At 38.9% G+C, this 285,903-nt stretch overlaps 1 protein-coding gene across 2 annotated transcripts; it reads left to right on the forward strand.

Moving 5' to 3' along the window:
* The first annotated feature begins 45,244 nt into the window (after positions 1-45,244).
* On the forward strand, positions 45,245-236,750 carry ArfGAP3 (ADP-ribosylation factor GTPase activating protein 3). Of its 2 annotated transcripts, XM_067142586.2 has the most exons (12): positions 45,245-45,379; positions 45,735-45,926; positions 61,472-61,603; positions 71,057-71,098; positions 97,824-97,961; positions 118,146-118,286; positions 126,533-126,685; positions 126,768-126,898; positions 147,179-147,328; positions 147,719-148,001; positions 190,566-190,775; positions 235,682-236,750. In XM_067142586.2, the coding sequence occupies exons 1-12, from the start codon at positions 45,305-45,307 to the stop codon at positions 235,697-235,699; spliced, it is 1,665 nt and encodes a 554-aa protein (XP_066998687.1). In that variant the 5' UTR covers positions 45,245-45,304; the 3' UTR covers positions 235,700-236,750. The 2 variants fall into 2 exon arrangements, with proteins under 2 accessions (XP_066998687.1, XP_066998688.1); XM_067142587.2 differs by lacking the exon at positions 71,057-71,098.
* Positions 236,751-285,903: the final 49,153 nt, after the last annotated feature.

A 285,903-nucleotide genomic window follows, 5' to 3' on the forward strand; every position in this document is an offset into this window, starting at 1 on the left:
CAACGGCGCAGAAGGCGGACTCAATCCTCGAATCAAAGGTTATTTCAGGGCGATTTCGGGTAATCTATTGCAAGAAATGAGCCTCATCAGTTCGTTTTGTACATGCGGATGAAACTAGAAATGTTTGACACTATCTTACGATTTTTGTCCCAGTTTCTAATAACAATAATTGTAATGTCTCCTTTGTCGACATCTATGCGCCTATCTATCGCTCTCCGATGAGTTGTATGATATCGTTTTCGTAAACTACGTTGTAGTCTGTCATAATGTGAAGAAATTACAGGGAAATTGATCGTCACTCGCCCGGTCACCAGTGCTGATAACTTGTCTCTCCCCATTTACCGCCAGATATCTTGATTACGACATATTTATGATCAGGTATTTTCTTTCGATACAGCGCCTTTGCAATTCTTTTTTGCTTTTATCATACATACAAACAAGGCTTGTTTTGAAAGAGAATTACAAGTGTTTCGTCGAAATAAGTCATTATATTGCGCACAGAATAAAATGTTTACGTCTGCTGTGATTGGCTGGTTCTAGAACTTAACGTAAAATTAACAGCAAAAGCTTGGAGTTTGCAATCCCTTAATTTTACGGACTCGCAGATAAGTTTATACCGATGCATTGTGAAAGGTTCCATTAGATAACATGTGATCCTTGGAGTAGATTTTATAATAATTACAGAAATGACAATAGACCTGAAGAATCAGGAAATAAGATTCTCAATTATTAAGGACAATGGGAAGACAACGAAAGAAAGGATTAAATTAGATGAAAAGGCGGAAAATGTTGAACATATGAAATTTGAAGTATTTGAAACACAAAAACAAATGGGAGAAGAGACATTACTAAGCTAGACTGAGAAAGTGGAAGGAATCATACATAGCTTAGAGGGGATTTTGATAATTGATGATGAGAAGGAAGAGCCCGATATTTGGAAAAAATCGCAGAAACAAAGTTGGATGCTAAATAAAATCAGAAAGTATATTTGGTCATAGAAAAAATTCAGAAATATTTAAAAATAAACCGGGACAAATACCGAATTTTAAATATAAAATTATCGTGAACAATTGGCAGCATACAGAGGAAAATTATGCGACATACCCGAGAAATATTTCCAGGAAATGAAGATCATTCAAGAAATGGTAGCTGATGGTATAATCATCAAAACAACCACGCCTTATCTGATCCGAACGTTATAGTAAAGAAAATTAACGGGAAGTTAAGAGTGTGTCTCGATGCCAGAATATTAAACGAAAAACTAATACCAGAGTATGAACGTGTTCCAATATTTAAGGAAATAATAAAGAAATTCAAGGGCATGAGATATTTCACAAGTTTCGACTTTACATCTTCATTTCACCACATACTGCTGGAAGAGATATCAAGACTTTTAACAGGGTTCATGTTTGACAACCAAACTTATGCGTACTGCAGGTTGCTGTTCGGATTAAAGAAGAGTTGCGCAGCATTAATAAGAGCATTAGATAGGAACCTATTACCTGAGGTGAAAGAGTATGTGACATGTTATGTAGATGACATGGTCCTTGCAAATGAGACATTCGACGACCACTGTATCAAACTGAATCAATTATTAGATAATTTCGTAAACACAGGGTTCAAAGTCAACTTAGCTAAATCGAAATTTTGTCAAGATCAAATATTATTTGTCGGACACGTGATTGACGGAGATAGGTTGAAACCTAATCCGGTGAAAATTCAAGCCATTTGTGAATTTCCTCGACCAAAACGAATAAAGCAAGTGAGAAAGTTTCTGGGGATGTCTCAGTTCTTCGCAAACCACTGTAAAGGTTACACAGAAGTGGCAGCACCATTACAGGATTTATTAAAGTCAACAACAAATGGAAATGGACTAATCAAACAGAGGAAGCATTTATTGCGATGAAAAGGTTACTAGCAAATAGCATCAAGTTGGGATATCCAGACTATACCTGAGAGTTTATCATACAAACAGATGCTTCTAATATAGGTGTAGGTGCATATTTGTACAAAGAAGCAGCAGGAAATGGTAAAAATCGAGTGTATTTAGCATTTGCAAGCCGAAAATTGCGTAATAATGAGCTAAATTTCACAACGACTGAGCAGGAACTGCTAGTGATTATTTATGCCCTGCAACAGTGGAAAAAGATCATATACGGTTTTCCAGTTATCATCCGTATCATAAGGCTTTAGAATTCGGTCTTAAGGCAGCAATGTTGAATGAAAGAATTACTCTGTGGATTTTATTTGCTCAACTATTTAATATTAAAATTGAACATTGTAGCGGAAAGGATAATATCCTTGCTGACGCATTAAGTAGAAATCCTGTGGCAAAAGAGGAAACTGTATGTCAAATTGTATTAGTAAAGCAAGACGAAGAATTTTTGGAGAAATTGAGGGATATATAGACATGGCAAAGATCAGATGAAGAGTTGATGCTAGAAATTACAAAGATAGAACAGAGTGACTCGGAAGGCAAGAGGCAACCAAATGGAAACAGTAAATACATATTGGAGCATGGAATGTTCATGGAATATATCAGTAAGGATTTAAATAAGACAGGAATAGTGGTACCAAAATATTTGCAAAAAGGGATAATGTGGCAAGCCCATAGAATAATTGGACATAGGGGTATGGAGAAGGTAGTAAGAACAATAATGGAGAGGTTCCCGTGGAAAGGAAAAAGGCGATCCGTCAGGGACGTAATCAGGACATGTGATACCTGTCAGAGGACAAAATATAGTTCTTTCCTAACCAAGCATGAACCGATTGCTATATTACCAACGACCCCTCGAGAAATTTTTGCAATGGATATTTATGGAAAACTACCACCAGCTACTAAAAGGTATAAATATATACTCGTTACATTGGACATCTTTTCAAAATTCGTTGAATTGCAACCTATACAGAGAGCCACAACAAGACAAGTCCTGAAAGCTATAAATAAAAATGTAATACCTAAGATGGGAAAACCAAGGAAGATACTGACCGATAGAGGAACTCAGTTCACGTCGATTGAATTCCAAGAAGCAATGCAAGTTTTGGAAGTCAAACTTGTATTATGTTCGGTAAGGCACCCGGCAGCTAACCCCGTGGAACGATGCATGCGAGAAATCTCGACGTACTGCAGAATATATTGTTCCCGAAGGCATTGGAAATGGATTGAAGTAATAAGGATAATTGAGCTATGTATGAATAACACGTTTCACGAGTCAACCAACCAGATACCGAGTCTCGTACATTTAAATGAGCGACTAGCTAGACCATGGGATGACGTCATAGGAAAAAATGAAGAACAGAAACCCAGCAGTACTGAGATCAATCAAGTAGTAAACGCCAGACTTAAAAAACAAGCTGACAAACGACGAAGAAGAGTTCGAAACAAGAAATTTCACCTACCATTAAGAGTTAATGACTTGGTAATTATAAGAAAAGCACCAAATTCAAACGTTTCGGAGCGAATATTCGCCATATTCGTTCATTTGTTTGATGGTCCGTATAGAGTAAAGAAGGTGTTGGGAAATAACGCATATATGATTGAAAATTTAAGTGGAATATACACGAACGTATACAATGCTTTTAATATAAAACGATATTATGAAGAAGATCGAGAATAAAATACTAACTAAAAAATATGCCGGACGGACAAATGAAATCAGGTCAATGAAAAGCTCCATTTATATAAAGGAACGAAACTGAAATAAATATACTGCGAGCAGAATATTTATTTGTCCGTGGTAGGAGGATAAAATGTACCGTTTCATCGTCCTGATAAAGAAAAAAGTTACGGCGTCAGAATTTGCAATGCACGAGAGACGGTTGACATAATTGAGTTAACAGTTCAACAATAATAAAGGTGTTTTAATTTATTCCACCTATTCAATACTTATATTTTCACTTATTGTTGTTACATAATTAAATTCTTAGTATTGTTGAACTGTTAAAAATTTTTCAATACGGACCTAAAATGAGGTTTATAACATGTAATAATTGAGTTATATATCATAAAAATGTACGGACGTGATGAGTCAAACAGGCCGTGATTTTCGTAATAATAAAATATGGATGCAGAAAATCAAAGAAGCCATAATATATCGTAGAAAATGCTAATTTGACGTTTCGAATAGTTCATGGTTCCAGAGTTAGATGTACGAACCTATAGGATCCATGCGGCCGTGAAAAAAGAATGCTTTGAGAATTGTTAAAAAAATGGCAAGTGAACAATAAAGAAAAATCGTCGCTGCAACGGAATAAGATTATCCACGAAGAAGTCGTCACATTTAGAAGAAAGAATTAGCTGAAGAATCAGTGCGATCAAGTGAATTTTAAAGATTACGCCGATACCTAACTCAATACTGAAGCAATTAAGCAATAGGAATTAAGAAAGGTGAAGATTAAATAGTCCATCGGCAACCAAAGTCCGAATGAAACTTTGTGCGAAGTATTAAACGAAATAAGAGATCGCTGATACTGAAGATATTAAAAAAATAAGGACCGACTATATTATATTTTAAGAGTCTTGTTACTGAGAGCTATCGTAGAATTTCTAGTTGAATTACCTGTTGAAAGAACTACAATTTAGGTTCTGCATAGTATATTTAAGAAGACTATGAATGTGTTACTAATGACGATGTTGGATATATTTATGTCACATGTACCCATCGATGTCAACATGAGCAACTAAACCGGACATGGATCTGACAAGCGATGGAAGCCGCCAAAGCTGATTCTGCTAGCCCGAACCTGGATGCCAATGCCTATTTATGACGAAGCAGATGTCCAAAACCAGCCAACAGACGATGAATGACTGCATCGGAGCCTAGCTCAGTCCAGTAACATCGGCAACTGAAAGCTAAGTTCCAAGATTTGTTATTTATTCACAGTAGTAATGAATGATAGATGTAATGTGTAAATTTTAGTTATGAATTTGTAGTGTGACAGTCGTTATTTATGTCTTCGAGATGTAATTCCAATTGGCAGTATCTTCACAAAGAGTGTAATGTGATCGATTGATGCGCAAGGACGTAGGTAATCTTCTATAATGTAAAATCAATGCCATTACGTAGGAATCCTATTAATTATATATGCAGAGGGTTAAGATGATCTATCGTATTAAAAGGAAACGACGTACTTAATATGATAAACTCCAGCTGAAGTGCAGAAAGAAGATAGTAGTTTATAAGTAGAGCCCGGATTTCCATGCACTATCAAATCTCAAAATATGCATGCATTCATGCACTATCGTGTGGCAAAACATGAACAGTAAAGTGGAAAATATGCACTATCAAAATTCAGTTCCTTTCGAAACATTGTACAGCAACTACCATAATTTCTCCAAACTGTCTTGATTTAAGCTCATTAAATGAAGACATTTGGGACAACGTGAGGTCAAACTTCACGTCTTTGCATTTTCACCACAATACGTCTTTTATGAGCTTGACGAATTCAGTCAGGATTCGAACGGATCACTTTGTTCAGCTTATCTCTAGCTGTCGCAGCTACTTCTCCATATGATTGCAGATGATGATGTCATCAATAACTTCTGAAGGTTACCCGTTGCGATAATACAGACGCTTGTGATGAGTGCGAGTTCCGGGTAGGAAATTCCAGGATAACGGAAGAGGATTCAGCACAAAACCAACGTTTGTAAGTCGCTTTCTCATTAACGCGGTGTCACAGAAGTGCGATGCAAGTTTGGTTTTGTTGTCTAACATAGACGAAAATGTGAGCCGTCATTCAGTAATGCGCTTTCTAAGGTTCAGTTTATAGCAATTTATAACTGGGACCCCTTATTCCTAAGAATTACAGAGCTCGACGTGGGAACTTCTGGCTTACGTAAATTTTCACTCGAGCAACAGATAAGAAAGTGCTAGGTTAATTGACTTATAGGACCTCTACCGTATGTACTAACTTCGGTTGTAACACATAATGCCACGAATGCATTCAATACTCTCCGTTTCTCAGTAATATACATATTGTATATCGTAGAAAAATGGTACCAAATTCTGCACACCAACTTTCATAAAAGTCACCACAATACGTCTTTTATGAGCTTGACGAATTCAGTCAGGATTTGAACGGATCACTATATAACATTATATATTTGCCGAAGTCAGAAGAAAAGTCACATTATGTAATATTAAGCGGCCAAATATTCTCCATTAAATCCAAAATCTTCAAAATATCCATTATGCATGAATTTTCTCCTAAAAAGGCCAAAATATGCAAACATGCAGGGAAAAAGTCATAAAGCAAATATTTGCAAAGTTTGAGAACTGTAACCAGCTTATTTAAATACACGAATTTGCATAGAAATCCGGGCTCTATTTATAAGTTATTAAGACTTGGTTATAGCTACACTACAACTACATGTGATTAAATGAGAACTTTTGTTGTTCATATATCGCATTTCTTTTTCAGAGTAATGTAATTGTGTGTTTAGTATGACTGAAAACTAACCCATATATGCAACGTCGTAGCTTCGTAATGAAATGTTGAAATGATATGCCGCGGAGGAGGAAGCGATTGACATTTATTTGAGTAGATAAGGAGATGAAAAACATGTTGATGAGATTAAACGTATAGGTATTCACCGAGATATATTTGTGGTTAAGAATGACGCGATGTTATAATGTTCACGAATGAAATATGGAAAGGTATATGCATACTTATGAGTTGTTGGTAGTAATTATGATTTGTTACTAACCATTGATATTATTTGACGTGTGCGGCATGACTTTTTATAGTAAAATGAGTTACTTTTGGGTTAGTTATATGCAATCACACTACGATATGCGTCACAGAGTTCGTAGATTGTAGCCGCAAACAGTCTTCACAATATAATCTCTGAATGATAAATAATTAAGGGTAAAACTTGATGTCTTCTAGGAGAATTTCAAACATGGTAATTAATGCTAATTGGTATTTGTGGATGAAGCCATATTTTTAGAGGTAGAAGTGTCTTCTTAATTTTTAATCTCTGCCAGAAGTTAATAAATAACGTCACCGGCTGTATTCCTAAGAATTTCATGATATATTATTCGGACTTAGGTGTGATCATGAGTCATGACAGACACGATTACTTATAGAATAATAATAATAACAACTCCGTACGCGTAGAGGCGCGCGGCTGTGAGCTTGCATCCGGGAGATAGTAGGTTCGAATCCCACTATCGGCAGCCCTGAAAATGGTTTTCCGTGGTTTCCCATTTTCTCACCAGGCAAATGCTGGGGCTGTACCTTAATTAAGGCCACGGCCGCTTACTTCCAACTCCTAGGCCTTTCCTATCCCATCGTCGCCATAAGACCTGTGACGGTGCGACGTAAAGCCCCTAGCAAAAAATAATAACAACTTTCTATTGTACGATGCCTACATTAAATTTTAGGAGATAATATGGTCATATCTATATATATTGGCATGATGAAAATGATTGATATTTTTTATTTAGCGAAATATAATTAAGCTGAGTAGAGCTATTGCATTTGGGACTTCACTTACATTGCCGACGTTACAATTTTAGAAAGGTCGACGTATAAGATGATGAAATATGGAACTGACATAACGAAAATAAGCATTTATTTCATTTGTTTCATCTATGTAATTCATTTACTTAATTCATTTATCTAATTATTTAACTTACATAATTTATTTAATTAATTTAATTAATTTATACAATTTATTTAATTCATTCATCGAGGTCAGTTATTTCATTTATGATGTCTTATGTATTCCCAAAACCTAGAGATGTCAAATTAGGACATTCTTTTCTTTTCCTACATAAAGCTTAAGATTTTAATAATGAGTATCAAGATTGACAACAAATGTGATTGAGGGTTACATTTTATGAGGTTATGCAAACTTTTCTTTGTTCTTATGAGGCGAATAAGATATTTATCCAGCAAGAAGACTGATCGAATCCATTAAAAAGGCGATTATGGTTTATATTTCAAGAATGGCATGAAGAATATTGTTATTGAACGTTGTATTTTCTTTTCTTATCATTAATTAATGTTCATGAATAAATCAGGGATTTATACAATTAATATTATTGAGAAATTTACTTAATCATAGCAGATAAGTGTATATTGGACTCGTATGGAAAATATGTATCTTGAATGGGTGATCCTGGACGATAATTTAGAACTATTATTGACAGATGAGTAACATTACCGGTAAACTTCACGAAAAGAAATGAGGGTTCCCAGTTGGACTCACGTATTTTTTTTATTGATGCATATTAAGTAGTCCTGAGAGATGTCGCGTAGCAACTTGGAAAGTATTTCGACGATTACAGTGAGACGTAAAATAGAGTAAATTCCGTCAGTTGAAAACTATTTTTGCGTAGTGAGTTAACCACTCTATGACTTAGGGAATCATTTATAGCTACCGACATTTAGCATCACTTACTGTATTGCATTGATCTATTCAACAGATCCAATGACATGATAGTCGAAGGAGGGGAAAAGGCCGGATTATCTGACTGATCGCCCAACATGGTTCAAGAAAATGATTCCCCGAGGATCGGTGCAGTGTTTGTAGTGGTTAGTGCGATTCGTCGCAACCCCTGGAGAATCGCGTTCGATTCTCGGCTCTGCCACGAAATTTGAAAAGCGGTACGAGGGTTGGAATGGGGTCCACTCAGCCTCGAGAAATCAATTGAGTAGAGGGGTGTTCGATTCCCACCTCAGCCATCCTCGACGTGGTTTTTCCGTTGTTTCGCACTTCTCTTTCAGGCAAATGCCGAGATGGTACCTAACTTAAGGCCACGGCCGCTTCCTTGTCTATCCCTTCCAATATTCCCATCCCCATGGAACCTTGTTTAGCATAATAAGTGAGGCTGCCTTCATCTTTAGATGGAGTTCGAGGTTCCATATGTGATCAATTGGAAAGACTGCACTTACTTTCTCAAATATATTTACAGAATACTGAAAGGAGATTCCATCTAAACTGAAATATAATGCGACATCAGGACGATGGAACAAGTGTGAATGCGTGGATGCACTCAAGGCTCTGACAATTCTTATTTCTATTCTATAAGCCACAAGGCGAAGAATCTACAGGACTTTATAGAGATGACTTCACCTTGTTGCTTATGAACGACGCGCAGAGAGGTATGTTGGATAAGTATGGAAACGACTGTTTGTGTATGGAGAGTACGCATGGTTTGAATAGTTATGGTTTTAAGTTGGTCACAGTACTCGTACTCGATGACCTGAGACAAGGATTTTAAGCTGTGTCGTGAAAGGGAACATGCCTAATGAAGTCACAACTGTTGTACGAAACATTTTAAGCTCACATGCTTTAGATCTAAACCCAAGGACACGCACGTTTATCGCCATATTAGTGTGATTTCATCACAGTGCTTGAAAATACGTGTGAATCATGCATTAAGAGACTTGAATGGAAACAGGTTTGATCATAGTTTGGTCTGAAACAGGTGGCTATTTGTAAGCATTTATACCAGTGTTTCTCTTCCTTAACAGTAAAATAAAGGACCTAATAGGTATAATTAACCAGAATTATTGCTATTATTTCTGTGTTTTTAATTATTTGAATTATCTCCTGTCCAATATTCTCGTCTCGGCTACTATTTTACATTAATGCTCCGGGGAAGTGTAGTGACGTAAGATGGCGGCGGCTGCACGCTACCGGCTTCAGAATCCTGCTGTTCATTGCCAGTCTATATGTATATGTCTGTGCTTCACGTCTTTTACATGCCTCCATTTTGAAATTTCAACAGCTGTCAAGAGGTTAATTTAACACAAGTATTAACAATTTCTTAGAGTTAACAATTATTGAGGAGACTACCTTTACGTTAGATGGTATAATTCCAAGATGGAACTCCTTAACAGCAGTGTTAACACTAACATTCGTTGAAGAAACTGGGCTTTAGTTAATTTAATTATTCATACCATTTTAATTCAACTTCAATATATTTTCGTCAGTCTAGCCTAAGCAAGCAATGGGAAGGGACGTGCTGATTTGATTGTGCCGGGAGACTGGAGTAAGAGTGGGGAATGGGCGGATTAAGTGGAGAGTGATGAGGAAGATGATAGTTATTAAAACAATATTGGATCGTAATCCGTAGATGGCGGGGAAGAATGAAGAAGGAAACAACCAAAGGAAAGGGAGGTAAAGTGGATATGTGATTGAGGGGTAAGATGCTGTTGGTGACAACGGTGATCACTGTGCTGCTGGTTACTGGGGGCGTGGAAGTAAATCCCGGACCGAATAACTGTGGCGACATTAGCTGGGAGGGCGTAGAAATCATAAGAAGGTGGTAAAAGTGTAAGTGGAAGAAATCTTCCCGTTTGAACAGATAAAAAAGATGATAAAGGAGCAAGTTAAGGAGTACGAAAATATGAGGCAACAGAATCAGGAAAACACGAAAGAAACTAAGACTAAAGTGGAAAACATTGAGAGAGAAATTGTGTTACTAGGAGGGAAGATAAAAATACGGAAGACGAGGTGTTGAATATGATGAAAGAAATAGAAGCTAGCAGCCAGGACAGTAGGAGGAAAAGCGAATTTATATATAGTGTGCAGGAAGGAAGTGAGATGCTAAAGTGAACATAATTTACAAAGTGGTGCAGGTCATCCAGAATCAAATGAAAATTAATTTCAGCGAAGTCGATGTAAATGATGCTGGAAGACTAGGTAAGGTGAGGGGGCACAGGTCTATCCACATTGATAGCGGATATAGTGACAAGAAACGCCGGAAATTTGCAAAGTGAAAACATTTGAATCAAGAGGGATATGGGAAGAAATGGGAAAAAGAATTTCCTAATTTTAAGGAAACATCTAGTGAGAGCCAGATTGCAAGGACTGATTGTGCACTTTAGGGGTCAGCAAATGGTGGTAACCAATGGTAGATGGACACGAGTCTGGACAGTTACGAAACTCTAGGCATTGGAAGAGAGTCTTGAGCAGGAAGAATTGATGGCGACGAGAGCGGAGGAAAGGCAGGTAAGAGAAAACAGTTCCGGAGTGGACGTGCAAAGTGAAAAGGAAAGGAAATTGGATAACAGTGAGAGAATATAAATGTGGGCGGAAGCAATTAGGGAAATAAGGAAAGAGATTGTTTTGGAGAACATTGTAGGAATAATAAAGAAAAGCAAGAGGTGGTGGCTGAGGTCTAACCGCAAGGAATAGCAAGTGTTTCTGCGTGCATCGCCGCTCGCGGTGGTCCTACATCCTACTGAGTCGATGCCGTGCGCATTGTGTAACCTGCATATCGGTTTGAAATAAACATCAATTATTCGTCCGTGCCTTCTCTGTTTTTCCCCAACTTTCATCCCTTTCGAACCATATAACTTGTTTCAATTGATTCCCTTTTCTTTAATATTGTTTGTTGTAAGCTCCCTCCCCTCTGTTCTCCCCTTTTTTGACTCTGCACTTACCACGGACGGCCCTCTTGGTCGGCCAGCCGAAGTTCCACTGACTCTGCTGATTGATAAATGTTATGTTTAACACATCAGTTTTTGTGTTGCCGTAATCTAACGAGATTTATGGTTTTGGATATCTGATATATGCCCTTCTGTGGTCTGACAAGTTCCCACCAGTGAAATGATACCTGCCTACCTTAGATGCTGATTAGCTCGAAATGTATACTGTTTGATGATCCTTTGTGCCGTGGGTCGATCACTTTTCATTACCTGTGCTGTGATTTACATCATTTTTCGTCATTCCTTTGAACATATCGTTTATTGATAACACATACTACCACTTTTCGTCACAGCACCTGATAATACCGATTATAATCACCGTTATGAGAGGCGTTGCTTGTAAAAATCAGGCCCTAAGTGATGAGATTACTACAGTCAGTTTTGCGATCGGAACCTGAATGTTGTAAGCTCGGACTTTAATAATAATAATAATAATAATAATAATAATAATAATAATAATAAATGGCAACAAGAAATGTTATAATAAAAATTACTCTAGTGCTTATAAATGTCAAGTGACATCGCATGTGTGTAAATTCCCAGATTCAGCGTACATAATAATAATAATAATAATAATAATAATAATAATAATAATAATAACAATAATAATAGAGTTGATTTTCGTAGTGTGCTACCTTAGTAGTAATATTAATAATAATGATTGTCCTATAATAATAGAAAGGGGATTAAGTGTCAGTAGAACATTATGATAACCTAATTAATCCTTCGTAAATTGAGTGTGGACGCGGCGATAGTTTAGAAATAACTTTCAGTAGGCGACTTAAGATTAATAATAATAATAATAATAATAATAATAATAATAATAATAATAATAATAATAATAATAATATTGTTCCGAGGTATCTGTGGAACAGCATATGTGAAAGAAGGTGCGGGCTGGAATGGGTCTAACTACAAGTCCGAAAGATGAATTAAAATTTTTAATAAATGTTATATTTTCAATAGACAACAAAATTTAACAAATTTTTACATATAATTTGTAATCTTAACGAATACAACAAGTCAACAGCTATCCAATAATCAGGTACAAGACCAGAAAAGCAAGGATTTAGAGACAAATTAATGCTCTGGGCTTCATGCCCCGCCTTTTACAAACTCTGAGCTCTCAGCTCACAACCACAAATTACCAAAGGGCAGAAAACCCCTCATTACATGGAGCACTTGCTCCCACATAGTAATCTAAAGCCTCCTAGAGGCACCTTTCGAAAACACCATAAAGAGCTGACCGCTCTCATTCTTTCAAGCCTATTAAAGGCCACAACAACTTTCGCATTGCCTACCTCTCAAGGCACACTTACAAATGAACAGGGGTACCTTGTACCCATTCTACTGGACCTTCAATTTTAAAAAAAGGTTAATTTGAACGGCCCTAAATACAAAAGGAAAGGAGGCGAGAACTTACACTCCTACATGAAATTAGATAAAACCTAAGTGACGCTAGGCCAATTCAACAGGGGCTATTCCCACACTAGGGAGGTGACTCGTATAAAAAAAATTAATAGATTAGGAAAGAGAAGAAAATCGGTTATGAAAACGTAGTCACCTCAGATCAAAATGAAGGGGAGCTCAAGAGGATAAGGCACTGTCTATCCCCGATTTACAGTTAAAGTAACATGAAAATTTTACATCGAAATGGTATAGGTTACATCAGAACGGTTTCGGACCTTCCCCGAAGATTAAACTGCTGAGCTAGCAAGAAATTAAAGATGTTAAACGGCCATTACCTTTTTGAAGGGCTGCTGACTGATGAAAGAGGCGCATCCCGCCTCCTGCTATTCTTACATACACTAAGCTAGATGTTGTACGAGTGGCCGAGAGACCAGAAAATCATCAGCTTTTATACCCTCGTGGAAGATTTGAGATCTTTCAAGAATAAGTAAGACAGACCCGCATGCGTTTATTGGTCGGTTAAAAGTTACAAATCAAAAATGAAGAAGAAACCTGTGATTGGAGGGAAATTAATTACAGATATTACTGATTGGGTAAATTCAAAACAGGCGGAAAGAAAGGATTAATATTGCCAACCCACCAAGGAAAGAACGAAAGTTAGTAAAGATAACAACTTATGAATACCAAATATCTTCAAGAAAAATTAATTCATTTCGCACCAGGGTGCATGATCATAGTTTTTGGTAGAGACATATGTGAGAGAATGTCCACACTTCAGATAAACGGTTGAATTAATTCAATTTTAAAGTTCAGAGTTTCAGCTGTAGAGGAGTATAGGTGCGGCGTATAGGTGTACCAACAGGTATAATAATAATAATAATAATAATAATAATAATAATAATAATAATAATAATAATAATAATAATAATAATAATAATAATAATAATATAACAATTATAAATCATGCCTGATTTAACTGTATAAATGTACTAATGTACTAATATTGTATGCAAGTTTGAATCAAAGAGGGGAGTAACTAGTGTGAAGGCAATCATGTAAATGACAAATAGAATTGAGGCATTTGTTCACAAGCAAGCTCGTCGTTAATTCACAGAAGGCAATATTAAATAAGATACAGGTGATATTAAGTTCCGAATCGAAAGCCAAGAATTAGTGATCACGAATCTAGAGTTATCCCAGGGAATAATGAATATGAATTTCGTTTCATATGGTAGGAGACGACTGATGAGATATATATATATAAGGGAGTTAAGAGTAGAGCATGAATGAGGCCATATATGTGTATAAGAATCACGAGGAATATAATAGTAATCCAGAGACTTGGACCAAATAAACGACGAGAATCTACGGCAAAAGAGAGATGTTACAGAGGAAAAAAGTGGTTCGGGATAATAAGGAAATAATTCATATAACGTACTCATGGAAGAATAATGAATAACAGCGGAACAGTATGAAATGTGAAGTGCGAACTAACGATGAGAAGGAGTAGAACTAGCCGTTGAGACATGAACTAATTAAATGTGGTAATATGGTTTTAAGTGTGATCAATAGGGGAAATGATTGCCGACAGTAATAACTCCACAAGTCTGGAAAGGATAACAAATAATTTTATCACCGCATGCGTATACTGCAAAAATGATGAGGATAAATTTGTATTTGAATTTAAATAGGGTAACCCGTGTTGATGAAAATAAGTATAGGATAAGGGATCTTGTCGACCTAAACATATAATGAACTAATTCCATTTAAAATGAAAATTTAACGTTAAGTAAATTTCGCGCAGATAATTGTGCCACTTAGAGTGGTTTTGAATTAACGGGTTTGATTAATAAAATCAGGTAAGAAGGTCGTGAATTTCAAGTTTAAAAATAAAGTTTCATTGCGTGTATTCTTTCGTTTGTATGGTTTTGTTGCGTTGTTTGGCAAACACTATTCTCAGTGTTATGTAAATATTTGTAAATACCATTTTTTGTAGTGCGTTGTATTCTGGTTGAGGTTGGGGAAAGATAAAGGACAACCGAGTGTTCGCAGTCTAAGGAATGTCAACATTTTTCTTTACGGAAGGCTAAGGCCGTGGCAACGCAAACATACGGGAAGGCAAAGGCCGTGACAACGCAAACATATGGTATTAATTGGTTTGAATTTAGACATCACAGTCAAACATTTATAACATGAAGGTAAATCATGTCAACTAAACGATTCTGTAGTAGGTTAATAGTATACGTGAATACCACAAAATAACTAGAGAGTGTGAGAAGTTATACCAGTGTGATTGACAGTAAATGCGGCAGATGTAATAAGGGACTATTAATGTAGTTTTCACGTATAGAAAGGTTTCAGTTGACCTCTGACAACGAATGCATTTTATTTTCGACAATATTTAAGTCCGGTGAGATCACAGTGCATTTTAATTAGACTGTTATCATGGCAGATAATTTGGTCTATAAGATTACTGTGTTGTTAAAATATAGACTGTCATGATAGGCGACTTACAGCCATTTAAATGTTCAGTGTATTTATAAGCAGAGAAGAGAAACTGTATTTATTTCGCAGTGTGTGTTCATGGTAATTTAAAAATTTAGGCCACACGTTCATTCATGTTTTATTACAAATCCCCAGGAGGACTAATATTTGAGTCCTGAGTTCATTGTAATTTGCATTGTGTTTAGTTTGTTGTTGCACCAATATGTATCCCAATTCGTTGGGGTTTTCATTATTTACTTCGTTGTTCCATGTGTGTTTGGAGCTCGCTTAGACAATTAGGCGATATGCTGAAATGCAAATGTAACTTTGATGTTTAGGTTTTCTAAGTCAGACTTTTTTACGAGTGTAAAGTTATCTTGAGTTTCATACTTTTTCACTCCTTTATTAGTGTTATAGTCCTGTACTGAATTATCTCAATGCATTTTTTGCAATTACCCATAATCAAATATAATTTTATTGTCCGACTAGTTGACTGAACGGACAGCGTACCGGCCTTCGGATCGGGGATGTTAACCTTAATTGGTTAATTGCAATGGCACAGGGGCTGGGTGTATGTACGCGCAGGTCGCCTACGTGAGTCAAATAGAAAGATCTGCACCTGGCGAGCCGAACCCGTCCTGGGATATCCCGGCACTAAAAGCCATACGACATTTCATTTCATTAACTTTATTTTAATAAAACTTTATGTTCAAACTTCAATTGGTCTTGGCTTACGTCATTTATTAGCTAGGTAAATCCTCAGTTAGTTGTTTGCCTATCTGCCTTTGTACGAAGAACTGCCGGACGGTACGCCCTGGGAAGAGAGTCTGCGTGTGGTAAGTCATTTCTTTTACAGCTGCTGGAGCCCAAGTCAACGAATGAATCTCCACCACTTGTGCTCGTGTAAAAAGGGCACAATATGTCTTCTTATGATCCAAATATAACCTGTATATCGCACCGCATCATCTCCATTTCGTTGTATAACACCCTACCTCAATCATAACCAGTGGCGGTTCGTGACCAAAGTTTCAGGGAGTTCACAACAAAATTTGTGTTCACGTCTCAAATATACCAAAGTAGAATGCTCATAAGTACAAAATTACTTACTTAAATCATTTCACTAAACGATGCTTGTATGATTGCTTCTCTTCTCATAGTATGGTGGAACCCTTATAACCAAGGATGCATTTTTCCGAGACTAACCTGTGAGTGTACAAGAAAACAAAAATTACGACTGCCGGGCTGACTCGCTCAGATTTTGGCTGAGGCTCTGGATTTGTTCCCGTGATTACGAAAACCTGTTGAGAATTAGCTACTAGCGAAATCTTCTGACGATGTAATGCAATAGTAACTTTGGGAGCTGTGGCCAACAGTAACAAGGGAGGTGGCGTACCCTTGCGGTCAACTGGAGTACTATCTCCGGTTTGAGGGTGGTTGTAGACGGAAAGGCACATTCCTTACCGTGCTCCTCGCTTATGGATATATCTATGCATAAACAATGACGTCATCACCATGCGCATGCGTGTAGTCCTAAGGCTCGTAGCAATATCTCCAATGGGTTCCCTGGCACTGTCCGTCGAAACGAACAGCTGTCAGTGTAACAGAGCTTCGATATAAGTCGAATGCTTTCGATCGATTGACTAAATCAGGTCGAAAAAACTTAAAAATTTTGAATTACCAGCATCAATGAATGCATGAATATCCGTCAGAACGGGATGTTCACGTGCCCATGTGCTCGTGAGAGTCCACCGCCACTGATCATAACATTAACCACAATGCCGGTATAATATTCATAACCGAAATAAATTATCCTCTTACTTAAAATAGACAGCATTACGAACGCAAAACTCGATTATCACTGATCGAATACTTCCTAACCAAAGGACTGTCATATCAATGCTATTTCACACATTAATTCACTCTTCTTGAATTAAATCAATGACAACACTGCACAATTATACACTACACGCTATAAAAATGGCACTTTTCAAAACAAGCTATTTAAGTTACTTACTGTAATAATATATCAATCGACTTATCTTTTTTCCCTGTATTCTCTCGATGGTGTGTCCAGATGCTTTAGGACATCTAGTCAGATACATCTGCTACATTGTGTCGGTCTCTGGGAACATATGGAGCAGGTTAACCCTCCTTCTGCGTCATCTAGGGATAGCTCCGTCGACTTCAGGTCACCATCCCCAGACAGTCAGCCTTGGTCTTCTTAGCGCATGATGCTGGCCATCTCTTCCTCAGTTAGGACAAAATACAGATACACATGGTCAGTTTTGTCATCTTAGTATTCAAATCCTTCTAACATTCATAAACGTATTGGAAAGAATGCTTCTTTCAATTAAATCCAGCTAAAGTCTTGCAGACTACTAATCTGTCTACGAAATTCTCAATTAAAATTCGATTTAGCTTTCTATATCTTGTTTTCGATTGCTGTAGCTTTTATTATTTTCTCCCCAGTAACTTTGAATGTTATCTGCTACTTCTCCGTGGTGTCTTGTGACGTAGCCAGTAACGTAACGATTTCCAATAAGTTGTTACAATTTCTCAACTTGTTAACACGCGATTCCACGCAATATTTCTGTAGCCTTGCTATTTTCTCATGATGTTATTCAAAATTCTTTTCTAGTCTAGCCCTTTGCTGTCAATGCAGTCTTCTTTACGTAGTAATATGTTGTACCGTGCAGCTTGAGATGATTTCTTCTGGATTTTTTAAATACATTTGTAACAATCCTGTATCCTTCATTCGTTTTCACCGCCTTCTTGATACAATTTCTCGGCTTATTCCTGATATGAACTCAATCTTCTTGACATTGACAATTAAATTTGCGTGTCGTGTTTAATGTTCTCGCGGCATAGCGTCCATTTTTGTTCCTAGATATTCATTCCTAACAGTGAAATGGCACACTATGTTTAAAAGAGATATATCACTAACCAAGCGAAGAATGCATGTGCAAATTGTGCGGGAAATATATGAACGGTAGCATTTCACTAAGTGCAGCAAAAGACAAAAGAGCTTACATGAATGTAGTAAAGAGTAGAACAATTTTTATACACATTCGTGCGCTCTTCTCCCTTGCAACACCCCGTAACAATGATGGTAGAATGTGAACGTCATAGAGAAGTGCGCACCAAGACAAATTTAAAAGGTAGCAAATGAAGCAAACTCCTCAAAATGAAAATAAGGAAGCAAGGAAACAAGGAAGAGTGCAGGACGTTACCCATAAAAAAGGTTAGATGTGGGGGATCACTAGGAATTACGACGGACAACACTCAAATGACACCAACTTTAAAATTTTAAAATAAATATATACTTAAAAGAAAATTCATTTTTACAAATTATCAAATAAAAGAAGTCTTTAGACCCCGATAAATAAAATGAACTAGAAGGAATGAAAACGTAAATGGCATCCATAAAAGTTGGTAAAATAAATAATTTAGAGATAAATAAAATTTATATACTTTAAAATAAAATCATTTCTTCATTTTTAAAGTAAATCCTGGTGCACCGGATAGCTAAAACCTAACAAGTTAATAGAAAGTATTCAAAAACAAACTTAAAATTTTTATAAGAATAACAACAAATTATTTAATAGAGGGCTTCCGGCACACCTAGTGGAAGGATCATTCCCCGTAAAACCCACATAATATAGATCAAACAACGCATCACAATGAATTGTAACTCCACACAACAACCGACCGATATATTAAACACATACCGCAAATAAATTAAAATAATATCAACCCAATTAAATTATGAATTAAATCACCCCACATAGTAGACGTGGTAATTAACAAAACACGACCCGAAATAAATAATGTAATGAGGCAGAACACGCAACCACAAGAAAGAAAACACACGATCTCGCCTCAATACCACAAACAATCCATCATTATATTCACAGCGGCACACACCAGCGGACGCAAATCCCCACGAGACAACAATGCCCAATTTCAGTTGCATAACAGCCACACGACGATAAGATAAGCAAATAACAATCAGAAGAGATTGTGACCAAACCCTCAATTAAAACCCCCAAACTTTACATCGTTAAGGAATTACATCTTTGAAATAAATGTGAGTATCCCCATTTCATAAAGCGATAATGAAATAAAACCACCCGCAGTAATGCAGAAATATACAATCCTAATCCCTAACCATACGTATCAAGCAAATAATAAAATCTACGAAATATCCTATTAATAATAATAATAATAATAATAATAATAATAATAATAATAATAATAATAATAATAATATTTAAAAAAGGGTTATGTTCAGTGCAAACGTGGTACTTAGGTTGGAACACGGGTAACAGAAGGCCGAAACACACGAAACGATGCGCCAAACAATAATATGAGAATCACAACATCAGAGAAAAGACGATAATGTGCACCACATTAAACCCAGCAATACGAATATGAAATTTACAAATAGAAACAGCACGCGTATCAAAAAACTCAGGGAAAACACATGTAGATGCACCAGAAATAAGAATAAACAAAGGAAAACTCAAAATTTAGAAAAAGCATGGACGAATTTTGACGGTTACCTAGAGCAAACAATGCACTTCGCAGTTACACACCACACACTTCAAGCATGAACGCCATCACCAAACAGTAGTCTAATTTCAGGAACAATAAATACACTTATAGAAAGCAGTAACCCAAACCAAGAAAGTTATATACACAGTAATATAACCTAAAGGCGTACATTCATCATGATCAATTTTGCCCAGGAAACCTCCTCGTGTTATACCTAATTACTACGGCACTCACAAATAAGAATTAAAAACTTACATAATAAACACAAATGTACTTAAAATACTGTACAACACATTTAGTCTTCCTCGCTAGGAGAGGTATACTCTCCTTCATTAACCGATTCCAAGCGGTTCAGTCAAAATAATAATTTGAGTAGCAGCGTAGCCGTTAGACATGGCGCTTAGCTTCCAGTCACTAGCAAGTCCAACAGCAGAAAGATACACTCCACACTTCACCACATGGCACGACACAGTCTCAACACTGCTACACGCTCTGGCGGAGGCCATCGAAATACACTCAGTAGTTGCTATACATACTCATAGATGGCATAGAAGACCATGTAGCTGTCCACCATGCAATGATACCTAGTAGTAACACTACCAAACAGAAAACTATGTGACGAAAAGTCACAATTGCCACGTTTAGACTGAATAGATGACCAATATGCAAACAGTTCAAGAGCGCTCATGCATTAATTAACCCAAGTCCACCAGTTACAAGGTTTTAGTCATCCCATACTCCAAATGGAGTTGAGTTCCAGTTGCATACAATCGTGGTATAATCACAGCTCCGTACAATAACTACGCCGTGAACACGAGGTCCATAGCGTAATTAAATAATTCACCAAAACTTACAAGTGCCGATAAGAGACGCCATTTAAATATATGTCCAAAGTATATGACATAACAAGCGTATTTAGTTAAATAACGCTTCACCCTTTATTATTAAGGTCGGATATATTGTAGTTGGTGTTGCTTCATTCGATCAAATACAGTAGAGATAATACGCGACACTTGCGGATTTAGCCTTGTTAACATGGGAGCCAAGTCGCAACTGGCGCTCCTAGTGGCTTGGCCTGAAAATTCGCGTTAAATTCAAATATCAATGGAAATGTGTATACGGAAACGGATAAATAAATTACGTCTATAAAGAAAGTATGACTAAGATATTAACTTCAAAGTTGCTAAAGCAATTCTGGATAAATGAATGAAGAATTATTTAACAGTATTATTATTTAAAGACTGAAATTAGACATATAATCAAGATGTGAAATGGACTACTGTGAAAGGGCTTGATCATTCATTTATGTATTGCTTTTTTAGCTTTAGAATTTCTGCCTGAACGTTCACCACTTGATTTTTCTTTTTTCATTTGAAAGCATTGTATCATCATATTAAAACATTTGTTAACAAAAATATCGGCACATTTCTTACACACATGATTCAATGAATTTACATTTAAGGGCTGGACAATTTTCCTTTTAACTTGAAGCCTACTGACAGAAAGAAAATCTATACAGTTAGCCTCAAAAACATTCAAACTTTCCCTATAAGCAATACTTGCCATAATGCCATATCATTAGGGTAAAGCAAATTTCCATCATCATATTGTTTCAACAAAATATGTACATTTCTTAAATCACCCACAAGCAGCCACACTCATATGCATATGTATTTTCCTGAAGTAAAACAAACCCACAGATCACACCTACAAAAACACATCGGTATTGAAGTTTAACTGCTGCACTATACAATAAAATATGTGTATTTTAAGCCAGTTAAAATATGGGTCGAGCAAGTCAGAGGATTACGAAATACTATAAAAAATCTCTTTGTCATTGGAAGAACATATATATGCATCACAATCTTACTTATATTTTCTTGTCACGAGGGAAACGGAAGAAAGACCGCGCATTCTTCTCTACTTCATAGTTACTGCAGCCAAACACAGCACATACCTTTCCCCTCAGGTTGAGAGGAGATATCAAGGAATGACACACGCTACTATTTAATTATGTCAACTCACTGAAAACGCATAAATAACACCAAAACCATCACACACAAATACACGTGCTCTTATGACAGAATTAGTAGTTATCAGGTCAATCCGCTAGAGATAGCTCTAATAGCTGTCCCTTCATATCTCGCTGAGTGTCACGTATTGTCTCTACTGTATTTGATTCAATGTACTACTTGGTTGCAGATCGATTGTTGTTTACCTTTACCAGTTTCGCTGACGATGCATTTCGTATGCATACTCGGCAGAAGCTAATACCTGGAATTCCCTTTGATGTACAATACGGCCGTAAAGTTTAAATTTCTTTCAACTTATTGCCATTTTTCTGACTTTAGCACAGGTGTAGCCATACTATAAAAGCGGGCTTGATATTGTGCCTCACTGTCGACACGCTGGAGTACCTATCATGTAAACATGTAAACCCACTGATCTCTATACCTGGATGGCTGGTAGCTTGGGTAGCAGTAAGCCGAATAGAAGATGACTGGCGTAGTAAGTTGGCAGCGAGCGCATGGTGCAATAGACCACGAGGAGCGCGCTTGATTTGTTTATGCTTAGTTCAGTGACGCCAGGCCTCTTGATTGTAGTTTCACGAGTGTTCTGTGCTGTGTTATTGCAAAGTAAATAGTAGTGTATTTTACGAATTTAGGTTCGTTGCCTTGTAGTATGCTTGTGAATTACAAGATTAAATTTAAATATGTATGTGTTTATCTGAAATATGAATGAAGAATCATTCTACGGGGTATTAACATACCGCAGTATACAACTTATGGATGAACAAACAGAACCGATCAGCAGAAGGAGAAATCATTTCATCGGGGAGTTTTAATAATAATGTTATTTGCTTTACGTCCCACTAACTACTTTTTTAAGGTCTTCAGAGACGCCGAGGTGCCGGAATTCAGTCACGCAGGAGTTCTTTTACGTGCCAGTAAATCTACCGACACGGGACTGTCGTATTTGAGCACCTTCAAATACCACTGGACTGAGCCAGGATCGAACCTGCCAAGTTGGGGTTTGAAGGCCAGCGCCTTAACCGTCTGAGCCACTCAGTCCGGCTCGGGGAGTTTTATACTGTACATAGGAATCTTCCTAGGGTAGTGTTTTGAGTTTTAGGTTTATTGTATCTTATTTCGCATATTCCGGGAGCAAAATGGCAATTAATTTTTGTAGGTTTCCTTTCTCGAGACCCGAACATCTAAGATCATCGATTAGGAGTATCAGGCGGGAGAATTGGGAGCCTTCCAAAACAGCTGTTCTCTGCTCGGATCACTTAGAGGAAGACTGTTTTGATAGAAATGGACAAACTGTACACCTTAGAAGTGATGTACAGCCAACTGTTTTCAATTTTACTGAACATTAACTGCAAGTAAAGATTTACTTATATATATATATATATATATCGTCAGTTTAATTATGAGAAATAAATACATATATATATATATTTATTTATTTATTTCTCATATATATATATTTATTTCTCATAATTAAACTGACGGTTTCGATGAAATAATTGACGTGACCTTATAACAATCTTAGAAAATTAAGTCTGGAGGAATTCTAGACCTTATTTACTGAACAACTTGATCCCGAGAAAGAAGTGAAACAGAGGATAGCAATAGCACGAAAAATATTTACAAAAATGAAATCTTTCTTTTGCAATGACTACTTAAATTTAAAACTTAGACAGAGGATGGTCAAATGCTATATATGGTCAGCCTTGCTATATGGTGTGGAAACATGGACTCTCAAGAACATATCAGTGAAACGCTTGGAAGCCTTTGAAATGTGGATCCACCGTAGGATGCTCAGGATTTCATGGGTTGCACGACTAACGAACCAAGAAGTACTCAGAAGGGCAAGTGCAAGTCGGGAACTCGTTCAAACAATAAAATTCCGGAAGATCTCTTACCTTGGCCACATCCTTAGAAATGACCGTTACCTCATCTTACAGCGGATTGTACAAGGCAAAATACAGGGTCGAATAGGTGTCGGGAGGAGGCGAACATCATGGCTTGGAAACATCAAAGAATGGACTGGAATTCACAGTGTTGAAAGACTTTTCCACCTAGCAAGAGATCGTTCTGCATTCGCCACAGTGATCGCCAACGTCAGGGGGACCTGATACGGTACTATGAAGAAGAATGATTATGTGTTTCAGACACTGGAGTGGTGGGAGAAGGAAAAGTGTGGTGGGTGTTTGGGGCTATTCCATTATACTATTCGTGGTATTTGGGACTCTTTTAATTGGTGTTACATATTTCTGATGATGACCATCAATATCGCTTTGCTAGCTGAATTTAATTAAAGAGGTCTGTAATAGTACATTAAGCTGCAGGTAATGTGATATATTGACTAGTTTTGAATATTTGCTGGTCTTATAAATGTGTACATTTGCTTCAATGATATTTTAATTTGATAATATGCGCGTTATTTCTTGGAAACAGGAAACAGAAATTCATTATCAAGCACCGATTACGATATGTCGAATCTAGGCCTGGATATTGAGCTACGTTTATAGGTACATCATTTTAAGAATGCATAATTTCGTGGCATACATGTATACAATTTACAGCAATGTTTCCAGAAACTGGTTTTCACTTGTATTGTGTTACCGATCGCTAATTGCATGTATTCAGCACCTAAGTTAATATTTGCCGGCCGTTATTATACACTCATGTTTATTGCTATCCCGGAGATTTACTGACCTCGGAATGACGTGTCAGTGATCCCAATGTCCTTATGCTTTGAGTGAACATGTCTCTATATTTTTAATTATTCCAATGCGCCATTAATTGCGACTTAAAATTGACTATATTATCATTGCTTCCCCATAAGGAGAGCTCGAGGTTGGGTACGCCAACATGGCGAACCGCGCGTTCAACTTGGCGTACTTTCTCCTGCAGCGGAGACCTGCCATCAGCGATCCATGTATAGAGATCAGTGTGTAAACCGCTACGAGAACTGGAAAGCATGAAACCGAGATACCTTTAGAGGGTCCTAGGGGTATCTAAATTCACCCGATCCCTGTAAGTATATGTGTTAGCACGGGAAACCTTCTTGTTAGAGAATTTAAGACTACACATGCCTTTACAGCAAACTCCGGCATACGAGGAACTGTTACGAGAACTACGAGAGAAAAAGGACTCGATCGAGGATAGCTTTTACAGTACAGACGCACTGATAAATAAGGATTGGATGAAAGAGGAATATGAGTTGAGACATTTGGTGACACGCTTTGCAATACACGGCTTTCCTCACCGTATCTGTCCCAAGAAATCCTACCACCGGGCCAGCCAGGAATGTGAATGTGTATTGTGCAATGGACAGTGTGATACATATCACGTAATGAAGTGCAAGAAGAGAAGAGTCTCTCTGAATCAATTTCAATAATAAATTTTATTGTGCACAATGTGCATAGAGGTTCACAATTAGATAAAACAGCATGGCGTCCAATGAGCTCTGCATACGTGTTAGTCCATAATAAATTCACTAATCGAACAGGACCTCGAGGAACACTTCTGGATATGATATCTTTCACATACTTGGTCACATAGCCTACACACACAGTTTGTGTTCGGTTCGTGAAATACTTTGTTTTTACACATTTGAAGTGGAATCCGTGCACAGCCAATCTCGTAACTATGTGTCTCAGTTGGTAGCCCGTTTCCATCCACTTCCGATCCGTCATGGCCTCCGTTGAGTAGAAGTCTTTCCAAATATCCCTATTTTTTTCTCTAAGATTATGCAACAGGTTATCGTATGCTGCGCCTCCTGGTAAAACAAGGTTGTACCTCAGGTCCTCAATCAGGAAAGTTTCTCTCGCGAGTTCATATACAAGTCGAGATCTTGTAGTCTTTGATACACTCAGGACTCGCTTCAGATATCTGGATTTTATCTTTTCCAGGTCTTCTACTTGCTTCACACTCAGAAATTTCCCTATGATCTCAAGCCCATAGGTTAAGCACCATGACTGTATCCACTGCAGTTTGTGTGATATTCTCAATGTCATTCATCGCCTTCAGAGCTGCAATAATTCTAGCTCTTATATGGATCCTCAAACTGCTGCATGTGGTTTGCAAGGTTATACCTAGGTATATGAAACTGCTAACTCTGCGAAGGCGGACGTTATTACACAATGTGTGGTCTGTTTCCTTTAGTTTACCTCCTTTCCTGAATACGACTAGTTCAGTCTTCTCCTAATTTATTTTCATTTCATTCCTGTTTGCCCAGTCCACTAGCAAGTTCATCGCACGTTGTAGTTCTGTTATGTCATCAGCCGCAATTGCCATGTCATCAGCATACAGGTACGTTTCTGTGTCTGTCTTTTCCTTTATCTCTGACACTACATCAGAGATGAAAGCGTTAAATAATATAGGGCTAAGTTGATCACCTTGAAGAACTCCTATAGTCTGTGGCATCCAATCTAACGACCCAATGCCATCGTCTACCTGTATATGGTTCTCAGCCAACAGGTTTGATATGAGTGTTGTGACATTAGATGTTCCGATTAACTTCTCCAGCTTATCTATGAGTAACCTTCTGTTTACCCAATCAAATGCCTTGGAGTAGTCAATGAGTGCCACAAATAATATTCCTCGTGGCATTTCTAGAGTAATACGAATGTGATTCAGTAAATTCTCCAGTGCCATCGTTGTAGATCTTTCCCGTCTGAATCCAAATCGCTCCTCTGGTAACGGTGGATCCAATTTATTCATCACTCTCTTCGTTAAGATCCTCGTCAGAAGTTTTAAACCTGTTTGTTCCTTCGCGATCCCTCTGTAGGAATTCGGGTCATCTACGTCTCCTTTCCCCTTATATAGCATTCGGATTGTTGCCTTCCTCCAATCTGTTGGGACCCTTCCAGTTTCGAGGCATTTGTTCAATAAGGCACTCCACACCAGTAACATTTCCCTCACTGACTCTTTTAGATGTTCATTTCTGATTCCATCTGGTCCTGGTGTTCTATTGCTTCTTCCTTCGTTGATGGCCTGAACGATTTCATTTTCTGTTATGACATTTGATGGGTCTCTGGGTTCTGGACACCTGAGTGTTGGTCTTGTGTCTCTCGAAGCAATTGTTTTGTTGAGGTGTGATTTCCATGTTTCCATGTCGATCTTAGAATGTATTTTGCTCGTTTTCGGTCGTAGAGCCTTATATGGATCTAATTTAGCTTCTTCTATGACCCTTTTCTGTTGTTCTTCTATGTACTGAATTTTTTTTTCTCTTCAGGAGCTCTTTGTACTGAACTCTCTGTTGCCGGTACTCTTCCAAGTTTTCCATGTTCCTTCTTTCCCTTGCCCTATTCAATTTTTCTAATGTGCTTCTCCTTGCCTCATAACATTGTTTGTCGAACCAAGGTTTCGACTTTCTTGTCCCCAGGTTTAGAGGAGCCGCTTCTTCATAGCAACTTGCTACCCACCATGCTGCGGAATCTATTTCACCTTCGTCTATCATTTTCTTCACCAGGTCGACCTGGCTTATCTTTGCTTTCACTATGTTTATGTCTATATTCTTTCTGATTTTGGCTCCTCTTCTTAGGTCAGCCGCCTCTTCTTTCTTCGTGATGATGTCTGTGCTCACTGGTAAGTGCTTTCTTACAATGGAGCCTTCTTTGAGGGCCAGCTTTGTTGTTCCCGATGTTATGAGACCCCTTGAAAGCATTAAATCTATTGTGCTGCCTCCATTTGGTGCTATATATGTCCATTCCTGTTTCTTGTTTAACAGTACGAATCCACTGTGCCTCAGGTAGTCCATAACATCTTCAGTTTCCAGCTGTGTTTATCTACTGGATAGTTCAAGTCACCGGCAGTTAACACCTTTTCTTCATCATTTATCATATTCAACGCATTTCCAAGCGTATCAACTATGTCTGCTGCAGTGCGTTCAGGACCGAAGTATACTGCCATGATCACTAATATTTTCGTTCGTAAAATCAATAGGTTTTCGTCTCTCAGCAGTTGTTTACGTGGGGTTAGATGAGGTTTAACGAGTACTGATACCCCTCCTGATGGTCGTCCCCTTTCCTTGAGTTGATTGGCGTACACATGATAGTTGTAGAAACCTGGTACATTTATTATTGAGTCCTCCCGGATGACTGTCTCTGTTAGAACACATATGCCAAATTCCTCTACTATGTTACTTGACATTAGATTTAGTGCACCTCTCAGTCCTTCTACATTCCAAGTCACGGCTCTCAGTGATAATTACAGCTGGGATTTTTATGTAGTATCAAGTGGCATAATATGTACGTAAATATGTAAAAAAAAACACCAAAATATGTAGAATGGGCAAAATATGTAATATCATATAATTAATATAAACTTACCATTTTGTCAGATACAACACACTACACACGCTTTATATTACATTTTGCAGCACAGTGAACAATTAAGAATTTTTCAATGTTCTTTGGAGTCATATTATATGAATATATCACACACATATTCAATAGAAACTTATTATTTTCAACACTCAAAGCACGTTTATTCCTTAAATTTGTAGCACAGTGAACTATTAAGTATTTTTCGATGTTCTCTGGGGTCACGGAAAGACGTTTGTCACTTAGGATGTTCTTATATGTGGAGAAAGATCTTTCAACATCCCATGATGTAACTGGGGCAAATTTTAGGAGAGGAATTTTCTCTGGAGAAATGGCCTCGGAAGGATCAACGTCATCTCCATTTAGAATTCGGCACACACTGTGAAATGTTGAATAACCAGGATTTCTCTTCAACAGTTTTTGCAATTTACTCAATACACTTGCACCAGTTTCCCGATGCACAGCACTTAGTTTTTCAATAGCATCCTCTATGATGGCAATAGAATCTTGCATTGGCAGTCCTGATGTTTCTAGACGTTTGATGGTTTCTGGAAGCCAGCAGAAGTTGCCCCTGATGTAGTTGATTGAGGAGACCACTTTGGAGTCACTAAAGGCAGTTTGTGATTCACTAATAGATACAGCATTTTCAGGGTCAAAAGAATTTTCCACAGTCTTTATAACATCTAGATGCTCACTATAGAATTTAACTGCTTTTATCCATGTCCCCCACCTCGTTAACACTAGTTCCGGCGGCAGTGGTATCTCTGGCAATTGCTGTTTGTAAGATAGCACTCGTTGTGGAGCTTTTAGAAAAAACCTTTTTTGTTGCTGAAATTAATCTATTCACTTGTGGAAACTTAGCTGTAATATCTTCGGCAACACGTTGCAGTCCATGAACCAAGCATGTAAAATGGAGCATATTGGGATAAAACACCTTCAAAGCAGTTGCAGCCTTAAGCATATATGCTGCAGCATCAGAATACACCACTAATACCTTTTCCTCTTTCATCTCGGTCAGCCACAGAGCTCTTAATCCATCGTTCACAAATCTCGCAATAGTTGAGTGATTTGTATAGTCCAGCTCTTTACAGTAGATCAAACATGGTTTTGAGGCGTTGTCAGGTTGTAGCTTCCCCACCACAGGATTTGCAATAAATCTACCCTTAGCATCTGTTGTTTCATCAACAGCAACACATATGAAAGAATTTCCTAGATGCTGTCTTATGTTGTGCATTACCTCGTCGTAGCAGACTTGAAGATAATTCGTGCGTAGTGTTGATTGGTTAGGAACATGTTGCTTGCAGTATTTTTCCAGAAAAGATGTGAATTCTGGCACTTCAAGTTTATACCATGGAATATTGGCTGCAATCATTGCACTGCATAAGTCTTTATAAAAAGGGTTACTTGAAGGTGAAGGCTGCATCTGTGTTAAAAGGATTTGTTTCTTTTGTAGACCTAACTGTTGGTTTTTTCTATGCAGAACACTTTGTGCATGTTGTTCAAGCTGGGATTTCATGGAACATGCGATATGTTTGTTGCATGCTTGGAAAATCACTACTTTGCCATCAGTTACAAAGGACTCAACTGCAATCCATGATTTTAACTTTGAAGCCAGCGAGGACTCTACTGGTGCCATATTGACTCTAGAGGAATCTGTTCATGAACCATGTTCTTCAGCTGTTCAAAAGAAACTAAAACCTAATTGAGACATTTCAAAGGAAGACAGCTCTAACAACAGATTTGGAAATTCCTAAGTATTATCCGCACACTTTAGCTTGGTGCATTTGTGTACCTAGGTGAGTGGTTAGGAGGGCGCTGTCCCGGTATCGATAGTGCTGCCTTGTGCTGCCAACTGAATGAAAATGAAATCTGAATTGAATCGAGAATATGATCGATCGATATGAAATTTCTAAACCTTTATCATCTTTAGCCAACAACTATGTGACATACACATTATATAACATTATAAAACATTTCTCGATGCGAATCTTGTTCCTAGCATGAATTCTATACTTTGGCTTTGTTATGTAAACAACAGTACTAATACGTAAAGTGTACGCCAGATGTCGCACAACGATGCTTAAGCGATTCATAGTTTGTATTTCAAATGTTGCCAGTACGAATCTCGAAGATCGCCGAGGACGACCGATCAAATAACTCGACGTTAGCCCCTGACGGGACGTACTACGGCTCCACTCTGAAGCTTTACCGAAACCTTACGGAGCAAGCCGAAGCTTTCCGAATGACGTACGCCGCCATCATGAATCGAGTAGTTCAGATAACTAACTGATCTGAACTGAACTATTCTGAAGAACATTGCTGTATGTTTATTTTCACCTACTGCAGCTTCACATGGTCAGCACTATTTCTATTATTTTATGCTCAGAGTATTAGCATATGTGTATACAAACGTGACTTGTGTGTTGAGAATGTCTTGTGAGAAGATATTGGATAGTGCTTTCCGTCTCTGGAGCTCAATGAATTTTACTGTTTGTTGTTATATCTCCGAGTGGTACATGTGATCTACAACCCGTTTAAAGCAAGCCCAGTCTTTTAAAATGTACAGGCTTTATATAAATAAATGTGTAAAAATTTTTTTTGTGTATTTTTAAATATTATATTTGACGTTTATATTGTATATTTCAGTTCAATATTGCACCTCATATATTGGAATGAATGCCCTATTTTACCTACGTTACCTGAGATACCAATATACAGTTTGATTAATCAATAAGAATTGCACTAATAATCAGTGATCTGCATTAGGTGCTGTTGCCCAGGTGGCAGATTGTACTTTCACGTTAAGTCTCAACTAATACAGTATAGACCTACGGGATTAATAAAATTAGCCAAAAGATAATTAATTATAGTACAAGGTAGTGAAACTAAGGCTGTACTTTTATTCCAGTATTGCTGATATTGATGGGTATATCCATCAGTGGTTGGTGAATTTGCTTGAATCTATATCAGAAAGTCAGAAGAAAGTGACAATGAGAAGGTCGAATATAATCCCATCAAACTCAGTACCTCTAGGTTATAGAAGAGGTTATGTAATTCCATAGGCAGAATTGACAGTGAGCTGATATTGAAGGGTATTCTTTTTTTTTCTGCCAAGCATGAGATAATAAGATTCAAGCAAATTCGCCAACCACTAGCGTAATGGATATAGGCTATCCTTCAAGATCAACAATACCAAAATACAAGTACAGCCTCAGTTCCACTACCTTGTATTATAATTAATTAATCTTTTGGCTAATGTTATCAATACCATATACTGTATTAATTGAGACTTATAACAGTATTTCTAGTGAAAGTATAATCTGCCACCTGGGCGACAGCACTAAAGATAATCTCTCATCCTAAAGGGTCAGTGGTACACTCCTGTTTCTATTGTAAAAGAAGGTCAAATCACATGAAATTTTCAAGCATGATGTGCTATGGTATGATTTTTTTTATCACACTCCATGAACTGTGTGACTGATATATGATAATTACCTTCCTGAAAGCTGCAGGTAACAGCTAAATCTGCTCACAAGATTGTTGATTTGCAGCTTCCCTGTTGGTACATGGTAGTACTGCTGAATGTGTCAGTCATTAGTGGCTCAAATTAAGAGTTCTGCAACTCTTAAGCCATGATCAGAAATTTGAAAGAAAAGTGAGGTGCCATTTGCATAACTGAAATTTGCTTCCAGAGGATTCCTGTGCAAAGTAAATTTTACAAATTTCTTACAACCATACATCATCATCTTCAAGCTCCAGTTTCCCAGGTGTGGAGTACAAGCGCTTGCTACTTCATCCTGTTAAAGTTTAGTTTCTATTCCTCTATATCTTCCCACTTGGCATTCCTTTTGCTGACCTCCGATTTCACTGTCTCTATCCATCAATTCCTTGGCCTCTCCCTTTCACTTCTCTGTCAAAATGATTCCTTGCTGTTCTCGGTCTGTCCATTGTCATAACATGTCCAAACCATTGTAGACTGCCTCTTCCTAAAAGCTCGGTAACAGGCATTTTGATGCCAGCCTCCTTTCTATTTGCTTCATTTCTAATCTTGTCCTTCCTGGTCTTTTGGTTCATTGTTCTGGTGAATTTCATTTCTGTTGACTGGATTTTACTATTTGCCTTGTTATGCAGGGTACATGTTTCAAGTCCATATGTGAGAAATGGAAAGAAGTAAGTATGAAACATAGTCAGTTTTGCTTTCTGGGGTATTTTATCATCCCAGAGTAGGTTTCTCACTTGAAAATGAAATTGAGAAGATTTCTGAGTCCTGTTAAGTATTTCTTTTAATGTGTTATCTTTTGAAGTGATTCTTCCAAGGTAGCCTATTTGAAGTTAGAACCAGACTGCAATAGACTTCCCTCCAGGAATTTTTTTGAATCTGTACCTTTACTGTTGATATTCACTTAAAGAGCTTTTGTTTTATTGATTTTTAGTCCATATTCTTTAAATTGCTATTCCAGGGATTTAGGTTCCCCTGTACGTCTGCTTCATTTTCTCCCCAGATCAGAACATCATCTGCAAATATTGGAGTGTTAGAGGTTCTTTGCAGAGATTTAGGTTCTCCTGTACGTCTGCTTCATTTTCTCCCCAGATCAGAACATCATCTGCAATTATTAGAGTGTTAGGCTCTTTGCAATGTTCTTTGTTGGATTTTATGATCCAATCCATGTCAATGATGAACAGGAGTGGTGACAAGGCACTTCCCTGCTGGACTTCTCTTTTGGTTTCAAACCAATCTGATCTTCCATCCAATATTTGGACACTTTTGATAGAGCATCTTTATTTTATCAATTAGGATGTCTGGCAGACCTATACCTTCTAGTTATTCCCGGATTATCTCTCTAGGCACACTGTCGTAGGCCTTCTCGATGTCCATAAAAACCATCACTAAGTTCTTTACATGGCCTATTCCCAGTGCTTCCCCGTTATCATTCTGATGGCACATATCAGGTTTGTAGTGCTTCAGTTGTTCCTGAACCCGCATTGCTCCTCCTCCAATAACGGTTCAACTATATTCCTAATTCATTTTCAAATGATCTTCTCCAAACGTTTGATTGAGAAAGTTGAGTGATGCCCCTATAATTTCTGCATTTCTTCCCATCTTCCTTTTTATGCAGGGCAGTAGCGGCGATTGTGGGGGGGAGGGGGCAGTTGCCCCCTCACTTTGTGGATAAAAGATTACATTTTTATTCCATTTTAGCCATCTAAAACTAGGAATTATAGAAATTATTTTTAAACAAAGCAATTAGTACAAGCCCTGTTGTCTTATCGGCTAATTTTTCCCTCATCTTTTTTAATTATTAACAAAATTATTAGAGGAAATACGCACAGAATGTCGTTCGTCCCGTATAACCGATTTGTATACCGCCACAGCAAGTAGTGGACACTGCATGTGCTATGAGGAAGGGTATATTTTTTGCCAAGGTCATGGGCACTGAGGTATGGTTCACCCGCTTGCTGCGTGCATTCTTCAGTCTGGCAGTCTCTTTAGTATCTGTTAGTTTCTTAGTGTGGAGTCAAATACTAAATGATTTTAATTGTATAATCACACCGTACTTTATTTAATTGTACTAAATGCATAATATTGTTACTTTGGTGAAAGTTTTATTGTATGGTATAGTATTAAATCGACCACCTCTGTGGTGTAGTGGTTAGTGCGATTAGCTGCCACGGTTCACGCAGATAGTTCTCATCCTAATTCCTCCAGCGGCTAAATTTACCTAAGTCATCTCCTCATTTATGAGCCTAACCAAAATTATGTTGTGTGCAGTAGAACTCCTGATTAACAGTCCTTCCCATTTTAGCACCTGTTAAGAACACTTTCTAATCTATCTCTTCCTCATTATCTCCACTTACCTGAATATCTTCAACTCCTAGCACGCCCGGATGCACACTCTTTGCTGATCTGCCAGTTCTACTTTCTTTCTTGCATAAGCCTCATTGATACTGATGGATCCGCATTGAATTCCATTTTATTTGCCAAGTAGTTTCCAAGGTAAATGCCCAGAAAACAAAAGCAATGGATATCAACGTGAAGAGCAAACAGAAATTCATTGTCAGTGATGAAGACATTCAAGAAGTCGAAGAGTTTACATATCTTGGCAGTATGGTTACGCAGGATGGAAGAGCAGCTGCTGATGTCAAAATGAGAATCCACAAAGCAAATGTGGCATTCATACAACTCTATCCGATATGGAGGGCCAGAGAAATCTCAATGAAAACCAAACTTCGCATTTTTCGAACAAATGTAAAAACAATACTGTTACATGGTTGTGAAACCGGGAAAGTTACCTCAGAGATCACTCATTAACTACAGGTATTTATAAATAGATGCTGAAGGAGAATTAAATGCATTTTTGGCCAAAAGTAATTTCAAAGGAAGATCTCTGGAAACAAACAGAAGAGCCCATTGGCATACAAATAAAGCGGAGGAAATTGAAATGGTTCGGCCACATTGCAGAAGCAGCAGGATGCAGTGGAGAGAGAGGCTCTGTTTTGGAACCCCCAAGGATAATGGAAGAGAGGTAGACCCAGAAAGTCATGGAGAGGGACAGTCTGATGGAGGAGGCAAAACAAGAAGGGAAGACCTTTGGAGAACTGAAGACCCTAGCTCAAAATAGGATACTTTGGTGCTCCGTTGTCAAAGCCCTATGCTCTCCAAAAGAGTAAAAGGACATAACTAAGTACGTAAGTTTAAAAGGAGTCCCTCCCCTGTCAAATAGAAGTGGGACCGAGTTGCTCTCATAGGTTTAAGGCGTGTTTAAAATATTCTGAGCTTGGTACATTCTGTGAAGCAGGATGCTGCCTTACTTACACATAGTCACAGTGAGAATCTCTCCTATAGGAGGCAGGGACCACTGGTTGATTGTATAGTTCTAGCTGCCAGAACAACAGGAGGGTCCTGGCTTGGAACATGTCAAAAATGTCCACCCCAATTCCATAGCAATGGGTATCCCAACTCTGAGGACGATTAAATTTGCCACTCAGCCGTTGCCCATGGTTCACACACAAGGATATGTCTACAGTAACACTCACCATAAACCACACATTTGGACTTAACAGTTGAGGGTTATTCAAACATTTGTGTAATGTAATACTGTTTTGTAACAAAATGTATGACATTATGTTAGCTGGCGACATTACCTTGAGAGCTGCACAAACCATGGATCTTAATGTTATGGTCCATACTTCAGATCACAGCCTGCATGGTTGCTAGGCAACATAGCATCACACATTTTATTGAAAGGCATTTATGCCCATTTGATTTTCCCAGAGGGAAATGCAATAACTTTTTAAAATATTCATTATTTTCCATTACCGAGACACAGTTTGCAGAAAATGTGCAATTAATTACTCCGTTCTACACTCTTGTTTGATCACAGGAAATGTAGTTTCATAGAAGTTATTAAATGCACAAGAGTACCTATGTGGAAAAACTATTTTGAAGTTTAGTTTGGGAGCCATTCTCAACTAACAACCACTTTCTTTGGGTACACGCTTCTGATATCTGAGAACTTGGCAGCTGTTAATTTGTCATGGTAATAAAATGATGGAAATATTAAAGCTTTTTGCAGTCTGTTTGGTTAAGCTCAGCTGATTATGATCATTTTTAAAATATACACACTGTCAAAAATGAAAGTTTTGAAATTGTTTGAGAGATGATACTCATAACTTGCAGATATTGACAAGTCCTTAAACATTACATGGTTCACTCTGTTATTGTCTGCTATTATCACACAAATTTTAAGCCCTCATGTTAAAACAGGCTTCACTTGCGTAGGATGTTATGTCCTTACCTGTGATATTTACAGGAGTAAGGGATAAAGTTTGCTTCTGTCTATTAGGTCATCAGCCCAGAGGCTGGTTGGATCCTCAATTAGGACCACCAAAGGCTATGCAGTTATATGGAAACTGTAAAAAATAATGGCAGAGCCCAAATGAGGCATACTATGCAAGATGAGGAGTGAGGTAGTTTGCCATTGGTTTCCTCACTGGACCAGAAGGTGCTACTGTAGCATGACTGATCCTATGAGCAACACCTTTCATAACACTCAAACACTAGTTATGCACCAAATGTCATTACTCAGCATGACCCATACCCCAGCAGCTTCTATATTGTCACAGCCATGGATGAGATTGGGACTTCAGTAGAAGCTACACTTTGCACTACGGTATCCTGTGCCAAGAGACAGATACCAAAAAAAAGTGAAATAAATAAAGAGGCAGTAAAGATGCCACAACAGTTTTTGCTGCTGCTGATAATTTAAGCAAACCCATTGAGCACACCTCCAGTGTAGGCTGTACTCTCCTGTACATACACAAACTTGCCATTAATTAAGCCACATATTTTTCAGTTGAATGTGGTACCATTAATGGTGGACTTTAAATAAGGTAAGTTTTCGCTGGGATTGTCAACAGCCACATGCAATGGGAAGTATAAGTGCTGAAATTTTCTGAAAATTATTTTGCTTTTGAACTTTGATAACTACTGACTCAATAATTATAAAAAATGCATACAGCATCATGAGAACTGAATAATTTCTACCATGTTCCAACAGACAGAACTAAGTCTCGCTCTTCAGAAATATTTTGTGAGTTTTACCACAAACATACCAGTACAGTTTGTAGATCCGTAACATCAACTGGAAAACTACAAATTAATCGATACTTTCTTTTAAAAAAATGTAAAATAAAGGGTGAATTGAGTTTTATGTCCAGTGCAGATTTGTTTAGTTTTTTTTACAAGTTGCTTTACGCTGCACCGACACAGATAGGTCTTACAGCGATGATGGGACGGGAAAGGATTAGGAATGGGAAGGAAGTGGCTGTGGCCTTAATTACGGTACAGCCCCAGTATTTGCCTGGTATGAAAATGGGAAACCGCGGAAAACCATCTTCAAGGCTGCCAACAGTAGGGGTTCGAACCCAATATCTCCTGAATACTGGCCGCACTTAAGCGACTGCAGGTATCAAGCTTGGTGTTTAGATCACTCTCTGAGACTTTCCAAAAAAGAGAGAATGTTTATTCAAGTTTCTGTATGATGAGCTGAAGAATCTTGGCTACTACCGTATATCATTTGTAGGATTGCAAGACTGATGTATTATGGAGGCTGAATACAGCATGGATTAAGGAGGAGATATTTCAGTTATGCAACCTTCTTTAATGCTAAGTAGTATTGGTTACTACTTTGTGAAAGACTTGCCAGAAAAAGAAGCCCTTTTTTCTTCTGAAAAGTGTACAGGAACACTATATCACCAGTTGCAAACATCTTGTGGAGGAGAATCTACTTCTGCATATTTTCTAATACATACCTATTTTTTACAACCTAAGGAGAAAAATTAACATCACTGCTGTGTAGATATGGTAAAGGTTGCAAAGGTTCTCCCCATTGATATTTCGACTTATATTCTTCACAATAATAATATTTCAATTTATTTAGGAACAACGTCCTGTATTTACAGGCTGCCACTAAGGACAAGGTAAAACATATCAAATTTCTGTACAGATCTATTAATTGGAGAAAACTCTAAATTATAAAGGAACAGTATAATTAGTGTGGCATTCCAGAGCCGTAGCTGTAGAGGTGGTGTCTCAGGATTTTGATGGAGCCTCTGAGGACGAGGGTCGCAGTTTCAGGGATGAGCTTCTTTGGAAGTTGGAAGCACTTCCATGTGGCAAAGAAATGACGAGGTACGGTACTGCGAACTCGACCATTATTTCTATTTCCTGAAGGTGGTATTTAGATTTGTAGTAAGGGATAGTGGATTTGTATTTGTTAATCTTTTCAAGATTAACCTCCTCTGGCTGACCGCTATGGTGCTCGAATCTGACAGTTGGATCTAATATGAATCCTTGAGAGCTGCTGTCTTTAAAGGCTATGATATCAATTCTCTGCGAACTACTGTTTATGGCCAGTCCGTGTATCTCCTCATGTACATTGAATCCCTTCTTTCTTAGTTCTTCGGCAATGAGGGATCTGATCTGGTGGTGCCGCGTGTTTCTTAGGAGTTCCCCGTGTGTGCAGAATCCCAGGACATAACGAAGAGTTTCTTTCTCTCCGTGGCAATGCCGACAGAGGTTGTTGTCCAGGGATCTGCCTGGCACCGAGCGCACCGCAGAAACATTAGCAGTCATCTTTATAGCCTCTCTCCACTCGTTACAAGACAGTCCGGTATGATCTCGCACCCAAGAGTTTGCTGGTGTGTACTCTTTGTACAGTTGTACTCAGAGTCCTTTTTGCGGCAGTGAACACCAGGAGGTGAATTCATGTCCTCGTAGTTCTTGCGGGATCTTCTCAGTATCGTACAAGCCGCTCTGGGCGCTTATTTTCTGGATATCAGCGTTTGTTAATTTTAGGCGTTCTACGCATTCCCGACTCTCCGCATGAGAATCCCTTGAAGCGACGCCGAGTGGGTGCTTAGTCTTAAGCAAGATGTTACAGGCATTAATACATTGAAGGTAAACTTCCCACGAGGTTTTAAAAAGAGCGAGTCCTTTGTATTTCTTTTCGGTATACAGCATGCCATCTGGAGTATCCGTCGGTAACTGCAATATCTCCTTTGTTGCACTTTTAATCATTTTATTGCTATCGGATAAGAATTTCTGTGCAATTTTCTTGAAACTGCATGTCAGGAAAGGGTACATCAGGGTGGGACAGATTGAGGAATTCAGTACTATGAGTTTTTGGTCTTCCTTAAGCAGTGGTGACGATGTTAGAATTTGGAGCTTATTGTGAAGGTTTTTCATTACAGCAGTCTCGTTGAACACTAGAGTATCCCTGAAGGTAGTTCCAAGATAACGAATTTGTTCGCCGTCACCAATTAAGTCAACCCTACAGTCTTCCTCCATGGATAGTATTATCCTTCAAGATGAATGGAAGATATTTAAGTTTGAGAAAGTTAAGGCAAATTAAAAATCTGTAAGTTAAAAGAACCAGAAACCTCATATCAATCTAAAACTTCCATGTGGGAAAGGGAAATATCCTGAAGTAGCAGATACAATTAAGATATGTTTCACTCTATCCTCTAGGAGTGCAGATGTAGAGAGCTTTCTCTCAGATGAGCCAAGATTTGACCAATGACAAAGCATCGCCCATGTCACCAGGAATATTAAATACAAGAATAAATATTCAGGATGCTTTTAAAAATTACTGCAGTAAAACAAACCATAATTGATCTGGTCACAACGAAGCAACTGACAATGACAAGATCTGCTCACTCTTGCTACACTGCTCATCCAGAAAGGACAGAATGAGCACTAAATGAACTTGATGGAGAGGAAGAAAAGTGCATCAAACTTGGAAAAGTAAATAAGAAATGCAACTTAAATACTGAAGAAGTTGAGATTTCAAGAAACTTAAGAAATAAAAGTGAAGAAATGGCAACTAGTGACAAGCTTTTTGAAGAAGTAAAATTGAAGTTAAAGAAAGCTGTGTAATAAATGGTCTTGGCAATATAAAGGTCACTCAGGGAATGAATTTCATGGAATAATAACTTTAAAACAAGAGAAAGCTTGTATATAAAGAAGTAGAATGCATGCAGAAGAACTTAGATGATGTCTTATCTTATAACAAACATTTTCCAGAAAAAATAGCAATTTAATGGTTCATGGTAAACCTTTTTAGTTATTGATCTAATATTCATATTATAGTACTTCTTTTTTATTGTATTATGGTAGTATTCTGATAAAAATTAGAAATTAAGGGCAAATGACAGATTGCTGTAAGAGGTGATGTAAAGATTTTTTTGTGAAGAAGATATGCAATGTGTTTCTTTTTGTTTTATTTTAGAAAAAAATTAGTATATCAATACTGAGTGGCAGCCTTGAGTTTTGTACAGATTATTCACCCACTTCCAGACACAGGTCCGACAGTGAGCTGCTGATAAGTTTTTCCTTCCTCTGCCAAGTATGACTGCTGTTGTTTATTAAGTGACTTAAAGTGTTCTGTCTCCTGAATTTCCTCCATCATGACTTTGATACTGTTCCTTGTATGATTCTTTCAACAAACGTAAACATCACTTATATATTTCTTAACTAGCATACCTATTCTAAATTACTTAGGTATTCATAATAGGATATATTGCAGTTGTTTTTGATGAGAAAGACTTTGGTAGAGGAAGGTGGTACAGTACTGTACTACAGCACCCTGAAGATAATCTCTTGCTCTAAACAGACAGTGGTACAGCCCACGAGTCTATTGTAAAAGGTCCAATCACATTAAATTTTCAAATGTAATATCTTATGTATGCCCTTATCTTATGTTGATCTCACAAAAAGCTTTACCTCATTTTCAACTTGCAACCTTCTGCCCTATGAAAGGTCAACTATAAAGCAAGTAAGTTAAAAACAATTATACCCATCAAGTTATGCACCACCTCCATCATAATGTCTAGTGATCCTTCAGAACAGTACTTCTGAGGATTTCAATTCAGGAAGAAGTAAATAGTAGTTTGTATAAGTTATGCCTAAATGTGTTTATTCATGATTAAATAAAGGACCTCAAATCTGTATCAGATGTTCCTTTTTTTCTTTCTTTTCTTTTTGTGTATGTGTAGTCCATATAGGATTAATTATCAATGTTACAAATGAGAGTTTTACAGTGATGCTCATAACTTCCTACTTTTTGCATTAAAATCCTGAAAACAGTGATTGCTTAATTCTGTGTATTATTTACCTACATACTGACTATATGTTTCAAAACATTCTAAACCCTTTTCTTTACAACAGGCCACAAACACATATCTCATCTAACACTGATATCACAACATTTGGGGCTGATGACCTAGATGTTAGGGCCCTTTAAACAAGCATCATCATCATCATTTCACAACATTCCAAACTACTCATTACTAACTGAAATAACAACTGCTTTTGATCTGAAACACTCAAAGCACAATGTTCATAGTCACTTTATATGAAATGTTGCATGATGCTATACACTCACTGACATAGCAACTAGGTGTGCAGGACCACCCCTATTTAATTCACAAAAATCTAAATATTGTTGCATTAATGTTCTCAGAATTTTATAAACATTTCCTTGTTTTTCCTTCCCATTTACTTTGGTCTGAATATTCTTCCTCCATGCTCTGTCAACATGCCATGAGCAAAATAATCTCATGGTTGCAGGTCCCATGACTGCATTCCAAGCATTGTAGAAGGCTTCCGCCAAATCGGACATGAAGACCTTTGTGGATACACAACCAACCTCATTCTTAATGTAGGTGAAAAATAGAGACAATATTTCCTGGTCACTTCTATTGGAAATCAGAAATGCACAAGGAAAGCCCTGTTTCAAGTCATCCAGAACTAAAAGCGTTATTAACTCAAACCCGTAGCTATTAAGCCCATGAGTTCCATCAGTGCATATACAGTCACTACCATATTTCTTTAATATTTCACTCTGTGTACTGTTCATAATAATTAAAATAAAGTCATCACTTCTGAGGTTTGGATGCTTTTCACTGGTGGTCCCCTGAGGTTTATAGAATAATACTCAGGGACTGTCACCTGAATTAACTTCATTGACCCAGGCCTCAACACTTGTACCATCCTCCTGATGTCTGACAGATTTAGAGCTCAAGTTAAAACTACGCTCAATATTATACAAATCCTGTTTTGTGATTAAATAAATTCTTTCAAGCTTTGAGTCTGTCACAGATTCGCAAATTTTGTCCAGAATAGCTTGAAAAGGAATCTGGTTGGCAATATCTGTTGCTAATGTTTTCCTCTCTACATCTGTGAGGGCAAGATGGCTTAGATCATTTTGATGACCTCTGTGAGTGGGAACATATTTTACTTCACACATTCCATTTTCGTGTTCAATTAGTCGAATACTTGCTGGACAGATCTCATCAACTTTGTTGCTTCTCTGGAGCTTCAAGTGCCTGATGCCTTTACTTTCAGACACAAAAAAGCCTGATCGATGACACACATAGTAATGTCTCTTCGTGTTATCTGTTGCAGTGTAAGAACCCCTTTTCTTTACATACTGTGAATATATTTTGCTTTCAATGTGCTGTTTCCACATAGGAAGCTTGAGAAAGAAGGTAATTTTTTTCCTCTGTCTCAGGTCCTCCAATTAAGTTTGTGTGGCACTGACGCTCATGCCGTTTTAAATTATAACTGTGCGTGAACTGTTTATCACAAAATTTACACTGGTGCGGAAGAGATGTCTCGCCCTTTAAACAAGGCGCAATTTCATCTAGTTTCTCTGGATGGGCCTTAGAAACAAGTTTCCTAAGATTTTTATTATGCTCATAGCTTTTATCACATTCAGAACACGAGTATTGCTTAACGTTGCTCATTATAACGCTATGTAAGTAGGCCTACCTAAACTGAAGAAAAACTAAATAAACACGCGACACGTACCGTAACTAAATACACACTATAGCTGGACACACCAAACGAAATACACTAATCCCACAGGTACAGTAACGAACGCTATGCACAAGTAGATATTCGAAAATATACACACGTAATTTTCTTCTCAAACCACTCGCGTACAATAAATACACTTTCCTGCTGTCAATCGTCACTGCCCGGTTCTCTTCGTATGTATTCGTTGTGTACCTCATAAACACTACAATAGTTCGTTCGTTCGTTCGTTCGTTCGTTCAGCAGATCTCCTACAGTTCGTTCTTTTGCATTGTCAACTCAAAGCCAGTGCGCTGTTCGGAAATCTTCGGCGTGTTCCGTAAGGGTTCGGCCGTGGTATCCAGGTGGAGCCCGAGTACGTCCCGTCAGGGGCTAACGTCGAGTGATCAAATACAGTAGAGACTGGGACCGATTCAGCACTAGCGTGTAAATGCTAGAGCTGGGGACGGAGCGGAGCGGAGCGGAGCAGTTGTTGTGACGTCATCACCCGGTAGTACCGAGTGAACTACCGAGTAAATGTCCTGACGCGGGACGTTTAAACACGTTATAGGTATGCACTGCGAAGGTATTGCATCCCTCTATTAATACCCTTCTCTCACAACGTAACAACTGTAAATAACTGCATATTCACTATAATTGTTATATACGTAACTGCTAGGGAGTAGGAGGTAGTATGTGGAATAAATGTTAGTTACTCGTATAGTTAACTCATTCGAATAGTGAAACAAAGTATGGCGCATACCTACCGAAAGGGTTTGTATACAAGGGGATTGGAAGTTAACAGAAAAGTAATGTATTAACCATTATTTCGTAAGTTCATGTGATACGGTACACTGTTAATGAGAAGAATAACCTGAATATAAAGAATCTTATCAGAATATAATGAAAACACTGACATAATTTCATCTACAGGATGACAAAAGTAATTACGTAAATGAACGTTGACTGGAATGTCCTTCTTTGCAAATGTGATTACAAAACATATCTGACAACATACTACTACACGTCCCAATGCCAAACAGCTATCAGTAGAATGCTTCTATAAATACAGTTATTATATTATATTGTATTATATTATATTATATTATATTATATTATATTATATTATATTATATTATATTATATTATATTATATTATATTATATTATATTATATTATATTATATTTGATGTGCCACCACCCGTCGCGTATGTGCGGCCACAAAATTTGCATTTTGCGTGTTTCCTATTGTCAGTGATGTCAAAAAACTGCCAGGCATCCGACGGTTTTCGTGGCCATTGTGGAACAACTTTCTGTAAACATTTCTTTAAATTCCTTTAAATGTTCTAAAAATATAACTACTATCTACGAATATGTTTAAATATCACACTAACACCACAAATATAATCTAACAGACTTTACATTATCTACAAAACATAACAAGCGTAGGAAATATATACGTACATTCGAAACAACACAGATTGAATACAGGTACTTTCGTACGTGTGTTGTGCGCTACACTGTACTCAGGTCCTCCGCGAGTACTCGCAGTTGTAAGCGGAGGGGATCGGTGGTGCGCTCCACCGCTACAACCGGATTACTCATCGGTATTACTCGCTCCGTCCCCACCTCTAGTAAATGCACCAAGATAAAGTGTGCGGATAATACATAATAAAGAGGTCACAGAAATGCGCTTAGGAAAATATTCCTGGAAACTCCAACATGAAAATAGCTAGTTGTAACGCAATTAACTCTAAAAGGGATGAAAGATTTAAGACTGGCACATGTAAAGTAACAGTTTTCCTGCAGCTAATTGGAACCTTTAGAATAACCTATTTCGCAAGTGTTTCTACCTGCACCTATCATCCTCTCAAATACCTGTCACTCATAATTACCTTAATCCCCCTGTTGAGAGAACAGACAACAACCCCATATTAAGTGTGAAACTTCAATTCAGCAATTTATTATATATGAAAACAGGAAAATGCTAAAATCTGTAGTTTTATGTAATATCACTAAGAATATGTAGAATACCCACAAATATAAAAAATATGTAAAATGAAATTCGGTAATAATAACCCTAATATAGTGCTTTGCGAACATATGACTTTTCCCAGTACCTAAATAGCAAGGAACAAAATATGTAATTACATAGAATGACCTCGTATCAGTTGATTTGGTGCGCAAAACATTTATCTTTTTTGAATAATTAAGCTTCATTTATTCTTTCAAGGAAGTGATTCTGAATCAATTTTGCTCTGAACAAAGTTCTCCTTGAGTGAATTGTAATTTACTTGATGTAATATGCAAATTTAGCACATTGTGCGAAATAAAAATTATTATATGGTGCCTATTATTCTTCCCCAAATTACGATTTGTTATCCTTTGGATCTCAATGGCTATATTTGATATGTTATATAGATACTTAAAAAATGTTTTTGAATCACTTATTTCTTCGTTCGATTGGAGAATAGTGTCATACGGAATCCCACAATATTGCACAGCATGATGTGCTTGAAGGTATTTCTACTTACATCTTTGCTGAGAACTGTCAATCTGACGTAAGTTACCGTGGACCAATGAAGACATGCCGCCCCGTATCTATCTCATATGATTCGCCAGAGTATTTAAAGGAATGTACGCGATTTGCTAATGATACATACCCCACGTGAGTGCTTCCATTCGTCGTCATTCCTAAACTTGACAACAAGTCAAAAATGGCGGACGAGAGTCCGAGTAGAAACGACTTACAGTTGGCATTTAAAAGGCTGCGGTCACTACCTACGAATAAGGTACTTTTTAACATTAAATTTATGCGTGGGAGTTATAATACTGTATACTTCGTGACGTTTTATTGTGCCCAGTGTCAAGAGGAGATTTTTCTGATGTGTTTTCGCACACTTATGTTGGGAACTGGTTAATTTAATTGATAAGCTTACATTTGTTTAGAAATACCAGTTTTCCTTCATCGTTTTGGTCGCTTAAAATGCTTGTCATACAGTCAGTTTGCTGACAATGTCATTGAATGTTAAATTTTGATTGAAACGTGGCAACTCTAACCTGACTTTCGAATATTTCCTGTATACGTAGAAATATCCTGTATGTTATAATGTCAATATATTGCGCACTTCTTTTGTTTGTTTTTAGGCATGCTTCGACTGCAATGCAAAAAATCCGACTTGGGCCAGCGTTACGTATGGTGTGTTCATTTGTATCGACTGTTCAGCTGTTCATAGAGGATTGGGTGTTCATGTCTCATTTGTTCGGTCTACACAGTTAGATACCAATTGGACATGGGTCCAGTTGCGACAGATGCAGCTGGGTGGAAATGCAAATGCGGTATGTAAATCTTGATATGTTATAGGCCTATGCATGAATTATTTGAGTAATACCCTGTTACTGTTTTGCTTATATTACTCTTGGGTGGTTGATTTTATTTTATCGATGAGAGTCACTGCACTGATGGTTTTTCACAGGAGTAGGCCTAGGCTATGTGTGGACTGTATTCGTATCTCCAGCTTCTCTGACCCCTTCAGGATTTATAAATTTGTGAGTTTTTGACATGTTCTTGCCTAACTTTAGACAGACATTAGATTTAACATTGATTTGTGAACTATTTTCCCGTTCCCAGATAGCCTAACTATGCCGCATATTTACAAACTTTCTGCATTTTTGCTGTTCCTTGATTCTCAATGTATTGTCATCCTGTAAAGGTGCACTGCCCCAGTATTGGATATTGTCCATTTACTTTAATATCTAAACTAACTTCCGGACCCCCTAATTTACTCCTCAAACGGTGGCGCTTCCGCAAGCGGGCCGGCATTGGTCATCATTAGTAAAGATTGAAAAGGAACGTTTTACAATACCTGGAGTGCCTGAGAGGAGAGATCCTTCCTCTACGCTTGCTATAATCCCACCATCCCGCCCCGAAAACTATTCTTTCTTTTATAGGAAAACAGAAAGTAATACAGCATGAAGGAAGAAATTGCCACCATTATCTTTACTCCCATTGGCCAGCTCCGATCAGCTGTGAAGAAGCCTATGTAACTTTTTCCCCGCTAGAGGTCGCATGGTCGGTCGCCACAGGGACACCACACCGCGCAAAATATAAACACTCGATCGTCAAGAAAAAAATGTAATTTAGTAGCTGTAACATATCATTTTAAATCCAGGCCAAGCTCTGTCATGAGAACAGTGGCCCCCTTTGGGGGCCACACTCCCTTCGAGAGGCTGTTCACTATCGCCGCGGCGCATACTGCCCGCACGGCAAGAAAAAAGTTAATTTAGTGGTTGTATCATATCGTCACATTTTCTCAACTCTTTTTAAATCCAAGCCAAGCTCTGTCATGAGAACAGGGGGCCACACTCCCTTCGAGAGGCTCTTAACTATCGCCGTGGCGCATACTGCCCGCACGGCAAGAAAAAAGTTAATTTAGTGGTTGTAACGTATCGTCACTTTTCCTCAACAGTTGGTAACAGCATCACCCGCCGCCAAGCCTCCGTGCGTACAGCGAGCGGAGTGCGAGGCGCGCCATGCCCGGCCCGCTTGCGGAAGTTTTACCCCTCAAACATTATTAATTTTCATGGTAGCACACTAGACTGTAGCACTTCCTGTTACTACTATACCATTATGTATGATCAAACTGTTCACCTATTATGTCAGTTTGTGGTGCAAATTCGTATATATTGTAGTTTGCTATCATCTAACAGACTCAGTGAGTGGTAGTGATATAATTTTTTTAACTGTGTGGGGAGGCTGTCTTTCCTGAAAGGCCCCCAATCCTTCAAATGACACATGAACTCTGAGGTGTTAGAAACTTTGTGAAAAGAAGGCTAGTGACTTGTAGCACAAGTTTTCTTCACTGTCTTGAACAAGTGCTTTGTCTTACACTTCTGTTTCCATAGGTAATGGGGCCCTAAGACCAACATCGGGTATTATGGTATTATCATGCCAGTGAGTAGGATGTAATTGGATATAGTTTGAATTGGATGATATTTGGGTCATATTAGCTACAACGTGAATGTAAAACAACAGTATTATTTGATGCTTCTGCATCGGTTGCTGTTAGAGACTAAGTAGCCATAGTAATATGTCCTCTGTCTACTGCTCCATGTGGGGGAGTAGCTGATGATTAGCTATTCAAACAATTTGTCAGATCGTGCTTCCAATTCTTCCTTTAATTTTACCATGCGAGGAACAGGCCTATTTAACCCTCCAGTACTAACATGACAAATCATAGCATCAGTGCCAACATCGGTCTGTGAGTCCGGAGTTATAAACATGCATATTTCTTATGTTTTAAAGCAAGTAAATCATTTGTTAAAGAGAAACTAAACTACAAAACTTGATTATTAAGCCTCGTGTTGTTACTTGTACAATCGACCAGAATGTTTAGAATTTTAGCATCAAAAAAGCAGTTCCATATATTTACAATAGAAGTCAAATTTCTTGGCGGTCCTTTCACTCCAGGCAAATGAGTTACGAGATTCACTGAGAGACTTCTCACATTTTGATGAGGAATATGCATTTTCCACTTTGTGACACAATCTTTTCCAATGAAGTGCGGAACTTTACGTTGTCGTTTTGGTTGTGTAGAAGTCCTGTTATCAATATCTTGCTCATTTTGTATCTCTTCCACGTTCCCAATCTTGTTCTTCGACATTCAAGGTGATCTTCTTCCACAAAATCTTCAAAATCTTCTGCGGCCACATTCTCTTCAGATTCCAGTAGTAATTTCACCATGTACTCTTGTTCACGTTCGTAATTCATTGCATTTCATTTCCAGCAGAAAGTAGCACTAGTACTAACTTCAGTCTGAGAGACCAAAATAAAGGAATTCTTGCTAAGAACTTGAGCCAGTCACTTAACATTCACGCAACATTAAGTAAACTGACCGATTTGAAGGTACCAATGAGCAATGCGTTAGCGAAGCATACACACTAAAGTTATAGGAGAATAATTGGACGGTCGGTCTCGGAGACCAGATGTTAGTACTGGAGGTTTAAAGGTGAGATTGATGGATGTCAACAACAAATCTATGATTCGTGATTCTAATGGCAATATATGTAGCCTATTTGACTGTACAAGATTTGAGAACTGGAATGGTGGTTTGTGAATGATATCAAGAGGTCAACAAGCATTGTCTTTCACTGTTTGGGAGGTTAGTTGATCCGTAACAAAATTTGAAGTATGGATGCAGTGCTAGAAGAATAGATGTGTATGTCTTGAAACATCATAAATATGGAAAGAAATGGTAGAACTATTCTATACGTTCCCCAGGCAAGACTGTCCTGCACCTTGATGACGCTTTTGTTGCTTGTGGATAACTGTCTGATTGAAAAGTACTCAGTTTGAGTCATGTCGTGTGCCAGTGCATATTTCCTACACAGATGATAAGAATTGCAACTCCTCTGCATCAGAAATTGTCTCAGAAAGCTATACAGGCAACATTTTCCCCTCCCCCATAATTGGTCAGGTTCAGGAAATAGGCCTAATCCATGATTATTCTGGACGTCAGTAAATATATCTTGCAGGAATATCTTCTTCTCCCAAATATTGACACTCTCAAGTACTAAAAACAATCTTGGCATTGCTGGAAAGTTGGAGGTCAGTAAGATTGTTTGCAAGTCGTGCACAATCTTCCTCACCCGAGTCTTCATCAGAATGAATTGTGAAGGTTCTGTGAAGATAACCTCTCTATATCATCTGACTCAATAATATGCAGAGCATCCTGAAGAGCGATATACCTGCTGGAGGAAATGAAACCTGGTATAATTCACAAATGAAATAAAAATCCATTAGGTCTAAACATTTCAAACATGCTAACGATTTGTGGGAGAAAGTAGTATCTGCAATATGTTGTATGTTCAAAATGTTTTTCATGAAACACTGTAGTTTAAATCCTGTATTCATACTTACAAAAACACATTGGCAAATAGCTTTCATCATGAAAAACCAAGTAATGAACTAAAATAATTATTTCCTAACACATACATCAATAATCTTTGTCATTTTGGAATTTTCTTTTTCACCCCCTTTTTAGCCCACCCCCATGCCGATAGACTAAAATGGCATCTGAAGTGTCACTATTCATTTCAGCTACCCTGAGAATGATAACTTGGCTTCAACACTAATATTGGTTGTTAATGTTTTCATATCACTCCATCCTCACCCCTAACTGCAGGTGCTAGGGATGTCTTACTCCCACAGTATTCTTCTCCATGTAGTAAGTCATATGTGTACCAAGTTTGGTTGCGAACTATGTTGGAACATACGTACATACTCTCGGTCATTTTGGACGTTTCCTTTTTCACTCCTCATCCCTTGCCCCCATGGCAATGGTGGCTGTATTTAAATATGATCCCGGAGCATCACTATTCATCTCAGCGACCCCCAGAAGCTACGGATTCAACCCAAATATAGATTTTTTTCTATTATTTTTATGTCGCTCCCTTCCCACTTCATCCCTAGGGATGTTTGTTGTGTCTTACACAGTGTTTCTTTCTAGATAGTATTAAGTCGTATGTGTACCAAGTTCGGTTGAAATTGCAGGTTTGCCTATAGTCACCATCGTTTTTAATCATTTAGCTTCGCCGATATCTTTACTTACAGTGTGCAACCCATTAAATACAGAATGTATTGCAGGCTAGGGCAGACCATGACACATGTTTTTAAATTTAGGAGCCAGCCAGTGATCATTAAATGATTCAATTTTAGGATTACTCAAAGTTGACTGAATTTAGAGACTTATCATTCCTTGATGGTTTGCTGGCACGTAATTCTGGAGATGAAACAAAACTGAAGCAAATTGGTCCAGTAGAATGGACAAACGAACTGGACAAAGCTGTTTTTAGTAAACCTTTTAATATATAGGTTTTTGAATATTGCTGAATAAAAGAATCTGATCACTCCGTTAACAGCTAACGCCTGATGACGATATGGTACAAGAAGAATAATATTGCACAGTTTCCAGCCACGGGTCAAGTCTGTTTGGAACATGGGCCCCTGTCTTCTCCTGCTTTCACACCACCTCTTTGTAATCACCCTGGTCCAGTCCTTTCCTCTCTTTTGAGATCTCTCCTCTATCCCTTGGTCTTCCTCTTGTTATTTTCCTTGTATATCTATGCTGTGTTTCTCCGGCATTTTTCATATGTCCATGCCATCATAGTCTTGCTGTATAAGCCTTATGGAGGACTGTGTAGGAGGGGTACCAACTGGAAGGTGATTGGAGTATTAAGTGAGACTATGGAGTTGGTATATAGGCAACTGGTGGGGGGGTGAGATTAGTAGATCCTAATGGATAGGTAGATGATAGGGATCTGCACTTGGATGGCCTTCAATTGAACTGCAGTGGTACATATAAGTTAGGTTTGTTAAGAAGGGTTATAGGGCGGTACTTTCCAGGGTGTACTAGGGAGTTGCGATAAGTGTGTAGGGAGCTGGAAGTTGAGTAAGGATGACAGGAAATATTAATGTTATACTGTTGAAGTATTGTAAAGAAAGAGGGATAGAATTAAGTTAACAGATATTTGTTTACCAGATATTGTAATAGTAGTTGAGTGATATTATGGGTGCAGAATTTTCTCATGGAACAGGAGTGTTAACTTTAGAGACAAGATAAAAACGATGGGGGGTATTTATACTGATGAAAGGAGAACTTATAAATTACAAAAAAGTTAAGGATGAGAAACATGATGTAGGTGTAAGGCTCATCTCTTAGTTTATAGGGAACTTGATATTTTTGGGGTGTACAGACCTGGGAAGGGCGGTGCTGATGCTAATGTGGATTTATTTTATAAGATATTCAGTTATTTATGAAACAATACATAAAGGAACGTGATTGTAGCGGTGATCCCAATTTACCAAATATCTATTGGGAAGGTAATGCAAATGACAGGAAGCATTACCAACAATTGGTAAATAAGTTAATATGGGAAGGACAGCTGAATCAGAAAGTGATGGAACCAACTCGTGGGACGAATATTCTGGACAGCACTGAAGTGATAGGGGGTATAAGTGATCCTGAAGCTGTTTTAGTCGTAGTTAATCATACATGTGTTAGAAAGGAAGACTGTAAAAATAGGATTATTTGGCAGTACCAGATGATTGATAAGACAGATGTGAGGGAGTTTTTTAAACGTAATTAAGATCGGTGGAAAATGGTAAATAAAAATGTGAGTAGTCTATGGGATGGCTTTAAAGAAGTTGTTGGGGGAATGTGAAAACAGGTATGTACATTTAAAGGTGGTAAGGAATGGTTAAGACCCACTATATTATAACTAAGAAATGAAGAGACTAAGGAGGAGGTGCAGGTTGGAGTGAAATACACAGTTCAAAAAAAATTAGGGGAACATGTTCTGTAACATCTGGTATCTGAACGTTAATTTGGTAGATAGGTTCCAATGGTCGTACAGCATATCTTGAGACCTTAGCTACTTAGGGTATGTCAAATCGAAGTTATTATACTCCATCTATAGTTGTAGCCATGCATTAAACTGTCAGGTAACTCATCGAAACAAAGTGAATAGCGGTGCATCCTTGTGTCGTCGTGAGGTACACAGACTACTGCGGTCATTTGAGCATGTTGTACGTAAAGCAGCACATCCCATGAGACATCTTAACGAGGTTCAAGTTGCAAGGGCCATCACTTTGATCCAGGAAGGATGGCCTTTTCGTCATGTTGCTGTGGATCTCAATGTCCATCCATCAATTATTGAGCTCTTGTGGAATTGCTACAGTGAGACAGACCAGTTCACAAGGAGGGTTGGACAAGGTTGTTGACGCTTGACAACCCCACAGGATGACCAATATCTGCCCACTTGTGTGCTGCGATGTTGTTCAGCAACTGCCAGAGAACTGCAACAAGACCTCAGGAGGGTCGCTGGAGTCATGCTGTCTGACCAGACAGTAAGGAACAGGTTAAGAGAACTGCCCTTACGACCCAGACATCCTGTTTGAGTGTCCCATTTAACGCAGCAACATTGCGCAGCTTGCCTTCTGTTCTCCTGTACCCACGTCAACTGGCAACTTCGCCAATGGAGACTTGTGATGTTCACAGGCAAGTCCAGATTTCCTCTGACACAGCATGATGGACGTCAACGTGTATGGAGGCGCCGTGGTGAGCAGTAGAGGCCAAATGTTGTCCAGGAAGGCGACCGATTCAGACAAGGTTCTGTGATGGTGTGGGGTGGAATTAGTATTGATGGCCATACGGATCTTGTCGTCGTCCATGGTAATCTTACCGCTGCGGGGTACATCGAGCAGATACTGCTACAGCATGTGTTGGTTGCCGCATTCGGTGTTGGCCCTGAATTCGTACGTATGTACTACAATGCCAGGGCTCGTGGCTCACATCACCAGAGCTGTTGTGTGAGAACTGGACATTCAAGAGATGGAATGGCCAGCAGTGATTCCCGACCGTAATCCCATCGAGCGTATGTGGGATAGGCTTGACAGAAATGGTCGTGGGCGTCCTGTTCCATTACAGACTCTCCAAGACCTTGAACAGGCTCTCATTGAAGAATGGGACCTGATACCGCAACGTGACCTCCGTCGGTATTTATGGCGCATGCTACGTAGCTGCCAAGGTGTAATAAATGCTCGTGGAGGACATACACCATACTGAAGCTCCCAAACTGTGATAAAAATCCATCCTGGAGGACTGTTATCAGTTTGTTTTTGCCCCTATTTGAACATTTCTGTTTGTTCTGAAAATGAACACGAATCCATCGATGTTCTTTTGTTTAGTTGGTAATATGCCTGGGTGTGAGGTATTGTTTTGTGGAGCATAGGAAATTGAATTTTGCAAAGAAGTCAGCGAAGGATAACATAATGGCATACGTAATTGGCATTCGTATGAATTTTAGTGAAGGAAGGATATGTTAGGTAATTTAAGGCAGAAACAGGTTCCAAGAAATATTAATGAACAAGGAGAATGTATATTTGAGGCAGAAGTTAGAATTATTCAGTCAGCAGTAAGGAAAGATGGGTACAAGGATAATGTCCAAGGAGAGGTAGCGATTAATACTAACAAAGTGTTGAAATTTACCTATAGTCAGAAAGATATTTACAACAAGATACAAAATTTGAAAATTAGAAAAGCAGCTGGAATTGATTACATTTCTGGTGCTTTGCTAGAGGCAGTGCGTTGTATACAGTACCATATTTTGTATAATTACTGTTACTGTGGTTTGGTGGTTTGCAGAGGTGTAAGAAGATGCTGGGGTGATTGGGTGGACAGAGAAAAGATCAAAGCATAATTTAAAACACTAAATTCTGAAATTTTGTATCTTCCCTTTGTTTTTTCTGTTTTTAAAGTTTGATAATCTGTGAATGAACAACAATAAATAACAGTTAAATGAAATAACAATGAGCTCATCAGCTCTTATAACAGTAATGATTTACAGTCATAAAACAATCAGGTACCATAGAGAAAATTGACACAATAAGTTCAAAGAGATGAGCTTTGTAGCTCTAAATTTACACAATTTCAAAGAGCATAATTGCTCCACCCAGTTACACTTTAGGAGACTGAGATCCAAAATTTACAACAGTCCAGTCTCTCAAAGGCACAAGTTTCTTATCAGAATTTTGTACAGATAACTTCGAAAACAGTGTTTACTGTCATCTCTGCTCGACAGTCTGATCCACAATTGTCTGTAAATAACTAGAATTTAAACGGGCAATAAGTGCCCATGGTTTAAATGTACAGAAAGAAACTGTTTAAGAAAATTGGCCATGAACATATGCTAGGAGGTGAAGCACTTGAACTCCTTTTGAAACCTTTTGAAAAACACTGAAAATCCTACATGGGCTTATGGCCCTAAGTTACAGAGGCTAAGCCTGTACTACAGAGGGTGACTAGATGGAGAGATATCAAGTTCTAAAATACTGTTAAAAATTTAGATTTTTAGAAAAACATAAGTCACTCCCATACCAAGTTGAATGGGAATTACTAGAGGGTGAACACTCTTTAATCCCTAAGTTACATATTTCCCAGCAAGGATTTGAATAGAGTCTTAGACTTGCCTGAAAAACATTTAAAACGTAATGTTAAACTTTAGACTTTTACATTAAGAAAGAATTTTGAAACCTTCCCCTCAAGTTCACTTTCTGGAGCTATCACATTTTAAAAATATGTCTGTCATTACCTTGAGCTGGTGGGCCTTCCGACGACGGGCCCTGCCTCCACTAACACCGTATGCTCTTTAGACTGGAGCGATGAAGAAGACAAAATGGCCCAAAAGCGTCCAGCTTTTATAGCAGAGGGAAAAGTTCCAGAACTCTAGACAGAATGCCTGTACACACCTCCAATTTTAATTGGCTACAAAAATTTCTAATTGGCTAATAACTCAAGGAAGAAGGAAGTGGTAGAAGTGCTAGTTACCTTAGCACACAAAAAACAATCTAAACAAACACTTCAGGTTCACAAACTTAGACAATATTAAATTCCCTTAAAGGTCCAAACTTCTTTAGATACACAGTTTCAGATTGATAACACAGATGGCCTTTTAAAAGGTGCTCAGTTCAAATGTACGGAGGAGGTGTACATCCAGTACACTTACTATCTGATGTACTGGTGCTTCGCTACGGAATTATACACTGTAGACAGAATTCTAGGTTAAGTAGCGTACACGTTGTAAGAATGTGTTAAATTGCATAGCTTTTAACTTTACCCCAGAAATACGATGGGAATGTCACCATACGTCTCTTCTCATGTGAAGACTGTGTTGGGGACTTTTCAGTGTAATGGTAGGCCCACTTGTCTACTGCCAGTCACAGTTGAGTTGGGCAATTTTCATTATAACGGCAAACACTCGCTCTCCATCTGGCTTTGTACATTCTCAGAAAGACTGTCTTTGTGGTTTTCCCAACTGATGCCATCATAGGTCATGACAATAACATCAGTAGGAATATAAAGATAAAAATTTCATTGTTCCGTATTGAAAAGTATCACTGTTAAATTGAAATAATAAATATGGTAGTTCAACCTATTCAACACAAGTAAATAAGAGATGTAGAGATTATATTCTTATTTAATTAAAAGTGGAAATGGTACCGGTTTCGACCCCAGTCTGGGTCATCATCAGCCGATTATAACTCGAAAAACAATGCATAAGTAAGAACGAAGTTAACGGTCAAGTCCACACAATATCAGTTGAAGAGGCGATATAAAAATGACGGGGGTAGGCACTGTAAAATTCAGACGAAGTGGAATGTAAGTCACTTAAAAGATGTAATGCGAAATCTTCCGAGCATCAGCATGGCACACGCAATGTTGGGCACTGTCTCACAATGTTCACAAAAAGCAGAGAACAGTTAAATGAGCCAGCCTGCATACACCATCAGGCACAAAGTCACAACACAATCCAAAAATGAAGATCTAAAGTCATGAAGAAGCCGAAGACGAGCAGCTCAACCGAAGTAACTTGCAAGCTCCAGAAGATCGGCGTGGTGTTTACGTCAAGTGCTGTAGTTTCATACGCTGACGGAGATTGAAGGATAGATTAATGATCAAGTATTTGCTTAGTTCACGAAAATGTACCTATATATATACTTATAATATGATTCAATATAATTGAATACGTAATTATGATCTTGAAGATTTTTAGAACAGTTGACGTGAAAAAACAATAGTGAATAGAAAAAATGGTAAAAAGCGCAATACCGGAAACAAATTAAAACGTGTATGCACAGTGCGCTATTTCTTGAATATAGAAAATTCAGGTCGTGATTGAAGTAGTCAAAGTTGGCTAATTGCGATAATATCTTATAAATGTTCCGTGCAGCAGGACGGAAGTGTCCGTCAAAGCATGTTACCGCTTTACGATCGCAATGGGTGCCGTAATAATTATTTCTCCTGAAATAAATAACAACATATATCTTATTTTTAAGAAAAATGCATCGTTTAAAAAAAGATATATGTTTATTTCGTATAAAACTGAGAGTTTAGCATCTATTTCGCATGAATTGTATAATTTTGCATTTTGAATCAATTTTGCATTTTATCGCTAATTTGAAATCGCTAAGAACCACTCGTACGGGTCATATAAGATGAAGACACATACACTGACAAAGTTTCGACATATTTCGCATTTAATTCTACTCCCCCCTACAGCCACTCCTCCTACCCCGTCCTAACCTCCCCTGTACAGCCGCGAGCAGCAGCCCTAGACTAACACGTAACAGAACTTGACGTGCTGCCGTGCAACACACATAATGTCAACACCCAGTGTAAGTACAATATACACAAAAGTTTACTTTTTACAAACCTATTAAACGCCGTTTCTTACACAATTCATTTCTATTTACAGATATCACAGCCTACAACATATAGAGAGAAGCCTACACGCTATCATTTAAGATATTAAAAATGTAATCCATTTGACACTTGACATAGCATATAACATCATATTAAAGTGCACGTCGCAAACTAAACAAAATTTTTATACTTACAATACGCATTACTATTAACTCAGCATTTAGTATATACTATGAATATAGTACATAGACATTGCATCGAACCGAACATTAAACTACGACCTATTTCTTCATAGACAGTGTCCAGATCACTTCAAGATACACATACTACCAACAGAAGGACATCGTGTAATAAGCAACATAATCACCAGAATCGATTCCCGGTACTGCCAGAAATTTAAGAATGGCAGGAGGGCTGGTATGTGGTTGAAATGGTACATGCAGCTCATCTCCAATGGGGGTGTGCCTAAGAAGAGCTGCACCACCTCAGGATGAGGACACGAGTTTACTTTACCAGAAGAATAAATGTCGAAATGTTTTTAATAATTAATTATAAGTTTTAACGTAAAATAGTGATTACTCTATGAACATCAGTGTATACACAATAGTACAAATCTCAATTTACGCTTACCAAATCAACAGGAACATTTTAGTGATATACCTCTCACATTATGTAATCTTTTTATAATTGAAGAAGAGAGGATTTATTTTACCATTTTAATATATAACTTATTTTAAACGGCCTGTCAAATTGGGTCAATTTTCATGTATGTACAACACCTTCCAATGTGATGTTTTAATAACTATATTCGTATATGACAGCTGAGGATGACCCTAGAGGGGTTGAAACCGGTACTGTGATTACTGTGATTAATAGTAAATAAATAAATGTATTGATAAGGTGGAGGCTTCAGTATCATTTTATGGTGTAGCTACAATCAATACGGAAATGAAGCTTATAGATTATGATATTTTGCATTTATCGCAAATGCTAAATATCACAAACTCTACTCATGATTATACCAAGTAAAGTTCATACACAACTACGTAAATAATAATAATACTAACACTGATAGATGTAAAAACTTAATAACCACACCTCACAAGTAATAGTAATAATAATAATTTGTCGAGCTCGATATTTTCCTTATTTACTCATGGGTTAAAGAATATTGTTTCCACATTATATTAGTCTATTACACTTGTCATCGAGAGACTAAGAAGTAATGTATGAAGATTTGGGCGTAAGGAGATGGGGCCTTTGACTACAGGGTCTCTCATATAAACCAAGACCGAACGCACAGTGTTTGCATTCTGCGCTACGGCAGTTGCCTCAGCCAAACTTGTTGCGTTCGGCCGACCTGCTTTAAGCTTGTATACAATCTTATATGAAATCTTATCTTATAAAAGATGCCAGAAGTGTTATCGTTCCTGAGTTATATAGGCATTGTATCTGGTAACCACATTCTGGGTGATGCAAGTTAATTCTGCCACTGTAATGTTTCTGATTTCATTCATAATGTTTTCTTTCAGTTCCTCCAATGTGTGAGGATTTGTTCTTGGGTTCACTAGGCTATGCGTAAACACATACAACTATCACTTAAGTTATTTTTATTATTTGTCTGAAAGGATCATCTAATTCGCAGACGATATGGGCTGCACAACGACAAACTTCCATCGAAAGCAATCTAAAGGTTAAGAACTTAAAAAGTAAATAAATAGATTAAACACACAAAAATAATTCTAAAAGTACGAAAGTTCATAAAATATCCATCAATTTTACAATTTTAAAAATATAAACAGGTAATATCATTTCTGAAATAAACTTTCCAAAAAAGTACCAGGGTAATGCATGGAGCAATTTCATGTCAAGACATGTTATTTGACCTATTTAGAATGAATTCTGTGGAGCAGTTTGGGCCCTCTAGTAGAAACTCCTACTTGTTGTGCTAATTTTGTGAGTAATTTATTCTATGACCGTTCAAGATTTGCACCAATGTCATCTAGCTTTTCCTCTGTTAAAACCGTTCATATGCACGAATGTTTTTAATTGAGCACTGAGCCAGTAGTTTCAAATTTATTTACAATTAAGTTACATGTATCTGTGCTCATGAAGGTGGCACATCACCAGGAAATTGCTGAACAAATGCAACGCATACCCATTGAGCCGACTTGTACTAAATATAACTTTTACATGTGAAAATATGGTGTTCCAATGATAACTGTCTCACCATGTTAACAGCTGAGATTCAGACTGGTGACTGATGGTTGCACAGTCAAACATGTGCACGGTGCTTGTAAGGTCAAGAACTATGCCTGCGCCTCCAAGACTGCAGGTTACATATCGGAGAGTAAAAACGCTGCTTGTACGGTTTTAGTTTATATGAGAGACCCTGTATGCGGTATGTTCCTGGCTCAAAGATATGAGTTTCATTGTTGTTTCCGTATTGAACTGAGATCACAGAGATCAATACTAATTACGTGTTGTATAGATGTTATTCACAACATTTATTCAACATGGGACCGGTTTCGACATTTAAATGTCATCAGCCATAAAACAAATCACAAACAAATGAGCAAGGACATTTTAATTAAAACTGGTGTAGTGACACATTGAAATATGTACACTGACTGACAGAGCAAATGGAACACCAAGAAGGAGTGGTTCGAAAGGGATGAAAGTTGGGGGAAAAACAGAGACGGCACGGACGAATAATTGATGTTTATTTCAAACCGATATGCAGGTTACACAATGCGCACGGCATCGACTCAGTAGGATGTAGGACCACCGCGAGCGGCGATGCACGCAGAAACACGTCGAGGTACAGAGTCAATAAGAGTGCGGATGGTGTCCTGAGGGATGGTTCTCCATTCTCTGTCAACCATTTGCCACAGTTGGTCGTCCGTACGAGGCTGGGGCAGAGTTTGCAAACGGCGTCCAATGAGATCCCACACGTGTTCGATTGGTGAGAGATCCGGAGAGTACGCTGACCACGGAAGCATCTGTACACCTCGTAGAGCCTGTTGGGAGATGCGAGCAGTGTGTGGGCGGGCATTATCCTGCTGAAACAGAGCATTGGGCAGCCCCTGAAGGTACGGGAGTGCCACCGGCCGCAGCACATGCTGCACGTAGCGGTGGGCATTTAACGTGCCTTGAATACGCACTAGAGGTGACGTGGAATCGTACGCAATAGCGCCCCAAACCATGATGCCGCGTTGTCTAGCGGTAGGGCGCTCCCTTTCTCCACGCCGACGCCACACTCGTCTGCAGTGACTATCAGTGACAGAACAGAAGCGTGACTCATCGGAGAACACGACGTTCCGCCATTCCCTCATCCAAGTCGCTCTAGCCCGGCACCATGCCAGGCGTGCACATCTATGCTGTGGAGTCAATGGTAGTCTTCTGAGCGGACGCCGGGAGTGCAGGCCTCCTTCAACCAATCGACGGGAAATTGTTCTGGTCGATATTGGAACAGCCAGGGTGTCTTGCACATGCTGAAGAATGGCGGTTGACGTGGTGTGCGGGGCTGCCACCGCTTGGCGGCGGATGCGCCGATCCTCGCGTGGTGACGTCACTCGGGCTGCGCCTGGACCCCTCGCACGTGCCACGTGTCCCTGCGCCAACCATCTTCGCCACAGGCGCTGCACCGTGGACACATCCCTATGGGTATCGGCTGCGATTTGACGAAGCGACCAACCTGCCCTTCTCAGCCCGATCACCATACCCCTCGTAAAGTCGTCTGTCTGCTGGAAATGCCTCCGTTGACGGCGGCCTGGCATTCTTAGCTATACACGTGTCCTGTGGCACACGACAACACGTTCTACAATGACTGTCGGCTGAGAAATCACGGTACGAAGTGGGCCATTCGCCAACGCCGTGTCCCATTTATCGTTCGCTACGTGCGCAGCACAGCAGCGCATTTCACATCATGAGCATACCTCAGTGACGTCAGTCTATCCTGCAATTGGCATAAAGTTCTGACCACTCCTTCTTGGTGTTGCATTTGCTCTGTCAGTCAGTGTACATTAAGTCAGTGGAGAGACGACGTGGAATTATATTAGTAAACGAATAAGCTGGAGCGGAGTTTTAAAAAATTGAAATGAAGACAAAGTTGGAATTTAACAGGACTGTTTGGGGCACAAATTCATTCATAGGAAGAGGAATTAGGGATTGGAATAATTTACCCAGGGAGATGTTCAATAAATTTCAGACTCTTTTGAAATTATGTATGTTGATGCTAGGTAAACAATTGATAGGGACTCTGCCAAGTGGGCGACATAGGATTATTTTTAAAATTTACATTTGGTTTAGCCCAGTCCTGTGATTTGCACATATTTTAAATTTAACCTAGAAATGAAAATGCTCACGTAAAATATAGTTCTGTCAATTTATGAATATTAATAAAATCAAAATAAATTCATTATTATGTAAAATATACTGACAAAAAAAAAGGAAATGAGAAATGGAAGGAAGGTTGCAAATAGTTGGCTGTGGTGTTGACTGGGTACAGTTGTAACGGAGAGTTAATTTAGTGAATAACCATGTGGAAATATTCTTTTGCATTTCATTGTATATATGTAGGATGCATTGCATTTCTTGTTTTACGAAGGGTCTATTTTTCAGATGACGTTTTTTCGTCAGCACAATTGTACAACCACAGATGCTCAGCAAAAGTATCATTCGAGGGCTGCACAGCTGTACAGAGAAAAGCTACATCAGTTGGCAACTCAGGCAATGAGACTTCATGGAACAAAGGTTGGTTGTAAAAAATGTTTTATTTTGAGCAGTTTTATTTTTTTTGTGTGTTTGTGTTTAATTTATTGTTTAAAAGATCATATTATTTACTTGTCACTTTTACTTGAATATTATTACTGAGATTTGTGCAGCATGGTGCTTTTTTAACTTAAAAAGTAGTTACCCATTGAAGTATCAGGAAAAACATGGAGAAACAACAAATATGGGTTTCAGTGCATTTTTTTTAACGTACAATTTCTGGTCTCCTGGACATTAGTAATTCCTCTGGGAAATGGTTTCTTGCTGACTTGTAGACTGTTGGGTTTCCTTAATTACCAGTAACTCCATTCCTCATATATATGAATCTTTGATTGTCTACATCCAGCTCTTTCTTGTTCCTCTATTTCATTTGTTTCAGCAATCGGTTAAATCTTCTCTGTTAGGTACTAGAATTGTAAAACTTTAGCTGGAGAGGGTTACTCGTGCTGGATCGGCCTTGGAATAGAGCCAGACTAACAAGGTTTTCCCTGAGTTGCCTGAGACGTTCTGTGCTCTTTCTCTTTATTTCTGTTTCTCTTCTACACTAATCTCTTTAAATTTTATTTCTCTTACTGTCTAGCCCTCTCTAATTCTGGTAGAGAGATTTTATGGAGATTTCTTCCTCCCCCAATCACAAGGTTCGGGTCATGACTAGGTGATGTGTAGCTACTGAGAGAGTAGTTGCTAGCAGCCCACTTCCAGATACTGGGCACCCTTTGGAGCATTAAGCCTTACCTCAGCATGTGGGGCTTTGCTGAGGCTGGACCAAATATTTCCCTAGCTACTCATGGGACCAAAGAACTTGTTAACTTAAATTACCCAAGGTTGCCAACCTTCATACGGCGTCATTCAAAAGTAAGAAGAGAAAGAGGCATACACCAGTTGCTTTAAACGCAGAAAGTGACAAAAGGGTATCTGGATTCCTCTGGTAGCCTCCAGGATCAACTGTCAGAGTTTCTTCTCCAAAAGTCCTTTTTTAATTAGCAATTCCATCAAAGCTATTATTCGTGGCAATGTAGAGGAAATGAGCTCAGTGACGGCTCTGTCTTCATTAAGGTATTGGCAGAACTAGAGATTACGGTGTTCAGTAATGTGCCTATTACAATTGAGAAGCCAAATCCATGAACTCCTGCAAAGGAGTTATATTCCAGAGGGATTTGATAAAAGCTTCCAATGATATGGTCAGGAAACTTGCACGTTGGGGCATTATTGATGTGAGGAGGTTAAAGAGGCGTGTCTGTGGTAAGCTGCTTGATGCAGGTGCTTTCATCTTGACCTTTGATGCCTAGTCACTGCTCTAATGCACCAAAGTCACCTTGTACCGTTTGACTGTTTGACCGCCCGTTCCAGCTCCAATTAATTATTACATCTGCCAGAAGTCATTGTGTTGTCAAAGTTCAGTGCCCTGCAAAATGTATGGGAAATGTGGGCATGCTGGTGTCGAGTATACACTACATCACTGCCTGTGTGCGACAACAGCCCAGGTGTGCATGCTCCCATTTCTAATGGATGTTCCACTTTCAGGGAGGGGAAGATGATCCGGGAAATCAAAACTCAGGATAAGCTTGGCTATCCGGAGGCCCAGAGAAAGTTTAAGTTAGTGGCTGCTCCATAGTTCTCTGCAGAGAAGGAAGGAAGGAATCCGTGCCTCCTGAAGAAACCTGGAAGTGAGTCATTGGTGACATCATCCAGGAAGAGCTCTTCCCAGGTTCATTTGGCTGGGAAGGGTTCCTCTATCAGTGTGAGGGTGAAAGACTTCTCCAAACAGGGTCCAACCCTTGTACCATTGCCCATAATAAAGAGGAGAAGAGGAAGCCACATCGCTCCTCTAAAATGTTAGAGAAGAAGCCTTCTTCAATTCGATTGGGAGTCACAGCGTCCCTGAAAAAGACTGTCAAAATATCTGCCCTGCTCTCCTTCAAAGAATGCGGATACAGGGGGCATGTGTGAGAGGCCCATATGCCCTCTTGCTCAATCCCTTTCTGGGGAATCTGATTTTCCCAGGAAGAAGGCCCACTGTTCCAAATCAAAGAGCATTGTTGTGCTATTCATCCACAGAATGGCACTTGGTTATGTACGTACAGGCATTCGAGTCTCCCAGGAAGAGGAAAGGAGGAGATATCTGAGCAGTCAGATCTTGCGAGTTTATAAATGGTGAAGATACTAGTCTGGTGGAAAGTTTATGTTGTACGCAGTTATCATTCCTGGCCATCGAGCGCAAACTGCAACTGTGTCCAGCTGAGTTAGTAATGGCACCTCTTCACTGAAAATGTCTGATCGGACTAGGGTACAAATGCCCCCAGTCACTCCACCATCTACAGCTATTCATTCCTTGGAGTAAAGATAGAATGTCTCTCATAGTTGTGTCCATGTTTCAGGCGAGATTCCTCTAGACCAGAGATGCTCAACTGGGCGCCCGTTGAGACTAGCCCAGTGTGGCCGGGCTTGCGTGACGTAAATGCAGTCAGTTTACATACCAAGCATACGTCACAGTCAAGCGAGAGAGCGAACTCGCTTTGCGGGAAGGGAATGGTGATGTTCGATGGTCATTATGAAGCTCTCTTCCTCTGCTCAGCGAAATGCTGAATGGGGTACAGTATTTAAGAAAAAAACACTACAATCGCAAGAAAACCGATCTTTTCAAGATATTCCTGTTTCATTTATACTGTGCTCAATCTAAACAGTCCGTTTTATTTTCTTATATTTATACTTTCAAAGAAAACTAACACGTTATAATTTTTGTTTTATAATTTACAAAGGTATATTGTTTAATCATACAATCTATGATTTGCAATTCCTTGGATGGGATTTCTTAAAAAGTAAAATTCCTGTTATTCATTCAGCAAAAAGTAATATATTTACATAATTCAACAAGTTTACTGCTTTATTTTGCACAGTGTTGTTTTGTTGAATTTCTTCACTGAATTTGAAAACAGTATTTAAAACTTATCAGGCATCCGATGATAATAGCTAGGGACCTGAAAAACTATTTGTTTTAAAATTAGCATCTATTTTTTCCAAAATTAGCATCTATTTTCAAAGTTAAAATATGCATTGTATTATTAATTTTAATAATTCTAAGTTTATGAAGTGCAATTATTGTCCTTAGTTCACACACAATATAAATTCATTGTTCAAACGAAAGCATGGTCAGTACTTCGGCATTGTTTTTTTCCAAATTGCACGGTGTGTCTGTAACCACTGTGTTGTAATGAGACAACACGTGCTCACTATCTACATTGTTCGTTGGGGTCCACAACAACTCAAGACAGTATTTAGCAATTATGCTGAACTCTGTCGGGACTGCAGTTAATGCAAGCATGACATCACATTTTGTTTTTACTACCTTTCATCTGGGTTTGAATTGCATGTTTCAGAGAATGGTAACCAGACCAGATATTATTTCGTGAGAGATCTGTTACTCTTAACAATTTCTCAAGCTCATCTAATTTATCACTGTTACTCAAAATTATATTTTTTGGATACAAAGCTTGAGAAATTGACACAAAATGCTTATGGTTGGGGTCTGTAGCTTTCAGTGTGCTAGCTTGCACTGTGAAGAATGAGCAGCTTTGACAAATGTCTCTACATGCAGCGTGCTCTAGAGGAGTGAGCTTAATCAAAGCATCATTAGTTGCCGCAGAAAAATTCCCCTCACAAATTAAGGTCAAACTGGCATCAAGGTTATGCAGTTTGGGGTAAAGGAGATGAGAGGTAGGAAACAGAGACCCTTAAAGTTCAGTAAGGAGGTCAACCATGATCTGTGACAAAAACCATGTGGGAATGAAGCCTATTCACTTCTTGGTCACTCAGATCAGTCAGGTACTTAATACCACAGTTGTTGATGTCTTTCATGTCAGACATTTTGGAAAAAATGTAACATCAGTAAAGTAAGCACTCAAATAGAAGACAGCCTGAAACCAGCTATTCCATTGGGTTATGACAGGTACAGGAAAAAGCTTTCCTTCCTTTGAAGCACCCTACTTTGATGTTAAGAATTGTAAATAATTATATTTTCACTTTCTTGTGTTCAAAAATGCAGACTTCACCATCGCAATCACATGGTTTAAATCTGTCATCACTGTGACCCAACTCTTGCCAACCAAGCTGATCATATGTGCCCAGCACTGTACATGCATTAAATGATCCCCTATGACCACACTTAATGTTTCATAACACCGGGTCATGTACGGGGCACTGTCACTAACAAACACTTTAACTGCATCATATGGTACACTATAACTGCGCAGAGTTTCTAAAACAGCACGAGAGCAGTTTGTAACATTTCCTCCATCAAGATAGTTCACAGAAACAATGTGCAGCTCTCTTTTCAATCCGGCTGGGACTTGGAATATGATGATAAAAACACAACGGTCCATTCTATCTGTAGTTTCATCACAGAGTATGTTGATGTTCTTCCCCACTAAAGCCTCTGCTGTTCTTTTCTGGTGGTCAGATGCAACTTCTAGAAAGGAAGAAAGACCTCAAATTATAACAATTTAAAATTACTGGAACAGTTGGGTACGGGTAAGATAGTTCGATATGAAAATCACACATCATATTTGGTATCCTTCAATTTTGCGCGTGGTTTCAATGTCGAAATACCTAAACCGTACCCGATCAGTGAAATCGAAACTTCCCCGGTAAATATATTTCACGTAGAGTTCTCACACATGGCAGCTCTTCATTTGAAAACTCAGTAATCCAGGCTCTTAACTCCTTGCTTTCCAGCTTTTCCAGAGGTATGTTTGCTTTGGCAAATACTTCAATTGTGCGTTTCGAGAAGTTACCTCTGGAAATTTTCCGTCGTTTACAACTATCTTTGTAACCACAGAAGATTGCTTTCTTTGAGACGTACTAGCAGCAGGGGTTGAACTTTTGTTATCGCGTCGCTTACTCTCGTGTCTTTCAGATTTAACATGTTTCACAAAGCTATCATTTTTATACCACCCAACTCGGCAATTACAATAGTTGCAAAACACTGTCGCTGAATCTGTGGCATATAAACCATCTTTTGTATATTGCTGAGCCCTTTTGTGCGCAGTTTTTGTTGAGCACCCCATAACCTAAACGATCGCTTGACTTTCTACTCTTCACCAGTTTCAATTTTGAACAACAGGAAAACAACGCTGCATCTATCTCGTTATTTCCGTTATTACATTTCGATAATAATTGATACAGATCTTATTCCCCTTGCTATTCCCATTGTAAATATTGATTAAAGTCAGCAAGCAGCAATCGATCAGCTACTTTTCTTCGATCGGAACAGTCAAAAGACTTATGCATCATATTTTAAGTATTTCTGACGATTTTGCCTAAATATGTTGTTTTTGTCAGTAAAATAGCACATTCTTGCAGAATTTGCACCAAAATCACATATTCATATTAATTTCACATTTTGGGTCACAATTCGCATTTTGTCGCACTTCTATTTATGTGTAAAAGTGATTTTATTCCACATTAGAATTTTTTTTTTTTTTTTTTCAGGACCCTAATAATAGTTAGCCTCTAAATGGCGAGTGATTTTCATATCTAGTGGGGGCATAGATATTCACTATCCAAGTACAACAACAATGTAAATGTATATACCTTACATCTGCTCTGTTTTGACATTAGTAGCTGGTAATACGAGATGCAGTGTTTAAAATTTGACCGGTAAATGTATCGATAATCGCATTATCACTGTGCTTTTATCACCTTTTCGACCTCAGACAAGTAGCAGGCTGTGATTTTGAAGAAAAGAAATCCATGGTAAGTAACAGGCTGTGAATTTATAACAACTTTAGTAACTGTGTCGTGCTTTGTAGAAGCTGTGAAAGGCTTTGTTTGTGTGTGGGTGTTGAGTAACACTGGCGGTAGTTCTGAAACTCATGGAATTGTGTGACGAATTTGTAAGCGATTTAGTATTTTCAGTGGTGTTTGTAATGAGTTCAACTAAGAAACAATATTATCAGTCTTTTAGGGAGGCATATTCTGCTTAATTTCCTTGTTTTATATGATCACAGAAAGTGTACCCATTGTTAAGTAGAAACAGATGAGCACTCATCATGATGTAACTTTGTGTAAGTATTTAATTTCAGGGGTGATCATAACATATATTTGACTGATGTTAGTATTGTTTATAATCTCCCCCCTTGCCTTCCTTTTTTATTATGTCTCAAGACTTTGTGATGCATGCGCGTGTTGTTAAAAAAAATTCCGCTTTAGGATCTTCTGGATTTCTCTTTTTGAAAGTTTGCAGGTATGGTATTAGACACTTACCGGAGATTAATGTGAAGGAACACAGACTTTCATACTTCACGGTCCACTGGTACTATTCAGACCTCAGGATTATTGCTCTGTATAACTTTTGCGAGGCTTTTGATTTAAAATCAGTACAGTAGTTTTGGTTTGCAAACCACGGGAATTTCCGTACGGATCTTCTGCTTTCTAATGCGGCGCCTTTTTAATATTTCATTTTGGATGTATCTGATAAACATCTGTTCTTACCGTGTTATCCTATATCGCAGCAATAAAAATAACCTGTCGACAGGTGTTTTCATTCATGCGTAATGTAAGTTAATGCATGAATTCCATACTACAGTCTCCTCGGTGAGCTGTGCAGTGCCTGCAACATGGCGATACACGCATGGACAGCTCTTCCCCAGTCACACGTTACTGCGCAGCCAGCGGTGTAGGGCCTTGATTAAAACAGTACAGTGACTATACTTGTACTATTTCCAGCCATGGCACTTCTAAGACCCATTAATGCATGCAATCACCTTGATTTTCAGTTTAAACTTTTCAAATGCCATGGAAAAGACTATTTCAGAAATGTATCCAACAAGGTGCATTTACATTATTCAAATAACGCTTGTATAAAACAATGGCAAAATATAACCTCACGCAATGAAAGGAAGATGAACACGATTCAAAGACAAGGAAGAATTATGCTGGCTCCCCTGTGCAAATGCTTTATCTTTTGGTTTACTGTACTGTTTGTTGCATTTTTATATGCCTTGTACTGGCATGGAAAGTGCCCGACGCCCTTAAAACATCGAGGCTTTTCGAAATTTCCTACGATGCGGGAAGGAAGTCTCTCGCTTCCGTGTGTACTGCATAACAACACAGTACATTTCCCGGCTGGCAATTCTCTCCTTTAAAACCATAAGTCCGTTTGACCTCAGCATTTAAAAAAGTGAAACAAACAAACAGTGCAGTTTCATTGGCATTGACAATATTGTTTGGTGCATACGAATTGATTATAGGCTATAAACCACGCTTTTTCGCCAACTGTTGGCATCCCCAGTGTTCACGGATTCTTCCTCCCCGCACACTGCCTGCTACATGATATTGTGGCGTTCCTAAACGCTGAATACAAAATAATTACGATTCCGTTCGAACATAGCATGTATGACGCACACTGTAGACACGCCAAAGTAAGTGAAAGTGTGCAAAGTTACCCCTGCACATTCCGGAAGACGCATTCTTTCATGACGCGGAGAAATTTTGAATTTAAATTACTCTGTAAAATACTTTTTTTTTTCTTTTCAAAATGTAAAGGAAGTTTCGAATTAAAAGTCTGAATTTCGGTATTTGTTCTGAATTTGTCTGAATTTGTTCTTCGAATGACCAATTATCCGTATTTCGAATTAAACGATTTAAATAACATGCAAAACCATACCCCATGTTTCCGGGAAAGAGAGCTGCTTCGAATTAGGTGATATTGTGAATGAACAGATTTCGAATTATTGAGGTTCTACTGTATATATATATATATATTAATTTTTCAATTATTACTTCATCATAGGTTCTCATAAGACATTGTTTAATACATGTATCCTCCTGGTGAGGTTAGTTTCTCAATTTTTGGTATAGATGACTGTTACAACTGTTAATGCAGTGTTGCTATCCCAGTGATTAAAGAAAAATTAATTCAGTGTTACACACACTAATGATTGTGATTAGTTAAATAAAACACTCCTTGAAACATTTTGATCATTTATTAATCTGTATGTTCACGTACTCCTCTGGTGAAGGCCCAAAATTGTTATTATTGTTATATGCTTCCACCTTCTTGACGAATATTCCTGAAATTATCTGCTTGTTCTATTGTGCACTTATTTTTATACGACATATCATTCATAAATACGTCAATGGCAGTAGAATATTTCATTTTTTAATGTTTTTGTGTACAAAAAAAATTGGAGTTAGGTTATTTTACATTTCGCTTACTACTAATTTCATTATGGCTACCTTTTCGGTGCCTTTCCCCTCTCATATACAAATATACCTGTTCATGATTTACTACGTGAAAATTTCATGTTACCAGCAATGCACATAATCGTGCAAAGCCCTACTACCTTCGAATCATCTGTGCCACCTTACTTTGACGTTCCTGCTGAAGATAAGGTGAAACCTACTTCTACACCATGAAATGTTGATCCAATAAGAAAATTTTGTTTTTCATTTACCACCTGAAAATCATAACAAAGAACTGCAAAGAGGTCTTGTATAAGACGTATTTTTTGTCCCCTATTGTGACATGGAGCAGAAAAAAGGACTACAACATTAAGAGAGGAAAGCAGGATCTAGGGAGTGACGTTCCTTAGTAACTCCCCTGGGAAGATGAAGGGTTGTATAAGAATCACAGTGAAATGGGAAAGGCTGGAGCTATAATCTGCTGCTGCTGGTAGAAATAAGCTCATCCTAACTTATGGTATGGGTTTACTATGATTCTAGATAAGACTGATAACCAGAGCTGTCTCAAGCTCTGTTACGAGGTGCAGTGCTAGAAATATGTTTTTAAATAGCGCTAAACAAACTGATACTAATAATCTAAATAATCGGTGATCACCACCTCTGCCTGTTCCTCCAGCATACTTCTCTGAACACTCTGGGCCAGTTCACACCTCTACTCTCCACTGCTTCCTCTACTTTAGGTATCCACCTGCTTGACTTCCCCTCGATCATGTTCCACTCAACTTCCATTCTATCATTGCTCAATGGTTTTTCATCCTGCCAATGTGGCCAAAGCACGTCAGTCTACTGGTCACTATTCTGTTTTATACCTTCACTGCTCCTCACAGTTCATAGGGTTGGAGGTTCATCTCAAGCCCTTAGGAGGAATTAAGATAATGTTTTCAATCCAGGTCATTAACAGAGAATGAAAAGAAACTGGCTTCTTTACTTGTCCGACTTGTTTAACTTTCCCCACACATTCTTGAAGATTAGGGGACTGGTATGTTTTAATAGCAGTGGTACTGGTGATTTGACTTTGTCTCCTTAATGTAAGGTATTTTCTTTCTTTTTCCTTCCCCAAATAAGGTAAATATCACAACTTCAAACATGTGGCTCATAGAATTGGTTATTTCATCTGAAAAAAAATGACTGAGATTATTTGATTGAATTGATTTATAATTGTGTATTAAATAGCTCTTTTTGTTTCTGTGGCAGCTAAACTTGGGCTCAAAACCTGAAGTGGCTTTACAGTCAGTGGTGAGCATCTGATTTGTGGCAGTATTTGAGTGTGCTCTTAACACTTGATTTCTTGCCTAAGCTAATTTTTTTTTTTTTGTTCGGGTTTTCCTTTCATACTACTTTTGAGTGCTATGTGATTTATGAAGTATTTCCTCTAAATCATTTATATAAACTGCTTGAAAACCCAGTGTCATCTGGTGTGGCCTGCACAAGTTTTTAACTCTCTTATAATTTACTAGCTGTAGTAACCTTCATTGACGGGACTGTTACTTAGCATGTGCATGATTATATTTTTATCTGCCCCTCATATCGTTTCTCAGATTCTCCGGCACACAAGTGGGCATGCCTCTCCCTCTCAGCGGCTTGTCACGACGTACTCGCTTCCTCGCTCTCTTTGGCCCATTGCAGTTTCATATTGTTTTGTATTATTGCTGATCTTGATATAATCTTCCTTCTAGTATAAGAGAAAGCCAAATATTAGGTTAATTTTCGAAAAATACAGACAGATAAACAAAAGCCTTTAAAACATTGCTGGAACGATCTCCATACCACCCCTGTGGGGTACACCCACGGTATCCCCTGCCTGTCATAAGAGGCGACTGAAAGGTGCAACCAAGTAGAACCATGAGACTACTTGTAATTTAACCCTTACACTGCTACGCCTGAGATCTCGGGGCGCGGTAATACGCCACGTCCTTGCTGCGCCCGAGATATCTCGTCGGTAACTTCAGCTAAATTTCTGAAAAGGAAATGTATACCTTTGGAGTTTCCTTTGTTTTTCAAACTTGAGTGGCAACAAGCTACATCTTTTAGCAGCATAATGGTTCATCAGTCAAAACGGAGACTGCATTTTAATGTTATCTGTGGTAAAATATCTGAAATAATGCATTCAGCTCAGTGCGCAACCTAGGTTGGAAAAGCCCCTGTGTCAAGGGTTTGTAAAAATGGCTTCAAGAAGCGGACGGTGCGTTCTTTCATAGTTCAAACTTATAGAAGCTGTGAGTAACCCTTGAATCGGAAGATGACTACGCGGATATCAGTGTTTTGGTTAGTGATTACAGTCCTTGTGACAGTGATGACAGTGATAGTGCTGAGTCTCAAGTACCAGCTCTACAAACCAGGAGAAGAATTCATTCCGAATCTGATTTATTTCAATGGCGCATGGGTAATATGTGTAGTCCTGTAATACACAGTTTTGATGAAAGTTCAGCGGATATATCATTCGGTGTGATTCATGATTAACCAGCGGCTTTAGACGTATTTCAGTGCTTCTTTTCACGAGAAATTATGGAGCATATAGCAGTTGAAACAAACAAGTACTTTGTATTTGTTGTGCAAACAAGTTGTGTCTCCAAGTTCAAGGCTACAGAAATGGAGGGAAACCACACCTGAAGAACTGTACTTCTTTTTCGCCGTGACAAGAATGAAGAAACTTACAATTTTGAATACTGGTCAACTGATCCTCTAATAATGACCCCGCAGTTCTTGGATTTCATGTCTAGAGACAGGTATCTCTTATTATTGCGGTTGTTACATTTCAGTGACAACAGTCAGCCTGAAGGTGACTGGCTGTATAAAATAAAGCCTGTAATTGACCATCTCAGAAACAAGTTCAGAAAAACATTCACCCTGTTTGGAAACATTTGCATTGATGAAAGTTTGATGCTTTTCAAAGGCAGGCTTTCATTCATACATTTTATCCCATCAAAGAGAAACAGATTTGGAATAAAGACATTTGTTATCTGCGCTTGTGATTGGATTGTGCTGGATTTTATTGTTTACACAGGGTCAACTACAGAAATAATTCGTGAACGTCAATTTGGGGTATCAGGTGCAGTTGTCTTGATACTAATTGAAAGGTACTTGCAGAAAGGACATAATCATGGATAGATAACTGGTATTGAAGTCCACAACTATCACCTACACAAAAGCAAAACCAACATGTGGTACAGTCAGGAAAAACAGGAGGGGTATGCCAAAATTTACTACAAAATTGAGGAAAGGACAAACTGAATCAAAAGCGACATATAACATGATTGCCATCAGGTGGTTCAATCGTAAGGAAGCTTGTATGCTGACCACGCAACATACTGACAATATGACACCTACAGGGAAGATGGACAGACAGACAAGACTGCCTGTTAAGAAAAAACCCCATTGCGTTATTGACTACAACAAGAACATGGGTCCTGTTGACTGGTCAAACATGATGATCAGTTCTATCAAGTGTGTGTGGAAGTCAATGAAATGGTACCGAAAGTTCTTTTTCCACCAGCAGAAAATCACTGTTCTGAATTCTCATGCCCTCTTCAAGGTCAAAACTGGACAGAACATATCTCTAGCAGATTTCCAGCTAAAGCTTATAAGGGAACTCATCCAGAAGTACCACGTATCTAGACAAACCGGTGAAAGAGGACGTCCTACATCTGCTGACCAACCACTCAGACTGACGGGGAGACATTTCCTATCCCCTGTACAACCTACTCCAAAGAAGAAATTTCCTACAAGATGCTGCCATGTTTGCTCCAACACAACTGGCGAAAAGAAGAGGCGAGAAACCCGGTACTTGTACGTCAAATGTGACATGGCTCTCTGTGTTCACCCCTGCTTCAAAATATACCACACATTAGTGAAATTTTGAAGATGGACGCACCGGAGTGTTTGCTGTAAATTATGAAACAATTTTGTGTAAATTAGTTGAGTTGATATTTTAGAACTTGGTGTTTTCACTACATTTCTTATTTTGGCCAACTCTGACTTTAATTTTTGTCACATTATTAAATAATGAAATGTTCTTTGATTGCTTTTTATTAGGAAATAGTCATAACCGATCTATTCAAGGCAATGAGCAGTGAGTACTTCGACTGTTATGGACAACCCTGATTTGTAAAATAGCTATAATGTCTCACATTCGTAATTGTTGAAAGAGCGTTGTGCAGTTTGGTGAGAATTTAGCACTTGTGAAAGAGGAATATAGAACTTTTTATAGGAAAGTGTATTTTTGACTCCCATGGACAACCCTGATTTTTCCTGTTCATTTATGTGAAAAAATAAAACTGAGAGCTGTTCTTGAATTATTTTGCCAGTTCATATGAAATATCTTGCACAATTTTCATATTTTTAATGTATTTTTAGGCATTATATTTTTTACAAATAATTCAGCACAGAGGGTTCGGACAGTCGCTCACAATATTAGCAGCTGAAAGGTAAATACCATTACATCCGGAAAACTATGGGTGGACTTCAGCTCTGCGACTAGTACCAACCACTTTGCGAGGAAATCCATGGGTCTACGTTACATGGGAGTAGGAACACTATGGGTCTGGGCGTTGCTTGTGATAATTGTCATCATGTGCATTCCACTGGTCGGTTCCACTGTGTCCAGAATGAGTCTGCGTTACCTATGAGTAGTACCACTATGTGAGGAAAACCATGGATCTGTGTTGCCTGAGCGTAGTACCATTATATGAGGAACGCCAATGGCTTTGTGTAGCCTGTGGGTGTTACCATAATGTGTGATACACTGTGGGTCTACATTCCCTATGATTAGTACCACATGCATGTCTCAGTGCAAGCCAAATTAAGGTGAAACCGCGAATGGCTCATTAAATCAGTTATGGTTCCTTAGATCGTACCACTTTACTTGGATAACTGTGATAATTCTAGAGCTAATACATGCAAACAGAGTCCCGACCAGAAGTGGAAGGGACGCTTTTATTAGATCAAAATCAATCGGTCGGCTCGTCCGGTCCGTTTGCCTTGGTGACTCTGAATAACTTTGGGCTGATCGCACGGTCCTCGTACCGGCGACGCATCTTTCAAATGTCTGCCTTATCAACTGTCGATGGTAGGTTCTGCGCCTACCATGGTTGTAACGGGTAACGGGGAATCAGGGTTCGATTCCGGAGAGGGAGCCTGAGAAACGGCTACCACATCCAAATTACCCACTCCCGGCACGGGGAGGTAGTGATGAAAAATAACGATACGGGACTCATCCGAGGCCCCGTAATCGGAATGAGTACACTTTAAATCCTTTAACGAGTATCCATTGGAGGGCAAGTCTGGTGCCAGCAGCCACGGTAATTCCAGCTCCAATAGCGTATATTAAAGTTGTTGCGGTTAAAAAGCTCGTAGTTGGATTTGTGTCCCACGCTGTCGGTTCATCGCTCGTCTGTGTCTAACTGGCATGGTTCGTGGGACGTCCTACCGGTGGTGGCGAGTCGAAAGCGCGCGGCCGCCGTGGTTATCCGCGTGCGGTTCCTGCGCGCTGTAGGCGGACCCCGATGAAATCCTACCGCGGTGCTCTTCATTGAGTGTCGAGGTGGGCCGGCACGTTTACTTTGAACAAATTAGAGTGCTTAAAGCAGGCCGGCTGCGCCTGAATGCATACTGGTGCCCGTAATTAATCCCAATGTGAGGAACATCATGCGTCTTCACTGCTTGTGATAGTACCCTTATGTGCAAAACACCATGAGTTGACGTTACCCGCAATTAGTACCACTATTGGAAAAAAACCATGGTTCTGCTTTTCCAGTGATAACTATTATGAGGGTCTGGTGACCTGGATTTTGGACCCCTTTGGACAACAAGCATCATCTCTGAAAATAAGGAATTGTGAATTGGATCCACTAACTGTTTTGGATTCATAGTCATTTTTTAATCATAATTTATAACAGTATAATGTGTTGGCGGGGTAAATAAATAAATAAATAAATGAGTACAGAACCTGGAAGCGTCCTATTCCTAAGATTTATTAACTAAGCACTACAGTTACACATTTACACATGCACACACACATTATTTCCGAGCTTACAACTTACACAAGTACACGGTTACACACACTTACACGGTTTGCGCTCTCTCTTAGTTTCTCATGTTCCATCTACAATGACACACACACACAGTCATTGATTATTCACACTACACTCACTCAGTCACACTCGTTAGCGCTGTCACGGACAACAGCCTACATGTTAGTCTCGCAGATCGGGATAGTATCTGCTGTTCACTCAATCCATCGAACTCTGTTCGCAGTCTGCACACGTCGGCACCCAGTGTTCCCTTCGTGCTGCTCCAGAACACCCAAAGTTCTTCTCCAGCAGCCGGATCCAAGAGACTCACACACACGACGTCAGGGCTCCAACAGGCAGATACTCCATCAGGCTGACATCCGCAGCCCAGGCTACCAGCGAACTCAATCTCGCACTCACTCGCTAACTCACTAACTCTCACTGACTGCAGGCAGGTCGTTCCTCTCTGGCCCTTCTAGAATAGTCCGGATGCGCGATGGATCCAGGAACCTCGCGAAATGGAAGACTCCAGATTAATCGTGGAGTCGTTTCCATACTCCTCTGCTATGGGACTGCGGTCGGAAGCGAGTGGGGCTGGCCTAGCGCTTAAGTACTGCTCGCGATTGGCGCGGTTGAAGTAAGGGGGTGGGCCGAATACGGTGACGAGCTGGGCCCATAGCAAGTTGGCATGGCGGACGCTATAACCATTACATTATTTTAGATTTATGTCAGTGGATACATTTTGAAATTTTAATTATAGTGTCATTTCGATGCATCTTGTATCATTAGGGGTCGAGGAGCTAGCTGTTAGGCCCCTTTAACAACAAAAATAATCATTGATCTCTATTAGCAACTCTACAGTCTAGAAGAGTTAGCTACTGACACTTGAACTTAATCTTTCACAGTACTGGCACTGATTTTTCCCTTATTTTTGACTGTCTTAAAAAGGTATAGAACATAAAAGAGAATGCTATGAGCTATTTTCTTGTAAAACCAACCGTAAGAGTGATGCATCTATATTTTTATGCTTTAGCCCCCTTCTGAAGAACCCTCTCCTCCTGGAATTGTTTGAGCAACTTATAGCTAAGATCAGACTCAATCTTATTCTAACGTGAAATGCCAAGTTTCATAATGTTCCACCCATCCATTTTCCCATGGTGCTGTGACACAGACAAATATTGAACAACTCAACATAGGTCATTACAATGACATCAGTATTCTTGTCAGAATATAATATCAGTAGGCTGGAGTGTCATGGTTAAAAGCAGTGCTATCGAATGAAATGCTCGATCAAATGAAAAACGGCACAGTTTCTCACTTTTTATGAACAGTACTATGCTGGCATTGTAACAATGGAAAGTATCCGAGCTGGAATCGTCCAGCCATAGACACCGGTGAACATTGCTCTGATGTTTTCCATTAAGTATGCACACTACCCATTCCTATCAGAGCCCCATAGCAGGGATTGAAAAGGGGGTGGAGCCACTTCCATTGTCGCGTGTTTTCGGATGACACATGCTAATTATTTTCGGAAGTTAAATGTCGAAATAAAAATGCATAAACTCTGTTATGCAAAGTTGCATACTGTATATTAACATTAAAATGTTAACGTTATGTCACTCATATAAAATCAGTGATTTTCTTCTGAATTTTCTTGGTGCAGTGCTGTCATGCAGTTATGTCGCACCACTGTTTAATCAACAATACATCAGCTGGTGTAGATTCATTGCTTTGTTCAACAAAGCACAGAGCAGTCTGAAATAATGAAACAATTTCTTTTATACTACTGAACTGAATACTGTACACAGTAATTTTATTACAGTACTGTAATTAAAGCATGTGCTACTGTATTTTAATAAAAATTCAAAATCAGTCTTACCTCCAATGCATTAAATCCATCATCTGCTGTAACTCTATTCTCAGAACTGCTGTTGTCAAGGTTTGAGTCGTCTGCTTCACCCTTTGGTAGTAACATGGAATCCACTATTTCTTGGTCTGCTAGATCATGTTCAGCATCATCTGATTGTAACCACTCGTTCACCTTACACTGGTTAACATTTTCACATCCTTGAATTTGTTTCACCATCTCTTGCAGGTTGTCATCATTTTCCTCCTTTTCTGAAAAAATCCCTTTGTACAATTCGTTCCAGGAATTACAGAGTCACTGATGTAATCTTTTCCTAGGATTGGGTACACCAATAAATCACATGTTTCGTGTTCATAGACTTCAATGAATCCGTAAGACTTTTACCGGATAATTCATAATCACTCAGAATAGATCGTAGCAGAAACGCACGATAATGGCGTTTGAATGTTTCCAGAACACCCTGGTCCATGGTTTGAAATAAGCTCGTCACATTAGGGGGCAGAAACCGAACAACAATATCACCACTTTCCAACTTCCCTGGGTGTGTTGGGGCATTGTCAATCAACAAAATTGCTTTTCTGGGCAGTCCCTTATACTTCAAAAAACATTCAACGCTTGGTGCAAACTTTTGAAAGAACCATTCTTTGAAAAGTTGTGACAACATCCAGGCACTTTTTTGAGCTCTATAATAAACTGGTAAGGCAGTGGCAGCAATATTTTTAAGAGCTCTAGGGTTTTTCAATTTTCCTATGCACGTTAGTGGCAGCCTATGAGTGCCTGAAGCATTAGCACATGTTAAAACCGTAATTCTCTCATTATTTTTGTGACCTGGCGCAGATTTTTCTTTTAGTGATGCTAAGGATGTTTTTGGCAACATTTTAAAATTTAGCCCTGTTTCGTCAGCATTATATTCCTGATCTTTTGTCAATCCTTCACTGATCTCTTCAAATTCTGTTTTAAAAACATCAACAGGCAGTGGGTCTGCGGAGAAATTCTCGCCACTTAGATGTAACTGACGTATGCCACATCTATTTTTAAATCTATCCAGCCACCCTGAACTAGCCTTGAAGTCCTTTCTGTCATCTCCTAACTTTGTAGCAAATAATTTAGCCTTCTCTTGAACTATAGGACCAGAATATGTTATTCTTTTTCACGTTATTGTGTAAACCAAAGAAATACTGCTTCGTGTACCTTTTCATACCCATGCTCTTTCATAGTTCTGCAGTTTGGTATCTTAGAGGAATGCTCAATTAATTTAGATTTTGTCTTTACCCAATGTGCCACTGTTGACACACCAACTCCATAATCCACAGCAAATTTTCACAATGTCGCACAATTTTCCACCTGTCTCACTGCTTCGATGCTTACAACAACACGTTTTAGTTTAGTTGACATCATTCAATAAGCACGCATTTGCCACTGTACGTTCAACACAACTGATTACTGTTTACTGTACCATGCTACTGTATTTCAAAAGAACCCAGTCCAGAAGCTTGGGACAGCGTTGGTAGGATAAGAATTAAGATATAGTACCGTTATGAGCACGTAGTTCATGTTGCAATGGGGTAAGAAAAGCATTGGAATTACATTATAGAACTGCAAGGCCAGTGGAATGACTTTGGGTGAAAGAAAAATATGAATGGAGAAGGATCGCTGGACTTCCTTGGTTTCCTAACAGAAGCTCCACTATAGTCTGAGCAGTACACAAGATGAAACTCCCGCAACTGAAGCAACGTTAACCACAGTCCACATAATCTTCATGACGAATAATATAATTATAATAATACCTGCTTGTTCAAGAAAAACTATCATGGAATGAACTAGAGGATAATAATAATAATAATAATAATAATTGTATGGCCTCGGCTACCGTGTGCAGACATTTCAATTTGACGCCATTTGGCTGTCTGCTCGTCTATTTCGGCATTCCGTTTTACTCTAGGCCTACTGGATGGCAGACCGAGTAAACCGAAACTCTCTTGGGCGTCTATGGCTGGGATTTAATTAATTTGGTTGGGTAAGCACCAAATGTCACCAGAAATCTTTTACATGCCAACATCGTACGACATGGAGTGTCGAATGGACTTTTTTCCACCCTTCAAGAATTTGACTACCTATGCCGGGTTCGAACCCGCTGTCCACAGAGGCAGCTACTAAAGGGTAAGAAACTTTTGTTTTATGCTACCCATGCATCCTGGCATAAGTCATAATATAAAAAAATAGGGTTTGCCTAGTAGTTCTCAGCACATATAGCAAGAGAAATTCTAATATCGACGGCTGAGAACGAGAGGGTTAAAACAAAATATTAAAATACAATTTTGTCAGAGCATTTTGGTTAAGCTGGGTTTCAGTTGAGTGAAGTTGTCAAGAATCAAGTGTACCAGACACCAGTTCGTGATCTACCAGATCTGTGTCATTGCATTCGTACAGCTATCGCAAATGTTATGTCTACAGTGCTGCAGAACACTTGGAGAGAAGTGGAATACCGATTAGATGTCTGTCGTGCCACTAATGGTGCGCATATCGAAGTTTACGAGTATTAGGTATGTAAACAAACATTTTGAGTTACCCTACTTGCAGAAACAAACCGCAAGAAAATATCTCCACTACTTCTCAAGTTATTACATTATACATTATATCTTTAACCCGGACACCTTGTGTAATAGTATTCGTTGTGAATATTTCAAATGACAAATACAATGAAATACAACTGATATAGAAGGGAAATATGGATGTGAATGGAGAAGATTATCCTGCACGTGGAACCTCCAGTAGTCGTTTGACAGCTGCAATATGAGAACTTTGATATGGGGAATGCAGAATAGGAAAAAGTACTCCATAACCTTCTTTGAGGAGATAACACCGGAAAAAGAAAGGAAAGTAAAGCTGATAGTTGCAATGAGAGGAAAATTAAAATTAATCCAGAATAGGGCACTTTTCTCTGAGTATGGAAAGAAAACACATTAAGCCTGGAAAAATCATGGAAGTGGATTTTTTAATGTCCTTCAAGTAGAAAATTGTGATTTATCATAATTTGTTTTTCTTTTGGCAGTAATAACACTGTTCTGCGATGGTTTCATTGCCGCCATCCTGTATTGCTTTTTAGGATGACCTCTGCATCCTGAATCAGAATCCGATGTTAATTTTTCCCCGTCGCATCACATTTTCTCAAAAATCCTATATTACGTTTATTTCATCATATGCGCTAATGTACTTCTTATGTTGGTAAGAGTATTGCTTTAATTTAGATTTCCATATTATTTTATTAATTTATTTTATTTTATTAATTCAACGTCCTTCAGCCATCTCATAGTCCTGTATTATCATGCTCAGAGTGTAGAGCCAGCAGTTATGTACAACATAGCCGGCAACACACGGTTTTGGCTGAGCAGTGTCATTCTCTCGTGCTTCGTCCGCGACAGTCTGAGTTGTGTTTCGCTTCCTAGTGAAGAGAGATTTTTGTCTTCATAAGCGTTCTAGATGCGAGTATGTTAATATTTTTATTGAACTTACATCTATCAACATGCCACAATATGGCTGCAAGAACAATCCCTATACATTCTGCTATATATGTGGAAGTTTCGTGCCGATGAGACAGCGGCGCAATATAACCGAGTTCGTGAGAAAGTCCTACTATGCCTACTTTGGCTTGAAACTTGGAGACCAAGACAAGCTATGGGCCTGTAGAACCTGTACAGAGCAGTTACGGTAATGGGTGAACGGTAAGCGAACTGCGTTGCCATTCGGTATTCCAATTGTGTGGCGAGAACCCCCAAGACCACAGTGCTCACTGCTACTTCAGTTCTGTGAATGTGAAGGGAATTAACAGCAGCAACAAAGGTAACATTGTGTATCCAAGCAATATTCGATCTGCAATTTTACCTGTTCCTCATGGCCCTGATACACCAGTACTACAGCGTCCAGAACATTTACAGGATTGTCCCTCTTCTGAATCTGACGCAGAAATCGCGTGTACTAAATCTGACTGAATTCTCCCCTGAATGTGTTGAAAAAGAACAGAGACTGTTCGAGCAAAGTGCATTAAATGACTTCATTCGAGATCTTGGCCTTACAAAGGAATCTGCCGAGTTACTCGGGTCTAGACTTCGTGAAAGGAACATGTTGGCACCAGGGACGACGTACTATTGGTACAGACATCGCGAACAAGAATTTACACCCTTCTTTTTTGAAAAGGGAGCCTTGGTTTACTGCAACAACGTTCCGGAGGTTATCTTAAAACTAGGAGCACCACAGTATGACTCTATTGACTGGAGACTTTTCATCGACTCCTCCAAGCGTAGTTTGAAGTGCGTTCTTCTTCACAATGAAAACAAACTTGCATCCATTCCCGTTGCTCATTCAGTTATTATGTGAGAAACATACAAAAATCTCAAAATGCTGTTGTGTAAACTGAAGTACCAGGAACACAAGTGGCAAGTGTGTGGTGATTTCAAAGTGATAGGTATTCTGTTAGGTTTACAAGGAGGTTACACAAAGCACCCCTGCTTTCTGTGTGAGTGGGACATTCGAGCAAGGTTACATCACTGGACTCAAAAAGAATAGTCACGTAGACAATGGATTGTAGGGTCGAAAAACATAAAACAAGAAACTCTTGTTCACATGAACAAAATACTGTTACCTCCACTTCATATCAAACTAGGGCTTATGAAGCAATTTGTTAAGGCCCTAAACAATGAAGGTGTGTCATCGATTCCCAGGCATCAGTAATTTTAAAATCATGGAGGGTATTTTCACAGGTCCAGATATCAGAAAACTTCTTTCCGATGCTAATTTTGAAGACGTTATGTGCGCTGCAGAGCGATCGGCATGGGCAGCATTTCAGAATGTGGTCAAAAACTTTCTTTAAAACACAAAGGATTCAGACTGCAAACAAATGGTGGATAGATTGCTTGTGTCTTTCCAAGATTTAGGCTGCATCTGGACTATTTCCTTGAGAAACTAGGAATGCTGAGCGAAGAGCAAGGAGAAAAATTCCATCAGGATCTACATGAAATGGAACAAAAACATGCTGGCATATTACTGCTGGTTACTAAAGAGAGAGAAGGTCCAACTACTACTCACATGTGAAAAGCAAGGCAAAGACGTTTTTTTATACTAAGGTAGGACACTATAAAATTGAAACCATAGACTTGCCATTCTCAGTATGTTATGAGGCTTGGTAAATTTTGGTCCATTTGGCTGTGCTTTTCTACAGATCTGTTAATACACTACATATCTTTATATTATGTTCATAAGTATACCAATGTAAGATAGGAGTGTTCAGATGGGTGAAAATAATAAGAAAGAAGCATTCTTTACATGTGATAACAGTAACCTTGCATGTGCGCGTGCTGCATATTTATCAAATTTTCATTTTGAATTTGCACAAAAACCTGATGTGATAGGGGAAAACTGACTTCAGTTCCGGAATCAGCATGCCCGAAATATAAAAGATCACTATGTAAACTTCATATAATAATCGGAAAGTTTGAATTCACAGGCCAGTGTAATTAAAAATGAAAATGTCTAATTGCTGCCGTATTGTTTAAGATAATGAAGTGCCCAAATGCATCCCATTTTCGTCAACTCTTTGTACTGGGTGTGATTCATACCAGAAACCTTGATTGAATTCACAGGCCTGCAATGAAAACACTTTTAAAGGAATTTTTCTTCCCTTTGTATATTTTAGTGTGAGACTAGAAAATGCAAAATAAATCACACATCACGCATAATTTTCACAAAATCTTAATTTATTATTTTTAGCATTAGGATAGCGGTGATTTTCAGCATCCATCACGTTGTGTTTTAATGTTAAAATTTTGTGTCAACCTGTTAGTGAGAATTAAAAAAACCTAGAAGGCTAAGACTATGATGATATTGATTTAAAGTACGCTTCACCTAAAAGAGAAATAGGGAGTGCAGAGCATTTGACTAAATGTGAGTAGCGAATTTTGAAAATTTGTAAAATATACCTCGAATATTTACAACAGAACGTTTCATTTCATCACTTGTCCCTGTCGAATTAATAATAGTGCATTCACATAGCTAAAAGTGTTGATACATATTACGAAAAAACGGTACGTGATAGTCCAAAAACTAGCACAAATTGTGAAAAAAAGTTATAACCTTTAATTTTGCAGGCCTGTGTTGTGAAAGTAATATTATTGCCCCTCTTTATGCAACGAATGCTGTCAGTCTTGTTCTTAACTTTTTATTTTTATGCAAAATGTTTTTTTTTTTTGCTAGTTGCTTTACGTCGCACCTACACAGATAGGTCTTATGGCGACGACAAAATGTTTTTAAACTTAAATTTTGCATGCCTTATGTGGTTTCTCTGTTCACCCTTAATTTGTAAGCAGTTGCTCTCCACTTGTCTGATCACACTTTCAACTGAATGAATTAATGATAAGTAATGAAATGAATTCATACAAGCTGTGTTCCCTATTTTTATAAGAATTACGGGAGGACAAAGCTCATATTTATACAAAATATAAATAACCATCATTTCTCCTCTGGAAGTAAAGGGAATAGGTCCTGTGGAAGGGAAGTGGTTCAAGGATGTGTGGACAAAGATGTGTGTTTCAACCTTTAATGATGGCTGACCTAGCTGTTCTGTATTTCAGTACGTTGTTTTAATCTTCGGGTAGTTCAGTTACTTCAAAACACATAACATCAGCAGTTGATTGTACTTCACTGCACACAAAATAAAAAATTTAAAAAAAGTTTTGCATCATCTTGAACCAGAGTGTTTCCGGCTCATACATACATTCATACGTTATCATTATAGACTGTTATGCCTTTCAGCGTTCAGTCTGCAAGCCTCTCTGAATTTACTAAATGTCACCACAATCCTCGATTTGCAACTAGTGCTGTGGCCTCATTTAGTTCTATACCTCTTGACTTTAAATCGTTAGAAACTGAGTCTAACCATCGTTGTCTTGGTCTACCTCTACTTCTCATACCCTCCGTAACAGAGTTCATTATTCTCCTAGGTAACCTATCCTCGTCCATTCGCCTCGCATGACCCCACCACCGAAGCCGGTTTATGCATACAGTTTCATCCGTAGAGTTCATTCCTAAATGAGCCTTTAACGCCTCATTCTGAGTACCCTCCTGCCATTGTTCCCACCTGCTTGTACCAGCAATCATTCTCACTACTTTCATGTCTGTTACTTCTAACTTATAAATAATATATTCTGAGTCCACCCAGCTTTTACTCCTGTAAAGCAAAGTTGGTCTGGAAACAGACTGATATAAAGATAGTTTCGTCTGGGAGCTGACTTTCTTCTCACAGAATACTGTTGATCGCAACTGTGAGTTCACTGCATTAGCTTTACTACACCTTGATTCAATCTCACTATATTACCATCCTGGGAGAACACACAACCTAAATACTTGAAATTATCTACCATCACCAATCTGACATACAATTCTGTTGAATTTCTTACCTACTGACATTAATTTAGTCTTCAAAAGGCAAATTTTCATACCATACTCATTCCACCTATCTTCAAGTTCCAAGATATTAGGCTGCAGGCTTTCGGCACAATCTGCCATTAAGACCAAGTTGTCAGCATTGGCCAGACTGCTTATTACATTTCCACCTAACTGAATCCCTCCCTGCCATTTTATACCTTTCAGCAGATGATCCATGTAAACTACGAACAGCAAAGGTGAGATTACAGCCTTGTCTAACCTCTGTAAGTACCCTGAACCAAGAACTCATTCTATCATCAATTCTCATTGAAGTCCAGTTTTTAACATAAATGCCTTTGATTGATTTTAGTAATATACCTTGTAATTCCATAGTCCCCCAGTATGGCGAACATCTTTTCCCTTGATACCCTGTCATATGCTTTCTCCAGATCTACGAAACATAAACACAACTGCCTATTCCTCTTGTAGCATTTTTCATTTACCTGGCGCATACTGAAAATCTGATCCTGACAGCCTTTCTGTGGTCTGAAACCACACTGGTTTTCATCCAACTTCCTCTCAGCGACTGATCACACCCTCCCTTCCAAGATGCCAGTGAATACTTTGCCTGGTATACTAATCAATGAGATACCTCGATAGTTGTTGCAATCCTTCCTGTTCCCTTGCTTATAGATAGGTGCAATTACTGCTTTTATCCAATCTGAAGGTACCTCACCAACACTCCATGCTAATCTTACTACTCCATGATGCCATTTCATCCCTGCCTTCCCACTGTACTTCACCATATCAGGTCTAATTTCATCTATTCCTGCTGCTTTATGACAATGGAGTTTATTTACCATCCTTACCACTTCAAGCGTAATTTCACCAACATCATTTTCCTCCTCCCGATGAGCTTGACTGTTCGCAACACCACCAGGAAGATTTCTTTTTACGTTGAGAAGACGTTCAAAATATTCCCTCAACCTCTCGAGTGATTCCCTGGGATCTATTAAGAGTTCACCTGAATTACTCAAAACACTGTTCATGTCCTTTTTCTCTCCCCTCCTCAGATTCTTTATTACTGTCCAGAAAGGTTTCCCTGCTGCTTGACCTAGCCTTTCCATGTTATTACCAAAATCTTCCCATGACTTCTTTTTGGATTCAACAACTGTTATGCTCTGTTTCTTTCATCTACGTACAAATTCCTGTCTGCCTTGGCCCTTGTTTGGAGCCATTTCTGATAAGCCTTCTTTTTTACGTTTACAAGCTGCTCTCACTTCGTCATTCCACCAAGATATTTGCCTTTTCCCATCTTTCCACACAGTTGTTCCTAGGCATTCCCTTGCTGTTTCTACTACAGGATCCCTGTATGCCACCCATTCTCTTTCTATATTCTGAACCTGCTTACTCTCTACTGTTTGAAACTTCTCACTAATCATTTCCATGTACTTCTAATTTCCTCGTCCTGGAGATTTTCTACCCTTATTCGTTTGCAGACAGATTTCACTTTCTCTACCCTAGGCCTAGTGATACTTAGTTCACTACAGATCAGATAGTTGTCTGTATCATTGAAAAATCTCTGGAAAACTAGTACATTCCTAGTCTATTATGGATCTGGTACCCCTAGCCTCCCATATGTAGCAGTGAATAGCCTTATGCTTGAAGAATGTATTTGTAACTGCTAAACCCATACTAGCACAGAATTCCAGTAAACGCTTCCCATTAGCTGCCATATCTTCCCCACATTTACCAATCACCCTTTCGTATCCTTCAGTTTTATTTCCAACTCTTGCATTGAAATTGCTCATTAGCTCTATTCCATCCTTGCTGTTGACCCTGACCATGATGTCTCTCAATGCTTCATAAAACTTGTCAACTTCGTCCTCATCTGCACCCTCACATGGTGAATACACTTGAGACATTTCTCATCCTAATTCCTCCATCTGACACATCTACCCACATCATTCGCTCATTTACGTGCCTAACAGAAACTATGTTGCGTGGAATGGTATTCCTGATAAACAGCCTATCCCATAGTCTGCCCATCCCTTTCTAACACCCATCAAGTACACTTTATAATCTATCTCTTCCTAGTTATTTCCGCTTAACCGAATATCACTTACTCCTAGCACATCCAGACGCATCCTCTTAGCTGACTCAGCTCTCGCCTGTGAAATAGGAGTGGGAGTCCGTTACTCCCATAGGTCCAAGGTCTGCTTAAAATGTTCCCGGCTCATGAAAAAAAAGTGACAAAGAGGTACCATATCAGCATTATTTATTGCCCAACAAAATAGCAGATGAGAGCCTGTACAACAGTACAGCTTTGTCTTAATTTGAGTTTTTGAATGCACACCAGTACCTTTAATACTGGGTAACACGTCCCCATGCATTGATGCATGAATTAGTCTTGTCATACTATCCACTAGTTCAAGGTAATGTCGCCCAGATGTCTCACTGCTCATTAATGATTCATTGTAGAGTGGTTGATGGACCATGAGGTCCATAAAAAAACTTCCCGTGATTTATCCTAGGCATGTTCGATAGGGTTCATGTCTGGGTGACACAACAGCCATTCTAGTTGAGCAATACCATGACCATGAAGGAAGTCATTAATGAGAACTGGACAATGGATGTGCCCATTATTATCCAATAAGTCAAATTCTCCTCCAAAATACTGGCGATGTGGTGTCTCAGTGAGTCAGAGGATGTCTCTGTATTGTACAGGTGTGACTTGACTAGGAGTGCCGTACAGCGGCATCAGGGAATCGAACCACCACCTTGCTGCATGTGCTGGACAGTGTGTTTGAGACGTGAAGCCTAACCAGATTGTCTCCAAACACATCTACGATTATTAGGAACGAAGCTTATGCAACACTCATTGGTGAAAAGGACTTTGTGCCAGTTCTGAAGAGACAATTCAACATAATGTTGGGCTCGTCTGTACTGCACACCACGATGTCTAGGTTTGAGAGCCGGGCCTCGCTGTGGGTGTCAAATGAAGTTGTGCCTTGTGCAACCTGTTTCTCACTGTTTGAGTTGAAATTCAATGGCCTGTGGCTGCTCAGATATTATTCAGCATAGTGGTATTGCGTTCAGGGTTCATGCAAGCTGAAATTCAAAGTTAATGTTCATCGACTGTAGTCTTAATCCTTGGATGACCTGTACGAGGCAAGTCATCAACATTTCCTGTCTTTGTGTTTTCCTTCCATGTTTAAACCACATTACTTTGGTTGTGGCCCACATGTCTAGCAAGTGCCCTTGTTGACCATTCTTCTTGACATCATGTGTTTATGCGTACACATTCATGTGTTGCCATTGGACATCGTACCATTCTAGACTCTCACTGCACTGTTTAGAGCACATTTCTAATGCTTCCACACTAGTGGTACAACTTCAACTGAAATACTGAGCGTTGCGTTCTGCCTGTCAGTTGAGGAACATGCAGTTGTGAATATGTTTATGAACATGCTAAGGGTCGTCTTTCCTGTCTGCATAGGACAGTCCAAGATAGCCATACAGTTAAATGACAAACAGGGTGATGGAAAACTTTTCTTTTTGTGTGTGTATTTTCCAGCCTACAAGATTAGGAACAATGTTAGTCTAAGATGCTGTGCTTGCTGCTAGCCTCTTCTGGTTATACAGGGCGTGTACTGTAGTTGAAAATTTCACACTTCCTGGTCACATGCCTCTGGAATCTGGAAGTGTTAACAGCTGACGCAGCAAATACTTCAGCTCTGTCATTCAGTTCCCTAGTAACTATAGGACTTTAAAGGTGTGTTGTTATTGTGATGTTTAAGTACTCTACAGTACAGAGAATGTTTTTGGCAGTGTTATTTGCACATGAGGAAGAAACCAGTTAACCTTTCGTAGATGGTCTCCCGGTTTTACAGTACTATTTAAACGTTACATACAACTTGTTCACAAGTGGCATAGTACTGGTTCCCTAACTAATAAGAAAACACAGCAAAGGAGAACAGCTCTCATCCAGGAGAAGTAAGAAGATATACAGGCAAGATTGCAGGTCAGTCCACATAAGTCGCTTTGGAGAGTAGATCAGGAAACTGGTATTTCACATTGGTCAGGATGTATTGTAACAAAATTATTTCATTTACCATCTTACCGGACTCATTCAGACCACAACATACAGCCTACAGATTTCATTAGAAGAATAAGATTTTTGCATTTTGCTAATGAAGTGTCCAGCCCTGCGGTCTATATCTAGCATGCCAGCCTCTTGCCCAGAGGCCCCAGTTCGACTCCCAGCTAGATCTGGGATTTTTGCCTGGTCCTGAGGGTGGGTTTTAGGTCTACTCAGCCTACGTGATTACAATTGAGGAGCTATCTGACGGTGAGATGGCAGAAAATTTGTCGCACTGACCATATGTCACCTCGGAATTTGCAGACCTTTGGGGTGAGCAGTGGTTTCTTGCAGGCCAAGGTCCATCAGGGCTGTAGTGCCATGGGGTATTTGTTTAATGAATGGTGTCCACGATAGTATCGTGGATCCAAATTTTTTTAATGAGCAACGAAGCATGGTTTCATTTGAATGGATATGTCAGTTCGCAAAACAATAGGATCTGGGATACAGAGAACCCGCACTTAACAGCCAAGATTTTTTGCACGTTCTGAAGGTGGGTGTATGGTGCGCTATTAGTGCCCAACGAATTATCAGTCAGATATTTTTCAGGACACGATTTCTTCTGACTGTTATATTCACACCGTTCTGAAACCATTTTTCTGCTCAACTGACTGAAGAAGAAAAAAATACAGCTATTTCCAGCAGGATGGTGTGACAGCCCATATGGCATTTAGCTCTATGCGACAGTTGCAGGAAGTATTCATTGATGATCAGATCGTCAGTAAAGGCCTATGGTCGCCTTGTCCGCCTGATTTAAGCACATGCAAATTTTATCTATGAGGAACTCTCCAAGGAAAAGTTATAGAAATAATTCTGGAACTGCAAAAGAATTAAAAATTGAAATTAGGAACACTGCCACTGCGTTCCATCAGTGTTCATGAACTGAAAAGTGTTTTGAAATCTCGCATAAGATGTGAAACTTGCAACGCACCTCAAGTAGAAAACTTTCAACATTTTTTGTAAATAATGGTAAGTTCAGTTTCATTTAAAAGTTTATTTGTTTGCTTTATTTAATTAATTAATTAATTTATTTATCCTGAGCATGTACATAGCTGGTGAGTTTAGTTTCTATAGGCGGAACCACGCCGCTTCTTTGAGACGATTAAGACTGCTCACAATTGTGGGCCCTGCGCTCGCTGTCACCACTTCTCTATGCTCCTATGCCTCGGTACTCCGCTGTCAAGTCTTAAATTATACTCACTGTACAACTTGTATGGATGTTCTCAAGATCATGCCTGTATGACTCGTCCTGTAGAATTTTTTGCTAAATTCAGGGTGTCGTGGAAGCTCTACACATTAATGCTTTCTGCTTTTTTGGAATGGTTTTGTTGAACGACTCATGCTTTTGATTATTTCTTGGCTGTATTACTTTCATCTTCTGAATCAAAATATTTTCAGAACTGCCCTTGGCTGCTATTTGAGCTTCACTTTATGTAGACAGTGGCATGATCATTTAATTCAGACTCATGTTTGGTGTCTGCTTTCATTGTGGGAACATCAACAGCAGTACAGTCAGGACCTAACTACCTGTTCAAACTTTGCCTTACATTTTTTCCTTGATGCCAATAGAGAAACAACAGAGAATCTGGCACCTGGGTGACTGTCCTAAATGCAGATCAGTATTGATTGATCACGCTGCTAATTTACACATTTATATGGATTATCGGAGGTTGAAAATATGTGTACTATAAGTGTTGCACTTCAAGCACATGTAAATGTACATTTCCAAAGATAGCCAAAGTACGAAGGCTGGTGGTTTTTTTCCTTTTTTTTTTTTTTTCCAGCCTTCAATCGGTCGCAAAATTAAAACCACTGTGAGGACCTGATGAAGGCGTTGTGCAGATTTGTTACGCAGTGTCTCTAGTATGCCTGTTGACTGCGTCGCATCGCACTTGTCAATTCTGAACATGGCAGTGATCACGTAGACATGCCTAGGATAATAGAGTCTGCCGCCAAATGTGAAGTGCATGTTGTCGTTCAATTTCTTCATGTTGAGGGGTGCAGTGCAATTTTCTCGAATCGCCTGATCCACTCGCTGAACAAGATCATTGGTTGACACTCGCTTTCTTCCCTGATCGCCTGCATCATGAATGTCTGTACATCCTGGTTCAACATTCCTGCACCATTGCCACACTACGCTGTCACTCATTAAAGTTTCACCTTACGCATTACTCATTTGTTGATGAAGTTCAGCTGCATTGCACCCCTCAGCATGAAGAAGTTGAATGACCGCATGCACTTCACACTTGGCTGGAGACTCCTTTGTCCTAGGCATGTTTATGTGCTCACTGCGCACTCGGAACTGACAAGTGTGTCGTGATGCGGATGACAGGCATACTAGAGATACTTCGTAATACATCTGCACAACGCTTTGTTGGATTCTTGCTGTGGTTTTAATTTTGCGACTGATCAGAGGTTGAAAAAATATAGCCATCGTAGTATTAATTATATTTCTATTCTGTTGACACATGGATGTTAATGGTTCCCCAGACTATACACCAGAACTAACCTGGCGAGTTGAGTGGTTATCACTATCTTGCAGGCCTTATGACTGTGAATGAGAACTATTACACTAATTTCTGTGAAATTTTCACAATTGCTTACTTGCTTGAAGAGCTGTGTGGGTTATATTTTATGCTCCATTTGATTTTGTTCCAAAAGTTCTGATGTTTTTTGTATTTTTGTTTATTTCTGAGCAATTAATTTCCATTTGTTGGTCATAAAATTTAAGTAAACTTCTGCTCTATCCAAATAGGGAATCAGATTGCTAGTATTTGTGCATATTTGTAGCAGTAGAGGATCAAGACTATTGAGAAATCCTTTATTGCACTAGCTGGCATATGCTTTAATTATGGGCATTTTGTTATAGCCTGTTGAGAAGGTAACAGCAATATTCTCGTATCCATGTATTGTTGATGCTTTGTGCATCATTACTTGCTTCACTTATCTACTTCATCTTAAGCTGGGCCTTCGTATGTCTTTCAACTCCGCTTTAACATGGAACGAAAGCATGCTCCATTTGCTAATATATTTAATCAGATCTCAACGGCTGTGATTTAACTAGAATTTGAAGTCCAGATGGGAGAAAGAGCTAAATAAATATGTAATTCTATATACATTATGGTTCAGATCTGAAACTAGAGAGATTTGACAAAGGCTCAGAATCACATTTTGCCACTGTATTCAGTGTTTTAATTGATCAGAGGCACATCCATTAGATTCATGTCTTGAGAAAGCAAATCCTCTCTAGTTGACTGTGAAGAAATACTTGGACGATTCCTGCACAGTGGACATGAAGACAGATTTTGAAATGCTTGTGATTAAGATCCTCTGAGATTGAAGAGTCTATAGGACATCTTGAATAGCCAGGAGAGGTGTGAGGTGACTCTGTTGTGCCACCTGTACTTTGCTGCACTCTGGTACACCGAGGTGTGCAGCATTTCAAATTTTTCTCTACAAACGCTTTGCCAACGATTCTCATGGACAAGGTATGAGAGATTCATTGGGTTATGATGCCTTGTCATTAACGAATGATCTGTTCTACACAGTTTGTTCTCTCATGATATTGAGTTTTCACCCATGGCTGTTGAGTGTGATCATTAGCCTTGTGCATTGTGTTTCTTACAGTTGGGGTACCTTAGTGCCGTATTGTGGCTGCCAAGAAGCCATTATTCAGCTTGCCAGAATTGCCCTTGGGATCCCTGCAAGTCAAAAGTTGTAGATGGTGTTCATATGTTGTAGTTGTAGCCTTTGGATGCTCCGAGTGAGCCCAGACCTATCATCATCATCATCATCATTAATCACTACTGATCTGCATTTAGGGCTGTCGCCTAGGTGGCAGATTCCATATCTGTTGTTTTCCTAGTCTTTTCTTAAAAGATCACAAAGAAATTGGAAAATTATTGAACATCTCCCGTGTTAAGTTATTCCAATCCTTAACTCCCCTTTCTAGTAATGAAACCTTGCTACACCTGTAATAATGTTCAAAATACATCATCCTAATTCTGTTACTCATCTAACAACTTGTCTGTAGTCCTTCCTGATGTGAAGTGACTATGCAGGCACAATAAAAAATGTTGTCATTTGGATTTTCACCTTAATTTAACTTCCATTTAGCGTCCGCCTACAGTGGCGTGTCAAAAGCTTCCTTTCTAACAGTACAACTTCAGCTAATGTGCTTCCCGACTGTATTTCTGTTTTGAGGTAAATCTGTGTGCAGGTTTGTTAACATTTACAGACTGTATAACAGTTTCCCTGTGGCAGTTGACTTGGTGTTTTCCTGCTGCTGCTCACATATATGTGAACTGAGAAAATTTCAAAGTCATGAGTATTAAGCCTATATTTTGTTGCCCACCTGCCTACATTTGTCTCTGGTTGGCAGTACCGCAATGAGTGGTGATTATTGTTCTAAGAAGAACTACAACTGGGCAACCATCCTCAATTAACACCAATCAGAGGGAGAAAATGGAAGGGGTTGAACACTTTGGAAAATGAAAATGTTGGGCAAAGTATGACAAGGGTCACTAAGGGTGTGAAAATGCAGCTCCCTAGGCCTCGACATCTAATACCATTGGGATTGGAGAAAAAAAAAACATTAGTTGACCAAGGGAGGTTAGATATGATCGGTGATAGTGAGGACCCTGGGACAAGTAAGTGGAAGCAATGCCAGGAATCGGGTAAGGACCCTGTGGTCGCCAACCCGTGCTTCCAAATTAAAAGCCCCTGGGGCCCCTATTAGTCTCTTCTTAAGATAGGCAGAGGATACATTGGGTGTTATTCTACTGCCCCCACCCACAGGGAGATAGAGGATAGGAAGAGGGAGGTGGAACAGTGAGAAGGGAGGGAGAGAAGAGAGGTGGTGTCAGGGAAGTTAACCCATTTTAGGCCCAGGTTAGAAATAATTACAAAATACATGCTTATTTGTTACTACCCATTCATTTAAGGGTAATTTATTGCAAATACAAAGGTATTTACAGCATGGGTTGTTTTCGACCTCAGCATTAAATTTGACATTTACAGATATAACTATGTGTTTAAATATCACTTTGAAAGCACAGAGACAAACTTTTTCAATAATTCGTCTCTACTAAGAAGGAATTAATTTTAAAACTGTCTTCTAGTAACCTTAAATTAAAGGGCCGATTGCAGAAACGGTATTTAGACGATGTCTACGGTTAAACAATGCGTAAGCATGGCTGCCACATTGCAGAGACGTTATTTATCACTTAGACACTGTCTAAAACTGAAGTTCAACCGGTCATGTTTAAACACTGCCGAGAGCACAGTTTAACCTCAAATGAGAGGAGTGAATCACAATCAGAGGTTATGTACAATGAAATGTGTAATTTGTATTATCATGTTGAGACAATTCCGGGAAGAATCGGTCGCCCGCTGCTAAATCGCAGCAATTCGTTTGACATGCATGGGGAAATAATCATAAAATAAGGTTTCGCTTTACGAGAGACTTGTTTTTGAGACTGATAGAGTGACAGTCCGGTAACTGTCAACTTGAATACAACTCTTGGCAACCGATATATTTTATTATGTACATGGGATAATTTCCATGGAATTATAGGTCACTTTGACTACATACATATCAGAATTACGTGTCCTGATCGTCTGAGGGCTGTCACATACATCAACTGGGAGGGATTCACTTATATTTACTGCCAAGTAAACACACATAATAGTGAATTAAAAAGTAGGTTGTATTGGATTTTTATATATATATAATCGTATAAGTTTTCGGCAAATATCAGGTAGGAAAAGGCAAGTGGTGGTGATTATTGTTTAAAGAGGACTGGGGAAGAAGAGCCGTGGCCATAATAACAGCCCTAGTATTTGCCTGGTGTTAAAATAGGGAAACTACAGAAAACAATCTTCACGGCTGCCGATGATGCGTTTCGAACTTACGATCTCCAGAATGCAAGCTATATCTATATGGCCCATACAACACACTCGGTTACACATTCTGGTACTATTGCTTCATCTTCCCTTCGTCAAAGCTACCGTATTTATGAGTAGATTACACTCACTCTAATAATGCTATAATGAAAGCCACACTTTTCCACACTGTGGCGTGTCGCTTTAGTGTCGATAATATTATGAGATTATTTTCCACTGTAAGCGATGCTATTATCTGTGGGCAAGTCATGCTCAGCCATATTTGAGTAATGTGTAGGAAGACAAACAGTTGACTGGCGTTTGGCGCACGCACCAACGAATTTCATTGGTTGCGACAAGCAAAGAGTTGCATGAGAGATACGTCTGTCTCCATTTTCAAACCAAAATTGAATCTTGAAGGGATGTCTAGTTAAACATCGATTGAACATTGTTTATGCAATGGAAGATCGTGAACGATTTAGACGTTGTTTAGGTAGACGATGTCTAAGGCTTAAAACTAGTCTTCGTTTATGCAGTCGGCCCAAAGATTTTATACAGCCCTTCCCTAAGCTTATATGCTTGAGACAATTACTTGAAAATAATTGTATCGATTCCAGAATGTCCTTTTTGTATTACTTAGTGATCATTAATGTGGAAAAATGGCGTTATACGCAAGAAATAAAATCCAAGCACTATGGGTCATATATGACCCATTCGCCTAAAATGGGTTAAGGGAGACCAGGAGGGGAGGGGATCTAATTTGGTCAGGATTGAGTTTCTGGTCATGGGTAACTCAATTGTTAGGCATGTAGGGATAGTGTGTGGAGGAAGAGGAACCAGGTAGAATGTTATCCGGGAATTAGGTTAAGGAATGGTGAGGAAAATCACAGGGAACGATGAGGGTAAGGTTGGTGGTGGTGGTTGTTATTGTTTTAAGAGAAAGTACAACTGGGCAACCATTCTCTATTAACACTAATGAAAGGAAAAATATGGGAGGGATTCAAAACTTTGAAAAATGAAGGTATCTGCCAAAGAAAGACCCGGGCCACGAAGGGTGTGAAAATGATCGACTCCTAGGCCTCGATACGGAATACTGTTGGGGTCAGAAAAGAACAATTTGACCAAGCAAGGTCGGATAGGATAGATGAAAGTGAGGAGCCTGGCTCAATTAAGTGGAAGTAATGCTGGGATTCAGCTAAGGGGCCCATGGTTGCTAACCCACACTCCCAAGAGCCTCTGCAGCTACTGCTATCTGTTTTTGTCACAATGGCAGATTCTGGTTCAGAATTGTCTAAACTTGGGCAGAGTGCCGAGTGATATGTCAGCAGAAAACAACGATGGCAATCTTCAGGTTTTACCAGAATGGTGGTATATTAGTAATTATTATTATTATTATTATTATTATTATTATTATTATTATTATTATTATTATTATTATTATTATTATTATTATTCTTGTGTCAGAAACATACATTTTGTACACAGTTATAATTACTATATTACATTTGCCCAAAACTTGGCCACTTCCAATGCATTTTTTGATGCTTGATATAGTTCATCATCTGTGCAGGGAGCTGGACATAGTTTACATTGGAGCATATGTTGGACGGTCTGCTCTTCTCTCCAGTCACATGGCTTTTTTCTTGATCTATGTAGCCCCATCTTGCCAAATTAATAATAATAATAATAATAATAATCGTATGGCCTCAGCTACCGTGTGCAGACATTTCGATTTGACGCCATCTGGCTGTCTGCTCGTCAATTTCGACGTTCCGTTTTACTCTAGGCCCACTAGGCAGACAAGAGTAAACCGGATCTCTCTTGGGCGTCTATGGCTGAGATTTAATTAATTTTGTCGGGTAAACACCAAATGTGTCACCAGAGATCTTTTACATGCCGACATCGTACGACATGGAGTATCGAATGGACTTTTTTCCGCCCTTCAAAAATCCGACTACCTCTGCCGGGTTTGAACCCGCTATCTTGGGATCCGGAGGCCGACACTCTACCACAACCTTGGATCTGCCAACTCCAGATCTCAGTCTATTCAGGGACTTCCAGATCATCCATACTTCGTCGTGGCCAGGAGGTAGAGTTTCAGAAAATCTTATCCAGCCAGGGGGAAGGTAGGATGTAGCCCTCCATAATTGCAACCTGGTTTTTTCAGTAGTGGTTCTAATTTCCTTCTAAGTTCTGAGAAAACCCTCCTTGACTTTAATCGTTGCAGATGCGGTTCATGCCCACATATTAGTAATGATACTGGAGTGGGATTGTGCCATAAATCAGTATTGCAAGTGTATTTAACCTAAAAACATTGGCTTACCACTGTATGTCTTTCAGTAGATCGAGCAAAAGAGTTTTATTGAACCAAGAACCACAAGTTGCACAAGGGCAATAAAAGGATGAATTTCATAATTTTTATGTTCTTCTGCTATGACTTAAAGAATATTATTTTTCATTTTCTTGATTTAACTACGCAGTTAAGGGTTGTGTTGAAAGAAATGTTGCGGTGAAAGAGTTAAAGAACTTCTCAATTGATGCACCCATTCAACATCAGAGACTGCTGATAATGCAAATCATTGTGTGTGTAATTTAGTCTTGTTGCTGGGTAGTGGTTGTATGATGTATATGTAATGTTTGTTGCAGCTCCATCTAGAGCCCCACCTAGAACCTGCTCCAGTAGAAGAGAAGAAAGAACAGGATTTTTTTGAAGAACACACAGCTTTATCATCTGTAGCAAATGATGTAGAGGAAAGCCATATGGACTCCTTCAGTAATCCTAAAGTGAGTGCCTTGTTTTCATCCTGTTATCTATGTTGAACTTAAAAATATTATCAACACTATATTACACTTTAAAGAGATTTGTGATTTCAAAAAGTGTGTTTAATCTTATGCAGAATTTTAGACATCCATTTCAGAATTCCTCACTACCTATTATTTTTGTAGCAAAATTATAAGCAAGTCGAACTGAAGGTGGTGCATTATTTGTTAACATTACCTTAAGAGTTTAACTGAACAAAATGTACGACATTAACAGAATAAGGAGGAAATATTTTTTTAAACCTGTCCTAGCATGATTTTGCAATCTGGGTTGTAGTTCATCTTCAAAGCATTCTTGTAGTTTCAACTGCATGTTCTGAGGTTGAGAATTATTTTCATTTCATCCATAGCAGGGCCCGTGCACTCTGAAAAGTCATAGCATAATTTGTGGTCTCAAAACTACAACACAACTTGTAATGGTGAATAAATTCCACCATCAAATAGTTTGGTGGGGCAGAGTGGCTCAGCAGTAGAAGTGCTGGGCTTCTGAGCCCAAGTTGGCAGATTCCATCCCAGCTCTGTCGAGTGGTTATTTGAAGGTGCTCAAATACACCAGCCTCATGTTGATAGATTTGTTGACATGTGGAAGAACCCCTGTGGAACAGAATTTTGGCACCTTGGCATCTCTAAAAATCATGAAATTAGTTGTGGGACATAAAACCAATGACTTCATTACAAATAATCCAGTCCATGGCTGATTCATTTGCCACTGATCTGCACTTAGTGCTCTCCCCCAACTGGCAGATTCCCTTTCACTTTGTCAGTGTCTTGCCTTTTGGCCTTTAACATCCTGGGTTCATTGTCCGACCAGCAACTGGATTTTAATAGTGAACTGATAATTCTCTCAGCTAGATAACTGGGTGTTTGAACTGACCCCCAACATTCTTACAACTTGCACATAACACTATCCTTCAATATACATAACATATTTAACCCTTTATTTAGGAAACTGACCCCCAACGGGTTTACCCTAAGACACAGTATTGTACACTTTTTATGTTTTTGAATATTAATGGTTCCTTAAAAGAAGCACGGACCCATGCACATCTGGCTCTGCAAACTTGGCTAGGTAGGTGTCCTTGAGCGAAAACCTCTTCCACAGCTCGGCCATCAGCCCTGGTATGGTACCTATACATGGTAGAAGCCACTTACTGTCATTCGAGTATCTGCATTTCAAGAACAGTACCGGCTTAGTAAGAGCCACACACAAAATAAAATGAACTACCACGAAACATTTTCTCTTATTTTGCTTGAACTATAAGTTCCTTCTTAATTTGCTTTCTGAATTAGGTCTAACCCTTATAACTCTGATGGCATTGTCAAAATACAGGGCACCAGTAAATGTTCTCGGCAGCGCCTTCGTGCTGCTGCACAAGGTGGCATCAGCAGTTAAGTTGGTAGCATGGCTGCTGCCACTTGTATCAAAACAAACAGTAAACTTTGTACTCACCACAACAATTCATAACAGATGCTGGAAGTGTTGTCATTTTGTTTCAAGACAGACTTCAACATGTCTACACATATTGTCAAAGACTATCACTAAAGTTTCTTGTGTAATGGACTGCACATAATTGATATTCACTTGAAATTCATCAATCTTTTCTAGTCTTTTAAAAGCATAGGCCTGCCTGTTCCCAGTACCTCGTGAACTGTGCCGGTCACATGAAATTTACTTATCAAATCATGAACGGTATCCCGGTTTAGACACTTAATTACGAAATCGCGCCTGAAATTTTAGTTTTACATCTTCTCTAAACTGATCGCCTTCATGAAAAACGTATTCCACCAAAAAAGCTCTCTCTTCAGTAGTAAACATTACTGTTTGTATCCTGTTGCACTATTTCAATAATCTATCTGAACGCTCGCTTAATGTAATACATACTGACGATTTTGACAACCCATAACTCACACGTGTGGCCTTCCCTATACTGCTATCCTGTTGACCTTGGCCTGTCGATGAGTGAGCATGACAGATATGACACCGTGTTGCCAACTAAACGCTGATGCTCCCTTACGCAGCAGCACGTAGGCACTGCGGAGTATATTTCCTGGCGCCCGTTAGTACACAGCCATTTTTATCACTTATTTACTGAATATAATTCAATATCCTGCATCATTTTGAAGTAGATATTGCTCATTCTTCACATTTGCTTTCAGTTTCAACATTTTCACTAGCATCAGAACCTGTACACTCAATCAGTCTCTGTTGTATTCATCTAGTCCATTATTTTTAGTTATATGATTTTGGTTCATATGGGTTTACATTCAAAGCATTTGCACATCTTCATGAAAACATTTTATTTCTTCTTTTTGATATTTAAGCCACCTAGGACTTCAAGTCATTAGCTAAATCTTTGGTAGATGTGCGGTCTTAGTTTTGGATGACAGGAAGTGATTTTATTATTAACTAATACATCGCAGTTGGGAAATATCCCTGTGGCAATGATCGCTTACAGTAGTGTGATGATAAAGTAAAAGTTAAAACATAATTACAGCAACAACATCAACAATAAGGAGCAGTTCCATGGAAAGATAATATTACAAGAAATACTACTAGTTTAACATTCAAAATTCAGCATCATATACAAATTTACACACAATGCTTAAGTAACAATGGTGCCAACTCTTAATACATTGAAAACTTCCATGTTCCTATGCAAATTGCTTGTCCATAGAATGTAAGCAGTGCGAAGTAATAAATAAATACAAATCAAGTCATATGTAGAGAAAAAGGAACATGAATTGAAACAGATAATAGGACAGGATCCAATGACCTTAGCTGTAAGGCCCCTTTAAACAACAAGCATCAACATAATAGGTCGAACACGACGACAGATCAGCATCAAAAGAGGGAACATTAGAAAAGGAGGCAAGGACAAACATGTAAACACAAAAGGATAAGGAGAATCTCCAAATCTTTCTCTGCTATCTTCAAATAGATGGGCTCTCTCCTCGTCAATCCTAATCTTCTACATAACATTTCTTCTCAGCTCCCGGCAACCTCATCTCTGCCTCCCAGCTTGATCAGGAGGATGGGCTTCACACATATTGAAGGGTCAGGAAGTTTTTAAAAATAGTTCTTGCATAAAATATATGCCACACTGGTCTAGGAGCTAACGTTGCGGTGTGCTGAAATTTTCTGAAATAAATTTGGTTCAGCCTCATGAGGACATTTGCAGAGCTCTGTGATGTTAATAATAGTGGCAGTAATAATAGTATCCATAAGAGAGAGTACCGTATATATGTGAATAATCCTTGAAGCCTAATTTTAGGAAGAAAATTTTTGAAAAATATTACTTCAACATCAACGGTGACCAACCACCTGGACAACCAAATTGAAAGCAGATATGAGGGACGTTGGCTTGAGGCCAAACCATGGTATTTAAGGACTTGATGAGCAGAGCCTGCATTTGCAGGACAATGCTAGGTAGAAGAAGATGTGCATTTTTGTTAAATATTGATATTGATAATTGTTGGTACTACAGTCACTTTGTCGCCATGTAGAAGCGCTTCCAACTTCCAATGAAGCTCATCCCCGAAATTGTGACTCTCGTCCTCCGAGGATTCATCAAGATCCTGAGACACCACCAATACAACACTGAAATGCCGCACTAATTACCATATTTGCTCGCATGTAACTCTCACTTTTTTTGACAAAAAAGTATAATTTTCATTAGTCTATTGAAACAAGACAACCGGCATACTTATCCTATTCACTGTCACTGCCTTCAATCTCCCAGCTATTCTCGTATGCATCATTCTGGTCACCGTCCCATACTGCATCATCCTGACCTGTCCAACACATTTGCAATGCCTGTCTTCAAGAAACTCTTCACAATAACATCTGTCGACACCATAACCCATGCCCGCATAACCCATCACACACGAGTTCAGTTGACAGCCTCTTTATTTTGCCTGCTGGCATCAGCTTATGCTCCCCTCCTGTCATCCATTCGGAGTAAAATTCACGTATGTTGTCCTTGAAGGGCTTGTTGACTGAAACATCAAAGGGCTGTAGGCAGTGTGAGAGTCCACCAGGAGTTATGAGATCAGTTTTAGTTTCCTGAAGACGTTTCTTTGTGTTTTCCACCAAGTGTCCTCGGAAACTGTCCCACACTAGCATTGCTGGGCGTCAAAGCAGTGCCCCTGGCAGTGCTCTCCACACCATACAGACCCAGTTGTGGACAAGATCTGTACCCGTTCATCTTTCTCTTGAACCCGTACATGAATGCCTTTGGGAAACTTAGTTTTAGGCACTGTTTTTCTTTTGAAAATAACATACGGTGGAAGTTTTCTTCCGTCAGCAGTTATTGCTAGTATGAGAGTGCAACGCTGTTTTCCACACCCCCGTTGTACGTACAAGCATGCTAGATGCTCCCTTCTTATTGATAGGGATGTTGCATGGCATATCGAAGTTTATCGAGGTTTGATCTGTATTGCTAATTTGAGATAAGAGGTAATTGTTTTTCTTCCGCGTTGCTATTACATGGCATTGAAAATCTATGATTTTGTCGCTGAAATCTCTTGGCATTCTCTGGCAGAGAGATGTATGCCTTCACAGACACAATCCCTTTTGTGTCATGAATCTACGCATCCAACCCCGGCTCGCTTTCAGATCCGAACAGCTGATTCCTTGTAGTTTGCACTAGTTGCGCGCTTTGAAATGTAGCAACTCTTCTTCCAGCTCAGGAAACTTACTAGTTTTCATCCCTCTGAATGCCTTACCTGTTCAGTCGGTGGTTTCTAGCACAGTTTTCTGTTTACGCCACTAGTGAACATGAAACTCAGTCACACTGAATTCTCGACCGGCAGCTCTTCTTCAGCATGTTCTTCAGCATATTTTATTACTTTGAGTATAAACCCAGCCGTATAACTCCCATGTTTCTCCATAACTTAAGCACAAGAAAACTTAACTGAGAAACAATGAAACATGAAGACAGAATACTGGTACTTGTCAATACGACAGATGGGCAATACCTAATACCGTGATCACTCGACTGCCTGGACAGGGAAACACTCCCAGTTCACGTGATCATCTCTGCTGACAGGTAGCGATAAGCATATTGACAAAGACAGAAGAGTGAGAGGGATGGCTGAGTGTGACTGATTGGCTAGGACTGCAGCCTTGGGGAGGGGGTTGTGAGTTAGGAATTTTGTTAGAACCGTTCTGCAGGTAGAAAGAAATACAGATTCTTCTTGTACTGTCACGTACGAAGTACTGTAACAGCAATTAGTACAGTCTCGATATTTAATGTAAGCACATCCACGGAATACCCAAACTTCATTTCATGTATGTACCATATGTCTTTATGATGTCAGCAATTAATGCGAGTTATGTGCAGGTTCTTTCCTGCAATTTCAAATGTTAAAAATGGGGTGTGAGATATACACAGTGGCGAGTTATATGCGAGCAAATACGGTGTACTGTTTACCATATCTCCTTTATAATTTATTTTCTTTCATTAATAGAAATGTATAGGTAAAATTTTATGTTTTACCTTGTTTTTAATGGCAGCCTGTAAATACGCGAGGTTGTTCCTAATTCAAAGTAATAAACTTCATGGTTAGATTCCGTATTGTGTTAAGACTATACTTGAAATAAATACAATGTTTTAATGTTCCACCTTCTCAATACTAAAAATTATTTGATGTTTACAAAAACATTACAATGATATTAATAAATGGAAATGTATTTAAATAGAAAATTTTTCTGGTGCAGACCGATAACAAATCTGTGAAAATACAAGTTGTCTTTGTAATCGCTTGAGAGACATTGCGCAGTGCTGGTTTTCCTACAAGAGCTGAAGTTATTTCCTTCATAAACGTGCATGAGACATCCATGGCTAGCCTTGCAACCTGTAATTTTTTACTCTCTTTGCTGTACCTTTAAATCTGCACCTTTCAATCATTACAGCACAACCTATCCAAACCTTTGTTTTTCGTCTGCTTTGTTTTTCGTCTGCAAAATGCTCGCAGTTACTATTTATGTTGAAGACAAGCTTTATTTTTTTTCCAATCATGTATGGAACTCTCGTCCACATCATACTTCTGTCCTGCAGCACAATTACTTATTTGCTCTGCCTCTTCAATGATATACAGCATTTCTTAAGCAGCGAATGACCTATAACGACAACTCACAGCTGCCATCCTAAACATGTGATGCCACTTAAATTGATGCCATACATATGACTCCATATGTATGCTTCTCGCTTTTGGCAGGAACGGATTTACAATGGATGAATTTCATTTTTGGTTCTGTATGGACTTTGAATAATAAATTAATTTCTATATATGGAATGATATATTTCTTCCATCTTTCAATACTTGACAAGTTTAACATGTGATGAATTACAGGTAGTAAGACATGTTTCGGTCATTATTTGTGACTTTCTTTAGCTACAAATGTATGAAGTTTACATAAAACACTTCAATTTGGGAGCAGATTTGCCATCAGAGTGAGCATAAAAAGTCAGCTTCCAAATCTCTGTATGTCATGAGTACTGTATCAACTTTGACATAAATAACTGAAACCCAACTTTTTGACATCAAATTTTAAAAAATGCAGGGATTATTCATGTGTATAGGGTATTCTTTAGTAAACCTTTTGTGGCAGTTCATAGTGTGGGTTACTGTAGTCACGTCGTAGTACGTGAACCATGGGCAACGGCTGAGTGGCCTAGTAAGTGGTCCTGAGAGTCGGGATACCAGTTGCTATGGAATGGGAGTCGGCATCTCGGATATATTCTGAGTCATGGCCCTCCTCATGTTCAGGCGGCTAGGACTATACAATTCACTGGTGGTCCATAACCCGTTAGAGGAGAGATCATCACTTGGACTGGTGCAAGTAGGGTAGCCTCCCGCTTCATGAATTTACCGAGCTCAGACCATTTGAAGCAAGCTCGGACCTATGGGAGTAAGAGTCCCACTCCCATTTCACAAGCAAGGGACTCCCTGGAAACAACTTGGCGAACGAAATGGAATTCGATGGAAGCTAATAGGAATGGGAAGCGTTTGCTGGACTTCTGTGCTAGTGTGGGTTTAGCAGTTACCAATACATTCTTCAAGCATAAGGCTATTCACCGCTACACATGAGAGGCTAGGGGTACCAGATCCATAATAGACTATATCTTAACCGACTTCAAATACAAGAAATCTGTTAGGAATGTACGAGTTTCCCGGGGATTTTTCGATGATACAGACCACTATCTGATCTGTAGTGAATTAAGTATCTCTAGGCATAGGGTAGAGAAAGTGAAATCTGTCTGCAAATGAATAAGGGTAGAAAATCTCCAGGACGAGGAAATTAGAAGTACATGGATATGATTAGTGAGAAGTTTTGAACAGTAGACTGTAAGCAAGTTCAGGATATAGAAAGAGAATGTGTGGCATACAGGGATGCTGTAGTAGAAACAGCAATGGAATGCTTAGGAACAACTGTATGTAAAGATGGGAAAAGGCGAGAACATCTTGGTGGACTGATGAAGTGAGAGCAGCTTGTAAACGTAAAAAAGGAAGGCTTATCAGAAATGGCTCCAAACAAGGGCCAAGGCAGACAGGGATTTGTACGTAGATGAAAGAAACAGAGCGAAACAAATAGTTGTTGAATACAAACAGAAGTTGTGGGAAGATTTTGGTAATAACCTGGAAAGGCTAGGTCAGGCAGCAGGGAAACCTTTCTGGACAGTAATAAAGAATATTAGGAATGGAGGGAAGAAGGAAATGAACAGTGTTCTGAGTAATTCAGGTGAACTCATAATAGATCCCAGGGAATCACTGGAGAGGTGGAGGGAATATTTTGAACATCATCTCAACGTAAAAGGAAATCATCCTGGTGGTTTTGTGAACAGTCAAGCTCATCGGGAGGAGGAAAATGTTGGTGAAATTACGCTTGAGGAAGTGGTAAGGATGGTAAATAAACTCCATTGTCATAAAGCAGCAGGAATAGATGAAATTAGACCTGAAATGGTGAAGTATAGTGGGAAGGCAGGGATGAAATGGCTTCATAGAGTAGTAAAATTAGCGTGGAGTGTTGGTAAGGTACCTTCAGATTGGACAAAAGCAGTAATTGCACCTATCCACAAGTAAGGAAACAGGAAGGATTGCCACAACTATCGAGCTATCTCATTGATTAGTATACCAGGCAAAGTATTCACTGGTATCTTGGAAGGGAGGGTGCGATCAATCATTGAGAGGAAGTTGGATGAAAACCAGTGTGGTTTCAGACCACAGAGAGGCTGTCAGGATCAGATTTTCAGTATGCGCCAGGTAATTGAAAAATGCTACGAGAGGAATAGGCAATTGTGTTTGTTTCGTAGATCTAGAGAAAGCATATGACAGGGTACCAAGGGAAAAGATGTTCGCCATACTGGGGGACTATGGAATTAAAGGTAGATTATTAAAATCAATCAAAGGCATTTATGTTGTCAATTGGGCTTCAGTAAGAATTGATGTTAGAATGAGTTCTTGGTTCAGGGTACTTACAGGAGTTAGACAAGGCTGTAATCGTTCACCTTTGCTGTTCATAGTTTACATGGATCATCTGCTGAAAGGTATAAAATGGTAGGGAGGGATTCAGTTACGTGGAAGCAGTTTGGTCTATGCTGACGACTTGGTCTTAATGGCAGACTGTGCCGAAAGCCTGCAGTCTAATATCTTGGAACTTGAAAATAAGTGCAATGAGTATGGTATGAAAATTAGCCTTTCGAAGACTAAATTGATGTCAGTAGGTAAGAAATTCAACAGAACTGAATGTCAGATTGGTGATAAAAAGCTAGAACAGGTAGATAATTTCAAGTATTTAGGTTGTGTGTTCTCCCAGGATGGTAATATAGTTAGTGAGATTGAATCAAGTTGTAGTAAAGCTAATGCAGTGAGCTCACAATTGTGATAGACAGTATTCTGTAAGAAAGAAGTCAGCTCCGAGACAAAACTGTCTTTACATCGGTCTGTTTTCAGACCAACATTGCTTTACGGGAGTGAAAGCTGGGTGGACTCAGGATATCTTATTCTTAGTTTAGAAGTAACAGACATGAAAGTAGCGAGAATGATTGCTGGTACAAACAGGTGGGAACAATGGCAGGAGAGTACTCGGAATGAGGAGATAAATGCTAATTTAGGAAATAACTCGATGGATGAAGCTGTACGCATAAACCGGCTTCGGTGGTGGGGTCATGTGAGGCAAATGGAGGAGGATAGGTTACCTAGGAGAATAATGGACTCTGTTATGGAGGCTAAGAGAAGTAGAGGTAGACCAAGACGACAATGGTTAGACTCATTCTAACAATTTAAGGATAAGAGGCTTAGAACTGAATGAGGCCACAGCACTAATTGCAAATAGAGGATTGTGGCGACGTTTAGTAAATTCACAGAGGCTTGCAGACTGAACGCTGAAAGGCATAACAGTCTATAATCATAATGAATGTATGTATGTATGTATGTATGTTGTTGGCTAGAGGGATAACTTGTTATCACTTTCCTTCTGTTAACTGGTGTAGGTATATATGTTCCTCAGGGAAGAATTTGGAAGTTGGTTTATTAAATTTATTGATTATTTTGAAGTGTTCTCACCATCATAATTTGTGTGTAACATATTGTTCTTCTAACAGGTGTCACATACTGAATATTCTCCTTCGTTTGTTTTAAACTTACATTAGCCCAGCTTAACATGATATTACTGCTCCTTTATTCATTAGAATTCTGTACTCTGGAATTCCTAGTTTTAAGAGCTTATACGCCCGCCATCCATACCATGATGGTTGGCACTATTAGGTGCCATCCTTGGGGGCCTGGGTTCGATGCCCGGTACTGCCAGAAATGGCACATGCAGCTCACCTCCGTTGGGGGTGTACCTGAAAAGAGCTGTACCACCTCAGGACGAGGACATGAGTTTACTTACTAGAGCTTATATGACTTTTTTTCTCTCTCTCTCTCTCGTTTCTCTTAATGCACATATTCCTATTACAGTATAACCTCACATTTACACTCCTGTAATTAAATTTTTTTTCTTGGTCTCTTCAGTTTTCCTATGTCCACAATGCAATCCAGGCCCTGCTTTTATGTTAGCAAACTTTTTAATTACCTGCCATTTATACCTAGTAGGCCAGTGAACATAAAGGAAAGAGGATTTCAAAAAAAAACCTGGGATACCGAGCAAACTAACTGTGCTTGTGGTGTGACCTTAAGTGTCACCTGGCTGCTCCAAACGGGTGATCACTACCAAAGCAGAGCCAAACTACTGAAGGCATGTGCAGGACCATGCCGCTTCCCATGCAGTAGCCAGTAGCCAGCTCTGCTTCATTTTATCACTTGCTCTCATCTTTTCTGTACTGTTGTTCCCGCAATCTTTCTTGCTGAACTGTTTTACGCTGCATCGCCAGGCAAGAGCTGTTTGCTTGTTTCTAATAAAAATTAGCAACATTGTCCAGGAATGGACCAAAAGAGGAGAAGGTGTTTTTCTATGGAGAAGAAGTTGCAAATCCCCAAACAGGTAGTAATCATTGAAGAACAAATTGAACTTGCAAAAACCTTAGGGTTGTCAGTTTTGACACTGAACAAAATTGTAAAATATAAAAGACACATTAATGGAAGCAGTGAATGGAAGTGGACCAAACTTTAAAAAAAAAGAACGTATGTATTGAATAGCAAATATGGGGAGCTGAAGGAAATAATGATCTGGTTCCAGACTACATGGTTTTCCAACATTCTGGTCAGTGGCATGTTGTTGTGTGCAAAAGCATGCAAAGTGGTTGATAGGCTTGGCATTGGGAACTTCTCAGTGTCAGACAGATGACAATTTCAAAAAGCACCATAATATGGTAGAATAGCCATGTGCGGTGAATCCAATGCTGTTGATGATTAAAGTGTCCATGATTGGCAGGAGAGTACGTTGATGAAACTACAAAAGCAATTTACAAAGGACATTTAACGTTCACAGAACTGTTTTTTTTTTCAATGTCCTTCCCAGAAAAATTTTGCCTTTCAAAGAGAAAACAGTATAATGGAAGAAAACATAGTAGTCTTGCTCTGGTTTGGGGGAAAATGCTGATGGCTCTTGAGAAGCTTTGTCCTTTGGTAATTGGTAAATCAAAGAACCCTGTTGCTTTAAAAATGTGAAGATGCTATTCACTGATCATAATCATAATTTATAACTTTCATTTCCGTGTTGATGTTTGACTTATATAATAGGAATAAATCGAGGGATGTTGCACCATTCAACACTTCATGTAATATGTAACATTTATTAAATGAAGACCGGTTTTGATTCCCTTGGAATCATCATCAGTTCAAAACAAGCAAATAAGTAAATCAATCAAAAGAGTATTGACACACATTCAACATGAAATTTGCCGTAAAACACACTTAAAATGGTTGAGTCCTAGAGTCCAGGTCACAAATAATTGGAGTGTGTTTGTTCAGTGTTGAGCGGAGTTTTAAAATGATATATAAAAACTTGTTGAAAAATGTTCATTAATTTGTAGTCGAATCATTGATGAAAAATAAAAAACATGTTAAAAATTGATGATCTTGTGAAAGTGCCGATGTTAAAGCAATTTGCAGTTAAGGCAGTATCCGAGGTGTTTTGTAACAGCTGCTGTATTTTGGGGAAACATCCTTAGTTGTTTTGTAACAGCTGCTGTATTTTGAAAACTTCACTGTTCTTATTATACTACTCGACTAGTTACGATGCCAATCAAAAGGCAGGGATGATATCTGTAACTTCTTGAGATATTTGATTCAAAGATGACAAGATGACAAGAAAAAATATTCTCTTTGTTGATTGCTGGGTAGAATTTACATATGAGGAATGTGCAGCTTGAATTCTTGCTGCCCAACTGCACAAGCAAATTACAGCCTCTCAACTTTGTAATAACCCATGCCTTCAAGTCCTCTTATATAATGAGCATCATGAAAAGGGCATTGAATTTGAAGGAGGCAGCAAAGGAGTTAACCTCCAACATATCAATACTTGATGTCCCACACTACATTGCAAAGGTCTGGAAGGATGTTCAAGGATCTGCACTCTCCAATTGTTTCCCGAAAGCTAGCTTCTCCAAGGTCAAGTAATATATCTATATAAATTGAATTTTACTTCACAAACCCTTCCGTTACCTACTTCTTCAAGGTCAGTGAAAAATGTAAGTGGAAGATGAGGATGAAGATTACATTGTGCTTGCCTCAGCTTGGAAGAAGTTACATACACTGTCATCAAAGGTATCCGGACACCCCAAAAACATACGTTTTTCATCTTAGGTGCATTGTGCCAGCACCTACTGCCAGGTACTCCATAGCAACAACCTCAGTAGTTATTAGACATCGTGAGAGAGCAGAATGGGGCGCTCGGCAGAACTCACGGACTTCGAACGTGGTCAGGTGATTGGGTGTCATTTGTGTCAGAAGTCTGTACGCAAGATTTCCACACTCCTAAACATCCCTAGGTCCACTGTTTCTGATGTGATAGTGAAGTGGAAACGTGAAGGGACACGTACAGTATGAAAGCGTACAGCCCGACCTCGTCTGTTGACTGACAGAGACCGCCGACAGTTGAAGAGGGTCGTAAAGTGTAATAGGCAGGCATCTATCCCAGACCATCACACAGGATCCCTCTCCAAGTACTATGACAGTTCGGCAGGAGGTGAGAAAACTTGGATTTCATGGTCGGCGGCTGCCCATAAACCACACATCACGCAGGTCAATGCCGAGTGATGTCTCGCTTGGTGTAAGGAGCGTAAACATTGGACGTTTGAACAGTGGAAAAATGTTGTGTGGAGTGACGAATCATGGTACACAGTGTGGTGAACCGATGGCCGGGTGTGGGTATGGCGAATGCCCGGTGAACGTCATCTGCCAGCGTGTGTAGTGCCAACAGTAAAATTCAGAGGCGGTGGTGTTATGGTGTGGTCTTGCTTTTCATGGAAGAGGCTTGCCCCCCTTGTTTTGTGTGGCACTATCACATCACAGGCCTACATTGATATTTTAAGCACCTTCTTGCTTCCCACTGTTCAAGAGCACTTCGGGGATGGCGATTGCATCTTTCAACACGATCGAGCACCTGTTCATAATGCACGGCCTGTGGCGGAGTGGTTACACGACAATAACATCCCTGTCATGGACTGTCGTGCACAGTCCCGACCTGAATCCTATAGAACACCTTTGGGATGTTTTGGAACGCCGACTTCGTGCCAGGCCTCACCAACCGACATCACTACCTCTCCTCAGTGCAGCGCTCCATGAAGAAGGGGCTGCCATTCCCCAAGCAACCTTCCAGCACCTGATTGAGCGTATGCCTGCGAGAGTGGAAGCTGTCATCAAGGCTAAGGATGGGCAACACCATATTGAATTCCAGCATTACCGATGGAGGGCACCACAAACTTATGTCATGTACAACCAGGTGTCCGGATACTTTTGATCACATAGTGTAGTAGACTGTTTGACTTGGCTTCATTGCTGTGAAGGAATGAAAAAAGTGTAATACAGACTGTAATTGAATTTGGTTTATCGGCATCCCAAGCAACTACACATTTCCACGTTTCAAAAAGGACAGCTTGGAGATGGGTCCGAAATTATCGACGTTCAGGTATTTTTGCTCAAAAAAATGGGAGTGGTAGAAGGAAACTTTTCAACACCGTGACAGAATGCCACATTAATATAGCAAAGGCCGGAAAGAAATCCCTCTGATTCCGTTGCTGCTTTGAAGGCACTTGTTAATTTTCCTGGCCACGACCAGACTGTGAGAAATGATTTAAAGGCCAGCAATTTGAGATCTCGCTGCATCATTCTTAGAGAAGTTCTTAAGAGGAGCATATAGATGAGCGTTAAGTCTCTGCAGTGGGAAATTGTGATTGGGATAGAAAAGGGTAAACTTTTCGGATGAAGTCGCCTGTTCTACTACAAAGGAAGGACCCGCTCTGGTATATCATTCTACTGCCATCCGGTTCGACCACAGATTTGACGCCATTTGTCCTCTCGGTGGTCGAGTGTCTTATGTTGGGGATGGATTTCTCATTGTTGAGTGGGCACAATCCATTGTATTTGCAGAAAATTGAATAAGCATAAACATAAGCGGTTGCTGGAACATTATATGGTTCTTTATACTAGGTTGTTGTATCGTGAGGAAATTCTTAAATTTCAGCAGGATAATCATCCAATCTACACATTGATTCAACTGGTTTGTGAGCAGACAGGATGTGGGATTGATCGCTAACCTCACTGCTCTTTGGACTGGAACCCAATTGAGAATACGTTGGCACAAGTAAAGAAACACATGTGGGAAAGTTGGCCCAATCCCCTTCCAAGGCGTCCTGACGATTTGTAGGTGCATGTCCAGGATGCCTGGCATGCTGTGGTTAAGAACAGTCATTGTTTGAAAAGACTCGCTCCATGCTCACTCGACTGCAAGATCTGATCGTGTTTGGAGAAAGATGGACTAAATATTGAATTTATATATTTTATTTTCCTCTTAATTGTTTGAATTTTCATAGGCAGATGCCACAAACGTTTTTTATGCCATAGAAAATATTTTTGTTGAGAATAAAATCTTTTTCTCTTTATTTGAAGCCAGAATGTTGTAATAATGATAGTCATGACATAATTAATTCATGAGCCTGGTGTTTATTACTTAAAAAAACAGTCATAAAGAAGACGGGAGCAATTATATTTTCTCTCAAAAAAGGAAAAAAGAAAGCAGTAAGTTATATTCAAATGTACAATCTTGTGAATACCAGTCTATCTACTATAGTTACCACTACACCACTCTAGTAGCATGCAGAACTGGTCCAGTATAACTATAGGCAACAGGTACGTTTCTTTTTCTTTTTTTCTTTTGACAGCTGACACAACTTCCTCCACCTGCACATCATTTTTCAAGATCCTACCTCTTCTCTTGTCCTATTGTATGCTGTAAAATAGCTTGTGTGTTGTTCACTTTACAAAGGGAATATATGTTCTCCTATTCAATACATACACATCTCCATCATTAGATGGAATAATAATAGTCAAACCTGTTTCAACTCGTTTGAGCCATCTTCAGTGAATAAAAAGGTTTAAATTATTTACATAATAGATGCTAAAAAATGTGTTAAAATTCGAAATAAAATGGCGTCGCAACTAACCTAAACCGCTTTGAGTAACCATGGCATGACGACCAAATCAAACAACCATGGTCTATAATAACTCTTAGAACTCTCAGTATTGAACTTCTGCGTAACCAATGCAGCGCATTCTTTGATATCAGGTGTTTTCCACTACGTTCTAAACCTTATTTTCAAATCCAATAACGATAAAGTGCCCATTAATCTTTCAAGAAGAAGAAGAAGAAATCCGACAAAGAGTTGAATTAACAAAACCGCAAAGGAGAAGGAGATATGAGATGTTTGCTCTATTGCTAAGTACAGTATAAGCCACAAGGAGGAGACGTCATCAAGTGTTTCAGTGTTTGTCTTGCCCGAGTTTATTTCACGGTTATTGTTTTACATTTGCGTTTGTAGTTGGAGTTGTTAAAGTTATTGTCGTTGATTCGTTACATTTACTGTATTTTTGTTTTTGTTTTACGTTTTTTGTTCTTGTTATGCGAGTCGAGCAGTCAGAGTGAATTGCCGCGATCTTCCTTTCCTGTTGTGTGTATTTGTTAATCCTTCTTTGTTATCGCTTTATTGTTTTCCTGCTAATAATGGAAAAAAAGAAGGAAAGAAAAATTTCACTATGGATGAGAAAGAATATTAGAAAAGGTTGATTTGTATCGCAGAACACGTGTTTCATTTGCACACGAATTACAGCTTCCTGTATCCACGCTGAATACAATTGTGAAAACCGGAGGAAGCATTACATCAAGTGCTTCAGAATGCGGACCAAACTCCAAGAAAAGGAAGTATGCGTCATACTGCAAATATGAGAAAATGGAAAAAATTGTGAAAAGTTGCTTTGAAACTTCAAGAGCCACAGGCATTCCAATTGATGGTGTACTCATAAGGGAAAAGGTGCTTAAAGTGGCAAACATTCTTAGCATTGAAAATTTCAGCGCGTCCAATCGCTGGATCGACCGATTTAGGAAAAGGTATAACCTAACCTATAAAACTATTTGTGGCGAATATAATGCAGTTAGTGATGAATCTGTGGAAGAATGGATCGATAGAAGATTGCAGGAGCTGACGAAGGTTTACGAACCCAGGAACATTTTTAACCTAGATGAAACTGGACTGTTTTTCAGTGTGTTGCCCAGCAAGACTTTGGCATTCAAAGGAGATAAATGCCATGGTGGGAAACACAGCAGGATGAGGCTCACAATGATGTTGGGAGCCAGTGCTGATGGCTCTGAGAAGCTCCACCCCTATGTGATAGGGAAAACTAAAAAGCCTTGTTGCTTCAGGAATGTGCGATCATTACCTACTGCCTACGATGCCAGCCATAAAGTTTGGATGACTTCAGATCTTTTCCGACAGCAATTAATTGCTCTGAATTCAAAAATGGGTGCGCAAAATAGGAAGAGCCTTCTTTTCATCGACCGTTGTCCTGCACATCTCGTGGATGTTAATTTGAGGAATGTGCAGTTAGAATTTCTGCCTGCTAACTGCACAAGCAAGCTACAACCTATGGATTTAGGGATTATTCACTCCTTTACGTCACTTTATAGGAAGAACCTGGTGCAGCGAATTTTATTCTTTATGGATGCTGGAAAGGATCCATCATCATTTAAAGTTTCAATCCTGGATGGGCTTCACTTCATTGCAAAGTCTTGGAAAGCCGTGAAGTAGACTGCCATCTCAAATTGTTTCTTCAAAGCTGGATTCTTCAATAATCAGGCCGAATCTCAGCTGCTAGAAGAGGAGGAAGAAGAAGAAGAAAACCTGCTACCTAATGTATGGAGAATGTTGCAGTCAGACTGCACTACTGAAGACTTTCTTCGGGTAGATAATTCTGTGATCACTGCAGAGGAAAGAAGTGTGGAGGAGTTGGTTGCTGAGCAAACGGCAGCAGAGTTTCCCACCGGTGATAGTGATGAAGCAGAGGAAGACAGTGAAGTGATGCCTACCAGTTCTGATGCAAGTGCAGCAGTGGATGTTTTACACAAGTATCTGTCATCTGTGGAGGGGGGTGAAAATAATTTTCATAACCTTTATGAGCTTGAAAAACAAATGGAGTTCATAAGAAATAAGTGTAAACAGAGATCGATTCTGGACTATTTTGGTAGGAAGCAGTGATTGTGTAGTTTTCCATCTGGAATAAATTTGTGTTAATGTTGTAAATACAGGTACAATAGTAGCAATTAAAATGTTTCACTCAGAGAAAGTATTGCATCTTAGGTAATTCTATAGCCATTCTAAGAAAGTAACTACTGTAATAAAAGAATGTACTACACAAATTTTTAACCACCTACCGGTAACCTTTTCCTGGGCAAAGGATGAGCAGAATTACAAAGGCAGTGTAGTCAACAGTTAATTCAGTACAATAATGAACTTACACGGACCTTTATTTGAGGTGAATACAGTAAATCGATTGATATTAAAATACTCTATAATTTAATAATATGCATTTGTGTAACATTTACCTCCTTTCCAGAGCATTTTCATATATACCTGTACAAGTTGTTTCCCACGATTTACACTTTCCCCCCTTTTACACCAATATTCCTTGCTCCCTTGAAAAGTTTCCACACATTTCCATCATTAGATGGAATAAAAATTAACTCATTTGAGACATCATCAACGAAAACAGTTAACATTTTTTTACGTAATTGATGCTAAAAAAATGTGTTAAAACCTAATGAAGAAAAGAATGAAAACAAATGAGATAAGATGGAAACAAACAATAAGTGATTATGGCAAGGTTGTGGACCTCTCAGTATAAAACTTAATGTGTTATAATTAAGAAACAGGACAAAATCACTGTGTTAAAAATTCAAAATGATAGTCTGTCTCTGTTGAGTCACAGTCACAAATAGTTCAGAGGGGAGCGAAAAACTTGAGAAACAAGTTTGAGAGGAAACATGTGCCAGGTGAAATGTATGTGACACAGTGGAAAACTGCCAATGAAGTTCAAATCTGTAATAGAACAAATAAGGTTGTATGAGAAACTTGGGCTAATAAGTAAAAAGTGTGAAGAAAACTTTTAAACTTAGGTATTAAGTGGTTGTCCTGTCTAAACGGCCTGATCATCTTAAATTTAACGGTCCCATTCTTACGATTGTGTCTATTGTTGGCTCAGCTGTGTTTGCAGGGATGGGAGGAGTGATGGATGGAGGGGGGGTGAGTGGTGGCAAGTTGGAGAGATGGAGGCAGGGTTTGTTTTTGTTATAGAAGTTCTGATAAATATATGGAATGTATGTTTCAAGTAGAATATTCTTTTTTTGTTGATTTCATTTATATTATGAGAGGGGTTCGTAAACTGATCTATATCGATGTGGATGCTCAACGTTCTCGAGAGCATCCACATCGATATAGATCAGTTTATGAACCGCTCTCATAATTTAAATGAAATCAACAAAAAAAAAAAAGAACATTCTACTTGAAACATTCATTCCATATATTTGTCAGAACTTCTATAAATAAACAAACCCCACCTCCATCTCTCCAACTTGCCACAACTCCCCCCTGCACTCCCTCTCCCCACCAGCCCTGCACTCCCCTCCCCTCCCCTTCCCCCTTCACTCCTCCCATCCTCGCAAACCCAGCTGAGCCAACAATAGACACAATCGTAAGAACAGGACCCTTAAATTTAAGGAACCGAGCTCGATAGCTGCAGTCGCTTAAGTGCGGCCAGTATCCAGCAATCGGGAGATAGCGGGTTCGAGCCCCACTGTCAGCAACTCTGAAGATGGTTTTCCATGGTTTTCCATTTTCATGCCAGGGCTGTACCTTAATTAAGGCCACGGTCGCTTCCTTCCAATTCCTAGGCCTTCCCTATCCCATCGTCGCCATAAGACATATCTGTGTCAGTGCGACGTAAAGCAAAAAGAAAATTTAAGGAGGTCGGGCCATTTCGTGAGGACAACCAATTAATAAGTTTAAAAGTTTACTTCACACTTATTTTTTACTTATTAGCCCAAGTTTCTCATACAACCTCATTTTTTTTCATAACGGATTTGAACTTCATTGACGGTTTCCACTATGTGTCATCTGTTATCTTCTTTAACATGGCTTTCGCTGCCCTTCTGACTGTTTATAAATAAGGCAAACACACCTAGCCAACATTGGACACAATCATTGATAACAGGACCGCTAAAATTGAGAAGGTCAGGCCTTTCAAGAGTGCAACTATTAAAAAATGTGAACTCCATTGGTGGTTTTCCACTGTCACATACATTTCACCCAGCACATGTTTTCTCTCAAAAGTTTCTGAAGCTTTTTGCTGCCCTCTTAACTATTTGTGATGGTGACTCAACATAGACAGTCATTTTGAATTTTTAACGCAGTGATTTCATCCTGTTTCTTAATTAAAACACACTGCAAATTTTAGACTAAGAGGTCCACAACCTCACCATAATCACTTACTGTTTGTCTTGTCTCATTTGTTTTCATTCTTTTCTTCATTGGGTTTTAACAAATTTTTTAGCATCAGTTACATAAAAACGTTAACTTTTTTCGCTGAGGATGTTTCAAACGAGTTGAGTTTTACTCCGTCTAATGATGGAAATGTGTGTATATTGAATTGTTTTTTTTTTTTATTTCTGTCATGTCTCTTTTGTTTTTCATTCTTTTCTTCATTATGTTTGTAACACATTTTTTAGCATCTCTTATGTAAATAACTTTAAACCTTTTTTCACTTGAAGATGGCTTGGAGGAGTTGAAACATGTTTAACTATTATTATTCCATCTAATGGTGGAGATGTGTATGTACGGATAGGAGGACATATTATATTTCCTTTGTAAAGTGAAAACCGTCAATACAGAATGATTCTAATATCTTGTAATGTGTCATTCACTGCGTTCTAGCATTGTACATAAATTCAGTAGGAATAAAATTATATTGGGAGAATGGATACAATTTTAATTAAATTGCAGTGCTATAAGGTAGCAAGACAGAATTGGGTAACTTAATTCTGCTTGTGACTGTGAACTGTAATTTTGGTTTTATTTTCTATTGTAAACTATGTATGATTTCCTCTTTCTACTTTTCTTACATGAATTTTCCTGGGAAATATGAAATATTCTGTTCCAGTTGGGTTTGACTCTATCAAATGGTGCTGTGACAAGTGGTGCTGGGCCTAATGTGGACACAATCCTAAGTCCTAGTGCAGATCCTCCCCAGGATCGCAAACCAACTATAGGTGTTCGCAAGGCTCAGCCAAAACGTCCTGGTGTAAGTAGCACTAAGCATTTAAACGTTGGTTAGTGTGTGAACTGAATGTGATTCATTGGCCACTCCATTGCTTCTTTATCTCTGTCCTCAGAGATCATCTTGTTCTCAATTCTATAGCACAAGGCATGAAATGTGTGGTCGTCAGTAAAAATTTCAAAAGGGTGACTGATTTTTAATATTTATAATATGTTATCTCTTCCCAAATGAGAAGAATGGGTGTCAATGATTTCTTATTGGTTATACAGTGAAACCTGTTCAAGACGGAAGTGATCGGGTTCCAACATTTTTTCCGATTTGGACAGGTTTACGTATTATTCAGGTAAATCAAATACAGTATTTAATGTGACATTGTTTGTTATACACTGTTATTATCTGAAAAGTCTTAATAGTGAAAGGCATGCTATACATTGTGTGAAAACTTTCACACTAGGCAACTGAACTTAGGTTACAAAGAATCTCCAGTGTCTTATCTATCAGTGAATCGTGATGTAATTCCAATTCACGGCACAAATTTTGTAAATACTTAAAACACTAAAGCCCGGTTTCATCAACACATGTTAGTGCTTTACAAGGTGTTAAATCATTTTAACATCCGATTTAAGAAAATTTGCGTTTCATCAACAAATGTTAACATTAACAAATGTTAAACTGCGTATTAAAGTTAACATCAGCCATTTCCAATGTTAAATGGCTAACATTAGCATTTAGCAACCTGTTCCAAAATGGCTGCTGTGAATCTCGCTTTCGAGGTGGAATTACTCTATTTAGATCTTTTACAAAACAATCCTGATCGAAGAAGAGTTCAGCGACGTAATGACTTTAAAAATTTGACGGATTCGAAATTTCTTGATAGATACAGGTTATCGAAAACAGTGTTGCTAAGGTTGTTGACGAAATTCAAGTGAGGTTAGAATATCCTACGAAGAGAAACTTACCTCTTTCTCCAATGTTGCAGGTACTGATAATACGAGTTTTTGCTACTGGTTATTTTCACATAATGGCCGGAGACAATGCTGGAATTTCTAAAGCCACTGTTAATAGAGTTGTTTGTCGAGTGTCTGCAGCAATAGCATCCATGAGAAGGAGGTGTATAACATTCCTTTTAGTAGAAGAGCGTCAGCAAATTATCCGCGACTTCTATGAAATAAGCCGTTTTCCTGGTGTTTGTTCTACGTGCAATAGATTGCACACATGTAAGAATCCAATCACCTGGAGGCAATTGGGCCGAAATATATCGTAATCGAAAGGGACATTTCTCTGTTAATGTTAATGTTCAGGTGATTAGTGAGCCTAACCTCCAAATCAGGGATATACTTGCTAGGTAGTCTGGTTCTGCACACGACAATACAATATTTAATAACTCCCATATCGGAGCACAGTTTGAAGTGGGACAATTGACGAAGTGATCTTGTTAGGTGACAGCGGATACCCGCTAAAAAAATGTATCTGTTTACCCCATTGAAACCCTCGCGGACTTTTCCCGCGCCTCGTCCTTTTCTTTTATCGTCAAGCCATCTGTGCGCTTGCAGTCAATAACTTATATATATATATATATATATATATACTAACTAATTCAATTAACAACTCTTTTTCGAAGGAGGAAAAATTAGAACTATGATTCCGTTTCACTTCACGCGCCATATTTTACAGCTGTACTCAAACAAAAGCGCATCGGAGCGCGCTGTAAAACAGCATGTTCGTACCACTGCCTCCTTGATTCGCACCAGTTCGCAATATTGGCAGAGTTAACAGTCGATTAGTTAACATTTCACAAGAAAAGTTTGATGAAACGCAAGAAACCTAACAAGATGTTAAATTTCTAACTCCGTATTAACTAACTACTTGTTAGTATATATTTAACATGTGTTGATGAAACCGGGCCTAAATGTTTAATAACCACATTAAATTAAAAATGAGCACATTAAGGCTACTACAAAACTATTTGTCAATACACACAAATTTACGTCTTGCTGCTGGAGCTTCAAAAGTCAGTTATCTTCACCTGCTTGGTGTTGTGCTGGATTGAACTTTTCTTGACGGATTCTTTAACCCGGCATAAATATTCGTATAGTTCAGGCAAATTCCGTTTGGCAGTGAATTTTTGTAGACCCCTTACATGCGCGAGAGCTTCACCAAAGTAGAGATTTCTGGAGAGCCGTCATCAACTTCTGTCTCCTCTTCTTCATTACTTTCCTCATTATTTTGCCCCATTTTTTCCTTGAGTCTCTTACCAATGATTTGTAACAAAATCAGCGTTTTGATACGGCGACACATCACAATCATCGTTGATGTATTGGGCAGCATTCATGTCAAGGTTTCCAGATGAACACATGGTTGATATGGCCTGCACATTGTCTTCCACTTTGTCCAAGAGTTCGTTATTTGCAGTACTGGGAAGAAAATTAGCCTTCCTGAAGCATTTTGTGACAGTTTCTTGCTTTATTTTCTATACTGCCATGTGGATCCACTTCACAGCATCCAGCACAGAAATAGATTTTGCCATGTCTCTGGCACTAGCTGGCCCCTCCATCTTTGCAGCTATTGCCTGCAGAACTAGTCTCCTGTAGTAACTTTTAAAGGTGTAAATAACACCTTGGTCCATGGGCTGAGTGATACTTGTAGTGTTCGGTGGAAACCGTGCTAGTGTTACGTTAGACAATTTGATGTGTGGATGGCATGTAGCATTGTCAAGGAATAGCAACACATTACGATTTTCTCTCTTCATTTTGGCATTGAAACTAGTGAGCCATTCCTCCATCAGTGCAGCAGTCATCCACGCCATTTTGTTTGCTCTCCATATGACTGAAAGATTACGCGGATCTAGATGTATGAAGCACCATGGCTTAGCCGATTTTCCTATAAGCAAAGGTTGTTCAAGTTGTTCCACCATATTCCCGCAAAGAAAAACAGTCACCCATTCTTTAGACATTTTGCCGCCTTCACATTTTCCCCTGCGAAACGAGAGCGACTTTGAAGGAAGTGCTCTATAGAACGAACCTGTTTCGTCTCCATTGTAGATGCCGTTTGAAAGAAACTCATCCAATAATGTTGTCAGTTCTTCCTGCCACTCACTTACAACAGTAAGATTAACATCACTTGCTTCCCCATACACCTGATTCCAAACTATATTCTGCCTATTTCTAAAGCTTTTGAACTAACCATTTGAAGCCTTGAATTCTGGTTTATTCAATTTTTTGTTAAATTCAGTAGCTTGGCTTTGAAGAATAGGTCCAGAAATAGGCATTTTCTTAGAAAAAGCATTAACAAACCACTCCCACAGCAACTCATTAATTTTGTCATACCCTGTTAGTTTCTACTTCCTTGTTATGTCATCATTATTACCCCCCCAACCACTCGCTCATTATGCGATCTTTGTTTTTCAAAGTGTCATACACCTATGTTTTACCGCAATGAAACTACAGCATTATATCCCGAACACTTTTGTTCTTTTTCCTTCATTTCTATCACTTTGACTTTGTTGCGTAATGACAGCGCCACATATTTTGCTAGATATCTTGCACAGAATAACCGTATTCACTCAACCACTTAGGGACTGGAAATCCAGACTGCTCCCCTGCAAACAGTGCAATAAAATGAAGGTTCTTGCCGCTATTGTCGCCCTCGAACAAAGGAAGGTTGTGTTTACCTCTGTGGCCTACTGTTGCGAGTTGCTTGAAACTACTTTGTTTTAACATAAAATTTACTTCAGAATAGCCTGTTAAAAATGTGAATTCTGTTTTGAAAAGTCATAAACAATTTCCATTTCTGCGTTGAGCAGTTTGTTTTATTCAGAAAAAATAACATGTAATACATATGATTTTCGTCAGGATCAAGAAAATATTCCGTAATAGACAGGATTCTGTGTTATTCAGTGTTCGATTTGGACAGGTTTCACTGTCTAGTATTAAAAATCTTTGTTCTGCTTCCAGTACGGTTTTTACATATGGTTTAATCTTTTGTTAGCAGTAGATTTCCCAAGTTCATTGTGCATGAAGTTGGCAATCATAAGTATGTTTCAACTTATTTTGTTACCGAGCTCGATAGCTACAGTCGCTTAAGTGCGGCCAGTATCCAGAATTCGGGAGATAGTAGGTTCGAACCCCACTGTCGGCAGCCCTGAAAATGGTTTTCCGTGGTTTCCCATTTTCACACCAGGCAAATGCTGGGGCTGTGCCTTAATTAAGGCCACGGCCGCTTCCTTCCCACTCCTAGCCCTTCCCTGTCCCATCGTCGCCATAAGACCTACCTGTGTCGGTGCGACGTTAAGCAACTAGCAAAAAAAAAAAAAAAAAACTTATTTTGTTTCATACACAGTTCAATCAAATTATTCTGACCACTTGGTAGAAGTGCCATGTGCATTGCGTAGCCCATGACGTGCCATTGGCTGATGAAGCAGGTATATAATGCGATCAACGGGTTGGGTGTACACATTGCACTTCCTGCTGTCATGGATGAGGGAAGTGATTTAACAGAGTTTCAAAAAGGGATGCTCACTGGCTTTTGGATTAAGGGGGGCAGCATTTCAGAAATAGCAATAAAACTTATTTTGTTTCATACACAGTTCAATCAAATTATTCTGACCACTTGGTAGAAGTGCCATGTGCATTGCGTAGCCCATGACGTGCCATTGGCTGATGAAGCGGGTATATAATGCGATCAACGGGTTGGGTGTACACATTGCACTTCCTGCTGCCATGGATGAGGGAAGTGATTTAACAGAGTTTCAAAAAGGGATGCTCACTGGCTTTTGGATTAAGGGGGGCAGCATTTCAGAAATAGCAATGTTTGTGAACTGTTCTTGTGAACGAACAACACCATTGGAAATAACCGTTGTGGAAAATGTGGAGCTCCACACGCCATTGAATTTCGAGGTGAACGTAGACTACGGCAGTGCTTTTAGGCCAGACTAATAGCTACAGTGGAATGACTCGCCATCCAAATGAATCTGGGGCATCCAGACACATTTCTACCGTACACGTTCAGCGAAACCTTCTGTGAATGGGGATCGTGCGCGCTAACTCATGTGCATCAGTAAAAACGTGTGGAATTTGCTTAATGGTATGGGAACTCCATAATTGGTCTGCTGCTAATTGTCGATGAGTTACGGTTTCAGCTGCATAGAACAGGTGAATATCAGAGTAACTGGAGAGAAACTTCTGAGAACCAACACCGTGCAAGTATGTCTTCAAGTATTCTTAAAAAAGCTCTGTCGACACTTATGGTATTTAAATTAAGAGGTTTGTATGGTGTCACAGTTTGATAAAGTTAGCAGTGACACAAAAATATGTATGGTTAGAAATCTAAAGCAGGAACATCGGGAACCGAAAGGAGGTACACCATTATACCTGGTGCAGTTACAAAACATTTGGGTAAGTTTTTTATGTAGATAATTCTATAAATTTCAATTTAGCAGTTTTGCACGAGCTATTCAGAATATTGCAAGCTGTCCACTTCATGACCATACCGATGAGTTAAATCAACTTATTAGATTAAATTACCACCTAATCGATACTTTATTACATGCCTTTGGCAAAATTATAAAAACCTAAACAATCACAGTACATGTTTCGACCACTTAGTGATCATCTTCAGTTGTATCTAAAAATCCTTAGATGATAATACATGAATAGTAAGCGTGTTAAAATCCTTGATCTTTTCTTCATGGGAACTTTAAAAACCTTAAAAACTTAAAAAAAAAACTATTACTATTTGAAATTGAAAGAGGAAAGGAGGGGCGGGGTTAAGAGTTGGGTAAGAAAGGATAAATAGAGTATACTTAAAATTAAAATCCACATCTACAATATGTTGAAACATACATACATACATACATTATCATTATAGACTGTTATGCCTTTCTGCGTTCAGTCTGCAAGCCTCTGTGAATTTACTGAACGTCGCCACAATTCTCGATTTGCAACTAGTGTTGTGGCCTCATTTAGTTCTATACCTCTTAAATCGTTAGAAACCGAGTCTAACCATCGTCGTCTTGGTCTCCCTCTACTTCTCTACCCTCCATAGCAGAGTCCATTATTCTCCTAAGTAACCTATCCTCCTCCATTCGCCTCACATGACCCCACCACCAAAGCCAGTTTATGCGTACAGCTTCATCCATAGAGTTCATTCCTAAATTAGCCTTTATCTCCTCATTCCAAGTAGCCTCCTGCCATTGTTCCCACCTGTTTGTACCAGCAATCATTCTAGCTACTTTCATGTCTGTTACTTCTAACTGATGAATAAGATATCCTGAGTCCACCCAACTTTCGCTCCCGTAAAGCTAAGTTGGTCTGAAAACAGAGCGATGAAAAGATAGTTTCGTCTGGGAGCTGACTACCTTCTTACAGAATACTACCGATCGCAACTGCGAGCTCACTGCATTAGCTTTACTACACCTTGATTCAATCTCACTATATTACCATCCTGGGAGAACACACAACCTAAATACTTGAAATTATCCATTAAACATTTTTGAAAAAGTCTTTTAAAAGTCTATTGTGAAGCTCTTCTATATGATCACCGAGTGACTCTCGGCATCTCAGAAGATGGTTTTCTGTGGTGTATTTTCTCACTTACTGGGCGAGTTGGCCATGCGGTTAGGGGCGCGCGGCTGTGAGCTTGCATCCGGGAGATAGTGGGTTCGAATCCCACTGTCGGCAGCCCTGAAGATGGTTTTCCGTGGTTTCCCATTTTTACACCAGGCAAATGCTAGGGCTGTACCTTAAGGCCACGGCCACTTCCTTCCAACTCCTAGGCCTTTCCTATCCCATCGCCGCCATAAAACCTATCTGTGTCGGTGCCACGTGATGCCACTAGCAAAGAAAGTATTTTCTCACTTAAAATCCTGGGGCTGTACCTTGATTAAGGCCATTGTCCTATCCCATATTCGCCATAAGACCTATTGTGTCTGTGCGACGTAAAACAAATAACAATTAATATAATTTATTTATTCTTTTGTTCATCCTCCACATTACTTGTAATTTGGTTCGAGTTAGGTCTAATCCCAAAGCCTCAGACATTTCCTTCCAAGATTTATTAAAATTATGATGAGTATAGCCTACAGAGAAGGAAGCTACCGGTAATGAAAGTATTAACATGGATGTGTGGTTAAAGCCACACATTTGTTTCACTCTAATTTTCGTGCTATTTATCATTTAAGTCATCATGCACGTTTCTACATTCTGCCCACGTATGGCTTGTATTTTGCTTTAAATTATTTCAAAGCTTCGGATATTATGCTAATGAGGAAATATTACGAAATTGCTAACATACTGTAGGCTACATGCTTGAAAGTTACATTTTTTTATCACACTCTCATTTTCATATTATTTATCTTTCACGTTATCGCACACCTTCTACAGTAATGGTACATTGCTTATAATTTGTTTTAAATGGACTGTAGCGTCGGACCTTAAGAACAGAAGTTAATATTCCCACGAAATATTGGCGGAATATTTTCCGTTGCTATGAGTAAAATACAACTTGATGTGCATGTTGACGGTACGGAAATCGAATCTCAGTAGTTGAGGTTATGTATGATAATCTTATGCAGCATGAGTACCTACTCAATTTCAAGTGATCCACATGTCGGTGCACCTGAGTACCTACTACATCGAAGGAGAACCTTCTTATTCTTACCAAATGGAGTACATACTACTTGCGCTGAGAATATACTCCTAAGTGCTCATACTCTTGAGTATATAGATTGAGTAAGAGCTCAGGTTTTATTCATACCACCCAATATCAAATTAGTAAAAAAATTAATAGCATGCAAGCCTCACCAATTTAGGAAGTTAGAATAGAGGATAAGATACAGGGCACCAGAAATCAGGAAGGCTGGGAGGTAGCATACACCGGAACCTTAACAGCTGGTAGAGAGCTACCAACATCATGTACATAACCCAAATAGGTCTTCCACGGCACGAGAGAGAAGAGATTTGCATGAAACACAAAAACAAATCACAATGTTAAACAAGATGAATGCATTTCTTTTTTAACACTATGTTCTTCTTTGAACCTATTAGTATTTAATACCATACAATTAAAGCAAGAAGGGATGCAACTTCTTCTGTGTTGCATAAACCAGATTCCAGAAGTGGTGGTATGGGGGATAACTAAAGTTTGCGAGTTTGGTCACTGTGATAGTCTAAGCGGTTGTTCTTGTTGCTGCTATTATTATTATTATTATTATTATTATTATTATTATTATTATTATTATTATTATTTCAAGAAGTGTTTTGTTTTATTTCCAGTTAGGAGCTAAGAAAGGATTGGGTGCTCAGAAAGTGAAAGCTAATTTTGCCGAAATTGAGCGTGAAGCAGTATTGGCTGACCAGCTTAAGGTGCAACAGGCTGAAGAAGCTAAGCTAATGGCTGAGAAGACAGCTGAGGAAGAGCAAAACCAGGTATAGAAACTTTCCCCTCACTGTATCTTCAGAAGAAAATGTACTGTTCTATATATATCTAACGATAAAACTTTATGTATAGATTGCATCGATGCGCTTAGCCTACCAGGATCTGAGTATACAACAGAAAAAGGAGGAAGATAAACTCAAGCAGGTCGACCCAAAAAAGGCTCAGCAGCTTGAGAGACTTGGAATGGGTTTTGCCTCTAGATCGTAAGTTGTCTTCTTTGCATTATAAGTTTGCTTACGTATTTCTTTATATTTTGTGCTGTAATGTATAATTACAGTAGGTGTGTCTTTTATTCTACAATGACTTACTGTATTTGCTCACATATAACTCGCCACTGCATATATCCTACATCCCGTTTTTGACATTTGAAATTGCAGGGGAAAAAATCGCCACACATCACTCACACTAATTTCTGACTTCATGAAGATATACGGTACATAGACAAAATGAAGTTTGGGTATTCCATGGACGTGCCTACATTAAATAGCGGGATTGTACCAATTGCTGTTGCAGTATTTTGTACGTGACAGTACAAGAAGAAGCTGCATTTCTTTCTACCTGCAGAACGGTTGGGGCTAGCTGTTCTAACAAAAATACCTAACTCGCAAACCCCCCTACCCAAGGCCGTATTCCTAGCCAGTCAAGCCCATTCTACCTAACTCGCAAACCCCGGACCCAAGGCCTCATTCCTAGCCAGTCAGTCACACTCAGCCATCCCTCTCACTCTTCCATCTTTGTCAATATGCTTATTGCTACCCATCCGGCAGAGCTGTTCACATGAACTGGGAGTGTTTCCCTGTCCAGGCAGTCAAGTGATCACTGTATTAGGTATCTCCATCTGTTGTATTCTTGACAAGTACCAGTATTCTGTCTTCACGTTCCATTGTTGTTTCTCAGTTGAGTTTTCTTATGTAGGTCGATCTTTAAGTTATGGAGAAACATGGGAGTTATATGGCTGGGTTTAAACTCAAAGTGATTAAATATGTTGAAGAAGAGCTGCCGGTCGTGAATTCAGTGTGACTGAGTTTAATGTTCGCTACTAGTGTAAACAGAAAGCTGCACTAGAAACCACTAACCGAACAGGTAAGACATTCAGAGGAACGAAAACTGGTAACTTCCGTGAGCTGGAAGAGTTGTTTCATTACGTTACAGAGTTGCGAAATGATGGCTTTAGTATCTCGCATGAGGGGTTGGATCCGTAGATTCATGACACAAAAGGGCTTCTGTCTGTGAAGGTGAATATCTCTGTCAGGGAATGTCAAACGATTTCAGTGACAAAATCATAGATTTTCATTGCTATGTGATAGCAAGTCAAAGAAATATTGTAAATTCCACCAATTTAATTCATAAAGAGTAAATTTTAAGTAAGAATTAAACTTATGAAGTAAGTTATAGGGACATGTTTTGCCATTTTTTTTAAGGGCATCTTCAGCCTTAATCTCAAACCTAAAAGATAATAAATCAGGAGCCTGATTGCTCTTAATTGTAATTTTTTAGATTATAAATGTGAGGAGGAGGATGTAGGTACATGCATCAAAAAATAAGCAAGAGGAATGACAGTAGTTAAAACATTCTTATGATAAAGCCTTACAAACAGTCCTAATTTAAATACTTTTGTGAATGTCCTTGTCTAAAAATGTGGTAACAAGTTGCATGTTAGTAGTTCTATAAGAACACAATTATTGCTGCGTTGAATTGAACCTTGTTAAAAGGTACCCTGTGTTGGTTGAGGGCATAAGAAATAAGCTTGGAGCTTAAGCAGCTTAATCTTTAAATAATGACGAAGAGAAGTTTTATTGATTACTCCAAGTGGAGTTTAAATAAATTTTGAAGTTGCTAAGTCAGCTGCATTCTTAAATTATGTTGTAGGAGCGAGGAAAAATGCAACTTTAAATTTTATTTTAAACCTCACTTGGAGTGATCAAAAATACTTTTCTTCGTCATTATTCTAAGGATTAAACTGTTTAAGCTCTAAATTTATTTCTTACGCCCTCAACCTTTACGCCTTTTAACAAAGTTCAATCCAATGTAGAATTAACTGTGTTCTTATAGAACTTTATAACTACGGCTACTTACTATCGAGCATTTTTCCTCGGTTGTCGGCGATGTTCGTTGTGATATGCATCTTTGGTCTCAACCAAAAGACAGCAGTAATAGGCTGCATTCACTGTCCTTCGTTCATGCAAGAAATTCACAAACAAAATGCCCGCATAGTCCCAAAAAACAGTTGCAAGCACCTTTTCAGCAGAAAGGCGTGTTTTGGCCTTGTGACTGTAGTGATGGGACATTCGATTCATTTTACTGAATCGATTCATTTGATTCCATTCACCTTACTGAAACGATACAGTGATCCGATTCACGGCACATTAGTCACCGCTCCTACTGCATCTGTGTAGTATGTGCAACAGCATTCAGTGCTCTCAGCTGCCATCTGGTCCTCATACTATGAACTCCTTTCTTAGAAAAAATGCTAGTCACTCTAATACATCAAAGGTTTCCGGCGATGCAGGGTGGGAAAAGTTAGGATTAGGGAGGTAGCAGCCACGGCCTGGATTAAGGTACAGTCCCAGCATTTCCTGGTGTGAAAATGGGGAAACTACGGAAAACCATCTTAACGGCTGCCGATGGTGGGATTCGAACCCACCATCCCCCGAATGCAAGCGCATAGGTACGCGATACTAACCGCATGACAACTCGCTCAGTCATTTTTGAAAATATGTATTTTTCTATCAGCTGAGGGTTTTTTAAATCGTCATATTTTGTATAGGTTACCCGAGATGTACAGTAGCCCGCTGGTTTTCTGATTGAACATACTGTTGGTTAAGTTACTGCGTCTGTCCACATATGATTGAAGTCTTGTGCTACGATGTGACATATGAACTGAGAGACTACTGAGCCGTTCTTCCCAATATAAAACAGGTACTTTTGGAGTGGTCATGAGCACGACTCATAGTCATAGGGCAGGCTAGAGTCGAGTTTGTCAAATGTCAACTAAGTTATAATACTAAGATTCATTAAACTAATAAATAGTATAACCTACTAGCCTACCTACTTACTAGCTACTTCAGAATTATGTTTTGACTGCCTTTTTAACACTGCAAATAAATCAATCTATTATTTAAACCTCCCTTTAAGAAGAGGACAGTGAATGCTAATGGGGTATTATTTTCAAAGGAGCTGAATTTGATAGTCCATTATAGCATACGATTCTTTCAGTGTACTATGGCTCACTGTATGTCTCGCTGCAGTGGAAGCTCGGCTCTCCGCCAGTGTCCAGTGAGCCGATAAGGAGCCGTGTGTATCTTGTGTCTCATTGAGCCGTGCTCGTTCACGATTCTTTCGATGTGCCATGATTCACTGTCTCGCTGCAGCGGAAGCTCGGCTCCCCATCAACGTCCAGTGAGTGCGCAACTCAGTATTGTCCGCTGGGAGTAAGCTGAATTGTGTGCCGTGAGCTTGCTGTTCCTGTGAATTGATTCACTCGGACACTTGAATGAATCGATACATTGCTTCGAATCGTGCATTCAGTAGCCAACGCTACTTGACTGGGTCAGCTGCACCTCGTTCCCACCACTCCACGCTTTGCTTGTTTTGACTCCGAGGTGTAATGATGAACCCAAATTTCAGCAGAAGTCACAAAGCGATGGAAAAATCATATCCTTTCTCCTTGTAGCGATTCAGATGCCTCTGACAAACATCCTGGTGGAATTTTGTTTGTTCCTAGGTGAGGAGACGAGGAACCCACTAGGCAGACGATTTCTGAAGGTCGGGTTCATCATTGATGGCTTGAACATTTCCAAAGCTTATTCCTAGGAGTGAAGCAATTTCAGAAATGTTTATGCACTGATCTTCTTCAATAAGATCATGTACAGCACAAATGTTGTCTGCAGTGATGCTTGTCTGCGGTCGTCTTTGGTGGGGCTCGTTATCCACTTCCCGTCCTGCCAAAAATTGTTTGTGTCATTCATACACCTGGTTCTTTGAAAGAGTTGTGTCCCCAAACTATGCATGGAGCCTTCTCAAAATTTCCAAAGATTTGGTGCCTTCTTTCTCTGCAAACTCAACAATGCGCTGCGCAACGGGCATACTCATGGCGTACTGAAGCAAGCGGTCGCTCTATGGTGTGTGATGCATCAAGACTCCCTACTCCTAACATCCCCACCAACGTCCTCTCAAAGCCCCACCCATTTCTGTTCGCTATCGGAGTCGCTAATTTTAAATTCCGGTTTATATTTGATGCATGTAGTAATAGCCTATATGAAGCATCAGAGTGGACCAGGACAAAGAGGACAAAATGAAGGTCAGTGATCCACTGCCTGACCCAGGAGCTCCCTGCACAAGGATGACTGAAGAAGAAGAAGAAGAAGAAGAAGAAGAAGACCAAGAAACTCTTAAGAGACGAGAAATTCTCTTAGTCAATAAATATATTTCAAAATCGAAGATCATGTACTGGTGATCGTAAAACTATAGGTCCCTAGGAGCAAGTGGTTATTGTTCCCACTTATTTCAGAACAGTATCAGTAAAGTTATGTCGACAGCAATATCAGCAGAAATTCACAGACCAGCTTCTGCCGAGCAAGTCTAGGCTTCTGGGTCTTGCTGAAGAAACTGTAAACCAAGGGGACTGTATCGGACAAACATGCGGGTGGCCATCCACAAATAATGTCTTTAGGAAATTTTCCAGAATGTGAAGGACTGCCTGATGGTTTCTCTCGTGAAGTCTATTGTTCAGAAAAACTTGTCAGTATTCCTTTGTGGTTCATTAATTAAAAGGGCCTGATCTAGTGGAAACAGAGGCGCGCGCACTCTCTCTCTCTCTCTCTCTCTCTCTCTCTCTCTCTCACACACACACTCATTCCCACCCAACAAACATACTGCAATATCTTTATTAGTATTGCTGTTATCAAGGACTAGCTCTTGTACCTCTCATTGACAGGACAATCACTGAGTATGTGCACAATCACATTTTCTCCAACCATTTATTGAGCATTTTAGACAGAATTGGGACTTCAAAATATCCCCGTTATTTCAAGATTTTATTTCTGTTGGTGCGTATGTTGGGTAGAGTACCTGTCTCCAAATCCAAAATAAAGATATGGATATGGGCACTGTGTAATACATTTTGACACTACCCTTCAAAACCCTAAAATTGAAACATGGTTTTCGCATTTCTTCCTGCCAACCTGAAGTTAGTAGTCTTATTCTAAGTGTTATTGCTAAACTAATTCAGTGATCAGTCTTTTTACAGGCATGTTCTGTTCTACTGCTTCTTTATACATTATATATATATATATATATATATATATATATTTTTTTTTTTTTTTGAGTTTATGAATGTTGAGTGATTTGTTTTAACTTAAAATAGAAAACATTTAATTATTAACAGTATGACATTTTTCATTCTTGAAAGAACTTCATCAGATCAATCAATCGCCACTGATCTGCGTTCAGGGCATTAACCTTGGTGGCAGATTCCGTATCAGTCATTTACCTAGTCTTTTCTTAAATAATATCAAAGAAGTTAAAAATTTATCGAATATCTCCCTAGGAAAATTATCCCAATTCCTAATTACTCCACGCTGTCCATTCCACAAAAGTGGATAGGCCTACTGCTTTGAACGATGTGTGTCATGCAGTTTCTAGTTGCCTCAAACCAACAAACATTGAAAAGCTTTACCACACTTGTGGCATACCTTCTGAAGGAAAGTAGCAGCTGAAACTGAGAAATTCAAACAAGACTACCTCCTCTGGTCTTCAAATGGCATAACAGCATCTCAGGTCACAGAAGAGTTTCATTAACACCAGAGAAGCTCCAGGGACACCAAATGTTCTTCAAAATCAATACCGACAGCAACAGTCCACACTGTCCAACTGGAATCAGCAAATAAAAGGAACTCCAGCACATACTCTACCATCTTGGCCTGTCTGTAAGACCCCAGGATAAGAACTAGAATGCCAGTGCCAGGAACCAAGGCCACACTCAGAAAATGGGGTTATACATAGCATACTGATTGTGACTGGTGCATCCCAAACTGCCCTGTGGAAACCCAGCTTGAAGACTGTATTACAGTCGGTGATAAAGCTGCTGTGGCTGCTTCATACTGGAGTGCTTTCAGCATTTGAGGATACTTGGATATTATTATCGCTCCTCTTCCTATAAACAAATATTAATCATCATCATCATTTCCCTTTATCCAGCTGTAGCCGGGTAGGGTCAAATATGGTTCCTCTCCACTTTCTTCGGTCTTTCCACCACTCCTCTTCCAACACTGTGTCCCAGTCCAGGTTTCTTTCTATAATGCTGCGTTGGATGGTATCCTTCCATCTCAATCATGGTCGTCCACTGCCTCTCCTTCCTTGAATTTGCATTTCCATCATCTTTTTTGTCATTCTTTCGTCGCTCGTTCGCTTTATGTGCCCAAACCATCTTAGTCGGCTCTTCTCTATTCTATCATTCATTTTTTCCACTCCAATTTCTTCCTGGATTTTCTCATTCCTTATTTTGTCTCTTCTACTCTTCTGTATCATACTCCTCAAGAATTTCATTTCGGCTGCCTGTATTCGACTCTCATCCTTCTTTGTCATTGTCCAAGTTTCTGCTCCGTAAGTTGTTATGGGTACGTAATACATCTTGTACATAGTATCCTTTGCTTCCATTGGCACATCTTTGTCCCATAACATATTTCTTACACTATGATAGAAACAACTTCCAGCTTGAATCCTTTTACTAATCTCAGCATCCAGTCGAGCATTCTCCATTAATTCACTCCCCAGGTATTTAAACTTTTCCACTACTTCCAAGGGCTTGTCTGCAAGTCTAATCTGACCTTTCCCTTCTTTCTCCCCTCTAGTCATAACAAGAGTTTTACTCTTTTCTACACTTATTTTCAATCCACATTCTTCAATCTTCCCATTCACCACATTCAACTGTTCTTGAACCTTCCTGTCGTCTTCTCCCCAAATGAAAATATCATCTGCAAATAACATCATGTTCATTTCTGTTCCTCCATATGCTGCTTTTGCCGTTCTCATGTCATCCATTACTATTGTAAACAGGATTGGTGATAGAACACTTCCCTGTCTCAGCCCGCTAGTGATTTTGAACCAACTTGTCCTGCCAACTTGTGTTTGCACGCAACTACAACATTCCTTATACAATGCCATGATCATTTTTATTAATCCCTGTCCAATTCCTTTTTGCACCAGACTGTCCCAAACTTTCGTCCTAGGGACACTGTCATATGCCTTTTCAATATCAATGAATGCTATCACCATATCATTCCCGTACTCCCAATGCTTTTCCATTAGTTGTCTCATAATGAAAATGGGCTCTATTGTTGACCTTCCACTTCTGAAACCAAACTGATTTTCCTGTATCTGCTTCTCAACCCTCAACCTTATTCTACTTTCCAGTATCCTTTCCGTTATCTTAGCAACATGGGATATTAGAGTAATTCCCCTGTAGTTCTTCAAAACTTTCTTATCACCTTTCTTGAAAATTGGGATGATTATTCCTTTTTGCCAATCCTCAGGGACCTCCTTATTCTCCCAGACATTCCTGAGAACCCGATATGTCCACTGCAGGCCTACAGCTCCAGCTGCCTTTATCATCTCCACTGAAATTTCATCTATTCCAGCAGTTTTTCCATTCTTCATCTTTCTTACTGCCATTTCAATTTCATTCATTGTAATTTCTTTATCCATTTCTTCGTCAACTAATTGCCTTTCCTGGTCGTCCATTGAATGACTGTCATCCGTTCTTATGTTCAGCAGCTTCTGAAAATATTCTCTCCATCTATTTCTTATTTCTTCTGGCTTTGTTAAAATTATGCCACCTTCATCCTTCACAAATCTGGTGTTTACTTGATCTCTCTTTTTGTTTCTTAAGATACCATACAGTAATTTCTTGCTGCCCTGTGTATCATCTCTCAATGTCTGTGTGAATAAGGCCCAGCTTTTCCTCTTTTCTTCCTCCACTACTTTCTTGGCCAAATTCTTTGCCTCCACATATTTTCTTCTACTTTCTTCAGTCTTAGATGTTTTCCATGCTTTCCATGCCATTTTCTTTTCCTTCACTTTAATCTTTACCCTATCATTCCACCAGTGTGTTTCTTTGTCTTTCACATTTCCTGATGTTCTACCACACACCTTTTCTGCACATCCAACCAGTGCTTCCTTAAATCTTTTCCATTCCTCTTCAACATTCCCCACCTCTGTCCTGGGTACCAAGGGTATTATTTCCCTTTGAAATTCTTCTTGTATGCTTTTCTCCTTCAACTTCCATACTTTAATTCTTTTGTCTCTTCTTAATTGGGGTTTTTCAATCTTTCCAACTTTCAATTTTCCTATCACAACTCTATGATCTCCACCAAAGGCTTCTTCAGGCATGGCTGTTACATCTACAAGGTTCTTCCGGTGTTCTTTCTCTATGATTATATAATCAATCATGGTCTTTGTCCGTCTGTCTCCCCAGCCATACCTTGTAATCTTCTGACTGTTCTTCTTCCTAAACCAGGTGATTCCAACAATCATTTGATTCCTCATGCAAAAATCCACCAACAACTCACCTTCTGGATTTACATTTCCATATCCAAAGGGCCCTACAACATCTTCCTTTCCTTGTCTTTCCATTCCAACTTGTGCATTTAGATCTCCCATCAATAGCACTTCCTTATCTTCTATCTGTCTCTCCACTTCCTCTAAGAAGTCCTCTAGATGTTCATCTATGCAACCAGTTTGTGGGGCATACAACTGAAATAGATCTTTCACGCCATTTTCAAACTGGAGTCTCATCATCATCCTATTGCTGACGTACTTTGTATATTCCAGATATTCTTGGATTTCTCTTCTAAGTATGATGGCCACTCCATTTTTTGCTTCAGGTCCTCCGCTGTAATACAGCCTGTATCCTTCTCTCAGAGGGATCTCCCCTGTACCCCTCTTCTTGGTCTCGCACAGTCCAAGTATGGCTATATCTTTTTCTATCATGAAGTCAACCAGTTCTTCTGTCTTTCCCGTCAGTGTCAGTACATTAACTGTTGCAATTTTGATGTAGTTTGGTGCTGGTTGCCCATTTTTCACAGTTCCCCCAGCACCTGAAGAGCTGCGCGTCGCTTTTAGCAGGGGACGCCCTAACCTTTTCCGAGGCACCATATTTGCTTTGTCCATATAGGCTATTGTTACGATGGGCTCGCCACACCCAAAGGCATTTTATACCTACTGCCAGGTTCAAAATTAGGCCGCCCCTAACATGGAGACAGACGCCTTTCGTAGCCGCTCCTCTGGAGTACAGACGCTACGGGTATGCCCCTTCTGCCATCCCCGCCGTACCGAAGTCCACCTTCTCCGCCGTAGATGCCGTTGAGGTCTTCACTCGTAACCCTGAGGTGGGACCCATACCAGATGTTACACACCGGGTCAGTGTGCTCTGGGACTCACATAGGCAGGGGCGCCACTCCCTGGGTAGGGCTGCCTCCGAAGAGGGTCCCTACCTGCTACCTGCAACAAATATTAATATTTTTAAAAAATATTCATTTCTACACCATGTAAAAGGAACATAAAATTCAATTAGACACAACATTCATCTATTCCACATATATCAGCACAGATCTTAAAAGTTTACACATAAAAAATATTAGCATATTTTGTTTTCTTTGTGTTTGGACATTTCTCACTACCCTCCTTCCCTTTCGCATGGATTTGCGAAATTCTCGTATAAAATCCAAGTATCAGATTAATATTTAAATAATACAGATGTACAAAGCCTTTGTAATATTGCTGGGATGATTTCCATTTCAACTCTCCATGTGAATTAGCAGGTCTTGGACTTCAAATTTCACACGACTGCTACTGGTATTTCCCTTACTTTTTACTGTATCAGAAAATGGTATAGAACAATAAAATATGTAAATAAGATTCTAAGTAGATTTTATCATTAGCAATTTTCCTGTAAAACCAACCATAAGAGGGAGACATTGAGTATTAGCTTTTTGGCTCTCTAAAGCCCCTAGCCAGCTGAAGTTTTTTTTTTGAACAGTACATAGCTAAGAACCTTCTCGCTCTTATCCTAAACTAAAATTAAGTTTCATGGAAATCCACTCATCCATTATTTGTCCTGTCTAGTATACAAACCAGGTATCAGGTTAATGTACTGTGCCCTTTTCAAGGCATGTGTGGCAGTGCTCCTCTTGAAGACTGTTGCCTCGGCAGCTGCTGAAAAATAAAAATACTCACCGCTCACGTAGGCTCTTACCTCGGGTGTGGTGCGTCCGCTGGATTTCCTCGTGGTTGAAGGGCCAAAAATAATAGGATGAGGAATGAAATAACTACGGGTCAAACTATCTACAAATGTTACCCAAGACTGATTCAAATTAAATGAATAGAATTTATTAACAAAAATTGCAATAGCAGGATTAAGTGAAAATAAATAATAAAAGATCAGATTTAAAGGTGATTAGCTAAAAAAAAAAACTCAGAAGTTGTGCTTAAAATAGGCAACTGATCCGATGGATTAGTTCCAAATTAAACAATAAACACTGTGTGTATACTCGTCGATAGACGCTAATGCAAAAACCTGTAACAATCAAAGCTAGACTCAACACTCGTAAACTAAGTCTCAAATTTGTAAATATCGATGCTTGCAAATCAGTCAAAATTAAATGATTAACTAATTAAACTAATTAGAATCTGAGACAACTCGCATATTTACTTATCTACATGCCGGGCTGAGTGGCTCAGACGGTTGAGGCGCTGGCCTTCTGACCCCAACTTGGCAGGTTCGATCCTGGCTCAGTCCGGTGATATTTGAAGGTGCTCAAATATGTCAGCCTCGTGTCGGTAGATTTACTGGCACATAAAAGAACTCCTGCAGGACAAAAGTCCGGCACCTCGGCGTCTCCGAAGACCGTAAAAGTAGTTAGTGGGACGTAAAGCAAGTAGCATTATTATTTATTATTACTTATTTACATACTCTTGAATCAATGGCCTTTATAAGCTACTTAAAAATGTTCAAAATACAGTAAGTTTTAAAGAGAACCATGAACACTTCATGTTAGATATTAATTTTCTTATAATCGTATCATCTTTGACGCATAATTACCTCCAAGAGGCTGAAAGAAACCCCAAAAGGTTGTGTTTACGTTTAAATTAAAATAAATGATAGAAATTTATTCAACCATGATACAACCTAAATTTAATTACTGTGATGGCCACTGGAGAAAGAATTACAACCTGGACAAATCAAATGTGACACATCGCATTGTTACTGGTGGCAGATTCCACCTTGTTAGATCAACTTGCAGCATTAATTTACATTACAGACAATCAAAGGTCAGTTCATTTGCAGGATTCAACGTTAATTTACATAAATGTGTAGTGGTGATTACTTTATTTGCGGTGCCTTTTTCGAAGCGCAAAGAACTTGCTGTAATTTATTGACCGTGAATAACAGGCGGTCCTACTAATCCTACCATTTGAAATTTATATTTACAAATATACACGACACTGTTCACATAGTGCACATAAAAAAGAAAAAGTCAAACATACAAATAAATCTAAGCTACGCCTACAATGAATTCAATGAAATAATATGATATCTGCATACCTTCAATGCAAACTGGGATTAAATCACGGGTAATCCAAAAATGAGTCCCAGTTATTTAATAAACAAAATCCTCACCTTACAAAGAAAATTTAAGTACATGGTAATTAAATTCATACAGTTGTATACTATTATTACAAGCTTTTAGAGACGTTGTGGTGCTATTGGTGGCATTCAAATGAAATAATACATTTATCTATAACTGATAACCTAAAATTTTAAACTAGAAAATAAAATAATTCCACAATAATCACAACATAAGTCCGAATCCCATTGCCCGCTCCGCTCAAGCTTCATGTTTCAACTCAGCCCCTTTTATTGGCATATCTCTGAGTATCTCATCATCCCCGCTATCATTTGCATATACAACATTTTCCTTCCATTCTTATCATATAGCCAACGGCCGTAGCCGTGTTGAAACACCGGATCCCGTGAGATCTCCGAAGTTGAGCAACATTGGGCGTGGTCAGGAGTTGGATTGGTTGCCACGCGCTTTTGGTGGGGGGTAAGGGAATGGAGGAGCGGAAAGGAACTGGCCACCCTACCCCACGTAAACTCCGGCTCAGGAACACCTCTGCGGAGGTTCGGACCTGCCTTCCGGCAGAATAACCCTTACCTATTATCATATATGTTTCACCGTAGATTTGAGCTCACATTTCTTGAGCTAATATCATCATCATCATCATCATCATCATTTCCCATTATTCTCTCATAATAGCAACGCAGCATTGCTCTATTACACATGAGCTAAATAACCTCACAAATTCATTTTGTTGTTCTCATAAGCATAATAAGACATTCATTTGATATACGCGACATGGTCTTCAAGACTATTCTTTTATCTCATAATTGTTACATTCAGGGATGTTACTTCATACTTGTAGACATATCTCCATATTTCATTTATATTTCATAAATCGCAGTACATTTCAACATGTCGAACCGGAGCCGATCAGCAATGCTTCCTTACTTAACCCTGTAATATCATCCACTCTTTGAAACTTGATTGCCTGCCAATGACCTTGCAATCCAATTTCACTATGCACCAAAAATCGCAAATTCTAATTGTTCATCTTCAAAACAAAATCCACAGAATTATCGTATGATTATTATTACCGTTATACCTTAATATTCTTATTATTCATTCCAACACTAGATAAATTATTACTTGATGAATTATACTACCTCAGCTGATTTTAAACGACTTAACAATTGTTGTTGTTGTTGTTGTTGTTATTATTATTGCCTCCTGTGTGCCGGCAATAATTCTGGACTTTAACTGTTTTGCTGCGGAAGTCTACTTTTGTCGACTTACTTCCCTATAGCATTTGCTGCGGAAATCGACTTTTGTCGACTTGGTACTTTCCTGCTATAGTTTCCACGCGCTTCTTTAATAAAGGCGCATAAATAATACAAACATGTATAGTCATGTATTGACTATGTACTAAGCATTGTTTGAAAACGTTGCCGCGAATACTGGACCTATGTTTAATTGTTATTTTTCACCCGCCCGCCCACCAACATTCCTGTCAGCTGTCTGGCCGATAGCAGGCTTCACTCAGCAGCTATGAGCGAGCGGAAAAACATTAGTAATGACAGTGACGAAATCTTCAATCTTTTAGTGGCCGATTCTGATTCAGTCTGTTCAGTAAATTTGGACAATTGAACAAGTGATGATGTGCATAATGATTGTTCGGAAGAAAGTGCCAACGAGGAAGATCTTCATTTTGTTTCGGACTAGCAGGATATTAATGATGGCAATGAAACTTCACTAATGAATGGAAGAATATTGTACAATAAGCTTCAAAAAAAGGGCAAGTAGTGCTCCTGACTTCAGAAGTTCTGTCATAATCGGACTTCTACGAGAGTATCAGTGCAGTCCGCCAGCGAAACGAGGAAGACCTTCGGATTACATACCTCAAGTGCGCCCCCCTTTTTTTTTTTTAACCTAAGAATTTCATTTTTGTCCGTATTGAACTGAGAATGGAAGACAGGAAAACTTAAAGGGTCCACCTTTTCAATACAAAAAATGTTATAGTTTATTTATAACATGTATTTGCACTTGGAACTAGTTTCGATGCTGTTTGGCGTCATCATCAGCCAAAATGTGGGAAATAGGCCAGCATGTAGGCATTTATATTACACAAGGCGTTACATTAAACAATACACATCTTACAAGGAGATAAAAACAGGGACGAATATAGAAACAAATGAATCGTTGAGAAAACAAAAGTTATACATATTAAAAATAACCTTAACCACACATCTTGCAGTGCGAAAATAATCTTCTTGAATGATTCCTGAATATAAAACACACGCGCACACATTTCTGAAGAGCCAGCAGGCAGGACAAAGTAAAGTGAAACCTTAAGAGTTCTTCTGAGAAGAGTTCATCATTTTTTCGATGTTCCGACTAACTAGTGAAGTCTCCCTTGAGTTCCTGATAAACATACACAACAGGAAATTCTCCTTCACTCTCAACAATAGCTATAAAGACCAACGGTAAATTTCATTTTAAATATTGTGCAGAGACATGAAAGCATGAACTTGAACATGATATAACTCCTTCATTTAACCCAATTTTTTACACAAGGTGTTACATTAAATAATACACATCTTACGAGGAGATAAAAACAGGGACGAATGTAGAAACACATGCATCGTTGAGAAAGCAAAAGTTATACATATTAAAAATAAGCTTAACCACACAACTTGCAGTGTGAAAATATTTGCCTTGAATGATTCCTGAATACAAAACGCACGCGCACACACTTCTAAAGAGCCAGCAGGCAGGAAAAAGTAAGGTGAAACCTTAAGAGTTCTTCTGAGAAGAGTTCATCATTCTTTCTATGTTCCGACTAACTAATGAAGTCTCCCTTGAGTTCCTGATAAACATACACAACAGGAAATTAAACAATACACATCTTACAAGGAGATAAAAACAGGGAAAGTTATACATATTAAAATAACCTTAACCACACATCTTGTAGTGCGAAAATATTCGTCTTGAATGATTCCTGAATACAAAACACACGCACAAACATTTCTGTAGAGCCAGCAGGCAGGAAAAAGTAAAGTGAAACCTTACGAGTTCTTCTGAGAAGAGTTCATTATTTTTTTTTTTTTTTTTTTTTTTATGTTCCGACTAACTAATGAAGTCTCCCTTGAGTTCCTGACGGAGACGCACTTTCTTGGGGAGCAGCAGGACAAGAGTCACAAGTGTTTGTTCCATATTACCAGCAAAATGTTCAGAGAAAGGAAGGGACTGTGCAAGAGTAAATAGACAGTATTTTTTGTAAGAATTACCCAGGGCAGCCTGCAATGTGTCCGGTTCCATGTTCGGAGATGTATCACAGTAATGTGTGTTTCTAGGTCAAATGTCACTGCTAATTTGCCAAAGTTGAGTTAAAAATTGTGCAATGGTGTTGAATGTCACTAACCTTTAACAAAAATTAAATTTCAGTTCATTTGGAAAATACAAAAAAAAATACATTTTTCTATAAGTCTTCTGTTTAAAAATAGCAGAGCGAAAGAGTTAATTAATCCTGAGGTCAAGTAATTATCTGATTAATCACAATCATGAAGACTTATATCATCTAACGACTCAAAATTGATTTTATTTCATTATTATGATTATTATTATTATTATTATTATTATTATAGTACTCCATCAAACATAAGGCAGTTATTATTACATACCGAAAAGATGCGTTAGACATCCAAAATTTATAAACACGCAATGAAAATTTTACATTACCGCACGCACAACCTGTTGTTATACGGTTGGTTAGTCGAGCTTGGAACATTCACATTCCAATCGTTGAATCTCATTGTTCCAACCTTGATCATAGGTTAATGATTATAAAACTGATTTCAACATGATTCTAATCAATATCAGATACGCAAATTTACATATTAAAAAAACTATAGAATCTAAACCTAATCGGACTACGCATTATTCACATCATTTTAATTACAATAGGTATAAATACAACATGCTCTTTACCTTGTGCTGATCGTGGGCTGCATTCTCTCAATCCCCGCTGAATCTGGTAGAGTGAATGTGTGTATGAATGTACGTTTACTGTGCTTATGGTATTTTGTGTCATTCAACTTTTAATTTGTAACGATAGTTTTAAGACATGACTAAGAATATTTATAGAGTTTGTTATTCTGTTTCATAGTTTGTATTGGTAGTTTTAAGATAAGATTATGAATATTGCTCTCAGATGTACAATGTTGATGAAGTGTTAAGTGTAAGAGAGGATCATGAGTCCTAACTTCACCACTACAAATGAAGGCAAATATTATTATAATAATAATAATAATAATAATAATAATAATAATAATAATAAATTTATTCAATTAGTTTTTAAGTCCATGTTACATCCAATGATTCTACGCATTTGTATACACACTTCTTGCACACCATTTACGGTACCAGGACTGCCTCCATCTGGTCCATCATTGTTTGCAAGTCTTCCGTCCACAACTCTTTATCCAAGTTGCCTCGTCTGAAGTCGATTAGCACACTCTCACATGTTCTTTTTTAGTACAATGGTCTGTAGGTAGGCCTGGAGCTGTTTGCTCACTTCCACTTTGTCCATGTGCTTCTTGAACAAGTTTTTAACTAGCCCGTCCCACGTTATTACCACAGGGACCATCGTCACCTTGGCCCCATTGTACATAAGTGAGAGTTCGTTGGCTAGCATCTCGTACTTTCTTCCTTTAGTGGTTTCAGTCTGTTTTAGGATATTTATAATAATAATAATAATAATAATAATAACCGCACAAACAATTCCTTAAAATTTAGTCTAAGACTAGACCACAGAATTTTTCCTTTAATTATCTTCTCCCGATCACAAACAACTAAATAATATTCCCGCTACAGCACGGCGGTTAAATTTTGCAATTTTCTGATTGGCCAAAAACTGCCTATAGCTGTACTGACCTACTTGAAGAAGGACCTAACCACTTTCATAGAGGGGTATCAGGTATAACTCTGTCTCATGGGCTGTCTCCGTCTCTCATTAAGGTGTGGCAAATTCCAACGTCCCCTTTCTCATGGGAAAGTTCGGCTGAGAGTCTCACATTGTCGGCTCGTAAACTTTATTGGTGAAGGCTATTAGCCTGGGTCTTCCTGGGACGTACTTATAAGCAAGTTGAGGGGATATATCTTCTCTCTGTGAGGTCTCTTTGTTGCAAACTTGAGAAATATCTGCACTGATTTTACCATCTGCAGAGTTCACATGTAGAAATTGATAATTTAATTAATTTATACATCCGGCTATTCGTCTTATGGGTGCAGTATATAAACCAAGTATCAGGTTAGTATTTAAAAAAAAATACAGACAGAAAGACAATTGTGTATACATATATAGAAATGTCAGGTTTGTTAGCAAATAAGACATTCTCTTCATACAGTCCACCTCAGTTGTGGAATTAACCCTTCAGCACTGAGGCATTCACAGTGGGCTAGGAGGCCACTACTTGCCATAAGTTAGCATAGAATGTGTATTATTGGAATTGCTCTAACTCTGTGGTTTTGGCACACATGCATAAAAAATGTTGGTAATATGCCACTACTACTACTACGACTACTCTAAATCATAAAATACCTCCCTCTGAACCACTTGCGTAAACGTACCTTCCTGCTGGTATGCATAGGTGTCTGACACGCAAGTACGTGGCTCAGCATCGCTCAACTCGTTATCACTTGCAAGTTGGCATTCATTTCTACCACAGCAACATAATTTATCAATGAACTATCATCAGAATTAAGATCACCATCATCCAAGCCATCATAACTGTTCTTTGAAAACAAAGAAATACTGTCATTAGAGAACTGCATTGTAACAGCACTAAAAATTCATGAATTTCAAGTTGTTCATAGGAAAAGAAACAATCGATACAGTGCATGTATCCATGAAAAGGAAGAGGAAACATACCCTATTCCTGTGTAAAAGCAAGTTTGACTTTGTTCACAATCCCTGAACAGATGGTAGCATAATATACAGAGGCTGGAAGTTGGAGTATAAGCACAACGCTCCTCACCTTCCAACATGTGGGGCATACTGTGCATGGTAATGCACTCCACACTGCCGGGTTAAAGAATTCCTGTAAAACAAAATGCTAACTCCCCAGCGTATCTTAAAAGTCCACATCAGTTAATGAAATATGAAACAAATAACATTATTATAAAGTATCTTGGGATAATTCTTTCCTGTACGTAGGGGTATTGCAAAGATTTCAACTTTTTTTTAAAAATTGATAGAAATTTTGTTTTCTACATAGCCACCATTCACATTTACACGTTTTCCAGCATTTCATGACTCTCCGAACACCATTGTTATAGAAGTCTGCAGATTTTACCTAACCACTCTTACACCTCAAGAATGACACATCATCAAATCGGCGACCTCATAATGGATTTTGCTTTTCTGGGAACAAGAAAAATGCGACGTAAAGCCCCTAGCAAAAAAAAAAAAAAGAAAAAGTCACTTGGTGTGAGATTGGGAGAATAAGGCAGATGCTGCAGATCTCAAACAATATGCCCTTGTTTTCTCAACTGCAATTTGAGTTAGGGAGCTGGTTCATTGTCAGCTAGAAGACAAATGCCTGTGGAGAGCATACTACGGCATGTTTTTTCAGAGCATCTTTCAGCTTATGCAGAAGATTGCTGTTGTGTGTGCCAGTGATGATTTGTCTATTTGCAAGGTAATGTGTGAGGATGTCTCCACGATAGTCCCAACAATCTGACAGCACGACCTTCCCAGCTGACTTTTTCATCTTTGCCTTTTTTGTGGGGAAGGAGAGTCAGCATACTTCCACTGTATGTTCATAGCTTTGGTCTCTGGATCATGCTGCTAGGTCCAACGTCCATCCATGGTTACCAGATAACCAAAAAATCCTCTTCATCCTGTTCTAACAGTGTCAACATCTGTCTTGAAAGGTCACTCTGTGTTTGTTTCTGGAAAGGGGCAGTAAACATGGAATCCAGCATTCAGACACCTTAGACATGTGTAGTTCATCATGAATAGTTTCTTTGCACACCACCATAACTGAGATCAGTGTATTTCATGATCCTTTGGATGGTTGTTCGTGTGTCTTCCAGGATAAAACACTCCACTTTCTTTACTGTGGCTGCATTGTCTATTACTGACTGTCTTCCATATCGTGGGTCATCTGTGAGGGACATGTGACCACTTTGGAAATTCCTTTTCTGCCTCACAATAGTGTCATAAGATGGGCAATCATTTCCATAAACTGCCAGCATCTCCTCATGAATTTTCCAGGAACTATTACCTTCTAAGTACAGGAACATTTTCGTGTTGTAAGCCTCAATCTTCTCCATCTTACACTTGTCACTTCTGGCACAATCTGTAAAAAAATAAAACATCACACTGACCTGATTTTCTCAATACCATGTACTTAGGGACCAGTGATGATGCTTACAAAATTTCATCAATATAGCATAACTTCCGGGTGATAAGACTTTGATACCTCCTCGCAATTCGGTTTTAGGAAAGGTTATTCCACTGAAGCTCAACTTGTAGGATTCCAGCAAGATATAGCAGATATCTTGGATTCTGGAGGTCAGATGGACTGTATCGCGATTGACATGTCTAAAGCATTTGATAGGGTGGATCATGGGAGACTACTGGCAAAAATGAGTGCAATTGGATTAGACAAAAGAGTGACTGAATGGGTTGCTATATTTCTAGAAAATAGATCTCGGAGAGTTAGAGTAGGTGAAGCTTTGTCTTACCCTGTAATAGTTGAGAGAGGAGTTCCTCAGGGCAGTGTTATCGGACCTTTATGTTTTCTTATATGTATAAATGATATGAGTAAAGGAGTGGAATCGGAGGTAAGGCTTTTTGCGGATGATGTTATTCTCTATAGAGTGATAAATAAGTTACAAGATTGTGAGCAACTGCAACGTGACCTTGAAAATGTTGTGAGATGGACAGCAGGCAATGGTATCTTGATAAACGGGGCTAAAAGTCAGGTTGTGAGTTTCACAAATAGGAAAAGTCCTCTCAGTTTTAATTACTGCGTTGATGGGGTGAAAGTTCCTTTTGGGGATCATTGTAAGTATCTAGGTGTTAATATAAGGAAAGATCTTCACTGGGGTAATCACATAAATGGGATTGTAAATAAAGGGTAGGCCTACAGATCTCTGCACATGGTTATGAGGGTGTTTAGGGGTTGTAGTAAGGATGTAAAGGAGAGTGCATATAAGTCTCTGGTAAGACCCCAACTAGAGTATGGTTCCAGTGTATGGGACCCTCACCAGGATTACCTGATTCAAGAACTGGAAAAAATCCAAAGAAAAGCAGCTCGATTTGTTCTGGGTGATTTCCGACAAAAGAGTAGCGTTACAAAAATGTTGCAATGTTTGGGTTGGGAAGAATTGAAAGAAGAAGAGCTGCTCGACTAAGTAGTATGTTCCGAGCTGTCAGCGGAGAGATGGCATGGAATGACATTAGTAGACGAATAGGTTTGAATGGCGTTTATAAAAGTAGGAAAGATCACAATATGAAGATAAAGTTGGAATTCAAGAGGACAAACTGGGGCAAATATTCATTTATAGGAAGGGGAGTTAGGGATTGGAATAACTTACCAAGGGAGATGTTCAATAAATTTCCAATTTCTTTGAAATCATTTCGGAAAAGGCTAGGAAAGCAACAGATAGGGAATCTGCCACCTGGGCAACTGCCCTAAGTGCAGATCAGTATTGATTGATTGATTGATTGATTGATTGATTGATTGATTTGTACTTTATATTATATTAATTTTTCTTGGTCTTGTTGTTTTGTTTAATATTTTATAAAAGTGTTGTTGTGGAAGTAAAGTTTGAGCACTGTTATGTTGCACTTTACAGAGGTGTTAGTCATTCCGCCCTCAGTGACATGAAGACAATAGAACAAGAGAGTCCAAGCAAGTTGAGTAACTCAGGGAAGTCATCCATGTTCGACCGGGATAATGATGGCTTCTTTGATGACTACCACTTCTCTTCTCCAGGCTTTGGCATGTGAGTATCTTATTGTGTTAGCTATTATTTTCTCTCCTTTCAAAGGAAAATAATTTGACTACAGAAGTTCCACCAACATTGCTGATGGTCTTGAGTTTGGCATTTATTATATTTCAGTATGTTCATATATTTATTAACATTTTGTTTGGTTTAAGTAATTTTTTAATGTAATGTAGTTTTATTTAGGTTGTTTTAATTGTAGAGCATAAAATAAAGGTTTTGAAACTTAAAAGAAACATAATATTGTGGAAAAAATCTGAGCACAATCACATTTATTCCTAAAATCCATCTTGTTTCTACTCAGTCAGGAAGAAAGTTTTCAATGTTCATTATTATTATTATTATTATTATTATTATTATTATTATTATTATTATTTGATTGTGTTACAGGTACAAGAGTAGTTCTAGTGAAAATAAGAGCTTAGAATCCATGTTCTTGGATAGCAGTTCAAACCGGGATCGTTACGGTTCTAATTCAAACAAGACTTGGTCTTCTCTGGAACCTGAAAGTCGTCAGCCATCCGGATCAACAAGTTACAGTTCTGATGATCGACCCGTGCAGCGACGAGATCCCATTCCTTCCTCCGCTGTTGGAAATGAGGCGCAGAAGAAATTCGGCACAGCCAAGGCTATTTCTTCAGATCAATTTTTTGGAGATTCTAATGACAATAATGTAATGGCATTTTATTCATTGCTTGAATGATAAGTTCTTAAGTTAGGTCACAACTGAAATGCTCTTTTAAAATATTAAGCTAGAAAATATTGAAATAGTTAAGTAATGTTTTGTCATTTTAGGAGGAATGTTATTCTCAATATGCTATGTTATGGCTGCTTATATTTTCATACTTTCTTCCCCTATCACAGAACATGAGGTATATTCTCTCTTTGCTGATGCCTCACTGTGTCATTGAAGGAAATAGCCTGTAACTTGATGACTTTTAGTATTAAATTACTTAAGGCACTATGAAATGTTGCAGACAATGCTTGCATTTTCTATGCGTTGAAGCTTACACATAAAATAGATGGGGAGTGTTTCAGTTTTCATCCTGTTTCATGGGCTAGTTGTAGTCAAATAAGCAATACTAAAAACTTGTTAAACATGCTCAAGATAGCTTCAAGCATAATGCTGTCTCTGCTAGTCCAAGAATGGGATTTTCTCCTATTGAATCTTTTTAGCTACACACTTCAGCCTGAAGTTGTAAGGAATTTGTTTCTACCTGGTGCAAATGACTTGGAATTCTTGGATTTATATTGCAATGTAGTGAGATTTTATGCCACTGCTGTCAGAAACCATTGCACTACTTCCATGATATCTTCTTTAACAGGTGTAAGATATTTATTTGTATTGTTTTGAAATTTTCTAGTAGTCATTGTCATCAGTCACAAGTTTAACGAGAATCCAAATACATGTATTCATGATTTTCTTTTGCATCGTAGTGTAGGATTTCGATACCGATAATCTTAGTCTTTTCTCTACAGTGTATGCCATTTGACTGTACAACAGTATTTCACAGCACAGGTATTTCCCGAGCAAAATTAGGTCACTGGCAAGTTCTAAAGGGTCATGATTCTCACTTTTGAGTTTTTATTTACAGTCAGCATCTCTTCAGATAATTGTACGTGCCATGCGGAATTTCCACTGAACAGTTCTTCTAAATATGAAATATCATTGTGCATCATCAACTCTACCCATTGTTGAACAATTTAATCCTTTTCAATGCATCACATATTTCACCAGCTGTACTAATCTAAGCAGCTACTGTGCAGTGCACTTTCTAGTTTGCAAATAATATTTAGTAATTATACATGAAACATTCGAACACTGGCTCATGTTGGCAATCTAGTGCAAGTCCTGTGTGAATTCGACAACTACCACCTGGATATTCTGGGCATAAGCAAAATGAGATGGACTAACCAAGATCAACTGGCTAGTGATGGGGAAGTCATCATACACTGGGCACAAGAATCGGGATCTCCGTGGTATTGGATTAATCCTGAAAAAGGAAGCGCCAATTGCTCTGGTTGGATGGAAACCTGTGATGATCGTATTATCACCTCCCACTTCCAATCACGTCACACAAATATTTCCATTGTTCAGGTCTACACACGAACAGAGGCGGCCCAAGAAATCACTGAAGATCCTTTCTATGATCAACTTCAGGAGACCTTAAAGTCTCCATGCATGATATTAAATTACTACAGAGACTTACAATAATTGAAAATCTTCCACCTTTTTGATACTTTTTATTTGCTTTTTAGCAAATTATTAATTATAAACAGTACATGTTTCGTTCTCACTTGAGAACATCTTCAGCTGTTGTTAAGCTTAGGTGAATCGCTAAGTTTCTGAATACATTAGTTTCAGGTACATTGTTCCTCTTAAAGACTATTTGAATATAAATTAAATTAAAATGATGTTAAAACAATGTGGGGGTTAATGGGTTGATGAAATGAGACAGGATGAATACATAGTTAGCCTGCTTAAAAACTACATCTATTCATTGGAATAGTTAAAAGTTTCAACTGTTACACTAAAAATATGTTTGTCTTCCATTTAAATTTTTTTTTTTTTTAAATGATTGGCTTCTTGACACTGTTCTAATTATTGTTGAATGTTCACTTCTTTCACTCCTTCCAGCTAGGCTGTTATTTATTTTGAGCTTGCTAAATGTGCCCTAAATTGAGTCTAATGCAGAGCTTTGAAGCTGATTGTCGGTCACTTTTTGAGAAGGGAGCTTCGTCTCAATTTCTCCAATTCTACCGTGACCCTGGAGGGGGAACGTTTGAAGCTATACTAGACGTAAAGCAGCTTCTCAAACTGTTCACTCATAACAGAATGGTGTTCCTGCTCGGAACTTTCTCATATTGACCTAAGCCAAAGTGTCAGCGAAACAAACTCCGTGTTATGGTAACAGTCGGTATTTTTGAAATAAGTCTTAATCACGAAACCTCGGTGTTCACCACTCCACACCATGCTAGCGATTGGCTGGCTGGCTGACTTGCCCGGACGAGATGATGCAGTTGTTCGCAAAGGCCAAGACTGCGCGCACCATGACAAGAACACCTGTGTGAAAGCTGTGGCCAATACGACCTTTAGTTCGCTCCAATCTACTGTATGTGCAATAACTGGCAACCTCTGCTCTTTTAAACTGTGCAACAAAGTTGTGAATGGCATGTTGCGTTGCTGAGTTATTTACGTCTGAAATTCGTCAGGTATTTCTGCCGCACCCTGTGTTAATATATTATGCATTTGCTAAGTAGTGGCATCTAAGTGCATGACCGATTCACAGATGTCGAGCATGAGTTCCTACTATTTTCGGAAGATTTATCAGAGACCGATCATCTCACTCACATACTGTAAATATTTTTAATACTAAACTAACAGGGTGTGGGGTAATAAGCTTACTTTTGACAACATACCATATAAGTTCTGGGAAAAGGAGATTGGCGTTCGGTTTCCCCATTAATTTTGAGGTTAAGATGTTTTACTGTCATAGAAATAAAACTATGAATTCATTTGATAGAACAAAATATATTCTTTAAATAATATATAAAAAATAGTGAGTCTTGTTGAGATAAAACAGATGAGAATATGAAATTATGACATTGCAACAGAAAGAAACTAGGCATGAATTTGAATTCTTCTTGACCGGACATTTAACAATGTATACGAAATATTTCCCTCACTGATTCACTTGACTGTACCTTCAACACTTTGAGTGTAATTACGACGTATTCCTCAAATCTGGTGTTTACAGTAGATGTGTCACGCCTAACTTGGCGATAGATCCTTGTGACTGCTTCTTCTCCATATCATCTGACTTCTTTGTAAGTCAATATGGTATTACCTCATTGCAGGTGGTATCCCTCTCTGACTCCATGGTAAGTCCTTGCGTCCGTGTCTTCAACTAAGTGACCGACCAACCTTTGGCCACACTCTCTCAATGACCAATAATTAATGGCTCACTGAGTCTTCTCCATCTCTCGTTCACACTCGTTGACTGACCGACTGAGGCCTCTTCATCTCATAGACTTCTTCACTGTTCAGCTTCCGTTTAACTAATGACTGACGCTACAATATGCATCCACCTTTTATAGACGTTGGTTGACACAGCTACGTAATCTCCAGGAATAACAATGACATACTCCCACAACGCCTCAAACCGTTGCATGTAATGGTGAAATCCCCCGGGGCGGCTTTGTCTCTGAGCGCATTGCTAAAAGCTCACGATGACGTAGCCATGACGTGGCGATGACTTGACAGAAATGTCAACAGTATAGCACAATATAACGACGTCACATCCACATCTGATACATCAAAACTCTCACTGTACAGGTATTTAATGTTAATCTACATATACGTATATATGCATACACTCAATTACAAATACGCAAGCGACAAGCATTGCATAATGGAATTGAATAATAATTATAACAAAATAATAGTAATCTCACAGATAAAATAATACGGACATAATAATAATAATAATAATAATAATAATAATAATAATAATAATAATAATAATAATAATAATAATAATAATATCCCAGATGCAATAATAATAATAAAATACAGATATTACCTTGTAACGTGATTTGAACCATTACAGTACTTCCTGTGGGGGAATAGAAATGTGTAATTTTTAGCCTTGTAGCCTGGTATAGCAATTCTGAGACAGTGTTATAATTTATACCATGGGACTCCTGCATTGCATGAGACATGTAGAATAAGCAGTTTTGACCAATTGTTCTTCCTGATTTTCATATCAAAATCTCCTGATTTTTTTGGTTTTGTGAAGTTGGGAGGTATGTGATCTTTCTGCATCACAAGAAGTGACAGGGCCGGGCTGAGTGGCTCAGACGGTTAAGACGCTGGCCTTCTAACCGCAACTTGGCAGGTTCGGTCCTGACTCAGTCCGGTGGTATTTGAAGGTGCTCAAATATGACAGCCTCGTGTCGATAGATTTACTGGCACGTAAAAGAACTCCTGTGGGACTAAATTCCGTCATCTCGACGTCTCCGAAGACCGTAATAGTAGTTAGTGGGACGTAAAGCAAATAATATTATTATTATTATTATTATTATTATTATTATTATTATTATTAGAAGCGACAGGTGCTTACTTAAATGAAGATATTTAGGACAGAGTGAGGTCAAATTGTACATCTTTTGCATTTTCACTGTACAATATGTCTTTTATAAGTCTGATGAATTCAAAATCAGGATTTGTATCGCTTTTCAGAATACAATTTCATTAATGCGACTGGTCGTGCATTCCTTCATCGAAGAAGTTCGCAATTGAAAAAGGGTTTGTTTTTTTAAGAACTTTGCAGCACACAAGATGAGCTTGAACAGGTCCATTTTCACTTTACTTCCCAACTATCAAATAGTCTTTAGTTTCATCCACAGATGTTTGAATCTCCCAGGTTGGTTTTGAATTTCACCTAAAACCTTTCTTTCTTAATCTATTTACCCTCCAGGGTTGGTTTTCCCTTAGACTCAGTGAAGAATTCCACCTCTACCGCCTCAAGGGCAGTTTCCTGGAGCGTGAGATTTTGTGTCGGGATATACAACTGGGGAGGAGAAGGACTAGTGCCTCGCCCGGGCGGCCTCACCTGCTATGCTGAACAGGGGCCCTGTTGGGGGATGGGAATATCGGAATGGTGGACATATCAGAATGGTTGGATAAGGAAGGGGGAAGGAAGCGGCCGTGGCCTTAAGTTAAATACCATCCTGACATTTGCCTGGAGGAGAAGTGGGGAAACCACGGAAAACCACTTTGAGGATGGCTGAGGTGGGAAGCGAACTTACCTCTACTCATTTGACCTTCCGAGACTGAGTGAACCCCGTTCCACTTTTCAAATTCCGTGGCAGAGCCGGGAATCGAACCCGGGCCTCCGGGGTGGCAGCTAATCACGCTAACCACTACACCGTAGAGGTGGATCTCACCTAAAACCTACTTGGGGAAATCATAAAATGCTATTCATGTAAGTTAAACAAAGTAAGTTTGAGGTTACCTCTTTTCAAAAATTAGTTTTTCAAAAGGTATATTTTCCCCCACTAGAGCATCATATAAATCCATAAAAAATAGCTTTGGGCCTGTTTGGACCCATTCCATTTTGGTTTCCTTTCGTTGTTTCATTTTGGCATTGAGTGAAACAGAACGTATATGTTGATCAACTTGAAACTTTTTTGAACATTTAATCTGCAAACAAAACATGTCGTTCTTTTAACATGTGCATTTTCCAGAAATAGTAACATTTAAGTACAGTGGGTTACTGCCAAGTATAAGGTGCTAATATAAATATTTAAAAGAAAACAATCTATAAAAGACAACTAAAAGAAAGCACGGGTACTTACATCTTTATTGCAACAATCGCAATAAACTTCATCGCCATCCGTTCTTAGAAATTCCTTTCCTTCAATCCATTTAGACACGAGGTCTCTTCTTACATATTTAACAGGCGTCATGACAACACTTCACAACACAGTCCAACACAAAACTGCAGTTTGCAGCGTGCGTGCATGCATGCTGCTTCCCAACCGCCTTCTTTCTTTCAATCATTTTGGCCTGAGACATGAAACGAGTGAGAGTTCCGGGTAGGAAATTCTAAGATAACAGTGAAAGAGGGTTCAGTACAAAACCAAGGTTTGTAAGCCACTATCTCAGTAACGTGGCATCACAGAAGTGTGATACAAGTTTTGTTTTGTTCATCTAACATAGACGAAAAATATGAGCCATCATTTAGTAATGCACAATTTATGGTTCATTTTATAGCAGTTTATACTGGGATACCGTATTTAAGAATTACAGCGGTCAGCTTCCGGCTTACGTCAACGTTTACTCGAGCAACAGATAAGAAAGTGTTTGGCTAATAGGATTATAGGATTTGTATGGTATATACTAACTTTGGTTGTCTGGTAGGATGCCAAGAATACATTCTATTTCCGTCCATCTATTAATAATAGACATATGTTGTGGTAAAACAGTCCAAATTCTGCAAACCAACATTCATAAAAGACACGATCATGCAACTTAACATATAGGCTTATGCGCTAAAGTCAGAAGAAAAGTCATATTATGCAATATAAACATCCAAATATGCATTATGCATGCATTTTCTCGTAAAAAGGCCATAACATGCAAACACACATGGAAAAAGAACGGTTATTTGGAATCGTTAAGTCATAAAACGAATATTTGCAAAATTTGAGAAGTGTAACTAGCTTATGTAAAAACATGCATTTGAATGGGAATCCGGGTTTGCTCATAATGTTATCAAGACTAAAGTGACACGCCACTGTGCGGGGAAGTATAACTTTGATTATAGTGTTGTTACAGTGAGTGTAATCTAAATAGCATCAACGAAGGGAAGGTGAAACTACAGTACAGTGTAACCGAATGAGTTGTATGGGCCATATAGATGTAGCTTGCATTCTGGTGATCATAGCTTCGAAATGTAGCATTGGCAGCCCTGAAGATTGTTTTCTGTAGGTTCCTCATTTTTACACCAGGCAATTACTGGGACTGTCATGGCCCTTTCCAGTCCTTACCTTTTTCCGTCTCATAGTTGCCGAAAACCTATTTGAATTAGCGCGATGAACATCTGCAAAACACACACACACACACACGGGACGAGTTATTCAGATATGGATGTGGTGGATGTGATCTACTATTCCAGGGAAATTATTCCAAATATAATAAAATATATACAGTAGAAGTCCGCTATAGCGAATACGGCATATAACGAGAATGAATATTTAAACAAGAATAATAGTTAATACCACCTTTCCAATACTTATCTTTCCTATATTTAGAAAATAAACATTACAACAGGCGTTGTAAGATGGGACATGTTTCGCTTAACAGTCGTAAGCATCATCAGCCAAAAATAAATCTTAGCCTAAAGTTAGGTCAGGGCCCTGAACCTAGTGTCCTTAACATATATGGCACCCTAAGAATCAACATTTATATTTATAAAATGAAAACAGGCTTAAAACTAGTGTGAAAAAACATAGAATGTTACAACATGGCTAAGAGAAAAAACACAATCGAGTTGAGACAGAGGATAAGAACAGAAAGTAGGCTGCAATACAGAGCTGGTAGTGAAATAATTAAAATCATTAGGATATCTTGTTTTAATGTTCATATCTGATGTCCTATACGGTCTGCAATGAGATTTATTACTTGTAATATAACGAGAACTCCGTTATAGCGACGACTTTTTCTGTTCCTCCAAAATTCCTATATTAAACTGTGTATCGTCCTTCAGTTACAGCGAGAACCCTATCACTGGCGCATCCTTTATTACGAGCGATTAAGCGCGCCCGATTTTTTTCCGTTACCGTATTTGTGCACCCCAGCAATGATATTGCATGCGATCGATTACCTTCGGCATCGTTTCCTCGCTATGTGCACTAGCAATTTCTCTCGTCGGCATTCGAAGGCGATGTCGGAGTCAATTAGTAATATCCGTCGACAGTTGTTCCGTAAAGAAAATTCGAAATGAAAGAGAACATATGTTCGTAATAAATGCATAAATAACGTGTCCGATAACGGTCGTTAACTCGTTAAAAATTAAGGCTGACTAAACGACCGCTTAATTTTGAGGGTAAATACTGCAATTAAGTAAGAATGGGATACACCTCGAGATATGACAGAGTGCTTAATTGATTTTGTATGTTAGTATTTTGTCGCGTCTGGTTAAATTACGGAAAGGCTATTATGAAAATTTATAGCGAGAAAGGTATAATTTCTCTACCGGCGCTTGAAGTGTTTTTTCATCATACATTTAGTACGGTTAAGTTAGGATACGTAACGCTGTTTGAATAAGAAAACTGAAACGTTTGCAACAAAATGCGATCGATCATCTTCGGTGCGGTATAGTTTTGTCACTTTGTGCATTTGCGAGCTCTCTCGTTGACATTCAAAGGCGATGTTGGAGTTGATTAGTAATACACATCGACTGCTGTTCTCTAAAGAAAATTCGAAATGAAAAAGAGGATAACACGTTTTCGTAATAAATGCGTAAATGACGTGGCCGATAGCAGTCAACTCGTAAAATTAAAGACTGAATAAACGATATCTTAATTTTAATGTTATATACGGAAATTACGTAAGAATGTCATACACCTCAAGATATGGCAGAGTACATCACTGATTTCAGAGGATATTTCATATCTTCTTGCGTCTAGTTACGGCTATTTACATGTAAATTTTTCGCGAGGAGGTTATCTCTACATGCGTTTCAAATGTGTTTTCATGATAGGCTACATAAACGGTTAGGTTAGGTGACGCTGTTTGAAGAAGAAAGCTCAGGTGTTTGCCACAGAAATCTCTGGAGTGATACCATATTTCTCCGACTCCAAGAATTTTTTTCCTCAGGATCTCATACGAAAACTCAAGGGTTGTTGCATTCGCAGCCTAACAATAAGTTAATGGATACCACTGGCAACTACCGCGGTAACCACGCTGCTTCTTTTCACACACGCACAGAACTCATTGACAATAAACGACCGCCTCTTTACTACACATCGCTACCGGTTGTACAATGTACAGTGCCTGTGTGTTTCTCAAATCTGCAGAATGGCATCAAAACATGCGACCCTTCAAATTCTTAGAAAAGCCATGGCTACTCAGTGGCAGAGTCATAATGCGTCTATTGCACTTGACGCTTAGTAAAATGAAGGTTTATAGACAGCAGGAATATTTTCGTGATGGATAGTCGTATTGTAAAGATACGTGGAAAGGGCAAATTCTCAACAGGTTCTAGTCGATATTATGATGCCAAGTTTAAGTTAATGTTTATGAAACACTCGGAACTGTAGAATAATTGTGCAGCCGCAAGAAAATACGGCGTAGGCCTAACTAAAGCCAATATTTGGCGTTAGCGTGAAGACAAAAAGAAATTAAGAAAAAAATGCATTCAGTGGTCCGCAACAAGGACGCTTTAAAGAAGTCGATGATGAAATTGTGAGGTATGTGCACGAAAAACGCAAGGGCGATTGGCCATACCGTGGCGCAATAAACTAGTTTGTTGATTTTCAGCGTTCGCGATTAGGCCTATACATCGCTAGCCGTTGAATTTGGCCGCACCCGACAAGCGAGACGTGTGTGTAGCAGTAGCCGGTTATATCTGACGTTGCATAAAAGTAACAGTTTTATAGACAGCAAGAATAATTTCCTGATGGTTCGTTGTATTATAGAGACGCATGGAATAGGTATTGCCGGAAAATTTTCAACGAGTTATCTTCGGTATTATGATGCCAATGTTAAGTTAATGGTCCTTAAACCCGCGGAAATAAAGAATAATTGTGCAGCCGCAAAAAAATGAAATACGGCGTGACGAAAGTCAATGTTCGGCGTCTAAAAATGCGTAGGCTTGTATGATTTTACAAACTTTTTTTTGAGCCTGATTTAATTTTTTTGAAGGAAATGGGGTTAATCTTGGATTCGGAAGAATACGGAACTATAATTTTTTCAGAATGAAATTAAACATACACTTTCACGTTGTATCGGATTACGAAAAATAGCAAACAAGTAAGTCGTAGTGTGGATATAATCTGCGGAAACGCAAGTTTTGAGCAAACTGATTGCCGTTTCATATCAACTTTAAAGTGCATGAAGGGTTTTCTAACTTTTATACAAAAATCGGATATAACGACAATCTGTTATAGCGAGTAAATTTTTCGCTGTTATGAATTCTCGCTATAACGGACTTCTACTGTATCAGTTGCCAAGAATTGCAGTCAAATTGACAGTCAAGGGACCAGACTATCCCTTGTATCACGTCAAGCAAAATTGTGTTTTAAACTGTTCCTCCCCATACATTTCAAATGAATTGCTGTGATTTCCCAGCAGATGACTCACAGGGGGCCATAGGATTAACATTCCTTCCCGGAATAGTCTCTAACGTGATAATACAAATGATATGATTGTGATTCACTCATAAAATTTGAGGATAAATGGTGTCCTCGGCATTGTTAAACATGGCCGGCATCGACTTTAGACAGTGTCAGTAATAAATAACGTCTTTGTAATGCTGCAGCCATACTTTGACATTGTTTAACTGTAAACATTGTCTAAATATTGTTTCTGCAGTCGGCCCTTTGTCTTACTAGTCTTCCTTAAAACTGTTACCCACACTGATTGATAACATACATACTTTAGTAAATACATACTCTTAACAAACCAGTTACAAGAGGAAAACTTAATATAAGCATTGGACAGGAACAAACACGTGTCAAATCAAGTCTGATCACAAACCTGCTACGCAGGCATAGCAGGGGGAGAGGTGATACTCCCACGTGGCACGTCCCTGGTGGCGGATAGGCGGGTCCTAACCGGCTTGCCGGCGGACTTGAGGGAAATAAAATACCTCTCGCGAACCAAACACACTACCCCCTGCGGGTGGGGGACGCACATGTAAAATACACCCGCAGTATCCCCTGCCTGTCGTAAGGGGCGACCAAGGGATGATTGAATTAGAACCATGAAACTACTCTTGATTCGTATGCAGGGAACACCATGGGTTGCATGTACTTGCGAGTAGTATCACTACATTGGTACGAAATAGGTTTGTGATTAGTTGCAGTTAAAAGTCTGGCCTGATGGATTCCAGTACCCGTGTGTTGTACCCATGTGAGCAACACCGTGGATCTGGGCGTAGCCTGTGAGTTGTACCGCTATATGAACGGCACCGTGGGTCAGCGTTGCCTGTGATTGGTACCCACTATGTGAGGAACACCACGGGAATACCAGCGCCCATGACTAGTACACCTAGGTGAGGAACCTTACCGGTTTGCGTTGGCTATGAGTGGCGCCATTGTGTGAGAAACACCATAGGTCTGCGTTCCCTGTACAAATTGCAGTACTTGTGAGTAGTACCATTTTGTGTGAACCACAGTGAGTCTTCGCTACTTTTGATCAGTACCCCAAAATGACAAATACCATGGTTCTACTTTACTCGCGACATGTACCATTCTGTGGGGCCTTAGATGTGAATTTAGCACCCCTTCAGACATCAAGCATCATTGTGCTTTATAAATGGTCCCTTGATCAGTAATAATCTAATTAACTACCTTCTTTTTGAGTCTGATCCACTGCTTTTGTTTGTTTGTTTTTGTTTTTTTGTAGGGTTCATGTCCATCCATTCATTCTTCATGACATTTTTTATTTTTGTCAGTGGATGAATTTGAATTTTTTGTTATTTCATTTCATACCATTAGGGGCCGATGACCTCAATGTTAGGCCCCTTTAAACAAACAAACAAAAAATCAAGTCTGATATAGAAAGAAAGGGACACACAATGTGTCATATTGTGTGTTCCGATCATGTTCCTTTCTATATCTGACTAGAGTATGTTGGGTATGATGGATGAAGTTAAATTTTCTAGATTTTGGGATTTCATTTGGTAATTTGGGCATGGTATTAAATGCAGAAAGGATGTAACTGGTATTTTTCTCATATATCATGGTGGTGGGGGATAAAGGAAGCAAAGTGGAAATTAGTTACCAGTAATACAGTAGCCTAGTACCATATACTTCTGCACGATTGTCACATAACCAAAATTCTCTCTGGTGATTTTCTCAAATTGTGCTTTCAGTAAATTTCTTTCAATGCCGGCATGAAATATGGCAGTAGAAAATATTGAATGTTGTACCAGTAAATCTGACATAAGGTTTATGTATTTGAGCACCTTTAAATACCACCAGACTGAGCCAAGATCGAACCTGCCAAGTTGGACTCGGAAGGCTAGCGCTCTACTGTCCGAGCTACTTAGCTCGACTTATTTGAGAATTTTATTTACAATTAGTCATGTGACTGAAGTTAGAAACAAAACGTTTATTCCATTCAAAGGTTCTGTTCTGTCTTGTCTGCTTCACCATTAGACTTCCAGTTCAGTGTGGAATTTTCCAGAATATATGACACAAAGACCAAACCTGTTCATGATGCATTACAAAACATTTTTATGCACATCAACACAGATATATTGGAGTGATTAAGGGATGATATTTCTCTAACCTTGTGTCAGATACCCTAAAATAAGCTAGCACTAAAATGATTTATAATCTGTAAATAGTGCTTTTAATGCCAGTGGTGCTACCTTGTTAAGTTCTGCTGTGAGCATAATTCTCTTTAAATAACCATTGCTGCCATCACTTAATTTCATCCTGGAACTCCAGCTGAGTATTTCTTCCAACATTTATAGGGGGTGTCAGTTCAGTGTGTAACAATTGTGAAGAATGGTGAATTTGCACGCGCGTGCTCTCTCTCTCTCTTTTTTCATTAACACACTGTTGTACACACACACACACACACACACACACACACACACACACCCTCTTCCTTGCTAGCTTAGCTCATTCCATATGCATCTCAATGCCATGATATTACGGCTGAACTGTAATTCTCGGTTACCCCTAAAAGTTGAGGTGCCATTCTTCGAGGTTTCCTGTCCTACTTACCATTATTTAATTGCCACATGGCTTGAATTGTTTTCTTTGAAGAGAAATTAAGCGGGTCTTAGAAGCAAGTGTATTTCTTTATGCAGCTTTCATATGTTCTGAATAATAAATTTGTGAATACAAGTTCATGCATAGCTACTATTTAAGAACTATTTTCATATTAGAATCTTTTCACTCACTAATTCAGTTTGCAACATAATTTAAAATATTCTCATTGGATCTGGATGTGATGTATGAAATGATTGATATCCTCTAGCACAAAAACAGTTTTTTTAAGTACCTCATTGGAGTCGTCATGCTGGTTATGAATAAGGATTGAGAATTTCCATTCACAACCAAAAGTAGAAATATTTTGGATGTATCATCCAAGTCAAATAATGCCACTTGAGTATAAAATATTAACTTAGTTGTGCAGCTTCTTTCTTCATATTATTAAAAATGTTTCTGAAAATTTCAAGTATTGGTTTTTGAGAGAGATAATTTTGATATTGTGAGAAAGGCAATGTCCATGATGAAATAAGCAGTAGTAATAGTTTTGCAGTCTCTTAAGCCAAGAGAGAGGGAGATGTTGACAGTTACTTGAGCACCTGCCTACTTTTATTGATAAATGTTGTTACGGCTAGTGGTCTTCTTGCTGAGGAAAACTGTATGTGCATTAAAAGATGCATTTTAGTGTTCAGTATACAGTTTGACCTGTAAGGGAAATGGTATTAGTGGAGGAACTGGTTTGTTAATTGTGATTATAAGATCAGTGTAGAATGGTCAAGAAAGGCAGATTTGATGAATTACATGTGAATTTCAAAAAGTTATATATGAAAAGATTATTGGGCAAAAATTCTAGTGAAAGCATTGTTTAAACTTCTTGTAGTACAGATTCTCATTGGAGCTGAAATGTACAGGGAGAATGATTTCATTTCAGTACTGATGACCCATCAGAATGGGATGTCAGGAAATACCCATGTTGGAACAGAGTTTCTAACTGGCTCCACATTTTCCACTGTGTGCTACTGAAAGTACTTTGATAGATATGTTTATAACTCTATTGGTTGGGTGTGTATGGTGCAAGTGTTAGAGATTGATGAGCTATCGTGAAGTAGTGAATATATTTGTGTAAACATTGTGGTGTCAACTGAACACCAAGCAAGTGACAAATAAGGACATCATCAGCATGGTAACCCAGAACATTTAACACGAAAGACAACTTGGAACTTTTTGGTCCACCTTAAGCTGAAAGAAGTCATAAGTGATTATAATTTGTGACAGTTCTAGGGAATAACATCGGGTTGCAGATGAGTCAGCTGTCTGCATGTAGAAGATGATGGATCTAGTGTAATAGTCTCCTGCTCCTATATCCATCATTCCCAGGTGAGACAATCAAAGCAAACTTGTATTGTACTGAACTGCTACAAATGCACGAGAGACTGCACCAAACAGGCAGATCTGGATATCAAAGATGGTGTCTTCTTATTGCACGATCATTTCCATCTGCATGTTACAAGGGGAGCCAGCTATGAAACTCCTGCATCATTAGACCTTCCTTCCCTAAGCCATTTCTGATGTTCCTGAAGACTGGAAAATTCTATGCCCAACAGGTCCTGAGAGCTCAATTTCTGTAAAATCTAGCTGCTTGTAACAGCATTGGCAGCCCTTTTCTCTGGTAGTGAAATGAATTGTGATGTGACTTCTACTGTTTATTACATAACCATTGAAGATGGCCACACTCATTCCACCCTTTTGTGTCCATCAAAGTACATGAATGACGACATGGTTTTGTAGTGGCTAGTGTTTGCTTGTCACTCAAGATAACTATTCCCAGTGGATCATTCAAAGATAGCCTTGACTTCTTCATGTGAAATCCGTCGTTGGAGATCTCGTAATCATAAGCCTGATGTTGCACTGAAAGTTATGGAGCACTTGTGGTTTCAGTCTGTGAAGAAGAGACTGGGTGAAAATTAAGTCAAATGTAGTACATGTCCTCCATGGTGCTCAGCTCATTTTATTGTATCAGCATACTAATAATGTGCCCATGTAGAGAGAAACTGTGCATAATCATTCTTTAATCCAAGAAGACAAGGGAGAAAATAAAATTGTGTATAGTAAAAATGAACATAATTTGAAAGGTTTTCTAACTTCTCTGAAGTTGTTCAGTCGTGAAGGAGGACAGCATTAGCAAGCTAGGGAAGGAAAGAGTTACCTAGAGAAATTTGCATCTAAAGGAACCTTCTTCTCTTCTCAGCTGTTCTTGAAGTCATGACTTCTGATGTCTTGGTCTCCTTTTTTGTCATGCTTTGGTAAGTGTGCTTTTATTTCTTCTCTTCCTGCTTGACATTTTTAAGTTGCTTTGGCAGTTGTAAGCTATATCTTTCAATACAACTACCAAAATAATTTCTTCTTTCAGTTTGGGAGTAGAATTTATAGCATTGTATTCTTGCTTTGTGAAACCTTTGACAACCTGTACTATTGAGGTGTCTTTTATGGTATCTGCACCTGTAGTTATTTGGATCTAAGGATTCAGATTATAACCTAGGATAACTGTGAGCACCTACTGGCCCATAAGTTGATTCAGTCTTTGTTTCTTAAACAGTGTAGTAAGTTTTCAAAGGGGCAGTTCACAAGTTTATAAGGACTTGTAGTTGGCCTCATAAATTCTCATGCAATGAAAAACATTCACTTTACACAAACTTTTCTGTATTTGGACTTCTAATGAGTGTTTGGGCACAGATGGTTTTGGGTTCTCCGTGACAAGAGAGAAGTAACTTCTTATTGAGAAATTCAGAAACTGTATTATAATCAGATCTTCAAATAGTGAATACAGAATATTTATAATTGTTATGTTTGGGACAGTCTCCACATCTGCATATGCTGCCATCAGCATTGATCAGCTGACAGGTTAAATTGGCAGATTAACATCCTCATAGAAGTGCTCCGTATTTACCTACTTATAGTATATTTGTTTATATTAGAAGTAGCTTACACATCTACGGCAGAGAAGATGGACTTCAGTTCATGGGAGATACCTCTAGGACTAACAGTCTCGGTTGTAAGAACGAAGATGTGTCTCAGCCATCTTCCCAGTGCATTTTTCAGCTTATGAATTATGCAAACATCAAGGGAAATTACTCCTCGAGGTAACCAATCCTCCGTTGACATGCCTGGGCATTTGGATTCTGGACAACTTGAAACAATGTGCAACAGGGAAGAGTTGGAGTTTCGCGAAACCTCTAAATTGCTTACTAAATGTAAACACACTAACTAAAGTTGGTGAACTTGAACAGGTCATTAGAAAAATGGTTATACACAACATTAGCATACTAGCATTGCAATAAATCACATTCACACATAAAGAACCTTCTGAGAATCTACAAGGGAAGCTCTTTTCAGGCACACTCCTAATGGAGGTGAGCTGCATTTACCATTTTAAACACATACCAGTCCTCCTGCCATTCTTAAAGCTCTGGCAGTACTGGGAATCAAACTGAGGCATCCAAGGATGGCATTGATAGTGCATGCTGGTGCAATCTCCTTCCTGTGATCTTCTCTAGAATTTTTAGCCCATGAGACAGCGGTGTTATTCCTCTATAGTTGGTGGGTTTCCGTTTGTTGCCTTTCTTAAACAGGAGAATTATAACATCCTTGCTCCAATCTGCAGATATTTTGTTGTCTATCCATACGGCATTTAGTACTCTGTGCAGCCATTGTATACCCTGGGTGCCTGCTGCCTTTATCATGTCCGCATTCACTTCATCTGCACCTGAAGATTTTCCTTTAGGTATAGATTTTAAGGCTGTCTCAGTTTCTGTCCAGGTGATGGGAGGTTCCTCATTGTAGGCGTGGATTTACGGTTCTGTATTCTGTTCTTGAACTGGTCTATTCAGTAGGTGGTCAAAATGGTTCTTCAGGACTTCTCTCATGTCACTTTCTGTCCTAAACAGATTTCCATTTTCATTTTCAAGTGCCTTTATGGTATTCATTGGTTTCCTTTTACCTCTGATAACACTATACAGTAGTTTCTTATTGCCTCTGTTGTCTTCCTCCAGTTTCTGAGTGAATATACAGTATTCCATGCCTTGGTCTTTTCTTCTGTAACTGTTCTTTTAACATCCAATTTCTTGTTTTGGTATAATTGCTCGAGGTTTCTGATCTTTGCCTCGTCTCTAGTAAGATCCCGTTTAATTTTCTCCCAATCCCTTTCTTTCCACAAGAGATTTCCTTCCCTGATTGCTGCTCTCACTCTCATTCCACCAAGGTGTTTCCTTCTCCCTTGTTTTCATACTTGTCTTTGCACAAACTTCAGTTGCTTCCTTAACTAATGTGTCTCTTAGTCTGGTCCATTCTGCCTCTCCATTTTTCCTTTCATCCCTTGGTAACAGGGTTTTTATCCGGTTCTGATACTCAGTCCTCTTATCTATTTTCTGGAGTTCCCATACTTCGATTTTTGGCATTTTCCCGTTCTGTACTTTTGGCACATATTAGTTCTCAGGTCTGCTACTGATAGACGGTGGTCACTGTCAAGACTTGCTGGGTATTACTTTGACATCTGTTACCAATCTGCTCCTTTCTTCATCTGAGATGACATAATCAATTAGTCTTTTGTAGTCCATCGCAACTGTATCGTGTTATCTTGTGGCTCTGTCTCTTCTTGAACCAACTATTTTTCACCACCAACCCATTCCTCATTCAGAAGTCAAGGAGATGTTCACCTTCTATATTTCTTCACCATATCCATGAGGTCCCTTTACATTCTCATATCCTGTTCTATCTGTCGTAATCTGTGCATTCAGATCTATAATGATTACTCTCTCTTTAATATGCTCCGCATGGCTTTACTTCTAAATTGATGTTTCGCAAAACAAATGATCATCACCTTACCTCTGTTGCCAGCACACTATTGCCGCAATAACATCTGATGCAATACGACTGCAGTAAACAGCCCTCGCCAAATGTAATACCGTACTCAGAAAAGCTAATGAATTGGGGGATTGTAAACAAATTCACAAAAACTGCACATACTAACAACATCTGACACTAAAAAAAAGAGAATACATGATTAAGAACAAAAGAGAATGAGGAAATAACACTTCACTGATCGCACTTTGTTGCCAATTGGGTTTCCCAAACTACATTGAGACATTCTAAACATGAACTAAGTACACTAACTAATACACGGATGTAAAGAAAACTACAGCTATTTTTATATACTGAACTACTAAACTTGTATTCTTATGCTATGCTCAACTGTAAACTGTGCTATACTGTACTACAGAGAGATAAAGACTAATATGAAAAAAAAACCCACTAATTACTGAAGAAAAATGCAAAAGATCGTGAACTGTACCGAATACAACACACGCTGAGTGAGATCGGTTATCCAAGTGGTGAATGTAAATATTAGAGTTGAAAACTAGGTTTCGAGATCGCACCCTGCCGATATAAGTCGATATGAATGGCAGCTTGGGATTGGTTGGATGTCTATGTTTCAGCGCGTAACCACCAGACAGAGCCAAAATCGGCCAAAAGCGTCAATTTAGAAGCAAAGCTGTGTGGAGTATAATAACTTTTTCAATGTCATCAAGAAACTGGTTCTTATCCTCTTGACAACATCCAGTTTAAGGTACATAGACTTGTACCAGAGTTAGTTTTTCTTTCCTAAATGCACAGTCACCTTTGTTATTCTCATTAATATAATGAATGTCAGTGACTTTGTAGATCTTTACTCATGATGAAACCAACACCATTTCTCATCTCTTTGTCATTTCAATGCCAATACAGTGTATACTGTTTTCTTAATTTCTTCATTCCTTTCACTCAGCCCCAGTATCATTTTCTCCTTTCCATGAGGTCCACTAATTCTTCACATTTTCCTGTGAGACTGAGTAAGTTGATGGTCCCAGTCCGTGTTGGTCTCCTCTGGGATTTTTGCATTTTTGCAAGACCCTGTCTATCATCAGGCCATAAACCATCATCCCTGACATGAGTGTGCTCATGCTGGCATCTGAATTTTGTTGATAAATGTGTTCCATGGCTCTTGTGTGTTTTGAAAGCAACTACAAATAAGCTCTTTTACTGGCTTGCTAGGCTTAACATAATTGAGGATTTTCTTTCGGGGTTTACTCCCTTAGCCTTTGAAGATCCCTCCTTGTCACACAAGGCAGTGGGTTCCATCTGTACTACCCCTAGAGGAATGGGTTGCCTCCTCCGCCAGCTCCTCGTACCGAATCATATTCTCCGCTTTTGCTGCCTTTGAGGTCTTCACTCGTTACCCTGAGCTGGGTCCCTTTACCAGATGTTACACACTGGGTCATTGTGCTCTGGGACGCACATGGGCAGGGGTGCCACTCCCTGGGCAGGGCTGCCTCTAAGAGGGTCCCTACCTGTTACCTGTAGTAGTAGTAGTAGTAGTAGTAGTATGGACTGGAGCTCAAAATCAGTAAGTCCAAACTCATGGTGATTGATAGAGCAGCACAAGTGGAGTTCACAGGCCGTTTGAAAGAGCAGGAGATAGTGCATGACTTAGTATACCTTTGGTCAACAATCTGTGATATGAGAAGTTTTGAGAAAGAAGGAGGATTTTGCTAGTACGAGTTACTCTGATGAAATTAATGAAGATCTGAAAGAACAGGGGAATTGATCATGTTTCATTGAAATCCGTGTATTCTCTATTTTTTTTGTATGACAGACCTGGAAGGCTTTGGACAGAAAACGTATCAATGCCTTAGAAATGTGGTGCTGGTGCTGGCATAGAATGCTGCATGTGCCTTGAACCACAAGAAAAACTAATGTGTCCATTCTTCATGAGCTGAAGATCTATAAATGCCTTTATTCTCGTATGAATAAAAGAATTCTTCAGTTTTCTGGAAATGCAAAACGTCCTGGAGAAAATCTAGAGAAGTTGATTTTGAAAGGTAAGACTGAGGGCAGTAGACCACAGGGAAGGACTGCAACCAGATGGGTAGGACAAGTGAAGACTATCACCAGTAACTGAGAAAGAAAATAAAACTTTATACAATTAACCAAGCTCATAGAGTGTTCATAAGCTTAAATCTAAATTTTCCAACCACTGAATAGTCTCATTTGTAGCCCTCACAAAATTCTTCCAATGGCCACAAGTATGACTTCCTTAGACATTATGACGATATGCCAGATGGTCTGCTTTTCCTCACTGCAGTCACAGTCTGGAGGATCTCGTGAGCGACACCGTCCACGATTGGTACAAACTCTTTTTAGGGCAACTCAGGTTTATCTTGGTAGATTATAGCCAGCTTGTGGATACTGAACACTAAAATAAGGCCTACCATTCAATTGAAGTTGTATTGTTCCACTCCACTTGTCACTAACAAAATCAATTGTAGGACCTATTGAAGTGTTCCCTGGCTGTTTGAACAGAAGGAGATCTTGATTTCAGACATCCAAACCTAACAGCCAATTTTTCATGGATTTTCTTTAACTCACAGACCAGATTATTTTAGTCTTTGTATTCTTGGAGGTGGTATGTAACTCAACACTGGCAACCAAAAAAAGTGGAGTAAATTTGATTGCATCACTAACAGTGTGCATTGTTTGGTTGAGGACTGTGTCATTCTGCTATTAAGCCAGGCAGAATAACAATACTCAGCTAAAGAATATACCAACCCCATTGCTAACAATTGAAGATTGCAATTCATTGTTTCTTGAATTATGGTTTCCAATCAAGAGTTACTCCAAGGTACTTGGGGTTGGGATTATGTGGTAGAGGAGAGTAATTGAGTGATACCTTCAAGTTTATGTTTGCTTGTCTTTTGTTTAAATGGAATAAACAAGTTTCTTTTTTACTGGTGCTTGAAATGCCAAGGTCTCCATTTAGAATAATTTTCTATCTCATTTACAAAGGACTGATTAACTATCACAAGAACATCAGCACAAGCAAATTGACAGGTTGTAGTGTAAGGTATATCTGCAGTATACAAATTAAATGGCAATGGGGAGAGCACAGATCCTTGAGGTAGATCATTATTGAGTTTTTAACTTTGCTATGGTTATTGTCCATAACTACTCTTGCAGTGGATCACACTCGTCGGCATGCTACCATCTCGGCTGCAGTTGTACAGTTTGAGGAGGAACGTCGAAGACAGGAAGAGGAATCTCGTCAGAGAAAGAAAATACGTCAAACATTACCATGCTCCCGACTTTCCATCGGATGCCACATGTGGCCGCATGTTTTATGCAAGAATCGAGAATCGGTCTAATAAGCCATTAGCACCATGTCCATCGAGTGGACCAGTGAATTATGGAACTGCAGGCAAGAAATGTACACTCAAATACAAGTATCAGGTACCACCGCTGGCCTGGATGAATGATGATGAATAATAAGTTATCAAAATTGTAGTGAGTTATAGTCTGTGTGTACCACTACATAGAGGAAGTTGTTGGTGTAAATGGAAAATTCAAAGTGGATGAAAATGAAATTTCTTAATGTTTATTTTTAAAAAATATTTTTACCTTTTTTTTTTTTGGCTTGCCGTTAAAACATAGCATACCACACAAAACACTAATGGAAATAGAAACAAACATGTGATTAATCAAGTAATGTATAGGACAGGAACATGGAAAGCAACACAGAATAAATCTGTATGGAAAGAAGAAGCAATAGAAAGAGGAGACCAAGACAAACATGAAAACACAAAAGGACAAGGACAATCTCAACAACTTCATGCACTGTTGTCTTCACATATATGGGCTCTCTGCATCAATCCCAGTTCTTCTACATTGATAGCTAGTTCCTACTTTCCAACTTTGTCAGGAGGGCACTCATTGAGTGGCCATTTTAACAGATCTTCGGTCTTGATATAAGTAATGTAGGATAAGGAAAAAGCCAGATAAATACAGGAAAATGAAAACTAGGAAATATTTTAAATAAACTATATGGTTAAAATACCTGGCTGGTGATTCATGATTGTGCCTAGGAACCTGATCATATAACATGGCCAAAGTATGCTAATCTGAGGTTCATAATCATACCAGTTAGTGACATGTGGCTTGATGCACTCTAAAACTGCCTTATTGGTGACTTGCTGTCCGTGGTATTCGTAAGAGCTCAAAAGCGTTGATCTTTCTCTTGTCTGTGTATTTCAGCATTCTGCTCTCACATCCACATACGAATAATAGGAAGATGATCTCAAGGAATAATCTGTATTCGTTAGCTAATGTTATTTCTCTGCTCTCCTAGATCGGGGACTTAGTCATCATAGCACTTTTTTGCTATTTGCTTTACGTCACACCGACACAGATATGTCTTATGGCGACGATGGGATGGTAAAGGCCTAGGAATGGGAAGGAAGCAGCCGTGGCCTTAATTAAGGTACAGCCCCAGCATTTGCCTGGTGTGAAAATGGGAAAACACGGAAAACTATCTTCATGGCTGCCGACAGTGGGGTTCGAACCCATCATAGCACTTCGACAAAGCAAAATTCATCTTGGACTACAGACTCCACTTCGATTGATTTTTGCTTGTAGAAAAATGAAGTCCTCTGCACATACTATCTCCTCGTCATTCAGCTTTATACAAAGTGCAAGACATTCCTTCATAGTCATAACTTTGGTGTTTTTAATATTGAGATAGAGGTCTGTTTTTTTTTTTTACTTTCATCTATAAGGCAAGAGTTTATGAGCTTCAGATCGTCTTCCGTTTTCTACAAGCATGGTTGTATTGTCATATTTATAGTTCTTCCATTAGTCTTGTCATCAGTGTAGAGTTAATCTAAATCTAGCTTCCTCATAATTATTTCTACGTACAAGTTGAAAAGGAACTGAGAAAAAATCCAGCTTTGACGGGCACCCTTTTCAATTTTGAACCATTCATTGTGTCGGTAATGGTGTACGAACTGCTGCCTCTTGATCTGTGTAAAGCTATTTTATTAGCTGAATGAAATGTGTGGGTTCCCGAAATTCATGTAGAGTTTTCCATAATTAGTCTACTAATGATAGTACAAATGGTTTCTGAGGATCTGAGTGAAGCCTTCAGGGCCAGTGCCATTGAGAACATAAACGGGCCTTTTTTGTTCACACCGAGCTCGATAGCTGCACTCGCTTAAGTGCGGCCAGTATCCAGTATTCGAGAGATAGTAGGTTCGAACCCCACTGTCGGCAGCCTTGAAAATGGTTTTCCGTGGTTTCCCATTTTTACACCACGCAAATGCTGGGGCTGTACCTTAATTAAGGCCACGGCCGCTTCCTTCCCACTCCTAGCCCTTTCCTGTCCCATCGTCACCGTAAGACCTATCTGTGTCGGTGCAACGTTAAACTAGCAAAAAAAAATTTTTGTTCACTGGATCAAGTAGGAGAGACATTGTTGGACATGAGGCATAGAGACACATTTTGCCAGAAAATTCTTAACTCTTGAGGCAATTGCAAGTTCTGAGGACAGTTGTCTTGCAGGCATTGTCTGGTTTCATCCTGCATTTGAGGTCGGAAATTGAGTCCTGTTGTGGAGTAGTTGCTCTTGGACAAGTTTGTACTGGCCTATGATGAATCTCTCTTGTGTCTCTGAACCGTTGCCAAAGTCTTGAAATGATTTTTCTGGCACTTTCAGGGCTGCTGAAACTTTGATCTGTATTGGACCTCCTTCCGGGTATCCAGTGATGCTTTTCCTTAAAAATGGGTCCAACTGATGGGTTTATGCTATTTTCCTACCACACATTGCACCCTTTATACTAGACTGCCCTAGATATTCTTGGTCTGATGCACTGTTTTTTGTTTACCTTTTGGTCACAAGCCCATTTGATGCTAACAGTACTTTTGTTCATACACAAGGTTAGTTACCATCATTGTCACTGTATCTGTCTATAGACAGGTATCTATGGAACTGTGCCTCCAAGTACTTATAACATGATCATCTTCCTTCAGTTGAGCGTACATTCTGCCCCACTTTAAAGCTGGTAAAATTCCATTTTTATTATCCTTGACCCCTCTTTCCATTTATCTGCCCCTTTAGAATACACATACAGTATACATTCTCTTCTCAGTATGTATCCTATGTAACTAGCTTTTGTTTTTCATATTGCCTTCAATATGCCTCTTTCTTTATTAACCCTCTTGAGAACGTTCTAATTCCTTGTCTTATCTGCCCCATTTTTATCTTCCATTCTTTGCCATAGCCACATTTCTAAACTATCCAGGCATTTCTCTTCTCAACGTCTGTTTCTTCACCATACAAAATATTTTTCATAGCCTTAAAGTGATAGTACGTGCCATTAGAAATTCTTTTACTTTACCATATGCAATTTTTCCTTGTGTTATCCTACTGTTTATCTTTTCTGTACAGTTTCTATTACATGTTATAATAGTTTTCAGATATTTAAAAGACCATACTTGCTCCAGAGTTCTTAGTATATATATATCTTTAGGTAGTTTTGAGATTTTTATCACTTTTGACCTAGTGATCTTCATTCCATATCTTTGCCTGTTTCTTTTAAACTGTCCACTATTTTTGTAATTCTTCTTTTCTTTCTGCTAATATTGCCTGATCATCTGTATAGTTATGGCCTTTATTCTTGTTATCTGTTAGGTCTGCTATTGTTCTTTTGATCTCTTCCTTAGTTATCTTAGGGCCTCTGTTATCACTAGAGCTCGTATTTCTATGACCTAAAAACTCTTGAAATATGCATGCATTTATACCACCGATGCTTTCCAAGGCCTCTTCTATCAGCTTTTTTGCATATGAATCGAATAGGATAGGAGACGAACAACCCCTTGTCTTACAGCTTTTCTTACTTTTGTTTCTTCTGTTTAGTTTCCATCAGTTCTCACCTTTGCATTCTGTTCCATATAGAGGTGTGTAATGAACCTTTGTTCTTTCTAATGTACTCCAGTGTCCTTAAGAATCTTCAGGAGGATATTCTACTTCACTCTGTCAAAGGCTTTCTCCTAATCTCCAAAGCACATCTTGTCCACTTCAAAGATACACTCAGCTAACATTCTCATGCACTTTGTGGCTTCTCGTGTCCCACTACCTCCCTTGAAGCCAAATTCGGTTTCTCCCGTGTTTTTCTCTACCTTTTTATCCTTCTCAAAATAATTCTTGCAAGTGTTTTTGTGAAATGCTCTATCAAACTGAGAGTATGGTAGTCCTTGCAAGCTTGAGCATTATATTTCTTTGGAATGGGAATCATAATTATCCTCGAAAGATCATTTGGCTGCACTTTATAAAAAATGTTGTTGATTTAATCTTCCTATCATGTTCTATCTCAATACCTTAATTACTTCTAATGGTATCTCATCACTTTCCGTAGCTTTGTTATTTCTTAGGTCTGCTATTGCTCTCTTAATCGCTTCCTTAGTTATCTTAGGGCCTCTGTTATCTTCATCACTAGGGCTCAAATTTCCATGAGCTAAAAACTCATGAAATTCTGAAATATGTATGCATTCATGACATAAAGCCCTGGAAATATGGCCTAAAAATTAAGAGAAAGTAAAAAATGCATTTACTTTAACATTTAATTACAGATGAAATAATTCATACATCTCTTAGCGTTCATTTTCAGTAGAGGCATACAGTTTCAGATGATCAAACTTGAAGGATCTCTGGTTGTCAGCAAGTAGAGTCTTGTATGTGAAGAAACTCCTTCCTGCGTCACACGACTTAACAGGGACATACTTGACAAAAGTCAAATTGTTAGCGAAAATTTTCGGTTCATTTTCGTCGAATTCTGCTTTTCTACAAAGAATGTGAGCAACTTTACATAATGTTGTATATCCAGGATTTCATTCAAACTTGTAATTTTTCCTTAAGGTTGTCAGCGACTTCACTCTGTGCTGTTGATAATTTGCTTTCAGTTTGCTGCACAATGCTTAATGCATCACACAACAGGTGAATTTTGATATCGCACAGAAATTTGATTTTATGTAGGCTGAGTGGATGAAGTTTTGATTGAAGATGAATCTCTTCTCTCAAAGTTATTGAAAGTCTCATTCTCATGTAGTTTGTGATATAGTAGTTTGCAACATCAAGCCAAGTACCTCAAGAGTTTTATAACAGGCTGTGGTGGGGGAAGGCTAGTGATGATACTACTTTAAACTTCTGCACTCAAAGTGAAGCCTTAACAAAAATCATCTTGCCGTTAATGAATTTGTCCACTACAGGGTAGTTCCTTCAAACCTCGTCAGCTACTTTATGTAGGGAATGCAGAAGACAAGTTTCATGCACCATTTTGGGATATGGAATCTTAAGACCTTTTGTTGTTTTTACCATGTAAGGAGCAGCGTCCATCACGAAGATGAGCACTTTTTCTTGTTCTACTTTCCCTGGCTACAATGAATTCATTGCAGTGTTGAAAACTGATGGACGAGTTGTTCACCCTATCCAACACCTCGCATGCCAACAGAAATGTTTCTCCAGGCTGGTCATGTTTAAGTGTGCCTACAATAACATTTGCCACATATCTACCATCTGTGTCAGTGGTTTCATCTGTAGAGACCAATATTTTGTTGCTATGACAGTTTCTTAATTTGTTCATCATAACAGGAAGTCAGATAGAACTTTCTTAACGTGGACTTTGAGTAAATGGGATGTCTAGTTTTTCTTAGAACATTTGGAAACTAGGTATCTCTTCTTTATTATAAAGGAATGTTGGATCAAACCATCATTTCACTAAGATCCTTAGAAAACTGACATGCATTGCCCAATGGAGATGAATTCCTGTGTGGCTTCTCAAACAGCAATCACTAAGATCCTTAGAAAACTGACATGCATTGCCCAATGGAGATTAATTCCTGTGTGGCTTCTCAAACGGCAGTCACTGTCTGCCTTACATGCTTGATGCTCTGTTTACACAGCTTTTATGTTTCACAGTATTGTTGTTGCATTGTAAAAGTTTCTCAGCCATCATTTTCATATCCCACATGTTACAAAGAAAAAATAATCCATTAGTACTATAATACATTTCACCAAAGACTTTTACAAAAACTCGCGCTATCAGAGCACGTTGCTTGAAACATTTTGAAACTACTCTGAACTACTCATTAACAGAGACAAAGGGATACTGTACAGAGGCACAGATAGTGTGGGGTTGAAATTCCTTTCTACCACTCCGCAGAATAAGGAAAACTGAATGTTGGCTATCTTCATGCATAATGAATCATACTTTTGGCATCTCAGAAGGCTCATGCTAATCCAGGTGTATACAGTACATAGAACCTTTTACCCACAGGCTTTGACAGCTTTGTACAGTTTATAAACTTTATTGTTGGATCCGTATGGACCTTAAGCCAACTTTAATTGAGATATTGTTTCCACCTTTTCAGTACTTATTTACCCTGCATTTATTCATGGTCATCACATTATATTAGTTAATTTAAAAGTTATTATTGTTGATGCTGTTACAGTAAAATGGTATATTTTACCCTATTTTTGGCTTAAGACAGTTTTATTATACAAACTGTTGTTGCTAATTTTCATTATATTGGAAGGACATTATAGTTGACTGGGGAAACTCCTCTCTACCATAGTTGACATATTGGTATTTTGTTGGTTTCTTATTTTTCGACAAAATGTTATTGGATAAGGAGTCTCCTGCTGGTCCTGTTAGTTCTTGCTGTCATTTTCTTTTCTCAGGTAGTTTATAAATTTATTACTCAAAGTTAGTTTCAGCAGACTGAAGAAGCTAACAGTTAATTTTTTTTAATTTCAAAAAGAGTAATCATCATTTCTTTGCTTCAGCAAGCCAGATGCGGTTGTATACGAGCCTCCTCCAGTTTGTCCGGTCCATCCACAGATGATGTTCATATTTGCAACACCAGTTTATGTCTCTGATTTCAAGGTCTTCGAAAATCTGCATCTCCCGAACACCACAAAGTCTTCCTCTTGGCCACTTTCCAGGAACACTGGGGTCAAAGAAAGCTCAAGGAATCACATGGGAATACATTCATATCATGCGACCATACCATTGCATTCTCTTCACTTCGAGGCTCTGCAGCAAGCTTCTTTCCAATTCAAGCTGTTGTCAGATATCCACATTCCTTATTTTATCCATTTTTGTAGACAAGAACGGTGGAACTTCATTTTCTATTGCCTGAAGACAACTCTTTGTTGATCCAGTATGTGTTACTGCTTCTAGACCATACGTGAATATAGTTACCAGATATATTTTGTATAAGCTGATCTTGGAAATTAACAGAAATGTTTCAATCTTAAGTATTTGATGTACAGCGTGATAGTGTGGAAGCTTTTTGTGTTCTGTTGCTAATCTCTTGATGTATGGAATTGGCTGAGGACAGAACACTACCTAAGTACCAAAAGTTGTCTACAATATCCATCTCCTCATTTCCAATTTTTAGGTGGACAATTGGGGAGTTTCTACTCATCACCAAGCCAACTGTCTTGGTTTTGCTGATTTTAAGACCTAAGGTTGTAAAAGCTTCATGCCAAAGATCTAGTCTAGCTTGTACTTCTGCTTCCATCTCACCCCATACCATTACATCAGCAAAAACCAGGGCATCAGTTGCTGGATCCTTTATTTTAACTGGTTTTTGATCTATTATGATTATGAAGAGGAATGGTGTAAGACAATTTCCTCGCTGGACTCTAGTCTTTGTTTCGAACCACCCCGACTTTCCATCGTGAACCTCAACACAACTCTTGGTTTCATCATATAATCGTTTTAGTGCTATAATGGCATTGGGCACTTTCTTATGTCTCAAACATTCCCATATATGCCTGCGTTGTACATGGTAATATGCTTTCTCGATGTCCAGAAAAACGATAAGTGTTTTTTTACCTTTCTCCCAATACTTCTCTTAGAGCATTCTGTTGGCAAAAATGAGGTTATCATTGATCTAAGAAGTCTAAATCCATGCTGTTCCTCCTCAAGTGTAGGTTCAACACATTTTCTAATCCTGCTGTCAAGTATGGATTCATAGATTTTGAGGCTGTGTGATAGTTATACCTCTGTACTTGGTACATTTCTTCGTATCACCTTTTTTCAGCAGTGGGTCATGTCGGAGGCTTTTGCAGCACATTCCTGGTAAATCCTGCTACCACAAATTGAAGGTTGGCAAGCAAACTTCCTTACAATCAGTTGCACAAGCATTATGAAATGGTGTTTGGAACGATATGTGGTGAAATGTTAAATAGAGCAAACTCTCGATTATCCAGGTTAATCATAGATAAAAAATGTCATATTAATTCGTATGGAAGAGCAATATAGTGTAAAACAAAAGCTAAAGGTTTGCACCTATACAATACTATATGCTGAGGAATAATCTTAATAATCTTAATGATATTTCAGAAAAGCCAAATATCCTATTTTACCTAATTCCCATTTTTAGAAACAGCAGACCAACAAGTCATACCGTAATTCAGTTTTTTATAATATTCACACCACCTTTCCTCAGCAGCCATCTCTTTTTCCCACATGCTTCGGCTCCGCCTTAATTCTCCCCTCCTTCCCCTCCTCCCCCTCTACTTTCCCCTATCTCTCCCCTTGCCCCACCCCCTTTCCCCTTGCTCCACCTCTCCTTGCCCCACCCCTTCCCTTTCCTTTGAATTTCACAACTGTTAGTATGAGGCACACAACAACAGGCCACGCACCACATGCTGCAAGGAGAGGTACTGTAAGTCTCATATAACCTATGCCATTTGACTAACATGCTTTCTCCTTCATTTCATTCATTTTATCTAATTTTATCTATCATTTATTCAGGTTAACTTCATGGACACTGCAATGAATTGCAAATTAATACCAGCCACAAATTAAGAATGTGTCGGTTTTAACCATATCTTCATGTGCTGCCCTGACAATATCAACAGCATTTCAGCATGATTTTAAGGGTACGTTTATGCTGCAGCCTGGCTGCTGGCACATCGCTAAGCCTCGCTGCTCGATGTTAGGCGATGATGAAACAAACCAATGAATCTCAATCAGTGCATTTACCCTGGAGCCCGGCTCATAGCTGCGCTGCTGGCTGATATCCTTGCCACATCCATGGTCTCAAACACGTTTGATTTTCGAGCCTGGCCCATCGCTGGCAATCCTGTAACTTGGACTGTGATTGGTTCTTTCAAGGTCACCCGCTCTCCCACTCTTCCTCTCTTCGCACACTATACACACGTTCAGTGATCACTTGCTCACTTGCTATCTGAACCTGTCTTCGAACGCAATGCGATTTGGAGCCAGCGTCATGCGGATCATCACACGAGTTTCATATGAGATAAAAGGATTGATGAGATGACGAGCGGCCAGTAGACCTTTTCCTACGTTTTATGAGAGAGAGTGGCTTGTTTTATCGTGTTTAAAAGTAAAGTAACTATTTGTGTTTTAATTGGTTTATTGTTAACTACTATTTTACCCTACCGGGCGAGTTGGCCGTGCGATTAGGGGCGTGCAGCTGTGAGCTTGAATTCTGGAGACAGTGGGTTCGAACCCCACTGACGGCGGCCCTGAAGATGGTTTTCCGTGGTTTCCCATTTTCACACCAGGAAAATGCTGGGTTTGTACCTTAATTAAGACCACGACTGCTTCCTTCCCATTCAGAGGCCTCTTCTATCCCATCGTCGCCATAAGACCTATCTGTGTCGGCGCGACGTAAAACAAATAGCAAAAAAAAAAAACTATGTGTTTACCTTTGTGTATTTTTTATTGGAATTAAATATATTATTTTACTTCAATATCAGTGCATTGCGAATTAGATTCACTGCTTATTTTAAATTCATAATAATTTTCCTCATCATTATCATTTTTCTAATCTACCGAGTTCGATAGCTGCAGTCGCTTAAGTGCGGACAGTATCCAGTAATCGGGAGATAGTGGGTTCGAGCCCAACTGTCGGCAGCCCTGATGATGGTTTTTCGTGGTTTCCCATTTTCACACCAAGGCAAATGCCGGGGCTGTACCTTAATTAAGGTCACGGCCGCTTCCTTCCAATTCCTAGGCCTTTCCTCTCCCATCGTCGCCGTAAGACATCTCTGTGTCGGTGCGACGTAAAGCAAATAGCATTTTCCTAATCCTAGTCAGTGGGTTAATTATAACTTTTAATCCATTTCGTCTCATCTCGTACCATCGGGGCCGATGACCTACATGTTAGCCCACTTTAAACAACAAGCATCATCATCAAACTATCGAATGACGTGGCAAAAGAATGCGGAACGATTACATCTACTTTGTTCTTTTAATCTTGCCATTTTGGGGACCTCTATTTTTACAAGCAGGTGATTTATATGAAGTACCTCGTTTTTCATGGAAAGTTCCACTGTTATTTTTTCAAACTGTAAACACATTTTGTTAAGGAGACCTAACTAAAGTCAAAATGACATACTCCATAACCCCCTATTTTACATTATTTAAAAGTACACTATTAAATTACGAAATGAAGCATTTGTAGCTTCATTCTTCAATCAACTCCCGCAGTAGAAATGCACTGAAAAATCCTGGCGAAGCAGTTTACACTTTTTATTTCACATTCAGTACACCAAATTATTGTAAGATACACTCGCCAACAGAACTGCGACTCACTCGTTAAAAAAAATCTCAGAATTTATTCCGCACTTCAGAAGCTTCAGCTGGAGCTGTGTTGTTTCTCCTCGACGGGGTAGCTCTTGGAAGTACGTCTTCGTAGTCTAAGAGGAGTTTTTTTTTTTTTTGCTTTACGTCGCACCAACACAGATATGGCTTACGACGACGGTGGGATAGGAAAGGCCTAGGAATTGAAAGGAAGCGGCCGTGGCCTTAATTAATTTGCCTGGTGTGAAAATGGGAAACCACGAAAAACCATCTTCAGGGCTGCCGACAGTCTATCCCACTATCTCCCGATTACTGGATACTGGCCGCACTTAAGCGACTGCAGCTATCGAGCTCGGTAGTCTAAGTGTTCATGCCCTCTATATCTATAATCAAATTATGCAAAATACAAACTGCCTTAACTATCAGTTCCTCTGTTTTGAATTTTCGACTACAGCTCAGAGCTGCCAGCAGCGTGCGCGCGGGGCTGCTGCAGGGTAAAAGCTCCGTGGCGAGCAGCCAGGCTACAGCCAGCAGCGAAGTGCTAGAGCGAGCATCCATGAGCCAGCAGCGAAGCTGCAGCATAAACGTACCCTAACAAGCACTATGGGAACATTTCATTTTATTTACGTTGGTTGATGTGGAAACACCATCTGGCAGTTCTGCGTCAGCTGGTGGTTATTTACAGTGGCGTCCAGTGGCTTGCATACTGCTAACACCATTCAATTAAATTTGGTGATTGATGATCTGACTACAGAATCAACATATACCAGTTCCCATTTTCCAGTTGAAATTGTAATGATTAGCAGTGATGGAACTAACAATTCTATGAATATTAATGCGAGAAGGAGTCTGGATGATGAGCATACTCCAAATGATAAGAATTTAGAGCCTAATTTATTTTTCAAATTTTATTCTTAGCTCATCCCAGATTTTAATGTCAGTTGTGTGTTTGTACATTTGTTTAGTTATTAGATGTATTACATTAAGGCTGAAGATGGCCAGCCAAGGCCGAAACTAGTCCCTAGTTTAGTAACGTAATTCAAGTAAGGTATATTGCATATTACAGTATTGAAAAGGTGGACCATTACGAAAATGTTATTATTATTATTTTGATCACAATTCAATACGGATCAAAACCATGAGGTTTATATCCTATGATCACAAAATTCAGTCAAGCTTTCTCCCCTACATTTGTTACCAAGACTAAACACTCGTATTACATTGCCCTTCCTGCCTTTGCCAGCAAATGCTTTTTCTCTCTCTTTATTATAGACCATACTTGTCCTTTTTCCCATTTACTTTATAGATTTGTGAAATTGGTTCATACATTTCATCTTTGTCCTTTGCCATAGATGTTGGAAAGTAACCTTGTACAACTGACATATCCAGTGGATCACTTTTTATGTTGACAGCCATCATTATAATCCTTGTTATACTCTTCTTAATAGTCTTTTCTCATTATTATGTATACTCCTTTGTTCGTGCTCTCTTGCATTTTGTATATCATCTTATAATCTTCCAATGTTAATTCTCCTTCTTCCTGTATAACTTCACTGATCCCAAGGATATCAGTTTTATTCGTTCTCATTTTTATTTTAACATTCTCCAGCTTTCATCTCCTAATCATTTTCTTCATGTTCCAGGTTCCTATCCTCACTATGTTAATTTTTATCTTAGTCTTCTTAGTATGCCATAAACTTCCTGATAAATTATCCATCTAGAGATCCAGCTGGGGGTATTTTTTACCTCTGGAAAAATGTCAACTCAGGACAACATGTTTGGGATATCCATTATTATTGTTGTTGTTGTTGCTTGGGTCATCAGTCCATAGACTGGTTTGATGCAGCTCTCCATGCCACCATATCTTGTGCTAACCTCTTCATTTCTATGTAACTACTACATCCTACATTTGCTCTAATCTGCTTGTCATATTCATACCTTGGTCTTCCCCTACCATTCTTTCCTCCTACACTTGCCTCAAAAATCAACTGAACAAATCCTGGGTGTCTTAATATGTATCCTATCATTCTATCTGTTCTCATCAAATTTAGCCAAATCGATCTCCTCTCACCAATTCAATTCAGTATCTCTTTATTCAAGATTCAATCTACCCATCTCATGTTAAGCATTTTTATGTAATGCCACATTTAAAAAGCTTCTATTCTCTTTCTGAGCTAGTTATCATCCATGTTTCACTTCCATACAATGCCAAGCTCCATACGAAAGTCTTCAAAAATATCTTTCTAATTCCTGTATCATTGTTTGAAGTGAGCAAATTTATTTTCTTAAAACAACCTTCCTTGCTTGTGCTAGTCTGCATTTTATGTCCTCTTACTTCTGCCATTGTTAGTTATTTTACTGCCCAAGTAACACTATTCATCTATGTCTTTTAAGACTTAATTTCCTAATCTAATATTTCCTGCATCCCCTGATTTTCTTTGACTGCACTCCATTACTTGTGTTTTGGACTTATTTACATCCATAAGGTTCCTCAATGCAGTGATTCCCTAATGCCTTCTCCATCCTCTGCATGACCAAATCATGCTAGCCCATACATTTTAATCCTTCGGACTGGCCATTTTTCACTGATTTTAGATTTTTAATTTAAATACTAGTTTTGAATGTAGTTAATATTTTATTTCACTATATTTTGAGTTCATACTTTCTACTACATATCTGTAAAACTATAATACATGATAGATCCCTTACCATGGAAATAATGGATTGAAATTAGTAGATTTTTTTTTTTAAGTTCATTGAATACCCTTAATTAATAACGTATGACTTATAATAGGTTTGTTCAGTTGGTATAAATCTCGTGTTGTTCAGTGTATGCTCACTCATGGCCACCATTATGTGCACATTGCTATCGAGTTGACACAGCTCTGACACGATTTGAAAGGAATAAGAATATGAAATATATGTTGATTCCCATAGGGAATCTGAAACATTTGTCCCGAATGAGTAAATTTATAATACCAATATAAATGGTCCGTTATTGGACATTATAAATTTTCCAGCTAACTCATTCTTGGTTGCCAGCGTTTCGCCCTGCTGCAAGTAGCCTACGCAGTGGCCTCCACAGTATGCACTAGCCAGTGTATTGGTAGGTGTGCTAGGTACCAACTGATGAGCCCACCCTATCACACGAGGGCGAAATGCTGGCAACCAAGAATGAGTTAGCTGGAAAATTTATAATGTCCAATAACGGACCATTTATATTGGTAGAATAAGAATATGTGCAGAGCTGTAGTTCACTGCCATCTATTTTTTTATAACTATATGAACCAAATATACTGCAGCGCTGACGAGGGCATATAGTACATTTGTTTCATAGTAAGAATGATGAAAACCAGAGAACGTGCGCCATACGGGCTTTTTTCTCCGCAATGACACCCTGTGCGGCTTTCAACAGCAATGTATTAAGAGAGGTTGATTGCCCAATTGTACTTCCTCTTAAAACAATCACCACCACCACCACTGATGTGGGTAGTGACTGTCAGTTGCCCCAAGAAATTACTTCAAGTGGTTAAGTATTTTGTGATATTTGAGTCAAGACGGTCTGTCCCACAGCCCTTTGATCAGCTTGTTGCTGTACCAACAGCAAAAGCAAGATTTGACCAAGGGAGTCCGATAGATCAGTGGTTCTCAAACTGTAGTATGCGTACCGCTAGGGGTATGCCCGAGACTTTTTGTGGGGTACACGAGAAGCCTTCAGGGACAAAATGAAGAAAAATTGAAATATGAAGAAAGTTATATATATATATATATAATATATATATATAATATATGGAGCCACATTTCACTTGAAAGTTTCACCTGGGCTACGATACATCAGAAAACTGTGTCACGCCCTGCAGCACACACATCCCATTGAAATTTTAGTTGTTCGCAATGTCTGAATTCCAGAATTAAGATTGAAAATTTTTAATTCTTATTTACTAATTTGATATTGACTCTAAATTCTAGCATTTTGTGAAACTTTCTTACAAACAGGGTATCATGTATTACTTTATTATCATTGTATTGTACATGATACAATGATACAAACTCTTAAATTTCCTGTGATGTGTTCTAAAATGTGTTTAATTTCACAATCTCATCCTATGTACGAAGTGTTTTTAAAAATGCTTTACTAATTAGCCAGATACGCATATTTTTAAAATCTACTTGGGGATTTTTTGTGTGCGTACATTGAACTTTTAGCCATGAGCAAGGGGTACAATCTCATAATAGTTTGAGATTCTGGGATAGATGAAAGTGAGGAGACTGGCACAAGTGGAAGCAATGCCAGGACTCAGCTAAAGGCCCCATGGTCGCCAACCCATGTTCCCAAATTAAGAGCCCCTGGGGCCAATCTCAACATTGCCAACCTTCAGCAGAGGATGCGAGTTATTTTTTTTGCTTAGATGTTTGTTACAACAGCTATTATTTAGTACCGAATATAAGAAATTTACGGTACTGAATTAGAAATTTTCAAAATATATCAGGACAGTACTTGAAAATATAAATTTATGATTTATTTCACATTAAATTCACTCTCCGCTATGTTGTAGTGACTGGTGGTTACAGTATTCGCATTTTTGGTTCTGTTAAGCAAATTTCATTTTTGCCTGCTGGTCTCTATTTTGTCGACCAGTCAAATCCTCTTCACTCCACCATTTTGTAAACTATACTTTTTCAATCAAAACAGACTTTCAACCTATTAGGTCATGTTACGTACATTTAGTACGTGTTGAAGAGATGTTAAGTACAGAACAAAAATGGCCAACCAGGCACCAGTGGGATCCGAACTCTCATCCTCCCAATTTCGCGTCTGTTGCTCTACCAATTGAGCTATGGTGGCCTAGGCCAGGCTTCATCACGTACTTGCGCTAGGGAGCTGGTGTTACTTGCTCTGCTCTGGACGGCTGTCTGTTACATGACAAGAGAGCAACGGACAGGTGGGTTTCATACCATGGCTGTAGTGTACTTGCCGCTCGGAAATGTTACCATATAAGCAACAGCTATTATTATAATAATAATAGTAGTAGTAATAATAATAATAATAATAATAATAATAATAATAATAATAATTTGGAGCACGGATCAAGTGAGACGACCCCCTGTGGTTGGGCGTTGCAGATGAAGAATACACCCACGGTATCCCCTGCCTGTCGTAAGAGACGACTACAAGGGGCTCTCAACTTGGGAGCGTGGATTGGTGACCACGGGGCCCTTAGCTGAGTCTTGGCATTGCTTCCACTTACTTGTGCCAGGCTCTTCGCTTTCGTCTATCCTGTCCGACCTCCCTTGGTCAACTCTTGTTCTTTTCCGGCCCTGACGGTATCAGAGCATTCGAGGCCTAGGGAGTCTTTCATTTTCATGCCCTTGGTGGCCCATGTGTTTCTTCGTCCGTTACTTCATCTTTCGAAGTGACGGATCCCTTCATTTTTCTCTCTCTTTACCCCCTGTGGGTGGGGGACACAGATGAATAATACACCCACGGTATCCCCTGCCTATCGTGAGAGGCGACTAAAAGGGGCGACCAAGGGATGATTGTATTAGAACCATGAAACTACTTTTGATTCGTATCATCACATGGGGAACACCATGGGTTGCCTGTACTTGCGAGTAGTACCACTATATTAGGTACGAAATAGGTTTGTGATTAGTAGCAGCAAAGAGTTGGTTCTCCTGTGGGTTTCCAGTACCCGTACATCGTACCCATGTGAACAACACCGTGGGTCTGGGCATTGTCTGCGAGTTGTACCACTATATGAGCAACACCGTGGGTCTGCGTTGCCTGTGATTAGTACCCCCTACGTGAGGAACACCACGGGAATACTGGCACCCGTAAGTAGTACACCTAGGTGAGGAACCTCATCAGTTTGCGTTGGCTATGAGTGGCGCCATTATGTGAGAAACACCGTATGTCTGCATTACTTGTGCGAAGTACAATACTTGTGAGTAGTACCATCTTGTGTGGAACACCATGAGTCTTCACTACTTTTGATTAGTACCCCAACATGACAAATACCATGGTTCTACTTTACTCGCAACATGTACCATTCTGAGGGGCCTTCGACCTGGATTTTGGACCCCTTTAGACATCAAGCATCCTCGATTCAGGATTGTGCTTTATAAGTAGTCCCTTGGTCAGTAATACTATTATTTATGATCTTTTTTTGAATCAGATCCACTGTTTTTTGGGGGGCGGATTCATGTCCATTCATTCATCATGACTTTTTTTTTTTTGGTCAGTGGATGATTTTGAACTTTTTGTTGTCATTTCATTTCGTACCATTAGGGGTGATGACCTCGATGTTAGGCCCCTTTAAACAACAACCATCATCATCATGTGAGACGGACAGGACGCAGGTTATACAGTAGGACAAGAAAATTGTTCATTGACTGAATAAATACATTTTCACGATTAACTGAAGCTTTTGAGACACGTACATTTACCAAAAGAAAATACAATTTGTGTGATTTGTACACATTCTTTGCACTCTCAGTAACATACATTTCAAAATTTTTATGGCATTTATGACTGTGTCAACAAATTAAACACAAGAATTGAAACATATCACTGGTGTACTGCTCCTTCATAGGACCTGTGGGCTTGTTTAGATAGTATTGTATCAATGTTTGGTACTGTCGTTTGCGTACTGGCAAAGCACATTTCAAGTTTTCATCGGTGAGCCTACTTCTGTGTCTAGATTTACAAATCTTCATGAACAAAAACGTGTTCACATAAATTAGTTGATCCGAATATACTTAAAACATGTACATGAAATTGGTACAATCTAGGAAATCTCTTCGGTGTGAAAACAAACATAAAATTCAGTCAAACTGTTTGTGTTTGCAAACCTATCTTTCATTTGAGTAACGCACTGTAAGTCAATCAGATCTAGCTGCAGTTCTGGTCTAACAGTTTGCACATTCATTGAGAAGGGTGTAGCGAACACTTGCAGATCCTCTTCTAATGCCTGAATATCATGAAAACCTACTCTCAAATTCCTCATATAGTGACATGAAAACCGACTAGGTTTGAACACCGTGTGATGCGAGGAAATGCTCTGTCACCTCACATGAGTTCACGCGGCAATCTCAGCTGTCCATCTTTTTTTTTTTTTGCAGGCTGCTTTACGTCGCACCGTCACAGATAGGTCTTATGGCGACGATGGGATAGGAAAGGGCGAGGAGTGGGAAGGAAGCGGTCGTGGTCTTAAGGTACAGCCCTAGCATTTGCCTGGCGTGAAAATGGGAAACCACGAAAAAACATTTTCAGGGCTGCCGAAAGTGGGGTTCGAACCCACTATCTCCCGGATGCAAGCACACAGCTGTATGCTCCTAACTGCACGGCCTAACCTGTCCAGAAATATGTGCTGTACCTTCAAGTCACTGGCCTTCAGTATGTATTTTGTCATGCACTTCCCCTACTTGCTCGCTAAGCTGCTCTCTTTACTCGAAAGCGGGGAGCAAACTGGCTCCGAAGGCATTTTGCTCTCGATTGACGATGCCTGGCCTAGGCCATCTTTGTTCTGTTGGAAAGGATATAAGCTACAGGTCAGGCACTACTGCCATCACACTGTAGAGTGCGTTTGTCGCCCATTGAGGGCTAAGTCAATGAATATTGAATTTTCACAACTGCATTGTAATCGAAACAGACTTTCAACCTATTAGGTCGTGTTACGTACATTTAGTATGTGTTGAAGAGATGTCAAGTACAGAACAAAAATAGCCAACCGGTCACCAGTGGGATCTGAACCCACAACCTCCCAATTTGGTGTCAGTTGATGTACCAATTGAGCTATTGTGGCCTAGACCATCTTTGTTCTGTTGGAAAGGAAAATTCAATTCATTGACTTGGCGCTCAACGGGCGACTTAAATGCACTCTACAGTGTGATGGCAGTAGTGCCAGACCTGTAGCTTAGATCCTTTCCAACAGAACAATGATGGCCTAGGCCAGGGATGGCGAACCTATGCCACGCGTGTCACTAGGTGACACGCGAACACGATTTTGGTGGCACGCCACATGAACATAATATTTTATATATACGTCTTGTACTACAGACGAATAGTGTTTCACGTGTAAGAAATAAATATCGAAAATCACAATACTAGTTCCATTCAGACGTGCAATATGGCAACTGCTACACTGATAGGTCCGGAAGTCAAGTGACATAGTGTCGTTTTCTGGTGGTTTTGTATACGGACATCGCAAACATGTTTTCGGTGCCGAAAAGAACAGAAACTTGACAAAGGTGGTGACCGTATTTTTTTCAAGAACTCTGGCCAAGGGAATTCGGACTGATAAAAAGATGTGTTGCCTGTGTTCGAAAACAATTGTATCCCCCACATTTAATGTAAAGCGCAATTTCGAGACTGGTCATTCAAATGTTTGTTCCATTTCAAATGAAGAATGAAGAGAGTTTGTTTCACAAAATATCCAACATTACACAAACAAACTGGTTCTTTTGTATCATATTTCCGGCCAAGGAATAATATCAGTGCGGATGTTTCTGTCTGTCTCACTGCATAGTACAGCATGCATGGGAAACAGATTTCTGACGGTGAGTTGTTGAAAGAAAGTTTCTTATTGACGTCCAACACATTATTTGAAAACTTCCCTAACAAACAACTAATAATTAACAAGATTAAAGGAATGCCACCCAGCTGAACTGCTGTCAAGGATAGAATAATAAAAATGAGTGAAGAAGTTTCGGAGCACTTGAAAGCTAATTTGAATAACTCCCACATGTATGCAGTATGTTTTGATGAAAGCATGAATGTGACTTTACAAACTTTTAGATTTCCTTATGGAAATGTGATGAGGGAGAAATTAGTTTAATTGTTGAGCGTACAAACTACAATATGGAAAGATAATGAAGCTAATGGAGGAAGTGAAGTCCATTCTCAATATTAGTACTTTTGATTTTTATATCTAATAATTATTATTTTTAATTTGTTTTAAGTGCACCGACACAGAGAGGTCTTGTGGAGACGATGGGATAGGAGAGGCTTAGGAGTGGGGAAACTGCCGTGGCCATAATTGAGATACAGCCCCACGGAACATGCAATCAAATGTATTTACAAGATATATGTATAATAAAATAAATACATGAATGAATCAGTAAATGAATAAATAAATAAATAAATAACATATTATGAAACATAATCGGGAGTTTAGAAAGGAAGTCTCGAGGGGGGGGGGGGGTTGTAGGTTGTAGACATCCCGTAATGGAAATAAAAAACAAGTGGCACAGTCAACAGATGATAATAATAAACCAGAGTTAAAATGACACACTAGTAGGAAAAGGTTCGCCATCCCTGGCCTAGGCCACCATAGCTCAATTGGTAGAGCAACCAAGGCAAAATGGGGAGGCTGTGGGTTCGGATCCCACTGGTGTCCGGTTGCCCATTTTTATTCTGTACTTAACATCTCTTAAACACATACTAAATATACGTACCATGACCTAATAGGTTGAAAGTTGGTTTCGATTACAACGCGGCCGTGATAATTCAATATTCATTATACTTTTTCAGTTTACTTCTTTCTCTTCTTTGGCTGTTCCTCCATTATTCATGTTGCCATCCTATTGATGGGACTGAATCATTTCAGGCTGCTGATCTGTATTTTGTTGTATATTTTCTTTATTCCAGACCTTTCCCAAATCCCCCTATTCTTTAATTTGTCCTTCCTTTTTCCTTCTCAGAAAGTAATTCTCTCTATCTTGACCTTCTTTTCCTGCTGAATGTTGTAGCCAATACAGATCTTAAAATTGGTTCTTTACATTGTGATAAATCCTCGCCCCACACTAGACCGCTTATAATCTGGTGGAATCTTTCTGTTAGTTGGACACTGTTGATCCCTTCGCTACATATGCCACATACCTAATGGTATCCAGACTCGGGTTTGGAAGAGGTAAAGAGAAAGGTTCGGCAAGGAGTGGCTAAAGTGACTGGCAGCAAGCTTTGTCAATAACAGACTCAGGTGTCTCTTCCAATTCATGACTTCACCCTGCTCTTACTGCTCTTATACAGTGACTGATCATTTTTGTTATTTGTTTTGCAACTCTCTTCTCAGTACTCTCCATATTCTTTGTCTAGATACCTACACTATCATACACCTTTGGGATATCGATAAATGGCATCCCTACCTAATTATTTTGCTCCTAACTTTTTTCCAACAGTTATTGTCTCCTCACACGGTCCAAATCTTCTGCTGGTTGCCACTCGGAAACTACTTTGTACTTCCCATTCCTCTTACTATATACTTGAGTACTTCCTCACATGGAGGATTAAGGTAATTTCTCTATAACTGTCATTTCTTGTTGGTATTTTTTTCTTTAGATATTGGCACACACTATTCCCTTTCCTATTCCACAGGAACCTGTTGTTCTGTTAGTTTGCTGTTGAAATATTCCCTTTGAGTTTCATCTGTTTAATTTTCTGAACTCTCAGGTTCTTGACACTTCATTCTGAATTTGGCTACAGCCATTGGATTAAAGAATTCTCCGGGCAACACTGAAACTTCCACTAGTTCTTTTCCTTTACTTCTCTGTCAAGAAGTATTCTCAGAAATTCTCTAGGTTGTCTTACTTGTGTGTGTGTGTTTTTTTAAGACTATCCCACAGATTTATACTCTTCCTTTCTTTTACTCTGTACATTTGTTTCGCTGTACTGCCACTGTTCTGTAATTCTGTTACATAATGTTTTGCTTTGTATTTTCATGCCTACCCCCAGTTAATGCTTTCTACTCCAGTAAAATCTAAATCCTTGGCTCCTTTTCCCTATTTTTGTCTATTTTGTTTGATATGAAGCAGGGATACCCAGCTTCTTGTCACACAGTCCATTTTCAGTCAAGTTGTTCAGAACTTCCTTTGTTCTCTTACATTGTTTATGCAGCCTTTTGAGGGTTCATTATTACTGGGAGGTCTCCACTCTCATAAGCAGTTCAGAACTCCTGCCTGCATTAATATTCAGATTGGCCCTAACAGGGGGAACAAATACCACCGAGTAGTAAAGTTCAGTGGTATTTCTTTTACAAGGGACCAACTGTCTGTCCTCCACTTGAAGCTATTGGATCTCTCTGGGAGTTAAGTATTTTCTTCCACTGCCCAATGCTCTGCTTTGAGTCATTGAGGCCATGTGGCCTACTCCGAACACCACCACGGGATTACCCAGGTTGGGCTTTTCTTTGGTTGTGTGTTATTATACATAATAAAATGTTCTATAACTTTCTGATGTATTTGTATGAAAATATACTTTTCTATTGTCCCTATGAAGGAAATAATAGTTTTTCTCCTTGTTCTAGTGGGAACGCAAAGCCAACCTGGCTCGATTTGAAGGTTCGTCGAGTATTTCTTCTGCCGACTACTTTGGTAATGGTAACACAGTGAACAGAGGTGGTTCAGGACTGCAGGCTCCAGATTTAGAAGATGTAAAGGAAAGTGTTCGGCAAGGCGTGACCAAAGTGGCTGGCAAGCTTAGCTCAATTGCCAATGGAGTAATGTCCTCAATACAGGTCAGTATAACTTCATGTCGATAATACGGTAAAACCCCTATCTAACGTTTTTACAGGGACCTGATATTTTTAACCTAAAATGGGGGTTTACCATTAATTGAGGTTTCAGTAGAAAGCACATCTTTTCCAGAGATTTTTGCCTATATTAACATAAATTGTACTGTCATACATTATTTACACAGTGACAGCAATAAAACAAGGAGATATCTACTCTACACACTGTACTGTAGTTACGGTTTGTGCTTCATTTTGACAGATTTTTGTCGGTGAATGCAAGACTGCTTTGGTTTAAGATTGTTCTTATAATGTTATACATGATTTTCCATAAAAGTCAGGAAGGATACCAAACTCGCACAAAAACACATTAAAATTGGTATTAAACAGCAATCAGTTTGTTTAAACATTTTCGCGGATGTTTTACAAGCAGCGGCTTACTCATTAGCATGTATTTTCTAATTCCAGTAGTCTGAATACACATATTCAATTTCATTCTTAGAAATTGTAACAGCATCACTCCAGAGGCTTGTGGCAAACATTTCCATTTTCTTCCTTCAAACGGCGCCTCCTAACCTAGGTTTACAGCGCACATATTATGAAAACATATTTCAAGCTCCCAGCAGAATAATGATGACATTTTCACTATAAATTTACATGGGAACAGCCTTTTTAAAATTTAACGAGACTCGAAAGTACATAACCTAACCTCTGAAATTAGTTAGGCACACCGCTGTATCTTGAGGAGGAGAAGCATCACATTCTTATTTTATTTCAGTACATAGTATTAACATTAAGGAGTCGTTTACTTCAGCCTTTATTTCTAAGGAGTTAACAACTGCTGTCATTGCACTTATTGCGAAAACATATCCCGATGTTTGTTTACACCACTCGAAGTTATGAGGCAAGACATCAGACTCGCTCAAGATCAACTCGCTTGCGCATAGCGAGGAATCGATATGGAAGATGCTCGATCGCATTTGATATAAACGCGTTGCGAAAAATCAATGCTAACACTCCTAAATTTGCCTGTAATAACGGATGAATCAGTAAAAGGGTTCTCATTGTAACCGAAGGATATTGCACAGATTAGTATAGGAATTTTCAAGGGTTATAATAACATTGTCATTAAAACAGGGGTTCTCTTTTACTACAGTGGCTGCTGTCGGATGTGTATCAGAGTCCAACATCTCACTTTAGCCCTAAGTGCCCGCGCTCTAAATTCCTCTCCTGCCTTGAATCATTCTTAGCAAGCTTATGGAATCTTTTTTTCATATGTTCTTAATGTCCCATAACCAAAACGAATAGAAATAAATATTTGAGATTTTTAACATTTCTGTAACACTAAATGAGGTATTTACCTTATTGTGAATTATGTTAAATCAAATATAAAATTGCGTTGCTCTTATGGAATAATTTTCAGGACCGGAAATTTTTTCCATTAAATGCAGGTTTACGCTAAATCGAGGTCATGCAAAATTAGGGCTATACTGTAGTTATTAAGAAAATGCCAGATGTGATTCAAACACTATCATAACCTGCTGTATTTTTCATATATAATGCACACTGTTTTCCTGAAAAGATTCAACTCTGGATGATATTTTGGTTTAAATAAATATAGAGGATGTTTGCCCAGTTGTACTTCCTCGTAAAATAATGACCACCACTACCTTTAAATAAACTATTATAATAAAGTGGTCAAACATATCCAGTTAACTCACAAGACATGATATCAATGTGTCTTGAACTCCACAAGCGTGACAGTGCAACACTCCCAGGCTACACCCATAGCATGCTTTATTTCTAGCCTACTCCCAATACTGAGTGTGGTATTCTATGAATTTCAATATAATTTCTAAATGGGCAGATGAAAAATTTCCAAAAATTTGCTTGATAACATCTTTTATGACCGCATAGGATCACTTTAGTCAGTCCATCATTCAGGTCTCTTTGAAGGGATTGTTCGGGCTTTGCGGTCCTCCCAGTAGCCTACTTCTTCAGACGCTCCGATCTTCATGCCCTTTCCTTGGTTGAAAAGATGCATGTTGTTGGTATGTTTAGTGTAAGGGTAAAGTGGAGGTTTGTATTCTTGAGTTTTGTATTCAATTTTATCTTATTTATGGTGTCTTCTGTTGTAAGGCCTATTTCCTTCAGATCCTCTCTTACTTCTCTGATCCATTTACATCCTGTTGTGGTATTTTTTGGGACAAGATTGTGTTGTACTAGTTGTTTCAGAAGTCTTGAATCCTGCATCCTCATTTTTACGTATGGAACACCTTGAGGTAGATAATCAGTAGAAGTACAAGTACCACATCAGCTAAGGAGTCGGAATGATATGGGTGCAGACTACATGACGACTGACTGGAGGTCAACGGAAAGCTTAGGCTGTGGATAGGCGAGATAGGAGTAGCCAATGAGATAGCTTTATTTGAACGGCCACATGACCCAATGACGTACACATCGTCCAATCCTGACGTAGTGACAATCTAATACAGCTGCTTATAATCACATGATTTACAATCGTAAGTTCTAGAAATATATGTGAAAATTGTAACAGAATATATTACATTCCTTCCTCCTTAAGATCTTGATTACAACAGATCAGGCCAATGTAGTATCGTAAGCATTTATTAGAAAACACAAAACACACCAATATATACCAAATACAAAAAGTGATTATGTAACTAAGCAAACAACCGTACAAATTGAAAAATCACATCAATTTAACATACTATTTTGCTATACAGCACTATACAATACAAAACAGTGACCTATTCTGAATTGAACCTTACAATAGGTTTCCTGTCTCGAATTGGATAGCATCTAGTTGCGACAGGTGACATAACAGTTACCTGTGCGGGTTGCAGAGATCGTCTGCTAGCTGCAACTGGATTATGACGTGGTGGTGGTACAGGTTGTGAGGGTGGAGGGGAGCGAGAAGTAGGAGAACTCTGTTGGCACTCAGAGGCTGGTGTCGGCAGAGGAGTGGTCAGTGAGGGAGAGTGTAACTGTGACGTCCCACGCTGTAAAGGATTAGCCCTACAGCGATCAGAGCAAAAAAAAACGGCCCTGACTGTAACCCTATTAGCTGGTCTATATGTCTTTTCCAAGTCAACCCAGACTCGAGTTGAATTAAATACGTAACTGGGCCAAGTCCATGTACAATCCTACCTTCTACCCACTTATCTCTTCCTCTGTGGTCTTTCGCTAATACCGGTTGTCCTATAGTTAATTGTCTAGTGTAACTACCTCCTGCATTAGTTATTTGTTCGTCCTGTTTATTTGCTACAGCTTTCTGCAAATTAGGTCTGATCAAATCTTAGTTCTCAAAGAATGATTGAACATTAGCTTAGCAGGAGTTTCATTAGTAGTGCTATGTACAGCATTACAATAAGCTATTAAAAATCTACTCAAAGCTAAATTTACATCTTCATTTTCAAAAATTGCACATTTTAAATGTTTTTTCACAGTTTTAACTTCATTCTCAGCCTGCCCGTTAGAAGCTGGATGGTATGGTGCTATCAACGTTTGCCTTATCCTGTTTTGTTTCAAAAATCAAGAAAATTCTTCACTAACAATGAGTTTGGGAAGACCAAATCTACAAAACATAGGACGCAATTTCTCAATGACTTGCTTAGCTGAAGTTGAGTTAACTGTTTCAATTACCAACCATTTACTATGAGCATCCATTACAATTAAATACAGTTTTCCTTTGAAAGGTCCTAAAAAATCTATGTGAATTCTTTGCCATACATTGGGTGGAAATTCCCATACATGAAGTGTACTTCTATTAGGACTTTCTCGCTGGGCAAGACACGCTAAACAACTACTGGCTACTGCTTCGATGTCCTTATCAATTGAAGGACACCATAAGTATGATCTAGGTAATGATTTCCTGTTAACTACTCCAAGGTGTCCACTGAGTAATTCATTTAACAAGGACTTTCTCAAGGCCCTTGCAATTACGACTCTGTAGCCCCACATCAAAATTCCTTGTTCTACAGTTAGCTCAGCTTGCCTTTTAACAAAGTTGCTTAAAGTTGGATCTGGCATAGTAGGCCATCCGTACAACACATAGCCTAGGATTTTGTTTAACTCCTGGTCTTTTTGGGTCTCAATACGTATATCGTTAAAGTTTATGGGAACATCAGATTCCATTATGCATTGTAAATAACTACCTACATACTCTAAACTAACATCAACGTCCTCAAAATGATTGGCTGATAAAGGTAGCCTAGATAAGCCATCTGCATTGCCATGGCATTGAGATTTAACATACTTCTAACTTCCCCACAGGCTTGATTTTCTCGTTGGTATAAGAATTTAAAACTAAGTCTGTGGAAATCAATGTTACATAACTTAAGTTAGCCTTATAAAAATTTTCAGAAACAACAGACACACAAGCACCAGAGTCTACTTAAAGTTAATTGGCTTTCCTTCAACAATTAAATTTACTCTAATGGGCTCAATTTTTTTTATTTTACCTAACTTAGGCTGAATGGTTTGATAATTTTTCATCACACTGAAAAATGTTAGAAATATCATACACTTCAACACACAATTTTTCATGACTAACATTGGGTTCATGTAAGTCTACATAATGCTGGTTTGGTCTAAGTCTGTTTCCCTGTTGATTCTTAATTCCCTTAGAAAATGAAGGATTGTTTGTAAGCATGTTTGAGTTTACATGAAATTGAGACTTGCTTTTTTTTTTTTTGACTACCGGGCGAGTTGGCCGTGCGCGTAGAGGCGCGCGGCTGTGAGCTTGCATCCGGGAGATAGTAGGTTCGAATCCCACTATTGGCAGCCCTGAAGATGGTTTTCCGTGGTTTCCCATTTTCACACTAGGCAAATGCTGGGGCTGTACCTTAATTAAGGCCACGGCCGCTTCCTTCCAACTCCTAGGCCTTTCCTATCCCATCGTCGCCATAACACCTATCTGTGTCGGTGCGACGTAAAGCCCCTAGCCAAAAAAAAAAAATAATAAAAAAATTTTTGACTTGTAAACCCTCTCTTAATGACCCTTCTTCTGACAAAAATTGCAAATATATTCACGATAATGGCATTGAGCAATAGAATGCCCACCTTTATGACCACAACAAAAACACTGAGACACTTTCACAACACGTGATGACACATTAGATACATTGTTGCGTGGAGAATGCCGTGCTGAAAACTTGTGCAGTCTTGGTGTGGTGTGGTAGGCCAAGGACACTGCTTCCTTGTCAGTAGCTTCGAACGATATCGCCAGCTGTTCCGCCTTCTGGAATGTGAGGTTCTCCTCCGACAGCAGTCTTGATGGATTCATCACGGATGCCACTGACTAATCTGTCCCGTAAATAATCGGGAAGTTTGTCCTCGAACTCGCAATACTTGGATAACTGTTATAGTTGAACAATATATTCTGACACAGTCTCATGTTCCAATTGATCTCGCCTGCTGAATTTATATCGTTCAACTATAAATGAAGGTTTAGGATGGAGATGGTCTTGGACAATTTTAACAATGGTTTCAAAGGATTTTTCAGAAGGTTTATCAGGGTTGATTAAATCTTTCAGTAAATTGTAGGTTTTAACACCGACCACTGTTAGAAGGGTACTAACCTTTTTAGCATTCGGAATGTCATTGCAGTGTACGTAAAGTTCAAAGCATTCCACGTAGGTTGACCAAGTTTCTTCCGAACTGTCAAATGGTCCAATATTACCAATTAAAGACATGGCGTGATATAAGTGAGCTAAAGTTGAAAAGGCGGCAAAAAAACTGTTGTCTAAGGGCATGGAGTGAAAGGCACACCCGATATTACGTTGCTTCAGGAGGAGGCCCGATACATCGGACTATACTATGTTGAGTCATTCACTGTGAAAACAGACCAGAAACGTTTTGTTGCCATGAGGAAGCACTGGCACTCGCTGCAATGTGATGATTTTTACCTCGTCGCCAATTTTTACGTATGGAACACCTTGAGGTAGATAATCAGTAGAAGTACACGTTATTTTTAAAATACCACATCAGCTAAGGAGTCGGAATGATACGGGTGCAGACTACATGACGACTGACTGGAGGTCAACGGAAAGCTTAGGCTGTGGATAGGCGAGATAGGAGTAGCCAATGAGATAGCTTTATTTGAACAGCCACATGACCCAATGACGTACACATCGTCCAATCCTGACGTAGTGACAATCTAATACAGCTGCTTATAATCACATGGTTTACAATCGTAAGTTCTAGAAATATATGTGAAAATTGTAACAATATATTACACTCATGATATGTCCAAAGAATCCCAGTCTCCTCTTACGCATAGTATCTGTAATGGGTTCTAGCTCTTTGTACACGACTGTTAGGTATTATCTGCCACTGTCCATCTTTCTGGTATTTTTTGTTGATGCAGGTTCTTCCAATCCTACTTTCAATTTTCTGAAGTCTGTCAGTCTTTGATTGTTTATTCAGGTGAAAAAGTGTTTCTGCCGCATATGTAGCTTCTGGTTTTATAACTGTGTTGTAGTGTTTTATTTTTGCATTTATTGATAAACATTTCTTTTTGTAGATATCCCATGTTAATTTTGTGCTTTAGCTAATCTTTGTTCTTGTTTGGATTGAGATTTTTTCATTTAGGTTGTGTGTTATTACTTCTCCAATTTATTTAAATTGAGTTACTATTTTGATTTTATTACCATTTGTGGTAACTTCTTTTAGTTGACTTTGTTCTTGGGGCATAATTTTGTTTTTTCAAATGATATTTTGAGGCCAGTTTTATTTGCAATGTTTGAAGTTCTGATATCTGGGTTTTTGCTTCTTTTATGTCTACTGCTAGTAATGCTAAATTGTCGGCAAAACCCAGGTAAATGGTTTTGATTTTTCGGCCAATCTTTATTTTTGGGGGACATTTCCTAAACCATTCCCTCATGACCATTTCTAGAGCACAAATAATAGTGGTGAGAGCCCATCTCCTTGCTGTAGTCCAGTTTTAATTTCAAATGTCTCTGATGTTTCACACCTAAACTTCACTTTTAATTTGGTGTTAGTGAGAGTCAATTTTATCATGTTTATTACCAGTAATTTGGGGTGTAGTCCAAGATGTCTTAAAATTTTAAACAGAGATTCTCTATGGATGTAATCATAAGCTTTCTCGACATCTACAAATGTTATCACCATATCTCTTTCTTCTCCTGTTATAGTCCATTGTCAACTTAAGACTCATGATCTGATCAGGACAGCTCATCCAGGGTCTGAAACCTCCTTGATATTCTCCTAGTTCTTTCTCAAGTTGTAAATCTATCCTATTAAGGATGATTATTGAAAAAATTTTGTATGTTATGTCTAGGAGTGCGATTCCCCTGTAGTTATTAGGGTCGGTTTTGTCTCCTTTTTTGTGCAGTGAGTGAATGAGGGCTGTTTTCCAGTGTTCTGGCAGTTCTTCTTTAATCCAGATAGAGACAAGTTGTTAATGGAGGGTAATTTTTGCTGATCTTCCTGCATATTTCCAGATTTCCGCAAAGGTCTGATCTTCTCCTGGCGCTTTGTAGTTTTTTAATTTATTCAGTGCTTGGTAGACTTCCTTTATTGTGGGGGGATTGATGTATTCTGGTGGCGTTTTTATTGGGGTGGTGTTGTCTAAATGAAGGAGTTCTGTAGGTTGCTCACAATTTAGAAGCGTGTTGAAATATTTAGCCAGAATTTCTGCATTGTCTTTATTGTTATGAGCCAGTTTACCATTTTCATCCTTCATCAGTAGGTTTGGGGTTCCTAATTTTGGAGCTATTTTCTGAAGGTTTTGTAGTAGTCCCTTGATTGAGTTCTATTGAATTCTTCTTTAATTAACCCATTAAGGCCCAACGTTGCGTTTGTCTTTGCAGTGAATTTTAATTTTAAGCATAGTCATATTTAAGGAACATCCTAGGAATATTGCTGATCCAGTTGTTTACGCTAAATACATGTAATGGCATATTTTTTCTGAATTTTGTAAGTTTGAAGAAAATCACAACATGTAACCAGGTTGAGTTGTGATTTTTTTTTTTTTTTTTTTCAGAAATAGAATAGACAATTTGTGTCTATTTTTATATATTCAGATTGTATAGACATACTTGTAAGAAAATAGGTCTTTTTCACACAATGAATCTATCACGTGAAGCCTCTTTTTGAAATTTACAATAATGTTGCGTTTACACAACTTTGGGATGAACAAGGATGTATTCCTGATTCATAGACTGCTCACTTGACTGCACTTGTAACTCTGTTCCTACCTTCATTGTTGAAATGTGAGTTTGTAGTGCAGTGAGGAAGCACAAAACTGTAATTGTGTGCTGATAAAGAAACAAAATCGCAAGAATGGTAAACTGTATTAAAAATGAATTATTTTATAAATAGGACTTTTTTGTTTGCTATGGAATTATGTATAACATATTTCGTATTTATATTAGGATTTCATTTTTTTACGACATGTCACATCAACCAGAAAACACTGACTGTGGCAGAACTCGTAGCTATCTTAGAAGAAGTAGAAGATGATGATGATGACTCAGTGAATGCAGATTACATTGACGCTGTCTATATTACCCGTGTTATTGATGAAGTAACGGATGAAGAAGACTTTGTCTTGTGGAAGAGGAACAAGTACGTGCCATGGCTGGTACCTTTGAAATACATGTCAGTACTGAACAAGAGCCGAAGTGTGAACCTGGAGGGTCAGCTGTAAAGAAACCTAAAAAGCAAGGAGCAGCTCCCAAACTGGAGAAAAGTTGCTTCTATCTATACTTCTTCACCAACATCAGAAGAATAGGCTAAAATTGAAGAAAAAAATCAATGTAGGTAAGTCACCTTACGAAGTATTTTCACTGTACTTCGATTCACAAGTTCTGCAAATGATGAAGCAGCTACTATAGCATTGTTACTGACTGCGTCAAAATCTTTGTATCATACTGCTTTATAATGGAGCAACTTCAACATTTGAGGAGAATCAAATATACAATCATCTGCATGGCAATGGTATTGCCAATTACAGGATTCGAGTTACGGGTAAAAATTGGTGGTGGCCTCTGTTTATTTATTTGGTTGACAGTGTCATCATAAATTCTTGGAAAATACATAGACTAGTAAATGATGAAAAAACCTCTCAGCTGCAATTTAGATCATATATAGCTCTGGCCCTGATGAAATCTGAAGGTGATGACACTAAAGATGATTTATGCGGTGGTGATAATGGGGAAGGCAATAAAGAAACTGGCATAGAAGGGAGACACAATTCTAATTATGGATGACCATCAAAGGCAGTTTTACCCACGGAAGTGCGTTGTGATCAAATAAGACATTACATAATCCAATAGAAAACCGACTGTACAAGAGCACAACAATTTACAAGTGTGAAAAATGCAATATTCATCTTCATTCAAACCGTTTCCAACTCAGCATTATGCTGAACCTAAACTATTTGTAAATACTTTTTGTTCCCACATTTTCTGGTCTTTCTGATGTAATTTCAAGAGAAATATACAGTAATATTCCAAAAATCTGTTTTTTCAGTGCTTGGTCCTTATTATTATTATTATTTATTTTCCTTAAATTGTACATGTACAATTTAGGGGTGGTAGATGGAGAAAGGGCAAGCCCCACATACACGGAAGTGCCTCCATCTCCACATGTGTACATAAACTCTACTGAATATTTACATACAAACTTATGTAGACAATTTTAAATTTACATATTTACACTACAAACACTGTACCCTTAGAATAATAATTATCTTGATTTATCCTGAAAATATTAGAGTAAGAACACCCAGCCATTTATACTCTCACTCAGACCCCTGTATACACACTCATTCACCACCACTCACACTCACACCCGCGCACGCATACACATTCGCCCACATACACCTGTACTTGCACCCATCCTTCTTGCAATTATAATTTATACAAGTTATATACATCACATATAGGTTTATATTTACATATACATTTTCTTTACTTCGCGGAGGAAGTGAGGAAGAGGAAGTAGCTTTACCTCAGATGGTATAAGGTTCCACGTACGAGCAGCCCTTGAGTAAAACCCATTTAAATATGAGGTTGTTCTAGCGAAGGGAGGGACAAGAGTAACTCCTTGGCCTCTTTTAACAGAGCGGTAATTGAGCTGCAGGCGGTGGAAAGGGGAGAGGTGTGTGTGATCTGTCAGGGATTTCCTAAGGAAGGCTACATCTATTTGTGTACATAGCGAGTTCACTGGTGGCAATGACCTGGCTGTGTTTAAGGGGATGTGTTTGTTAATTAAACGTTCTGCTCGTCGCTGGATACCTTCTAGTTTCCTCATATTTTCCGTTGTAGTTGGATGCCAGGAAGGAAGGCCATATAATAGTATGGGCCGCACAAGGGAAATATAAGCCGTTCGTAGGGCTTTACTTCTTCCTCCCGAGAGACATCTACGGACGAAACCTAGCGCCCGGTATGCCTTACACCTCACTTCCTCCACGTGTTTATTCCATTTCAGATTGTCCGGAATGTGAATACCGAGCAGTCTGATGGAGTTGGAAGTCGGCAGTTGGATTCCACATAGAGTAGGTTGGTTCTGGAGTGGTTGTTTAGCTCTGCTTAGTCTTATATATTTACACTTCTTAATATTTATATACAATCTATTTACCTCACACCACAGAGCTATACTATCCAGATCCGATTGGAATTGTACAATATCATCACTGTTTTTCATGGCTCTGTAAATGACTGTGTCATCGGCATACTGCGCCATGGTCGAATTTACACAATCCGGTAAGTCGAGAGCATAAATCGTGTACAGGAGGGACCCTATCACACTGCCCTGAATTACTCCAGAAGTAATTGTGGTTTGGTCTGATTTGGCTCCTCCGTACACAACACATTGCGTTCGACCCACCAAAAATGACCTCAACCATGACAGCAGTTTACCCTGAATGCCGTAGTTGCTAAGTTTTAACAGAAGTCTTTGATGTGACACCTGGTCAAAAGCTTTGCTCCAGTCCAGAGTCACACAGTCTGTTTGTGAGACATCAGTCTGCTCCAAAGAGAACTGCCAGTCATCAGTGACTTTTGTTAGAAGTGTTGTGCAGGATTTTCCCGGAATGAAGCCGTGCTGGTTTGAGTTCAGCAGGTTTCTCTCCTTGAGAAAATCCAACATACATTTAGCAACTAGACGTTCCATACATTTACAGACCCCTGATGTTATAGAAACTGGCCGGTAATCATCTAAGTTTTCCTTATCTCCATCTTTGAAAACTGGCACTACGTTGGCTTCTTTCCACTCCAAAGGTACAGACCCGGTATTAATGGAATAGTTGAAGAGAGCGCAAAGCGAGGGCGCCAAGGCGACTGCACAATTCTTGAGAATTCTTGCTGGCACTCGGTCCGGCCCGGTCGCGGCATGAGGTCTTGTTTTCAGAAGGCTCTCCTTTACTTCATTCGTTGAGAAATACAGGTTGGTTAGAGGGAAGAGAGGGGTAGATGTTGTCCTTGAATATAGCATGTTCTCTTCCTCAGTAGGGACGGAGAAGTTACTTTTAAATTTCCTATTGAAGGTGTCTGCAATTTCTTGTGGTGTTGAGACTGCCGTACCGTTACGTTTAAATAGATGGAGCTCTGTTGCAACCTTTACTTCTGAGAAGAGCCCAGAGTTCCTTGGAGTTGGTGTTGAGACTGTGGATGTAAGAATCGTAGGAATCTCTGATAGATTGTTTAGCCTTGTTCCTAGCCAGCCTGTATTTCTCCCACTCATAATCGGTTGGATTTATTTTCCATTTCTGGTACAGGCGGTCCCTTCTTTGAATTTCTCGCACTATCTCCTTGGTAATCCATGGAGATTTCTGTCTGCTAGTTACATTTACTGTTGGTGTGGTTTCTTCTACGCATTGAAAGAAAATTTTCTTCCAGTCGTTCCATATCTTGTTTATGTCAGTACTGCAGGTGAAATCTGAGGTGAGAACGGGGAGGCGGTTGGATAGTAAAGTGGATAGATCGTTCCAGTTTGTTCGGGAAAAATTATAAACTGTTCTGGTATGGAGTTTGGGGGATGGTTTTATATGGGTCAATGTTGCGAGGATTGCCTGATGGTCACAGAATCCAGGGATAGTATTAAGAGATTGGACGGACTGTGGTATATTACTTAGGAAAAGATCAAGGGTTGAACGTGTTGTTTGCGTAATACGCGTGGCTTCGAACATTAACTGATGGAGTAAATCATAGAAAGCGGAAAGGAATTTATTGGCGAGGGGGTTATTTGGAACAGGTGCAGCATTTCTGGACCACGTAATTTCTAAGTTGAAATCACCGACAATATAAATGGCATCGTAATTTTGTTGTACATGTTGCACACGCTTGAGAGAGAGGATTAGTTCATCGTTCATTTCCGGCGGCGACTTAGGGGCGCGATAAATTGATCCAATAAGGAATTTGCGTTTGTTGCACGTAACTTCCACCCACAGTGCTTCGGCTGCTGTCTCCAGGTGATGAACTCGAGTTGGATTACATTCTGGCTTGGCTGCAATTAGAACTCCCCCTGCAGAGCGGTGGGTTCGGTCCTTACGGAACAATATCAGCGAGTCAGGGAACACTTCTGAGTCATTAATTTTGCTAGACAACCACGTCTCATTGACACATACGATGGTCGGGTCAAGGCTTTCAAGTGATGCGTGGATATTTTGTAACCGACCAGGTCGCATAATACTGCGCGCATTGAAGGCAAAAAGTGATATATTTTTATTTACATATGTACATTTAGAATTATTCACTAAGTCACTGGGCGTATCACTGGTTACTGTAAAGAACGAGTCTGATAACAGCGGCATTTCACACTTCCAGCATAACCATGTACGGGAACCGTTCTTTATTTTTCTGAATTCAGACACTGAGACATTTGCGCAGGTTCTATGGCCTTTTAGCGAGCAATTATTACAGTGGACAAATAATAGGTTCCTCCTACCACTATCTCCGCAAATTGTGCACTGTTGTGGACCCGGGTTTAGTTCGATGTCCCACTTAGGGCAAGTGCCAAGCACAGCAGTGGCTGATTATCTACAGGCAGTCTGACAACACCGCTCCCGTCCCTTCGCCGAGGCCGACCTATGGCTGCCATCCCCAGACTTTCAGCACTGCACCACGTCAAACCATTAAGACTACATTTTTCACTCACCAATAGTTTTTCCAATAGAATTATGTTTTCCAGGTATCCAGAAGGGTTATCTGAAGCGATTGTAGCACTTTTGGAGTATTGCACTGCACTCTTTACCACCAAAAATATAATAATACTGCGCATAACACTCAGCGTCACTTCTGCACACGCCGCCATCTTGTGAAAGAATGGGTTAATTGCAGCGTGTCCTTATTATGCTGTCTTTTTATTCTTCTTAAGACTTGGGTAGTTTCTTTTCTCTGTTTTACTAGATTTTGATAGGATATTTCTGATTTTTGGGACTGATGTAACAGCCATGCCTGCTGTCTTTTCTCCACGGTTTCATCACATTCACTGTTCCACCATTGGTATTGTTTACATGGTTTAATTGGTGCCAGGTCTTCTGCAGTTTAAGGTTTTGTACTAAGTTTTCAAGTTTATCTGTGATTTTTATTTTTTCAGTTGCTTTTTGGTAACTTTCATTGTTGATTAGCTGGGTAGGATCTATTTTTCTTTTAGTTTTAGGGGCTTGCTATTGTAGTCTCCTCTGGGGAGTGAGTTTAATTTTTATTTTAACTACGTAGTGATCTGAACTTGTGTGTATTCCTCAGAGGACTTTGATGTTATAGATCTCTTTGTGGTGGTATTTGTCCATGCAGATGTGATCCAGTTGCCATTCTCCTTTAGTGTAGTCAGGGTATTTCCATGTTTTGAGTTTTTGAGGTTTTCTCTTAAAACATGTAGATTTTGAGATTAAATTATGGTTTCTACACAGGTCAACTAGTCTCTCTACATTTTTGTTTTCTTGTGTGCTGGCCATTTTCCGATGATGTCACAGTATTTTCTTTCTCTTCCTAGTTGAGCGTTGAAGTCGCCTATTAATAATTTTACGTGATGTTCAGGGATGTTATTTATGGTCTGTTCCAGTTGGTTCCAAAATTCTTCTGTTTCCTCATGGTCTTTTGAGGAGACTTTTTAAAATGTTTTTTTTTTTCTAATTGCTTTACGTCACACCGACACAGATAGGTCTTATGGCGACGATAGGACAGGAAAGGCCTAAGAATGGGAAGGAAGCGGCCGTGGCCTTAATTAAGGTACACCCCAGCATTTGCCTGGTGTGAAAATGGGAAACGACGGAAAACCATCTTCAGTGCTGCCGACAGTGGGGTTCAAACCCACTATCTCCCGGATGCAACCTCACAGCTGCGCGCTCCTAACTGCACGGCCAACTCGCCCAGTGGAGATGTTTTTAACATTAGTGGGAGCATGGGCATTTATTATAGTATAAATTTTATTAATGCCTTTAAAGGTGAGCGTTGAGTCATGGAGACTGTGATTTGAATTCTTGAACTGAGTTTATTATTTTAAGGCTGACCAAAAATCCTGTTCAAAATTGTGGGACATTCTTCATCACACACACTCCGGGTATACCTTTATAAAGTCTGTATCCTTGAGATTCCAAGGAATCCTGGTCATCCCCCCCCCCCCTCGGCATTTCTTAGTGTATTATCACAAATTACATTGTCGGCATCACTATCTTCACTGGAGGTTATAGTGAACTCATCCTGTCACTGTCACACACTGAATTACTTTCACCCCCATTAATAACAAGTAAATTAGCTATTTCTGCATCACCAATAATTCTGCCTGGACCTGCTATGTTTACAAACAAACTCTAAAATGTGTGCAGATTTCTAAAAAAATAAAGGACTGTGAAGATATGCAATATTTCACGGCAATAATAATAGCTCTGAGGGTAACCGAAAGCTGCCTCTTCCTGCAATCTTGCGACAAAGCAAATGACTATTATGAAATCCATGTAGCGGTTGTTTCCAATTCCATGGCATACCATAGCGCCATACACACTGGCCGTATCAGGGCACGGACTGATGTCGCTCACGCTGAGGGGCCGGGTGGTAATATGACATTAAAATTGCAAAAATAACGAGTAATATACTAGCAGCTAAACTGGAATGAAAATCCTGTTTATCTGAGGGTTTCTTGACGTGTTTTTTTCATGGCGGAAGTATTTGAATAGTTTTGAAATGAAACGGCAAAAATCTTAAGATGTTCCTGTGCAAAGGATGAATAAACCTGCTGACATAGAACTCTACTCAACGTGTAGTGGCAGGTTACAGCTCATGATTGGAAAGGACAGCTAAGAAAATGAAAAATGTGAATTTGAGAAACGAAGTTCAAGTGGGGAGAGAGAGAGAGAGTGAGTGAGTGTGTGGAAAAAGGGATCAAGTACAGTTTAGTTTCTTCCTTAGGGAAATTGTGCTTTGACAAATGGAAATCTATCACCTTAAGTGCCACATATGCAGTAAAAAGAATTTCCATCCAGGCCATTCTTTCTTTTTACCTTATTACAGAAATGTACCTTTTAGTCATCTTGGGCCAAAATTGTAGTCATAACATTGGGTTGAAATTGTGGTGACACATTGGTCTCACGCGGCCACTGACACTACCTTCCAGTAGTATAGGCCGCGTGAGACCAATGTGTCACCACGTATCCTAGTACAGTTCTCACCTTCCTGACACACGGGTATACGTCTGTCTCATTAGCTCATGAACTACTAAAGAATAAAACTCATATCTTTGGAACATTGAAATCTAATCAGAAGTATAATCCAACCGATGTTACTAAAAGGAAGTTAGCAAGAGGAAAGACAAGAGCCTGTGAAAGTAACACTGATGTGGTTGTTCAGAAATGGCATGATAAGAGACGTCTTAATTTTGACAACTAAACACACTGGTGAGATGGTCACTATTCAGAGGAGGGATGGTGAAGAGCAAAAACCACGGAGTCTTATAGAGTATAACAAATACAAACCGTACATTAATTTATCAGATCATAAAAAGAGCTATAGTACTCCCCTGAGATGGAGTAAAATGGTACAAAAAAAATAGCTATAGAGTTATTGATCGGCACAAGTACAGTAAATGCCATCTATATTTCCAATCAACTTGGGAATAAGAGTATATCTGTTACCCAGTTCAAAGAAGACATTGTTGAACAGTTAACAGGTACCGGTATCAAAAATTTTCACATTTCCTCACAAGTACCAAAGAAACAGGTATTACTCTGACTGGAGGATGTAGGTCGGCAGGGAAGACGGAGATGCAGTAATTGTTATGAAGAGATCCATCGGGAATCAAGAAGGCAATATGCCATGAGGAAGACTCTAGTCTAAGTTCAAATGACCAACCTGTGAAAATTTCTTCTGTTTGGACTTTTTCTTCAAAGTGCACAGATTTGTAGTGTGATTGTGGTTGTAAAACAGTTTGAATCATATTTCTTCAGAAAGTCTCATTTGTTATACTTTAAATTCATATGCAAAAAGTGTACCAATTTTGAGGTGTGATTGCAATTGAGACAAAGTTACAAATATTTTTTCTAGAAAGTTCATGTAATTTTTTTTGTCCTATGTTTTCAGTTTGTCTATAGACCCTGATATGTGACAATGAGTACACTATACAGTACAATATTTTGTTATTTGTACGCATGACACGATCAGAAAACGATAAATAATGTCATAATTTATTTGTTGTGGTTGATATATTACAATGACGTACAGGCTATTTGGTGCCACATCGGACTCGCAAATGGACAGGCCAAGAATAGATTTGTGGCATACTGGCCACCTACTTTCATTTAACATACGTTTACATTTCAAGTGTGGTGACAGTATGGCACCACGAGGCCTGAGACTTTGAGATTGCGCGTGAGTCCACAGTGGACTCACGCGGCCCGAATGGCATTAAGCTCTGTGAGTCAACGTTGGTCTCACGTGGCACTCAAGGTGACATCCTTGGCTGAGTGCTAATAATGAAAGGAATTTGTGTAAAGTTGCTGCAAATCTCTGTGCTGAATTCAGGAAAAATGGTTGATGTTTCGACATTCATTGGGATGCTTGTACTCGTACAATATTGCAGGTGCTGTGATGACAAGCTATCGTGCATTAGTAGAATTCTTACACATGGGAAGGGTAGATGTTAGCTATTCTTCTAAATTACAAGTGAAGTACTATGGATTATGCACAAAAATGAAAACTTGGAGACTTATAATGGAGCTTGCTTTTTTTCAGAAACTGTTTGAAAACTTTGCAACTATTTTCATGTATCTCCTGTCAAGTTCTAGTGCCATTACAGTCATATTGTTTGGGTCATCAGCCCATAGACAGGTTTAATGCTGCTCTCCATACTACCCTATCCTGCTCTCATCTGTTTTGTCATATTCATGCCTTGGTCTACCCCTGTTATTCTTACCATCTATACTTCCCTCAAAAACTAACTGAACAAGTGCTGGGTATCTTAAGATGTGTCCTGTCATACTATTTCTTCTTCTGCTCTAATTTTGCCAAATTATTCTCCTCTCATATATTCATTTCAGTATCTCGTATCCCAGTATTCATGATTGTCTACCTATCTAATCTTCAGCATTCTTCTGTAGCACATTTGTAGAGCTTACATCCTCTTTCTTTCAGACTTTTGTCCATATTTCATGTCCTTGCAATGCCTTGTCCAGATGAAAGTCTTCAAAAACATCTTTGTAATCCCCATATGGTTGCTCATAGCGAGTAAATTTTGTTTCTTAACAAAGACCTTCCTTCCTTGCTTGTGTTAGTCTGCATTTTATGTCCTTACTTCTACCATCATTATTCTATTGAAGTAACAGTATTCATATACTTTCTTTAAGACTTCATTCCTAATGTAATATTTCCTGCATCACCTGACTTTTGACTACACTCCGTTACTTTTGTTTTGGATTTAATTATTTTCATCTTGTACTACTCCTGAAAAACTTTATCCATACTGAACCATTTCTGGCCTGGGATACAAAGCCACTATGAAAGCATCGTTCAAGTATCGTTAACAACAGATGTGGGAATGCTCCAGGTCTGTGCAGGATTTGAACGCACACTTCTTCGCACCCTTGATCTTGATTACTGGATCTCCTGGGGTGGTTTGTCCAAATCTAGAGATTTATATCTAACTTGCAGGCTTAAGGGTGTGGAGGAAAACTCAGGATGCTTTATACTATGGCATTTGGAAATTCTTCCGATATAAACAAACTAAAATTTAATGTCTTTGGCGAAAAAAAAATCTCTAAGGTAAAATAATATACGTTTACATAAGTCTTTGAGACCATACTGCCGGAGTACATGAAAGTCCGAAATATATAAAATTAACCCAAAAAGATGTAATAAACTACTGTAATTAAGAATGCATCAGCGAATCCTAAATGACATTCCCTTTGACACTGGGAACCAAGTTACAACTAAACAAGAAAAACACTTGAAACTCGTTGAGTGGTCAGTGGCCCCCCTTTACCGTTAATAAACAAAAACATTGAAATGAAATTACACACCAAATGGTCCACTACTTGGGACAGAGAAATACAAACCCAGCAGCATTACGTGAGTAAAATCAGAATTTACTCATAATAAACAATCAAATCACATGCATAAGAAATCAAGAAAAACATTTAAAAAATACAAAGTCAGTCACTGACTGTATGTACATATCTGTCCAGGTCAAAGAAAACCCGGGCGAATTCACGTTGGTTGTGCCGGGATTCGAATCGTGGATCTTCTGCTATCGTAGCGGGTTGCTGAAAGAAAAACCCTATCCTTTTATTTACAAAAAGGGGTTCCTATCACCTACATTCATTCATTAATTTCTTGGGCCTACGGCCGAACAATTTCCTGGTATGTGAAACAAGCATAACACATTTATATCTCCCTTGTGACAGTAAAATACGATCTTGGTCAAGAGTCTCCCCTCAGCCATACATTTCAAAGTGACAGCCGGAACAGATGGGAAGCCATGCCCACCTGCCTTCTTTCATTAACGAATCCCTTTTTAAAATCTCAACTCTGCATGATCTCACACAATACTCTTAACTTCTCATCCTATTGAAAACAAATCACATATGCTTTAAAACTTCCCATATAAATGTCCGTAGCAATACCTTTTGGTAAGACAGCAAATCACAACTTTAAATAACTAGATCGTTACAAAGGGATCTTCTCGTTATACAATTCATACTGACACAGACTCGAGAAATACAAACGGGGTTTCATGACCTGAGCACGCTGAAGAATAATAACCTGTTGTATTATAATTAGGTTACGTCTGAACGTAGTTTAAAATCATTGTAGTGTATTATAGTAGGTATTTTATTATAAATTAGTGTGTTTATTCCATTACTGTGAAATATTTGTGTAGTATAGTATCTGCAGTATCTATAGTATCTGTGGTATCTGTATTAACTCTCTTACTAGAATTCTGTTGCAGTAATTAGGGCAGACTTAACTGCAGTTTAGAATTGTGTAGACCTAATTCTTGTGTATTACTTTGGGTATTCAGTAATTAACAGCAATTTTCATTCTGTTAGGGTGTTGTAGGAAAAATTCGCACAACTAAGTATCGGTAGTATTGTAGTGTAGTAGTAGCTTATATTACCTTGTTGTTGTGTGAGTTTTGTGAACTATCCTAGACAATATTTCTTTCCTTTCATATTTATAGGCAATATTTCTTTCCTTTCATTTTTATTTGCACAGAATAAGTTACTTTATTTTTCCTTTTCTTCCCATTATTCTGTAAATAATGGCTAAGCAGTGCAACTGTAGGAACTGTGGGTGTGGCCAGGCATTAAGGAGTATGAGGGAGGAGTTGGAGAGTTTGAGGGAGATAATTAGGATTCTCTCAGAGGACAGGAAGGATAGTAGGCCTCCCTCATATATGTGCAGGATACAGTAGGTGTAAAGGAGGGATGGGAAGGAAATGGGGGAAATTGTAGAAGACAGGTGGTCTAATGTTTTAAGGGGAAGGGGATTGCAGGCTAAGGGCTCTGTTCAGGATCAGAATTCAGGACAGGTATCTGTTAGAAATCAGTACGAGTCACTGCAGGTAGAACAACCGAGGGAAGATCAGGAACAAGGAACTGTTGCTGAAATGTGTGGAAATATGAGGAAGGGAAAGGGTAGGAAAGGGAAATGTAGTGTAGTGGAAAGGAAAAGACAGGTGGAACAGGGTCATGGGAGGGAGAAAAGGGAGGAGGAAGTAGCTTCTGCAGCAGTGAGAGAAGATAGGGCTGACCAGGAGGGGAGGGGATCAAATGAGGTGGGTAGGGTTGAGGCTCTGGTCATGGGGGATTCCATCGTTAGACATGTGGGGAAAGTGTGTGGAGGGAAGGGAACCAGGGTAGAGTGTTATCCAGGAATTAGGTTGAGGCAGATGTTGAGGAAAGCAGAAGAGAAGGAAGCGGGAAAGGAGAAGGTGGTAGTGTTTCACGTTGGTACTAACAACGTAAGGCAAGCAGGTATAAGTACCAACATTGTTGGGGATGTGCGCGATCCGGTAAATGCAACACGGATGAAGTTTAAGGAAGCGGAGATTATCATTGGAATACTCTGTAGGAGGGATACTGACAGGAAGGTGATTGGGGATTTAAATGAGACTATGGAGTGGGTATGTGGGAAACTGGGAGTGAGATTTCTAGATCCTAATGAGTGAGTAGGAGACAGGGATCTGGGCCCAGATGGCCTTCACTTAAACCGCAGTAGTACATGTAAGTTAGGAAACTTGTTTAGTAGGGTTATAGACAGATACATTCAGGGAAACAGGGTGGCCTAGGGAGCGGTGTTAAGCGAACAGGGAACTGGAAATCAAGTAGGGATGACATAAAAATGTTAGAGCTCAACTGTAGAAGCATTGTAAATAAAGGAATCGAATTAAGTAAAACGACCGGTAGGAAGACCTAGGAAGAGATGGCTGGACCAAGTGAAAGAGGACATAGGAACAAGAGGAGTCAGCTAGGATGTCGTCCTGAGAGAAGAGTGGTACATGGACAGACAGAAGTGGAGAGAGCTCGTAAACCACACCCGGGCAACTGGAGTGGAAAACATGATGATGATGATGATGATGATGATGAATAGATCTATACTTACCAGATATTGTAATAGGAGTTGAATCATGGCTGAGAAATGATATAATGGATGCAGAGATATTCTCACGGAACTGGAGTGTGTATCGTAGAGATAGGATAGGAATGGTAGGAGGGGGAGTATTCGTTCTGGTGAAAGAAGAATTTGTAAGCTACAAAAAAGTTAAGGATGAAAAACATGAAATTCTGGTTGTAAGGCTCTTCTCTAAAGATAATAGGCTACTTGACGTCTTTGGAGTGTACAGACCGGGAAAGGATAGCGCTGACGCTGATTCAGAATTATTTGATAAGATAATCAGCTATGTTTGAAATGATATGGAAAGGAATGTGATTGTAGCAAGTGATCTCAATTTACCAAATGTCAATTGGGAAGGTAATGCGAACGACAGGAAGCATAACAACAAATGGCAAATAAGTTAATATGGGAAGGGCACCTGATTCAGAAAGTGATGGAGCCAACTACAGGGAAGAATATTTTGGATGTAGTGCTGGTAAAACCAGATGAGCTCTATAGAGAAACTGAAGTAATAGATGGTATTAGTGATCACGAAGCTGTTTTTGTCATACTTAAAAATAAATGTACAGAGCTCGATAGCTGCAGTTGCTTAAGTGCGGCCAGTATCCAGTATTTGGGAGATAGTAGGTTTGAACCCCACTGTCGGCAGCCCTGAAAATGGTTTTCCGTGGTTTCCCATTTTCACACCAGGCAAATGCTGGGGCTGTACCTTAATTAAGGCCACGGCCGCTTCCTTCCCTTTCCTAGCCCTTTCCCGTCCCATCGTCGCCATAAGACCTATCTGTGTCGGTGCGACGTAAAGCAACTAGCAAAAAAAAAAAAAAAAAAAAGTGAAAGAAAGGAAGATATTAAAATTAGGACTATTAGGCAGTACCATATGGCTGATAAAACAGGCATGAGGGAGTTTTTAAATAGGGAAAATGGTAAATAAAAATGTAAGCAGACTCTGGGATGGGTTTAAAGCAATTGTTGAGGAATGTGAAAATAGGTTTGTTCCTTTAAAGGTGGTAAGGAATGGTAAGGATCCACTATATTATAACAGAAGTAGAGAGACTAAGAAGGAGGTGCAGACTGGAAAGAAATAGTTAGAAATGGTTATGGAAGTAAGGAGAAATTGAAGGAACTTACTAGGAAATTGAATGTAGCAAAGAAGTCAGCTAAGGATAACATGATGGCAAGCATAATTGGTGGCCACACTAATTTTAGTGAAAAATGGAAGAGTATGTATAGGTATTTTAAGGCAGAAACAGGTTGAAAGGACATTACAGGAATCATTAATGAACAAGGGGAGTGTGTTTGCGAAGATCATCAAAAGGCAGAAGTATTCAGTCAGCAGTATGTAGAGATTGTTGGTTACAAGGATAATATCCAGATAGGGGGTGTGAGTAATACTAAAGAAGTATTAAAATTTACCTATGATAACAATGACATTTACAGTAAGATACAAAATTTGAAAACTAGAAAAGCAACTGGAATTGATAAGATTTCTGGGGATACACTAAAGGCAATGGGTTGGGATATAGTACCATATCTGAAATACTTATTTGATTATTGTTTGGTTGAAGGAGCTATACCAAATAAATGGAGAGTTGCTATAGTAGCCCCTGTGTATAAAGGAAAAGGTGATAGACATAAAGCTGAAAATTACAGGCCAGTCAGTTTGACATGCATTGTATGTAAGCTTTGGGAAAGCATTCTTTCTGATTATATTAGACATGTTTGTGAAATTAATAAATGGTTTGATTTTTATTATTACAAACTTCCCCCATGCAGAGGCTGCCACAAGGACAAAGTATGTCGACTGCATGGTATTTTGTTTTCTAAGTTACTGTTGACTTTGCTACTGTACCAGGTAGAAAAATCACAAGGCTCAGGAATAAATTTGCAGTATTGTTGTTCAAATGCTATATAGATGATTGCGGAGTATGGTCACTGAACCTCGTATTGCAGTGATAGCGATGTCGTGAAGTCGTGTCCGGCTGAGGCCGAGAGAATCCCATAGCTGTACAAGAAATTTAGGGTTTGTGCCTCGAGCTCCGATCGTGAGTCCATGGACGGAAATATTGTCTAGGTGATATTTATCTTTATAGTAGTTTACAGTTGGCTGGTAAACTGACTTCTTTTCGGCGTCCACCTCTTCGGCCTGGCCAACGTGCGACTAGAAGCGTATTGTGGGATCTAAGATCAGTCCTTGCTTGCTAGCAGGTTGAAAAGCTATCGTGTCAATACGCCTGTTACTCCCGTTGGAAGGTAGGCTGGGAGACCTCTTCGTGCAGCGTGAAACCGTGATCCGTCAGCAAGGTCGCAATCATGTGTCGTATTGTATGTTGGCAGGAATTTCTCAATACCTCCCCGTGAGGGCAGGCTCCCAGGATATGGGCAAGAGTTTCGTGCTCTCTGTGGCAACGCCAACAGAGGGTGTTGTCCTGTGACCTTCCCGGCACGGAGCGAATGGCGCACACATTCGCTGTAATCTTGCTGGCCTCTCTCCATTCCGCACAGGATAAGCCTCGGTAATCTCTTATCTATTTGTTCCCTGGCGTGTATTCCTGGAAGAGTCCAATGCCCTTTCCTTTGTGCGGCAACTTCGTCCATGACTGAAATTCTCTGTCTCGTAGTATCTGTCAGACGTTCCTTACATTGGGAAGATGGCTATTTTTGGACATAACTCGATCATTCATTTCTATGCCTAGATTTTGCAAACAAATTGTACGTTCATGTTCCAGGTTCCTAGTTGCATTAATGTAGCCATTATTTGCAAGCGATAATTTATTACAGATGTTAATATGCTGTAGTTTGGCTTCCCAAGTGGCGCGAAACAACCCCGAGGCCTTTATACTTCCTTTCGGTGTATATCATGTGATCCGGAACGTCTGCTGGTAGTTGTAATAATTCTTTAGTTCCACTCTTCAGTATTTTATCCGCATCTGATAGAAAAGTTTCAGGTATCTTGTTTAGGGGAGTAACTTGGAGTGGGTAAATAAGAGTAGGTGATACTGAACTATTTAAAATTGAAAATTTCTGGTCAGATTGCAGCAATGGTGAGCTAACAAGGGTGTCAATCTTGTTTCGCGTCTTGTCAAGTACGGCTTGTGGATCCAGTTTAAGTTCATTGATGAAATTCACACCTAATTAACGAATGGCACTTCCGTTGCACTGTGATTTAATTTCACAGTCGTCATTAATGATGATATTCTCCTCCGTTAGATGACCTTTTTTGATAGAAAGACAAGCTGATTTTGAAGCGCTGATGTCCAGGCCGAGTTCCTTAAATCTTTCTATGGCGATCCTAGCTAGTTCGGCAGCAGATTATGTGTTTTTCCGAAATATTACCGTATCGTCGGCGAAACACATTATAGTGAGGTTAGGCTCCTCGTTTGCAATCAAGTAACCATAATTCCTTGCTAAAGAATCTTCAGATAGTTCTTCCACAATATGATTGGTAGCGATGTTAAAAAATGCTGGTGACAAAGGGGAGCCTTGAAGCACACCGCGATTAATTTTGATGGGTTTTGTTCCCTGTTTTCGTGTCTGTATCTGTGTTACGTTTCCCTCTTGTAGAGCAATTAGCAGTCTCGTCAGTTTTTCAGGCACTCCGACAGACTCCAGTGTGCTCTGGAGGTGCACATGTCCGACGTTATCAAAAGCTTTGCGAACGTCAAGAAATATAATGCATGCATCGTTCTTTTCTTGCCTAGTTTGCTGTAAAGCGGCTTCCAAAATTGAGGTATGTATGTAAGTACCAGGTGTATTGGTGAAACTCCTTTGATTGTCATGAAACACAACGTAGTTCCGAAGCTGTTTAATCAAGAACTTTCTCGATGACCCGTCTAATAACTGAGCATATAGTAATTGGACGCCAGTTACTGGGATCATTTACATCACCTCCTTTATGAACCAGAATTGTACGGGTTTTCTTGACAGTCGATGGTACTAACCCTGTTGTTAGCATTCTAGTGGCGATGATTGTGATTATCTCTGAAATGGTGCTGTTTTATATAGCTCGGACGATTACGTGGTCAGGACCGCTTGCGGTGTCTATTTTCTGTGTTTCCTGAATGTCTTCTTTAGATATGACCGGATTGTATAGGTCGTTAGTCTCCACGAGTTCACTCTCAGTGCCTTTTTGAGGGTATTCCGGTCTTTTGTGGTTGTTCGGCCTAGAAAATATGTCTGAAAAGTATGTGTGCAGTACATCTTCTTTCAGGCTGCAAATTTGTTGTTCGTTTGAAAATACATTGCGTATGGCTTTTCGCCGCTGATTGTAATAGTAGAACTGAGTGGATTCGTACATGTACTTCCTTCTTCTCTTTCCTCTTCCCCTTTTCGTTGATCTTTCAGGGTTTGAAGAGGTCCTATATGAACGTTGGGCAGAATTAAGTTGGCCTTTTCTTCTCAGTTCATAATATTTCTGGGCGGGGTGTTTCGGCCCGGGAAGAATACGTGGTACTGAAGCTAAGAATTGGACAAAGTCATTAACGGCCTCGTCGAAGTGGTTGTCTGTTAGGTTTTCAGAAAACTTCAATTTCCATTTAATCAGATTGCGATTGTACTCATCCCTATTCGGAGCTGGAGTAGTAGCGGTATTGGTGGTGGTTTCATTGGACTGACGATCCTCTGGGGAATTTCGTAAAATGCTGATTTTACTCTGCTTCTTGACCAGGGTATCTCTGTGCACTGCAGGGTGAGCTCTGCTAACGTGTATGCTTACGCCCCTCTCGGATCAATAACATTTTCCACAGTGCGTGCATTGTACACCGTGTGATTGTTGTTCGTCGGAAAGATTATTAGCCATATTATGAACATGTATATGTGACCATATAACTTACGATTGAAATATTCTTGCCGATGAGCTGTTATCCAGAAAAGAATATAAAACGAGCCACGTGATCTTCTAACATCACTGCCGTGTCAACTTGATTTTCTGAATGAGGCAACGGAATACTAGAATACATGACAATCACATAACAGGCGACATGTATAAAAGTCAACCATACTAAACTCATCAACTATCAAAAATCTACACCCACGAAAGAATTAAAGACTATATACATTACGTCCACTATAATGGCACCGAGAAGTATAAATTCCATGACTTATGCAACGCTGGTGAGTGCATGTAGAGTGTCTGTCTTCATGGTTTCCATGGCAGGGATGGCAAATAAAACAAGATGGCTGACACTTAGGGCAGATATAGTATACACGTAAACCGAGTGTCTCAAGTTTCTCTCTAAGTAGCGTTATCTATGGACTGTCAACGAAACATGATGGCTGACAATCAGAGCACAAAAGGCACAACACATTTGTATCAAAAACCAACACTAAATGATCCCAGATCTACCAGATAACATCAACATACACTCAACACATCCCACATCATCTAAAAACACTACCTGGAAGCCACAAATGAAGTACAGTTCCCTTCCTCAAACAGAGATACGATGGATGAAATCAAAACGACAGTGATTCTGATGATAACATATTTCAGTTTGGGTTTAGGAAAGGTTATTAGACTGAAGCTCAGCTTGTAGGATTTCAGCAAGATATAGCAGATATCCTGGATTCAGGAGGCCAAATGGACTGTATTGCGATTGACCTATCTAAGGCATTTGATAGGGTAGATCATGGAAGACAACTGGCAAAAATGAGTGCAATTCGACTAGAAAAAAGAGTGAATGGGTGGCTATATTTCTAGAAAATAGAACTCAGAGAATTAGAGTAGGTGAAGCTTTATCTGACCCTGTAATAATTAAGAGGGGAATTCCTCAAGGCAGTATTATTGGACCTTTATGTTTTCTTATATATATCAATGATATGTGTAAAGAAGTGGAATCAGAAATAAGGCTGTTTGCAGATGATGTTATTATGTACAGAGTAATAAATAAGTTACAAGACTGTGAGCGGCTGCAGGGTGACCTCGATAGTGTTGTGAGATGGACGGTGGACAATGGTATGATGATAAACGGGGTTAAAAGTCAGGTTGTGAGTTTCACAAATAGGAAAAGTCCTCTCAGTTTTAATTAGTGTGTTGATGGGGTGAAAGTTCGTTTTGGGGATCATTGTAAGTACCTAGGTGTTATTATAAGAAAAGACTTTCATTGGGGTAATCACATAAATACGATTGTTAATAAAGGGTACAGATCTCTGCAAATGCTTATGAGGGTATTTAGGGGTTGTAGTAAGGATGTAAAGGAGAGGACATATAAGTCTCTGGTAAGACCCCAACTAGAGTATGGTTCCAGTGTATGGGACCCTCACCAGGATTACTTGATTCAAGAACTGGAAAAAATCCAAAGAAAAGCAGCTCGTTTTTTCTGGGTGATTTCTGACAAAAGAGTAGCGTTACAAAAATGTTGCAAAGTTTGGGCTGAGAAGATTTGGGAGAAAGGAGACGAGCTGCTCGATTAAATGGTATGTTCCGAGCTGTCAGAGGAGAGATGGCGTGGGAGGACATCAATAGACGAATAAGTTTGAGTGGTGTCTTTAAAAGTAGGAAAGATCACAAGATGAAGATAAAGTTGGAATTCAAGAGGACAAATTGGGGCAAATATTTGTTTATAGGAAGGGGAGTTAGGGATTGGAATAACTTACCAAGGGAAATGTTCAATAATTTTCCAATTTCTTTGCGATCATTTAAGAAAAGGCTAGGAAAACAAGAGGTAGGGAATCTGCCACCTGGGCGACTGCCCTAAATGCAGATCAGTAGTGATTGATTGATTGATTGATTGATTGATTGATTGATTGATTGATTGATTGATTGATTGATTGATTGAACAAAGATACAACACTCTTAAACTCAATGACCAGTCATATAATATAGAAAAAATATATATACTTCTTTAAAATGCAGGGAATAGAGAAATAATATAAAATGCTTCCTTACGGAAAACTCTAAATAAATAGAGGTCGTAGATTTGAATCCCAGTGTCATTCATAATACACCATACAGCAAATCTGCAGCCATGGATCTTACGCTACAAAACTACTACTAATTTGACATTTAAAAGAAAATGTATCGAGTGCATTCCTACTTTTTTTTAAACGTCCTTTATTATTGTGCTCTATTTACATGCAGTGATTATAGGCCTACTATTATATTACATCACCTTAATCTTTTTTTTTTTTTTTTTTTTTTTTTTTTTTTTTTTTTTTTTTTTTTTTTTTTTTTTGCTAGGGGCTTTACGTCGCGACACAGATAGGTCTTATGGCGACGATGGGATGGGAAAGGCCTAGGAGTTGGAAGGAAGCGGCCGTGGCCTTAATTGAGGTACAGCCCCAGCATTTGCCTGGTGTGAAAATGGGAAACCACGGAAAACCATCTTCAGGGCTGCCGATAGTGGGATTCGAACCTACTATCTCCCGGATGCAAGCTCACAGCCGCGCGCCTCTACGCGCACGGCCAACTCGCCCGGTACCTTAATCTTTAACCTAATGCACTCACAGATATATTTAAAGATGTCTATTCAGAAACTGTACATCTGATCCGTCCCCAAAATGAATTATACGATCACTGTGAACCAATGATTAAAGTGGATTAATTAAAATGATCCCCTCATGTTTTCTTGAAAATTAACTACATTAACTCACTCAGACAGCTTCCACCATTGAACTGTTTACAAGCTACCAAGCTCATTAGCTTCAGTCGCTTAAGTGCGGCCAGTATCCAGTATTCGAACACCACTGTCGGCAGCCTTGAAGATGGTTTTCCGTGGTTTCCCATTTTCACACCAGGCAAATGCTGGGGCTGTACTTTAATTAAGGCCACGGCCGCTTCCTTCCTAGTCCTAGCCCTTTCCTGTCCCACCATCGCCATAAGACATACCTGTGTCGGTGCGACGTAAAGCCAACAGCAAAAAAAAAAGAAATTTACAAGCTACACATTCATAATTACTATAATTACTAATAATGAGATTATGCACTTATACTTCGGGACAAAACATGACAGCCTTAGTTCCTGGAAGCGAGCTGGAAGCCAGCTGTCAATCACACCCTGCACCCTGCTGAGTTACGAGTTCTAAGTGATCCTTGTTTGGTGTGGAGAGGTTGCCAAACCACTTTCTTCCAAACTCTCTTCAGTCTTTACCCTTTTTTCGTGTCGAATGCAGTTGACGTTTGGCACTGACACTGGGCTGCCACTGGAGAGGAGTGGTGTGAGGCGAGGTCGTCATGTTTTGTCCCCAAGTATATCCGAATATTTTCATGGTGCCTTCTGTTCGAGCCTCGGGCAGGCCCATTCTGGGAAGACTTAGACCTCCATATCGGCGACTTTCATCATTGGTATACCAGGGGTCCAGAACTGGATAGCTGTTTCTTGGAACATGTTTGATATCTCGTTCTCCACTGAAGAAACTGTTGCACCAACACAGAATATTAGCCACTCGTTCACTTAATGTTACAATCGCACTCTGTGATGATTTCAGGGCTACCGGCTCACACTGATTTTATGCCTGATTATATCTTAAATAATAATCACAAACCGTTCCTAAAAGTTACAGAAATTATTCTATATTTGTTTGGTCTCAAACATACACAGTAGTGAACTGTTTTCTGAATACGACCTTATATATCTCAAATCATCCCCGTACAAAGAAACTGATTCTGACAACGATTAACGTGGAACACGCTCCGAGACTATTTCCCGACTGAACTGGGGTGCGCTTCTGGATGGACTATTTAAGACTGGCACAAGATGGCTGATCCTAGACTCCTCCCAGAGAGAATATCAATCTGTTCCATTGTTATTACGAATATCAGTGAATCAGTGTGCTCAAGAGGTAGCTAAGATAATTCCATGAATCTTGATTGTGTGCTGAAATAAATTCGATCGTAATCTTTCTTGCAGTTATCCAAAGCATCATCCCTGTCTTCGAAGCAATTGCAGGAACCACCGTGCAGGCCATGTGTTCTGTGTATCATGTGGGACCGCTTTCTTTATGTGATAGTCACAGCTGTGTAATTTAAATTCCTCGGGATATTTAGCATACCCTTCTGGTCAATCTTTCTTCATAATTCCGAAGATGCATGTGGTGTCATTTGTTCTCCTAATCATAGTGTAAATCAAGGTGCAAATTTAATCTCACACCACCTTTTCGTCCCGTTAGGCTGGCTCCCTACATAAAATTTCTGTGTGGAATGTTGGCTATCTGCAATTGTCGCCCTCATTGTATTATCACATGGTACGCGATAGAGACCTGCCCTCTTCTGTTTCCGTCGCACAGTTATCTCTGTCGCATTCGCTCCTAGGACGGAACTTTCCACGGGTTCGGTGCTCACGCGTTCCCCCTCTCGGATCCGCCCACTCCAAATACAGAACATGTTTATAAAATTTTGAATATATGTACATGGATCTCTAATTCCTGGCTCTGATATGGCACAATACCATTAAGCAGTTTATCCAGGTCTTGTGCAGACTCAGATAAAATAATATCAGCACATCTCAGAGTTGTCATTTCTTTTTCTTGGATAGCAATTCCCTTTCTAAATTTACTCTTTTTTTACTTTATTGTCTGTTATATATAAACATTGAAAAGGAGAGGTGGCAAACTGTATGCAGCCTTGCTTCAATCCATTCTGAATTGCTGCTGCTCTTTCATAGCCCTTGTTTCTTATCACCACAGGCTGATTTTCATACAGATTGTAGATAATCCGTCTTTCTTGGTATCTGATCCCGATCACCTTCATAATCTCAAAAAGCTTGGTCCATTCATCATTACTTAAATACCTTTTGTAGATCTATAAATGCCATGTACAAGGACCTATCCTTCTTAATTTGATACTCTTTAGATGAGACACAATGTCAGGATTGCTACGTGTGTTCCTACATTTCTTCTGAAGCCAAACTGGTCTTCTCCCAACTCGGCTTGAGCTCGTCTTTCCATTCTTCTGCAGATAATGTGTGTTAACATTTTTCAAGCTTGAGATAATAATGTATCGGTCTCCTTTCTCAGTCTTCCAAGTTTTCACACTTGTCAGCACTTGCTTTCTTGGGTTTAGTTATAACATCTATACAAGGTGTCTGAAAATTAGTTACAGAAAATTTATGGGCGTAATAAACCCAATAATATGGTGGATCTCTCATCCATTTTTTCCTAAACTGTTTCATTAATTGCCAGGGGTAACTGGTTCATATCCCTTATGTCCTACCACGTAGTGCACTGAATTCGCAACAGAACATTAACGGTGAAGTGTGTTAATATTAGCATTCATAATATCCAAGGAAAATGCATGGGATATGCAGAAATGATCAGAATCTCTAATAGCGAATGGAGTACAGACATGAGCACATGACTAAGGATCACACGGTATCAGCTGTTTATATGTGCTGTGCAGTTGGCAAACAATACAGTAGTGTGCATTGCGTGACTCAATACATGTAGGAGATATGAGTGGACAAGCGGGACATCGGGAAAGAGAAATTTAAAGCATCAATTCTTATAAGTTTTCATGTTTGTGCAATGTGTCTTGTGAAACTCACTACAAAAATGGAGTAAAAAATATTAAGTTAACGTTCACAGTATGTACGTTACATAAACAATTAACAGAAATCATTACTAAGTGTATCTCGTCAATGGCCTAAGGACTCTGAAGTCGAACTGGAAATGCTCGGCCTGTTACCTTTATTTGTAAAGTGATAACCATAAGTGCGGAATGAGATTTATAACATGCAATCGGTTTGTTACGTCAGGAAATCTAAATAACGTAAAGATGATGTTGGCATTAATAGTGGTGAACATTTCTGATTAAGACCTATCAAAACACAATAACATACGGATCTACTTTGGACTTACTTTTATTAGCATATATCCTAGGATTACTGTTCTAAACTTAGCCTTTAATACCTGCTTGCAATGTTTACTATTATTACAAAAGTTACGTTACGTGGTATGTCATTTTAGTCATTTGTAGTGTGGCGCACTGTGACATGCACGAAATGTACTGGGTTTACTGATATTCTTCATAAAACAAATGCTCTGTGCTCACCTGAAACCGGGAGACCACGAACCTGCTACGTAGGCGTAGCAGGGGGAGAGGTGATACTCCCACGTGGCACGTCCCAGGTGGCGGATAGGGGGGTCCTAACCGGCTTGCCGGCGGACTTGAGGGAAATAAAATATCTCTCACGAACCAAAGACACTACCCCCTGCGGGTGGGGGACGCACATGTAGAATACACCCGCGGTATCCCCTGCCTGTTGTACGAGGCGTCTACAAGGGACGATTGAATTAGACCCATGAAACTACTCTTGATTCGTACCATCATGCGGGGAACACCATGGGTTGCATGTACTTGCGAGTAGTATCACTACATTGGTACGAAATAGGTTTGTGATTAGTTGCAGTAAAAAGCCTGGCCTGGTGGTTTCCAGTACACGTGCATCGTACCCATGTGAGCAACACCGCGGTCTGTGCGTAACCTGTGAGTTGTACCGCTGTATGAGCGGCACCGTGGGTCAGCGTTGCCTGTGATTGGTACCCACTATGTGAGGAACACCACGGGAATACTGACGCCCGTGACTAGTACACCTAGGCGAGGAGCCTTACCGGTTTGCATTGGCTATGAGTGGCGCCATTGTGCGCGAAACACCATAGGTTTGCGTTACCTGTAGTAAGTACAATACTTGTGAGTAGTACCATCTTGTGTGGAACACCGTGAGTCTTCGCTACTTTTGATTAGTACCCCAACATGACAAATACCATGGTTCTACTTTACTCGCAACATGTACCATTCTGTGGGGCCTTAGTCGTGGATTTTAAATCCCTGTAGACATCAAGCATCATTGTGCTTTATAAATGGTCCCTTGGTTAGTAATACTATTATTCACGACCTTTTTTTTTGTGTCTGATCCACTGGTTTTTTTTTTGTTTTTTTTTAATTGGGTTCATATCCATCCATTCATTCTTCATGACATTTTTTATTTTATTTTGTTCAGTGGATTAATTTGAACTTTTGGTAATTTCATTTCGTACCATTAGGGGCTGATGACCTCTATGTTAGGCCCCTTAAAACAACAAGCATCATCATCATCACGAAACCGGGAGAAATTTTTATAATAGGATTTTAGTTTTATGTACCGCTACCCCTCAGGTATGTGGAAAAGCGATAGTAGTAGAAGAAGAAGAAGAAGAAGAAGATTGATTTCAGTTTTGTACGCCAGTCAGTTCATGATACCATAGCGCATGATAATCAGATTAAAGATGCTGTATTACACGTCATTGTAGCGCACCACCCAAGGTTATCAAGCAAGACAGCTTGGCCAGCTACATGCTGAATAGGCTGACACAGGAGTTGCTAACGACTTACATTTCTTTGTCGATTCTCCGGAGAGCTGTCACTAGGAGGAATTAAAACCCCATAGTTATCAATTTTTGTTTCAGAACAATGTCCTCTTACAATTTCCATAACTCATTTTCAGACACCCTATATATAAAATAAATAGTTGTGTCTGTACATTGCTCAGAATTTAAAATGAATGATATTTCTGTATCGGTCATGTCCACATAAATACTCCGTACCAAAAGTTATAGAGAATACATTTTCTGATCATTTGTGCCTTACTGTACAGACTATAACAACAGAATTCATGAATTTAGACTTTTATCACTAGTCCCTATCAACGCCGAACATCGCTAACATGGAAATATTGTCCAGTTGTGTTAACTGGCGCTGTTGTTGGATTCTTTTACAATTATCTTAAGGTGATTAAGGTCATTAGCCCATATTGAGAAGGAAAATTATGAAGATGATAATTAAATGAGAATAAATTTTAAGGGAATGATCGCTGAAGAATAAGATGGAGTCATAAAAGGAGGAAGGAGGACTCGCTTTACATTAGATGCCCTAATAAACATCACAGAGTTGGAAGAAAACTGTAAAGGCGTGCAATACTGAAAGCCCATTGTTTTGTTGTGATGTACTTTGTCTCTTCTGTTTCCATTCATCTCTGATAAGTGGTATTACTGCTGCAGCAACATGCCTGAATATTGGTGGGAGTTAGATAACTTTTTTTATGATAACTACTGGTACATGACACACTGGTTCATCATAGTATTCCATCTGTTGGATCCCTTCTATTAGGCGCCAACAGGAATGGGAAGTTTGCACACTTAATGGAAAATGTCAGAGCATTGTTCATTGCGGTCTGTGGCTGGGTTTGTCTGTGTCTGTTACAGCATCATTGGAAAATAGATGGGTGGATTTATTTTAATGAAACATGGTATTTCAGTTTAGAATAAGGTTGAGTAGAATCTTAGCTATAAGTTGTCCAGACCAGTAGGGGGTGCAAAGGTGCCTACAGTATAAAACTCTATTAATATCTTATGGTTCGTTTTACACAAAAATAGCTCATGGAAAATATTTATTCTATATCTTTTTCCCACACAGTGAAAAATGGGGAAAATATCAGTGAGAGTCATATGAAAGTGTAAATGCATTGTCCATAAGTCTATATACTGTAGAGAGAGAGAGAGAGAGAGAGAGTTACTATGGAGATCATTCCAGTAACATTTTTAAAGGCTTTGTACATCTGTCAGTATTTTTTAATTTCCGGGTGAGTTGGCCGTGCGCATAGAGGCACGCGGCTGTGAGCTTGCATCCGGGAGATCGTGGGTTTGAATCCCACTGTCGGCAGCCCTGAAGATGGTTTTCCGTGGTTTCCCATTTTCACACCAGGCAAATGCTGGGGCTGTAACTTAATTAAGGCCACAGCCGCTTCCTTTCAACTCCCAGGCCTTTCTTATCCCATCGTCGCCATAAGACCTATCTGTGTCGGTGCGACGTAAAGCCCGTAGCAAAAAAAAAAAAAAGTATATTTTTATTAACCTTTTTATACTGGAAGGAGCGACGTAAAGCCAATTGTGTTAAAAAATTACGGGAAGAGATCAAACCCAAACCAGCAGTTTGGTGGGGGGGAATGCTGTAAAGGGCCACAGAGTACAACGAAGCAAGTACTTCATGACAAGCTGTTGACAGGGAGAGGTATACCCACTTTCGTGCATCAGAATGTGGGGAACAGGGCGAGGGGTAGACAGAAATGTCATCATTAGGGGCCGTATTTTTTTTTGTAAGAGCGATACGCACACATTTTTTTCATATCTTCTTTCTTGCCTATATATGACCTTCTAGGTACTTAAAGTAACCGTATTTTAGCAAAATGAACTTGCAAAATATCACGAAATCTGATTTATTGCACAAATAATCAGGAGATATACCCCACTCGGTACGAAAAATGCGAAATAGTATCAGAAAAGCTCTCCAATAAATGTTTAAAAGCTTCTGACAACTTTAGTATTGTAGTTTTCTTCTCAGTGGCTTGATAGTTCTGTATATCTTCTCCACAAACACATACAAAGCGATGCGCACTGTGTGTTGGAAGCATGTGCATTCAGTTCCGCGATCTCTAAGGCAATTTATAAATCCATATCTCTTGTCGATCACAACAAAAGGCTTTGTGTGCATTATACTGTTTGGCAGTGAGAGTACGCTATTTATGAACCTTTCTTGGCAAATACACAGCATTTAAGTATGAAAATGCCGAAAACTTTCTCAAGGGCCGAGGTTCTGTGTATTTGTTGCTGCAAGAAAGATTCTAATGTGTAAATAATGTAATGTTCGTATTACATGGAAACGAAAGACAAGCGCGATAAACACTGCAGAGGATCAGAAACACAAAAAGAATAATGAAGCCAGTGAACATAATTTTAAGCGGCAAATAAAACCGGCGATACTTTACCCATCGCAAAGAAGTTGAAAAGTGAGAGAGCAATTTGTAATAGACACTACAAAAGCATTCATGCAAGCCACCATTTTACTAGAAAAATTGGATAATCCTGGCATGAAGAAGTGGATGAATATGAAAGGAATGATAAATAATACTGCCTTTATTGTAAAATATGATGGTATTAGTAGGTCTAATGTAAATAAATCGCCTGGTTGAGAAGTAGTAATATTGTTTTCACGTCCCACTAACTACTTTTACGGTTTTCGGAAATGCTGAGATGTTGTCCCGCAGGAGTTCTGTTACGTGCCAGTAAAACTAATGACACGAGGCTGACGTATTTCAGCACCTTCAAATACCACCGGACTGAGACAGGATCGAACCTGCCAACTTGCGCTCAGAAAGCCAGCGCCTTAGCCGTCTGAGCTTCTCATCCCCGGCCAGGGAGCATCAGCATATCCATGAACATCTTCCTGGGCTATATATGACTTTGAAAAATGCAGTGAAAGCACATCTGGTAGAGGAGAAGAACGAAGACATTGTTAGTGAAGTTTTAGGAGGTTTCATAGAAGACCACAGTGAATTTGCATCAGTGTGTTCGCAAGCATTATGGTTTCCGACGTCTAATGTGGTCAGCGAGAGGGGCTTCTTTGCTTACAACAAAGATACTTTCTGACTGTCCCACAACTCTGTTTGCTTATAATGTTGAAATCATGGTTAGTTTGTACTTTGGAGACAATTCAACATGTACAAAAATGTAGGCTATGTATAAATTCACAATACAGGGTAGTCTAAAATTGAATAGCATTTCTCTTGTATCATACATCTTGCACACTAAATGGAATAACCTCACCATGCCAGTTTTCTCCTAAGACAGTCAGCTATTCAAAAGGTATGTCATCATCAATTCCAGATGGCATGTCCAAACCTTCATTATTAGAGATGTCTTCCTTGCAAAGTTTTCTCCGAAACAAAAAGAAATTCACCTTGTTTTCTTGAACTGGCAAACTCCCAAAAGCTTGTTATCTTGTCTGCAATTATAAACCATGAAGGCATCAACCTAAAAAATAAAATTATGATCTCTGCAGAATTCTACCAGCTGACTTCCTCTTTCATTCCTTTGTCCCTGACCAAATTCTCTTACTACATTACCTTCTCTTCCTTGACCTGCTGCTGCATTCCAGTTTTCCATCATAATTAGATTCTCATCTCCTTTTACATATTTTGTTAAATCTTCTCTCTCTTCATATAATCTTTTTTTTTTTTTTGCTAGGGGCTTTACGTCGCACCGACACAGATAGGTCTTATGGTGACGATGGGATAGGAAAGGCCTAGGAGTTGGAAGGAAACGGCCGTGGCCTTAATTAAGGTACAGCCCCAGCATTTGCCTGGTGTGAAAATGGGAAACCACGGAAAACCATCTTCAGGGCTGCCGATAGTGGGATTCGAACCTACTATCTCCCGGATGCAAGCTCACAGCCGCGCGCCTCTACGCGCACGGCCAACTCGCCCGGTTATAATCTTTTGATTTATCGTCTGCTAAATTAGTAGGCACATAGACCTGCACAGTTGTGGTGGACATTGGATTGGTGTCTATCTTGACAGCAATAATCTGTTCGCTATGCTGATCATAGTTCCCTTTTCAGATTTTCTACCCTATCACAATGATTCAGACTTCTAATGTTCCATGCTTCAGCACTCAGAATGTTGATCATCTTCCTGATGATTGCCTCCTCTCATGTAGTCCCCACATGGAGATCTGTATGGAGGACAATTTTACCTGGGAGGAAGCAGTCATTCATTCATACATACATACATACATACATACATACATACATACATACATACATACATACAGAGCTGCATGTCCTTGGGAGTTAGTTATGTGTGTAGTTTATCGTTACTTTCAGCCATGTAGCAGTATCAACATTTCATCTTCTATATTATTACAGGCCATATCAATCATCCAGGCTGATCACCCTTGCAATTTCCAAAAGTCTGCTACCTCTCTTTTCAATAAATTATTCATGAGTCTGATCTCTCAGCAGATACCCTTCTGATATGGTTGCACTTACAGTTTAGCTACCTACTTCATTGGGATGCACAAGCCTCCCCACAGCAGCAAACTCGCATGATTCACAGGGGAGGATCACAGTCATACCAAAAATGAATATATGTGTGAAAACTATTTTGCTAATGAAAGAGAGTTTAGGTATTCATTTGAAATTAGCTGAGAAAAAAAATTTTCAAGGAAAACATATAAAGAACAGCCCATCAGTGCACCCTTTGAAGCTGAGGAGTTGCCGTTTTCAAAATTTCATCATCAGTTTTCTAAAGGCCTGGTTGACAGTGTCAATTCAAGATTTTCTGACAGCAATGGGAACAGTTGTGAAGAAAAGACTTTTGGCTTTTCTAAACAAAAAATTTCTTCTTCAATAGGGGTCATTTGGGTTCAGGGAGAGGTCTAGTATTGAGATAGCTACTGTTCATCTCATTACAATGTTACAATCCACCACAGATAATAACATTGTAGCAGGCTTATTTATAGATCTTACCCAACATTTTGATACTGTTGATCATAGAATTCTTTTAAGTAAATTAGAAAAGGCCAGAGCTCCTGGTCTTGCCCTGAAATGGTTTGAAAGTTATTTAACAGGATAAAAGCATCTAAAGTTCTGCCAATTATGTAACCCCATGGTGTCCCGCAAGGTTACATATTAGGTCCAGTTTTATTTCTCATTTATATAAATATTTCATCATGTAATCTAAATGGCTATATCACATGATATGCTGTCGATACCAATATCATCTATACAGGCAAAAATAAGGACTATGTTTTAGTAAACTTGCAGCAGGACATACTCTCATATACTGGTACCAGTGTAACAAATTGACAATGAATCTGCAGAAAATTTAATACATGATTGTTTCCAAACAGAAAATACTTCACTCAAATTGTGATAAATTATTCATAAACAATGTGGAAATAGAAAAGGTGAATAAAGTGAAATATGTTGGTTTAATTATTGATGAGAACCTGACCTGGAATGATCATGTGGAATAGATAACTATGAAAATCGCCCCAGTTGCTGGGTTATTAAAAAGACTTGGGCATTTAATTCCGATACACCTCCTTCTACAAATCTATTATTGCAATAAATATCTATCAACAGGTTTTTCAAGTACTACGAGGTGCTAAATCAACAACAGTGGCTACTAATGATTCAGGGTTTATTTTATTCAGGGACAGTGACATAAAAATCCTTTGTAAAATATTATACACAATGTCTTCAGGAGACAACTTAATTCCACAGATAATTCAAGAATACAGAATGTTAAAGAAATTATGAATAAAACTGCAATAGGTAAGTCATTGAAGGATCTCATTGAAAGAGTTAAAATAGTTCCATTCTCATCGGAAGAGTTAAAATACGTAGTTCCAGTCTCATAATGTGGACAATACCTTAATGAAAACCAGAACAGGATGCATGTTATGGTTATTGCAATTAATGGTATATGTTTAGAAAATATCCTTGGAAAAAGGGATATGCTGCTATGTGGATAAAGGAGGGTCAGAATTCTGCAACTGTTTCACCTTGTAGGAAAGAAACAGGCAGTGTTCTAATCATTAAAGCCAACTGTTTTTAAAAGTGTGATTCATTGTGATACAGAGGTGAATTTATTATTTGTCCAGCTCCATGACTAAATACTTAATTTCTATGTGTATTTTGTACATTCCAAGAACACTTAAGAATAGATATCATCCTTCATTCGTTAGTTTTAAATGGCTCTTGGTTTTATTAGTAAGAGTCAAGCTTATGGAGGGAAATTTTTCTGATATCAAAGATGAAAATAGGTCACTTACCACAAGCAGATATGGTACTTTGTGTCTTTCATAAACAGTATTTTGTTATTTAACATAATAAACTTAAAAATTGTCATACAAAAGAACTTAACATACAGAGGATGTTAAATGTAAAAATGTGATTTGACATCTGAGATCGCCGCATTCTACAATGTATTCTCAACTGCACAAAAATTGGCTGGCAAAGAAATATTTAATTATATACATTCTCAAAACTTACGGATATTTGTAAATTATGGATAGCTAGTGGCTGAAGAGATGATACTTAATTCCTACCACGTGTACAGTATGTTGATCCTGTTTCAAATCCTATTTCAATTTTAAATGCAGTGTTTATATAGGATTTAGTTGGGACCGTTAGATTTCTTGTTATATCCAATATGACGTTAAAAGCTATGCCACAATAAATGGTTCCAACTGTAGTATGATAGGAAAGACAAGAAAGGACAGGGTAAGAAATGAGAATGTCAGGAAGGAAATTAGAGTTGAGAAGTTTTCATTCAAAATGGTAAGAAATAAAATGAGTTTATATGGACATGTTAGAATGGAATGGAAGAGGGAAGGATATAGAAGCCAATGATGGAGACTAAGATTAGAAAGAAGAACCCAGACTAAGATAGTTGGACTCAGTCAAGAACAACATAATAAGAAGGAACATGGATTGGAACACAGTTGAGGAGCAGCAATGGTGGTTGGGTAAAGGGAGATGGAAAGGTGCCATTGACTTCCCATCCCAGCTGGAGTTAGAAAAGGGAAATTTTGAGGTATCAGTCCTGTTTTGATTCTGTTTCACCACCCATACTTGGTGACCTGACAATTTTCATTCTTGAACAAAGTGTTCCTTAAATCAGCTGGTTTCTGTGGGAAAATTACTACATCCAGTCTTTTATTCTTATTTTTAAAGGCTCACTTATGAAACAGTCATTCATATTGGCCATAAATGTTATTGTTTGTCTTTACATCGCATTTCCTTTTGATGTGCTTGGGATGTGTGTATTACGAATTAAATAAAAATGTTTAGTTGAGCCTGAAATGATAGACTACTCCAAAGGAGAAACAAGAAAAATTATGCTAGTGCATTTACTTCCCTAATAAGCATGCATTTCTCCTGTCATTCATGAAAGACGGGTGAACATAGGGTCTTGATCCAGTTTTGAAAAAGCTATTATAACGTTATCAATCAACATGAGAATGAAAAAGGACTTGATTTTAATTTAATTTTGTGTGGCTATTTCTAGCCGGGTGCAGCCCTTGTAAGGCAGACCCTCCGATGAGGGTGGGGGGCATCTGCCATGTGTAGGTAACTGCGTGTTGTTGTGGTGGAGGATAGTGTTACATGTGGTGTGTGAATTACAGGGATGTTGGGGACAGCACAAACACCCAGCCCCCGAGCCACTGGAATTAATCAGCGAAGGTTAAAATCCCCGACCCGGCCGGGAATCGAACCCGGGACCCTCTGAACCGAAGGCCAGTCCGCTGACCATTCAGCCAACGAGTCGGACATTTGGACACAAAAATTGATTTTGTTCCATAATAGCAAGCGTACCCTGCTTCGCTACGGTATTCCACATTCTATAAGGATTTGTACATAAATTGCTGTACACGCAGTGAGTAAGATTATATTAAACTAGCTGATGTACCCGTGCTTCGCGACGAAATTGTACGTTGTTTACAGAATTCTAGTTTAGGTAGTATACACGTTGCGAGTAAGATTGTATTAAATTGCATAGCTCTTAACGTTACCCTAGAAATGTGACGGGGAAGTCACAAAACGTATTTTCTCATATGAAGACTGGGTTAGGGGATTTTCATTATAATGGTAGGCCCACTTCCCTACCATCAATCACAACCAGGTTAGGGAACTTTCATTATAAAGGCAGACACTCACTCTCCACATACCTGCCAACCCTTCTGATTTACCCGGAAACTTTCCGGTTTTTAACTCTTCTTCTGATTTTCTGATTTATTTTTACTTCTTCCTATTTTTGACCAATATAACTTCTAGTATGGCCAATACTCTTCCCCTAGGATAAATTCTTATGTGCTTGTGTAATTTACGAAACCTCATTTTTCAAGTGTATTTATTTGATGCTTTATTTCGCAATTGTTTCGTCCGGCGCCTTCGTGTATCGTGTTTCCCGCTCACCACAGCAGCGTGTGCGCTTTATACAGCTGGGGATTCGGGGCGGCAATTGTCCTGCAAGCAAGACAGGCTGGTGCACGCTAGCGACTCAGTTAATCGGGATGAAAGAATGAGTTTGTTATTGTTGTTCGCGCGCTGTTAACATCGTTTCTGTGCATAGTTTCGTCGGAGTTGTAGCCCACTTTTTTTCTTTGCATTTCTTTGCTTTCCCCCACTGCCAAAGTCGTAAGTTAATAATGTATGGGACGTATTGAATTGTTTTGTGTGTGGTAGTTTCGCGTATTTAAATGCGTAATTTTAATGAGTTAAATGTTTTTAAGGGTGTTGTGTCGGTGACAGTTTCAGGTACTTTATTTTCTCGTTACAGCCAACAAATATAACAAACGTTATCTCCAAGTGTTCAGAGATACCTATAAATTTCCGTTCATTTTACCGTCTGATAAAGAAACTACCGTATTTTCTCCCGTAATTTATGCATCCCAATATTTTTGGGTCCAAAGTGGAGAAAAAGAAATGTTCACAAATTTGACGCACTCACAACTTCGAACATCGATCACGCAGCTCCGGATGCGTTTTGAAATAAAAATGTCAACTACTCAAGTAGCAGGCTTCCTATTGCGAAAGCGGGCATTCCAAATACAGGGCACCATGCTGTTATTAGCCGGCAGGAATTCCCACAGCACTAGTTTTACGAGTGTTTGGGGTACGGGACATTATAGGTTCTTTCCAACACGCAGTTTGCTGTCAGTACATGGACGCATCCATATACCGCTCTATACGCATGCGCTGACTTCGTATCGGTTCCGGGATTGATACACGATGGGGTTGTGTTGGAATGGATTCTCGTTCATGAACTCCAAGGAATAGGAGTAACGCAATTACTGTACTAACTTGGTGTAATGCCGATATTTTCCCATATTGCCCGTAATGTCTTTTATGATGCTCATTTCTTTCATATCGATTTGTAATATCTTGAGCAACTCCTTGGCTAATGCGGAAATGCTCGAAAAATCCATTTTCATTATACTGAGGAACAGTTTCTTCTGAAAAATACTTTGTATTTCAATTATATTTTGTTTCATCTGGTACCCTTTGTGCCTTCATAAACTATAGGCCTAACGTAACACAATACATAAATAACTAAAGAAAGATGTTTAATTACTGTCACCTAAATAATTTTCATTTCTTTTTATTTTTACAAAAAATAGTACCTCCTCTTCTTCACTGGACGAAGAGTGTAAAAAATCGTCGTCACTATCCATCCTAACCTCAGTAACCAAACAGCTGATTAATTTATTAATTTGAGAAGAGCGCTCAATGTGCGTAAAAACAGCTGATTAAGGAACTCCAAAGAAATCAGCGTATACAGCAGGAGGCAACGATACAGTGTTTCTGTGCATGTCACAGGAATGTACGGCTCAGTACATGCTTTAGACTGCGGACTAGTTCCGACCTCCAGGGATCGATGCGAAGATTTAGTTGGAACGCCTGACTGCAGTACACGGACTAATACAATTTTGACTGTGTTGGAAAGGATTTTTCGTACTGCGCATGCGCAAGGAGACCATGTACTGGTACAGGGACTGTGTTGGAAAGAACCTTATGTGATCTCAAAATTGTTTGTCAGTCCACAGTATTCGAGTAATACTTCATCATACGAACTCGCGGCAGCGGGCAGCAAGTATCAATGCCCAAATGAAACTTGCGCTATCGCGGTAGCAGAAGTGCACTTGAAGTGGCCAACAAATCTCACAAAGCATTTCACGGACCAAAAAGCGGCAAGTTTCCGCAAGTAGAGGAGGATCTACTTATATTATTTTGTTGGATAAGCCATTTTGAAGACAATTGTAACCTCCAATGGTATTCCACAAATATCCTGCAGAATGGCAGTTTGACATCTATCTCTCATTCTACCCAATGAACAACCATGAGTTTACAGGAATGATGAAAATGGCATTAGGTTAATTCCCTGCTGGGCAAGCAGCCAGGGACGTTGCCGTGGAGGTTCGTTGTCGGTCACTCGATGCAGAGCATGAAATCCGCAGAAAATAGTAATTTTCTCCGTCGTTTGAAGAATTATGTACACAACAAAAGTTTTTTTTTTTTTAATTATTATAATTTTAATGAAGAGATGTTTCATATACGGCCTTTGGATTTTACAGAAAATCAATAGTATAAGAGAAAATTGAAAAAATCTGTTCTGATTATTTTTATAGACCCCCTGTCTTCTCTGCGATTTTTAAATTATACACATGTATAAACCTGCTCCTGGATGAGTATACTCTAAATATGAAGTCTGGTAGAGATCTATCCAGCCATTTCGCCGTGATGCTGCAACAGCCAGGAAGACAAACAGATGTAAAGATAAACGCATACGAAAGCTAGAAACCACTGATATGGTCTTGAGTTGACCTAAAATGGATAAATATCTGTAACATTGACAAAATAGACAAAATTACAGACAGCGGACCCCTACAATTTTATTTACATCGTTTTAAGCTACTATTTTCATACCGAGCTCGATAGCTGCAGTCGCTTAAGTGCGGCCAGTATCCAGTATTCGGGAGATAGTAGGTTCGAACCCCACTGTCGGCAGTCCTGAAGATGGTTTTCCGTGGTTTCCCATTTTTTCACACCAGGCAAATGCTGGGGCTGTACCTTAATTAAGGCCACGGCCGCTTCCTTCCCACTCCTAGCCCTTCCCTGTCCCATAGTCGCCGTAAGACCTATCTGTGTCGGTGCGACGTAAAGCAATTAGCAAAAAAAAAAAACTATTTTCATGGTACACTCACATTCAAATGTAGATCGTACTTTCCTATCAGTTAATTCTTGTGTTCAGAGTTGCACAGCATTCTCTAACAACTGTGTTAAATGGTGAATAATACATCTTTGATTCTTTGTTGATCCTAGAGATGAAGAGTGATTTGGAGTTGTTTTCAGATGTTAAGACTGTATACGTCCCTAGATGTGAGCACCACCTGAAATCCCTCAGGATGAGCGAGTGAGAGGATGGGGTTAAGCAGGGAGCTTTGACAGTGAAAATAGTAGTCATATCATATGCTACAATAATGTGCAACCATTTCTTTCTTTTCTTTGCAGGATCGTTATGGCTACTGAGAGGTCTAGTTGAAGATACGCAGTGGAGAAATATTTTCAAGGAGGCCACTTTGTTGTGAATTACTGCACATTGCAGAACTGTTCAACAATGTGCCTTTAATTGTAAATATCAAAAAGAAGATACCCTGCTGCTTCATTGTATATTTTTCATTCATTTGGACACATTCCTTTTGAGTTACTTGAGGTGGAGTTGGCCTCTCTTATTGTTTTGTGAGCTATTACTTTTATAATTTCAATTTTTTTGGGACTAGGTAGCAAGTTAAGAATGCGGTATATAGCACACTTTTGTCTCTCTTATACAGGTAATTAACTCTTAATTTTTCCTACCCACGTCACTTAGCATGCAAATTACATTTGTGTAACATCAGGACTCAGCGTTGATAGAATTTAATAATTAAATGAACTCAGATCTGTAAAGTATTTTAATGTTATTGGATTGATTTTGGATCTTGTTAGGTTGGACACTTTGACTATTACTGGAAGCTTGTAAATTCATCGATGTAAATGACCACTCAACTGTATTATTATATGTTTTTAATATTTGTGTAAATTTTTAAGGTGATTAGAGTTGCTGAAGAAGTGTAGGCCTAACTTCCTTTTTATTTTCAGTTAATAGCAATGAATGCTGCACATCTTTAGCCCAAAATGCTCCCTCTGTTATTTCAGTACAAAGTTATATTGTCTACATATAATGCTCTGTTTTATTTCTATATTTTTTGGTTGTAATGGATATGTTTAATATTCTCAAATAGGTTTTGAGTTCCTTTACTGCTTTTCTTTGTAAACTTTAAAGTTGAAGGAAACTTGTATGAAATCTTTGTTTGTGGATTGTCCTCAGTAAAGAATTGTATAAATTTGGCTGATGTTACTACTTGTACATTTTTATATATTTCAGACCACTATATTATTTATTACTCATTATTCAACAACGTTCATTGAAGTATATTGTTTTACCCTGATGCGTTTCACTTCTGTTGTAAGATGTGACCCAGATTTTGTATTTTCTGTACATGATTGCTTTGTTAAATACAATTGTAGGGAAGAAAATTAACTTGTCATGTTCTTTCTTTGGAACATTTTGTTGTTACATTTTTTGGACTTCGGTGAATTGACAAACTATTGATGCATTTTTACTGTAAATGAAAAATAGAAGTTAATGTAAGACACCAGAGGACACAGTTAAATGTGAATATAAAATGAGTAGGCGGGCAGATGTGTGCTGTGCTGAAGGAAGTTCTGTGGTATTCCTGATGTATGTCACACTATCTCATATTGTGCTTTAATTTTTTAAATTAATAATTAAAGCAAATGTAGTACTAAACTGTTTACTATGGGAGAGAGTGATTATTTTTAAATGTATTGAGTCCTGAAGAGAAATCTATAGTTTAAAGTTGAAGAAATCAGGTTGAAAAGGGGTAAATCTTGGATGCACTTACAAATGGCACTTGCAACTTACAGGCTCCTGAAAGAAGTTAAGGTTCATAAGAAGTTTAATCATTGTACATTTAATACTCGTCCATGAGACAACCATAATTGTCTTTTGGTGAAGTGAGTTCTTGACCTTATTCAAGCCTTTCCTCCCACAATATATAGAGTTATCGAGTTGGACAATTCTGAGGAAAGAAAGTTTAATTTAATGCAAAATAATTCCTACATTTCCTACACTATGGGATGAAAAGACAGTAGATACAATGTACATCACTTAATTTGGCAGAGCTAAAATTAGAATATACCAGAAATACCTCACTCAAGCCTAACTCATTCCTAAATTGGAAGGAAAAGATGAGATGATGAGAGATAAAGCTTTGGCTGAAAAGGTTAGGCCATAAACACATTTCACATAGTCTAAAAACAGTCAGACTGCTCAAATTCCAACAGTATCTCACTAGCGCACATCACAATAATCAGAGAGAGGAAGATGGTGAGCTACAATTCGTGGATATTTTGATCAAGAGAAATGGCCACTTCATTCAGAGAAAAGCTACATAAAGGGACTAGTACGTAAACAAGGCGTCAAGCATCATTCGGGACAGAAGCAAGCAGTATTTTATAACGCCAAGAGGTTGTGTGAACTCGACCTGTATAATGAGAAAGCTGAGCATATGTACACGACTCTCAAATGGCTGCAGCAAAAGGTACATTTTAAAATCCTCCCAGCCCTCGCACTGCGTATATACCTTTGATTTTATCCACTTCCAGCAACCAGATAAGTGGACTAGAGCCACAGACCACTTCTCTAGTTGGGGGGTTTACTGCTTTCCTCTTCGTATCGTATATAATAATATCGTGTGGCTATTTCTAGCCTTGTAAGGCAGACCTTCCAATGAGGGCAAGCGGCATCTGCCATGTGTAGGTTGGTGGAGTATAGGTTGTGTGTGGTGTGTGAGTTGCAGGGATGTTGGGGACAGCACAAACACTCAGCCCCCGGGCCACTGGAATTAACCAATGAAGGTTAAAATCCCAATTTGGCCGGGAATCTAATGCTGGACCCTCTGAACCGAAGCCCAGTACACTGACCATTCAGCCAATGAGTTGGATGTTCTTATAGTAAGATGTGTGGAGGATCTAACACCAGAAGAAAGAAATTGGTATCATCATTGTTTGAACCAACCACAAAAACCTGCCATAGCTGTGTATGCCTCTGCACCATGATATAAAATTATTACCATAATTTAGTTATTTATCCTTGACTTACACTTGCAGCAAATTTATTTTATGTCGGGCTGAGTGGCTTAGACGGTTGAGGCGTTGGTCTTCTGACCTCAACTTGGCAGGTTTGATCCTGGCTCAGTCCGATGGTATTTGAAGGTGCTCAGATATGACAGCCTCATGTCAGTAGATTTACTGGCACGTAAAAGAACTCCTGCGGGACAAAATTCTGGCACCTCGGCATCTCTGAAAACCGTAAAAGTAGTTAGTGGGACGTAACACAAATAACATTATTATTATTATTATTATTATTATTATTATTATTATTATTGTTATTATTATTGTTGTTGTTATTATTATTATTATTATTATTATTATTATTATTATTATTATTATTATTATTATTATTATTATTATTATTATTATTATTATTATTATTTGTATCAATTTAGGAAGGCTCGGCTTGTGCCGGTAACATAATGGGCTGACTCAGCCTAAGCAAGGAGTCACCCTCTTGATTATGAAACTACAGGTACATATATCTACAAATATTTACAACAGAAGTAATTACAACATATACATTTATACAATAAATACAAACAACTTCAGACTTCATATGTCCCCGTTTTGGGAATCTGTTCTTCAGTATTACTGGAACTGCGGCCTGGAACTTCATGCTGTTTGGCGTGAGTCAGAGGAAAAGTCGTTCCTAGGAACTTTCTCACAATGTGGCAAGTGCTCAGGAGGGTGGCTTTCTGTAGTTCTACGTATGTGTGATGATGCAGGTTCAATGCGGCCAGAGAGCTGTGCAAGCATTTTGGAATAACACCGGTACATGATATTACTATTGGAACTCTATTGGAACTGTGGTGACTGATTCTAGTTTCCACAGGCGCTGTATTTCTATTGCCAGTTCTGTGTATTTTGATAGCTTTGTGGCTATTGTTGTTTGCAGATTGGAGGTGTTTGGACAAGCAATTTCTATAAGGAATGCGGATCTTTTTGATTTATCGAAAAGAATAATATCTGGCCTATTGTTGCTGAGCGTGACATCGGTTATGACTTCTTGGTTCCATAGTAGTTTGTATGAAGAGTTTTCGAGAATGGGTGGAGGTGTATATTTCCAATATGCAGTTGATAACTGAAGAAATCCATATTTTACAGAAAGTTTCAGGTGAATGATTTTTGCTACCTGATCATGTCGGTGCTTATAATCGGTGTTGGCCAAGTGTGGGCAGCCAGAGATGACGTGCTGTATGCTCTCTGTAGTTCTGGAACAGCGGCGGCAGTTGTCTGAGACAACTGTTGGATCATTCATGATAAATCTACGGTAGTTCCGTGTAGCAATTACTTGATTATGGATGGCCAGAACAAATCCTTCTTTTTCGGGGAAAAGACCGGAGTAGGTCAGCCAAGTGTGCGACGCAGGTTTGTCAATATGAGGCTGATCCAGTTCATGGGGGTATTTCCCGTGAAGAGGTTTTTGCTTCCACATGGCTATATTCATCTCTTTTGTCGGTGGGGTAGAAACAGGCATTTCTGGCGATGACAGATTGAGAGGTGTATAGTTTATATCAGCTCTGCAAACAGCATGATGAAGACACAATGTATCAGCTCTCGAGTGGAAATATTTAGACTTGATATCAGATTGATGTGTAAATTGACAATGGATAAGAAGCCCCTACCACCTTCTGATCTCGGGAGTGTAAGACGTTCGGTTGCAGATTTAGGATGGTGCATATGGTACCGGGTGAGTGAAACTGCTGTTTTTGTTTGTAACTGCTGAAGTTCTGTTTGGGTCCATTTTATGATACCAAAGGAGTATGTGAGCAGTGGTACGGCGTACGTATTAACTGCTTTGGCAAGATGTTTAGCTGTCAGTTTTGATGATAGTACCTTTTTGAGACATGTTATATATTGCTGCGTGACATTTCTCTTGATGTCAGCATGTTTCATACAAGTGCTCTGATGAAAACCGAGGTATTTGTACATTTCTTCTTCCTCCAGCTGTTGTATGGATTCGTCGCTTAAACTGGAAGGTGTCCCTTGTGCTGAGTAGTTTCCTCTGATGACAGTTTGGGTTCTGCATTTGTCCAATCCAAACCGCATGCCTATATCTGAAGAAAACGTCTTGGTAATTGAGAAGAGATGTTGGAGATGGGGTTTGGTAGAGGCATACAGCTTAATGTCATCCATATAGAGTAGGTGGCTGATTTTGAATAGCTCTTCTCGCTTATTCTTTATGCTAAATCCATACCCACTTGTGTTCAGTAGGTAGGATAGTGGATTTAATGCCATGCAGAACCATAATGGACTCAGTGAGTCCCCTTGGAAGATCCCTCGTCGTATTGGTATGGGTCTTGGTGCAACACTGCAGTTTCTTAGAGAAACGTGAAGTGAGGTGTTCCAGTCTGCCATTACCGTCTTCAGGAAGTGAATGATTGAGGGGTCAACTTTATATAGTTCCAGAACATGTATGAGCCAAGTGTGTGGTACTGAATCAAAGGCCATTTGATAGTCAATGAAGCACATGTATAGTTCCTGGATTTATGGTGTGCTTGTTCCAGGACCACAGTGTTGATAATCGGTTGCTCCTTGCAACCCTTTTGCTCCTCGGCAATGATGTGGTTTTCCTCGTAGTGTTTCAGAATTCTGTTGGCTATTATAGATGTAAATATCTTATATAGAGTAGATAGACATGTTATAGGCTGATACTTCGCTGGATTTTGCAGATTTTCATCCTTTGGTTTCAGATATGTGATGCCAGTGCACAGGAAAGCTGGGAATGTTGCCGGGTTGTCTAAAAATTTCTGGAAATGTTGAGTCAGAAGGAAATGAGTACGTGTAAATTTCTTGCAGTAATAATTGTGTATACGATCAATGCCTGGGGCCTTCCAGTTCTGCAGTTTCTTGATGCTCTGTTGTATTTCTCCGATCTCAACAGCCTTTGTTGCCATATGCTTCACTTCATTAGTTCTATCTTTCAGTTCACTGATCCAATGGGCTTCCGCATTGTGCTCTATTGGGTTCGACCATATTCCCGACCAATAGCTGTGAATTCTTTCTTCGCTGGACGTATTTCCATCTTGTGCTGCATCTTGTATTCTCTCGTTCAGATTGTTGTAGAACTGTTTCTAATTTCTTTCGAACATTGTGTTCTGTGATTTTCTCTCTGTGGTGTTTTGGTATCTTTTGAGGCGCTTGGATAATGCGGCCAACTTTTGCTTCATGGTTTTGAGGGTTTCTTGTAGTACAGTGCTTCCAGGTTCCTCCAGACTCTGCCTTGAACTGATTTTCAGAATTCGAATAATTTTGTTATTTAGGCGTTTCCCTCTTACTCCATTCTTGTATTGCTGCAGGCGATTCACGTCCTGGCGGATTTGGATGATCCGTTCTTTCAGGCATTTTGCCCAAGGTGGTTCTCTCAATTTTTTCGTGACAAACTTATTGTTAGGCAAAAATGGCTTTCCATTGTTCAGTCGTACTGCGGCAAATGCTGCACAGTATATAGCAGTATGTACTGCAGGGAACATCTGATGCTCTTTCAGATATTCTGGCAAGACTTTCGAGTTAAGATCTTTAATGATTTTTCCAAACTTTTTGGATGATTGCTGCCTTGGCGGTATGGGTCGTTGTGTAGGATCGGTACCAGAATATTCTAGAAGGGCCTTGTAGAATTCAACATGTGTCTTGTCATGGAGGTCAGAGTTATCTGAAAGTATTACTTCGGGAGTACTTGTATGTACTGTTATATCAGTATCAGGTGGACTGTTAACCGTTGAGTCAGACTCGGTACTTTCAAGATGTGGAAAGAGTTCTTGGGTTACTTCTTGTCTGATTCTACTAAGAACAGGACCCGGGATCAGATTGTTCTTGATGATTGATCGTCGTTGATCTGCAATGCGCTGTTCAGTAACTTTCATTGTTGGGTACTGATTTGTAAAGGCTGTGTGTAGTTGTTGCCTATATCCTGCAATTTCAGTTTCAAGACGAGTTATTCAAAGATATGCCCGCATGATAAATTCATTCATATCATTGTTCCATTTAATGCGTTTTTTGGGCTTACTGATACGAGAGGTCATACTTGGCACAAAAGCACTCGCACCAGGTGTGGTATGATAATCAGGTTCTTGTGTTCCACCATGATCGTCTTATTATTATTATTATTATTATTATTATTATTATTATTATTATTATTATTATTATTATTATTAATAATAATAATAATTTTAAAGTGTAAACATAAAAATAAAAGCAAGACATAGTAATTCTACAGAAACTAAGTACCAGCGACAAATAACGCACTACTGTTGATACAAGATAAATGCAGTAAAAGTAAATGCTTAATGTTGTACATCATTATGTTACCTAAATACTTGCACCAAACGGTCAAATTAAAGGACCTTTTCATGCTCGGTTACGTGAAGAGGTGATTGAAATAGAGTTGGGCTCCTCACTACTTGGAAATTCGCGCTATTATTTCTCCAGAATTCCCAACTGCATACTGAATGTTCACACCTCTACCTATACAATAAGTTAATTTCATCTGACTGCTTGACTGCCTTTAGAAGCTCTGACAGTTGGTAAAACATCAACATGTGAACATGACATAATAGCTCAGAAGGTCACACCTGTGTATCCTGCTGCACTGTGATTATAGTGATTTAGAAGTTTTAAGTAGTAGTATAATTGGGCAACATCCTCAGCATCCTCTCTTACAACTGTTCAGAAGGAAGAATGAGAGGTCCAACACTTCAAAAAATGAAGGTACCAATAAAAGGAAGAGAAAGGTATGATAATGAAAGACTCCCTAGTCTTACAAACCTAACACCGTTTGGTTTAGAAGAGTTGACCGAGGAAGTCGGATAGGAAATGTGAAAGTGAGGAGTCTGGCACAAGTGGAAGCAATGCCAGACCGACCAAGGGGCCCCCATTGGTGTGCATCCCTACAAAGAAAAGATGGAAAGATCCTGCTTCCTATCATTGATTATTAATATATACACACAGTTCAGATTTCTTCAAAAAAGCACTAAACCCAGTTTATTTGTATTCCTCGTTTTTTCTTTTATGAAATACTTCCTCTCATGCAGAGGGTGGCTTGCGAGGATAATAAATTGGTGTTCTGGAAAATGTCTTCTTTGTTGCTAAATAAGTAATTATTTGTACAATCCTGATTGAATATCCTTGAATTTGGGAAAAAGGATTTGGTCTAGATATTAGAAAATTTCATGTAGCTGTAATGTGTCTGTGATAGTCTGGAATTTCACATGACAGGTATATCTCTTCCAGGAAATTGGCTGTCTGAAGACTGCTACTTACACATTGTGTTTGCCACTTTTATCATCAGCTTTTACTTGTCACTTCCTTCAAAATTTGCAATTTTTTTGGCCTAAATTGTACCAAACCCTTAAAGCAGGCACCCACAAAGAATTGCTGTGACTGTCTTGCCATCTTACCAAAGAACTGTATTTCTCTGCCACATTGTCAGCCATGAAGATAGTCTACTTAATTCTAATGCAGTTGGATTTCCTTCAAGTTGTCATTAGTTTTGGTATCAATTTTCCAATTTTTGAATCAATAGACATAATTGAAAAGGTCTGCCATCTTACCAAAGAACTGTATTTCTCTGCCACATTGTCAGCCATGAAGATAGTCTACTTAATTCTAATGCAGTTGGATTTCCTTCAAGTTGTCATTAGTTTTGGTATCAATTTTCCAATTTTTGAATCAATAGACATAATTGAAAAGGTCTGGCATATTTTTCAGATGAATAGCAAAAACATTCATTAGATAGAAATACAACAAAAATGAAAATACTTGTTTTACTGGCAAGAAACTACTATGAAATGTATCAGAGATAAAATAACCAAAGTGATAAACACCTGGAGAATCTTACAGTTACGTTAATGAAGGGTGGGAGTTAAATATTTTGATGCTAAGCAGTTATTTTTAGATTCAGGAAAATTAATGTTAATATTACTTCAAAGTACTCATTAAATTATTATTTATTTACACTATTTGAGAATGGATTTAACGTTGTACAGAATTTAAGCACCATTACTTGCCAAAATAATTTGAAACTGTTGAGCCTAAATTATAAATTCCATGAATGATAAACCTATTGTCTTGCTATATACTGCTAATATCTCTTGAGTCAAGTTGCAAATTTTGTAATTTCCTGGCTATGAAGTTCTGTTTGTTAGACAGTTAAGTAGAAAATTATAAAATTAATCTTGAGTGTCAGGTATAACCTGAGAGCTGATTAAACCTTAATATGCCTGTAACATTCGTAAAATCTTTTAGACATGTTAAAAGGAAGTAATTTGGAAGTCTTCCTCGCAGATACCCATTTTACTCATTTAAACAACAAATTCTTTATTCCTGTGAGTTTCATTTATATTGCATGTCAAAGCAACACAGCAGTTAAAGAAAGGAAAAGTTTTCCAGTGGAGAGGGTGAGAATATCGGAGAGTATAACTGACTTATTTTATTCTTGAATAAAACAACTTTCTTTTACTTAAAGTATTTGTGCGGTTTGTGTCATCAAGTCTCTATTGGAACTGAGATGTACGATTGCATAGTTCATACTTGCCAATTCTTGAAACTGAAACCATTATAACTTTTCCTCATCCAGTCAAGTGCATTCATTTCGCATTGACATCAAGTTTGGAATATATTTAATAATTAATGTAGTAAATGTACAGTTACACATAACTATAAGCCAAAAGACTTAGTTAAATGTATTTAATAGAAGAAGATGGCTGTAGTCCATATGTATGTGGGATATTCTGAACGTACCTAACATACTGTTTGCAAAACTAATTAAACTGTTTGTAAATTAATAATTTAAAAAGTGCTCTTTACATACATACGTTATCCTACACTGTTTCACAGTCACATTTCAGACAAAAGATATAGAATTTTTAGGCTTTCTGCAATATGTTTTTCTCAGCTTGTTACAGAAAGTCTTTACTAAAACTCTGGTCATTGCTCACTGGAGTGTCATTAATTTATTTCAATGTCTTACTTCAAGAATGACCTGAAACTATTGTGTTCTTTCCTGCAAAACTGGAAACGCATTCATATTCTGCAATGCTGTGAGGAATAATGATTCTATTTGATTACCTTTTAGCATTCCGTTACATCGTTTGTAAGCTCACTTTCATCAGAGATTTGAATGAAATGCTGTCTATCTGCAGAGCTGTTGTATTTGAAATCATATCAGCCTAATGTTCTTTCTTGGCTCCAAGAGTTTTTTTTTTTTAAAAAAAAGCAAAGAATCGAAGTAAATACGCAATTTTTCATTGGGAACTTTTTATGTATAAAATCACATAGATAACGTTCTTACAGTTCTGTAAATTGCACAGGCACATTGCAAATGTTACACCCTCATCTGATTTTAAAATAAAATAGTGTTTAATATAAGCTTTGGAGAGAATCACTCTGATTGTGGGAGCCGACGTGGTGTGAACGTTGTACGGTATTGTTCTGATACTTGTGCGTGAATGTCCTTAAAAATGTGATGGTACTGTAACATACTGTCACACATGCTTAAATGATAGAAAAATATCCACCTCTTATATAGGCTGTATATACACATCAAGTCAAGGTGTTATCTTAAGCCAGCAAGATAATTATCAAAATACCTTACTACAGAATACAACATTTATACAGTTGAATTTACTACTTTCCATATCTGTTAGTCATCAATAATTAAATCTTCCCATAAATTTTATGGGCAAACAGTCAACGTTTTGGAATTACGCAATGCTTAGGTACATGATGTACAGAACCAAGTCATTCTTTAAGTAAGGTAATTTGTCAAAATTTGAAATGATTACGCATTTCTTAAATATGGAATAGAACCAAGCCATTCTTTAAGTAATTTGTCTGCACCCCAGAATTCTTGTCAAGATGATAACAAACCTCCATCATACCACCCCTTTGATCTGCCAACCATCTTACCTACCCTACAACCTCACGCTCAGTGGAATGGAAATAGTGAGACCAATCTGTTAAGATTGGCACCAAGAAGTTATTGAAATATTTCTTTATTAACCCCATTTGCTTTTCCTCCCAGATGCTGCTTATATTCTAATATTTCTTTGTCTTGCATAATTGGTTTCCCCTTATTATCCAGGTTAATGCATACATCAAAGTTGATCATGATCTATAGTTTCTTGTTCTTGTCAAGATATTCTAAAGTATAGCATATTGCAAACTTCTAGATTCCAATTTGGAAGATACGTCTCATCTTTCAGCTAATGAAATGTGTTTTATAACTTTATTTTGTGGTTTGATATTCATAGTTTTCACACAGTTTACTTAATATTCTTATTCTGAAATTCCACTACCCTTACAGTCTTCATCCTATCATGTTGATAAAATGGTGTTCACAATATTTAAAGAATTCATACACTCTGCTTAAGGATGTCGCATTCACTGGATTTATTGTATGAATGTGTTGAACCGTGCAAATTTGAGGTCTGCCACCTCAGATTCACTGAAATAAGTTGGGCATGATGCTTTTTTAAACTTGTTTGCAGTCTAAACTGTGCTCATTATAATATACATGGTTTTTATTATACATTGTTATCAGCTTTCTGGGAAGTCTCCATGTCTAGATTTATAGTACTGAGGGTAATATCCAGAATCTCATATTTGTGATCTTGTTAGGACAATGGGTTACTTGACTTATTCTGAATATTTGACAATAAAATCATATGACTGTTTCCTCAGCATTTTTATTTTGAAAGCCATTGAACCAAAATTTGAGTCGTTCAGTTGATCTCGTACATAAGAATTGAACATGGTAGAAAAAATATTCTCGCAAAGAAACTAGACAGTGTGTTTCACTTCACTTTTAGTTCTGTAACTCCAACACCTTTCTTAGAAGTCAGTTGATGACAGTGTCTTTCCTGCAAAGAGGAGAACTAATAAGGAGAAGCAGTTTTGGGAAAGAGAACAAGAAGGAAATACAGTATTAGAATAGAACCAGTACGTAGTTACAGTAATTTTGTATGGAAAAATAATGGAGATGTTCTTCTGTTACAACCCTACCTTTTCTTAGTTAAAGTAATTGAGCATATTCAGTCATGGGTGTGTTCCTACCCCTGTACATTTCAATTGTTATGAAAAAATCCTTGCATGAAATAAATTTCATGGTTGAAAACCCATATTGACGTTGATTAATTATATTGTACAGATATTATGTGAGAATTCAATCTTTTTTAAACTGGTTTAGTATTGAAAAAAAGGTGGACTCCTCTCAAAATGTCTATACGATATAATGAACAAATCCTGTATGCAGTGTGAACATAAATGTGTTTGATATTCAAAATATCAAAATTGTTTAAGAAGAGTTTGCTATAATGATTTTTGTGTGTGTTTCCTTTGTTTTTTGAGAAGTATGAAAGGGTTCTGCTGTATATTTTATGAATATGACTTGTGCCAGAATTAGTTTTGAAGGTGCTAAATAGTATATAATAAAGTGTGTGCACTGGATATGAGATTTTTTTTTTCCCTGCCCATGAAACTTCATCTCAATACCTTTCAAATAAATTGTATAAAACATATTTTCTTGTAACACTACTTTTTCACAAAGTTTAATCAAGACAGTCGTAAAAAGTATGCACAAGCATGCAGATTTTTGATACCTCTAGGATTCCATTTCTAGCATTTTATCCCAGTGGCCATGGTTTAAATCTTGGTTAATATACAAAATATTTAGAATGAAAATTTATATCACTGGTTTGTATTTGAGGTAAATAGGGAACTGCTCTACTTACGAGGGAAGTACCCCAGCTCGAACGGCTAAAACAGACTGGAAGTGCGCTTAATATACGAAGATATGTCTGTTCTACTACCCATCAAGGGCATTTATCTGTAAAACCCTGCATTAGTGTACAATCAATGTTTGGAAGTTACGGCGTACAAAGAGTGCAGAAACACAATTCGCAGCAGAAACTACCGTGCAACAGGCATTTCGGACCATTATAGTAACAAGAAACAGATGTGGTGCAGTATCATCTGGCCAAAGGTTGAACACGTGCTTGCAACAAGAACTCTTAACACATGCAGTACCATGTTGACATAGTCATCTTTCCCACAATAGAAGATACTATGTTGCCCTTTATTCAACGTCGGAAGTGTAAATGTGGAGTTTCAATGAAGGGATTAAAACACAGCGGAATGGAACAGTATGCACACTTAACGAGGGCAACATGTAGACATACTACATTGTTTACAATATTCCCGCATTGCAATAGTCCAAACTCAAATGCCATGTTGATCACATTATCAAACGAAGCAACAGGAACATCCACATCATAACCTGCTCTTTGCCATGCGTATGTTAACATAGGTCTGTATCCTGGTGCAGATGGTTGTAGATGACGGAGTGAAGACGGATGATGAAGTATCGATCATGTAACGTGGCCTGCGTGGTATCTATTTGCAAACGTACAAAATCAACAAGACGTCTGACATAGAGCTTGTATTGCCTAAAAAATATACATCCAGAGGTTGACAGTATTTAGTTGTCGTTGGTGGCAATATCTTTAATGTAATATCTTTATTTGGAAAACATTCTTTAATGACGCTGTAGTCTTTGTGCCCTGACCAGAAATCGCAAAGTAATAGACCTCTCTCACCATCATGTTCAGCGAGGACCGAATTAAAGAAGCTCTTCATATGTGCTTTAGTCATTTTTCCACTTTTACTCGCTTCAGCATGGATGTTCCGTGGACACATTGCTGTCAGTTTCTTCGCAAACTGCGGAACAAAGCGTTCCATCCTTTTCCTGCAGACAAATGTAAATCTTGGTCGCTAATTTGCCATTCATGGACACAGCGACATCAATTGTGTAACTATGCGTAGAACTATGCACACACTGTACCAGACCAACTGTTGATTTTCCCCTCTGTTTGAAAGTGTTGCAGAAGACGTAAGTTCATTAAAAAAAATTGGCTCTGATCACTATTCCACGTACATTCCTTCATTATATTCCGTCCTGAATAACATGTTCACTTCTGCCACAAATGTTTCTGCTGTTTGTATAATAACATGCTCTTCTTCTATCTCTTTGCGAGCCATGAACATAGTGATATGCCTGGACGAAATATTATATTCGTCTTTGAAAGCCCTAACAAAATGCTACGAAGCTTTAAAATAGTCCAGAGAAACTGCTGTAGCGGCCTCCAGAGCCCAAGCTTGAATATGCCAGTAGTGGATCCCTGATCCATTATCTCTAGCTGTGTCAAATTGTGCTTTTACAGACTCTTTTAAAGCCTTCAATTTTGATGTTTTGTCTCCCTTGAACAGACCTGGGTCTTGCCTTTTGCGCGTCACATATTCTAAAATTGCCTTGCAATTTGATGTCGACCTAATGCGTCCATAACGCTTCATTAGTTTCTGAAAAGAATTGTAACCGCTATTATAATAATCCTCATAAATGTTGTCCAATGTTCGGTCATCAATACTCCGTATCACACATGTTCGTACACGTTTTGCAAGTGAAAGAGCGAAATCACTGTCATCCATTGCTGGATTGTTGGTACGGTTGGAACCCAAATACTCATGAGCTGTTTCTTCTACGCCGTCCACCTCACACTCGCCATTACTCTCCAGTGTGTCGGTATGTAGTTCTGTTACAGATCCATTGTATTTCTGCATTATATCATATAACATGCATGCAAATGGTCTATCCTCCACTCCACTAACATCTTCACTATCCAGTGCGTAGCGTCGGCGTACCTTTCCATGCAATAACTTCACAACATTAACAGGGTTGATTGGCTTCCACCTACTCATGTCGGACGTTTGTGTGTGCACTATACTAGATACACTGCAACTGACTAACAGGCATTGCGTGTACAGCTCCAATGCAGCGCGGCCTATGCGCTGACAGTCAGATGGCGCTGGCGACCGAACACGTACTTTTACAGATGAATGGTCTTGATAGCTATTAACATAGGTACAACTGTATAAGCCTACTTTCTGTCAATTTTAGCCGTTCGAGCCAGGATACTTCCCTCGTTAGTCACGTGATATGGAATTGTGTTAAGCAGAAAATGTGTTCATTTTTCTCAAGTCCTTGGTTTGGACAAGATCCAATGCCAAGTTTATGTTGTCCTCTTTACTACATAAATTAACAGCAGCCACCAGCAGAGCACCAGTTGGAGCAACTGCAGTGGAAATTGTAAGTAATGGTTGGTTTGGAAGTTAGCATGTTTGCCAGTCCTGAGGACTGTCAGCCGAGAGCCTGAATTGAATTTCTCTTCTAAGTTGGTCACTCAATTAGAATATTGTCGTCTCGTGGACTATTTTACAATGGCGCCTATTATTTTCAAACGGTAAAGTACTGTTTATTGCTATCCTCATGTATTGCTGAAATGGAACATTTTTTATGTGCTTAATCTGATTGATGCATTCTTGTTGGAGCTCTAGCTTAGCATTTTTGTCCTTCAACCATCCCTTGAATTAGTTGCGTTTTATCAGGGTGTGTTAAGTTATGTGTCAGCGCCAAATACAACCGAATGAAAAACAAATTATTTTAATTTATTTGTTTAAATGTAATGTTATTTTATAGTGTGTGTTATTTTATCATTCGTTCCGCTTCATATCCTCTAGTTACTCTCAGCACCGTCCAGAACAGTCTACCATGCCACCAAGGTATTGGTTCCGTTTCCAACATCTCGACAGCTTTACTCCCTGGAATCGCGCATGCGAGCATACATTCTCAGTACACTTGACTCATGATTTTTAAACCTGGTCAAGGCATTGTTTCTTTACAATGTTTTGCGTTGATGTTTTAAATTTTTACAAGTTGTTTTACGTCACACCGACACAGATACAGGGGAACCACGAAAAACCAGCTTCAGGGCTGCCGACAGTGGGATTCGAACCCACTATCTCCCAAATACTGGATACTGGCCGCAATTAAGCAACTGCAGCTATCGAGCTTGGTGTGTTGATTTTTGTTTTTGAGTTCCACAAGTGTGTTATTGCCTAAGCAATCGAGTCAGAGCATTAAATGTTTTAATATGGTTAGTGAAAGCATAGTAAAACAATTATTAAACTGGTTTTTCATCACTTTCTTATACTGAAAAAAAAAAAAAACTAGTGATTGACAGTGTCCGACCATGCCCGGCCATTTTCAGGGCTGCCGATGGTGGTTTGTTAATTTTCAATATTGTATTGTTTCAGTGTATAAAATTCTACAATAATGAAATGACTGAAATGGCCGAAGTACATAACCCACATCTGAAAGAAAATCTTTGCAGACTTTTATCTTTTTTTCTCTATGCCTTTCTATTACATTAATTCATTTTGTCATCTGAATAATCTGATAAAAGAAATAGTGAGGGGGGACAAAATGTGCAGGTTTATATTTAATCCATTAATTTCATCTATATAATGCAATAATTTCTTGGCAATTAGCTGCTGTACTGTTTTAACTTACTGTACTTTCAATTTGAGCATGTTTATTATTCACCAATTGGTTTTCATATCAGTTCATGGGATTCTCTGCATCAGCCTTCAATGGTACTTTTCGAAGGCATCAGTGTGCTGCTTCAGGTGGATCTTTTTGAGAGTTCAGCATTCTGATGCATACAGGAATACAGAGAACACTAGGGGCTTATTTTGATGTTTATGACGATACCATGGCTTTTCTAGATCTTAGTCAGTTGTGCTATCACAGGTCTCTTCTCCCCACATTTTTCTCTCTCCCTTTGGTCTTACCAGAGGGTCAACTCGTGTTTCCTTGAGAGTACAGCAAACTTACCCATAGAGAGATTTTTTTGTGCAGTTGGATGAGATTCTTCTCTCCTTGAGCTCATTGTAACAACCAAGACACATGGGAAGATCGTTATTAATGGTCATATTTGCTAAGGAGATGTTTGTTCAGCAGGTCATATTTAGAAAGTGCACAATTATTTTATTCAGTTCCAAAATTTATTAGCTTTTACATTATTATTACATTACATTGTTACAGTATATACAATTTTACAAATGGTCAAAGTACATAATCCACCTCTGAAAAAAATCTTTTCTTTCTCCATGCCTTTGTATTGCATTAATTCATTTTGTGATCTGAATAATCTGATAAAAGAAATAGCGGGGGGTTAGGGGGACAGGTGAAATGTGTGGATTTATATTTAATCCATTAATTTCATCTATATAATGCTGTATAGATGCTATATATTGCTTTTGGATGTGTCTCATGCCTACTGGTTTAGTCTTTGGTCTTATAGTCGATGTTTGGGTAAATCTTTGCTTGCTAGTTCGTGAATAATAATAACAATGTTGTTTACGTCTCGCTAACTACTTTTATGGTTTTCGGAGATGCTTAGGTGCTGGAATGTAGTCCCGCAGGAGTTCTTTAACGTGCCAGTAAATCTACCGACACGAGGAGGCTGATATATTTGAGCACCTTCAAATACCACCGGACTGAGCTAGGATCGAACCTGCCAAGTTGGGGTCAGAAGGCCAGCGCCTCAACCGTCTGAGCCACTCAGCCCAGCACACTGGGTCGTGAAATATACGTTATACAGGGTGTATCCGTGATGATGTTACAGACTTTCAGGGATGATGGAGGACGGCAAATGGATCCATTCGAGATAAGGAACCATATTCCGAAAGAGTCGAGTCGGAAGTTAAGCAAAATTCTACTCATTTAAGTCAGTTTACCTACACAAGTTTCATTCTATTTACAAAAAATGTTTTAAATGGTGCCCCCTGCGTCAGTGCACGTGTGGCAGCATCATAGACAGCAAGAATTGTTGCGAAGAGGTCCTCTTCAGTCTTGACAGGTGTCAAGGCTTTTCACATGGCTCCACAAGAAGAAATAAACTGGGGTGAGATGAGGTGAACAAACGGGCCGCGAAATAGGACATCCTCTTTCTATCCACTTTGCAGGGAATGTCTGATACAGGTGTTCACGAATCCTCAGTCCAAAGTGAGGTGGAGCTCCATCATGTTGGAACCACATCTGTTGACGAAGGGCAAGTGGGATGTGTTCCAGGAACGTGGGTAGTACATCTTTGAGCACCACTGTGTACACTGCTGCATTTAGGCAGGGAGGAAGAAAAAACGGGCCTACCACGTAATCATTGACTATGCCTGCCCACATGTTGACTGGGAGTTTGTGCTGATGGCTCTTTACAGCTGTAGCGTGGGGATTTTCATCTGCCCAAACATGACTATTGTGACTATTTAGCATTCCGTCTTTAGTCAAACAGGCTTCATCTGTTAAAAGCATATACGCAGGAAAGTGAGGATCGACTGCAAGGCGCTGCAAGACCCATTGGCTGAACAAGTCTCTAGGTACAAAGTCAACAGGACTCAAAGCCTGCACTTTCTGTGGATGGTAGGGGTGTAGCTGCATTTTATGTAATACTTGCCACACAGTCATATGCGAAACTTTCATTTCACATGCAACTGCTAGAGTGCTGTTTGCAGGCGCCTCATACACGCGAGCAAGCACTGCATGTTCTAAGACGGGAGTCATCCTCCTCCTTGGTCATTGTACTGTGGTACCAAGTGCCCTGTTTCACTTAATGGTTGGAACAGTCATGGAAACATGGTGTGAGCCGTATGTCTCCTATGTGGTTATGTGGTTATTTGGTCCTGTACAACCATTGGGCAACTCTGCTGCTTCCATTTGCTTGCCCATACACAAACACTATATCTGCAATTTCCGTAACCGGGTTTGGGTATAACTCCATTCAGATAGCACTGATCAATGTACCACTTCAACCATAAACACAGAATGAAGCCTACCTTTTCTTGAGCCCTGGTTCCCATTCGTTACTATGGAGATTCGGACTCAAGAAAAGGTGCGCGTACTATACATTCATCACACACAGATCACGTCAGAACATGGTACGCCATCTGCATTGGAGTCGTTCAGTTGTTATCCTAGCCTCTTCTGCTTGTCGGGATTGTCTCCCTTATTGTACTCGTAACTGACAGTATAGTTGGAGATATCAGACCGATTTTTGCTTTAACTTTTGGCTGCTGGCCGCAGTGGTGTAGTGGATACGATGTTGGTCTACTAATCCCAAGTTAACGGGTTCAAACCAACTGAGGTCGATGGCTTTTACAGGTGTTTAAAGGTGACAACCCCATGTCGTTGGCTTCCGGTACGTTAAAGAACTACTATGGGACGAAATTCCAACACCCCAGCGTCTGTTAAGAATGGACAGACGTTAAACAACTTGGTTTATTAATAACTTTTGACTCAATGTTTTTGCTGCAACCATAGGAAAAAAAACTCTTGAAGGGAATGTAGCACCAAAAGGGCCACTGTTTGACGGTGATTGGCCTGGTCTGGGTCTGAAATGACCAAAGTTACTGAATCACAAGCATGAAAAAGTCTCTTGAAGGGAGTGTGGCACTGTTTTTTTTTAATTTGTTTTACGTCGCGCTGACACAGATGGGTCTTATGGAGACGATAGGATAGGAAAGGGCTAGGAGTAGGAAGGAATCGGCTGTGGCCTTAATTAAGGTAGAGCCCCTGCATTTCCCTGGTGTGAAAAGGGGAAACCATGGAAAACCAACTTCAGATATGCCAACAGTTGGTTTCGAACCCACTATATCCCGGATGCAAGCTCACATCTTCGTGCTCCTAACCGCATGGCGAACTCGCCCAGTGGCACTGTTTTCAAGACAGAGATTGGCTTGACTTGAATTATCGAATGTGATAACCCTGTGGTCACACATGCAACCTCTCTTGGAGACAAAAGGAGCATTGCCTTCATCAGGGCTGGCCAACAGAAACAAGAGAATGATGGCATTTTCCACTTTCAGGCTGTGTTACTAATTCTACTATATAGACCTAAGTAAGAACACTTTTGGGGATTTTGGGGAGGGCTGGTGGGTTCCAGGCAAGCACATAAGAAGGACCTTTCTTCTCTGGTACATCAGGTATTGTAAAACATTATTTTTCTATGATTCCAAACATGAGATCCAGCTATCAAAGTTTTTACAATTCGATTCCCGGCCGGGTCGGGAATTTTAATTGCGTCTGATTAATTCTTCTGGCTCGGGGGCTGTGTGTTTCTTTGTCCCAACACTTCCCGCTTCATACTCAGACAACACAACACACTACCAACCATTGCAAAAACACGCCAGAGTGATTATATCCCTCCATAGGGTTGGTGTCAGGGTGAAATCCCCATGTGCGACAAACTTCGCATACGCGACTCCACAGGTGTGGGAAAAAGTGGTAGAAGGAGAAGACGACTTATGCATCCGCCATTAGGATAATAAAACTGTTTTGTCTGCAAATTTTCTGATGAAAACCGTGAACCGTGTCCATTGCTGGATGCGGTAGCGAGTGGTTGGCTGTTCCAAGAGCTCTGTATTACGGTACCTCAGTGATAAAGTTGTTAATAGTTGTAGAAATTTAGTACATTTTGTGTGTCGTGTGTGATACATTTAGTTCCACGAATATTGGTGTTTAGTGTTTCTTTGTAGTGGTATTTATTTAAAATTTTCACACTGAATAGTTCCGTAGGCGTTCGCTAGATTACAACCTGTAATTTAGGACTGCGTGAAAGAAGAAATATCTCTTTCTTTTTAATATTATTATTTAAATATAAGTAGGTTTGTTGATAAAATACTTACAAAGACGGGATATTAACAACAGTCGTAACTTCGGCAGCGGTTATAGTCTATTAGTGCAGGCATTTGACAGGGTATTTAATTTAAAATAGCAGTTCAACGGTTCCACCTATCACGAAGGTAAACTTCTGTAAATAACGCGATACTGTTGGAAATTTTGTTTAAAGAAAGGATTTAAACAGAATACACAGTATTTCACTGGTGAAATAATTAACAGTCGTATTGTTATTGATTATTGTCGCTCTTCGTATTCAAATATTGGCATTGTTGGCTGCAGTCGTGAACAGAGGGTGTATCGATCAATCAATCAATCACTACTGATCTGCATTTAGGGCAGTCTCCCAGGTGGCAGATTCCCTATCTGTTGTTTTCCTAGCCTTTTCTTAAATGATTGCAAAGAAATTGAAAATTTATTGAACATCTCCCTTGGCAAGTTATTCCAATCCCTAACTCCCCTTCCTATAAACTAATATTTGCCCCAATTTGTCCTCTTGAATTCCAACTTTATCTTCATATTGTGATCTTTCCTACTTTTAAAGACACTATCCAAACTTATTCGTCTACTGATGTCCTCCCACGCCATCTCTCCACCGACAGCTCGGAACATACCACTTACAAGTAATAAATCTCATTGTAGACCGTATATTGGACATCAGATATTATGAACATTAAAACAAGAATAATAGTTAACACCACCTTTCCAATACTTATCTTTCCTTATATTTAGGAAATAAACATTACAACAGGCGTTGTACGATGGGACATGTTTCGCTCAACAGTCGTAAGCATCATCAGCCGAAAATAAGTCTTAGCCTAAAGTTAGGTCAGGGCCCTGAACCTAGTGTCCTTAACATATATGGCACCCTAAGAATCAACATTTATATTTAGAAAATGAAAACAGGCTTAAAACTAGTGTGAAAAAACATAGAATGTTACAACATGGCTAAGAGAAAAAACACAATCGAGTTGAGACAGAGGATAAGAACAGAAAGTACAATACAGAGCTGGTAGTGAAATAATTAAAATCATCAGGATATCATTGTTACCAGTCAGTCAGTCAATCAATCAGAATGTTCAAACATAAAAACAAGAGTGAAATATATGAGAGTGTTCATGGCTGAGGTAGAAAAAACACGTAGAGTGTTCATGGCTGAGGTAGAAAAAACACGTAATCATGTTATTCTCTATAGATAAATAAGTTACAAGATTGTGAGCAACTGCAACGTGACCTCGAAAATGTTGTGAGATGGACAGCAGGCAATGGTATGTTGATAAACGGGGTTAAAAGTCAGGTTGTGAGTTTCACAAATAGGAAAAGTCCTCTCAGTTTTAATTACTGCGTTGATGGGGTGAAAGTTCCTTTTGGAGATCATTGTAAGTATCTAGGTGTTAATATTAGGAAAGATCTTCACTGGGGTAATCACATAAATGGGATTGTAAATAAAGGGTACCGATCTCTACACATGGTTATGAGGGTGTTTAGGGGTTGTAGTAAGGATGTAAAGGAGAGTGCATATAAGTCTCTGGTAAGATCCCAACTAGAGTATGGTTCCAGTGTATGGGACCCTCACCAGGATTACCTGATTCAAGAACTGGAAAAAATCCAAAGAAAAGCAGCTGATTTGTTCTGGGTGATTTCCGACAAAAGAGTAGCGTTACAAAAATGTTGCAATGTTTGGGTTGGGAAGAATTGAGAGAAAGAAGAAGAGCTGCTAGACTAAGTGGTATGTTCCGAGCTGTCAGCGGAGAGATGGCGTGGAATGACATTAGTAGACGAATAGGTTTGAATGGCGTTTATAAAAGTAGGAAAGATCACGATATGAAGATAAAGTTGGAATTCAAGAGGACAAACTGGGGCAAATATTCATTTATAGGAAGGGGAGTTAGGGATTGGAATAACTTACCAAGGGAGATGTTCAATAAATTTCCAATTTCTTTGAAATCATTTCGGAAAAGGCTAGGAAAGCAACAGATAGGGAATCTGCCACCTGGGCGACTGCCCTAAATGCAGATCAGTATTGATTGATTGTTGCCAGAGGTTAAAAACATAAGGTACAACCAAATACAGTAGAGACAATACACGACACTGAGCGAGATATCGAGGGACAGCTATTGGAGCTCACTCTAGCGGATAGACCTGAACGGTATTGATTCTGTCATAAGAGCACGTGTATTTTTGTGTGAAGTTTCTGGTGTTATTTATGCGTTTTCAGTGAGTTGACATAATTAAATAGTAGCGTGTGTCATTCCTTGGTATCTCCTCTCAACATGAGGGAAAAGGTATGTGCTGTGTTTGGCTGCAGTAATTACGAAGTAGAGAAAAATGCGCGCTCGTTCTTCAGGTTCCCTCGTGACAAGAACATGTAAGTAATATTGTGTTTGCATATATATTCTTCCAGTGACAGAGATTTTTATAGTACTTCATAATCTTCTGACCTGATCGATCCATGTTTTAACGGACTTAAAATATAATACGCATATTTTATTGTATAGTGCAGCAGTTAACCTTCAATACCGATGTGTTGTTGTAGGTGTGATCTGTGGGTTTTGAAATGTCACAGAAGCGATTTGGATAAAGTGTACAAGAAAGAAGGGACGTTACGCTTGTATAAGAATTATAAGATCTGTTCAGATCATTTCCAGGCCAGCGACTTTAAAAATCCTCGACTATACAGCCAAGGGTATGTTACATTTTTACTCTAATTGTACGTAAATATTTCTCAAAGCATCACTATCGACAACATTTTCAAACTTTTCTTTCTTTTATCCCTCTTCTCAGATTAAAGCCGGGATTTTATAGATTTTCTTCCTGTTAGTAGGCTTCATGTTAAGAGGAAAATTGTCCAGCTATTAAATGTTAATTCATTGCATCATATGTGTAAGGAATGTGCCGATATTTTTATTGACAAATGTCTTAATGTGATGATACATTGTTTTTAAATGAGGATAAAAGACAAATCCAACCGTAAGATTTCAGGCAGGTATGCTAAAGCTAAAAAAGTAATGCATAAATGAAAGATCAAGCCATTTCACAGCAGTCCATTTCACACCTTGTTTATATGTCCAATTTCAGTCTTTGAATAATAACCTTTTAAATAATTCTTCATTCATTTATCCAGAATTGCTTTAGCAACTTCGAAGTTAATATCTGAATACCACTTTCTTTCTAGACGTAATTTATTTATCCATTTCCGTATATACATTTCCATTGATATTTGAATTTAGCGCGATTTGTTCAGGTCAAGTCACTAGGAGCGCCAACGTCGAATTGTCTCCCATTTTAGCAAGGCGAAATCCGTAAGTGTCGTGTATTGTCTCTACTGTATTTGGTACAACCACAGCCGTCTCGATCCTCTTATACTGCCTGCTCTATGCCACTATTTTAACACAGGAAGGCGCGACTACCGACATTTCTCCAAGTCGCCGTAAGAGTGCAGCAGTAGACGCACAATCTTCGCTGTTAGTGTGGGTGTAGCACTGTGTTATTGGTGCATGAATGTGTGTGTGTAAACCTGAGTTATTTCGTACAATAAGTAAACGTGTCTGGTCACTTTCGTTCGTACAAGAGATATTTTGTATAGAACTGTGAAATGAATTAATCATGTTATGCTAATAGATATTTCAAAAGTGATTGTAAGGTGTTGGTACTCGTTTCTTTTCGTTTGTGTAAGTCCTATTTTTCGTAGAACTGAAACTTCAGATTCTTTCCCCAAAATATTCAACTGTTGTGTACCATTTTGCCAATCTCGGCAAGGTGGTTCACAGCCAGAAAAGATACGACTCCATGAAATACCGTCTAGAAGGGAATTAAGAGAAAAGCGGCTGTCGGCTTTATCTAGGCAAGGACCTAATAAAGGAAGTAATTGGTTATCCTCAGATTACTCTCGCATCTGTGCCTTTACACCTTATTTCAAAAGGTGATGGAGCCTCCGCGGCTCAGGCGGCAGCGCGCCGGCATCTCACCGCTGGGTTCAGTGGTTCAAACCCCGGTCAATCCATGTGAAATTTGTGCTGGAAAAAGCGGAGGCGGGACAGGTTTTTCTCCGGATACTCTGGTTTTCCCTGTCATATTTCATTCCAGCACCACTCTCGAATATCATTTCATTTCGTCTGTCATTCATTAATCATTACCCCGGAGGAGTGCGACAGGCTTGGGCAGCCGGCACAATTCCTATCCTCGCTGCTAGATAGGGGCTTTATTCATTCCATTTCTGACCCGGTCGTATGACTGGAAACAGGCTGCAGATTTTTTTTTTCGGAAGGTGATTCAAGCCGTGGAGGATAGTGGATTCCTTGTGATAAGAATTGTGACGGACAATCACAAAGCAAACGTCTTCATGTTTAGACATTTTGGACAACCTCAGATATCCAGTCGATAATATTCCAATCAAACTAAAAACAGGAAATCAAATCCTAATTTGCGGGTACTAGGTTCATGTTGATGAAGAGAGGATGGAGTGTGCATTTGTGTCAGCAACATCTCATTGCCTAGAGCTTCGAAACCGCTAAATGGAACTGATTATGCATCAGGACAGAGTAGAAGTTCGATATTCAAAACCTTGTTTTGTTGCTCTGGTGAAGCATATGCAGGAGTTCGCTGAAGCTGCTGTGCCCTATTGTCGACGTCCTTCAAACGTTCGAGCTTAATACGAGAACTTGCGACGTCTTCCCTTTCAGAATACCGGACGAGTTGGTCGTGCGGTTAAGAGCACGCAGCTGTGAGCCTTCGTCCGCAAGATAGTGGGTTCGAATCCCCCTGTTGGCAGCCCTGAAGATGGTTTTCCGTGGTTTCCCATTTTCACACCAGGCAAATTCTGGGGCTGTACCTTAATTAAGGACAAGGCCGCTTCCTTCCCATTCCTAGGCCTTTCCTATCCCATCGCCGCCATAAGACCTATCTGTGTCGGTGCGACGTAAAACAACCAGCAAAGAAAACCTTTCAGAATGTGCTTTTTGCAGTGTGAGGTCAAATAATATTAGCAAACTGTTAGTGATATTATCCTAATCAAGTTCGTAATACCTCTATTCGTTTATATTGCGTAGGCAAGAACACAAAAAGTACGGTACCACTCCAAGCCTTCGTCCAGGGAAATCTTTAAATTGTGCATGAAGAGGCCAACTGCAACTTCATACAGGTAATTTTGCCGATATTTAATATTACTGATGTAATTTACGAGCTTCAGTGAACATATGGCCATACTGCATAGTGTTTTGTAGGCTGTCGTCATTAGAATAAGTTTAGAACATTGTGCGTCTATGTCTGCCATCTAGCGGAGAAATTTTGTCGCAGCGTAGTCGCAAAAAGGCTCGCATAGAGCAGGCAGTATAGGAGGATCGAGACGGCGGTGGGTACAACCAACGAGCTAGAATTAGTGATGGGTCGTTCATGAACGAACTGACTCTTTTGAACGACTCTTTGGAGAGAGCTAGCTCCCTCATTGAGAGTCGACTCTTGTAAGAGCAAGACAATTGTAGTTGGTCTTGGTAAGAGTTAGCTCCCTCCTTGCTCCTTGAGAGCTAGCCGTTCAATTACGAGTCGACTCTTGTATGAGCTAGCTCCCTCCTTGCTCCCTGAGAGCTAGCACGAGCCGACTCTTTTATGAACTGCGACTCCAAGAAAGAGCTAGCTCGTCACATCGACTCTCGTTCATTTCTAGCCAATACCATGCTTCAGATAATCACGTGACATACAGTAGCCGCTTTCTTTTTTATAGGCTGCCCAGTCTACAGGTACAGTCTAGCCTCTTCCCGCATTCAGTCAGAGTCAGTGCAAGACCGACTCCAATCCTCAGACCTTAATGCTACTCTCGATCGTTCAAAGATGGCGAATCGAGTAGCCGAAATTGTTGGAAATGTGGGTTTGTTTTGGTTTGTTGTTATCGTATGTAGTCAGTGTAATTTTATTAAATTTGACGATAAATGTTAGTTTCTTTGTAGAATATAAGTATGCGAGTGTATTTATATGAGTCGGTAGGTACATAGGATCTGTAATTATACGCAGTAATGTGAGAATGTGCTTGTTTTGATCGTATTTTTACTCATTAAAAAACATGAGTGCACTAGGTGGACCAGTTTTTAGTCTAACTATGGCAATGCCTCGCATACAACTATTCTTAAGTTTCCTACGAAATAGAACATTAGAAGAGAAATCGATTAGGAATATACATCGTGATTATTTTGAAGTCCATGGCAAAACCGCAGCGTACATACGTCATTTTGAGAATAAGTATGAGGTTAGGAAATCTAGTTCTCTACTTCCAAACTATTCGTGTTCCTCGAAAAATATTAACTTAGAATATAATTGATATTGTGTTATTCCGTCAGTGTCTCAAAGTGTCTAGAGATTTAGATGCAAGTGTATTTTACAATAATCTATGCTTTGCCTGCGGAAATGTTTGGCTGGATCTTGGAGTATAACAAAACTTATAAGTGAGACAGGTGGAGCAATCTGTATACTGTCACATAAAAGAAATAGTGACTTAGAGGGATTAGCTGGGTTTGTAACGTAGGGTTTTACACTACCAACACCTTCCGATTCATGCTGTGGCTATCAGTTATCAAGCAGACTGTGCCGAACTGAAGCTCGTGCATGTGGTTAAATATCAATGTTTAGTCAATAGAGTTTTTCCACTTATGTTATTTAATGGGTAAAAACCTATTAGGCTATATCTTTAGTGTCTGAAAGTTTCATTACTAAGCTTACTATCATTGCGTGAAGTGCTGTTATGCCATATGTCAACATTATAATAACATCATGTTAACATAATCATTTCGGGTGTACTTGATCTGAGTGACACCGAGCTCGAAAGCTGCAGTCGCTTAAGTGCGGCCAGTGTCCAGTATTCGGGAGATAGTAGGTTCGAACCCCACTGTCGGCAGCCCTGAACATGGCTTTCCATGGTTTCCCATTTTCACACCAGGCAAATGCTGGGGCTGTACCTTAATTAAGGCCACGGCCGCTTCCTTCCCACTCCTAGACCTTTCCTGCCCCATCGTCGCCATAAGACCTATCTGTGTCGGTGCGACGTAAAGCAATTAGCAAAAAACTAGCAATAATCTGAGTGACTCAGACAGTTAAGGCGCTGGCCTTCTGATCCCAAGTTGCTGGATTCGATCCTGACTCTGTCCGGCGGTATTTGATGGTGCTCAAATACGCCAGCCTCGTGTCGGTAGATTTACTGGCACGTAAAGGAACTATTGCAGGACTAAATTTTGGCATTTCGACGTTTCCGAAACCCGTAAAAAATGTAGTTAGTAGGACGTAAAACGAATAACATTATGATTTCGGGTGTACTTCCCAATCATTGGGTGGTGAATTTAAGAAATTATCTACCACTTCAAAACTAAGACAACAAGTTATGTTTGTGTTTCACAGTTCTCATGAGAGCGAATAAATTTTGCACCTTAATTTCTTTTGAAATATTCAGAATGATGCTAGAAATATAATTTTAACAGTTTTATCACGTATTTTCATCTATCCAGCTAAGTGAAATCTAAGAGAAAACGTTGTTTGACGAATTGAAATGTCTAAATAATCAGCTTGTTGGCCTCTTTTCTAGTAGAATATATGTGATTCTAGTTGATTATATGTGGTGCGTACTTGTTGGCAAAGCGTTTTCATACGTGTAAAAGTAATTTTCCTTACGATGTTACATTTATCATATTAAATTACCGCCGTTCATATGAAATGCGCGTGATATTTTCGTGTTAGCCAATACCAGTAATTCGGCTACTTCGGCCGCCATGTTTTTCTTATATTACGGTCTGAGGATTGGAGCAAGACCATCTACAATAATATCAGACCTTAATACAAAAACAACATGGCCGACGCATCGTTTCCATGAAAACACGCATGTGATACATAAACATAACCTTTGGATTATCGCACTGAATTGCTAAGCTGTCAATAATAACGAACAGAAAATTTACTTTGGGTAATAGACCAACACTAACTAGAAATAGCCTATATTTAGGTAAGCAATATGTGGATAATTAAAAAATATATTTTTTTCTACGAGCTACTATGGTAAAGAAAATAGGTAATACAGGATTGCATTCTAAAATAACAGTCCTGGGGGAATATTTGACGCGTTTCAATTCAGTCAATTAATTAATTAATCAATCACTCACCGATGATCTGAATTTAGAGCTGTCATCCAAGTGGCAGATTACGTATCAATAGTCTACTTAGTATTTTCTTAAGTGATTTCAAAGAAATTGGAAATTTATCGAACTGGTGTAGATATAGTAGGGAGCACCCTTGGTAAATTCTTCCTATAAATCAATACTTGTTTTAGAAATACATTTATTTGAATGACCTTTCTGTTACCATATACTTTTAAGTATAATAGCCTACCTCGTTCAAGAAATTTGTTAGAAACATAACCTTTGGCGAATTTCAATTATCTCATAACAATGATTCTGACAATGATCCACGAAACTGCTATATCAATTTCACTTCAGATAATCAATAGGAGAATCTATTTGAAGTTCTCTGGTAGCATGTGCATTTTCGTATAAAGCACTTTAACACCCAAATCGTTGGCAACGTAATAACGTACTGTAAGTGACAGTATATCAGTTGATACCTTGCCCTCTAATTTAACAAGGCGAATATAATCTTCATTCACAGATAAAATAAACAGCTTTATCACTTTTAATAACCTCACTTTTAAAATGGATTGGCACCAACACAGAGTTTTGGACTTATCCGGAAAAAACAGCTCATCAAGCACGCGGAACGCATCGACTCTATTGACAAATTTATCCTCGAATGTTTTAATGCACTAATAAAATTCTTGTAACTAAGAAATCGTCACGATGAATTAAGAACACTTGATCTGAATGTGAGTGCATCTGCTGTAATATGTAATATGTAATACGATCAACACGTCCTAATATATCAAAATAGTTTTAAAACCAAATTTCAATAAAAAAACACTCTAAAGTAACGTTTCCTAATCAAACCAAACCAACAGAAAGAACTAAACAGATGCTTCGCACATGCTCATGTTTACATTTGAACAAACCGATCGGGCCGCCATTTTTGCTATTATCGATAGCTGCATTAAGGTCTGATATATTGTAGTTGGTCTTGATTGGAGTCGGTCTTGGTCAGTGCAAGAGGCGGCAAACTATCGATAGTAATCGCCATCGATATTTTCCGATATTATGAGCTCTACTAACGATAGTAATCGATAGTTTTCAGAAAGTGGAACGAATCGTATCATTATGCCCGACAATAGAACATTTATTGAACACAATCAAAAAAGAAGTAGAAAGCACAACTATTTCATGCTATGTAATTTCTGAAATTCAAATCGGAATCACTCATAAATCTCTTCAGTGGCACGTCCCAGACATTCTCGGGCTGCACGCGCTTGCCCATAACGTGACCGCCCGAGAAATTCTCTTTCAGCTGCAGTATTCATTTTGCGATCGCCCGACATTTTACGGGTATTGCAGTATCTTTGGAAAAGTGTTTCACAGCATTCTCAACAGATGGCAGGAGAGTTTTCAGTTGCTTTCACGAAGTCTTTGACCTAAAATGTGCCTTCTCTTCTCTCGCCTACATACAGTCTCTGACAACATATAAATCACATTTCTTGTCCCGTATTGGCATCAACTCAACTAAGGTTAGGTTGAATGGAGAATCGCACCTTCCAAAATGCTAAATAGTGTTTCTGCCGGCACTGAAGTCGCAGGTACGCAGAGATACTTAAATGCACACCTATGAATTGGAACAAACTCCTCACCAGTTAACTGCAAACAGCTGTACAATTTCTGTTGGCACGAAAAATAGGCCAATGAGGGGGAAAAAGAACTATCGTTGACTATCGATAGTAAGTAACTGACTATCGATATATGTCGATAGTGGTCTCTATCGATAACTATCGATAGCACCATCGATAGTTTTCCGCCTCTAGTCAGTGCTCTGAGTGCAGTCGTTGAGGTCTGTCTGCTAGGTATGTTTTTGTGCCATAGTTCTGGCAACTTGCAACCTAACGAAACAATGAAATGAAATAAACAACATGTTATTGAGCAATACATACGTGTTCACTTCCTGTATGCACTCATAATCTATGAAGGATTTAGGGCCTAGTATAGATCCAGTAGGTTAGGAGCAAATAAACGACACGAAGTTCGGGTTAACTAAGCACGAACAGTCACTATACAGAATACTGAATGTACCACTCAGCAAGTAGAAACGGCGTAGTTTTATTGTCTGAAATAATTAAGAAATACTCTGACAAATCCTCACCTGTTTCTTTAATGAGGTCGTAGTTATGAATTAACATATTGCCAAAATCTTTCGGTTTTACGGTACAGTGGATAAAATAATATACCGTAGTTTTAAATCGAATTAAGGCAAATAACACTAGTTTTGGCTTTAAAATATAGGCTAAATAACTCATACCGAAGTGTATACCGCAGTACATTTTCAAATAATTATTTATTAACGTGTAAGGAGTCCGACTCCTTAGCTGGATAGTCAGCATTGAGACCTTCGCTGCAGGGGGTCCCGGATTCGATTCTCGGCCAAGTCGGGAATTTAATTCTTCTGGCTCGGGAACTGGATGTTTGTGTTTGTCCCAACACTTTCCTCTTCATATTCAGATAACACACCACAATACCAACCACCATAGAAACACGCAATATTAATTACATCCCTCCGCATAAGGTTAGCGTCAGGAAGGACGTCCGGCCGTAAAACAAGGCCAGCCGGGCTGAGTGACACAAACGGTTGAGGTGTTGGCCTACTGACACCAACTTGGCAGGTTCGATTCTGGCTCAGTCCCGTGGTATTTGAAGGTGCTCAAATACGTCAGCCTCGTGTCGGTAGATTTACTGTCACGTAAAAGAACCGCTGCGGGGCTAAATTCCGGCACCTCAGCGTCTCCGAAAACCGTAAATGTCGTTGGTGGGACGTAAAGATAATGACATTATTATTTATTATAAAACAGGGCCAAATCCACATTTCCGGAACAGTTCGCACCCGCGAACCCACAAGTGTGGGAAAAGTGGTCGAAGGAGAAGAAGTAGTAGGTAGTGTAAGGAATGCCAATATATCGAACATATACTTCTCATACGGTTCAATCGTTCTTGAAAAAAAAATAGAAGAGAGTGTGACCATACTGTACGCGGAAAAAAAAAGGCAAAATGCTATGCGTATTGTAGTATACTTGGTTATATGTACATTTGTGCTGATAGTAGTTTCCATTATTTTCGTTAAAGATCGCGTTTAATCAGTTATGTTTCCTACGCTGCATTAATTCATGAAAGAATCTGTTGTTTAAACGCGGAGAGTCAAGTGAGAAACTTTCTGTAGCTCCAGTCGAAAGAGGATATTTTGATGACATCTTTTGAGTGAAATGTAAACTACGTGAACAGGAATAGAGATTCTTCTTATGCTTATCTAGACTGCCGGGGTCGACGGAAGTATTGCCAATATCTCGAACATACGTCCCGTACGGTGCATTCAATCTTGAAAACACCATTTTAAGGAGAATGGAACTTAGGCAAAGTAATGTTAGATGTCATCAATCAACACTGTATATCTGTGATATGTTCTTCGTTACTGTGTATAAAACTTCATCATTGGATTAATTGCGAATGTTGCCAGCAGTGTACATTTGTTTTATTCCAAGAGTAGCGTGCCAAACTGGGCATTGTGTTCCCATCTGTTGTGGGAAAGGTGAACTATCTTGCGCCATCTCGCTCCTTCAAATAAAAACGGAAGTCATGATTAATCTAGAAAATGTAAAATCACACTATTTTGGGCTTTTATGAATAAATAACTCATGGCTTAGTATGTACTACAGTAACTTACATCCCATTACATTTATAAACAATTATTTATTAACGTGTAGTAAGTGTTGCCAATATCATGAACATACGTCTCGTCACGGTGCATTCAGTCTTGAAAAGCACCATTTTAAGAAGAGAGGAATATAGGCAAAGTAATCTTAGATGTTATCCATTAATACTGCATATTTGTTAAACATTTCATCGTTATTGTACGGTATATAAAGCTTTATCATTTGTTTTATTTCAAGAGCAGCAAATACAGTAGAGATTGTATTTGAGAGTAGCTTTCTAAAGTGGACATTACCTTTAATAGAGTATTAATTAATTAATTAATAGATTAGCCCTCTGTTGTGGGAAATATAAACTATTTGCGCTATATCGTTCGTTCCCGGAAGTCAAACAGAGCGACCGGAAGTCATAAATAGCCGTCTGTCCTAAACCGGATGAACGAATGAACGAACGAACATGGAGCGGAGAGCGGCCTCTGACTTCCTCGGCTCGCTCCTACCTTCCCGCTCCCAAGAGTCGACTCTTTTGAACGACTCTCAGTTAGGAGCTAGTTCGACCAAAGCCTACTAAATACTAGAAGGCCTGGACAAAGAGCCAGTTTCTTGCATTAAAAGCGGGGTAATAGCTTTTCTCTTTTCCACCGCTAGGTTCGCGTTTATGTTCTGTTGTTTGGCGTGAATTCTATGATTATGTTGTGTTACTGCAACATGTTTTATGAGAAGAAATAACATATTAAACTTCATTTTATAAGGTAAGGCCTTGTCTAACATGAAATATGAAGAGTTTTGTCGTTTTTTAATTTATTTGGTCTTACGATTTGCAATATATGGATGGTTGCTGAGATGCATTAAACATTTGTTTAGTTATGTGCTTCCACATTGCCGTCAAGGTGGTGGTGGTGATTATTAATTTAAGAGGAAGTACAACTAGGCAACCATCCTCTGTATAACACTAATCAGAGAGGAAAGCTGGAAGGAACCCGACACTTCGAAAAATGAAGGTATCGGCCAAAGGAAGACAAGGGCCACGAAGGGCGTGAAAATGAAAGAATCCCTCGCCCTCGGAAACCTAATAGCGTCGGGGTCGGAAAAGAACTAGAGTTGACCAAGAAAGGTCGGATAGGAGAGTTGAAAGTGAGAAGCCTGGCACAAGTGGAGGAAATGCCAGGACTCAGCTAAGGGCCCCGTAGCCGCCAACCCACGCTCCAAAGTTCAGAGTCCTTGGGACCAATTACTTTCAAGTTTCTCTTTCCATTCTGTAGGTTAAGATGGTTTCTTGTTGCGTGCCTAACTGCACATCTGAGCGAAAAAATATACACAAATATAAATTTTCATCTTTACCCTAAATATCCGAGTTTATGGGAGAAATGGAGGCTTGCTATTTCTCAACAGGGCAGCAGAAAAGTATCTCTTTGGGCTCCTAATGATAACTTTGTCGAATGTCCGGCTCTATGGCTAAATGGTTAGCGTGCTGGCCTTTGGTCACAGGGGTCCCGGGTTCGATTCCCGGCAGAGTCGAGAATGTTAACCTTAATTTGTTAATTTCGCTGGCACAGGGACTGGATGTACGTGTCGTCTTCATCATCATTTCATCCTCATCACGACGCGCAGGTCGCCTACGGGCGTTAGATCGAAAGACTTGCATCTGGTGAGCCGAACTTGTTCTCGGACACTCCCGGCACTAAAAGCCATACGCCATTTCATTTTTCTTTTCTTTGTAGAATCAGATCACAGTGTAAGTACTGTGAGAGGAATTCTGCTCCCCGACAAAGTGCCGACGCAAATTCGTCTTCTTTTTAAAAATGTATTAATATTTACAACGCGGGCGTTAGGATATCTCGGAAAATGTAACCTTGTCCGAAAGCTGAAATTCCTTACCGCTCCAAAGTTCACCGGGCGAGTTGGCCGTGCGGTTAGAGGCGCGCGGCTGTGAGCTTGCATCCGGGAGATAGTGGGTTCGAATCCCACTTTCGGCAGCGCTGAAGATTGTTTTCCATGGTTTCCCATTTTCACACCAGGCAAATGCTGGGCTGTACCTTAATTAAGGCCACGGCCGCTTCTTTCCAATTCCTAGACCTTTCCTATCGCATGTTCGCTATAAGACCTATGTGTGTCGGTACGACGTAAAGCTACTGGCCGCTCCAAAGTTTAAAGAGACGTTTCAGTGCCGCCACTGTGATCAAGCACACATCACATACGTTATACTTACAACATTTTTCAGGCCTGTTCTTGATAACATTGCAAAGAAAGTGACTAACGACTGTGATTTATTAAACAAATTCAAGAGCAGGCCTCCGAGCGGAAAAGTGTTGAAATTATGGAAATAGGGAAAAATCGGGCGAGTACTTCTATTTAGGCCTATTTCCCTATTCTTTATTCTTGTGTGATAAACAAGTGCAAAATGAAAGAAATCTATGAAGTGTAGTGTGTTCTAAGTTGTTTTATATATTTATATCTGATTCACACCGGGCGTAATGATAATAAAAATGTATTATTTCGCGTTATTGTATGAATCTTCAATATAAGGACATAGAGAGAACATGAGAACAACAGAACATAAACGCGATCCAAGCGGCCATTGCCTGAACTATTTCGTTCGCCCAGAAATGTGTCTGCTTGTCCAGGCCTTCTATATAGCGTAGGCAACGGTTCGACCCATCACTAGCTAGAATAACATAGATGGGCTGTATACCTGATATCAGCGCTCCCTGCTTGAAACATGTTGATAAGGGGCACCGCCGTCTCGATCCTCCTATACTGCCTGCTCTATGCGAGCCTTTTTGCGACTACTCTGCAACAAAATATCTCCGCTAGATGGCAGACGTGGACGCACAATGTTCTAAACTTATTCTAATGACGACAGCCTACAAAACACTATGCAATATGGTCATATGTTCACTGAAGCTCGTAAATTACATCAGTAATTTTAAATAAGAGAATCGAGACGGCGGTGGTAAGGGGCAGCCATGTTAACGGTTGTGAAAACAAAACAAAGAAAATTGGCGCGAGAGCATATGTTGAGGTGACAGAGAGATCGTGCATGCCAATTTAATTCCCTAAGTTTTAAGAAGTGAAAAGATAGATTCTCGCTTTCAAGAATGCCAGCCGTAAGCTCAGCGTATGGTTGTACTAATCGGAGTAATAAAACCAAGGATATATCGTACTTTAAGTAAGTATTGCTGAATTATAGCCGAGATTCCTTTTTGCAATTTCTGTTTGTAATTAAATCCATTTCATTGTTTACTTAGCGAAAGTACGGATAGCCACGGTAATTATTTGTCGAATTTTGTTTCAGATTTCGTTTAAAGAAAAGGAATTAACCGAACAATGCGTTGTGAGGGCGAAAAGAGATAAATGGTATCCTACTCAATTCAGTTGCTTATGCTCTGTACTTTTCCAGCCCTATTTAATTTTCATTCACATTTACAAATAAAGGAAATGGAACACCCACCACCAAGAAAACGTAACCACAAAAAATCACTTATTTCGTTCAAACGTACACCAAGTATGATAAATACAGCATTTTATCTGGATTTCACAAAAATCTTCAATTACAAAAATTTAAATACCCCTCCGGTCGTCATAACAAATTCCACCTTACCCCCTCCCCATAATACAACTCCGCCGCCAGCTTCCATTACTCTCATTGTTGCACCTACCCCTTCCGTCTCAACTTACTCTCTGCCTAGGCAAGCACACAGATACAACACACGCAGCAAATTTAACAGACCCCCTTGAACGGCTAATGTCTCCGCTCAACGCTCATCCAACATAAGAGGTAAGCAATCTTAGTCTCCCATTTTGAACACCCTATTTTCAAGAACCCAGTACATCTTTTTCCTTTTTCCATTTTCAGATTTCAGTTCTCGCACTTGGCATCTTATTTTTTTCCGTTTTGGTCTTGAACTCTCAGCAAAAATGAAGCGGCTTCAGGCGTGATCAATCCTGTTTGATGTGTTACTACACCATGTCTGCTACAACATATGATTTCTCTCGCCCGTTCTCACGTATCTATACAAGAGTGGCATTTAATTATTTTTTCACTTAAAAGAATATAATCATCATGTTTTGTTATATATGAACATTCTTATTAACTGACTGGCAGCCATGAGTTTGATTATTACACTGCCAGCTCTGTGTTGTACCTTATGTTTTTAACCCCTAGCAACACGATTACGTGTTTTTTCAAACTCAGCCATGATGAACACTCTCATATATTTTCACTCTTGTTTTTATGTTTGAACATTCTGATTGATTGACTGACTGGTAACAATGATATCCTAATGATTTTAATTATTTCACTACCAGCTCTGTATTGTACTTTCTGTTCTTATCCTCTGTCTCAACTCGATTGTGTTTTTTCTCTTAGCCATGTTGTAACATTCTATGTTTTTTCACACTAGTTTTAAGCCTATTTTCATTTTCTAAATATAAATGTTGATTCTTAGGGTGCTATATATGTTAAGGACACTAGGTTCAGGCCCCTGACCTAACTTTAGGCTAAGATTTATTTTCGGCTGATGATGCTTACGACTGTTAAGCGAAACATGTCCATCTTACAACGCCTGTTGTAATGTTTATTTTCTAAATATAAGGAAAGATAAGTATTGGAAAGTAGGTGTAAACTATTATTCTTGTTTTAATGTTCACATACCACTCAGTCGAGCAGCTCGTCTCCTTTCTACCAAGTCTTCCCAGCCCAAACTTTGATACATTTTTGTAACGCTACTCTTTTGTCGGAAATCGCCCAGAACAAATCGAGCTGCTTTTCTTTGGATTTTTTCCAGTTCCTGAATCAAGTAATCCTGGCAAGGGTCCCATACACTGGAACCATACTCAAGTTGAGGTCTCACCACAGACAAATATGCTCTCTCCTTTACATCCTTACTTCAACCCCTAAATACTCTCATAACCATGTGCAGAGATCTGTACCCTTTATTTACAATCATATTTATGTGATTACCCCAAGGAAGATTTTTCCTTATCTTTATACCTAGGTATTTACAATGATCCCCAAAGGGAACTTTCACCCCATCAATCCAGTAATTAAAACTGAGAAGACTTTTCCTATTTGTGAAACTCACAACCTGACTTTTAACCCCATTTATCATCATACCATTGCCTACTGCCCATCTCACAACATTATCGAGGTCGTTTTGCAGTTGCTCACAATCTTGTAACTTATTTATTACTCTGTACAGAATAACATCATCTGCGAAAAGCCTTATCTCTGATTCCACTTCTTTACACATATCATTGATTACATATAAGAAAACATAAAGGTCCAATAATACTGCCTTGAGGAATTCCCCTCTTAATTTTTACAGGGACAGATAAAGGTTCACCTACTCTAATTCTCTGAGTTCTATTTTCTAGAAACAGAGCCACCCATTCATTCACTCTTTTGTCAAGTCCAATTGCACTCATTTTGGCCAGTAGTTTCCCATGATATACGGTACCCTATCAAATGTCTTAGATGAGTCAATCGCAATACAGTCCAACTGACCTCCTGAATCCAGGATATCTGCTATATCTTGCTGGAATCCTACAAGTTGGGCTTCAGTGTAATAACCTTTCCTGAACCCAAACTGCCTTCTGTCAAACCAATTATTAATTTTGCAAACATTTCTTATATAATCAGAGAGAATGTTTTACCAAAGCTTACATATAATGCATGTCAAAGTGACTGGCCTGTAATTTTCAGCTTTATGCCTATCACCCTTTCCTTTATATACAGGGGCTACTATAGCAACTCTCCATTCATTTGGTAAATTTCCTTCATGCAAACAAAAATCAAACAAGAACTTCAGATATGGTACTATAACCCAACCCATTGTCTTTAGTATATCCCCCGAAACCTTATCAATTCCAGCAGCTTTTCTAGTTTTCAATGTTTGTATCTTACTGTAAATGTCATTGCTGTCATAGGTAAATTTCAATACTTCTTTAGTATTAGTCATCTCCTCTATCTGGACATTATCCTTGTAATCAACAATCTTTACATATTGCTGACTGAATACTTCTGCCTTTTGAGGATTCTCACATACACACTCCCCTTGTTCATTAATTATTCCTGGATTGTCCATTTTGGAACCTGTTTCTGCCTTAAAGTACCTATACGTACTCTTCCATTTTTCACTAAAATTAGTGTGGCCACCAATTATACTTGCCATCATGTTATCCTTAGCTGACTTCTTTGCTACATTCAATTTCCTAGTAAGTTCCTTCAATTTCTCCTTACTTCCACAGCCATTTCTAACTCTATTTCTTTCCAACCTGCACCTCCTTCTTAGTCTCTTTACTTCCCTGTTATAATATAGTGGTTCTTTACCATTCATATTATGAGAAAACATGATTCACTGGAAAAGACCTTAATGCTGGGCAAGACTGATGGTAACAGGAGAAGAGGGCGACAATGGATGAGGTGGATTGATGGCATCAAGGAAGCCACGGCTCTCAATTTAGAAAGACTTCGGAAAATAGTTCATGACAGGAAGAAATGGCGCACTTTGGTCTATGGGGTCACGGAAAGTCGAAAGCGACTAAACAACCAACAACAACAACAACAACAACAACAACAACAACCCCCTTTAAAGGTATAAACTTATTTTCACATTCCTCAACAATTGCTTTAAACCCATCCCAGAGTCTGTTTACATTTTTATTTACCGTTTTCCACCGATCATAGTTACTATTTAAAAACTCCCTCATGCCTGTATTATCAGCCATATGGTACTGCCTAACAGTCCTAATTTTAATCTCTTCTTTTCTTTCGCATTTATTTTTAATTACCACAGAAACAGCTTCGTGATCACTAATACCATCTAGTACTTCGGTTTCTCTATAGAGCTCATTTGGTTTTACCAGCACCACAGAATATTCTTCCCTCAAGTTGGTTCCATCACTTTCTAAATCAGGTGCCCTTTCCATATTAACTTATTTCCCAATTTTTGTTAATGCTTCCTGTCGTTCGCATTACCTTCCCAATTGACATTTGGTAAATTGAGATCACCCGCTACGATCACGTTCCTTTCCTTATCGTTTCCCACATAGCTGATTATCTTATCAAATAATTCTGAATCAGCATCTGCGCTACCCTTTCCTGGTCTGTACTCTCCAAAGACATCTAGTTGCCTACTATCTTTAGAATGAGCCTTACCCCTAGAATTTCGTGCTTGTCATCTTTAACTTTTTCGTAGCTTACAAATTCTTCTTTCACAAGAATGAATACTCCCCCTCCTACCTTTCCTATCCTATCTCTACGATACACCCTCCAGTTCCGTGAGAAATTTTCTGCATCCATTATGTCATTTCTCAGCCGTGATTCAACTCCTATTACAATATCTGGTAAGTATATATCTATTAAATTACTTAATTCTTTTCCTTTGTTTACAATACTTCTACAGTTGAGCACTAACAGTTTTATGTCATCCCTACTTGATTTCCAGTTCCCTGTTCCCTTAACACCGCTGCCTAGCGCACCCTTTTTCCCTGAATGTACCTCCCTATAACCCTTCTAAACAAATATCCTAACGTATATGTACCACTGCGGTACCCACCCATTAGGATCTAGAAATTTCACTCCCAGTTTCCCACATACCCACTCCATAGTCTCATTTAAATCCCCAATCACCGTCCAGTCAGCATCCCTCCTACACAGTTTTCCACTGATAACAATCTCCGCTTCCTTAAAATTTATCCGTGCTGCATTTACCAGATCCCAAACATCCCCAACTATGTTGGTACTTATACCTGCTTGTCTTTTGTTAGTACCAACGTGAAACACTACCACTTTCTCCTTTCCCTCCTTCTTCTCTTCTACTTTCTTCAACATCTGTCTTAACCTAATTCTTAGGTAACACTCTACCCTGGTACCCTTTCCTCCACACACTTTCCCGACATGTCTAACGATATAATCCCCCATGACCAGAGCCTCAATCCTACCCACCTCATTTGATCCCCTCCCCTCCTGGTCAGCCCTATCTTTCCTGACAGCTGCAGAAGCTACTTCCTCCTCCCTTTTCTCCATCCCATGACCCTGTTCCACCTGTCTTTTCCTATCCACTACTCCACATTTTCCTTTCCTACCTCTTCCCTTTCTCCTACTTCCAAACTTCTCGGCAACAGTTCCCTGTTCCTCATCTTCCCTCGGTTGTTCTAACTGCAGTGACTCGTACCGATTTCTCACCGACACCTGTCCTGAATTTTGATCCTGACTGGAGCCCTTAGCCTGCCATCTCCTTCCCCTTAAAACATTAGACCACCTGTCTTCCACAATTCTCCCATTTCCTTCCAATCCCTCTAATTCACCTACTGTATCCTGTACATTGTTTGGAGGCCTACTTTCCTTCCTGTCCACTGAGAGTATCCTAATTATCTCCCTCAAGCACTCCAACTTCTCCCTCATACTCCTTAATGCCTGGCCACACCCACAGTTCCTACACTCGCACTGCTTAGGCAATTTTTTACTAAATAATGAAAAGAAAAAGAAATATTAGATAACTTATTCTGTGCAAAATAAAAATGAAAGGAAAGAAATATTGTCTAGGTTAGTTCACAAAGAACACACGACAGTAAGTTACTTAATATAGGCTACTACTACACTACAATACTACTTAATTGTATTATTTTTATTCCTACAACATGCTAACACGATGAAAATTGCTGTTAATAACTGGAAACAGAGAATAATATACAAGAATTACACAATTCTTAACTGTAGCTAAGTCTACACTAATTACAACAACAGAATTTAAAACCAAGAAAATATGAGTAAAAATCAACTGATTCTTGTATTCTGGTAATTTGTAGTTCTGAATAGGCAATTAAAGTATCCGTAAATTATATTTCACACCCTCGATCTTTCAGTATTTATGAGCGGTTTGCTAATATAAAGTTCCTACGTCCCAATAATTGCAATTCAAGTCCCTGGCGAAGTTTAGACAGAAATACTTTCGAGAAATTATTGTAAACAACTTCATATTTTTCAGCATTTAAGGACACTTTTATTCTCCGTCCCGCGGAGTAGGGAAAATGATAGTAATCCATCATCTGTAATAATCACATAACCACATTTCAGTTGAGAATAATTTTAGTTTAGATACGGTATATTACATACGGTAATATTCTTGCCTGTTATATTCGTTTGTCTGAAAAGTTCGGTGAATGGTCTCATGAAATAAAGTCAACGTAAGTCACACATTTTTGACATCGACTGTAAAGCTGCTGGAAGATGGCAGCAAATGCTTCTTTTGGAATCTCCAGGAGAACCCTTGTCACGCCTTGTTGGATACATGGAACACTGTCGAACCGGTGGCCTTTCAGGGCTAACTTAAGACGGGGAAACAAAAAATTCTGCCGGCGCCAAATCGGGAGAATACGGAGGGCGTGGAAGAACAGTTACCTGGCGTTCAGCGAGAAACTGGGTCACGCGGATCGCGGTGTGCGGACGGGCATTGTCGTGGAGGAGCTTCCACTTTCCACTCCGGTACATTTCAGAGCGAACCCGTCTGATGCGTTGCAATAGCCGTTTCAAAACTTCCTCATTGAATCTGCGTTGACAGGTGCACCCTGGGGTACAAATTCATGATGAATGACACCATTGCTGTCGAAAAAGCCGATCAGCATTGTCTTAATCTTGGACTTTGTGCGCCAAATTTTCTTGGGAGGCGGAGAAGACGCTGAACACCACGCCATTGACTGTCTCTTGGTCTCCTGATCATACTGGTAGCACCACGACTCGTCTCCTGTAATGATGGTTTTCAACACCTACGGATTTTGGTGACAAACGTCAATGAAATCTCCCGAAGTTTCAATCCGAGTTTGCTTCTGCTTGTTTGTCAGGTTGTGCGGTACAAACCGGGCTCCAAACTTCCGCTTATTCAGACGTTCGTGAGCAATGGTCTTTACACTGTCTTTACCTACACCCACTTCACATGCTGCCATTCGTAAGAACAGTCACCGATCATTCACAAGCATCTGTCGCACTCGTTCGATGTTGTCTGGAGATGTGCTTGTGGTTGGTCGACCCGGACGCGCCTCGTCCTCAACACCTTCCTTTTCATCTCGAAAGCGTTTAAACCAGTAAAAAACGCACTTTTTACTCACTGCTTGAGCGTGGTAAACTTGCACTAACATTGCGTGTGTTTACGTTACCGTTTTGCTTAGATGGAAGCAAAACTTCATGTTAACGCGTTGTTCCGTTTTGCACTCCATTGTGCAATGACACGAGTCCTCACACTGACTCCGTGCGATGTGTTGCAGGGTTCAACTCCGTTTAACTGTGCTGAGTTGACCGATAGGGGACACTTGGTGTCATGTCTCGCAGTACGTATGCGCCAGTGCATCGTCCGAACTAGCACCTAGGCGACCATTCATCGATCTTTTCAGACACAGGTTGTAAGAGTAATCCACCATCTGTAATAATCACATAACCACATTTCAGTTGAGAATTGTAGTGTAGATACGTTATATTAGAGAGTACTTGCCTGTTACATGCGTGTGTATTTTTGTGCAAACGGCAGGTTTCATTTCTATTACAGCATAGTAGGATAACGTAGTACCTACTAATATTAATCTGTCTACGTGTTTAACTTTGTTGGTAATCCTTGAGTACCGGTAGTTCTTGCGAATATTTAACTTTAGGCCTGATTGGAATTTTCATTTCTGCATGTGCTTAGTAATAATCTATTGTAATTAGGATACATCAGAACGTAGTTTAAAAATTATTGTAGTGTATTACAGTAACGTATTAGAAATTAGAGTGCTTATTCTATTATTTCGAGAGGTTTTGCGAATTTCGAACTTTAACTGTAGTTTCCTTTTCTGTTTGTGCTTAGTAATAACCTGTCTCTCTTACTATAATTCTGTTGTAGTAATTAGGGTAGAATTAACTGGAGTTTAGAATTGTGTAATTCTTGTGTATTATTCTGTTTCCAGTAATTAACAACAACTTTCATCCTGTTACTGTTGTAGGAATACAAAATCGTACAACTAAGTAGTATTGTAGTATACTAGTAGCCTATATTAATTACCTTATTGTCGTGTGATCTTTGTGAACTATCCTAGAAAATATTTATTTCCTTTCATTTTTATTTTACACAGAATAAGTTACTCTATTTTTTCTTTTCATTATTCAGCAAGAATGGCTAAGGAGTGCAAGTAAATGAACTGTGGGTGTAGCCAAGCATTAAGGAGTATGAGGGAGGAGTTGGAGAGTTTGAGGGAGATAATTAGGATTCTCTCAGAGGACAGGAAGGAAAGTAAGCCTCCCTTAAACAATGTGCAGGATACAGTAGGTGTAAAAGAGGGATGGGAAGGAAAGTGGGGGAATTTCTAGAAGACAGTCTAATATGTGAAGGTGAAGGAGATGGCAGGCTAAGGGTTCCATTCAGGATCAGAATTCAGGGCAGGTGTCTGTGAGAAATCGGTACGAGTCACTAGAGGTAGAACAACCAAGGGAAATGAGGAACGGGGAACTGTTGCTAAGAAGTGTGGAAGTAGGAGAAAGGGAAAAGGTAGGAAAGGGAAATATGGAGTAGTGGACTGGAAAAGTCAGGTGGAACAGGGTCATGGGATGGAGAAAAGGGAGGAGGAAGTAGCTTCTGTAGCTGTCAGAATAGATAGGACTGACCACGAGGGGAGGGGATTAAATGAGTTGGGTAAGGTTGAGGCTCGGGTCATGGGGGATTCCATTGTTAGACATGTCAGGAAAGTGTGTGGAGGACAGGGTAGCAGCGTAGAGTGTTATCCAAGAATTAGGTTAAGGCAGATGTTGAGGAAAGTAGAAGAGAAGGAGGAGAGAAGGGAGAAGGTGGTAGCGCTTCACGTTGGTACTAACAACGTAAGACGAGCAGGTTTAAGTACCAATATATTTGGGCATGTGTGGGACCTGGTGAATGCAGCAGGGTGAAGTTTAAGGAAGCGGAGATTATTATCAGTGAAATACTGTGTAGTATGTATACTGATTGGAAGGTGATTGGGGATTTGAATGAGATTATGGAGCGGGTAGGTGGGAAATTGGGAGTGAGATTTCTAGATCCTAATGGGTGGGTAAGAGATAGTGATCTGTGCTCAGATGGCCTTCACTTCAACCGCAGTGGTACATATAAGTAAGGAAATTGGTTTGGAAGTGTTATACGGAGATACATTCAGGGAAACGGGGTGGCCTAGGGAGCAGTGATAAGGGAACAGGGAACTGGAAATCAAGTACGGATGACTTAAAAATGTTAGCGCCCAACTGTAGAAGTATTATAAAGAAAGGAATAGAATTAAGTCATTTAATAGATATATAATGACCGGATGTTGTAATAGGAGTTGAATCATGGCTGAGAAATGATATATTGGATGCAGAGATATTCTCACGGAACTGGAGTGTGTATCGTAGAGATAGGAGAGGAATGGTAGGAGGGGGAGTATTCATTCTGGTGAAAGAAGAATTTGTAAGCTACGAAAAAGTTAAAGATGACAAACACAAATTCTAGGTGTAAGGCTCATCTCTAAAGATAATAGGTAACTTGATGTCTTTGGAGTGTAGAGACCAGGAAAGGGTAGCGCAGATGCTGATTCAATATTATTTGATAAGATAATCAGCTATGCGGGAAACGATAAGGAAAGGAACGTGATTGTAGCTGGTGATCTCAATTTACCAAATGTCAATTGGGAAGGTAATGCGAACGACAGTAAGCATTAACAAAAATTGGGAAATAAGTTAATATGGAAAGGGCGTCTGATTCAAAAAGTGATGGAACCAACTAGAGAGAAGAATATTCTTGATGTGGTGCTGGTAAAACCAGATGAGGCCTATAGAGAAACCGAAGTACTAGATGGTATTAGTGATCACGAAACTGTTTTTGTGGTAGTTAAAAATAAATATGGAAGAAAGGAAGATATTAGAATTAGGATAGGCAGTACCATATGGCTGATAAAACGGGCAAGAGAGAGTTTTTAATAACTATGATCGGTGGAAACGTTAAATAAAAAGGTAAACAGACTCTGGGATGGGATTAAGGCAATATTGTTGAGGAATGCGGAAATAGGTTTGTACCTTCAAAGGTGGTAATGAATGGTAAAGGTCCAATATATTATAACAGAAGTAAGGAGACTTAGGAGGTGAAGGTTGGAAAGAAATAGAGTTAGAAATGGCTGTGGAAGTAAGGAGAAATTGAAGGAACTTACTAGGAAATTGAAAGTAGCAAAGAAGTCAGCTAAGGATAACATAGTGGCAAGAATAACTAGAGGTCATACAAATTTCAGTGAAAAATGGAAGAGTATATAAGTTTATGGGTACTTCAAGGCAGAAATATGTTCCAAGAAGGATATTCCAGTAATCATTAATGAACAAGGGGAGTGTGTATGCGAGGATCTTCAAAAGGCAGAAGTATTCAGTCAGCAGTATGTAAAGATTGTTGGTTACAAGGATAATGTCCAGATAGAGGTGACTAATGCTAAAGAAGTATTAAATTTTACCTGACAAAAATGACATTTACAGTAAACAACAAAAGTAGGAAACTAGAATAGCAGCTGGACTTGATAAGATTTCGGGGGATATACTAAAGACAGTGGGTTGGGTGTATAGTACCATTACTGGAGTACATACTTGATTATTGTTTGCATGAAGGAGCTATACCAAATGAATGGAGAGTTGCTATAGTAGCCCCTGTGTATAAAAAAAGGGTGATGAGACATAAAGCTGAAAATTACAGGCCAGTCAGTTTGACATGCATAGCATGTAAGCTTTCGCAAAGCATTCTTTCTGATTATATTAGACATGTTTGTGAAATTAATAATTGGTTTGAAAGAATGCAGTTGGGGTTTAGGAAAAGTTATTCCACTGAAACTTAAATTGTAGGTCAAAAGGACTCTATCGCTATTGACCTATCTAAGCATTTGTTTGGGTAGATCATGGGAGACTACTGGCAAAAATGAGTGCAATTGGACTTGACAAAAGAGTGACTGAATGGGTGGCTGTTTCAAGAAAAGAGAACTCAGAGAATTAGAGTAGGCGAAGTTCTCTGTCCTCGTAATAATTAAGAGGGGAATTCCTCAAGGCAGTATTACTGGACCTTTTATGTTTTCTTATATATATCGATGATATGTGTAGAGAAGTATAATCAGAGATAAGGCTTTTTGCAGATGATGTTATTCTGTAATTAAATAAGTTACGGTCCAAGATTGCGAGCAACTGCAAAATTAACTCGATAACGTGAGATGGACAGTAGGCAATGGTATGATGATAAACGGGGTTAAAAGTCAGGCTGTGAGTTTCACAAGTAGGGAACGTCTTCTCAGTTTCATTTACTGCGTTGGTGGGGGTGAAAGTTCCCTTTGGGGATCATTGTAAATACATAGGTCTTAATGTAAGGAAAGATATTCATTTCGGTAATCACATAAATATGATTGTAAATAAAAGGTACAGATCTCTGCACATGGTTATGAGGGTATTTAGGGGTTGTAGTAAGGAGATAAAGCAGAAGGCATATAAGTCTCTGGTAAGACCCCCAACTTGGGTATGGTTCCAGTGTATGGGACTGTCTCCAGGATTTATTTATTTAAGGACAATAAATCCAAAAACAGCTCAATTTTTTCTGGGTGTTTTCCGACAAAAGAGTAGCGTTACAAAAGTTTAAAGTTTGGAGACGAGCTGCTCGACTAAGTGGTATGTTCCGAGCTGTCATTAGAGAGATGGCGTGTAATGACATCAATCGACGAATAACTTTGAGTGGTATCTTTAAAAGTAGGAAAGATCACAATATGAAGATAAAGTTGGAATTCATGAGGACAAATTGAGGCAAATATTCGTTTATAGGAAGGGGAGTTAGGGATTGGAATAACTTACCAAGGGAGATGTTCAATAAATTTCCAATTTCTTTGAGATCATTTAATAAAAGGCTAAAAGGCTAGGAAAACAACAGATAGGGAATCTGTCACCTGTGCGTCTGCCCTAACATAACATGTTTTTGTCTTGTTTTCTTCCGTTCACTTCATTCGAAAATTGTTCTACTTGCGTTGACTTTTAAATTTAAGGGACCCGTGGAAGTACCTACAAGCCATGATGATGTGAGAATTGGCAACTGTGTACTTTCGCTGTACGGATTAAAATTGTGTCCCTTCATCTTCTGTGAAATTATTAATGGTATAATAAAATCTGCTTAAAACTGGAAGAGATAAATACTTCTCATCTGTTGTTACTTGCATGATATGTGCTGGAAATTATCCACACAACCCATTTCCAAAATATTGTACAGCATTGTAAAGGTAAGAGTAATGGCTATCCTTCAAAAGAACATTATTTTATCGAGCCCAGTATGGTTTCAGGGAGAATACCAGTACAGAATTCGTAGTTACTGAGCTTGTGCCGATGCTTCTTGAAAGCATTGACAGTAAGCAGATAGCGGCCGGATTATTTTTGATCTCGCTAAAGCTTTCGATACGGTAAATCACGAAATTCTGTTACGTAAATTAGAAGAGGCTGGAATCCGCTGTGTTGCATTGGAGTGGTTCCGCAGCTACCTTAGTGGAAGAAAGCAATTTGTTTCCGTGGATGGTTATCAAAGCACGGAAAAAGAGGTGAAATATGGGGTCTATCTTGGGCCCTACATTGTTTCTGATATACATACATGATATAAATATTCTAAATTTAAGAGGTAAAATTATGCGTTACGCTGATGATACAAATGTATTGTATACTAGTGACATAGTGGAATCGGTCATCAATATAATGCAAGCAGACATAATCGCAATAAGCATGTGGCTCATTTTCAATAAATTAACTCTGAACGTCAATAAAACCAAATGTATGATAACACCTAAGCCGAGTATAAAAATATTAATCATTCAAAGGGACATAGTAATAACACAGATATAGGTGAGGTCGATCAGTTTAAATATTTAGCTCTAATAATAGATAAACATTTAAACTGGGTAGAGCATTGATTGCATTGCGAAAATGATAGTTCCAGTATCTGGGCTTTTGAGAATTTGAAGATATGTAGTCCCTAGAAAAGTTCTACTGGCAGTATATTACTCATTCACAGTCACAGTACTTGAACGTAATTTGGCCTCGTTGCAGAAAGACAGTCCTTCATTAACTTATGGTAATACATAATAGAGGAATCAAAAATATCTACAATCTTCCTTTTATCACACCAACTTAAGTTCTATACACTAATAGTAAAATTATGCCCTTGTTTATGTGCACTGTTCTTAGATAATCAATATTAATTCACAAAATGAAACTAAACAGTGTCCTGCACGATAGTAACTACACTCTAAATTCAGACCTTCGTAGTTATAACACACGACAAACAAGTGACATGGCTCTCTTTCAAATACACTCATAAAAGTATGACACTTTAATTTTAACTTCTTAGCCATTCAATCATATAATCGTCTTCCAAGAGATTGAAAAACAGTTTCGAATCTGTCATCTTTCAAAATGAAATTTTAGAAAGTGCCATGGAATCAGTACTTAAGTAAGTAGAGGATTTTTAGAAGACTTTGTGTAATTGTAACATAAAGGAAACATTGGAATATTTAGAGTAACGTTCATTATAACAAATTTATTTATTGGCAGTCGCTGTGTATATATTATATTCATTTTAGACGCTAAACAAGGTGTATTGTACAATTCCTGTATAAGAGCCTTTGGCTCGTTGGAATTAATACAGTAAATAATTTACTTTAGGAGAATTATGTGTCAAATATAACATATTTATAATATTTCAAATGCCTAGAAAGTGTTTTGTGCCCGGCTGCAAATCGAATTATGACAGTATTGTAAAATTAAATGGCATCCTGTCCACATTTTCCTACAGAAGATATAAGTAGGCAGGCATGGATTCGTGCCATTCCACTAAAGGCCTGGCATCCAACTCCATCTTCTGCTGTTTGTGCCCGCCACTTTAATGAAAATGATATAATAGATTATGAAAATTGAAAAAACCTGATTGAACATTTACAAATATTATCCAAGTTGAGGGAAGAAGCTGTGCCCCATAACTTCTCAGATTTGCCTTCCTACTTAACCTGCAATACACCAGCTAAAAGACGAGATCGCGATACGCGAAAGGAGAAGAGTACAACAACAAATACTGGATACGAAAAAATAAGACTTAATTAGTGATTTTAATGGCCATCTGAATGATACCTCTTCAAAATTAAGTCTCCCAAATTGGCAGTGTTAAATAGGCAGTGAATATTTGTGGTTTAATCAAATACAGTAGAGACAATACGCGACACTCAGCGAGATATCGAGGGACAGCTATTAGAGCTCTCTCTAGCGGATTGACCTGAAAACTACTGATTCTGTCATAAGAGTACGTGTATTAGTGTGTGAAGTTTTTGGTGTTATTTATGTGTTTTCAGTGAGTTGACATAATTAAATAGTAGCGTATATTATTCCTTGATATCTCCTCTCAGCATGAGGGGCAAGGTATGTGCTGTGTGTGGCTGCAGTAACTATGAAGTAGAGAAGAATGCGCGGTCTTTCTTCAGTTTCCCTCGTGACAAGAAAATGTAAGTAATGTTGTGTTTGCATATGTATTCTTCCTGTGATAAAGAGATTTTTATAGTACTTCATAATCGTCTGACCTGCTCGAACCATATTTTAACTGGCTTAAAGTATAATACACATATTTTATTGTATAGTGCAGCAGTTAACCTTCAATTCCGATGTGTTGTTGTAAGTGCGATCTATGGGTTTTGATTTAATTCAGGAAAATACATATGCATATGAGTGTGGCTGATTGTATTCCAAGTTATCCCATTTGGAATGCCGTAATGCGTTGTCAAGCACTGAAAAAAAGGGTGATTTAAGAAAAATACATATTTTGTTGAAACAATATGGGGCTGTACCTTAATTAAGGCCACGGCTGATTCCTTCCCACTTCTAGCCCTTTCCTATCCCATTGTCGTAATAAGACTTATCTGTGTCGGTGCAACGTAAAACCAATAGCAAAAAACTTCCAGATATTTTAGGCCTATTAAAATAGTACATCTGAAAGAAAATAGAATAATCGCGAATTGATTAGTTAGCTTACCTTCGAGCGTCTCATCAAGCAGGCCTATTTCCAGAACTGTTGCTGATCAGGATTATGATTATAGTGTACTCTG

This window comes from Anabrus simplex, chromosome 3, assembly GCF_040414725.1.
Source record: "Anabrus simplex isolate iqAnaSimp1 chromosome 3, ASM4041472v1, whole genome shotgun sequence".
Classification (NCBI taxonomy): domain Eukaryota; kingdom Metazoa; phylum Arthropoda; class Insecta; order Orthoptera; family Tettigoniidae; genus Anabrus; species Anabrus simplex.

Bases quoted from the DNA above. Each gene is read 5' to 3' on its own strand.
- ArfGAP3 (XM_067142586.2), top strand. From the start codon at position 45,305: ATGGCGGACGAGAGTCCGAGTAGAAACGACTTACAGTTGGCATTTAAA. The intron at 118,287-126,532 runs GTAAGTAGCACT...TTTTATTTCCAG, and splicing joins CTCAGCCAAAACGTCCTGGT to TTAGGAGCTAAGAAAGGATT. The intron at 148,002-190,565 runs GTAATGGCATTT...TCCTTGTTCTAG, and splicing joins GAGATTCTAATGACAATAAT to TGGGAACGCAAAGCCAACCT.